Source organism: Macaca mulatta, chromosome 12, assembly GCF_049350105.2.
Source record: "Macaca mulatta isolate MMU2019108-1 chromosome 12, T2T-MMU8v2.0, whole genome shotgun sequence".
Classification (NCBI taxonomy): Eukaryota; Metazoa; Chordata; class Mammalia; order Primates; family Cercopithecidae; genus Macaca; species Macaca mulatta.
In genome coordinates, this window is record NC_133417.1 from 49884931 (window position 1) to 50173288 (window position 288358).

Here is a 288358-nt window from a genome sequence, read left to right on the forward strand (position 1 = left end):
TTTTGACATTCTGTGGGTGGTTTGATAGCTTGCTACTAGCCCAAAAGTTTAACAGCAGAAGCTACTGTCCATTTCATTACATGTACATAGAATTCGCTCTCCCAGTATAAATTTGTTTAAAGTTCATGGAACTTTTTTTTTTTTTTGGTATTTTAATACTTAATTTTTTTTAAAAGACTTCTTTTTTTTTTAAAGAGCAGTTTCAGGTTCAGAGCAATCTCCCCACACATATGCATGGCCTCCTCAGTTGTCAACACCACCCACCAGAGTGGTACATTTGTTCAATTTTATGAATGTCCACTGACACATTATCACCCAAAGTCCATAATTTACATTAGGGTTCATTCTTGGTGTTGCACATTCTATGGTTTTAAACAAATGTATAATGACACGTATCCACCATTATAGTATCACACCCAGTATTTTCACTGCCCTAAAAATCCTCTGTGCTCTGCCTATTCATCTCTTCCTTCTTCCTAAACCCTGGCAACCACTGATCTCTTTATTGTCTCCTCAGCTTTGTCTCTTCTGAGTTTCATATAACTGGAATCATATGGTATGTAGCCTTTTCAGACTGGCTTCCTTCACTTAGTAATATACATCCAAGTTGCCATCATGTCTTTTCCTGGCTTGATAGTTTATTTGTTTTTAGCACTGAATAATATTCCATTGTCTGGATGTACCAGAATTTTTTATCCATTCACCTACTGAAGGAGAACTTGGTTGCCTCCAAGTTTTGGCAATTATGAATAAAGCTGCTATAAACATCTGTGTGTAGCTTTTTGTGTGGACATAAGTTTTCAACTCCTTTGCATAAACACCAGGGAATATGATTGCTGGATTGTATGGCAAAAGTATGTTTAGTTTTGTACAAAATTGCCAAACTCTCTTCCAAAGTGACTAGCATTTTGCATTCCCACCAGCACGAATGCGTATTCCTGTTGTCGCACATCCTCTCAGCATTCGTTGTTGTCAGTGTTCTGAATTATGGACATTATGATAGGTGCATAGTAGTATCTTGCTGTTAATGCTTAATATTGTAAGGCTTACATTCTTCTAGAACATGCACAAAAATGCTATGATTACACCATGAATTATATAATTCAAAGTCTTGAGCAGTTGTGTTGCATGTGTCTTTATCTTCTTTACATATCCTCCTGTATTTTGGAAAATATTCATGTATTACTTTACTTAAATACTCAATTATGTAATCAGCAGTTTATCCACCAAAATATGAATTGTTTCTCTAACTTTGAATTGTTGGAATTGATTTGGAAGTGGGTTTTAAATTATCTTAGAAACTCCAGGGTTTACAATATGTGTTCAAGGATCTGTTACATAAGTCATTAAAGTAACAACTAGGTTAGCATAAGATGTTGTAAAGTGACTCGTGATCATCAGATGTAATTCCTGGATGAACATAAAGGTATCTTTGTTAGTTTTGTAAATAGTTGTTCATCTTCAAAATGTATAGATTACAGAAATGAATATATAGGTATTGTCCAAAAGTGATTCAGCCTAAAATGTGTTACCCTAACAGTGTTCAATGGGCTCTTTCCAAGTCTTTCACCTTTCCCCATAGTTCACAGTTTTAAGGTGATGGTAAATTTTAAACATTTTCCATGCTAAGTCAGTGTTTCCAAATTGTACAAGAATATTTTTCTCTCCTATTCACGCCCTTGCTGTTTCCTTCTTTGGCCCCTAAGTCTTGGTATTTTCCTTTCTTGATATTTTCCTCCCTGATGAGGCTTTGCTGTGCATTGGCCACATCTCAGAAATTGCCAGAGGGTTGTGGGAAACCCAGAGAGACAAGGAGAACAAGATAAGAAATACTTCTGTCATTTTATAACAGGAGAAGAAAGTGGTTAGTCTTGAATCTACAGCAGGACTGAATTCCTTCTAAGCTATTATTTAATGTTCATTATAATCCTTATGTTACTAGCATATAGGTGGGAATGAGACACAGCCTTTCTGGACTTCCATATTCCAACCATTTCGTTACCTACTGACAGACAACTGAAGACTTTTTTTGATAAACCTGTTTTCATTGTATTTTCCTTGGCTTTTCTTTTTTATGAGTGTGTAATTACTCATAAAAATGCAGCCAAGCAACAGGTATTTCAGTCTGTTCAGATAAGGCAGTTGCACAAAGATGTGAACTCAGAGTGAGGGGTGGGGAGGCCTGCATTGCAGGGTGCACTGGGCCATGACAGCAGTTTACATCCTCACATTCATTGTGGAGCCATCACATATATGATGAACTGTGGGCCAGAGCACCTGTCTTCTAGTCGTGGTTCCACCATTACTTAACTGCAGGACTCCACAAGTTTCTAAAACCTCAGCTTCAATTTCTTTATTACTATAAAATGGTTGCACTCCTTGGTTTCTCAAGTCCCTTTCTTCTTTAATAGCTATGATGATACTGAATGCGATATGTCTTCATGGTAGATGCCAATAAAAGGAAAAGTTAAACTGAAATAAGGAGAAGAGGAGGGAAGCAACAATTCTTTTATTGAAAAAACATATCACATATTATGCATAATGATAGAAAGGGGAATAAAGAAAATAATAGGCCAATTACTTTTCGTAGTGAACAAATGTTTGCAGTTTTTAAGTTTATTCCTGAGTAAAATAAAGAAGTAAAATTCCAGGCTTCTTTTATAGGCTTTATGCATGACATGAAACTCTTTAGAAATTTGATAATTTAGTTTACCTTTCTTTGGGGATTTTTTTTTTTTAACATCAATAGTATTATTGATGTTAATCCATTACTGGACATTTTTATTGAAAGGTTTAAAAAGTATATTGAAGTATTATCTGGGGTAGACTTGTTTTTAGGAGAAAACATAAACACAGAGAAACCATAATCCTGGTATAATGTAGGAATCTAATTGAGACTAATGAGGCAACATTAAATTTAATGTATGATGCATTTTATATGTCTCACCATTAGAGCTGCAGCAAGCTGTTCGTCAGAGTCATCTTTGGTGACTATCCGCCTACAGGCATTCCTTAGCACTCTGGGTGTAGCCCTCAGTGCTGGGCTTACAAAGAAGACAACACAAAAGTAACCATGAAAAGTAAGTATAGTTGCAGTCATTTACTGGCGAACTCAGCTGGCCAATAAACCCAAACATGTTTATGCAGCAGAGAAATTTCTTTTAGATTACAAAGCCTACCTGTTGAATTTAGGGACACCAAGGCTGAGAGTCAGTGACCAAAGAAATTAGTCCTGTCAAGAAGAGAAACAGGACAGAACAAGTAGCAGAGAGATGAACAAGAGATGATAGTTTTACTGAATTCCTAAAAAGATTTAGGGCCATTATGGTGAGGAGGAATTAGGGAAGACCTGAAGAAATAAAACTCATGCTGAAATTTGTAGCAGAGTTTAGCTGATGTGTGTATAGGCACAAGAAAAGAGGAACTGGTCACCAGGAATCAGGAATTAAGAAAGTTACACATGACATGATAAACCTCTGCAATGATATCTACCACAACAAATTATAATAGTTAATGTTTATTATGGGTTTTGTGTGTACTAGTCAGTGATTTAGGGACTCAATGCTTACTGTATCACTTAGTGCTTAAAATAACCCCATGAGGTAATTGAGATTATTATCCCCATTTCACATGAAAGAAACTGAAGCATAGAAAAATAAACTAAGCAGTTGCACAGTTAGCCAGTGGTCGAGTAGAATTAGAAAACAGAAAATCTGAATTGCAGCTAGCACCCCTAAGACTAGAGAGATAGGCTTATATTTTCTCAGGAGTTTGAGAAACTCTGAATCCACACGGAGAAATCAGGCCTATACCCTATGCTGCAAAAATGACAACTCCTTTGCTTATTTTAAATTTTAAAATTAATGATGGGTTGATAGGTGCAGCAAACCACCATGGCACACGTTTACCTATATAACAAGCCTGCACGTCCTGCACATGTATCCTGGAACATAAAATAAAAAAAAATAAAAATTTAAATTAAATGTTTATTGTGATTTGGTTCTTTAAATAGAAACCTGAAGTTCTCTGAGCTTGGGTCATGCTGCCCCAAAACTTTTATAAATGGCTTCTAAAATTACAACCTTTCTAGATATGGAATGTTCCTGCTTTAAAGAGTGATGGTTCATCCTTGCTAATTATTTCTGTTTGTTGACATACATGCTTTGGGCGAAGTTTCTGAAAGTTTGAATTCACAGTCTCCTGGATCTTGCTGCTCCCAGGAGACAGTGATTCAGATTTGATGTTAGATGGTTCAGGGAGAGGACAAGCCATCTATGTCCATAGAAGGCCACCATCAAAACTCACTTACTCATTCACGAACTAAATAACTCACTCATGAACTAAATAACTCACTAACTCGAGTTCAGCATTGCAGGAATTATAGGATTGGTACCCAAAGGAGGAAGAGAAAACACTTCTTATTGCTTTCAGTCATTCCTTGTCTACATGCTTTATTTCTCTCTTACCTTAGTCTAGTCACAAAAACTACAACTTTGAATTAGTAAGGAGCAGAGCTGTGAGTTAAACCTATGCAGTGTGGCTTACGGTACCCACATTCTTAACTACTCACTCTAGTGCCTGTGAACCCGAGAGAGTTACTTTCTTTTGGTAAACTTCAAAAAAATTCCATCTCAATTGCTTTGGTAACTATTAAGCTGAAACTTTTCATATGCAAGGCAAGCTGAAAAATGTGGTTAGTTTTAAGGTAAAGGGATCTTCTCAGGACAAAACTACACATTGATGGAGTTCTAGGTCACAGTTTTCAATGACGTGCGTATATACAGATGAGATCCAATGCTTAAGTGGCTGTGAATTATGGATTAGCTCAAGCATGTGCAATTCTATTTAAGAGCTATAACAAAAGATCTTTTCTTTATGACTTACATAGCTGGAGGCATTTGCACACTGTAGTGGGACAATGTGGAATCAGTGGGTCCAAATCAGTTGGTCAATTCACTTTGAGAATGCTAATGCAGAACTAGAAAGATGGACCACTTTGCTTAAAAAACACAATGTCTAAAGCATCTCTTGAAAATTAGGGGTGGGTTACCTGCCTGCCCTTTCAAAGCAGTGCTTAAGTAAGTGGCTGTCCAGTGATTTTACAAAAGTTTCTTAGATGACATCTATCTCTCTCCTTTCTTGGATTGATGATTTCATTAAAAGCCATTCTACTATTGTCATTTTGCTATCTCCACTTTAATATGGTCTGTGGGGTTCATTAGATCCAGCATGTTAATGGCATCAGCTGGGTTTAGGTTTGATTGCAGCTGAACCTCACCCTTGCTAATCACTTAGCTAACATATGCCAATATCATGGTACCTAATGACTCCTTCAGCAGAGACTCCTTTATATTCCCGTATCTGCCCCTCTAAAAGACCAGAGTAACATTGATTATCCGTGTGAACTGCAGGATGGAGAGAGTACCGATAGCTTTCTCTCTCTTGGATAACAACATGTGTACTGGGTTCAGAATCTTTTAGCTTGGTTGGCCTTTTTCAGGGATCCTTTTAAATCTCTTCCTTTTCCTTAATGAGGTTGTCACATGCAGCAAAAATCAGGGGCTTGCAAGTCCAAAAGAGGAGAGACTTTTACATTTTGCTGCTTAATTTGTGAATCCATTTCTAGGCCTTAAAGTGGAATATCTCAGAGTAATCTTCGTTTGCTTTCTCCAATCTCATTGTTCCCTCGGGACACAGAGTGAGTCCAAGAGCCAGTGGGAAAACATTGCAGATCTACTGAGAACAGTACATTGCTCTTTCGAATCGTTGGTATTCTGAGATAATTTTGAGTTTTATATCTTATTTTTGGTTTCCTTTGGTATCTGAGACCTGAATAAAAGGCACTGTTCAATCTCTTTCTTTCTCCCTTTTCCCCAAATGTCATTACAGAGGGAAAGATGAGGGCCTAATATTGAGGGGCTGCTGGCTTGGCGGGTGGTGGGGGAACAGCAGAGTGTGATGGCAGAGAGTAATTCTGCTTCAGGGAGGATACTGCCCAATTTTTTAAACTTAATAGGATTAGTCATGGGAACTATTTTTAGCAGAAGTTCAACTTTATCCATGTATTTTAATGTGGGAAAATTGTGTCCTTTTCCCTCTGCTAATGTTTGATGTATTCCAGCCCTCCTGTGAGCGTGTTTGAGTATCTTAGGGGATCTGGAGTGGAGGAGAACTTCCTCTCGGATTCTCTCTGTTTTCTTTCGTGAAAATGACATTCCAAAGCTGTTTCACTTTCTGACAGGAAATGGAGCCTTGCCAAAAATGATTAAAGTCCAAGAAAGCATAACAGTTCCAAAGCTACAGCAGTTCTTTAGGAGTCCTGAGTTTGACATTGTGTCAAACAAATGTGAAATATTGTTTAATAAATTTGAATAATACAAAGATAGGAAAAAATCATTCTTGGCTTATAGCAGTAGTAGTTTGTATTAAGTATGGAAAAGACTACCTACATCTAATAAGTTGAAATACATATGTAAATACACTTGTGTAAGGTTAACTCAGCTTATGACTTTATTCCGCTGTATACTAGTTATATGTGTGAGAAAAAAGTCTTGTTTGAAATACATGTACGTTTAAAAATATGTGTATTTCTCGAATGTTTAAGGCAAACAACTTCTGGTTATGCGATCTAACCCATTCATAATAGATTACTATTTTTAAATATTTTACAATGAATTCAATAAATTCATCAATAAAGTCACTTAAACCCAAATAGTTTTATTTAAAAGGGCAAAACAATAATTAAAAACTTAGTCAATATCTGAATCATAAGCTTAAAAGGCTTTTTATATAAAAGGATTCTCAATTATTTCACTGACAACCCCAGTTAAGTTGTTTTTATTTTTCTACCAGAGAATTATGCATTTATGTAGATAATTATGCACCCCTCAACAAAATAAAACTGGACAAAAAAAAAATCTCTCTCCTATCAATAAAATATACCACTTCTCTGAAAAAAAATCCTTGCGTGAAAAACTTTTAAAATTTTGTTTTTAAAACACCTTTAAAAATTATTTAAACCAATTTTGTCACTCATTTCTCTCACTTTTTTTGGTCTATATTTGGAATATATGTTTTTAGTACAAGAAGTTCAATCTTTTCTGTATTCACTGACATTTGATGAATACCACAATTCATGACCACTTTTTAGACAAGTTAAATTGATTAGAGAAGTCATTCAATGTCACTGAGTACCATTTGTCACTTCATAAACAGCTACAATCTGCTGCCTACAAATGCAGAGAGACCGCCAAATAAATCACATCAAATGGTGGGAGTAGATACTATCCCTTCATCTGTAATTGGTCCAGCCCTCTCCTGTCACATTTGTTCATTCTTGTGATTCTGGTGTGGATTGACACTGACACAGACCGGGCAGCCACTGTCTCAGACGATAGAGAGTCTGTGCTTCGGTGATGTACATGCTAATAGATACCCATCAGAATATTACAATAACGTCACCCATGTATCAAACGTACAACTTAACCATCTAGATATCTGATGAGATGCCCTTATAGACCTGTTCTAATAGGAGATAAGCTCTGTGGCTTTGAAAAGAAATTGATAGATGCCAAAGGAAACACATGATTAATGGATATACAAGAAAACAAACAAGCGTAGTTTGCATGTCTGTTTCATTGGACATAATTGTCAAGCTCTAAAGTTTAATTTCAGTCACATTTTTATAAAATATGATAAATATATACACCATGGTTTTGCTAATTTCAGAACATCTTTCACTGTAAGAATTATTTTGCTTTCCATATTGAACAAAAATGGCACTGTTACAGTTAACACTTGATATTATATTCCAGATTGAAGCTTTAATGAAAATCTGCTTTCTTAGGGTCAGAACTCTTTCACCCTGCATATTTGTGTTTGTGAATGTGTGTGTGTTTACACAGGCTTCCATATATATTATACCATATGCCACACTAACATTAAAAATTAACATAAATTAATGAAGACAATATACTTCCATAATGTCAAATCTTTAAACACTGTAGACTCCAGGGAAATGGAAATGGACTTCAATTGTTGCTAAAACATCTCTAATATATTGTATTCCACTCCGCAGAGACAATGGCTGTGTCTACATGACAAACTGGAAAATTCAGTATCATATCAGTTCTAGCTTTTTAAATTTATTTTTACTATTTGCCAGAAATTTTGCATATATTATCTCATTCAACTTTCAGAGTAAGCGGGAGAGGTGGGATTTTTTTTTTTTTTTTTTTTTTTTTTTTTTTTTTTTTCAGACGGAGTCTCGCTCTGTCGCCCAGGCTGGAGTGCAGTGGCGCGATCTCCTCTCACTGCAAGCTCCGCCTCCCGGGTTCACGCCATTCTCCTGCCTCAGCCTCCCGAGCAGCTGGGACTACAGGCACCCGCCGCCACGCCCGGCTAATTTTTTTGTATTTTTAGTAGAGATGGTCTCGATCTCCTGACCTCATGATCCGCCCACCTCGACCTCTCAAAAGTGCTGGGATTACAGGCGTGAGCCACCGCCCCCGGCCGAGGTGGGTATTTTTATTCCCATTTCATAGATGAGGAAATGAGGCATCAAGAAGATAAATGATGTGCACGGTATCACCTGGAAAGAAAAAGAACTAAGATCCTGAACTCAGGACTGTCTGGCTCTAAACCCCTTTATGGTATGGTATGTTCCCAGAGCAAGTCTTCCAGAAGTGAACACAAGAATAATGACAACCAAGCCAATAATAGCTCCTCTGAAAATGTTTCCCCTTCTCTAAAATACGGCATTACTGGATCTTGGAAGCAGAGGGATCGGCAGAAGTGCTTGCAATACTTTCAGCCTCATCCAGCATCAGGGACAAAAATCCTTTCTGGAATGAGGTGGGTAGCATGGGACTATTGGAGGGGCACATGAAGATTCCATTCACCACAAGTACACAAGTCAGTCATGCAGATGAAAGGTTCTAATCTTACTACTAAATTAGCCCAAATCTACTGTAATTTTTTGACTTTCGTATTAGTCCATTCTCACGCTACTATAAGGACATACCCAAGACTGAGTAGTTCATAAAGGAAAGAGGTTTAATTGACTCATAGTTCCGTAGGGCTAGGGAGGCCTTAGGAAACTTATAATCATGACAGAAAAGGAAGCAAACACATCCTTCTTCACGTGGTGGCAGCAAGGAGAAGAATGAGTACCCAGTGAAGAGGGACGTCCCTGATAAAACCATCAGATCTCGTGAGAACTAAATCACTATCATGAGAACAGGATGGGGGAAAACGCCCTATGATGCTATTATCTCCACCTGGTCCCTTTCATGACATGTTGGGATTATGGGGACTACAATTCAAGATGAGATTTGGGTGGGGACACAGCCAAACCGTATCATTTTCTATAAAGAAAATAAACCCTTGGAAAAAATGCAGGAATATTTCTTTTACTGATGAATGGAACTTATAAACAACATTTAGAAGAACTTTTCAAAGAGTCTGGTACGCCTTTCTTGGGATCTTATTCCCTAGAAGAAGTCAGATTCAGCTGGGGATCTGGAGATGTACATAGCATTAGAAACAAGTGACTGCAACTTTTTCCGAAAGATTCATAAGTAGTAAATGACATTTTATTTTTTCTGTAGGTTGACTCATTTAAGTGCTACCTGATATGTATTTGTTAACATGGAGTGTGCTTTAAAAACGTGCAGTAAACCTATTGTTCTTTCCTAGTTAAAAGGAAACACACGTGAATTCATTTGAAAATAGGTTTAGGTAAATACATGGCCCAAAGTAATTCTACTTATTTGATCTAAGTTATGAAAAATGGTATGCTTCTATTGATAAACAGCACAGAATTGACCAATATCCAAAGTAGGCAGCTTTCATGGGACTGTGCTCATTGTCAACAAATGTTGAGAAAAGGTCAATGGTTAATTAAATAATCCATCACCTCAAGATAGAGAGTAGTTCTCAACTCTGACAATCAGTGACAAATATTAAAAGGTCAAAAAATGAGTTACAATATATTCTGGTTTGTTATTATGTATTATAAAGATATGGCTCGATGCAAGAAGTACAGGATACCAAAGGTTCACATCATTCTAGAAACAGGGTTCCAATTAAATGCATTTTGGATTATTTACTGATATGAGCAGTGTGAATTCCTCTGGAGCCATAATGGGCTTCTTTTGATTTGCACACTTTTTGAATAATGTGCTTTTGGACAAAGAACATTTTGTCTCCATACTTGAGAAACTACGTGATGAGGGTGGAGAGGGGGTTCAAGGGAGAAGCTTCTTTTTTTGAGAATTGCTTTCCCTGGGGTTTGGTGATTTCAAGTTGCTATTTGCACTGTAAAAGAAGGTCTTTGCAAACGTGGTAGCTTTCAACTGCTGAGTGTACTTTCATCTTATACTGTATAACTCTATCATTCTCAGAGCATAGTAACATCTCCAGTTTCCTTACATTAAGTCCAGAATAAGCCTTCTGTAAATTAAAAGTGCTATGCAAACTTAATATATTGATTTGACCTAATTTCCTTTTCCCAGGATTGGTTTATTCATTATCCTTTCCAGACCTTAGTTTTTGTTTTGTTTTTTATTCAGTGGGAATTATTATTTAATTTGGGCTGCCTTATCTAGCAAAAATTCTTTCTCTATTACCCTCCCTTATTCCTTCTTCCTGCCCCAGAGTGCCGGTGATTCATTCTGAGTTTTTCAGTCTCAAGTGGAAGCATTTTTTTTTCCCTCTGTGCTGTAGGTTGACTAAAAGAAATACCACTCACTTTGGGCTTCCCACTATCCTTTCTCTTTTACCTTTTGGGTCCAAAATATGGAACACAGACAATGAAAAGAGGTGGCCCAGAACAACTGCTTTCCAGGAAGCCATAAATCATGTGTGATTAAAGTAATTGGCAACGATAGAAAGAAAACATGTTCCTGCTCTGGCTCTTTCGTTTGCATATGAGAGGAAGCTGGTCACCAGTTGAGATCACCATAGGTTTATGAGAGATAATGCTTTATTTGAATAGAAAAATGAAGCCTCTTACTTGTCCCTTGAGAATGTGGGGCTCAGCAAGTGATATTATATGGCCACGTCACCCTGCTGAAATGTTCATTTATATGGTTTCTAAACGAGGGGTACTTGGCCAGGGACTTTGACCCATGACTGTGCACACAGCTTTACCCCCTTGCCGTCTGGGTGATTGTGGCTATTTCCAATATGGGCAAGTGTTATATGATTATTTTATCTCTTACTGTAAAGCGTTTTGAGAGCCTTTGTATGAGAGGCAATATAAAAATAAATTGAATTGAACTATGGCTTCACCTCCCCACTTTTTAGTGCAGAAACCTTTAGAGCAAAAAGTGCAGAGCTGTGACAAAGGACAAGATTAAGGCGATGTCAGGAAAATGGTTAGCTCTGGAGAGCCCTGACCCTGCAGGAGGAGTTTGAGACAGAGAAGAGAGAGAGAGAGAGAGAGAGAGAGAGAGAGAGAGAGAGAGAGAGAGATGAGAGGAGAAAGAAGAGAGAGAGAGAGGAGAGAGAGTGTGTGTTTGTGTGTTTGGTTGTCACACTTTGGCTATGTGTTATTTCATGTCTCTACACAATGAGAGAAAATCACATTTGTATTTTTATTAAGTTGGTTATTTTGAATCATAAGAGATCCAGAATCTACTTGAAGCTAATGCATTTCTACTAAGACAAGACTTGTTAATTATACAAATATATCTTTTACATAACATATTACGGTGCATTAAAAGCTGCCTGGTTAGTCTCTGAAGGGCCAAGGTCGGAACCACATCATCTAACTTTCAGAATCCACAACTGTAATAATTTTTCTTTTAAAATAAAATAATCTTGGCTCAGGGTAATAGGTTTTTCCTGCAGAAATATGATTTTGTGTTTTATGACACCGCATCAATACATTATTTTAATAAATGGCTCTTGGTTCACCAGAAGTGCTGTATTTTGACAATATCAGCCAACCTTTTCATTTGTTTAAGCAGGAAAAGTAGGGTGCCAAAATAAAGCTACTCCAGAAGAACATCTCAAGAATGTTTATGAAAACTGTTACAGCTACATTTATTAGAGTTAAAGCATAGTTCTAATTTGTCATGCAGAATTCCAGGGAAGTGAGTAATTTCTGTATTTCTCTAAATGCCAGTGTTTCATATTTTGAGGTAACAATTTTGCTTGTAAATATGAAACTAGCAACATAGACTGCAATGTGACAAAATATATCAGAGATTCGTCATTATCTGGCAATAGTTATTGGATGCGTTTGCTGCCATGCCATGAGGTTTCTCAGAAAAGTAAGTTGGGGAATGGAAAGATTTATCACCCCAAGTTATCTGACAATAGGCGTAATTTTTAAAAATTATTCAAATTATAATATTTCCCAGTGGTTAGGTCTTTGGGGATGGCTTCCCCCACCCACTTCTCACAACCCAGAGCCTTCTCTAGCCTTCCTTGTTCCTGTCTCCATGGAGGCATTCTGAGACTCTGTAGCATTTTCATCCATGGAAGGTCAGGTTGATTTCAAGATTGTAAGCACACTGACTGTTAAATTACTAAAATACAGAGAGCAAATCTCTTCCTGTACCCGGAGTCTTGCTTACAACGTTGCAGAGAGTGCTTTCCTCTGTAGATTTGTTGTTTATTACTCCTTTTTATCTGAAGCTCTCAACAATATTTTTGCATAGTGAGTCAGATTCTCCCAGGTATCCTGGGGATACATGGGAACATTATTATCTCCAGGCAGTAAATGGTCCCTCTGGGGCCTGAAACAGTGAATACCCCTTCAAAGGTGCTTATTATCTTAGGATGGCATGGAGACACTAACAGTCATTCATTTATGTGTCCATTCTGCTTTGTTGAACAATATGCTCTTGTTCAGAGACGGGATGCTCCCCAACCCCAGAAAAAGACAATAGATGTGTGCGTGTGTATACTAGAATATATGGGTATGTGTATACACATACACACACACACACACACACACACACACACACACACACATATTATATATGCATTTCTTTTTCAAATGACTCATTTTATACAGAATGCGGTTTAAACACAGGAGTAGGCAAAGAGCTCAGGAATGAGACAAGGGAGTGGCGTATTTTGCAATTTATTAAGTTATAAGTCCTAACACTGCATTATTTCCTCCCCCAGAATTGTATTTATTTCCTCTGTAGACCATGACTCCATTTCTTTTTTTTTTTTTTTTTTTTTTGAGAAAGAGTTCTTGCTCTGTCTCCCAGGCTGGAGTGCAGTGGTGTGATCTCGGCTCACTGCAACCTCTGCTTCCTGGTTCAAGCGATTCTCCTGCCTCAGCCTCCTGAGTAGCTGGGATTACATGCCATCACACCTGGCTAATTTTTGTATTTTTAGTAGAGACAGGGCTTCACCATGTTCGCCAGGATGGTCTCAAACTCCTGACCTTGTGATCCTCCCTCCTCGGCCTCCCAAAGTGCTGGGATTACAGATGTGAGCCACCACACCCGGCCCATGACTCCATTTCTAAATGCATTGATCCACAGGTAAAGTTATAGTCTGAGGCTTTGCTCTACCACCTTTGCTGTCTTTCCTCCTCCTCTGCACTTACCCAGTGACTTCCTACTACCATGCTCACATCTCCTATGTACCAGGCACATGACCATTTACTTTTGCTCAAGTATGCCAGGTGTTTTCATGCCATTGGGCCTCTGTTCATGCTGATCTCTAGGACTGAAATCACTTTAACCATCTCTGAATATTGAAAACTCACTCATCTTCAAGTCTTTCCCCATTCAAAGCAGCAGAAATGAGCCTCAGGTTTCCATTTGCAAAATGGGAAATATATACTATCCCCTTCCTATGGTGGCTATGACCATAAGATGAAAGCCTGTGTTTGACACTGTTTAGTAAAATACCCTGATGTTATTTTAATAAATCACTGCTTCCCTGAGAACCAGGAGCACTTTGTACTTAAAACACTTATCCTCTGCTTATGCAGACAGATGCAAATATCTTTTTCTATCCCTTGTAGGCCTCAAGGAAACACTAGCATTATTTATCTATAAGTAAATGACACTTTACATATATTTCAGCATATAAACCTGTGGGAACTTAGTAAATATTTGATAAAATGTCTTGTCCCAAATGTTCAATGTCACAACTATCCCAAATGTTCCATTGTATATTCTTGGACAGTTTAAACCAGTACCAACTGAACTTCAAGTTAGTCTAAGTCAGTAAGTTTATTCTTACCACAAAGACTGTTCTTTTGACAGACTCTGGCAAAGAGGCATGGTATATGAAATACACCTGTGCAATTTTTGTTGCTACCTGATTTTCTAACAGCAACACAGCTCAATGATGAACTGATGTATGCCTAGGAATGGAACTTCACTTACAGGCTCTTCTGATGCTGTGGGCTCCACCTTTACTGCTTCATTTGTGGCAATCTTTGTGCTGGTCTGACTATATTTTCAAATAGCAGTGCCATGAGCAAAAGGTTAAAGCTGCATAGCGTGACTGGCCCTTTACTTCAAGTAGCATCCCTGAATGTATCAATTATGACACAGAGGAAGAAGGCAGCAATTAAAACAGGTCACTTTAGTATTGCCACATGGCAGCTGACTGAGCATAACATGATAGGCATACACACACAAGACTTACAGAGGTATGGTGGGCTTCTTTAACAGAATTTCAAGACTGGTTGGGATAACTGTCTTTGCTCGTTAATGGAGCCATCTGACACATTCACAAAGATGAGGCCCAGAGACTCAGGTTTTTCTCCATGTTACTTAAGCATCCTATGTGATATCAACTGACCAGCTAGTGGAACACAAACAAACAAACAAACAAAAAAAAGATTTCTGTCTTTCAAAAATCTGTCTAAAAACACCTCTTGATTTGTTTTTTAAATTTTGCATATTTATGAACACCCTTGTTCTTCCCCCTCAGGGGAGCTGACTTCTTCAAAATTGTATGGAAAACTCAATTTTTGTATTGGCAGCTTCATGTCAAGCCCAAAAAACACATTCCACAAACCATTGAGGGAGGCAGGCAAACCCTCAGGATGCCAATTTTAGATTGAGATCACCTGGCTCTGAAAAAGCCTGCTCTGCAGCTAGTCATTTTAGGTTTAAACTTTGCCAAACTGGTTTCCCAAAATTGCACATACCCATATCTCTCACCTCTGCCAATCAAACCCACAAAGTTACAAAGGGTTTAAAGGAAGGAAAAGACCACTAAATCCTTCCTTAGATCCATGGGGGTCTTTTTTTCTTTTCTTTTCCTTTTCTCCCTTTCTTTTCCTTTCTTTCTTTCAAAACAAAACAAAACAAAACATAGAATTAAAGTTAGATTCCCAGGCCAGGGGTTTTCAAGTTCTCACATGTCTCAATGAAAGTTAGCCTAATTAGTATAAACCAGACTTTTGTATTATAGAAACCCAAGTATAATGAGTTATATTATGATAGATTGCAGTGAGTCGGATACACTCTATTCAATGGTATGTTTAAGAAAAAAATAAACATGCTTCATTTCTTCATTAGAGGATGCTTATTTATAGTGCAATATATATCTACCTCCACTGTAACATTAAAGGTTTGACTGCTTTTTAACTATAAAATTTGATATTGTTGTGGCAGCTGCACTATTCAAATGATAGCTGTAGTACAGCTGTTATCAGTGAGGGAAATTTATAGCTTCCTTACACAGATAAAGATATGTGCATATTTACTTTTAGTTTTACTGCTGGTGTCCTATATTTTAATGACACAAGGTGAGATAAAAGAATATTATAGTAAGTCCTTTAATTCTGCAAATACAAACTCCACACTTCATATGAAAGCCTATTGTAACTTTCTATAAATTCCCAGTCTTTTCCTTCAGTGAAACAACCTATATCCATAAAGATCTTATATTCCGTAAGGTTCCAAAGTTTGTTTTTGGCATTTCTTTTACATTGAAGACTGGATAGAAGAAAAAGGGAAGGAGAAGGAGAGAAAAAAGTGGAGAGAGAAAGAGTAAAATGGGTGAGTAAACTAAAAGCAGTTAAAATAATTTTTAAATGTTGGTACCTAATTCCTCAAGGAAGTTGTTTGATTTGAAACTTCAGATTCAACTTCAAGTCAGTTTGGAAGCATACAGCTTGCTGTTCAATAGACAATAAAGAAAAGGAGTAGAAAGTTGAAAGCATTGTTTTCTCCAACTGACTATGTCTCTTGTTCTGTGTCTTAATATTATCTTGAACCAATAACCTCATGACAGATGGGCAGAATCAAGAGCTCTTGGCAGTTTGGATCAGATCTGATAAGCATTCAGGTCTATTTGGTATTGAAACAGAGCTGGAAATCACATGAAGACAGGCGTTCTCAGAAAAGTCCCATTACTGGGTATTTTCTGAAGGGTTGAAAGTATTGCTAGAAGAGTCTTTGGAGTATTTGGGGTTTCATGATTGATATCAGGCAATACATAGGTGCCCAGTGCACTTTCAAAAGTATTAATCACACTCTTTAAAACAGGAAAGTTTGATCTGTTCCTTTATTATCTCAAAGCCCAGAACTATTGCATATACTCATACCCTCCTCTCAGTTTTTTTGTTCAGAGACTTGCGGATTTAAAATGCATTACTTCTATTTACGTAAGAATAAACCTCAAACTTAGCAAATACAAGTGCCCTATAGTATATAGGGTTTAAGGGAACATATCTACATCTCCCAATTACCAGAGAAGTATTTTACAGCTCTCAAAATTTCATCACATACATATTAGAAAATAAATTGGCAATTCAAAAGTTATTCAGTAAGCAGATCAGGTAATTTTACCTGTACTTATAGAAAACGAAAGGAGAAATCCTCATTATCTGTTCCCTCTATGGCTCAGTAATTGGATGGAAGATTTGTTAGTATTTTAAGCTAATTTAATGTAGTAGGGATTGACTTTTGCACTAGAGTCTTATCTAGTTATTGTTCTTCAGTCTTCAGTCATATGCAAACCACATTTCTACTAAATATGTATCAAACTGCAACTTCTAAAAAGTTCATAGGTGTCTTCTTAATAAAGTCCAAATTGCTGCCTTTCTGAATTAGACAGCAGTTCTGGTATATGAATTATCATTCCTGTAATAATTGCCTGCAACTGAGTAACACATGGAGACCATCTTCAGTAAATATAGAAATATCTGAGTTTGCTAAATAGTCTTTGCATTGTTCCATGATAAAGCTATGCCAGTCAATTAATTCAGCTCTCGGGGATGTGAACACATAGTACAGCAAGTACTGAAACGAGGGAATTTGGATCTGTAACTCAGGACAAATTAGACATTTTTAGGAGTCAAGGAGATATTCAATTGCCATCTTATTTCTCCATGAAATAAATGTCTTGGTTTAAAAATATTTATCAAGAATATGAATAAAACTCCAAGATTAGTATTTTTTACCACCCCAAACCCCACCATCTTGCTCCACCATTCCCCACTTCCCACCAATATGGCCTGGCAACCTTTATCAAAGGGTTTTGGTTTTAATGAATATTTTACCAGAGTCCATTTTAAACATGATGGACATGTGGGTTCTATTTTTAGGTGTTTTCTAAATAAATCTTCAGTGTATATGTGTGCTTATGGTAATTTAATTTTCTTGTTTATGTGAAAAACCCTATAAAAATGCAGAATATCACACATTTCTGTCCCAGATTTTAATATCAAACATTAGAACTGACAGCACTTATAAAAAGTATGAAATTTTCCTTAGAGTAATACAGATGAGAAAACTTCTGGTGAAGAAAAAATTACCACATGATTAAGATCATAATTATATTTAAATTATTTTTGTCAGGTGTTTAACTGTATTTCATCCTAAAATTAGTCCTGTCAGCAGATTAAAAGTAGTGACATCGCTATGCTGTTATAAATCCAACATGAAACATACAATCATGTAGGTTTATTTAGAATTTGAGTTTAATAATTTGAGTGCTAATTTATTGCTTTTATTTTTATTTATTTATTTATATTTTTGAGATGGAGTTTTGCTCTTGTTGCCCAGGCTGGAGTGCAATGGCAGGATCTCGGCTCACTGCAACCTCTACCTCCTGGGTTCAAGCGATTCTCTCGCCTCAGCCTCCCGAGTAGCTGGGTTTGCAGGCATGCTCCATCACGCGCAGCTGATTTTGTATTTTTAATAGAAATGGCATTTCTCCATGCTAGTCAGGGTGGTCTCAAACTCCTCACCTCAGCTGATCTGCCTGCGTTGGCCTCCCAAAGTGCTGGGATTACATGCGTCAGCCACCACGCTTGGACTTGTTTTTATTTTCTAGAAATTCTGCTGCTTAAAGATTCTGCAAGTACTTGATTGATTCATTGATTTCAATGTAATCTATACTGTTTCCACTCACTTGGTTCAATTTTTTTTTTTTTTTTTTTTTTTGAGACGGAGTCTCAATCTGTTGAGTGCGGTGGTGCAATCTCAGCTACTGCATCCTCCACCTCCTGGGTTCTAGCAATTTGCCTGCCTCAGCCTCCTGAGTAGCTGGGATTACAGGTGCCCACCACCATGCCCCGCTATTTTTTGTATTTTTAGTAGAGACAGGGTTTCACCATGATGGCCAGACTGGTCTCAAACACCTGAGCTCAGGCAATTCACCTGCCTCAGCCTCCCAAAGTGCTGGGGTTACAGGCATGAGCCACTATGCCCGGTCAATCATTTTTAATTGGCTCATTTGATCACTGGCTATTTATCAACTAGCAACTTAAGTAGACTAGCAATTATCCAATTTCAATATTTGAAGGAGTTTGTAAATGGTCTCCATATAAAGCAGGCAGGAAAAGTTGAAGGACTGACATTTTTCAAATGCCTTTTCAGTTAGAGTGAGTTGTCTCTTTTCTCACAAAGAATGGCTGCACTATTCTGTGCTTCCAGGTTGTGACTGCATTTGAGGATGAGTCAATGGGGAGTGGTGGTATGAAAAGATCATTGAGAAACCCTGGTTCTCTCCTGGGAATTCGAAAGCATCATAGTATGCAATTCCTACAGCAAGCCTAGAAAATCATAGAATTGGGCATGCTGGGTAACTAAGGATTAGAGAAGCTAGGTAATTGTATGTATTGTTATCTAGCTTATAAGATACATAGTGAAAATTCAGGAGCTACCAGAGATTCATTGAGACTTTAGAGAAATGCTCTCTGGTAGACAGATGCCAGCCACAAATACAAGCGAGCCAAATGTGTAATGTTAAGTTTTCTAGTCACATTCAAAGAGTAAAGGGAATCGGGTGAAATTAATTTCAATACTATATTTTATTGAATATACCCATTTTTAATTTCAAACTTTAAGAATCAAAATTATTACTGAGATAATTATTATTTTTTCATGCTAACTCTTCACAGTTCAGTGTGTGTTTTCACTTATAGCATATCTTTGTTTCTAGCCACTCACATGCCAAGTGCTCAATGTGGCTAGTGGTCATTGTATCAGACAGCATAACATTAGGGTCCTTGAGAGGCCAAAAGTAGCACAGACAGTATTGTTATTGATTGACTAGTGATCATTGTACTAAAAAGCCAAGAATTCCAGGGAAAAATGGACCTATTGGCATAGGCATTCCCTTTGGGCTGTGTAGTGAAGGGCTGGTCTTATTAGGGAAGAAAATAAGTGTTCTAAGGGAACATGCTACTTAGATAAATTGGAGTAAGGTAAGCACAGAAAGGGTATACAAGTTTGCTGGCTGCTGGTGCTTGGGAGACATGGTTTTCCAGCTTCATAATCTTATTAGTGTATTCAACAAACATTGTTAAGTGCTGTTGTATCTGAACTGTAGTATATACTGGAAATAAAAATATAGTGCCTTTCTAGCCCATTGGCCCAAGAGACCTGTCTCCTAGTCCATAATGCACATTCAAATAGAATGACAAGTTCTTATAAAACTGGAGATCAACAACTATTCTATGGGACTGATACACCATACCAACTATACAAGCTAGCTCTATTCCGGAGACACTATATATACATATGTTACATGTATATATCACACACACACACACACACACACACAGACACAGGCACACACAGACACAAACACAACAATCAATCCAGCAAGGAAAAGAAAAACAGTAAAAATGTTGACTAGGACCATTTGACTTCCATGGCTGGGAAGATTTCAGACTCTGAGAAGAGGGACTGACAATAAAGTAAGTGCACACTTGTGGAGGATATAGGCATTTTATGGCTAGTGTAATTCATTAGTAACTCTGCATATAATTTAACCGTAGTGGTTTTTAACTTCTCTTCAAATAATTTCTTTGTTTTTTAAGGCTTTCCTCACCAATAAAATGAAATAAGATGCACCTACCTCCTAGGGTTGCCGTAAAAAATAAATGAATTAAGAGCACACCTCTGGTATCTAACAGCCGGGGTTCAAACCCTGGATCTGCCTCTTATTCTCTATGTTATTTGGGTCAAGTTACTGGGGGTTCAAGCCCTGGATCTGCCTCTTATTCTCTATGTTATTTGGGTCAAGTTACTGGCCCTCTGTGTTCTTGAGTTACATCTACTGTGAAACAAGGATAATGATGCTTCTTACTCACGGGTTTTAGTGAGGATTAAATTAATGGATGTTTTCAGAGGTATTAGAACATTGCCTAGCTCTTGGTTTCAATGGATATTAGTTATTATCATTGAAGTTACCTGGGGCAACTTTTAAATAATACACACCTTAACTCTTATATCTCCTGAATTAGCGTCTCAGGAACCTCTAGTGTTTGTGAAATTCCTCAGTAAATCTGAGGACAGGTGAGTTTGGAAATGACAGTGAGGGATGGGGAAACAGGACTGCTGATGAAGCTGACCATCCTCAAGGCGAGCTGTCAATCATAACAGAAGTGATTCTCATTTGGGCCCCACATTAGTATCACCTGGGAATTTTAAACATCTGGTTGCAGACAGCACCTGGACCAATTAAATCAGAATAGTTGGAGGTGGCTCTCAGGCATCAGTATTTTAAAAACTCTCCACATGGTAGCTGTGTGTAAATAAGGTAGAACACCTCTGATCTGAAGTATGTTTAAATTCTACATCCTAACTTTTTTTTTTTAAGAAAAATGCTTCTAAGTTTTTAGATGATGGCAAATTGACATAAAAATAGCACATTAAGAAGAACATTGTGAAAAGGGTGCTTAACTGACCCCGTGTTATCTTTCCCTGCCCTTTTTTATATGGATGAATAAAGACAGATAGTAGTTAATTGCTCTTCAGCTAGATCAAGGTCAGTCTTTTGTACTGCAGTCTTGGAACTAGGTTAAACAGGAAGGTATTACTTGTATCACTATACTTAACCTTGACTTGGGTCATTTAATGCAGTTTTCTAAACTTGCACATCAGAATCACCTGGAGAGCAATTTAAAACAGATTTCTCAGCTTTGCCTCCGAGGATTTTGATTTGGTGGGTTTAAGATGGGATCCAGAAATCTGAGTCACTTGAAAACTTCTCAGATAATCCTAACGGCGTAATTATAATTTGCTATGTGCATCTAGTCAAGGTACTAATTATGGCAAAACTGATGCTAATGTTAGTAATCAGAAAATATTGACATAATAAAGTAAACACAGTGGTTAATTGTTTCATTTCTGGCATGTAATAAGCTAAATGGACTTGCCCAGTCCATGACTTACATAGAAAATGACTTTATCCTATACCATTTGGTGCTTAGTAACCAATGGCATTAAATATCATGAATGACGTATTAACGACAAAGATAGTCCTTTATTGAACAATTTCTAGGCACCATGATAGAGAATTAACTCCTCCTAACAATCCATTGGGATAAAAAATATTACTTCTGTCTTACAAATTAGGAAACAGAAGCCTCAAGTGGTTAAATAACTTAGTTACATTCACACAGCAGGTAAAAATAATGGGAGCTGAATTAGAAGCCAGGTCTATGCCACTTCAAATCTAAGCTCATACAGTTAGCAACCCTCAAAATTCAGTGAATTCTGCTTTTAGCAGGAATCAGTCACAGACAAAAACACCTTGACCAAATGCAAATGTCTTGATATATGTTTAAGACATGAAACGTCATTTTCCTATTATGTATGAACTCTGAGTGGTAACAAAATAATTAAAACAATTTTTTTCCTAAGTAGTTTGGTTTCAGAAGCTCTTTAGACCGATCCCCATAATTTCATACATTTATAACGAATAGGATCATCACAGGAAACAGAGACAGACCTCTGTGGTGAAGATCTGACTTCTTTAATAAGGTGCTCCAAATGACTATTGTATAAGTCCTTGAGGAATAGTAATTTAAACCCGCAGGCCAGTTGGCATTAATCTTAGAGAACACAGAAGAAAAGTATCTAAAAGACCCTTAGCATGTCTGTAAACTTAAGACAACCTAGACCAACTCTGATGTACCAGTGAAGCTCAAAGGGCAAAATGTTCTCCAAGTGACAGTGAGAAACAATGAGATTGAAAGTTTTGTGATCTGATTTTTTTTTCTTTTTACTTAATGTTTGTTTCTTTAGACATTTTGAGTCTACTTAGGCACAACTTTAGTTTGTGGCCCCGGGATTCACTCTTCCTGTGGTGCGTCAGATCCTCCTTCTTTGTGCCCCAAAGAGAAACTTGTACTTTGGCTGGTTGTGACACTTACTACTTTCTACCATCAGTGTTGGCCTGTAATTTTGCATTTTCTGTCTGGGCCTGGTCATTTTCATCTGTGTCTAGATCAGAAGCTGACATCTGGTTGGTTCTCAGTAAGTGTTTCTTAGAAGAATTAATTGATGGAATTAGTGGAATTAGGAGCTTGGATGTATGAAACTGAGCCATTGTTTTAAAATCTAATTATTTACTCAGCATAAAAGGAGTTATTTGAACCTTGCTTCCAGTCACCTAGTAGCTCATGGAATTACTACAACCTATCATAACGCCTTTCGTCCCCCCACCCCTACCCCCCCCCCGCCCCCTTCAGAGGTGTACTCAAATGCTTTCAGGTGAATGACATCATGGCTAGGCCTGAAAATACTTTCAATTAAAAAAATATATATCTATTACCCTGGCTTTTGATAAGGAGCTAAAAACATACCCAAACAGAATACTGCAGTTGAAGCCACTGTAAACAGTTCAAGTAGGGAAATGCTGGATTTTGCATCAGAGCACAGCATTGCTGTTTCATGGGCTAAAAATTGAAGAGCAATAGTGGCATATGATATATTTAAAAAAATTTTAAATTGTATTTTTTCCAGTAAATGGTGTAAATTAAAGTAAGGTGTCAAATTGACAGTACAATAATGCTGTCTTCACAGTAACACGTTCTGTACCACAATGAAAATCCTATCAGTTTCATAGAAACATTAAAGATGAGATCTGAGGAAAAATAGCTCAAAATGCTATTCTTTGCAATTTAGAATCATCATTACTTGCTAGAATCCACTCCAAACATAACCACAAGAATAACCATAATAAATCATGATAATTTATATCACAGCTTATTTTGGGGAAGTAGAATCAGATACACTTCATCCTGCTCAAACTATAATTATTTTCATTAAACTATAAAATTGCTTACAGCAGATTTACTCTAAACACATAAAATCATATCCTTAACAATGAGCACAACTAGACCACAAGTGTTCAAAATAACTGAAGTCAAGTATAAAATAGCAGTCCTTGATTTATACTTTTTTAAATTATATATCTTTGTAGACACAATCAATGTACTTTTGTGGGTTTATAATATATTCCTTTTTATTTTGTTGAAACATCCGACAGGCTTATTCAGTCTCTATCCTGTTGATTAAAAGGTAGTGTCAAAAGAAACTTATGAAAATGATGTCAGGTGCCTATTAACACAAACTCCCAAGTTGTTGGTGTCTGTCAAGAATACAGATTATTCCACAAATGAGGGCTCTGGGAGAAAAGTTAATGGGTTTTGTGTTTTTTGAAATGGGAGGTGATAAGAAAGGTGGCTGAATAATCATAAAAAATTGAGGATACCTAAACTCTTGATCTGCAATGAGTGGTATATTTCACAATAACTGGGAAAAAGGTAGGATACTGAAAACAGTCCGTTTGAAATTATATACTTTCCAAGATTTTTGCTATTACCAAACAGATGTTAAACAGATATTTCAATGTCTTTATTTTTTTGCTTACTTCTACCCTTGCCTATCCAAAAAATGTTTATCTTTGAATACTTGGTGCCACACTAAGATATCCAAGAATTTCATTTAAGGAATGTAGAACTGGAATCCATGTATTATTTTAACGCTTCACGGGTCTTCACAAAGCTTGTGACTATTGACAACACCAAACATATATCTATTTTCCTAGTCAAATATGGTTTTATTGTCTTAAATGCAGATATGAGATTGTTTACAAATATGACAAATTATTTATTTAAATATTTAGAACATGAAAGAAGATTTTAATCTTGTAATGGTTATAGGTTTTAGTGAGATTCTTACTAATACTTTGATTAGTTACCTGTGTATACATCCTCAAGAAATGTAGAGAACAAACTTTTAAAAAATTTTACTCAGATTTAATTATTTAGTATGGCTATATTATAAAATTCATATTAATGTAGCAAATCTCCACTTATCTCGTTTCTATATAGATACTACCCAAATGCAAATCAGTGTACCATTAGAAAAACCTGTCATGATATAGTCATTAAGGAAATACTAGTCCAGTTTTTTTTTTTTTTTTTTAATTCAGGAAAAGAAGTGTTTCTCATATCCAAACACTGAACAAAAATCTTTTATTTTTTAAATTAATTAATTAATTTATTTATTTATTTTGAGATGGAGTCTCACACTGTCACCCAGGCTGGTATGAAGTGGCATTGGCTCACTTGTCTCAGCTCACTGCAACCTCCACCTCCCAGGTTCAAGCGATTCTCCTGCCTCAGCCTCCTGAGTAGCTGGCATTACAGGTGCATGCCACCACACCCGGATAATTTTTTGTGTTTTTAGTAGAGACAGGGTTTCTCCATATTGGCCAGGCTGGTCTCCAACTCCTGACCTCATGATCCACACGCCTCGGCCTCCCAAAGTGGTGAGATTACAGGCGTGAGCCATTGCGCCTGGACAAAAATCTTAAGTTTACTCTGATTGAATCAACCAAGACACCTGCCCCCAGTAACAGGTCACTGGGATCAGAGAAGTCTGCATCCTTGAATGGCTGAGATGGGTTCCAGTGACATCTGAGCTCAACCTGTGGGAAGCAGGGAGAGTTGTTTCAGTTATACTACTGGGTTCAGACCACTCAGGACCCACTGCTAGAACTGAGGTTTGGTATGCTGGCATCCAAATTGCATAACTGTAAAATTCTGAATTTTAGAAAACAAGACAGTTGTTTGATAATCTTAACACAGAGGCTATAAGCAAAAGCCTTTAATTGTAACAGGAAAGCTAATCTACTCATTTAAAGTGTTCAAAATTACCTGTGGTGTCTTTTTTGACTTGAGAAGAATGTAATGTGTAATGGCAAGAAAGATGGTATTTCTTGGAGAAATGCTTATATCAGTTGGCTATTTTTGCTGAGAATCCTACTCATTGCTTTGTACTTTGATATATGTATTGATTCTCAGTTTAAAAGAGTATCAGGCTTATTAGAATAATTTTAAATCATTCATGTTAAATTGGTTTGTTCCTTGGTCACAATGTTTCCCTTATTTGAAAGCCACGATTTCCAATGCATTCTTTGTAAGGAATGGACACCAAACTCAGAAAAAAAAAATCTCTGTTAGTGTAACTCTAATGGATGCATAACAATTAACAGTAATGTAGCTTAAATATCACAGGACACAGCAATTTTCTTCACTAATGGTGGTGATGAAATCTATGCAAGTTAAGTATGAATAAGAAACAATAGTACATTTGGATACATTTGGTAAATTTTGGGCAGAATTTGATAATATATCTAGCCGTCTTTGACAGATATTGGCTATTTTGACCTTTTAGATTATATTTTACATAATATAATAATTCCAGTTTATTGTATATTATTTAATCTAACTTAATTTGGATTTGTATGACTTTAACGTGATTCGTTGTATATAATTTTTTGTTGGAAGATACGAAAGGTCAGTCTGGATCATGAGTGACTTTCCAATCATATCCATGAAATCAGTATCAGATTATAATGCTTAACATATCTCAGATTAGCAAGATAAGTTGATTTTCAGAAACAACAATTGTGATTTTTGAATATTCTGGTTACAACTCTCACTTGAAAATTTAGAGATTTTTTTAAAAAGGCATTACTACTCCATCCCTGTATGTGAGCTTAATTTGTTGGAGTGTAAAATTCAGAAAAATAACTATTTGAATAAAATTTTGCTTTCTGCCCCTTCCCCCACTTATGTTATTCTCACTCTTAATAGAATAAAGGGAACAGTGCTGCATGGATATGACACAGGTATTAAATTCATCTGAGTCAGATGTTTTCAGGAATTTGGGTAAAATAGAATGTCTCAGTCAAAAATTTTGCCAGAAATGCATTATCATAAGAGTACAATAAATCACCACTATGGATAGCAATAATATTGTAGGCCTTAGGAGTGACTATAGAGTGACTATAGAGACTTATTCAATCAGTAGTATCTTTTTATGTAGTCACCTGGAGATGTACACGAGTAAAACTTTCTGCAAGTGACAGAGTAGAATCCATTTACTCTCATAACCAAAAAGTCCAGAGTACATTTGGCTTCAAGTCTTATTTTGATTCAGGGGTTCAAACCAATTTATAGGACCTACTATCTCTTAATCCCTTAGTTAGCCCTTGCTAGTCTCTGTGTTACGATTTCATGCACAGGTTCCTTTTGAAGCAAGTGGGTGCTTCCAGCCATAATCTCACTACCTCACAATTCCATGTTCTGTGAAAACAGTGTCTGTTGTCTGAAAGTACTTACAAGAGTCCCAAGGCTGATTCATTCCGGTTGGACAAGCTTTAGTCATGTGTCCATCTCTGAACCAGTCACTGTGGCCATCAAATGAGTGCGTGACTCAATTAATGCTTGGCTGCATGCCCATCACATGGTCCTAGCAAAGAGCTTCACTCAGGTCACATCAAGTTCGGTGTCCCTAGGAGAAAACAGAGCATGTTGCTGGAATAAAAAAAAGTAAATGCTTAGGAAGGGAATGTTTGCTATGGGAGTCTATTCAGGCATTATGGGATGTTAAGTCAAGATGTTTTGGGAACTTTTGCCTTGGTATGGAAAGCTTATGACTCACTCCCCACAAAATAGTCTTATTATTTTATATCTCCAGTAAATTTTTTATTGGAAAGGGTTTTACAAAATTTACTTAGCATTCTTATTTAGCCCTGCAATAACTGACTTTTGACTGGTTCCAAAATAGAAATTGTCCTCATAGGAAAAGGATTTGCTCTTGTTGTGAATATTTACAAGAGTGCTCTAGATATGCTCATGTAAATTCCAGAACCTCAGGTCTAAAAATACTCTGGAAAAATATCAGATCATTGGCATAAATGTGTAATATCCCAAGATGACTGATTTGAAAGAGTGTACACTCATTTAGATATATAAATTCTGGTTTATTTGTGCACAAAATATCCCTCCATAGGAAGGTAATTATGATAATAAGCTTTGGAGCTTGACTACCTGGGCTTGAATCTCAGGTAGTCAGTGTTCTATCTTGAAAAAGTTATTTAAGTCTTCTCTGTCTCAGAAACTTTATATGTAAAATGATAATGACAGTTGTAATAGTACCTATTTCATTGGATTGTTTGAGATGCAAGTGTATTAATATATATTTCCTAATAAATGATAGTTTGTATTAATATTATTTTAAAATGCATCTAAAATTACTATTTTGCAAGTGAGGACAGAAGTATACTATAAGTCAGCTTGAGAGAGCTATCAAGCCTATGGTTATTGAAAAGTAGGAAATATGATATGGGTACAGGTAGCATGGAAACAAATGGAGAGCCAGGGAAACTAGGTTTTGACCCTGATTTTTCCCCAAGTAATGATAATTGTGGGCAATTATCTATACATCTGTGGGTCTTTTATAGCAATGAAATTAAATAATTATATAAGTAAACATGAAATCCAGAATAAAAGAGTAATCAGTATTGGTTTGGAGTTAATTAAGCAAGACATCCCAGTAGACATATATTTGCAACATAGTTTTGAAGTATATTGGAGGACAAGATTAGTGGAGATAAAAGAAAATAATAAGAGGCCTTCTTTGGGTGAGGGTAAGTAGAGGACTGCAGCAGTTGATGCATAGAGGTAGAGCTTTTCAAACAATTTGGAAGTACTCTAATTTGCTTTGGTTAGTGTGTAGGAGCATGTGGGTGAAATAATAATAGTTAAATACACAGAGGCAAGAAGCAGTCATTTAATATACAGTATTTAGGGCTAAGCTTAAGTTTTTTAAGCATTAAGAAGTTATCTTAAATTCCTGAGTAGGGAAGCATGTGGTATTTGAGAAAATGACAAACATTTTGAAACAAGGCCTAGTGCAGCAAGTTACACACAGTAGTATTTCAAGAAATGTGTGTTGCTTTGAAATTCACTGACAGCTTAAAAATAGACACTTCTGGTTGGAGCACTAAGCTACATGGTCCTCATGGTGTTCTCTTTATAAAACATTTTATTTTAATCGTACAAATCTGTAAAAGTTGTCCATCTCCCATATTTAAACTGAATCCTAGGAGGCACATGTACTTCTCTGGAAGTGTTATCCATTTATTCTCTTTCAGAAGATGTTGTCTCCTATTGGAGAAGGACCGACTTAGACACAATTTAATTATCAATAGGCCCTAGCATAATAAGATAGCTCAGTAAATATCTAGGGAATTAAGGGGTCCCTTTATTGTACTATGCTCTCATCTATAGGATTCACAAGAGATGAGGTTACTTCTAACTGAACAGAGGTTTTCCCTGGATATTAACAATCGTTTTTTCAGAATCCTTTTTGTTTGTTTTCTTTTAGTCGCTTCTCAAGGAAGAAGGTGTCCATTACTTACTCCAATGCAAACTCCTCTATTCGATTTGTTCCCGTCTATATCAAGTGAGATCTATGAACTTAGAGTCCAACTTCTGCTCTGCCTCTCCACCAGTCTCTTCAAGAAAGATCACCTTCCTTAAAGAAAACCAACATTTGTATCAGACAGTAATTGATATTAAGACATGATGGTAAATCCAGTTAAAACATTAATTTTGTATAAGATGTATAACTGAAAATTCAGGCAAATTACAGCATGTTTTTAAGTAGTTAGTGGAATATAAAAGAGGAAATCTAATTCCTATGAGCAGCATAGGACAGTAAATAGTGGAGAGAAGTTTAAGAAATACAGAAAATACTAACCGTAGTGCACTACTTGGTTCTAGTGTAAAATATGTATATAATCCTATTAGTAAGGAGGGGTAGGTGATGCTATAGTAACAAACACACCCTAAATTTCAGAGGATGGAAAGAATGTTTCTTTCTCACTCACACTGAATATGATTTCCAAAGTTGGTGGAGCCTCAGCTCTGTGTGGTCCTCACTCTGGTGGCCAGGATAAGAAAGAACAGCCATTCTCTGGAACAGTCTTTTTAGGGAGAAAGATGGAGAATGCATTACCTATCTTGCACTGGCTCTTAAAGCTTCCACATGTTACTTCCATTCTCATTTTGTAGTTCAAAGAAATTGACGTGGCCATGTCAATTCCACTGTGGGAGAGAAATGCAACTTTACCTTCTGCCTAGAAAGACACTGCAGGTATTTGGTGAACAACAACAATGTAACACTCTTAAAAAAGCAAAATAAGTTTCAAATTTTTTTTCAATTACTTTTCAACTTTAAGAATTGACTTATAAGGAAAGCATGGAGGACAATTTTGGAATGTAAATGTTAGCATTGCCTAAAATGCTAAATCAAAAAACCTTTGTTTCTATCCCATAGCCTCTTAAATAAGATTCCATTTCCATAGAAACTAGCACCTCCCTGCAGCCTTTTTGTCACTACCCTCCTACACAAATATTATCGCAAAACGGTGCTGAATGGAACTTCTCTCGACGCTTCAGAATTTTGACCGAAGAGTCAAAGCTGAGGGGAATAGGCAACAGGTGGCTCATATTCCATAAAAAGACATGCTCCCCCACCTCATCCAGCTGATGTAAGCAGAAAACTAGAACATATTTGAATGCATTGAATGAGTGAGCTGCAGGCATAGAGGGAGAGTGTTTTGCATTCTTTCCTCCCTCTCCTTTCAAGCCTACCAAGAAGGACTGTAAGAAAATTATTCATATAAATTGGAGTATCTGTTGAAAAGGAAGACTGGCATCTTCCTCTCCTGAGGAAAGCTTACTGAGCCATAGGAGTTCATTAGCCCCATGCTCGTCCTGACAGCAGAGTAGAAGATAGGAAAGCTCTAAGGAGAGTTTCACATATATCTCAAGGAGTTTGTTTGGAGTTATGCAAACATGGGGACTGGTCCCTCTTCTCTCTGAGTGAGAAATAGCTGGAGCATCTGCAACACAGAGCAAGATGACACAGCAGTAGTGGGGCAGCCTACGACATCCACATTTTGTATGACAAAGATGTGTGAGTGTTTCGTGGATCAAATGGAGGCCTTGGAAGCCTCCTGTGTCATGGGAACTGCACCCATAAGAAACCGTTGAGTAGTCAGCCAGGGGTGGGAGATGAGAGAGAGGAGAGGTCAGCCATAGAATGCACCATCCATCTCAGAAAGCCTCCGGGAGATGGGGGCCTCTGAGGAGCCCATAAAAAGTGCAGGATCAGCATTTGGATGACTGCCACACAGACTTTCACCTCACCCCAGCCCCTTTGAGAGCCCAACAATGCTGAGACCCAAGGGAAACCCAGAACAGCAGAAAGAAACGCAGAGAGGGAGTGACAGGGCAAAAGAAAGAAAAAGGAATAAATAAAGCAAAGCATACCTCACTTCTGCATTGCAGGACCCAAGCCACAAGTCAAAGTTCAGATAGAAAAAGAGGAGATACTTTAATTGTGATGTGAAATTAATGTTTTGTTCTAGACTTGATTTTAAACACTGAGGATAAAAAAATCTGTGGAATTTGTCTTCAAAGAATAGGGACAGGAAGAATTGCAGAGTACATTAGATGAGCCAATTAATGCAACAAAATAAAGAATGTTCACGTTGGGACCATTCCGAAATATATTTGTCTATTTCTCATGTCCTTTTCTCTCCTACAATATTTGAAGAGCATGGATCTGGGCAGACAGGCTGAGCAACATGGGACTGACATGAATGGCACTGAGCTGACCATCAGGCAAGGAGCCCAGACTCCAGGTGATCTAATAGAATGTATTCGTGGATGGAACCAAAATTGAAAGCCTCGCAAGCAGTCTAGTGGAAGTGTCAATCCAAAGGGGACAGAGACAGAATCTAACTGGAGGGCACAGGATAAGAAATGAGAACATTGATCTGGCGGAGGTTCAAAGAGAAGACGTGAGATAGGTCATGGAGATATTTCTGGTTATTGGAGCACTGTTTCAGGCACATTTTACACTGAGTTCAACGGGCTTTACTGTTCTGAACTATGTTAGATACCACCTAGAAAACCTTCTTTCTATTTCTGGCATTGAGATTCTACCCATTCTTCTAGGATGCCTATAAAGCCACCATCTTCACAAGATATGCTTACCTGCCTATTCTGTACTATCTAGCTGGAAATCATCTCCCTGCCCCTAGATTCCAATATAATGGTGATATTTTCACTTACATATAATTGTGTCCCTGTGTCTGCCAATACTGGATGTGAAAATCAGGCAAGATATCAGTTATTTATACACAGGACATATTTAGGAAGTATTTGTTAGATAAATATTGCTGTGAAAATAAATTCACAACTTAGAATAAATTTGAGCCTTAATAAGGTTTGGCTGTGTCCCCACTAAAATCTCATCTTGAATTGTAGTTCCCATAATCCCCATGTGTCAAGGGCGGGACCAGGTGGAGATAATTGAATGATTGTGGTGGTTATCTCCATGCTATTCTCATGATAGTGAGTGAGTTCTCAGGGGATCTGATGGATTTATAAAGCACTTTTCCCCTTTTGCTCATTCTTCTCCTTCCTGCCACCACTTGAAAGATTCCTTGCTTCCCCTTCTGGCATGTTTTTAAGTTTCCTGAACCTGCCCCAGCCATGCTGAACTGTGAGTCAATTAAATCTCTTTCCTTTACAAATTACCCAGTCTCAGGTATGTCTTTATTAGCAGCGTGAGAACAGACAAATACAGTAAATTGGTACCGGATAGTGGGGTGCTGCTGTAAAGATACCCTAGAATGTGAAAGCAACTTTGGAACTGGGAAACAGCTAGAGGCTGAAACAGTTTGGAGGGCTCAGAAGAAGATAGGAAAATGTGGGAAAGTTTAAAACTTCCTAGAGACTTGGAGGGCTCAGAGACAGGAAGATGTAAGAAAATTTAGAACTTCCCAAAGACTTATTAAATGGCTTTGACCAAAATGCTAATAGTGATATGGACAAAATGTCCAGGCTGAGGTGGCCTCAGATGGAGATAAGGAACTTGTTGGGAACTGGAATAAAGGTCACTCTTGCTATACAGAGACTGGTGTTATTTTACCCCTGCCCTAGAGATATGTGGAACTTTGTACTTGAGAGAGATGGTTTAGGCTACCTGGTAGAAGAAATTTCTAAGTGGCAAAGCATTCAAGAGGAAGCAGAGCATGAAAGTTTGGAAAACTTTCAGCCTGATCATGTGATAGAAAAGAAATTCCCATTTTCTGGGAGAAATTCAAGCCTGCTGTAGAAATTTGCATAAGTAACAAGGAGCCAAATGTTAATCACCAAGACAATGCAGGGAGTGTCTCCAGGGCATGTCAGAGGCCTTCATGGCAGCCCCTCCCATCACAGGCCTGGAGGCCTAGGAGGGAAAAATGGTTTTCTGAGCTGGGCTGAGGGCACCCCTGCTCTACGTGGCCTTGGGACAAGGTGCCCTGCATCCCAGCTGCTTCAGCTCCAGCTGTGGCTAAAAGGGGCCAATATACAGGTCATGCCATTGCTTCAGAGGGAGCAAGCCCCAAGCCTTGGCAGCTTACACGTGGTACTGGGCCTACAGGGGCAAAGAAGTCAAGAATTGATGTTTGGAAACCTTTGCCTAGATTTTAGAGGATATATGGAAATGCCTGGATGTCCAGACAGAAGTATGCTTTAGGGCAGACCCTACTTGGATAACCTTTGCTAGGGCAGTGCTGAAGGGAAATGTGGGATCAGAGCTCCACACAGAGCTCCCTTGGGACACTGTTTAGTGGAGCTGTGAGAAAACGGCCACTGTCCTCCAGACCCCAGAATGGTAGATCCATTGATAGTTTGCTCCATGCACCTGGAAAAGCCAGACACACTCAATGCCAGCCCACAAAGGCAGGTGGGAGGGGATCTGTACCCTAAAAAGCCACAGCCACAGAGTTGGAGCTGCCTAAGGGTGTGGGTGCCCACCTCTTAGAGCAACATAACCTGGATATGAGACATGGAGTCAAAGAATATTATTTTGCAGCTTTAAGATTACTGCCTTATTGAATTTCTTGCATGGGGCCTGTAGTCTCCCTTTTTGGGCCAATTTCTCCATTTAAAATAGGTGTATTTACCCCATGCCTGTGCTCCCATTGTATCTAGGAAGTAACCAGCTTGCTTTTGATTTTACAGGCTCATAGACTGAAGGGACTTGCCTTGTCATAGATGAGACTTTGAACTTGGACTTTTGGGTTAATGCTGGAATGAATTAAGACTTTGGAGAATGGTTGGAAAGGCATGATTGTGTTTTGAAATGTGAGGACATGTGATTTGGGAGGGGCCGGGGTGGAATGATATGGTTAGCCTTTGTGTCACCACCCAAATCTCAACTTGAATTGTAGTTTCCACAATCCCCATGTGTCATGGGTGAGACCTGGTGGGAGGTAATTGAATCATGTGGGTGGTTACCTCCATGATGTTCTCATGATAGTGAGTGAGTTCTTAGGCAATCCGATGGTTTTGTAAGGGCCTTTTCCCCTTTTTGCTCATACTTCTCCTTCCTGCTGCCATGTGAAGAAAGACGTGTTTGCTTCCCCTTCTGCAATAATTGTAAGTTTTCTGAGGCCTCCCCAGCCATGCCAGACTATGAGTCAATTAAATCTCTTTCCTTTATAAATTACTCAGTCTCAGGTATGTCTTTATTAGCAGCATAAGAATGGACTAATACAAGCTTGATTTTTAAGTTGCAAAGGAAGTTGCAGATGAAGTTAACATCAATAAGTGGTATTTTTAAACAACCACATTTACATATTGATGTGATAAGCAGCATGCCAAATAAAGTAAATACATTGATCTCCACTTTCTGAGAGCAACTCACAACCTTATGATTTTGTGACATCTACAAAAGTCTTGACTAGAAAGACGTGGAATGCTGTGAAGCCAAAAAAATAGTTTACAAGCGGAGCAGAACATTTGATGCTGTCCAGGGGAAGATAAGATGATAGGTAGTAGTAAAATAATTGGTGGGATTATGCATAAGAAATTATCATTATTTTTTCTTTTGGAACTACCATAAAACAGATAGTATTGAACTTGCAGGCAGAAGACATACTAGTCTTTTTCATGTTCTAATCTTGTAAGTGTTGAATTTAGGCAAGTCCTTAACTTCCTTGAGTTTTCTTCTTTTCCTGGAAAATGAAAGTGTTGAACTAGATGAGTGGGCTTCAATTATTTTTAAAATCAGTAAACATTTTTCCCAAATGGTTGTAGAGAATTGAAATGTAAAAAATATTTGGATTCTATATTTTGCAATGGAAATTTTTTTTACCTGCAGAGAGGAAAATATACTTCTCAATGAATTTTCTCAGTTAATTTTTTTTTTTTAAAGAAGAAGATTAAGGCAAGTGTAAGGCCTAAAGTTATAGAACCCAAGGCATGGAAAGGTTCAGGACATAAGTTGGCCCACTCACCATTCTGGATTTGTAAATAACTATACTACTGTATATTCTAGAGTTCATTTTGCCTGCTGAAACTTCCTGAGCATTTTGTAAACTTTTCTTTTCCTTTTAGCTATGTATTTATATAATGCTGAAACCTTAGAGACTTAGTGTTCAAAAATGGAAATATATATGCCTTATGAGTATATATGCATTCTCAGAGATTCATATAAGCTATAAGAACAGCCAACAACTGTGTGTAGATCTACAATATAGAGGAGAAAATGAGCAAATATTATTTAAAGTTAAGACACTGTGGTTGGTCATTAGAGAAACTGAAGTGACCTCCTAGGTTACTCTCAAGGACTTTTATATTGGAAGGTAATAAGATTTTTTACACAGGGTTTTCCATGCTCCAAAATGTTTATTCCACTGTAAAACACCTCATTATTCAAAAGAAAGGGCAAATAATGTGAGAAAAAGTCTGATTTGAAAACATGGGCCCATGCCTCCATTTGCTCAGGTTTTCAGGGAGAAGAATTTTAGAATCTTTAGAGCAGAAAAATGAACATGGACATTAATGCACTTCTCCCAAAGCAGCCATTTGGAAAATCCTAGTTTTGATTGAGTACTACCAAAGACCATGCTTCTTCCTTCACGTTATTTTTGAAACAGGATAGATCCCAGCTTTATGAAACCAAACACAGAAGAATAATACTTGTTCTCAAGCCAATTGGAGGAGGGTGTTCAAGTCATCACAAATATTATCATAAACAGAAAAATAACACTGGCAACATCATTTGATCTTTGTGCCAATGGTGAAATTAATGTCATATGCTCACCCTGATGGATCACTGAAAGTAAGTTTGCACAAAATGTGCCTAAAAGCAATGGTATCTTCTCTTACTTATATTTTCCCTTATGACAAGTTGTACAGTCCTCATAAACATGCCTGCCTCCTTGAGGATTGAGAATAGAAGTTAGGAAGCTAAAAAATTAGTTTCATCTAGAGATATTTTGTTCTTCCTTGAAAAAGAAAGAGAGGAACAAGCATAAACAAAACTTTCCAGAGATATCAATATTTTCAGTAGGCAAAAGCTTCTTTCATTCTCCCTGTATTGGTCTGTTTTCATGCTGCTGATAAAGACATACCTGAGACTGGGCAATTCACAAAAGAAAGAGGTTTAATGGACTTACAGTTCCACATAGCTGAGGAGGCTTCACAATCGTGGTGGAAGGCAAGGAGGAGCAAGTCACATCTTACATGGAGCAGCCGGGAAAGAGAGAGGATGAGTGCCAAGTGAAAGGGGTTTCCCCCTATAAAATCATCAGATCTCCTGAGACTTTATTCACCACTACCTACCACAAGAACATTATCGGAGAAACTGCCCCCATGATTCAATTATCTCTCGTTGGGTCCCCCCAACAACATATGGGCATTATGGGAGTACAATTCAAGATGAGATTTGGGTGGGGACATAGAGTCAAACCATTTGTTTCTGCCCCTGGCCCCTTCCAAATCTCATTTCCTCACATTTCAAAACACAGTCATGCCTTCCCAGCAGTCCCCCAAAGTCTTAACTCATTTTAGCATTAACTCAGAAGTCCACAGTTCAAAGTCTCATATGAGACAAGGCAAGTTCCTTTTGCTTATGAGCCTGTAAAAGCAAAAGCAAGTTACTTCCTAGATATAATGAGGGTATGGGTTTTGGATAAATATAGCCATTCAAAATGGGAGAAATTAGCCAAAACAAAGGGGCTACAGGGTCTCATACAAGTCCAAAATCCAGCAGGGCAGTCAAATCTTAAAGCTCCAAAATGATCTCCTTTGACTCCATGTCTCACATCTGGGACATGCTGATACAAGAGGTAGGTTCCCATGGTCTTGGGCAGCTCTACCTCTGTGGCTTTGCAGGGTACAGCTTCCTCCCAGCTGCTTTCACAGGCTGGCATTGAGTGTCTATAGCTTTTTCAGGCATACAGTGCAAGCAGTTAATGTATCTATCATTCTGGGGTCAGGAAGATGGTGGCCCTCTTCTCACAGCTCCACTAGGCAGTGCCCCAGTAGGGACTCTGTGTGGGGGCTCCAAGCCCACATGCCCACATTACCCTTCTGCACTCCTCTAGCAGAGGTTCTCCATGAGGGCCCCACCCCTGAAGCAAAGATCTGCCTGGGCATCCAGGTGTTTCCATACAACCTCTGAAATCTAGGAGGTTCCCAAACCCCAATTTTTTACTTCTGTGCACTCACAAGCTCAAATCACATGGAAGCTACCAAGGCTTGGGGCTTGTACCCTCTGAAGCCACAGCCTGAGCTCTATGTTGACCCTTTTAGACACAGCTGGAGTGGCCAGGACATGGGACACCAAATCCCTAGGCTGCACACAGCGTGGGGACCCTGGGCCTGGCCCATGAAACCATTTTGTCCTCCTAGGCCTCCGGGCCTGTGATGAGAGGGACTGCCATGAAGACCTCTGACATGCCCTGGAGACATTCTCCCCATTGTCTTGGGGATTAACATTTGGCTCCTTGTTACTTATGCAAATTTCTGCAGCCAGTTGAATTTCTCCTCAGAAAATTGGATTTTCTTTTCTATCACATTTTCAGGCTGCAAATTTTCCAAACTTTTATGCTCTTCTTCTCTTATAAAACTGAATGCCTTTAACAGCACCCAAGTCACCTCTTGAATGCTTTGCTGCTTAGAAATTTCTTCTGCTAGATACCGTAAATCATCTCTCTCAGGTTCAAAGTTCCACAAATATCTAGGGAAGGGGCAAAATGTCACCAGTTTCTTTGCTAAAACATAACAAGAGTCACCTTTGCTCCAGTTCCCAACAAGTTCCTCATCTCCATCTGAGACCGCCTCGACCTGGACCTTATTGTCCATATTGCTGTCAGCATTTTGGACAAAGCCATTCAACAAGTCTCTAGGAAGTTTCAAACTTTCCCGTATTTTCCTGACTTCTTCTGAGCCCTCCAAACTGTTCCAACCCCTGGCTGTTACCCAGTTCCAAAGTTGCTTCCAATTTTTGAGTACCTTTTCAGCAGCGCCCCACTCTACTGGTACCAATTTGCTGTATTAGTCCATTTTCATGCTGCTGATACAGACATACTTGTGACTGGAAAGAAAAATAGGTTTAATGGACTTACAGTTTCACATGGCTGGGGAGGCATCACAATTATGGTGGAAGGCAAGGAGGAGCAAGTCATGTTTTACATGGATGGCAGCAGGCAAAGAGAGAGAATGAGTGCCAAGTGAAAGGGGTGTCCTCTAATAAAACCATCAGATCTCATGAGACTTATTCACTACCATAAGAACAGTATGGGAGAAACTGCTCCCATTATTCAATTATCTCCCACCAGGAACCTCCCACAACACATGGAAATTGTGGGAGTATAATTCAAGATGAGATTTGGGTAGGGACACAGAGCCAAACCATATCACTCCAATCTCATGTGCCTCTCCCAACATCTACATGAACTTATTTCATGTAGATGTTGGGAAAATATATTATGAGATGGATCCTCAGAGGTTGGTCAGATTCAATACTGGCAAATGCTTACCATTCTCAATCTGGGTGACTTTGCATTCATTATTGTCTTAGTGAAACTTCTCTACTTTTGGCTTGTTGGTTTGTTGTTCTTTAATACAGGGTTTAATACCAAATTAACATATATACTTTTCCAGGTTATCCATCTCCCCTTTAACTTGCACTTCCTCAGCTCACCCAAAGACAAATAAAAGAGCTATAGTGTGCTCCCAGGTTGGTTCAGCAAAGGCACACATACAGCTAAGTATGATTTGCACATGTGAGCTTTTGATTTCATGGTTGCTTCCTGGCCAGGTAGAAGCTGAATTTGAGTGAGGAATCATTCATACTTCTATTTAAGAAAGCATGAAAAAAAGGAGGTGCTACAGAATTTTATTGAGGTGTTGAGACTGTCAATGGAAGAATGTATACCTGGGAATTTGTAAGAATCAGTGCTGATCAATCAAAAGGATGGTTTATAGTGATTCATTATTGAGTTGGGTGGAAAGAGTGTTCTTCCGAGAGGCTTTGGTTATTTGTTTATTTGAAAACTAATCAGCCTGAATTTGAAAAATCGAGTGCCACTTTATTTCTAGCTATGGTGAATGTAAACTGATTAATTACATGACTGGACTTGCATTTTACTTGTACTATGCATTAAAATAAGACTTCTCTTTACCTTTTTGAGGCATTTTATTATCTAATCTAAAGTTATAAATTTTTTCATTTAAAAAATTTAATTGGTCACATTATTACAAATGTAGTCTTTAGAAAAAACAACAAATACCACTTTGGCAGTCCATAAGCTAGGACTGATAACCAAAGTTCCTTAATATGGCTCTCCATAAACATTGGCAGAGATTAGGAAGTTGTTGGAGTTGGAGGAATATCACTGGAGGCTTTGGGAGTTTCTTCTGAAGTCATTCTGAATTAGCAGCTAATGGGGAGCTTTCTTTGATAGTGCTATTATAATTAAATGCAGCTGGATGAAAATCAACCACAAAGGGAACTCGTTTGTTTATCATTACTTCTGACTTTGTTAGCAGATGTTTTTGAAGCACCATAGTAGCCAGCTTAATTTGTCTCTGTGTAATGTGAAGCAGGTAAACTTTGATTAATAAACTGACAAGTACCCTTCTTAATTTCTTTTCTAAAGTTTCCTTTGGCGACTCTTATATAGCACATATGTCAAATCCGGAAAGCACACGAATAAACATTCAGTTTCTTTCTATATATGTCAGGCCAGCTGAAATGGAGGTGTCAGTCGGCGGTGAGCTGGCTTGTCAAATGTTCATCTTGAAAGCTGCTGTAGTAGTATCGCATGTAAGTAGGCTAGTGAAAAAGATAAACACATATGGCATATAAGTCCCAGGCTATAGAACAACAGCTCTCTAAGTTGTAATCACTATTGGTTTTCCATAAGGGACTCAATAATTTTCAGTAAATTGGATCCTTTATGAGTTTAAACATTAATTCAGCTATTTAAAAAGGGTAATTTTGACATATCCTTTGCTTATAATAAATGCCTCCTCCACTTCTTAACAGGCAGACTTCCTCACCACCCACTTTGTTCAATACACTCTAACTCCCGCCTGCATCTTCCTTCAGACTGCACTTTCTACCTGAATCCCTTTCCAGTCTTCCACAGTGTACCTCTCCCATCATTTGAAGAACTCTGGAGAATCACCCCCTGCCCCACTCACCAAATCATTCCCACATACCTGAAAGAATGTGTTATTGTTGTTGTTTTAAATGGGCTCAACCAAGTTTAAGTATGCAGCATCCACAATTCACACTGCATCCATCAGTAATACACAAAGTCCTGTGTCCTGTGAGTCTTTGTACCTTCAAAAATGTTGTATTTGCTCAAGATAAAGTTGCTCATGTGTCTCTATGTCCTTTTACTTTTGTGCCCGTGTCTGTTACCAGTTTCACATTGTGATGTCTACATCTGTTTTTAATTGCCATAATGCCTAGCACAGTCCTGAATACTTATTATGCACTTGAAACTCAGATTTTGATTTTTGATGCTGTCACATTGGCTATTCAGTTATTTAGTACTTCTTCAAATTTATTTCTAGACATATGTGTTGGAATGTGTATATTTATGTCTATGTTGATATTCTCACCTGTTTGCTGCACAGAATTTGATTGGGCTCAAGTTGGCAAAAGATATGAAAAAAAAAAAAAAAAAAAAAAAAACTATGGTGAACTCTGAAGGTCTCTGTAGATAAGCCTGGGGAAATGTAATCTTTGGCACCATCCTACTTTCCTTTCTTTAAAGGTCTAATGGACTTTTAAAAATGTTCTTCATGTAAGCAGAGGGAAATAGGTGGAGTGTGAGCTTTGTGTCTTCGTAGATCTGGGTCTGGAAAGCAGTGCTCTTTAGCTTCCACTTTCTCATCTGTAAAATTAGGGACAATACCACCTTTTGAGAATTAGAGAGAACACATCTAAAGATCCTGGTACATTATAGATCCTCCATATGTATTAGCTAATATTATTAGAAATAAGTAATATGCTATTTTAGTAAATGAGAAAAAATGTCAAAAATGGTCACTCTTCTAGGGAACAGTATAAGTGGCCCTCTGTGCTGGTCTTCATGGATGATGTTCACAGTATGTATTAGCACAAATATTTAGGCATTATTACATGCCAAACTAACTTAAAACGTTAAACTATAATGAAAAAGTGATTGAAATTCATTTATGCCTATAGAGTATTTCTTATTATAAAAAGAGGACACCTACCTGTGACCAGTTCACAACTATCAATTGTCATTCGATTAAAAATAATCCATCTCTAGCAGGTCCTCTTCTAATTGGGGAGCTATGCAAAGAAGCTTCATTAAATGCCTAATTTCTGAAAAATATTTTGAAATAATTGTCCATATTAGAAGTGTCAGGATAATTAGTGAAATCACAATGTTACATTGGTATGTAGCTAGGACCAAACGTATGTTGGCACCTTTGTGTCACTTTAGAATATTAGAGAATTTTGCCTGGACTTTTTTAGCCTTTTAAACTTTTTCTCTAATGGGAATGTATCTTTACTTTCCTTCTTTTGGGGTGAAGAGAGCAGGGCGAGAGTCATGGTGTTTTAATAGAACTGCAGATCAGCTAATTTTGAAAAAAAAAAAAATGCTTGTTAAGATGATTGCCCTTGAGGAAAATCCTTTATGTGTGAGTAACTATTCTTATTATTTCATCTACTTTGCTGGAAAATAGAATTACCTGATGTATTATTCTGTTCTCATGCTGTTATGATGAGATACCTGAGACTGGGTAAGTTATAAAGAAAAGACGTTTGATTGACTCACAGTTCCACATGGCTGGGAAGGCCTCAGGAAACTTACAATCATGGTAAAAAGGGAAGCAAACACATCCTTCTTCAGAAAACAGCAGGAGAGGGAAGTGCTGAAAAGGGGAAAAAGCCCCTTATAAAATGATCAGATCTCATGAGAACTCACTGCCTATCATGAGAACAGCAGGATGGGGGTAACCGCCCCCATGATTAATTACCTTCCACTGGGTCCCTCCCTTGACACGTGGGGATTATGGAAACTACGGTTCAAGATGAGATTTGAGTGGGGACACAGCCAAACCATAAAACATGACAATATTTCAAAGGAGGATACCAGCTATGAAGAAGAAGTGTGGCTCACAAAAATGGGTCATCTGCTTTCTAAGAAAGTCTGCATGATGACAGGTCAGAGACAAGCATGGTGGCCAATCTGTGTTACCCTTCTGCATTTTATCTCTTAAGATGACCACATTCATAGACTACATAAAAATAATATATCTAGTATCCACTTTATAGAATGGGGGTAAGGAGTCCACAAGGTATTTTCCTTCACTTGAAAATAGCAGAGATTAAATCACTTGTGTCTTTCATGGACTTCCATTGTGCTAGGGTGTGGGCTTTCTCTGAAATCTAGGGAAATCATGCCACATCTTGAAAACATTTACAAATAGTTTCCCATGTTCATTTGGATAGTGTGGGAGAAAATAAGACTCTATGATGTCAGGTAATTTGTGGGTATGATTGCTTAAATAATGCTATTTGAGCAGTTGAAGATAAAGTAGCGTTATTTAAGCTGGATGACTGTTTTACTGTCACTGGATCACTCCTTGATGAATTGTGAGATTAAGAAAAGATAGTACAGTTTCAGAGACCGTGTCATTTTGGTGGTGTTTGTTGAGTCACTCAGGATAGTGTTACTTGGAATGTGCTTAGGGAGGCTTTGTAAGTAAAAGAAGTGAGATATCTAAAAATGTTGGTATAAGGAGAGCTAAGGCCAGGCATACAGTAGATTTCAAGGATCTTAGGAAAAGTCATATGCCATTTGTAATTAAGAAGAAGGTCTACTAGACACTACTAAAAGTAGATGTCTTATGACCATGATGTTGATTGTAATGTCTAGAATATGGTGGACTAATGGGCACGAATTAAGGAGAATTAGGGCAAGATGAGTAGCAGTGTAGAAGTTGGGGTCTGCATAGGTGATAGGGGTTCTGTAGAAGGTGTTTGTTAAGTTCACGCAAATCTGGCTGCAGGATGCTGTTGGAATATGTACAACCTATTCTTTGTGTTCAAGAGTAAAAAAAAATATGTGTCCAAATGTAAGGAGAACAATACAAAAACATATGTGAGTAGTGCTAGCTGTAATACTTTTGGTGATATGTGTCAGCTTTTACGTTTCCAGAAGCCCTGACCCTGACTTCAGTTCTAGCAGCTTATCTCTTAAGCCATTTCTGGGTCTTTATTCTCTTGCTCTGAGCCTGTAGCACTCCAGGATACTCAGGCTGTGGTGAATCTGGCAGTGACTTTGTTGATACCTGAGAGTCCCACCTCTCTGCTGCTGAGCAATCTGTCAAAGGGCATACCCTCCTAAGAACTGTATCCCTTCTTGCAATTAAAGCGAGAGAGGGAGCTAATTTGAAGGATTGTTTCCCAGACTTTTATCTATTTCTGATTTTTACCCAGCATCTTTTGTGAAAAGTTCTATAGCAAGAGTCTGTAAAAGAAATAGAACAGATGATGGAAACTGATGACTAAAGTCAGCTGTTCCCTAAAAGCAGCAATAATGTCAGAGTGCTAACTGGATAATCTGTTCTGTTTTGGGCTGTCTCTATTTTTCTTCTATCTGAATTGTCACTGGTTGTCTCTTGTTTATACTGCAATGAATGGTTCACAATGTGTGTGTGTGGAGACATGTGAAAAGTAGCTGTATTGTAATATTTATCATTAAAGAGCTGCCTTTGTTTCATCTTACAAGCATCACATTGATGATTTGAATAATAAAGCTGACTGGCTAACCCACCGAAGGTTGCTTCCATAATGGAACAAATTTATGTACCGAGGTTCTCGTTTTCTTTATTAGGTAATTGGACAAAATGCTGAGAAACTGCTACTAATTGAGCACTCATTCCAGCTTTTGTCTATGTTGAGGCTGGGCAGGTTTTCTGATGTTTGAAAAAGAATTAAATAGCCCCCAAACCTTGCAACAGCTTCTCTTATCCTGATATGTTTTCATTAACTTTAACTGAGTCCCAGGGCTTAAATGTGGTTTATCCCAGAATTTTAACACTCACCTTTTATAAGAATCACATATTGGAGGATGTTTTCATTTTAGGAAAAAAGTGTGATCAAAGACAGGTCATGTGTTTCCTGCTTTGAGGCAGCAGGGGCAAATGGGCAAGGTTCAGATCAAATGTTTTTGCTAGCATGACATTCAATAGGTAACAGTTGCCCTGAAGCAGGGCATGAAAGAGTTAGGGGAAAGAATAATAGAAAATGAAAAACCTTTGAAAATCCATATAATATTAGGTATTTTGAGAATCAGAAGTTGAAAAAATTTCATTTATAGGAACGCACAGTAAGGCATAAAATACACTATTCCAGTTGACCCCTTTCTTCCCCCCCCGCCCCGCCCCACTGCTGCTGCCCTGCTTCGGGTCCTAATAGTAGCTGTCTTTTAGGGTCGCTCCCTTAAAGGATTCTGCCTGCACAAACTCTCACACTTCAAGTCCACCTTTCAGAGGACTTTCAGGTCAATTAGTTTGAAGTACATTTCTGTTTCTGTTAGTGTTATGTTAGAAAAATCGACAATTCACCAAATCTAAAATAATAAAGCTCTAACTTGTGAGCATAATGTTGTTGAAATCTGACCTACTTCAAAGACTTGTTTTCTGATATTTGTTATGCATTCATGTTTCCACCAGGCTGGAGTAACTTCTTGCTTTTCTCAAGCAAACCTCTATGTTTCTTTCCTCACCTCTGCATATAGGCTTATTCTTTTCCTGAAACCTGTACCCTCCAACTCTTTGTATTTCTATCAACTGAGATTCTACCTACCCTTCAAGGCAAACTGTGGGGCGTGGCCTCTGAGATGGCCTCAGTGATCTTACCTCTTGGTATTCATACCTTGTGTAATTCCTGCTCTTTGTGGGCTGTACAGAGTGCTCCTTCCTAATATATGCCATACATAGTATGGCCAAAGGGATGGATGTCACTCCTGAGATTAGATGCCATAAAGACTATGACTTAGATCTTGTTCATGCGCACTTTCTTCTTCTTTCTCTCTGAGAGAAGCCAGCTGCCATGTTGGGAGCCATCCTTCAGAAAGGCCTACTTGGCCGGCAACTGAGGGAAGCTTCAAGCCAATGGCCAATGAGAAACTAAGGCCCTCAAACCAACAACTTGAGGATAATTGAATCCTGCCAGCCACCATATGAGGGACTTAGAAGTGGATCCTTCCCTGGTAGCACCTTCAGAAGACACTGCAACGCTGTGGGAAGTCTTAGGCAGAGGCATCCAGCTAAGCTGCACCTGGATATGCATGTGACAGAAGTTGATAATATGACGTATGTTAAAGCCACTAAAATTTTGGAGTTATTTGTTGCATAATAATAGATAACTTATACAGCTTTGGTGTCAGGAGTTGGGTTTGAAACCCCTGAAACTTTCTATATTTTCTACAGTTAGAAGTAGTATCTCTTACATGAGTTGAGAATGCTTATTTGTTCTTATAATGCATTCTGTGTACTACTGTTCTGGCACTTTTCAAATTCTGCATTCTTTTATATCCATTTGTAGACAGCTTTTCTCCCCTATAAAATTACAAAGTTCCCTGAGGTCAGATGCTATACCATATTAGACATTAGACTTTGAACCCTTTCCTTGCCTCCAGGGTAGTTGATGATACAATTTTTTTTTTTTGAGATGGTGCCTCACTCTGTTGCCAGGCTGGAGTGCAGTGGCGCGATCTCGGCTCACTGCAACCTCCACCTCCCTGGTTCAAGCCATTTTCCTCCCTCAACCTCCTGAGGAGCTGGGACTACAGACACGTGCCACCATGCCCAGATAATTTTTGTATTTTTAGTAGAAATGGGGTTTCACCATGTTGGCAAGGATGGTCTCGATCTCTTGACCGTGTGGTCCACTTGCCTCGGCCTCCCAAAGTGCTGGGATTACAGTCATGAGCCACCGCGCCTGTCCTAATGATAGATTTTATGTAGGAAGTGCTCAATATATATTCATTGAATTGAATTCACTAAGTATATTTAATCATACTTCAATAAAACCAAGGTCAGCAAATGAGAACAATTGGCCCATCAAGTCTAAAGATTGTACAGTTCTTCAGTTTTGTCAAGAATTAGTGTGTACAAACTCTGGTGATATTTTCAGGGACATCTTACCAAATATTTCATGACACCTGACATTATTTCTTATTTGGAGAGGAAGTTAATTAAAGGAAAAACATGACTTTGATGATATTCATATTGATTTAAGTAATATTTTCCAAGGTTAAATTTGATTAATCTTGAATTTTGTTATACGGTAGCAACTACTGGTTTCTCGTAATTGTGAGGGTGTCTTAGACTGAAACATGACAGCCACCTGAGTAACTTCCAGAATCCATTTCTCTTTAGGAGTTCTGTGTTCTTTACTAAATGGTCCAGTGTGGACATTGACTGGCTACTCTATATAGTCATTGAGAACTCACAAATTCTTTGGAAATTTGGTACTGCCATACAGTAAAAAGAGACATAGTTTTAGTTTGAAATTAAATTTTGACTGAGCAACTTATTTGCTCTTTGACCTGGGGCAAGTTACTTAATTTCTCTGAGTATTTCATGTATGTTTAATGGAACAATAAACCTCAGATTATGGGTTTTGAGAAATATTTAAAATTATATATATAGTTTACTACAGTGTATGACAATTAGAAATTATTAAGTAAATGGTAGCTGAGTACTAGGTTGTCTAGTTTATCAAATAATTTCCTCCATTTATAATTTATATTCTCATGGAATTCATGGCATCCCTTCTCCTGCCTTTTGGTTAAGCTGACCCATAGACTGAGAAAAATCTCTGTCATCGTATCTATGATTTTACTAACTTAACATTGTTATGAATGCATTTAACCTTTCCTTTTGTTTGGTCATTAATTCAACAACTATTATTGGGTTTCTACAAGAATGAAGGGACCCAGTATTATTTCTCTGAATTCCTGGTGCATTTAATTACTTGAAGAAATCACTCAGTATGTGCCATCTACTAGCCTTTATTCTTAGATATCACTTAAGGCGGAGGAAGATTGGCTATAAGCAGTCACTTTGTAGCTATGTAATCACTTTGTAGCTATAAAATCTTGATTCAGTTTCCTCTTCCTTCCCTTGCTAGCTATTTGAGATTGGGTAAGTTGCTTAATTTGATTAATTATCAGTTTCCTCAACTGTAAAATGGGGAAATAATGGTACTTCATGGGGCTGCTGTGTTGGTTAGATATAATCCTTGTAACACACTGAGCACATTGTCTGGCATAGAGTATTCATCAAAATTTAGCTAGAATACAAGTATCTTATGCATATATCCAGTTTTACCAGTTTCACATATTGAAAATAACATATATAAATATGCACCATAAATTTCAAATCTCTTTACAAGTATGAGTGGTTATTTTTAATAGTATTTAGGGTGGTGACTTTTTCTAATTCACAGGTCTAGGAAAAAAGCTGTGTAATTGATAGGCGATCAATGAAGGTTTGCTGTTGCATATGATAACGTGTTGATAAGACACCAGGCAAACCTCGGTTAGTACTGAACAAGGTAATTTCTTAAGGTATGAGTCAAGCCAATAAAATACTCAATTACTCTCTTGGCCAATGAGCACTAGCCTCCCATAGCATTTGCTTTCCTTTGTTTATTTCTTCATGGCCTCTTATTATGCCACTGACATCCAATTTTGCCACCCAAGATCTTTTGATTTCCAACAAAGAGTTTTATTTGTTTCGAAAGGACAAACGAACACAAGATCCTTTTTATGGTTAAAACATACATCAGACATTAAAGCAGATCAAGAGATCTAGCCTCAGATGGATGGGAGGATCATGGTGTAGGCCTACTCACTTCCCATTAGGGGAACTATAAAGTATGCTAAGACATTGTAAAGATATCATTCCACACACCCTTGTTGCATGTTGATTTTATTTTATTATTTATTTATTTATTTATTTAAGAGATGATGTCTCTCTCTGTTGCCTAGGCTGGAGTGCAGAGGCAAGATCATGGCTCATGGTAGCCTTGTACTCCTGGGCTGAATCTGTCTTCTCCCCTCATCCTCCCTAGTACCGGAGACTACAGGTGTGCACCACCATGCCTGGCCATGTTGATTTTAGATGTGACAGCCGTGGAGATGCACAGTTCCGATCTCTTTCAGGAGAACCTACTTCATGGAGCAGATGTCTAGCAGCCCAGCTGGTTCCTCTGTGAACTTCCAGGCCACACTTCCCCTGACTGCTCCCTGAATGCCTAAGATGGTGAGAAAACTGGTGTCAGCCTGCTTCTGTAAGATTCATGACTCCTCCCTTTAGTCTGACTGAGTATTTCTCAGAACTGTGCCATGGTCTGAAGTCCTTCCTTCCCAAATCTTCTTTTTCTGTAACTTCTTACAGGTATAAACTTGTGATCTGAAAGCTGTTTCTGCCTGCTCCTGTTCCCTTCCCTTTTGCCCATAGAAAAGGTTAAGTCCCCAGATCTCACATGTCAAACCCTGGTTTGGCATCTGCTTCTCAAAAATGTCTGTGCTGACACAGTTGGTATTAGGTTAACATATTGGAAATACAGCTCCATTCAGAAAAGATGCCCAATATGGTGCTATTCTACTCCATGCCCTTACGTCCAGGAATCCGTGCCCTTGTACGGAACAGAATATGCCTGTAGTGTCTTTGGTGGAAGAACCTATACATTTACAGAGGAAGGAAGATGGACTTGTCACATTTCTTAATATAATCATGTACCCTTTTTTATGCTCAATTCAGACTTATAATTTGTATATTTGCATATGCTTATTTAATATTTCTACATGTTTGTATATACTAATTCTCTGATTAACCTGTTATCTCTCTGAAGGTAGTAGCCATCTCCAATTTGTATCAATTTTTGTACTTTAATCTCTCACATTAAATGTCTCCAGCCAGGCGTGGTGGCTTATGTCTGTAATCCCAGCACTTCGGGAGGCCAAGACAGGTGGATCACCTGAAGTCAGGAGTTTGAGACCACTCTGGCCAATATGGTGAAACCCCATCTCTACTAAAAATACAAAAATTAGCTAGGTGCAGTGGTGGGCACCTGTAATTCCAGCTACTAGGGAGGCTGAGGCAGGAGAATCACTTGAACTTGAGAGGCAGAGGTTGCAGTGAGTCAAGATCATGCCACTGCACTCCAGCCCGGGCAACAGAGTGAGACTCCGTCTCAAAATAATGTAAAATAAAATAAATAATAAATGCCTTCAATACATGTCAGGTAATATGTACAAAATTAATAATTCCATAATGGATCCAAGAATGATCTTTGAACACTTAGACATATTTAAATACCAGGTGTGCTACGTCTCAAGTGATACCTTGGCCATGTTACTTTTAACCTTCTTAAGCCTTAATTTTCTCATCTGCAGAATGACTTTTGTGTAGATATAGTGAGAAAGGGTTGTGAATTTAGTGTTTTTATGCATAATTAACCACCTATACATGGTGTCAAGAGTTAATACACATCATAGAAAATCAGTGCTATTTCTGTACATTGCAAGTTCTCCCATAAGTATAGTGAACGATTCAAATTTAGCAAATACAGATTTATTTAAATAACTTTTCAGAATTACAACTTTTAGGAAAATTAAATTAACCCCTGTACTGGACATTGCCCTCTAGGTGCTTAATATATGTTGTTATCCTACTAAAATAATATTAAAATGAATTAGCATGGTCTTGGATGATTTCAAAATACAAACAAGGTATAACAAAGCTGTGTTCTCAGTCGAGTTTCTATAATATCAACATATATCTTTACAAAGTCTTGTTTGTCTTAATAATCTTTATAGGCTTGGGTTAACCTGAGTGAAGAGTTCACAGTGACTTTCCCAAGGTCTGTTCTTGTGACGGTTGCGAATCAGGAGGCAAAGCTTTTCCTTGGCTTACCTATCCCATATCTTATCTTCTCAAGGCTGTGCCTCTCTGCCTTCCAAGGCTACAACTGGCTGATTGGAATATGTTATCCATGCTGATATGTTAAAGGATATGATTGAAGGCAGTTCCCAAGGTCTTTGTTGACTTACAGGGTAACATACAGTTTAACAATGACCTCCAGAAGACGAGGACCTTGCTTTTGTTTTCTAACCAAAATATCCTGGGTAGCGAGAAGTTTCGCTCATGTAAGAGGAAACCCTTGGGAAATGTATTTGGGGTGTGCAACTACTTTTGTTAGCCCTGAATCATAGCAGAGGCAGCTACCTCTACTGGTCACCACAGAGTGAGCCTGTCGTTTCTACCCTGATGATACCAAAGCATTTAATATTGCTAGGAAACATATCCAGACTCCTACAGAAACTGGGGCTTTTGATAACTGGATCAAAAGGTATGTGTGATTTCTGCCAAACATCCAGTCCTCTATTCTGCAATAGTGAAAATATGTTCTTCCTAAGTATCTATAATCTTTTACTTTTTTTGGTATATAAGCCTGAATTATCAAAGAATTAATTAAGATGTCCATGAGTGATAAGCCTAGTAAGGAAGATTCTGATTTAGGGGGTATTAAACCCACCATGTAAACATTTTGACAGCTGAGAAAAACACCAAACCAAGAGAAGATGTTCCGGTATGTTCCCTGCATGGACACAGGATGAACCTTTAAACCACAGCAAACAGAAATGATGACCTTCTCTGTTAACACATAGCTTTTAACCGCAACTACTAACAAAGTTCTTTCTGTTAGCTAACCTAACTACTTTATGGTATAGTTCAAGACCATTTTTCCTGTTTCAATACATTTTTAAGTACTTTTGATTTATAGCAGAAAGCATTTCATGATCTTTTACCAGCTGCTTTTAATTTGCTACTAGAATCTCTCTGCCTTCCGCTGATTGAATTCCACTCTCACAGAGCTGCTTTCCTCTGCCTCACCTCATAACCCTAGATTAACTTGTAGCTTTGCTTTCTAATAAGAAATGTTCATATGCATATGCTTAATAACTCTAACCATTCTGTCCAAACAACCATCAAACATTGATGATATAAACTCCTAGGTATTTTAAAATTCTGTCTGTATTTCTCCATCAGCAAAATCATTGCCCTGGAACATACTTGTGTCACTCTTACCCAGAACAGTAGGATTTTTTTTTTTTTTTAGATTTTGTTTGTCAGTATCTCCATTGATAAACATTTATAAATGAACTGCTGTATTAATTTGCTATTTATTTATTTATTTATTTATTTGAGATGAGGTCTCACTCTGTCACCCAGGCTGGAGTGCAGTGGTGTGATCTCTGCTCACTGCAACCTTTGCTTCCCAAGCTCAAATGATCCTCCCACCTCCAGAGTATCTGGGACCACTGGCGTGCTCCACCACAGTCAGATAATTTTTTTGTATTTTGGTAGAGATGGGGTTTGCCATGTCGCCCAGGGTGGTCTCGAACTCCTGAGCTCAGACGATCCACCTGCCTTGGCCTCGCAAAGTGCTGGGATTACAGGCGTGAGCTGCCGTGCCTGGCCTGCTGTATTAACTGATTATGTGTATTATAAAAGGCATGGCAAAAGTTGAGAGTTTTTGAAAGATGATATTAAACTAACTAGAAAGAGAATTTCAATTCCTTTTCTCTCCAAGTGAATTGCTTCTATTCTCCTTGGGAGAAATATATCCTATGCACCCTCTGAGGCAACAAAATATAATACTATTGCCTCAGATATGGGAATAATATGTTAACTCATTTCCTTTCCTTTTAATTTGTTTCCTTAAATTCATCTGCACTTAGCTGCCAAGGTGATTTATATAAAATGTGTACTTGATTCTGCTACTCCCATGAATGAAATGATGCAAGAGCAGCCCCTCCCAGGATAAAGCTGCAGCCCTCCCATACAAAGCTTTTCACATCCTTTCCTCTAGCTGCCTTTTCTTCTTGATTTCTCTCTATTCTTTGCCTCATACATTCCACTTTTATAACACAAAATAGCTTGTAGTATAGCTGTGGACATCTTGTTTTTGTATCACTTTATGCCTTTGCTCATTCTGTTCCTTTTGCATGGAATAACTCTTGTTCTTCTTGACTTGCTGTGTAGTGACTAATTTTTCAAAAGCCATGCAAAACATCTTCTCTAAAAATCCTTCCCTAAATATGTGTTACATATTTATTACATATTTTACATCATAAGGTCCCTATCCAAATGTGTATTACATATTTTATTTTAAAAATAAACCTCAACAAAAAAAGCATGTAATACATTTCAACTACATTTATAAACATATTATAAAGCATTAAGTAGAACTTATTCATAAAACCATGAGCATTATATACATTCTTACTCTAATATAGCAGATTAGATTGATACAACAAATTATTATTATAAATAACATAAAATATACAAATAAAGAAAATTTAATGACACTATGAATAGTTATGTGATCTTTTAAAAATAATCACTCTTACAGGATAAGATGTGTCGTTCCTTGAGTTGCAAGTGTGTTTTTGTAAAAATTTTTTCAGTGGCTGAAAAAATTTCTTCTGAATCTATACCAGTTGGAAAAATATGGAAGAAGTTGAAACAAACCAAAGCCAATATATTCCTCTGATTATTTCATTTCCAAATAATATCATTTTTTGTTTGATAACTTTAAGAGAACACTATGAACACTTTTTTTTCCTGGAACTTCATCCAATTCTTTCATTGTTGGCTATGTGCATTTTTGTTTCAAAGAAAGCATTTATAGTTCATCTTTATTTTCAGTGTTTTCATCACATATAAACGGAGAATACAATGTAGGGTTTCTTTATCAATGTCTATACTGGCATGCCCAAGTTTCATTTACTAAGAAATTTTTTGTGTTAGAATAAGAATTATTTTGCATTAGCAGCTTTGCTTTGCCAACTCTCATTTTCTGCCTCCTGAGGAGTTTATGAGAGTTTAGAAGAATAGCTTTAAGTAAGAACACTTTTCTATTATTTGTAATTTTAAATTATATGCTGTATATAACCTCTGGGTAGTGATAATATTCATTCAGCAAGTGGTTTCATTACACACTTACAAATTGGCATTGATCTTGATCTCAAGAGGGTTTATTTGTACACGTAACTACTAGATAACTTCATATTTTTGAATGACTTTGAATTACTCTCTAGTATGCTTTCATTTCAACTTGAAGGACTCCCTGTAGTATTTATTGTAGGATTGGTCTAGTGATAATGAACTCTCTCAGCTTTTGTGCATCTGGAAATATATTAATTTCTCCCTCATTTTTGAAAGACAGTTTTGCCAGATACAGAATTCTTGGTTCACATTTCTTTTCCCAACACTTTAAATGTGTCATCTCATTGCCTTCTGGTATGTGAGGTTTCTGCTGAGAAATCTGCTAACAATCTTATTGAGAATCACTTTTATGTGATGAGTTGTTTTCGTCTTGCTGCTTTCAAGGTTCTCTCTTTGTCATTGTCTTTTGAAATAGAATACATTTTTGTGTAGTCTCCTTAAATTATCCTACTTGGAGTTCATTGAAGTTCTTGTATTTGTATATCAATATTTTTCTTCAAATTTGGGAAGTTTTTGTCCTTTATTTCTTTGAACAAACTTTTTTTCCCTTTCTTCTCCTTCTGGAATTCCACAACTTGTATATTGGTTAGCTTGAGGATGTCCCATAAGTCCTTTGTCTCTGTTTACTTTTCTTCATCTTTTTTTTTTTTTCTTTTCACTCTCAGGCTTGATTATCTTAAATGATATGTCTTTGCATGCAGTGATCCTTTCTTCTGCCTATTTGAGTCTGCTGTTGAGCCCCTATCATGAATTTTTGAATTCATTTATTCTATTTTTCAGATCCAGAATTTCTGTTTGGTGTTTTTTAAAAATATATAATATCTGTCTCATTGTTTTTATTCTCATTTTGTTCAAATATCATTTCCCTGATATCCTTTAGTTCTTTTCTGGTGTTTTCCTTTACATGTTTCAACATATTTAAGACATTTTAAAAAGGTTTTTGTCTAGTAAATCTGAAGCCTGTGTTTCTTCAGGGGCAGTTTCTGAAGGTTTAGCTTGATCCTTCAAGTGGACAATATTTACTGTGTCTTTGTATGCCTTGTGATCTTTTGGAGAAATTTGAGCATTTGAAAAACATCCACTTCTCCCAATGTTTGCAGACTGGCTCCATGTTGAAGGAAAGATCTCACTAATAAGCTCAGGCTGAAGACTGAAAATCTTCTTAGGCATTTTCTTGAGTTGCATTTTCTTTGGGCTTGTCTGAGTGCTTTCTTCCCAATTTCCCAGTATACATGGATGCTTTCAAATGTCTTAATTTCACAAGGAGTCTCATCTCTGCTTCTTCTTAGAGCTTTAACTGTTCTATTGTATTCTCTTGTGCTTAAATCTCTTGCACCCAGGCATCTTTGGGTCTGTAGTGCCCTTGTAGTTTTCACAAGTCATGCCCACTACTTTCCACAGTGTTTTCTAGTTTGAGATCTGAGCCACTTTTGTCTATCTGAGCTCTGGGTTGTGTGACACATAGACTAGACCCTCAGGTAGTCCACAGACAGATAAGAAAATAGAAAATTTGACCCACCCTGTTCTCCTTAGTTCATGAAAGGGACCTGGAGACTGACCAGACTCCTGCTTCCCCTAACTGAGTGGGGCCTGGATAACTAAAAATGCATAAAATTTCCCACCATTTCAAATGTGGTTTTGTGTTGGTTGTTCGCTTGATTGTTGTAGATCTTTCATTGATTTTCAGAGCTCCTATAGAGTTATTTCAGTCAGGTTCTAGTTATTTATTTAGTGTTTCCATGGGAGAATGAAGGCCCAGAGCTTCCTAGTCTGCCACTTGCTGATGTTTCTGCTTTCAGAATTAAATAAAATAGCATAATAGAGACTTCCTTGGCATATCACTGGTCTGGTTTTTCTGGCCTCTACTTGTATAGCTGCTTCCTTAATCTTGAATGACTTTCAGACCACTGTATGGCTGACTTCTTTGCTGTGGATTTTGATCCTGACTGAGTGAGGATTCGATAACTTCCTTCCATGCTTGACTCTTCTAAGAGAAAATTTCAGGACAATTAAATCTTGGAACCTCCTCTCCTCTGACCAGAGTCTGTCTTGAGGCATTTTTATCTATCTTCATGCAAAATGGAGAATGATGAACCTGTTCAAGCAGAAATCCACCTGCTTCAGACAATTCTTCCCTCCAGTTTGCCTCTTTTCTTTTGGGGTGGGGGTCAGTGGGAGGAGTTGGGTGGGTGATAAGGTGCGGGGAAGAATTGCAGGAACAGAATAGGAAAAGTGTCCACTTTAGTTGAAAGTTTTAGGGATGGGGAATTGGGAAGAGTAGGGAAAAAAAAAAGGTGAGCAAAGTTATTGATTTGTGTTCAAAGTAATGTTATTTCCCCTATTCCCATCTCATATTAATATATGAAATAATCTGTTCTACCAAAATTACTGGACATTACTATGACATTTCTATGACTAGTACTGAACATAACTATAAATATTAGTATGACTGAACATTTCCAATAGTAGATGGCTAGTATCTAATTTATATTTGTAGTCCAATAATCCAACAGTGTAATCAAGCACGTAACTGGTGCGGAATACGTTTTGTACTGATGCAACAATTACCTAGTCTTAAAAGAATGATTATGAATGTAGATCTTATAAAAACTAGAAAGTTTTTTATTCCCAAATAGTGTCACATGAGATGTCCATAGAAAAAAATGACAACTATTTAAAGTTGAAGCATATAAAAATATTTAATCATACATGTTACTTTTAGCTCTGTGAAGTCTTGAAGGAAGTTATGCAGATAACGAATAAAATTTTTTCCTTGATATACAATTTTCTAATTCTTCTATTTCTCTTTTTCTCAACCAATCAACTGGTTGTATTCATGATGTGTCATTTGCTGAGGGTTTTGCAAGGTGCTATAAGACATATTTTAAGAAGTTATAGTTTCTGGTTTTAGAAGAGCAATACAATACACCTCCCCTCCGCTTTCCACTCTCATTTGGTATTGAGTTCACTTCCTCTGTGCAGGACTTTCTATTTTCTTCAATCTTTTGCCCAATTTTATTTCAGCTCTTTCTGAGTGAGCTATGGAAGGAGATGGAACAATAACGTAATTTACTTTTATTTTGAGAAATAGTGTTGTATATGGGAATACACCTTGGACTTGGCAGCAGATCTGAGTTCTAGGCTTCACTCTTTCACATTTTACTAATGAGCCATTGTTTAAAGAAATTTAACATTTATTTCCTTATCTATAAAATAAGGATCACCATAGTGGCCTTACATAACCAACAGGATTTCCTTGGTGGGGGGTGGGGAGGTCTATATGGGGCATGTGAGAAGCTGCTAGAAAATGCGAACTGTATTAATGTTCTTTCCTTTGACCCTCTCTATTGTAGCACTCTGTTTGTTGGGAGAAATGACACTCCAAGGACTGGAGGGTAGAAATTGGCAGTAACAAATGCTCAAAGAGAGAATGGGCTACCAAACATCTCTGTGTTTTGGAAAGAGGAACACAGGCATGTTTGGGGAGCCTGTGTGTGTGTGTGTGTGTGTGTGTGTGTGTGTGTGAGAGAGAGAGAGAGAGAGAGAGAGAGAGAGAGAGAGAGAGAGAGAGATTCGATCATGTCCTTTCCATGCTCACAATCTCCCAGGGGCTTAACATAAAACACAGCATAACATTTGATGTTCTTCGTATGGCTTTCAAGACCCTTTTCCTTGCTTCAAACTTATTTCCTTTCACACCTTTCTATTCCCACATCTTTGCTTTCTCACAAACACTCGACGCCCATATCCTGCTCAGGAACTATGTATTTCTGTTTCTTTCCCTATAAGATTGTCAATCGTAATAATTGCATGACTCACACATGCTCTTTATCCGGGTTTCTACTAAAGGCCACTTCTCAGAGGTCTTCCTTGATCATCTATTTAAAATAGTATTCTCTGTATCTCTTAGTCCCACAACTCCACTTTACTTTTTTCATCATACTTAATGCTACCTATCTTTGTTTTATATATGCACTTTTAATTATGTGTACCCACCATCCCCCACTAGAATATAAACTCCAGGAAGGCAGGGGCTTTGCCTGTTGTATTTCCAGCTCTCTGTTTAGTGACTAGCACATTATAGATTCTCAATAAATCCTTATCGAAATAATAAATGACTGACTGAATCAATGAATAAACACAAGTATGCATTCCATGAATTCTAAATAAAATTTGTAGCCAAGTCTATATCTGGGAATGTGTTATCTGTTGTAGATTAAACACCTGATCACAGTTAATAGCACTTAGCTTTTCTCACTTTTTATAGTAGCCCACCCTTTTGCTCTTACCTCAAAAGCCTGAATGGATCCTTTTAAGCCATTGCTTTGAAGGCATTTGTATATTTTTCTAAAGACATTTAATGAGTTGGAAATAACCATGCATGAAGCACTCTTAGTGTAACGTTTACAAAGTTAACTTTTGCAATTTAGAATTCTTGTGAGATAACTTGCTGGAGGAAAGTGTATTCATTTCTATTAGATTGTTTCTGTCTCAGATAATTTTGAGGCTACTTTACAAGTAATTTAAAATATGAGGTTGTAGCAAAGTGATGAGACACAGACCCTGGAAGACAAAAATCCAAACTGGGCTCATGTGGAACTCCATGGACAGTTTCGCTGGCAACATCAGCAGGAGGCATTTCGAGGCAGCTCTGGCTAAAAAAAAAGTGGATTGGCTGCTGGCGCAGCTGCTTAGGTTGAGGAAAGCAAAACTAATTATAATTAGTGAGATTTCAAATTTTAATGTCCTAAACACTTATGAGGGTAGCTGCCTTATAAGCAGAGATAAAAAGAAAAATAGAGAAAATCGGAATTATAGAGACCTTAGCACAATTGTGTTAACTCTGACTTTGCTACCACAGCGGTGCTGAGTTTTGTATTACTGCAGTATTTTTTAGCTATAGGATATGGCAAAGTGCTGAGATGCAAGGGTGAGGAACAAAGGAGATAAGTCTGTAATTCTCTAGTAGGTAGAGAATGAGTGTTCATAAAAATGCAGTTAAACAGATGCAACTGTGTTTGTTCTTTAGTTAAAAGTAAAACTATTGCACTGGCATCTGGAGCTTTTATAAATGGTGAAATCACCTTCAAAATTATATTAAAAATAGTGTGCAGAGTAAAAGCAGATGTATCATGCAAATCTATTTCTTTGTAATCTCTTTTACCATCTTCTTATAGTTGAGGAGTACAGTTTACTCCCAGGTTTGACTAGGAAAACATTTTACCCTAATTTTCTTTATTTCCTTATTTTAAAAAGGACAAGAACTTTAAAAGGCCTGATATGCTAGGAAGTTACTTGCTGAGCACTGGTATGACAATGGAGAGCATTGCTGTGAGCCAGTCAGGTGCTGCCTGTGGAGATGTTTTTGTTTGCAGCATTTTCACACATATTTATTCAATAAAGCTTTTGTTTTACTGACATTGGAAAACAGCATACTGCATTATGCTGTGATTTTGAAGTGACAGTGCCAGTGGGACTAGGGTAAAAGATTTGAAGTGAATTGAGGCTGAAAACTAAAGCTTTGTTTTTGTTTAGTTAAGAAGGAAAGTTAAATTTAAGATTTTTTTTTTTCAACTCCTGCTCCCATCACTGGAAAAACAATAATGGCAAAAACAGCAAGAACAATAATAAGAACAACAGCCAGACCAAACCTGTGACATCCTTGCACTATTATTAGTGAGAGAATGTCATTCCAAATATATTTCTATATTTCTGGAGGGAAATACAATTGTTACAAATTCTTCTTATGTCAGGCAATACATATTTAATACTCATTAAATAATACAACTTTAGTTATAACTTGGCCTTCTGAAAAGTTGTCTGTTTCGGATAAAATGATACTGTATTCATCTGTTTTCACACTGTTCTAATGAAATACCTGAGACTGGGTAATTTATAAAGAAAAGAGGTTTAATCGACTCACAGATCTGCATGGCTGAGGAGGTCTCAGGAAACTTACAATCATGGTGGAAAGGGAAGCAGGCATGTCTTACAGGGTGGCAGGTGAGAGAGAGAGCGCGAAGAAGGAAATGTCAAACACAAAACCATCAGATCTTGTGAGAACTCGCTATCATGAGGAGAACAGCATGAGGGCACCCCCGCCTCCAACCATGATCCAATCACCTCCCACTAGGTTCTTCCCTCAGCATGTGGGGATTATGGAGATTACAATTAGAGATGAGATTTGGGTGAGGACACAGAGGTAAACCATATCAGATACATATTAGTGAAAACTGTGTCTGTTATCAGGGTTCCTGAGAAAAATGCAAATCATAATAGGTTCCTTTCTCACAGCTGAATTTGACACTTAAAACTTAGATGTTGGAAGAGTATGATGACAAACCAATTGTAGTGCAAATGTGCTCTAACTCTGCCCCCAGTGTTCTGATTGGCTTTGGTATTCCAGGGAACCTCTTCAGGCATTTAATTTCTTCATCTAATAGAATGATGTCAATTGCAGTATTTCTTGTATGTTCTAACACCTCCATAATCACTTTGTTTGAGATAATATGTAATGAAATTTTGTTTCTCATGTTTTATTTCTGTGCAAATAGACTACAACCCGGAAGTTATTATTCAGTAAATTTGAGTTAAAACGTTACTGACTTTTGTATTCATGGAAGGATGAATGAAAGTGGTTTTAACAATGTTCCCATAGTTCTGTGTTTTTCTGTCATAACACTCATGTTGTCTGCTGATCACTTTATATGCCATTGTCCTTCACTAAATTCTACTGATTACTTCCATTAACAATATGTTAGTTTCTTCAGTCTTTAAAAATAATTGACACACAATAATCATCATCTTCTTTCACTATTTCCTTTCAAATCCAAGAGTAATATTTCATAGTGCTGCTTTACTTACCTTTCATATTTTTCTAAGTATTAATCAATAGTAGATTAAATTGATTGGAAAATCAATCACTATTCATTTTCCAAAAATATTTCTTAATGGCATTTGGCCTTGTCAGTTATACCCTCCAACCTTCTTGAAATTTGTCCTCAGTCATTTCATTCTCAATATTCTTTGTTGGCTCCTCATCTTCCACTAAACATAAGACTTTGGTGTTTTAAGGAGTTGAGGCTTGTCTTACATGCTTTCTCCCAGGCTTCTCATTCATGCAATTGAGTTCCATAACTATCAGATAACATATATGGCCCAAATTATTACCTGTAATCAAATCATTTCTCCTAAGTCATATCTGTCTTCTGGTCAACTCTACTTAGAGCCCACACTGGCACTTCAGTCTTAACATGTTTAAAACAGAACCCATAGTATCTCTTCCCCAACTTTACAAGTTAGATATCTACAAGCTTCTCAAACCTTTGTCTCCATATTACATGCCTAACCAAGTCACTAGCTGCTAATCTATTTCAAACCTTAGAATTTACCCTTTTCCCTCTCTTAACTTATTGATATTGCTTTAGTGTAGACTGATCACTCCTCACTGGAACTATTATATGGGTGTTTAATCAGGTTTCTCTATACAGTTTTTCTCCTTTTATATATTTATCACAATGCAGTGGAAGAAATTATTAAAAACTACAGATCTGATCATGTATTTTCTCTACTTACCTAAAACCTTTCAATGTTTCCTGTTACCTTCCAGATAAGTTAAAAAAAAAAAAAGGTTATGAAATATCTTTTTCTCTCCCTACTTATTTTTCTAAATTTATGTATTGAACTTCCCCACCTGCCCACAGAAGCATCACTACAAGCCTACACAATATTTATAATTCTCTAGTTAGTGGGCATCCTGTTTTAGATCTCTAACCCTACACTGTTTCCTTTACCTTTCGTGTTCTTCATCCATGATCAGCCCAATTAACTCCTATTCATCTTGCAAGCCCCAACTACATGAATCTTTTAATAAGGCTCCCATAAGCACAAATGGTTGTTTTTTCTTTGCATTTCCAGTGCCTGTTCTACCCTACCTTGTTCAGAACTCATTTGTCTTCTGTTTTCAAACATCTTTTATTTCTGTCTGAATCCTGAGTGTCAAATACTGTTCCTGTATTTCTCTCTGTTTCCTGTGTATTTGAATAACAATAGCTATTCAATACATGTTGGGTAATCAGTGTTCCACAGGAGCATTCCAGCAAATAGTTGAGAAGTATGATTATTAATGCAACAGTGTTTGCTGAGGATTTTGTGATCTTACCTTGTGGCCCTTTCTTCCTACAAAAACAATCTGTGAAGAAAATAAAATAGAAATAGAGTGGTATTAAAATCCTGAGGGATGGCTGGGCGCAGTGGCTCACGCCTGTAATCCCAGCACTTTGGGAGGCTGAGGTGGGCAGATCACCAGGTCAGGAGTGTGAGACCAGCCTGACCAACATGGTGAAACCCGTCTCTACTAAAAATACAAAAATTTACCGGGCATAGTGGCGGGCGCCTGTAATCCCAGCTATTCAGGAGGCTGAGGCAGGAGAATCGTTTGAACCCGGGAGGCAGAGGTTGCAAGGAGCCGAGATCACATCACTGCACTCCAGGCTGGGTGACGGAGTGAGACTCCATCTCAAAAACAAAACAAAACAAAACAAAACAAAACAAAACAAAACAAAATCCTGAGGGATAACATGGCTGTTGATGGGAAAAGATCAAGAGGAGGAAGCTGGAGTATTTTGAGTACTTCTAAAGGGGAGATGAAGACCATCTGGAGAGGAGGATGCTGCAGGAATGAGTGCCAGGACAGAGATAAAAGTGAATGGAAAGGAAATGGTGGCTGAACAACATCAAAGAGGCATCCCTACTGCAAAACTGAGCAAATAACTGTGTACTTGCTCTGGCAGAGATACAAGTAGGTGGCATTGAATGATCTATTCTGATGGTTACGACAAGGACTAAACGAAGAGGTCATAATTGGATATAAGACAGCTTCCTTTAGTGTAGCAGGGCTTATGCGCTTAGGAAAAGGTAACACAAAACAACAGGTTATTTTCTGATGTTTCAATTTTTCTTTATGTGGAAACGTACTGAAGTTTGAGTTTCCTAGTTTAAAAAACACTAACAAACTATTAATGTAAAATAGCCCTTCCTGATTAATGTATTTCATTCTTTTTACTTTTTTAGAAAGATCTGTCTAACTAATACAAGGACACCAAGGGCATTATCTAGGTGATATTCCCCCCTTTCTGAAAGCAATCATTTCTGTCTTCTGCCACAGATTTTTCTTAGCAAAGCTCAGGTAGACCTGTGTGTGGACAGGAAATTCATGTGATTAAAACAAGATACTGTATTTGTTTGGCTCAGGGAAAAAAAAACCATACATATGAACATGCTCTTCAACCATTTGTTTATAATTAATTGCTAATGATAGGTTGAAAGCTTTGAGAGCAACAGGAAGTGTAAATAATATAGGAAGAAAAAAAGAGAAAAGAATAGTGTTAATAATAACAGTTGCAGATGGTTAGAGTTTTCCCTGGAAAGTATTGTTTTAAATTTCTGTTAAATCTTGCCAGATTTCAGGAGATTGTTTGATCTTAAGTAGAACATGTTGCCACTATTTCAATGATAGTAAATGCTGCTGAAACATTTGCAAAATAAAGATCAATACGCTGCAAATGTATGAACTTATATGTTTAGGTGATAAATCCCTAAATGCCATAAAAAAGTTACCTTTGTGTTTGTGTGGCTACATTTTCAGAAAATTAAGTTGCATCCTTCAAAGTGTTCATACAATATCCATGGTTTAAATTGTGAATCTTCTTGGATGGAATAAGCTTTAGGAAAAATGATTTTCAAAATGCATGTAGACATGTATATTTTCTCTTACATACCTGCAACTAATTCTTTCCTTTCATTTTTTTAGACAGAGTCAACCTCTGTCACCCAGCCTGAAGTGCAGTGGTGTGATCTCAGCTCACCGCAACCTCCGCTTCCCAGGTTCTTGCCATCCTCCTGCCTCAGCCTCCCGAGTAGCTGGGACTACAGGGGCTCACCGCCACGCCTGGCTAATTTTTTATATTTTTAGTAGAGACGGGGTTTCACCATGTTAGCCAGGATGGTCTCGATCTCCTGACGTTGTGATCTGCCCGCCTCAGCTTCCCAAAGTGCTGGGATTACAGGCGTGAGCTACCATGCCTGGCCTTTTCCCCTTATTCTTTAAACAATAAAAACAAAACCACAAAATGCAAGTCAGTAATTAATATTGGTAGTGATCTAGATAATGAGACTTTATTAGTATAGTTACAAATGAAATATTTGAATATGCTCTGTAGATGCTTAGTTGGTGTATAGCTTGTTGTTTCACATAATTGTGAAATGGTGAAACATTTATCATTGTGTTAAAGTTAGAGCTATTTGGCTATTTAAGAAAATTTAGAAAATAATGAAAGAACTATCTCATTCCAACTTGAGAAGTAGTTACTCAATGAGAATATGATACTGAAACCAATTAAAGTTAATGTATGAGTGGTGAGATAAAAAAAAAAAAAGAAAAGAAAAAGAAAAAACACAAGCTAAACAACAACAAAATATTATTCAATAATGTTTTGGCTACCAATTTAGATTTTTCTATTGATATGAGTAGAGGGTGGGCATTTAAAATCACTTTCACTTTCAGATCAATTCTATTTTGGTTTATTTCCAAACCCAGATAAAAACAATAAGGTTCACCTGTTGGCCAGTGATTTATTAAAGAATCTGAGGATGTATCTAGAACAACTTAGAAGGCTGTTTTAGAGTAAGAGGGAGTTATTCTAAAGAAATTATTTGGAAGTTGTCCCTCTTGAATTTACAGCCACAAATTTATATTCCCTTTGTGATCTAAGTGGAATAGATCCATCTTCTGCTCATATTACTGGTCAATATGCCAGTCAGATCAAATACCACTAATAAGATGCTAAAAAGTGCTTTTGAGGAACATAGGGATTTCTTTAATAAGGCATAAAGTGTTTTTTAATCCATTTCTTCCTTGTTAAAAGCCTATGATTCTCACAGATTGTTCTCTCATGATGTGGTTTTGATCCTTTATGAGAAGGAAAAACACATGGTAGAATTCTGAAATATAAAGTTAAAAATTGAGTCCAGGTAGCCTCCTCAATAGCAGCCCTACTTGAAATCTTGCGTAATAACACGAGCCCTTCTGGAAATACTGTGATGTGCAAAATGGGGAACATTTTTAAGGAAGCCTGTGAAAATATGTGGAAAACTCTTTTCTTTATGAATTAAATTTTCTATACTTGCTTTTGACTTCTAAATAATTAGGTTTCTCATATTCTGAATAAAGTCCACAAACTCCAGAATACCAAACCAATGAGTAATCCTGGGAACTCTATAAAAAAGCAAAGATAATGTTGCCCTGGAGAAGAGATTGCCTTTTTTTTTTTTTTTTTTTTTTTTTTGTTAATTTAATGGGAAACTTCATCGCTTCGGGGCATAAGAGCAAAATGACCAATCTCTGCATGTTTCCAGTTCCCTCATTTATCCCATTATTTGTTTATCAGTCTTTCTTCCCATCTGAGCACAGCAATTAAAATAAATTTAATTCCATTCATAGCTAAATGTAATAGGTACAACAGTGAGAAACATCCTAAGAGCAACAGCAAGGAATAGAGATAGGTACCGGGTGGTGACAAGATCATAGCCATCTGCCCGCTACATGGAAAATGAATTGGAGAAGGGGTGGCGGGGGGCAACTAGAACAGATAATGTACTATCACGTGCCTCTACATGTGGCACAGTGGTGGCTTAGATTAGGGTGGTAGAACTGGTGATAGAATTAAGATTGAAAAATACTTCATGAGTAAAGGTGTAAGGCATTATGTTGGGTTGGATATAGGGCAGGAAGTCATGAGCATTGCTTTACATTCTTCAGTAGATGGGAGATAATATTGGAAGCAGGTCAGGTTGGAATGAAGGAGATATAGGGATAATAACAGTAAGTTGGTTTGGGACATTTGGAGCATACTAAATCTTTTTCTCCTTTCTGTTCCATATTCCATCCACACTATCATGTCCCCATAAAAGGTAAATGAAGAACTACTGAGGGTGTGACACATATCACTTTATTTAATCTCAGACTGGCAGAAATGTTAAAATTATATTTCCTTTGTGTGTCTGTGTGTGTATAACACACAGTTAGACACACCTAGCTGTGTACATTTCCTCATGTGTCTGTATAGCATCATGATGAAAACAAAAGAAAACAAAACTCCGTATTTGTCAACATCCCATCACTCTTATGTTAAGGCATTGAAAAATTTCATCATGGAACTTTTCTCGATTAATATTTATAGAGTTGGCCGGGCGCGGTGGCTCAAGCCTGTAATCCCAGCACTTTGGGAGGCCGAGACGGGCGGATCACGAGGTCAGGAGATCGAGACCATCCTGGCTAACACGGTGAAACCCCGTCTCTACTAAAAAATACAAAAAACTAGCCGGGCGAGGTGGTGGGCGCCTGTAGTCCCAGCTACTCAGGAGGCTGAGGCAGGAGAATGGCGTAAACTCGGAAGGCGGAGCTTGCAGTGAGCTGAGATCCGGCCACTGCACTCCAGCCTGGGCGACAGAGCGAGATTCCTCTCAAAAAAAAAAAAAAAATATATATATATATATATATATATATATATATATTTATAGAGAAATATATATATATATATTTATAGAGTTGCTTTTATGAGTCTCTCAACAAAGTAACTGAAATATTAGTTATATTTACATTAGTTATAAATAAGTGCTTAGATCCAAAATCACACAGAGAAAAGTCTTTGTCTTATTTTGTGTCATAGTCTCCTTCCTTCTTGTCATTAAATAAAAATCTCATTAACTGTCATTTAACTAATGGTTTATATAGGGAGCCTTCTTCTTAGAATTGCCAATAATTGAATAGATCTAGATAGCACTTAAATTGAGTATTTGGGTGGAAGAACTTCCAAAAATGGCTTTTCTAGTCATATTTTTAAGGGTTCCCGTCTCTCTTCCAGAGACTGTTTCTTCTGTGTGAACTGTAAAAGAACCTTTTATGCTTTATCTTCAAGCCCAGCAATGAATGTAAGGATCAGAAAATTTGACAGATATCCCCCTCCACGAATTCTCTTTTAAATGAAAAATAAATTTAAGAGCAATACCAAATGATTTTGACCAAGTTTGGAAAAGAAATGCACTTCTTTAGTTCTGTCTTCGCTGGCAAAATGATTGAAATTTGTGGTAAATGTTTGAATACCATTAAGAAAACCTAATTTGAAGATTCAGGCTCTCATTGTCTACTATATAATGTGCCCGCTCCTTGGCATAGCATTTAAAGTGTTCCATAGCGTACCACCAGGCTACTCTTCTATCTTTATCCTTGTCTATGAGACAAATGAAACTGCTTGTCATTCTCTACTTTTCCTAATTATGTTCTCTAGACCTGAAATCTTTTGCTGTCTTACCAGATCACTTTCTTTCTCACCTTTCATTAAAAACTCTCCTATTCAACACTCTCCAAATTTTGATGACTTTTCTTCCAACGCCTGTCTCAAACGCTATTTCCACCATAATAGTGTTTTGTTATTTTTCTTAAGGCACTTTTCATAATTTGCTTACTTTAACCTTGTAAAACTCCTGCTTATCCTTGTATTTGTCACTCTGCTTATTGTAGTGACTTGCACATGTCATGCAATCAGTAAATATTTGTTGAATTAAGTTGAATCACCCCCGCTGACAACTCCTATTTACGTAAGACATTGGGAAATTATTCAAATCACAGAATCATCTTGTTTGCATCGACAAAGGTAGTGTACCAGGCTCTCCCCATTATATTGCCTCATTAGGCCTCATTCACCAAACATGAGTTGAACACCTACTAATTGCAGCATGCTGTGTTACTCTGTCCTATAAACAGGACCATGTATAATTACATAATCATACATCAGGAAAAATATATAATTATGTGCATCTCACATATTCAAAATAACTTTCCAAAATAAAATAATTAGACTAACTTGTTATCAATTAAGTCTTGTCCAAATAAAGACTGAATATTCAGCTTTGTTCAATCTCTTGTAAATGCTGATAAAGAGAGTCAATCTTTCCACTTTAGAAAAACAATCATCACACATCTAACCCAGGCACTCGTTTGTTCAATAACTTTATCTACCAAAATTCATACATAAAGAAAAATGTGTTTCATCTCAGCACCTTGGTTGGTTTTCAAAGACACTTATTAGGATTTGGTTTCAGAGTCTCTGATTTTAGATAGATCTCTTAGGATTGGTTATAAGAGCTGAAAACTCAGAGGCAGCAAACAATTGTGGAAAATCTGTGAAGTAATGTTGTCCTTGCAACATTTTCCGGCCTACTTTTCAGGACCCATGGGATTCAGATAAGCACTAAGCATGTGTCCAAAAAAACACCACTGAGGTTTTTAAGCCACTGTCCATCCTTGGTATAACTTTTTTCATGAAAAATTAATGTAATAGAATACATTCTTTTTCCATGATTAAAACACTTAAGAGATCAGGGACTACCTGGGTGTGTGTGATCTGACAATTCACTGTTTTAATTTAAAATTTCCAGGCAGTATTACATTCATAAAATGACCGCACTATGATATGTAAGCCAAAAAGCATAAGAAGTGCATTATGGGTAAGGAGTTTATTTTTGTTATTCTTTTGAAATCTTCAGCTGGTATTAAAAACAGATCTTTTGAGCTAGAACAACAGTCGTACAGGTAGACTTCCTACTTTTTGAAAAGATCTGGTCTTTAGCTTATGGGAACCGAGCCGAAGCAGATGTGAAAAGTTCAACTAAAGGAAGAACAGATTAAACGCACTTTTGTGGTTGAAAAACCAAAACAGATGTTATTATTAAACCACAAAAACCTGGGTGCATTTAAGTAACACTAGGTGTCTGAATTTTACATTTGTATTTAAAATAATTAAGACATTTTAAAGCCAGAGAGGCTATTGTGTGCCATGAAACTCTTAATCTTCAAATCAAAAAGTTTGCATATTAAAAAACTCTCAGAAATATTGAGTATGTGCCATTGTGTTTGTCATCTGAAAATGAGAAAGAAAGCATCTGACAATTAAAAACAAAACCTTTTGGTGATGTTTACATTATTTTTTCAAAAGCATTCTGAAACCGTTCACTTATGTACTTTTGTTTTTTACATCTTTAGCTAGCAACCAACCCTGAAATGTCTAGATTACTGTTTATACAATGTAAATCTTAGAGAGATTAAGTCACAGAGTAGCATTAAGATGTTACCAGTATATGAATTCACAGGCCATTGGTCAACTAACTGGAATACTTCCCTACTCATGACAGCCTCTATCATGGGATACAAAGTGATGTAGGAAAGCAAATACAAATCAGAATTGTCCCACAAATTCATGCCTACACTTTGATATTTAATTTTGAGTTTCTGCATAAATTTTGTTCTAACAGGTCCTCTCTCTGCTTCAATCCAAAGAAGTTAAAAGTCCAAGTCAAAAGCTGTTGTCCTGTGAAAAATCCTATACTAGAGAAAAGCCAACAGAGAGAGAGGGGTTGGAAAAAGGAAAGGTAATACTGGTTTGTCTCATAGTTAGATGCCCCCAATCATTAATCAAGATATGTTCTACACACTGGGCCAAAAGGGATGTATTTAGATAAAATGGACATTAAGGATGTAATCTTTTACCTCTATTTGGAAAAATAAATGTTGCAAAATGTGGGATGATTTAGGAGAGAGCTGGGAGGATGCCAGGCTTCTATAGTATGTAGTCTTTGAATGTCGGATGTGGAAGAATTTTTATTAATTTTCCATTCCCATTGGAAGAATTCTCTTTTCCACCCTGGTTCTCAAATTGGAAAAGAAATGAGGGTGACTTATAAATTGTTTTGGATTTTTTTTTTCAAATCACACATGCTTTTTCTCTCTACATGCTCATTTCAAAAGCTCTCTGAGGTGATCCTGCCTCCCACCCTTGGTTCTCTCATTCTGCCACTCCTTCCTTGAGAACCCCAGCTTTTTAACATTCAAGGTAGGACTGACTACTTCTTCAGTTGATCACCCTAAGCTATTAATGATATGGCCAGACTGCTACAACCCCCATAATTTACACAAGACTTTGTATCACCATTTTGGTTACATGTTGAACTCATAATGTTTTAGATAAAATTTTGTTAATTAAAATGTGCTCTCATAATTTCATGTTTCTTTCACATTTTAAAAGTGTGACTACTAGAAAATCTAAAATGACATATTTGGCTTACATTTGTGGCTTGTATTATATTTCTGTTGGACACCTCTGCTGTATCTGGTAAAGAGAAAGATAGTGAGAGAAGTATGTGACTTCTAGGGGAAAATGATATAATGCATCACTTTACTCTGAGCCGTACTCCCCCATTGGTGGCAACAGTTTTTAATATGTATGGAAACCATTTAAAAACAAGTTAGGCAGTTAGCAATTCTTGGAAGAAATAATGAGCAAGATCCCAGAGCAAGCATCTTTCAGTTGGTTGGGCTAATCATGATGGAGAAGAGAGATGGCATTTCAGCAGGGATGCTGTGAGAGGAAACCCCTGCCGTGCACCAGCACTGTGTGTTGGGACTAGTTATCTATGGATGGAGTAAGCCACAGCCCCCAAGGAAGGTGGATTCTAGTTAAGACTTAGACGCGGATAATCCAGTGTATGTAGTTCTTTAGAGAAACTGTAAAAGGGAGAAACAAGAATACAGGGGAGGGGTGAAACTTTCTAACAAGTAGAAATAATTTATTAATGTTTAAATTTCATAAATATCCATTGAACCTCTTTTGAGATCTATTTAAGCCTTTTTTCTAGCAAGTGGGGAGGGAACAAGAGGGAAAATAAAAACCTCTCTCTATATCCGTGATGTTTGCATTTAAAAAAAAACAATAGAAAGATGGTAACAAGCAGACAAATTGTGTCAGGGTTTTTTTTTGTTTTTTTTTTTTTCTTTTTCTTTTTTTTTAAAGAAAATAGAACAAAAAGATAAAGAGTGAGGGTATGTTGATTTGGAAAAGGTGTTTAGGAACCCCTTTTTGAGGCAGTGACCATTAAGCACAGATCTGATGGAAGTGATAGAACAAGTCAAGCAGATAACTATGGAAGATATTCCTCGCAGGAGAGCAACCACTCAAAGCCCCTGAGGCAGGAGATTGCCCTGAGTGTGTCTGAGGAATAACAAGGGACCAGTGATGCTATAGAGCAGTGAGTGACTGAGAGAGTGCCAGGAAGTGAGGCTGCAGAGAGAATTGGGAATCTCTGACTTATCCTTGGAGATATCGGGTCTCCAAGGTAAGTGATAGCCTCTGTAGGGCTTTGAGCATAGTACTGATATTATCTGGCTATGTTTGAAAGGATCCCTCTGACATTTAAGTGAAAACCCAGATTCTAGGGAAGCCAGGGGGAAAAAGGACTGGTGAGGAAGGAAGCTGTTTGAATAGGCTTGGTGAAAGCTGCTCATAGTTTAGAGGGCTAGGAGTGGAGGTGGTTAGAAGTGGCTAAATTTAAAATAAAGGCGGTTCCTGACTTACCACTGTTTGACTTACAATTTACAAACTTTACAATGGTGTAAAAGTGATACACATTCAGTAGAAACAGTAGTTTTGAATTTTGATCTTTTCCCAGGCTAGAGAATGCAGTACTACACTCTCTTGTAAACCCACAGTTCCCAGTAAGCCATGTGATCACCAGGGTAACCAACTGATACTCTATAATGCAGAGATGCTCCTCAACTTACAGTGGGGTTAATCCCAATAAACCCATCCTAAGTTGAAAATATCATAAGTTGAAAATTCTTTTAATAAACCTAACCTACTGAGCATCATAGCTTAGCCTAGCCTACCTTAAATGTGCTCAGAACACTTATATTAGCCTACAGTTGGACAAAACCATCAAGCAACACAGTGCACGCTAGAGTATCTGTTATTTACCCTCGTGGCCATGTGGCTACGAGCTGTGGCCCCCTGTTGCTGCCCAGCATCATGACAGAGTATTGTACTACATTTTGCTAGTCCTGAAAAATATCAAAATTCAAAATTTAAAGTACAGTTTCTATTGAATGCCTATTGCTTTTGTACCATCATAAAATTGAAAAATCATGAGAGAAACCATTATAAGTCATGGACCATCTCTACTGCCAGATGATTTTGCCCAACTATAGGCTAATGTAAGGTTCTGAGCACTTTTAAGGTAGGATAGGCTAAGCTATGATAGTTTAGGTATACTAGGTACATTGTTGACTTACAATATTTTCAACTTAAGATGGACATCAAGACGTAACCCCACTGTAAGTCAGGAAGCATCTGTATTTCATGAATTTGAGCCAAAGGCTTTTCTTAATGGATTGCATTTATAGACGAGGGAATGAAAATAAGAATAACCCCCCAAATTTGGGCCTCTATAGCTGTAAAAATGGAATCACCATTTATGAAGGCAGCGAAATATGTACTAATAATAAACCAAAGACATATATTGTAAATCACAGGGTATTTGCTAAAGGGATAGCTAAAGAATGAATAGCTAACAAGTTAATAAAGGATAATACAGAATGATGAAAAATATTTGATTAATCAAAAAGAAAAAGCAAAAAAAGTGAGAAAAAGTCTAAAACAGGTGGATTAAATATAATAGAAAACAATATGGTACAGATTTAAATCCAAATATATGCAATTCCTTTAAATGGACAAAATACTGCATTTTAAAAATCTAAGCTGACAGAATGACTTCAAAACATAAATTGAGAAGGAAACTGTGGAGTAGGAACAGGTATGGATGAATGAAAATGAGTGTTCAGTTTGGAATATAGTAAGTGGAGAGGATTCCCTGACTGCTGAATATTGAATTCTGGAGTTCAAGAGTGCGGTCAAGGTTAAAATGTCAATTTGAATCCCCAGAATTTCTAAAGAGTTAAGAGTCAACCTCTCAAATTTGTGTTTGTGTTTAGATAAACAGTTACTCTCTCAAATTTGTGTTTAGATAAACAGTGACTAGGTGACAAGTTAAATAACTATTTGGAAGACATGTTTTAAAACATTACTATTACTTGTATTAGCAAACTTGTACAGTTTCTTTCATTTTAAGGTTCTGTAAACGATCAAATAAGTATTTCACTGAGAGAATTCAGACCAGTTGGTGACTCCAGTTGTTGCCAAATTTATAGTCTATCATTATAAGATGAGTCCATGATCCTTCCTGGTGAACTATTTCATTTCTCCACAATAAAAAGTTCTTTATTTTGTTTCATGTAAATCGTATGAAACAACTCTAAAGCCTGCGATCCTTCAGCTCCTTTCAAGGGGCTCCAAATTGCCCTCAGACTCATTCATTTACTTTACTAAATGCCACTGAGACAGTCACTGATAAATTTTATTTTGTTAAGATTTTACTTTTGTTAAAAGTATTTTAAGAGTTTTAAATATATAATATATAAATATATAGTGTGTGTTTGTGTGTGAATAAATAAGGGGATTCAAATTTTTTAATCCCTGCCTTTTGTTTCTCCTTGATCACCATCTTTCTAAATGTATCATTAAAAATAAAACGCGAAAATACTTTCCTACTGTGAAGTTGTTTTTGGTTAGCATATGGATTATTATTATTATTCTAACATAGAATTTTCACCCCTATAGCTCTTGCTTTTTAATTCATATCCAACAGGTAGTCTTTAAAAAAAAATATGTAGGCATTTGCCACTCTGAATGAACTAATATTTCAGACCTAATTCTGCAACTTTTTACTTGGCTCTACTGAATGTCTTCTTCATTTGCAGCCACAATTCTAGATTGTTGAGATGTTTGTATATTGACTCTATATTCTGAAACAATAGCTTTATGTTATGAAAAATAAATATGCTTTCTTCTACATCTCTTAATCCAAGCCATTTACAAAAACTCTGTGCAGAAATAAGAGAACAGAAGCCCACATCATACCATATCAAGTATACTTCTTCTCTAGTACACATTGATCAAATGACTCTAGGTGCATTTCATTAGAGATACATTTATCTTACATGAATCACATCATGTATTCTCTGCAAATAGGAACTAGGAGAATTGAAAGAGGTAGAGAATAGGAGAGGTCACTGTAAATAATAGAGGCTATTCTTCCCTACATTCTGTTCAATTGATGTTTACCTTGTGACTTGGTTCTCATGAAATTACTATTTTTATGTAGTTCTTAGTTTGATCATTTTGTCAAGCTGAGTGTGATTCTAGTTAAAAATTTTTTTGATATGCAATATAGCTCATAAACATGAGCCAAACTACTTCATATAATGCTCAATCAAAGAAAAAAATGATTAGTTTCATAGCTGGAGGACAAACTGCCTGTATTGTTCTTATTAGAACACATTAAAAACAATTTCAAGGGCAAATTTGACTGCACATTACTACTATGCTACAAATAAGATATGAAACCTTTAAGATAATGACTTGTCTTAACTGTCCCATAATTTAACCATCAATGTCTATCTTATCAATAAAGATAGGATGTGTAGTTTCTGATGGGAATCAAGAAACATTATTTTGCTTTTTCTTAATCTCCCAAACTAGAAACATTCCTTTAAAATGAAGTTAGTGAAATGTTACTTGTTATCTGTAGTAATAAATAACCTATCCTTTTCTTTTTCTATGTGATCACAAATTTTATTTTGTAACCCATCTATCTTTTAACATATTCTAGAATTCCCTTAACATTGTGTAGATTTTCCCACATTCAGATATTCTCGCTTGAATTCAGGGGGCAATAATAGATGCTCCTATAGATAGATAAAGTGTAGTTTTAGTTCTCATCCTGCAAAGTGCTTAGCACCAGTCTTTTCAATTTCTGCTCCTGTAGCTTCTCCTCTTCATAAACCAAATTTCATAGTGCCTTCAAGGCCCAGGGAAAGATTCAGCATTTTCGTAACATTTTCTCCGAATAGTAATGCCCTATGGTAAGAATTTCCTCTCACAATGTACTCATCACATGTAAAATAATCATTCACTATTAAAACAAATATCGTCTTATAATTGTTTCTGTATTTATTCAATACATATGCACTGAACATTTACTATAATCCAAGCATGGTAGGTACTGTGATAGAACAGTAGCAGAATAAACTCTCTTACAGTCTAATTATAATGGTAGTACATTTAAAATGTATCCACAATCAAGTAAAGTGTGGTTTATTATAGAGAAGGCCTGGATTCCATGAGAGTATGCATATTGTTTTCTTTGATTCTACATTGGAATCGCCCCAATACCTCTTAAAACACACCAGTGCCTTGGACTAATGTCCATATTCTTATTTACTTGGTGTAGAACAGACCTGAGACATGAGTATGATGAAAGTGCCCTAGGTAATTCTAATGTTCAGCTAGAGTTGAGAGCTACTGGGCCTCACTTCTGCTAAAGCCTGCTGCAGAGCCTTAGTTTACTGGATGCTCACACGTGCCCCTCTGGCCAACCATCAGTACCTGATTGGGTTTATTGGGCTCTTCCACTTTTTAGCAAAAATGGTAATAGTCAATGATTTTTTTTTTTAAGGTGGCTTGCTTTTATTCTCATTTTTTTGGTAGGATCTTTGGTACTACCAGTAAGGAATAAACCTGTGGCTGCTCTGCTTCATAGCTGCCAGGAATAGCAGAGTTTGGAATTCTTTATTTATAAGTCATCTAATAAATTGAAGATCAGGCATCTATAATCTTCATCCTCAGATAATGAATAACATCCATTTTATTTCTTTTACCAGCCCCTTTCAATGTGATATTTTGGCCTTTAAGCTTTGTCTCCAGCTTTTCTCTAATTTTAAACATGATTTTCTGGGTCCAGGCATTTTAATTTTTTTGAGCAAAAAATAAGAAATTCTGTATGTATGATAGATAGAAAAAGATGAATAATCTTGCTAATTAACCAGGTCCATGCTACCAAAGAAAATATTGGAGGCATTTATTCCAAGTCAGGCCAAAAATAATATTGTTTAAGGTACACAAATAATTGAAGAATCAAGTTTTTCCTCCATCTGCCATGTATCTGGGTAATCGCCTTATTTCCCCACCATTTATCACACTTTCCTTTTAATTTTGTTGCATGAACATCATGGCCTTACCTTTTGTAGTATTTTTTTTTTTCTTTAACTACATAGTGATCAAAGGTTTAAAAAAAGGTGACTATAATCAGTATCATTACTTAAAAGATAAAACTATTATAATACAGTAATTCACTAGATAGAGGATAATGCAATTCACAACACCAAAAAGATAACAGGTTTAGCAAAATGGGCATATGTTAGTGATTATGCAATCATCTATTTCCCACAGATTTCTTTTTATAGGAAACTTTGGAAAATCCCAGAAGAACTGACCGAGTCATTTAAACCACAACAGGTTTCTTTCAACATCAAAACCATGGGTATGAGTGGGCGAGGAATTTTTTTTTTTTTTAAGGCAGGGACAGCCTGGTTCTGACCGTGCAAAGCTGTGGCTTTGCCTCCTATGGGCGCCTTGTGAGCAGCAGATCCGACTTCCTCCTCAAACCAAGTTATCCTGAAAACACCCAAGCAGAGGAAGCATTTTTTCACCATGACATGGGAAAGGGCCACAGGGATCCAAATGGAAACGGACATTTCATGTGAGTGACTGTGTCTACCCCACCTTGGCTTCTTGCCTAATGCAACAGGCACTTAGGTGGCTGAAGAGGGAAATTTTTGTTAAAGTGAATCCAGCTCTGAGTTGGACACACAGCCTTTTGACTGGCGGCCGAGTTCCTTGTGCTAGCTGGCAAAATTAGCAAATTTTTCTTTTAGTTGTTGTTACCGGGTTTTTGAAAATGCCTCATTTCCTGGTAGCAGTTTTCTTTCTCTAGGAGATAAAGGGAAAGACCTCTTCTATCTACACCACATTAACACTTCTATCATCTTATAAACTATTTTCTCAACCAGGCATCCCCTGAAGAGTTATTCTGGCTGTCCATGGCCTCTTGACAACTGGCTCATAACCACATGGTCTCAGAAAAGTCCTCCCTTCCTTGAGTGTGTGTGTTGATGGGAGTCTGCCATCATCAGAAGCAATTCATTGTGTGTGTATGACTATGGGGCTGTATGTGTGTGCATGTGTGTGTGTGCATAAGGGGTGTGCAGAGTGCCTAGTTTTAAGCTTTAAAGCATTCTCAAATAATGCAATAGAGAAAACTAGGCATTACAGTGGCACTGCTTCCCCTGTTGCTTCCTAGGGAGCAACATGTAATCTCTTGTGATGGGCCAACTATTATACTGATGTCACACACATCACTGTGTTAATATGAAATAGGCAGTCTTTTACACTAGTGGCGGAATGAATTTACACAATCTTTCTGGATGGCATTGTAGTACCACAAGTCAAGAGCTTTAAAAATGTCATATTAGGACTTGATTTTAAGGTCACATTCATAGGTGTACACTAAGATTTATTAGGTAAGATTTTTGTTGCCAGAGAAAAAGTGAAAATGACTTGAATGCCCAACAGCAGGAGAATGGTTAATCAACTACAGCATGTTCATCTAATTAAAGATTTTGCAGTTGTGTTTTTAAAGAACATCCAATGATATGGGGATAAGGTTTTAACTAATGTGGAGTGAAGGGAAAAAAAAGAATAAGAAACTAACACACTTTTGTGACAACTTCCTTTAAATATATATGTATTCTTCTATAGAGTAAATGACTAACAGCAAATATACTAAAATTGTAGCAATGATTTTCTCTATAGATTGGCGTTCCATGTAGGATGGATGGATGGATGGATAGATAGATGACAGATAGGCTAGATAGATATTTTATAGAGAAAACCTTTTTGTAATGAGGAAAATGCAATTTATTAGACATATAAAAGAAAAATGTTTCCCAATCTATAAATATTTCAAAGTATGAACATATCTAATGTTAAAATATACTTAAGAAAACATTTTTCTTTCATAGGTCTAACCACCACAGAAGAGAAATTGTTTAAACCCCAGTAAGAAATCCTAGACAGGGCAGAGGTTTAGAGACCAAGTAGTCACGCTCACTACTTTCACAGTAAAGAAACAAGAAGCACAGAGAGGTGATATTTCTTCTATTGTGGTTGTAATTACTTTATGATAAAGTCAGAACATGTCCTAGCACAAGCCCATTCCAAGAAACTGAATGCATATACTTCTTTTTTTTTTTTTTTTTTTTTTTTTGAGACGGAGTCTTGCTCTGTAGCCCAGGCTGGAGTGCAGTGGCCAGATCTCAGCTCACTGCAAGCTCCGCCTCCCGGGTTCACGCCATTCTCTGGCCTCAGCCTCCCGAGTAGCTGGGACTACAGGCGCTGCCACCTCGCCCGGCTATTTTTTGTATTTCTTAGTAGAGACGGGGTTTCACCGTGTTAGCCAGGATGGTCTCGATCTCCTGACCTCGTGATCCGCCCATCTCGGCCTCCCAAAGTGCTGGGATTACAGGCTTGAGCCACCGCGCCCGGCCGCATATACTTCTTGATGTTGTTCTTTGTTTACATTAAATCATTGATTTTGATTTGAGTTTGGATAATTTGGTTGGCATATTTACCCACCAAATGCTCAACTGTCTCTCGTATTGTGGGTCATTTAATCTTCTGAATTCAAAAAGATTAACATAACATTGACAGCAGCCTAACACTTTATGCGGACAATGTCTGACCAGCCTTGATATGTAGCAGGAGTTTCTGTGTTTGAAGCTGTAGCTGTTTACGCATTTGAGTTTCAACATGGATGATGTTGAATTACAGACTGCTTAATCAAAAATGCAAGGAAAATGAACCAAAATAAATGATTTTTGATCCAGTAAGACAAGTTCTTTTAGTAAGGTATTTTTTTCCTACACAAAGTACAGAACCTTGTAAGAATTCAATAAATACTTGTTGACTGAATTAATAAATGCATGATGTTTGGAAACACTTCCCTGATGGTATAGAATTATAATAGTTAGAATTGGCTGCAATATTTAAATAATTCTTTAAATTGATGGAATTGAGATGTCCTGAATTATAAGAATAGATTATTTTGGTTTAAACTCTTCTATTTCACAATATGTAGGTCTTATCTTGCAAATATTAACTATGAAAACATCACATACTATTACCTGGTATTACAAACTTCTTACAATGGAAACAGCGAATATTTGCAATTTCTAAGTAGAGAATATTTAAGGTAATGAGTTCTGAATAATATTAACTATATTTAAATGATCCATCTGTTTACTAAAAACTTAAGTCTTTTAGAAAACACTTTATAAATGCAGTTTTAATTCTTTCCCATATTCATAGACCACTGCTTTCTTAAGAAAAGAGATTAAGTGATTCAGGTTTAGAGAAACAAATTGTTATGCTAATCTTCAGGTATTTCTCTTCTTGACACTGCCACTAATGTCTAATCGAAGCAGCACATGCCCTATCGCAGTAGTTTTTCCATTAGTGCTCCACTAACTTATTTGTCAGGGATTTGAAATCTGGTGTAAGAAACATACTAACCTTTAGCATTCATACAAAGCTTTCAGAAGTCCACTGGCTCTTCTAAAACAACTCACAGAATTGGCTTTCTGCAAAGTTAGGTGGTGCCACCATTCAGAAAGACTCCAACTGTAATACAGGAGCGAATGGTGGCATTTATAGACTTGTTTTTAAGGTTCCTAGAAATAAAGAGCCAGGTTTCCCTATGACATGAACTATTGAGAAGCCTGGAGGAGGATGGGTGGATCTGTCCCACAATGGTAAGGTGTTTACTTTGACCTTAATTTTTTTTTTTACAAAATTGTTAAGTATAACTTAAAAGCCAGGTTTCCAGCTTTCTTTGATAGTTGGATATCTGCCAAAACAGGGTTCTCTTCCTCTCTTGGCACTAACCTGCTCGTGCTGGGTAGAGGCTGCCTCTTTAGATGAGGCAGGTGCCATTTAATTTGCCACACTCTGCTTCTGCCCTCGCCCGCTTCATGCATTTATTAATACATTTCCTGCTCTGTTGCTCTGTCGGTATGGACATTATTTTTTAACCTCTGTCAAAGGACGAAAGCATTGTTGGTGCTTCCTTCTGCTCTAGGTGTGTTTCATAACTTGAGTCAACATTTAATTCCATATTGCATTAGAAAGTATACTGAAATTTCAGTAGGTAAATTTCTTTTATATCTTTTTAAGTCTGAATTATTACAAATTTTTGGCATTTATTTTATATATTTTTTCTCCTTTTAAGGAAATTATGAAAGGTTTCCTAACCAGTCTTTCTCACTACTGCAGTCTTTGTTGCTCTCCCTATTTTCTGAACTCTTGTAGCATTTATTCTCTCTATCTAAGAATTTAGCTCTTAAGATTGACTCTATGATGTTGTTCTAAAATTCTAGTGAACGTGTTAAACCTTTTTCTCCATGAAAGGCAGAGATAATGCCTTTTACTTTCCTTCTGTCATAGAGCCTAGCAAAGTTCTGATACACAGCAGATCTGAAGTGTGCTTATTGGTTATGTATTTTCCAGTGTCATACGATTTAATCTAAAACATTAATTTTCTTTAGCACAAAAATCATGTATATGGCAAGTCAAATAATACCAATTTCTTTTTCATGTCTTAAAAAAAGAAATATTTCTAATGAATGCACAACATAAAAATCTAAGTTCTTTCCTTGAATTTCTATTGCCTTATACATGTCTTCTTACCGCTACTGAGGCGGTGTTGTCCTCTTTTAATTTCTCTATTAACTTTAATTAGGCTCATGCATTTGCTGGCCAGGTGGGTTTTCCCAAACACTCACAATTCTGTATTCCAGGCTAGCAATAGACTTACATTAAGCTACAGATTTGAAGCAGAATCTAACGTCATAAGCTGTAGAAAGTTCCAGTGCCACCACAACTCATTTCGTCCACTGAGGTTTTCAGCAGGCAGCACTTTTAATAAGCCAGGCTTGGCATTTTTCAAGGAATACTTTGGGATCCATTTTTGAAAGCAATATTGGTTATGATTCCACAGCTGGAAGATTTCCGAGAAAATAACGTTTGTCCTCTTGAAAGTATGCTTGGTTCATACAGCATAAGGAACACAAACAATTCTGAGCAGCCAGTTCTAAATTTTACCGTAGCATATCCCTCACAGGTAATTTTCCAATGGCATTGTAATGGGAGCATGATAGAGTAGTAGAATTAGTTTCATTTTAATCTTTTATTTTATTTTATTTTGTCTTTTAAGACACATATACTTGCCTGCATCACATATATTTTAGTGCATTAACATAGATTTTGTTTGTAAGTTTCTTATGAAAAATATTTACAAAGAAACAAAACAGATCTGACAATCTTCCTGTGATCCTACAGGGCATTAGATCGTCTCAGGTACTGGCTGCTGGTTTAATAAAAGGATAGGATTTCCATTTACTCCAGGCAGGCTTAATGTATTGTTCTCGGAGTGAGACAGTCAGAATGAGTCAGGAGCCAAAGAATACACTTTATAGACACAAATAATCGTAAATTCAGAATGTCACCTTTAGGCAGAGGCATTTTTATTATTGTTAGTGGAGCTGCTGAGTAGGTTTGATGTTTTATTCTCTTGAGGACTCAATGTTCCCGAGTCCTGGAGCCCTGTCTTTATCAGGCTCGCAAGGAGGGAGCCCAGCCAAACTTGCTTCCTATACTTCTCTATGATTGATAGCAGATGGCATGCTTTAAAATAAACCTATCCATTAGCAGTCCTCAGTGTTTTTACTCAAGGCATTTACAACTGTCTCAAGCAGAAAACACATTCACTCCATGAGCTAGTTTCAGTCCACAACAGCTGTACAGGTGCAAATCTCTCATTAACTCTTAAATAGTAGTGAAATAAACAATGGCTTTTCTCTTACTTTCTTTAAGGGAGTATACTTCAAAGCTGCCGTGGAATTACTCTCCTCCACAATGGAGCTTCAAAGGATGGAGGTTTATTAAAACTGAGCTATATTATGCAATGATATGCTTGTCCCAGGATTGCATAGCTTATGTGTATGTTACAGTTTAAAAGTTTCTTTCTGTGCTCACAGATTTAGTGGTAAATTACCAGTCTCACAGGAGTGTTTCTGAAAAGGCAGAAAAGAAAGGAAAACTCAGCAAGGGTCCCCAGCAGGGCTCAGGTGCCTGGTTTCATGCCTCTGAACTCAACATGTCATGGTGTCATCCTCCTCACCTCGCTCTTCCTGCTCGCAAAGGGAGTATTCGTGCTGAGCTTTTACCAGTATGAGTTAATTGTTTATTTTTAGGCAGCCAGTGGCATTTCCTTGCATATTGGTAATTAGACAAAAGCAAAGTCATTTTCAAAATTAGTTTTTCACTCATACTGAACACAGGTGAGAGGGTTAGCATCAGGACTTTGATTTGCACTCAAGGGGAGGAAAAAAAAGCTTTGACATTTGAAGAGTGTGATTATTCAAACAGAACTTACCTTGTACCAGGTATTGTTCTAGAGGCTTACAAAAGTTAACTTATTTAATCTTATCAACAACTCTTGAAGAAACTAATGATAATCTTAGTTTTACAGGTGAGTAAGCCACTATGTGCTGTTATCTTTGTTATAATAAAAAGTGAGACCCTAATCAGAGTATTTCCTAGAAGGGGGAATTGAGAGCCTGGAATCAGAGGCTTTAGTGCCGGTGTTCACATTCTTGCTTCAGCAGTTACTCTGTGTGACTGTGACATAATAGCATAATGTTGGACTGCCCTCTCTCTCAGGGTCCTCAGTTACTATTTTATAACCTTACTTTGGCCTAAGAATTGGCCCTATCTAATATGGCTGTTGTGATGATTGGATAAATTAGTGTTTGTATAATGCTTAGAACAGTGCCTGGTACTCAGAATGTGCCATGTAAGTTTTAGCTGTTGTGTCATCATCACCATTATTATTCAAGATATTAGATTGACATTAAACACTTGATGTAAATTAGGCTTCTCTGAAATTATCTTCTATGTCTGGGACTGTATGTTTTGAAAAAACTTAATGTCCAAACAAAACAATTCATTTGTTTTTATTTCACACTTTATTAATCAGACACATACATAGTTGCCAATCAGAGGCCCTGATCAGCATGAGGTAATAAGAGTTTTCATAGGAAATTGATAAGATTTTGCCCCAAAGCAAAGTAATTTGACATTCTAGCTTTAGTAGCCTTATTATTGGTGAATGTGCTATTCCCTTAGGCCTTCTGAAATAATGAAACTGGTTAATAGAACCCCTAATTACAGCCTTCCATGGGTCCCCATGGGCCCATGCTGCCATGATAGGTAAACCTGAGCCAAAATATCTCTTCAATGGGCAGCTGGAGAGGCAAAGCCATAAAAGTCATAAAATATATCTCATGACTGCCCTTCCCCATGCTATTTTATAGAAGGTAGTCTGTGTTAAAAACATTTTCAACAAAGACTCACATGATAGAGGCATGCCATTGATTTCCCAATGAATAGTACAGATAGTTCTGGAAAATATGATGGAAGAATCCAAGTGTGCATGAGGTACTTCCATTGTAATGACTGTCAGGGTTCTCATGCGCTTCCTCACCAGAAACCTTTTTGTAGAGACAACTGCTTTCTTATCTTGCAAATAAGTTTCGTAATAAATATATCTGAATAAAAGGCAAAAAAAAAAAAAAAGGGTTAAGTGATAAGGGGAAATAATAGGTAAAGAATAACATCTATTAGGACTGGGATATTTTATATTGGATATCTAGTAAAAGTATTAGTATAAATACTAGATATCCAGTGATTACAATTGCAACAACTACTTGGTTACCTGAAATATTTCATTAGGATTTCTAAAAAGTAATTCTATATTGGGTGTGGTTATAGAAGGTAAATGCTGGGCCAATGGATATTCCATACTTCTTCTTGTAAGCTTCAAGGGAATGTGGTTAGTAATTTGAGATTACTCAAGGGCATTTTGGTGTGCAGTTTTAGGGGAAGTTGGTACATTAATGGTTCCTCTACACTTCATTACTAGTTTTAGTATCACACTGAATGGGATTAAGTCAGTTAGATTTATAAACTTTCTAAACAGAGAGAAAGAAGCCTAAGGAAGGAGGCCTAGGAAAAACAGTATCCTTGCAGAAGTAAATGTCCTACAGAGAGAAATTAAGTTTTAAGAATTTTTTTTTTTCCAGAAAGGTAGAAATTAGAAGCTTGCATCGATTTATGAATATGTTTAAACATTAAGAGGTTTTGGTAGAATGAATTGATTCATTCCATCTAGGACTATATTATTGTTGAAGTGAATTGTATTTTTATTACATTCATTAGTTACATAGTTTCATTTTGTGAAATTTAAAATAATTAGTATTTGGAGAGTAATGGGTGAAAGAAAATGCAGGAAACTGCATATCAAGATACTCACATTCTACAAAAAAAGCAACTTTGCATTTGTCTACTCTTCAACCAAGTCCTCTCTCTCTCTTTATTTCTAACAGCAAGCTCGCTATGTCTCAATTCCTCAACTGTAGACTGAGTAGGATGGACTGAATCAGAAAATCAAATGACTGGCAGGAGGGCTTATACCCATCTCCCTCCCTCCACCCTAGTCACGACAGGCAGCAATCACGGATCACAGACTCTCCCTGCTGAGCCAGTGTGAGGCCTCCGAATTCCCAATGCAGTGACCAAAGCAGCCTTCCTGTGGTCCTCATAACTCAAAGTGAACTTGAAATGAGACATGTTGGCTAGCCCCTAGTCTCTAAAATTCAAATGTTCTAAATAGTCCCCCTTTGAGGAGATAGCTAGGTTTAATTGGGCAGATGTGTTAAATGGAGAAATAGATAAATAGATAATTCATATTCTGGTAAATATGGCATAAATGTTGGTGTCTTTATATTGCCTTTTTATTGTCACTGACTGCAATCCTAGGAGGAATGCTTCCTAGTAGGAAAATTTTGACATTTTCTCACGTATTGATGTATTTACTATTATGTTTTTAGAACTGCTGAACCCATTGTTTTCTTTGTGTTCGTCACTTGGCCTCTGATCTAAAATCACCTTAAAATATTTTCTGCTAGTTTGTACCCAGTCTATGGTTCTTCTAGTTTGATCTAAAAGTTGTGTTTTCAGTGTTCTCTTCAATAGCTATTTATCCCTTGAGCCCCTTTCTAGAACATCACTTGTTGTAGTTTTGTTAAAAACTTGAAATTACACATTTCTAAGTAGTGCATATCTGTCTCTATTCCTTTCTGGGCCCTGTTTCATTGGAAAGTTTTAGAAGTTACAGTTTGTTCCCGACTATGGGCCACAATTGGGTTCCTGTGCATTATTAGTCCTGTGTCAGTGCAGGCAAGAGTTACGCAGAGCTTTCTAATGTGAGCAGCAGCCTTTTTAAAATCATAAAATTCTATTTAGCTTATGAAATGTCACTGATAAATGTGTAACCTATTGAATTATCTAAAATGATAGCAATTTCTTAAGCATATATTGAGTTTAGCACCACTCCTTGCAATCATCTCTTTTAAATAGAGGAGCAGATGGGGAAAATCAACTAATCCTCCTCCTCCTTCTCCTCCTCCTCCTCCTCCTTCTCCTCCTCCTCCTCCTCCTCCTCCTCTTCCTCCTCTCCTTCTCCTTCTCCTTCTCCTTCTTCTCCTCCTCCTTCTCCTTCTCTTTTTCCTCCTCCTCCTCCTTCTTCTTCTTCTTTTCTTCCTTTTTTTTTTTTTTTTTTCCAGACACAGTCCTGTTCTGTCACCCAGGCTGGAGTGCAGTGGCATGATCCTGGCTCATTGCAACCTCTGCCTCCCGGATTCAAGCGATTCTCATGTGTCAGCCTCCCAAGTAGCTGAGATTACAGGTGTGGGCAACTGTGCCCACCCCCCAACTTCTGGTATACCTTTGAATAACACTTTACATTTTGTGGGGTGCTTTTCTGTTCCAGTTACCAGCATTAAGAAAATGTGGTCTTGTGAATATGATTGTGAGTTAGAATTTAGTAGACATATTTTGGCTCTTCCCTGATTCTATCTCTATGACTTAAGTAACAATGACCAGTGGCCACAATCAGGGTTTCAACTCTGTAAAACAGGTGTGATGTTGCTAATTTTGTTTGTGTGTGTGGTAAAAATCAGTATTATCTCAGGCTATTTGCCTTAAGCTTTTTATAAGAAGAAAGCCGTAGTAGCATGCAAGAAGCTACTGGCAATGATCATCTAGGATGTTTGTTTCTCACTCCTATGTTCCCTGACTAACAAAGAAATAATGAAATTGTCCTTGAGCCAGAGGAATGGCTGGATGGTGCCAAGGATTTGGGTTGAATCCCCAGTGATGTTTGACATTTGTGTTAATCAGTTGGGTTTCTTGTCACCTAGAGTAATGTTAAGTTGATCAGTTGGGTTTCTTGTCACCTAGAGTAATGTTAAGTTGGTTTTGTATTGGTCAGCACAATGAAACAAGCAAACATTTTTAAAATGTTGAACATTTAGCAAACTAACAGTTATAGGTCTTTATATCCAAAGGCAACAAAACATTGTTATATGATTAAAAATAAACATAATTTACATTGACAATAAATAAATGTATACTTTAACTCATTGGAAATGTGAGTAAATAGATTAGCAGTAATTAACACATAGTACTTTAAATAATATTTTGATTGTTTTAAAAGCTAATTTTTCTATTGGACATTTACAGTGGGGCAACCAGGGTATTAATGAATCAGGTTCTGGATGGCTATCAATTTTGATAAAAATCAGGTCAAATCAGGTCAAAAGGCTTGCTCATACAATTTCCTCTTGGAGAAATTTCCTTGTGACTATTCCCAAGAAGACTAAAAAGGAAAGAAAAAAAAAAAAACTTCTATAATAAACAAAATAGCAATATAACTTTATACAGAACGTTTATTTTCAAGGGATCCCAGAATGCTTATAAACCGTTATTCAAATCATGTACAGGAACCACTGAAGCACAACCACATTTTGGAGCCAGAAGAGGAGCTGAAATGTCAATTGGAGAGGACATTCCTGCTCTAAAAGGGGTGTGGTCTGCATGACCTAATAGGGCTTTCCTGGCTCTGATTTCTGCACGGATGTGTGGGTAGAATGCCTCTGCTTTGGAGCTGCACAAGGCTAGGCTGTATTTCTGTGGAAGATGAAAAGTGAAGGCGAATATAATAGTGGAAAGAGGAGGCATGGAATAAGGACTGTTGATGTTCCAGTCACCAAATGGCAGTGACTACACCATAGTCAACAGTGGTTTGGGCTCCTTGCCCCTGGGGTAGAACAACTCTGGGCCAGGTGCTATTTGAGCTAAGTTCTCTTATGGAAATTTTTGCAGGAAAAAATGTAATGCCTGTAATAACAGATTAGACTAGTTCACACATAGGACCCTAGAATGTTAGAGAGGATGGAGCTTAGAGATTATTCAGTCAAAAACCTTCATTTTGTCTTTGAGTAAACTAGAACGCTCTGAGGGAAAGTGAGAGCTACGCTAGATCAATATCAGAATCTTCTACAAAAAATTAGTTGGGCATGGTGGCATGCACCTGTAGTCCCAGCTACTTGGAAGGCAGAGGCAGGAGAATCGCTTGAACCCGGGAGGCGGAGGTTGCAGTGAGCCGAGTTCGTGCCACTGCACTCCAGCCTGGGCAACAGAGCGAGACTCCATCTCAAAAAAAAAAAAAAAAAAAAAAGAACTTAGTGAGTCAGTAGTTACATCTCCTGTGCAATTGGAGAATGAATTCTAAAATCTTTCTAAGAGTTCTTTCGGCAATTCTGTTGACTAAGAGATTTATGCCCTCAAAAAGCAACTTGTCTTATTGTTGGAAGTCTCCCCTTAGGAACATTCTTCAAAAATACTTATTCTTTCATTGCTTTAATATACATTTATTGAGTGCCAACTATTTGCCAGGAATTAAGCAAGGTGTTGAAACACAAAGGAGGATAATAATAAAACAATAGCACCTCGCAGTTATTGGAATCACATACACGTCAGTTAGTAGGTGCTTTACATATATTAATTCGTTTACTCCTACAAGTCCATGAAGTGGACACTATTATTTTTCCTGTTACAGTCAAGGAAGACAGCACAAGTAACTTGCCAAAGATAAGTGGCTAATAAGTGGCAGAGCGAGGGTTTAAAGCAGGCATATTGGTGCTGTAGCCCATGCACTTAGCCCCAACATCATGCTGCTCTCTGACTCACCAGCTAACCAAGTAAATAAATGACAGTGATGAGGTAAATAAACAGGATTCTGTAAGAGGCTTAATGAGGAACCCTCATTAAGTCACAGTGCTCAAAAAAGATGCTTTGAAGGAAGGGAAGATTTCCAAGGAACTGGTCATGAGAAGAACCCTTTACAGAGTGAATAACAAGTGGCAAAACTTCCTGAATGAGGGTGGGGAAGAACCTGATGGGTTTTGGAGCTCAAACTTTCTTCCTCTAACGTTCACCAATTTAATCTTTCCCTACATAGAGTACATTGAGTTCCCTTGTTATTTACATTTGTTTTGTGGATAAGTTAGGCTTTTTCTTTTTAAGAGTATTATTTAAACCATTGATCACTAATTTTAAAAGCAAGCCTTTGCCTGTTAATAAAGCCTTTTATAAAGACTATGAGTTTCGTCCTTCATCTCTGCTGCTTTTATTTTCTGGCACCTCAACTGATGCCTTCCTCTTTCAAATAACCATGTTTGCTAAAAATTATCACCACTGATTCTTGGCAAATTAAGGGAGTGAATGAAAATACATTTAGTGTCTACTATGTGTCAAGCATCATGGAGAGCATTCTAATACTTTATCTCATTTAATTCTCACACTTAAGTAAGTTGTATCACTAAATCATTTTACACATGGAGGCCCTGAGGCCCAGGGAGATTAACTTTGCCTGAGGCCATCCAACTGATTAGTAGCTAACCCAAGATTTGAAAAATAGGGGCCGGTGCAGTGGCTCACACCTGTAATCCCGGCACTTTGGGAGGCCAAGGCAGGCGGATCATGAGGTTAAGAGATCGAGACCATTCTGGACAACATGGTGAAACCCCGTATCTACTAAAAATACAAAAATTAGCTGGGAGTGGTGGTGTGTGCCTGTAGTCCGAGCTACTCAAGACGCTAAAGCAGGAGAATTGCTTGAACCCGGGAGGTGGAGGTTGCAGTGAGCCGAGATCGTGCCATTGCACTCCTGCCTGGCTACGGAGTGAGACTCCGTCTTTAAAAAAAAAAAAAAAAAAAAAAAAAAAAAAAAATTGTCTGCTTGATTCCAAAAATTGCTCAATTCTTTTCTATCTATAACTCACCCAAGACTATGTATAATCTTACCTATGGCAGTGGTTTCCTAAGACAGGGCAGGATCTTCAGTGGAGTTGAGGGCCTGAGGAAGAGGCACACTTCTTCCTCAAGGGCAATCCATATGAAAAAATGGAGAGTAGAAGTTTAAAAAGGTACCCCACTTTTCACAATCCCTGTCTCTCTTTTTCCAGTTGCAAATCACTGAATGCAACCGTGTTTCCTTATGATACTCAGTGTTTAAGCATTTATAACAGTAACAGCACAAATTATGTAGCTGCTAATATTTATTGAGGACCTCCTGTGTGTCTGGTGTGTTGGTTTTATTCAGTTATCCCAGAAACTCTGTATCAGATGTTATTATATTCCTTAATTTACCAATAAACAAATTAAAGCACATAGGAGTTGGTTGACTTTTATGGTTCCTGCTTTTTCTCCCTGTATCTATATCTATAGATCTATATCTCTATCTATATATCTATATCGATCTATTTATCTGTCTATCCGTCTCTGATATTAGGATATTTCCTACAATTAATGGCATCTTATAATCTCAGTCATAGCGTAGTTGTCATTGCCTATAGATGCATGCAGTTGGTCGTAGGTGATTGCAATATTTTACTTCAATTTGTGTTATACATGCATTGTTAGAACTATGTATGTTTAGTGTAATTGCCTTTTAAAAGATTTTTCTAATTGTTATCTCAAAATTTTGTTGACTTGTTGTGATCAAAAAACATAAAATCAAAACTTACAGAATACATTTCTAATAATTTGGTTAAAAAAAACAACCTAGAGCCAGTGGCATAGTACTCAAAGAAATGAAACAGCATCAATGTTCTTGTTGGCCCATGGAATGATATTGTGTTAAAGAAATTAAAGTGATAAGCAAGCATCATCTTATCATTTAATTAGCATTGCTTTTATTTCCTTACAAGTACATCAAATAAGCCTCAATGTTAGGATAGATGACATCTTAAATCTGATGAAATATGATGAACAACTTGACCAAATAAATATGGAAGATAACTGGTAATGCCTACAATCACAAGACTTGTGAAGGGTACTCTAGGAGTTTAAACCTTGGTGATTCATGTTTCAGGCTCTTGATTACTGAACTATCCTGCCTTTCAGTAGAGCAGTGAGAACTTTTTTCTATCACACATATCAAGGATGGACCAACTTATTAAAATTATTAAAAATAAAAATATATCCCGCATTACACCTAGACAAATACTATATAACTTAGAATATGGCATAATAAAAATACATATTTTATCAGAGTTGATTATGGTCTCAGAATAAGATAATATACTTCAAATAGTAATATTGATTTGACCTATTGTTAGTCTTCAACAACAGTGGTTAAAGGTGGTTGCCATTTAAAAACAAAACAATATGTCCGTTCAACATGCTAGGTTCCCCTAACATTGTATTTCTTTTCCAAAGGGATGAAACTGGTGGTCCATCAGGTAGACATACCTAGATCTGGCACATAAAAAGTAAGCCAAAATACTCCATTATCTTATAACAAGAACAAAAAATAACAAACAAAGCTACTTAAGGAAGAGATAAAGAGTTTTCTGATGGAGGACTATCCTTGAAATTAAATATTTCCCTATGCAAGTTGACATTTAAGATGTATGACTTAACAGAGATAAGAAGAAATTGTGTGAAACATAACCTTAAATATTTTGGATCACATTTTCGTGAATTATGCAGCATTTGGCACAAGTTTTAGGAAACAGAAACACTCTGGGGTAATGATGAGTATTTGCACACACTTTATGTGAACATGTATGCACACTAACACGGTTATATTTATGGCATAATGCACCAGATATACAGAATATGTCTATATAAAATTGTTTTATATGTAACATTTCCGTCCTGGGACTAAATGTTGACTCTTTAAAATTTGTTTTTATGTATGCTTCCATGCCGAACTTATGGAATATAGTTGTTGTATAGCACAAATGTTCTAACTTTTCATGGGCACTCAAAAATGTCCTTTGAGAAGTCACCCTAGAGCATCCTTAGAAATGGCATGTTGTAGTCTGGACAGAACAAAGCAGCAAAAAGAAATAAGATAAAACTATGTTATCATTGGCTACCCTTTAAACATACAAAAACTCTCAGAAGAGATAATGTACTGTAGGGAAAAGCTCTGTGTGGGCATAGGGTGTGCATGGTGACCTAATGGGCCTTTTCCATCTCTAATTCCTGTGATACTGCAGATCTAAGAGATGGAGCTGGTAATTGCTCACAACATAACAGATATGTAGAGATATATACATATATTTTTTCCTCTTTCCTCCCCCCGCCTTCCCTGGAGTTCAGCTGAGAATCTCTTTAAACAAACAAAAACTGTGAGAAACTAAGAGAAGTCAGAGACTGACCTGCTTTTTAGAAGCAGAATGTGGAAAGTATGAAGATGCTAATTTGACTGCAAAGGCTGGAAAGCAAAGGGGCCTGAGCCGTTTATACTACAGGCAGTAGTTAAAAAGGGGGAAAAAAAAAACCTTGAAAAAATGGGTGTAACCCTGGGCTTTGATACAACTGGCCTTTCGGCCCTCACTTGAGATTTGCACATCCCCAAGGGAAGCTGTGGTTTGGAATAAGATGGTGCATTTAATTTCACTCAGAGAACTTATTGGACTTGGCACCAAAAGAAAGAATTTGAAGTATATTTTTTGTCGTGATTAGTGGCCCCCTCACCACAACATTTGATTATTTTGGAAAGGGAAAAGTTAAATCCTTGTAAAGTTGTGATTTACAATTTGCAAGCATCCAGGTAGGGAGTTTGACTTCTGCCAGCTTGATCATGGGATCCACATTTGATTCTAGCTCATTGATGTGAGAAAACAAAACAGTTCTGTGGGGAGAAATAGAGTTGGAAATATATCCCTTGATTATCCTGGGTGATTTTCTCTCCACACTACATCTTCTCTCATTCACGATGATTTTGGTCTCCTCTGGAACTCATAGCAAGAAACTGGCATGTGGCTGGTTTACTTTTCGTTTCTAATCTGCAGTATCTGGTATTTTTATCATGTGATTCCTTTGCCCTCACAGTTATGTAAATCTTGAGGCAAAGGAGTTAAAAGGAGTTTCTAATTTTATACCTGAAAATAGCTTTCACTGGATGTTTTTTCTCAAGCTTTATAATTAAGATTGGAGATCTCGTGGGTATTTTAATACATACTCAAATATGTCCAAACAGCCAGAGGGGAAGTGAATGACCAACTGGGTAGGCTGATGAATATTTTCCTGGTAGATGCACAACTTTCCCCACAACTGTGATGCTTTATGCTTTGACATTAAGAATGCTGTTTGCAGAAGTAACATTCCTTTGAACACTCAGCTTTCTGAAATGGTGTCCCACCGCAAGGACTGGAGAAGGGTGAGTTTGAGCTCAATGCTGGAGTAACAGCCAGGCAAATTAGGTTCTGTCCTAATGTCTAACATGGAAGTATGGTCAGTCAGGTCTTGAAATAAATCTTAAAGTAGGCTTAAACATAATAAATTCCACCTCTTCTACTACTTTTGAATTTTTTGGGTCTATTTCTAGTTGAATTTGGGCTTGTTGGAAAACTGTCTTGAGTATTTGGGCAGTGAGTTTTCACCACGCTTCCTAAGTGAAAGCAGTTTGCTGAATAATGTCAATATAGCAATGTTAGTGGTATTGCTGGCAGAAGGAAAATGCTTTTTACTCTCATTCTGCACTTGAGGAGGAGATAAAGATAAATTCAGAAGTTTCATTGATACTTCAGAAGTGCTATACTTGTCCTGATTTGAGCATGGTGGTCAGGCATGGATGATTGATAGCAAAGAGCCTAGGTTCTAGTCCCAGCTGGTGGTGAAACCTTGGGCAAATGATTGATCTTCCCTAAGCCTCAGTTTTCTCATCTGTAAGATGGAGTAAATCTTCTGCAAGATGGAGTAAGTACTTCATTTAGTTGTTGAGGGGATGGAAAGAGTTAATGTAAATATATTATTAATGGTTGGCATGTAGTAACAAATTCAATAACTGTTAGCTCTTGTTGCTGTTTGTTATTGACCTCATTAGCAGCATATTTCCTGGTTATCTATGCTGGTAAGTTTAGATTCATTTTCTCTGTGGAGGTGAAATGTGAAATCAGCTTTCTCTTTCCACTCTCACTGATTTAATGACAGTGAATCAATGACAGCTTTCTTATCCGACCCTACCTTTGCAAAACTATTGAAAAACTTGAATTAAAAGCCAATCAATCCCATATTAATGAGGTATCTTTCAATTGATGGAGATAAAAAATCAACTCAATCTCTCTTTTATATTTTCTTATGTTTCCAGGAATTCTGTCCTGTGGACTTTTTTCTTCCCTTGCCACTTCTCCCCTCCTCTTGCTCATTATCCTCTCTCTCTGGGTCACACACACACACACACACACACACACACAAACACACATTTTTAATCTCTCTCCCTCCCTTTTCCAGGACTTACTTTCCTGTATGATGGATTCATTTTAAACAAACTGTCTCCACATGATGGCAAATATGACACTCAGTGTCTGTAATGGATATACATTAACAGGTTACCACTGTGCCCTGTTTTTCTCTACATGTAATCTTCTTTATATGGGAATTTTTTTTTCAGTGAATATCTTTATTACTGTTTTTTCTTTATTTCTTATAAAAAATGGGATACATGTGCAGAATGTGCAGGTTTGTTACATAGGTATACGTGTGCCATGGTGGTTTGCTGCACCTATTGACCCATCCTTTAAGTTCCCTCCCCTCATCCTCTACTCCTCTGGTGTGTGTTGCTCCCCTCCCTGTGTCCATGTGTTCTCAATGTTCAACTCCCACTCATGAGTGAGAACATGCAGTGTTTGGTTTTCTGTTTCTGTTAAATTACTGAGGATGATGACTTCCAGCTTCATTCATGTCCCTGCAAAGGACATGATCTCATTCCTTCTTATGGCTGCATAGTATTCCATGGTATATATGTGCCACATTTTCTTCATTCAATCTATCATTGATGGACATTTGGGTTGGTTTCATGTCTTTGCTATTGTAAATAGTGCTGCAATAAATATACATGTGTATGTGTCTTTATAGTAGAATGATTTATAATCTTTTGGGTATATACCCAGTAATGGGATTGCTGGGTCAAGTAGTATTTCAGGTTCTAGATCCTTGAGGAATCACCATACTGTCTTCCACAATGGTGAACTGATTTACATTTTATATGGGAATAATTTTGTAATGCACTTGCCTAAAATAACGTGACCCTCCTGTCTCCTATAAACATATTTACCCCTTCCAAAGGAGAAATAAAGCTAAATCTTGCCCTTCACTGCAGCTCAGGTGTATCTTCAGGATCTTTGAGGAGTATATATTTGCCTTGAGTTTGATTTTGATGTGGAAATTCCATGGTTCACTAACTGAATGCTTAATGGTATTTTCTAGTGTCCCCTCCATGGATGATAGAGCAGGAAGGAAAGGATAAATTTATTAAAACTACCACTTAGAAAAAGAGAGAAAGGGAAACAACTTACAATGGTCAGGAGTTTTTGGCATATATCATATTCTTTTGGACTGGAGTAGAAGGACTGCTCCCTTCCGGTAGTAGAGAGCTTTCCATGGTCCCCCAATCTGGCTGCCCTAAGATCTGCTATCTGAAAGATATCTCTTGTCCATTGTGTCACAGCCTCATCTGAGAGGGACAAAGGTCCTTGTGCCATGACAAAGTGGCTTTAGCAGCTCATGTCATCCTCATAGGAGCCAGTAACTAGGGGACTGACTCAGGGGTTGGCAATTCCTAGTTCTTTATTTGCCAATTTTGAATTTCCTTGATAAATACCTTTAAAAACCTAAAATTCTGTCTATTTTTTGAACTTTAAGAGCTTCTACATATTATTGATTCTAAGATGCACATTTTGTTTTTTAAAAATTTATTTTTTATTCCAATAGGTTTTTAAGGAGAAGGTGGTGTTTGGTTATATGCATAAGTTCTCTAGTGGTGATTTCTGAGATTTTGGTGCACCCATCCCCCAGGCAGTGTACAGTGTACCCAACGTGTAGTCTTTTATTTCTCACCCACTTCCCACTCTTTGTCCCGAGTTCCCAAAGTCCATCGTATAAGATGTACATTTTCTTTTCACCTTTTAACATTTCTGAACTTGGGAAGTGTGTTACAATCAGCAGTGGCTTAGATAAAAAAAAATAAATAAATAAGTTAGTTCCTAAATCCAGTGAATGCTGGTGTCAAGGGCTAGATTCTAGACCCTGTTCTAGGTGTATCTTCTTTCAGTAAGAGCCTTGGCATTTTACTCACACCTTCCCTACCACCCGTGCTGGCAATGAATGCACTAAAAAAGGCAAAAGCCACTCGTATAAAATTCACTGGTTAGAGTGATTAAGAAGTGGGTGGGGCATGATAGGCAAAGTGAAACACATCAATGTACCCATGAATTACTTTCATAATATTTCACGTTTGACTATTTACTGTTGTAAGTATGTTTGATGTTCATCAATATCATTTACATTAGTATTGACATTATGTAGGATATTTACTACATTCTCTTTCAAAACATCTCTTGATACAGCTCGCAAAAATATAATGAAGCTTGTATTTGATTCACATGGTTATGATGGAACTTGACATTTGAAAAATTTTCACGTGCTAGTAAATTCACCAGTGCGGTCTCTCTTTATTTATAATCTCTACGGAAGTATTGTCATTTCTCTGTTTTTTATTGTGTGTGCATTTGTTTTTATTTTCTTTTAGTTAACATCAGCAGAATCCATGAGTCTTTTGCAGATTGAGTCTATTCTCAGACGACTGTTGGATTTAGTATATCTCCAAAGCGCAGAGTTTAGACTCATTTATGACAAAGACAACATCACATCAGTCTTCTTTTCATCCAGCCCTCTCAGTTCTGTATCTATTTACTGTGCCCACTTCCTTTCCAGTCTGCACTTCAGTAACTCAGTACCTTTCCATTCCTTAAAAGACACCTTTATCAAAACCCTCATCATGAAGTAGGCCTGGCACTCATTACTGTTATTTGGAATGAATTAATGTCAAGTCTAGTTGCGCTTTCATTTTACACTAAGACATTTAGGAAAACTATTTCTCACTGAGCAGGCTGAAGGAGTAGACTTCACCCTTTTCCCCGGAAGTATGTCTAGTGAAAATACTACTCACACCGATTAAAAATAAAGTTGAGCTTGGAAGATGGGTTAGGTAAAGATCTAGATCAGTGCTTATCAAGCTTAATCATAAAATTATCTTGAGCATTTAAAAAATGTAGTTTCCTGGGCCCAGTTCCAGACTCATCGGGTCAACCTCTCAGGAATAAGGTCTTGAGAATGGTATTTTTAATGAGCTCCCCAGGCAGTTCTTGTGACCAGGCAAGTTGTTATAAAATAAGCCAATAACAGGAGAGGATGTAAACATAAGAGAATACAGTGGATGCCACAAGATACGACATGACATGCAAAAGGGTAAAACTTTGATCTGTTTTTCAAGCACGTATATAGTTGGCATAATCACTGAAATTGTATTGCTTCTCTTAGAATTTATCTTTCCTATATCATAAAACTTTAATATATCCAAGAGGTAGAAGGTTGCATGCTGTTGGAAACCAGGGAGAATAAATAAGACTAAATCCCACAAGCTACAAATACAGAGAGTTTCTGGAATCCAGATAGGCTGCTGCATCCAGATACATAAACAATCCATTGACCTTGTTTTTCTCCTGCATAGTAACTTGACTCCAAATTTAGCATTGCTTTGCTTTCTTCGTTTACTTTGGTCTTTCTAATATGAAGTTATTCCACAAGTGTTTTTATTACTTTAGGGAAGGGCACTTTTATAGGTAAAATGATGAATATCATAATCTTTAATAACTTTGTACTATTTAATATTTCTGTAGTTAGGAACTCAATTAAAAGTGTTCCAACATTAATTTTTAAATTAAATTACCACCTACCCAGGTGATATTGAAATAAGTGAAATGTATTTCTTTACATAATTTAGACAGTGCTGAGTTGCAGATATCTTCACAGAGGGATAAAACTAGGATAATCAAAGGTGTTGACAAAAGATATATTCTAAAGTATGATGGTCCCTTTTTAAACAAAACCTTTTTATGGCAAGTATTCATGCCACTTGTAATTCATTCAACACTTCTAATGTAATTATTTAATTTGTTTTTTAAATGTATAGTATGTTAGCTTAGGTACATAAATTTTATATTCCATTCAGTCTATGGTTTATAAATCTGTGGCCAGTTACTAGTGGCATTTCTGTTGGCCTGAAAAGAGAGACCGAACTGCTCACGGTCTGAGATCATCTGTCCTATGGTTTTCCAGATCTCCTCGTGTAAGGATTTGTGAACCCAGCAAAGAGAAAGAGTTAAGCCTATTCTCCTAGTTGGCAGAAACTTTGTAGTTTAAAATTACATACTGACTCTGGTGTAGAGACACAAGAAATTATAGAGCAGACACTGTCCAGGACAACGTATAATTTAAAATGTACTAAGGAATGTATGCCGCATGGCAAAGTAAGTGAAGTGCTTCTTCAAATATAAGTGTTTTGCATAGAAAGGCAGTAATTATCCACTCCTAGGGAAATGTTTGCATTCATTCTAAATCAATATTTACTATTCATTTCTTGTGTTCAACAAAACAGGGATTTAACTTTTTTTTAAAATTTTAATGAAGCACTAAGACTACAATAATTCTACAATGTAATTGTCTTGATATGAAATATTGCTAAATGGTGTTGCTATTTCGAGAAAGAGCAGTGTGAAATGGAAGGGTATCCCTATTTGTGAAATGTTACTTTAGGAACATTCAATTCAAACTCAGCCAAGCAGGGCGACTCACCCATTTTCAAAGATAACTTAAGCTGTCTCCTTGGTAAGGCCCTAAACTAGGTTCATTTAGATGAGTCTTTGCCTTTATATTTGTTTTCTTTTTTCTCCTAACACACTCCTTCTTCGTAATGATTCTGTTTCAATTCAACTGTTCCCTTTTAGGGTGTGTGTGTGTGAGAGAGAAACTCTCCTATAAATTGGAACTTTTTTTTTTTTCCTGCAGAAAGAAAAGATTTCTTGCCCCCTTCCCCTCCAAATTCCCCCTGGCTTTTTAGATCAAAAGGACCTCAAAGAAAATGTTGGAGGAAAATATAAGAAAATAGGGCACATGAACACTGTATTCTGAGACAAGACTGAAGGTCTCCAGCATATTTTTATTTATGGAGCTTATGATCTGATCATTCTATGACTTTTCCTCAGAAAATGACTATAATTTTTTATTATGGAGTCCAAAAAAGAACTGGACAATATAACAATATGTTATATTACAACATGAATAGTCCTTTTCTTGGCCACAGAAACAATAACGGCTTTGCCACTGAGTTTCAGTCAGGACAGAGCCCATCGTGCACGCTATTACGTTACCAAATGCCACATAAATGCTCAAGTTTCTGTGAGCAAATATTTTTGCCTTCTACTTTTATGTGTAATTTTGAACTTATCGTTTTCTGTTCTTTTTCCTTTGCTTTTTCGTTTTCGTTCCTATGTTGGGTAAGGTCAAGGAAACGTCTCTGAAAATCTCACCATTCCCATGAGGTTTTTCAGATTTTTATATTGATCATCTATTTGATATTGCAATTTAATACAAATCATATTTTCAGATTCACAGATTCTATAGTGTCTCAATGTTAAAATGAGATTCAGAGTAGAGAAGGAGCCAAAAGTAAATGATATACCTTTACAATTTTATCACATATTTCCTTTGGCTGCTCTGACTTTCAAATATCGTAGAACAGCAGTGCAGATGGGTCTGTACTAACATTCCCTCTCCTTCCCTTCCTGCCATTCATAATTCATGTGAGCTCTTTGAGTGAATTGTTCTTTGGTGTGCACTCTGGGGACAAATAATATCATTTATGTATTGTGATTGCTACTCTATTTTATCTTCCTTTTTATTGACAAGAAACAAGGGTGTTGCTTGTAGTTATGAAAGTAAATTGGGTGCAGAAATTGTCCTTCTCTTTCTGAGAGAGGCACCTTCTTTCTGCAGGAAGTGCTATTGTAAACTGTACTATTATAAATGGTGTGTTAGTTCTCAAAATATTCCTGTCTCAATGTATGAAGCAACAAAGTGTTCCTTTAGCATTCAGTAGAGAGAGCCAATGGAAAAGCAGGCTGTTAAGGACACGTTCCTAAAGTCTGGAAAATCAATGGGACACTAAAAAGGGAGCTGAAGTGGACCGGAAGGAACCTCTTGAGGGTCATTTAAAGAACCAGAAACTGATTATGAACAGAGCTTTTACCCCAGGAACTGGAGGGGGCCAGCAAACCCATTCTTCTGCACTCCAGTTAAATATCTAATAGTTGAGATGTTTTCTGCACAGCCCCTAAAGGATAATGAGGAAGGCTTTGATAGCCTTAAAGAACGTCACTCTGTGGCCTCTCACAAAAACATGATCTGAGTATAAGTGGCAAATGCATGCAGACCCCAAAATAAAGAGGGGCAATACCAGCTAGGTAAGTTACCTTGTTGATTTCATAGGAGAGGGGTCATAATAGAACTTTGTACCTGAGGAAAAATAAAAGTAAGGAATGTCAGAATGTGAAATCTGAGGTCTCATTTACTTAAGCATAGACCTTCTAGAGACCTTGAAATTTTCTGTAATTTTACCTCTACATGGTGACTATTTCATGTAGGTCAAATTAAGGATGAACCTGCATTCTTTGTTTTGTTATATTGTATTTTCGGGGTGAAGAATTATCCCTTATATTAATTGGGGTTAAAATATTTTTATATTAGTCCTCGCAATCAGTTCTGAGTTAGTCTTCTATAATTCTTATCTTTACCCTCTAGTTCCAGCAAAGATAGACTTTATGAATAATTTTTTTAAAAGAAGATATTTGTGTTGACATATTTATATCGTTTGATAATGAAAAACATAGTTTTGTTAACTGTTCTTTTTATGATGACCTTTGCTACTGTTAGCAAAAGTCTATTCAAAAGAGAAACCTTAACATCCTCTCCCAAGGCACTGAAGACACTTGCACTGACCTTGTTATTCACTCTTTTAGAATGAGACACTTACACTGAATAAGAGAATAGTTGAATACTTCTATTCACAGATATAGTTTGTTACATTGTGAATAGGCTAGTCTACCTAGAATGAAACAATGCTTTCTCCTGGGCTCCAGGCAAGAATTGATCAATCAGTCAATTACTTAACAGACATTGCACACCTTCTTGGCATGGCATCCAAACAACTATTGAGAGTTAGCTGAAGCAAGACAGCTGCAAACAGAATAGATAACAATCCATGCTCCAAGACTCTCCTTATTTAACTCACACTACCAAAATTTACTGCACTATGGTGGTATGTCTGAAAATGTGGCCTTCCATAAGAATCAAATAATTATACTCTTTGAATAGATGATGTGAGAAAGAAAAGGGCTCTGAAAGTGCAAGGAATATCCTCAACTAATCACTGAAAGCCTAGCGCTTACATTTACATGAGTGTACAGACTGTGTATTCTAGCACTGCAATCCTGGAAGACTGACACGCATATGGCAGGGAACGGTGCCAAATCAAACCTGGTCATCACTCACACCTGGATGTGTTTCAGTCCCCAGTGGGGTCCAGTGCAGTATCATTCATGGTTAGGTGCCTCCTCTTATAATTACTTCACTGTCTATGTCAGCACTTCTCAAACTTTTTGCTTTCAGGATCCTGTTACACTAAAAAGTTATTGAGAACATGCAATAATTATATGTAATAGCTATCAATATTACCCTACCAGAAATTAAAACTGACATTTTAAACATTCACTTATTAATATGTTCTCAAAATATCTATTCCATGTTAACGTAAATGTGGTTTTATTTGATTAAAAAATAACCACATTTTTTTCCAAGCCAAAAATATTTAGTGGGAAGAGTAGCACTGTATTTATATAGTACCATTTTATAATGAGATTTTAGTAAATCTCATTGTCTGGGATCTTATGTCTGCTTCTTCATTCAATTTATTGTCATATTGAATAGTATCTTGCCTCTGGAAAAACCTCCTTTGTACACCCATGAGAAAGAGGATGAAAAAAACAAAATCATCTTAATATTACTATGCAAATAAATAGTTTTGATCCTGCAGAATCTCCACAATGCTAATTTTGTAAAACATTGAATCCACATGACTATCTACACTCTCCTGTATGATGGGTTCAGCATAACCTGACACTTAATAGGTACTTTCATGTACACCTGTGTGATTATGGAGAACATTCTCTCACCCTGAATCTCTTCTCAGGACCACTTCTCTTTACCTTCAAATAAGTTTAATGAAGAAAAGGAGAATATAATAAAAATGAAGAAAATAGACCCGTGGGATCCTTATGAGGAACAAAATTATATTCCTGGGACTCTAGATTTCTGTAATCCCTCTGAAGTAGTCAACCTTAGTGGGTTCTAAAATGATTTCAGAAACATATTAGTTTCAAAGAAAATAGGATATTGAAAGTGTGTTGTGTGGCATGGATGGGGCCCAGCTAAACAACACATGTAGATCCTGCTGCTGTTTTATCATCTGATCATTGGTGCAACATAGCACAGCTTATTAACGTAAGTGCCATAGTTTTCAGATAGGTATAATCATCTGCGAATAGTCAAATTAATCTATTCAAAGTATCGTAAGCCTTGAAAAAGCAACAGAAGTATTTTCACGGTTTGAAATCGGGTTTTTGATAATGCGAGTTTAAGATTGACATTTCTCATCTATTTGTTTAGCTAATGCTTGTTGATCACCTACTATGTAGTGTGGAAAAAACATACAAGGAGATATATCCTCTGCCTTCAAATATCTTACAGTCTAGTGAAATCTACCAGTAAAGCACAACAGTTAATGATGCAGAGTAATAAATGTTAGGGAGACCAAGATGACTCAAGAATGCATAAAAGAGGACATGACCCAATCTTGTAGGAAGAGTGAGGCTTCCTAGGAAAAGTAAAGGTATCTTAAGAATGAATGGAATTGGTCTGGTTGGAATTCATATGGAACAGGGAAGATATGCCAAGTAGAAGGCAAGTTGAGAGAGCACGCAATTTGTTTGCTGATGTGAGAGAATTTCTGATGGCTGGAGTGAGGAGTGTGTGGGTCAAAAAGAGAGGGATTAGAAATGTGAACAAAGAGAAGGGAAGTGACTTGAAAAAAGTTTGAACTTATTTTTGAGATGATTATGGAGTCCTCAAAGGGTTTTAATGGAAAGATAATCACAAATAAGCTTGCATTTTATCAAATTCACTTTGGCTTCAATTTAGACATAGAAGCCGTGACTAGTTAACAGACTGTTGTGCTGACCCTAGAGAAAGGGGCTGGAGGCCTACATAGGGAAGCAGTTGAAGTGATCATGGAAAAGTGGAAAAATTCTAGATATATTGAGAAAGGTGAATGAACAGGCTTTAATGATTGCTACAGATGTGAGGACAGGGTGAAGAGCAATATTTAGTGTTTTCAGTAGGTTGCTGACATAGCAATTGAATACTTTCATTGAAATAGGGAGTCCAGTAGGAGGAATATACTGGTGCAGATGTAGGAGACAGGAAATGAATTCAGTACTTTTGAGATATCCAAGTGGATATCTCATGTTGAGTATTGCACGGCATCTGTGGAATCCACTAGAATATGAAATCCATCAGACTGAAGATTCATGACATTATGGAGTTCACTAAATTATGGAATCCACTTGACTAACTTCCATAAAATGGAAAGCCTTATTACTTTGCTTCTTATTCTTATCCCTGTGTGTGTGTGTGTGTGTGTGTGTGTGTGTGTGTGTATCCTACTGTATTACTCCATTCATGCTGCTATAAAGACATACCCAAGACTGGGAAGAAAAAGACATTTAAATGGACTTACAGTTCTGTATGGCTAGAGAGGCCTCAGAATCATGGCGGGAGGCAAAAGGCACTTCTTACATGGCAGCAGCCAGAGAAAATGAGAGAGATGCAAAAGCGGAAACCCCTGATAAAACCATCAGATCTCGTGAGGCTTATTCACTACCATGAGACCAGTATGGGGGAAACTGGCCCTATGATTCAAATTATCTCCCACTGGGTCCCTCCCACAACACATGGGAATTCTGTGTACAATTCAAGATGATATTTCAGTGGGGAGACAGCCAAACCATATCTCCTACTGTATATCAGATGCATAAAGTTCAATAAATATTTATATAATAAATTAAAATTAGCATGAATAAAAAATCTGAAGCTCAGAGGAGAGATTTAGAATGGCTTTATAGATTTGGAAGTCATTAGCATATGGATGAGATTGAGGTCAAGGGAGTAGCTGCAATAAGCACAGGTAGATAATGTAGAGTGAAATGAGAAAGGACATTAAAAAGTGTCTGGAGGAATTGCAACTTATTAGTAGATGAGGAATAGACAGAGGAAACTAAAAAGTAACTTAAGAAACAGAGGAAAATGAACCTATAAACACTACAGAAAAGAAGAGCCAAAAATAAATTATATCAATCAATGTTTTTACAAGCAACAGTGGCTGACTACCTTATACAAATATAACTTTACTGAAGAATATCCGGAGATAACAGACATGATGAGGATATGGAGAACCAGATTTGGAAAATGGGTATGAACAAACCAAGCTCTGGAGAATTGGATAGCATAAAAGACAATAAATGCAATGCAGATAGAATTGGGAGATGGGTTGTCACTGCCAGTAAATGAAAATGGTCTCTAACTATCCCTACATCTGGACTTGATCAAGCTTCAAGCCCTAGGAGAAAGTATCTGATTAACTGAGCCTTGCTTACAGCACTGCACCTTGTTCTAGGGAAAAGAGAAGGTTTTGTCCTTTCAATTTCCATAAATGAGAAGCAACTATCACCCACCAAAACTCTATACCAATGGAGCACTCCCCCAAAGGTAAGTAGAAATGACAGTAGGAGGGGGAGGGTACAGGTTGAGTTGAAGAACAACAACAAAATGACAAAGGTCATTATGAGACAAAATATAGAAAACTATGGCGGTCTGGTAAATACAGATAAATTTGGATAAAAGATAAAAGACTTATTCATTGGCAGTAGCAACAAGAAGGTTATCAGTAACTTAGGTAAGTGCAGTGCGAGTAGAGTGCTGGAAACCGGTAGTGTTAGAAACCAGAAAAGAATAAGCGAGGAGTGAGAGTTGAGTGAGAGAGTAGAAATAAGGTAGACAACTCTTTTAAGAATTTTAGTATGCAATAAAACAAAATTTAATTTGTTTTATGATTTGAAAAATTCAGAATTGTAGGGAAAACAATTCACTCTTAGGTAGGAATTTGCTAATTCTGATGGTCAGGGTAGGAGTTTTAAAGCTTGCAAGACCATCGATGGATACATTTCTGTATCTGGGCATTTGTCTATACACTGGAATCCTTTCCTCTTTTTGTAGGACATCAATAAGTTGCAGAACTCTTTAAGTGCCTTTGCCTTCGCCTCTTAAGGTCTTGGCTAATGATTTACCACCTTAATGCCTTAATATACAGTGCTGTTATGCTTAATATTGATGTCTTCACAGTTAGAACCTACTAGCATTGTCTCCTTAAGAAGGATTAAAGAAGTTCAGAGCTCCAGCTATATAATTTTGTTTCTCATAAGGATCCCACGAACTAGGATTTCAGGCACATTGAGGACAGGAGCTATTCCTCACAGTACTGACCACAGTATTGAGCACAAAATGGTGCCCATGCTCAGGGAATACTGATTGATTAGTTTATTGATTTTTGAGAACATTGACTAAAGTGATATTTACCTACAAATTTTCACAAAAGATAATTTTTGTTTTCTTTTTGGAAGTTTCATTTGACATATTTGTTTCTCCCTTTATCAGTTCCCCTACGCAAAGTTGTTATGAAAAAGCATGAAAAATGTGCATTTTTGCATTTTAAGAAAGAATAAATTTTTAGATTGGCAACATTGAAAACAAACTGAAACCAATGAAAAGTGTATTTTACTGCCTTATATCTAAAAATGGCACTGCCCAATTTAAGCTATTTTTAAAACCTGTATATTCATACAGCTTGCATACCAAAATGAAAATTGGTGAGCTATAAACCCTTGAAAAACAGAGTTTATAATGGAAACAGTAATTGACCCTTAAGTACAACATCAAAAATACAATACTATATAATACAAAGCCCAGGGCTTGGGATCCCATCTCTGCTCTAACCTCAGACTGGCACACTAACCCAACACCACAAAGCCAACTAATAGTTATATTTTGAGATGTTTTCTTCTTACATGGCAGGGAAAATGGATAAGTGATCCATCCAATAGCCACATGCAGCTAAGTTTCACAGAACCAGCACCCTAAATATCTTTAATAAACTCACAACTCTTTTTCAGGGCCAATACCCTGTGAAATAATTGGACTTGCTTAGAAAAACAATTTATTTATTGTTTTTAAATGGAAACTCCTATCCCTGAAGTCGTGCTATGTTGCATCGTGGTCTTTGGGTATGTGACATTATACCACAGGATGCGGTGAGGCTAGAATGACCAGTTGTCAGGAAAGCTCATGGAATCACGGAACACACTCAGAATATTTAGAGTTGTCTTCAACTTTGCTCTAGTTCATAGTTGGTCCAGTTTTCCCATTTTCTAAGCCACAACTACCCATTTTTATCATGAGAAAATGTGATCTAAACTAAAGAGAAAAATGCAAGTATTAAACTTGATTAATGAGATCTGAAGGGTAAATTCAGAGTGCGGGTTTCAATTTCAACTTGGCTCTAGGCAAAGAGGGGTGTGTGCATAAATACAAAGAATCTTAACCCATACTCTTTTGTTGTTGCTGTTATGGTGTGGAGGCGAAGGGGTTAAGGGAGTTTATTGCTAAAGAAGGAAAGTTCAGAGATTCCTTTCATTTTAAAGTTGAAATATGTGAGCATTGCCAGCTTATTTTTTTAAGAACCTTCCAAAGAATTTGTCAGCTGAAAATAGTCAAGATTTTGCCTTCTGAAATGTCATCTATTTACACAAATTGAGCAGGACTATTTGGTGTTTCCTTCTTGGGCATTCTGTTTCTGTTGCCTGAATACCTTATGAACTTGGTCAATGAGCGAAATATTATTGATTTCATTTATCTATATAAAACCTTTTCCTGTATATTCTGTGACCAAGACACTAACTGAGCTTTGGAGTAAGGACCGTGGGAGAGGGTTGGAATTGGGACAGAGAAGGGTATTTTCTTTGTGGGAGTGTTCAGAGGATTTTAGAAGGGATGCTGTCTTTTCTAGGATTTAGCAATTTTGCTAATTGTAATTAAAATGTTGTCCTTGTATGGTGATATGAATAGCTAATATGCATCTTAAAATTTCAGTGCTTAAAAATAAATACAAATCAATTCTGATGTCACAACAGAGCACTTTTATGGCATTTTTCATGTCTTTCTTTAAGTACTAAGATCTGTCTCAGATAACTTCAGGGTATTATGAATTCTGTTATTTACTTAATGTTAGATTTTTTAAAGCCCCCCCGACACACATATTTGAACACAAATATATACCTTCTTCCTTATTTTCTCTCTTATTCCCTCTTTCATTCCTTATAATTCATTCATATACTATATTTGCTTCATCCTAATTTCTACTCTTCGTGCATTCTGTATTTTCTTTCAAGGCTTGTTACAACTACCCATAAATAATTATGTAGTGGGTTAAGATTTTGAAATGTTAGCTGATACATTCCCTTTTATATCCTTGTACCCTTAGTTCTTCCCCTAAAATTCAGGAAAGTAATAACATGGTGAAGTGCTAAGTAAAAATTGGTAAAGTCTTAGCTTTTGAGTTTTGAAAGCCTATTTTTCCAGGGAAGTAGAAATAACTCAGGGCATAGACAAAACATTTGAAAAACTACCCAATAAATTCAGAGCCAAGCTGCCTTATTACCATTAGATAAAACCTTCTCAGCCTGGGGAGGTGTACAGAAAGTTGGAAAATAAACATTGAATATTTCAAATTGGTGGGTCCCTGAGAAAAGAACAAGACCCTGCATCCTTCTCTTTGGTTAGTCCTAGGTGGGTGGGAAGGATGTGTAAGGGGGAGGGAAAGCGGGGCAACAGTTACTCAAAACAGGATATGTCAAAGCACCAAAGGGGCTCACGCAGAGTCAAGGCTTCAGGCAAGGACATCAAGTGTCAAGGTCACAGCCTGAATGGGAACCTCTGAGATGTCTGGTGTCCTGGTCTTCACCCAGTAGTCCACACGGGCTGCTTCTGGATCCTGCCTGCCAACCCAGTTCTCGGGACTGGTGGTTTTCTCTTTTTCTCTTCTTTTCCAGGCCCCCTCTTGCATCTCTGAGCAAAATTCTGCCAGTCTCATGGTCTGCCGGGGTCACAGGAATCTCTGAGAGGCCTTTTGTCATATTTTTGGCTACGCCTAAGCACATGGGCATTATGCTACTGTCATGAGATGCAAACACTCTCTGAGCCAAGTCAGATCCACCAGGCCTGACAGCCTGCAGCCTGCTGCCCCCACCCCCAAGTCTCCATGTGGGAAAGGAGCACCGGTCTCCTCACATTCAGGTTTCTAGCCAATCTAAGATTTCTGTTTTTCCCTTGCCTGAACCTGACTAGGTAGAAAAGGAAGCAGATAGACAGAAATCTTTCTTCAGGACTCACTTACCATGTAACCTATCATCCTCCAGGAAATTGTATCCTTTATCTTGAAATATGATAGCTTGGTTCTAACTCGTTAATTAATACATTTTGTACAACCTAAGGTTTATTTCTTTGCTTCCTTTTGAGGACTAAGCTAAGAATAGACTTGTTTGTTTGAATTTTTTTTTTTTTAATTTAAGTTGTGGCATATTCCTTTCCTGAGGCAAAAGCATGGACGATATTAATTGGCTAAATAAAGAAAGTCCAAGAAAATATATAGAAAATATATGAATTCTCATTTCAAATTATCACCCTACCACAATTATTTGTGCAGTTATTCATTTAATACACATTTCTCCTGCTAAAATATAAGCTCTTTTGAAGGCAGTGTCACTTTTGTGTTTATCACTCTATGCTCAGCAACTTGTACCATTGCCTGAAACATAGTTAGTGCTCAATAAATATTTATTTAATAAATGAATAATAACATATTAAATGCCTAAATCAATTCTTGTTACTACTAGGTGTTACTTCATCCATCCATAATGCAAAATTAGTATTAGGTAAGATACAGTGAGCCTTTTTGTTTTTTAACCATTGTTGATCTGAGTGAGATTTGAATAATCTGTTAAGAGAAAAATCATCATTTAGATTAGTGTAGAATTTCTGGCAAACTGATGAACTCAGAGTAGTTAAAAATTCTTTTTAAGTATAACTCTACAAGGTACACAAGGTTATGATGAAGAACACAAGACTCATGAAAACTTTGTTCTTAGTTCCGAGTATTTGTAATAAAGTAATTTTCTTTTTTAAAAAGGATGCTGTAAGGTTTTTATTTTATTCTTGGCTCAAAGCAAAGATTTCAGGTGAATTCATCTTTGATTCTTTTTTGAGGTGCTCTCTAAAACTCTCTATTTCAATAACAATTACCTGCTAAAAATTCCTGCTCCCTAGGCTGTTGTACCTGAATGTAGTTTTCATTGACCTAAATGGAGAGGAAAAGTGTGTTGCCGAAGGGAGATACTCCAGAGATTCTCTCTTCTGTGGTCATAGAAGTGTGTATGTGTATTTGTGTGCATACGTGCTCAAGAGTCACTAATCTACATGTTTTCACCCATGCAAGAAAAAAGAATTCAATTCTGGGAATTAAAACTTAGACTTAATGTATACCTCCAACTGTATAGGACATACAGATTAACAGAGGGGAATATTCCTATTCTACTCAATGATTCCATAGAGATAGACCTGGAAGTTTCTTAAACATTGGTGCATATGTGTTTGTGTGTGTGTGTGTGTGTGTGTGTGTGCGCGCGCGCTCATGCTAATCTGTGGGCAACGTGCATGATTAGAATGAATCAAAATATTATAGACAGTAGCAAAATGGAGAGGTCCATTTCCAATAGATAATCTATTGATGGATAACTGTTCGCTTTAGTCTGCATCTAACTGATACATTCTTCCCTAGTCATTCAAGCCAACCTTCATTCAATAATGTAAAATGCAACTTTGAAAACACACAATACATATAGAACACACAATAGATAAAACTATAGCTAGTCAACATGTATTAAGTACTTATGAATGCAGCATATTCTCACTTTTCTTTTTGATAGTTCCTTTATTTAGTTAAAAGTTTTTGTTCTAGAGAGAGATTCAGGTGGAATATGGGAAAGTTAGCTAATAAATTTAATTGGTTGAGGAAATCAATCAAGATGATTTGTCATTTCTAAAATAATTAATGTCTTCACCCTAAGTAGATCAACAGAATTACCTTTCTAGATCTTTCTATTGATGTTTATATGTTAAAGATAATTCTGGAGACTTCTTCTTGGTGTTGAGAAAAGTCCATATTGTTTGTTTTAAATTTGTGTTTTTTTTCACATTGATCCCTGAAAAGGGAAAAAGATACTAAATATTCATTCATAATTGGAATTTTTTAAATTGTAGAAGAAATCAGCAGTAGTTTAGTAAAAGAAATAAAAATGGATCTACAAATGCCACTTCAGTCTTGTGCAATAGAGGAAAGTTTGAGTGATAAAGTTTGAGTCTGTTGTGGACTGACATTTCTAAAGCAGTCACCATGAAGCATGACTCAAAAAGCAGATTTTAGCATAGACCACAAAATACATATTTATATTGTAGTTTTTTAAAAAACTATTTCTTATTGTTATGGGAACTTGTCCTGCCTTTGAAATTTTGAAAGAGAAAAGCTAGGAAGAAAGCAATCTTTTTTGAGGCATATATTTTAGGTGTATGCAGATTTTTTTTTTTTTTTTGAAAATAAGGCATGTTCCTTTCCTTCTTATATTTCTTTCTTTCATTTTAATGTCTATAAGAGTCTTATTATTTCAGGAGTACAAGAGCAAATTTTATTTTTTATATTTAATTAAATTTTCTTTTAATTTTTATTTTCGAGACAGAGCCTTGCTCTGTCACTCAGGCTGGAGTGCAGTGGTGTGATCTTGGCTCACTACAACCTCCACCTCCTGGGTTCAAGAGACTCTTCTGCCTCAGCTTCCCGAGTAGCTAGGACTGCAGCTGCGCACCACCACACTGGGGTAAAGTATATATATATGTATGTATATATTTTAGTAGAAACAGGTTTTCACCATGTTGGCTAGGCTGGTCATGAATTCCTGACCTCAAGTCATCTCTCCACCTCGGCCTCCCAAAGTGCTGGGGTTACAGGCATGAGCCACTGTGCCAAGCCCAACGACAACTTTTACCATGACCTGCAAATTGTCACTCTGTGGACGGGCTTTGTGAAAAATTAAGAAGATAGTGAATGAACTGGGCTCCTGGTCTTTCCCTTTTTCAGGACATGGGAAGGACCTTATCTCTGGAGGGGAAACTTGTCCAATGTTGCCATCAAGATCTGATATATCCAATGCTGCTAGTGGATTGAAATTTTGACCAGATTTTTCATTACCTTGTTTTTTTCTTTCTAAAACTTTTCCTTCTTCTTTCCTTTCCTCATCTCTCCCCACCACACTTTCCTCTCTGGTTCTACAGGTCTGCAACAACCAGAACCTTAGTCTTCAATAATTATGGCTCTAGGATTGTTGTGATTATTTTACTTTACATTTAAATAGAATTTAATTAATACCATTGAATATTCTGAGCATGTGGCTACTAATGGGTTTCTTCTTGCCTTCTGGTTTCAGAGAAACAAATACTGAAACCAGAAGTTGTTGGAGAGATTTGATCTTTTGAAAAAGATAAAAAATTTGCTTACTCATATTTATAATTGTGACAAGACCTCTAGGAATCCATGCATTATGTCTTTTATGTGAGAATGTTTGTTTTGACTAGATTATAACCAAACACTGTTAAACAAAGTTGAGTATATTCTTAGCTTTCCTATGCCAGACTAGGTAATGTCTTGTGGCCACTTGAAGGAATTTGGCCTTCACCTGAATGCAGTGGAAGTCACTGACGTTTTACTCAGGAGAAGGGAGAAAAGACACAAGTGGTGAATACAGCTAGAATTTTCACTTTGGAAAGAGCAATCTGGCTATGGTATGGAAAACCACATTGAATGTGAATAGTTACCTTTGATAGGAGGTTGCTGCAGTAGTCCAAGACAGAGAAGATGAGAGCTTGAACTGGGATGTTGGTAGAGGAAAGAAAAGAAACGAACGGTGTCAATAAATGTTTACTTATTATGGAATGGATATGGAGGAGTTTAAGAGAAGGCATGTGCAGAATGCCCCTGGCAACTGACTTGTACGTTAGTGTCCTGAGATGCCCTTCAATGGCGAAAGAGAGGGTTGCTGAGGAAGAAGGCCAGGATAGAAGGAGAACTGTGTGTTTCATTTTGACCTATTGCTTTTGAAATATCCAAGTGAAAGTATCCAGTGTATATCCATAGATATACAACGGTGAAACTTTGTGTATGGTTGGTCATGGGGAATGAATAAGGCTGCCTAAGAAAAAGAGAGAAGGAGAAGAAAAAAGCGACACAACCTGTCCAGGAAAATGCAACGCTGAAATGATGAAGAAGAAACAAATGTTGAAAAACAAAACCAATGGTCAAGGAGGTGGGAGGAAAAGAAGAAAGTATAACAGTATAAAAGTGGAGGAAAGAGATGTTACAAGATGGAGGAAAATGAAAATAAAATGTGTTACAGGCTCTGCTATCCTGAGGCAAAACCGATTTACCTTTTTTGTTTCTTTGAAGGCATTGTTAGAAGGACTTGCATATGCTAAAAAAACAGAAAAACAAAACAAAACAAAAAACTAAAATAAAAAAACTAATGACATTATTCTAATGAGACAGATAAACAGAAATTGGTAGTGGAATCAAATGAGTAAGACTTGTTCAGTGATTATTAGGTAATTGTGTCACAAATTAGCACCATGGATTTTTCCTTCAAAGCACTTAACATCAGTTGTAACTATAAATTTGCCTTCCTTTCTTCTTTCTCTCTTTCTCCCTTCCCCTCCCCATGTTTTCTTTCATGGCAGGAACTTTGTCTGGTTTCTACCACTGTGGCCCCAGCATATAGCATAGTGCCTGCAAAAGTATCTAGATGCCTTTCAATAATTGTGGAGAACCACACAAATGAATCTCAAATATGCAATAAAAAGAGAGAAACTCTGGATTAGGAAAACACACACACACACACACACACACACACACACACACAAACAAAAAAACCCTTAGGTTTTATCCTGCTCCAGATCATTCGGTTTTAAAATATCTAGGGCCTCTCTTTCCTAATACATAAAAGCCTATGTCTTGACCGGAAGTATTCCAAGATAACTTCTGGATCCAAAGTTCCATGAATCTATTTGCCTAACTATGCTAAAATGTTGGGGCAGATCTCTCTGAAAAAAGCTTCTTCTAAAAACATGTTGCCATCCAGATTGGCTTTATGCTGTGCCAGCGATATTTGAAGAAGGCCAACCCCTTAGGGACACTGTGTGAGCTCATCCTCTAGCAGCTCACCTATTGGCCATTGCCCTGCCTTGCAGCCAGGAGCAGGTGAGCCTGACAATGTCCGACATCAGCTGTCTTGTTTCCTTTGCTTTTTGCCCCAGGCTTCTGTGCAGCTGCAGAATAAAAGGCTGGGCATATGCCCCGTTGGAAGTGTCGGGAACCCATGTCTTCAAAGGACCTCTGATGAGTGGGAAGTTGGAACCATGATGAAATACTGCCCTCTAGACTGATCTCAGGAGGACAATTCTGGGGTGAATTCTGTACGGTTTCTCAGAGGGTCTCCAATAGCATGGAGCCCCCATTTCCACAGTCATATTCAGTTCAATAATACTTTTCCTCCTTTCCTGTTTTGCTTTCTCCAGCACCCATCGCTAGTTGCTTCCTGGAGGAATTTCCCTAAATAAAAGTGCCTATCCACAAATCCTTCTCCTGAGGCTGCTTTTTGGGAGAATTCAAATTAAGGAAGATTTCTATTGGATCAATATATGTACATGGAGTTCACTTTACTCTTCATTCCCAGTGAAAATACTTTGGAAATTTTGAGTACAATTGAAATTTTTCTAAGGCAATGTTTTCCTCATTATTTTACATTTCAGTTTCAGAAATGCTTTATCTTTATTCTGTTATAAAACTTTAATTAAGACTTCCAACTCTTAGATACCACCTCAGATATCTTCTAGCTTTTATACCAAATAGATGATAATCTATAAATAATATTTAAATGTACTAGACATTCAGTTATTAAAGGACTATTATGAAGACATAATCCTTTTGCTGGTAAAAGCAAAATTACTTACTGGCTAGTATATGTATTTTCATGTATTTTACCTTGGATTTTATTTGTGTTATTTCAGGTTTGTATGGATTTTAATCCCTATTGCTGGTGCACTTCGCTTGGGCTTGGAAACTTTTTTCCCATTTTCATAGTAATGATCCATAAGTACATTAAAGTGAATAGTATGTACCCAGAGACATTTCTCTTTTTATTGGGAAAAAAAGAAAGTATTTTTCTTGCTGTTCCTGCAACTCATTAATCACAATGCTATATATGCTATTAATTATGCTTAAATGTAGTTTGCTTGTATAATTTGTGAACCTGCAATAATTCAAGGCTTTCAAATTATTTGTCTTCCATGTTGACATTTTGATTACTAAAACATTCCTAAAGCTAGAAGAAGTACTAATAACATAGGATTAAAACTATGAATCACCTTTTGATTAAACACTCAGCAATCTTTGTTGCTAAATCTTCACTCAGAGACTAACTCTAAGTCTCATTTGAACTTATAGATGTTAATTCCATATTGATTACCATAGCCTGGTAGGTGCAATGCATATTCGCTCAGCTCATAGTTTTAACTTAAAGTGGATATTGGTGCTTTGTGATGAGAACAGTGATCTCTAATCATGCAGCTTCAATAAATAAAGCTGAGGGAACAGTGGGCAGCATTGGTGACTGTAGAAAAGGTCATTTGCTGAAAATCTGTTCCAAATGTTGAATGTAACATATCTCTTGAGGTCACATGTTCACTCAACTCCATCTCTATTGAAGTAACCTAGACTTCTGCTTATATAGTCTTGATAGTGGTAATAATATATGTGTAAATATAAAGATGTTTATTTTGTAAAATCACACATCTCATCTAATTTGACTTGAGAAATTATCTTTTGATGTGTTTGGAACAGTTATAGATACTTCCATTTAGGGTCAGATAAATTGTGTTACTGGTGACCAAATTATAGTAACTAACAAATGGGGAATGCAGGAAACTAGGTGCTCTGGTTCCTGACCCAGTGATATTCTAGATTTCCACTGTTCTCTGCTTTATGTTCTTACTACGCATTGTCTCCTCAACTAGTGCCTTCTGTACACAAACTCACCCTCTCTCTCACATTCTTCCCTCCTCCACCTTTTTCAATAAATAGTAAGATATGCACTGGGAACTAGAACAGCTGAATCTTTTGTATTTTTACTCAACCTGAATTTTGGATATAATCTTGCTGTGATAGTTAATTTTATTTGTCAACTTGGTGAGGCTATAGGACCCAGTTATTTAAGCAAACATGGAGTGAGGCGTTGCCAGGTCATGGGTAACATCTATCATCAGTTGACTTTAAGTAAAGGAGACTACCGTCCATAACATGGTTGGGTCTCATCCAATCATCTGAAGGCCCTTAAGAGCAAAAACTGAAGTTTTCCAAAGAAGAAGACATTCTGCCTCAAGATGGTAACAGCAACTTGTGCCTGACTTTCCAGCCTGTCAGCCTGCCCTATGGCTTTCAGACTTGCCGGCCTGCCAGCCTCTACAATCCTGTGAGCCAATTCCTTAAAATAAAGCTCCTGATATAACATAGGGTATATATATCCTATTGGTTCTGTTTCCCTGGAGAACTCTGATGCGCTTGCCTTATGTTTTCTGAGAATGTCAATATGATACAATTTGTACACCACTGACATTATTATGTTCCTTAAAGGATCTCTGTACATCTGCTCTTGCCCCTTTCTACTGTCCTTACTGCTTGCCAAAATTTCAATTTTCAATTGTAGTTTTTCTTCTATAAATTCTGTTCATTTCCTGCATCCTGTCTTAGCAATATTTTCTCTCTTGAAAGTCTTTCCATTTTCTCTATTTTATCTCTAAATTAGTGAACATGATCTTAATGGATAGGACAAAAAAAAAAAAAACTGCCATCAACTGGCTCCCTTCAATCTTCCTATTAATTAAACTAAGTAACAGTTTACTTTATACTCAAAATATCTTACATTAGCCACACACACACACACACACACACACACACACACACACACACACACATAAATGTACATACACACTGAGTTCTAAGGAATATATCATATTTTTTCAATTGTATAGTGCAACCTATTTATAGCTTCACAGCAGAAGGCTGAGGCGCAAGGAATTATCTACCACAAACTCAATCACAAATACTGATGTTCATAATTAGGGTTTGAATAATTTGATACTTATGGCCTTTGCCTGCTAGGAATGAGGTAATGAGGCATTTTTGTTGCCTACTGGAATTCTCCTGGATATTCTGCATGGAACTGAAATTAAACCTGGTCAAAATTAACTCCCAACTTTTTTTCTCAATCTCTTTTTCTCTTTTATTGTATTCCCCATTTGGTTATTGGTAATATCATCCACTATTTTCAGTGACTCTTGATTCTACATTTTTCTTCACTATGTCTCCAGTGGGACCCCAAATGCTGCCAATTCCTTTCCATTGCTAAATGCACCGTGATCTGTTCAGCTTCTATAACTTTTCACACTGATTCATTCATTTAATAAATGTTTATTGAATGTGTAATTTATGTCAGGCATGGTTGTAGGTGTCCACGATACATTAGGGAATAAGGCAAGGAAGTGTACCTTTGTGGAGTTTACATGTCAAAAGGGTAAGACAGACAATTAGCAGTTAATATAATTAATAAATTAATTATGTATGATAGAAGATTTTTTTTCATTAATGAAAACAGAACAGGGCAAACACCCTGTGAACTGGCTGACTCAATATGTATTTAATAAACATTTTAAAAGTGATGGATTGACTGAAAGCATAGTGTGTTAAACTCTAGGTGTCTTGCGTTCAGTGTCTAGAAGAAACGAGTTATACTTAAATAAGGACTTAAGTTCATTTGTTTGCTTTGGGTGGGTGAGAGTTTTGTTTTGGTTTGTTTGTTTTCTCTTTGTTTGTCTTTGGTAGAATAAATGATCAGTCTCAGAAGATGCTGAAAGCGTAAAATGCCAACTGAGTTGTCTATATAAGCACAATATGTTGCTTTAAACGCCCCTCCCTCCCTCTCTCCCTCCCTCCTTCCTTCCTTCTGTCCTTCTATCCTTCCAAATTAGCAAGACTATGTAATTCCTACTGTGATACAGGAACTATGCCTGGCACTGGAGTCCTACAGTGATACAGGAACTATGCCTGGCACTGGAGATACAAGGCTTATGAATAAAGAGCCACTGAACTTTAGACTTTCACAGTCAGGTAGGGAAGCATACATGTTAAGTCAATGGAAGTCATTAGAGCTCAGTGAGTGAGAGTCAGGGCCCTAGAACTATACTCTCAGGCTGAATTCTAAGTTACTCTGTTTCTGTAGGCCTCTTGCTACTTTTCTGCAAAAAAGAAATAATAATAACACCTACATTCAATGGTTGTGTTAGGAATAAATTAGTTACAATTTATCAACTGCATAGAAAATACCTGGCATACAATAATTATTTAATACATTTTTACAATCTTTTTATTATAAATATAATAAAATGAGGAATGTTCAGAGAGAGAAAAACATGCTTGGAGAATATGGAAGTCTATATATGGTTGAACTAAAAGTTAAGGGGTGCTTTTATATTATCTTTAAAGGAAGAAGTGAAATCAGATTTCCAGAGTTGAGATGGAGATCAGGTTATTTATGGACTCAAAGATGCAGTGAGTTTGGGAAGAGCCCTTGGTGATGAATAGAAGCAAGACATGTTGAAGTGCAAGAACTATGTTTAAAATTTTAAGATAAAACATATTAGAGAATAGAGATAAGGTCGAACTACTTGGGAAATATACATGGCAGGAAAACCAACTCTCTGTAAAGCCATAAAAACATAGTTGAGTTTGGGCCAGGTGTGGTGGCTCATGCTTTGGGAAGCTGAGGGAGTGGATCATTTGAGGCCAGGAGTTCAGGATCAGCCTGGCCAACATGGCAAAACCCCATCTCTACTAAAAGTACAAAACATTAGCCAAGCATGGTGGTGCACACCTGTAGTCTCAACTACTCAGGAGGCTGAGGCAGGAGAATTGCTTGAACCTAGGAGGTGGAGGTTGCAGTGAGCCGAGATTGAGCCACTTAACTCTAGTCTAGGTGACAGAGCAAGACTCTGTCCCCCAACCCCCACCCCCCAAAAAAATCGAGTTTTCACTTTAGTGGTTAGGCTAGAACTTTATTATTAGTGGGTTATTTATGGCAAATAGTTATTGTTTGCATCTTAAATTGTAACTGTTAAGTTCAAAGTGCTAGTCATTGTTTGAGACTTGAGAAACTTGAAATTTTGTAATTTAAAAATCACACCATCCTTAGCAGATTTTTATGTTTATTCTATGTCCTATGTTTCCCTAAATATAAAATGAACTTGAGTACTATGAAATCATTTATATTCTCATCATTTTAATCTTATTTCTAGTTAATGTTTTAAACTGCAGAATTTCATATGTTATGATTTTTGCTTGGCAGATTTTTTTTCAGGTTATACCTCAAGATGAGTTCATGAACACTTTTATCTGATGTATACATGTTAACACTAATTTCAATTAGATATTACATTGCTTATCATTGTTAATGTGTAATGGAAAGATAATATTTTTCCTAAAAGTAAAAAGAATAGCAATTTATTTCCTGACATAAAGTAATCTTAATATATACTCATACACAAAGTACATGAAGGTGTGTATTTATCTTCAAGAAAAAAATGACTTAGAAAAAAGAGCAAACTTGCCGGGCACAGTGACTCACGCCTGTAATCCCAGCACTTTGGGAGGCCGAGGCGGGCGGATCATGAGGTCAGGAGATCGAAACTATCTTGGCTAACACAATGAAACCCTATCTCTACTAAATATACAAAAAATTAGCCTGGTGCGGTGGCAGGCACCTGTAGTCCCAGCTACTCGGGAGGCTGAGCCAGGAGAATGGCATGAACCCAGGAGGTGGAGTCTGCAGTGAGCTGAGATTGCGCCACTGCACTCCAGCCTGGGCAACAGAGCGAGACTCTGTCTCAAAAAAAGGAAAAAGGGCAAACTTGCTAGGATTTTAAATCAATATTGCAAGACATCTTTTTTATCTACTGCCTGGAAGAAATAAAAACACATTAAACTTTTTATTAAAAGTAAGTTAGAGTAACTGAGAACATTTTTAATTGCATAATAAAGATTTGTGTCAGACATAAACAATGACTTTCCATGAGCTCTGCTCTGACATTGAACAAATTCAGAATGGCATTCGCTATCCAACAAGGTTTTTCCTTCTGAAAACACAGCCCCCTAAGAATCTCCAAATTACTCCGCCTCCTTGGTTTCTGTATAAAGCACCAGGTAAACTTGAGAAAAAGAAACTGAACGGCCAGGGCTTGGTAAGGAAGCCCGAACAATGAGGATGCTTAAGCAGAATTTTCCGAGAAGCACATAGCTGCCAAACCAGGCCTTCAGAACCTGCTCTTTTTTGGCCAGGATGGAGCAGCAGAGGAAGAGGATGTTCCTAGAGCAAGCAGACCACATCCCCAGGCTCTACCTAGTAGTGTATCAACATTCATTCACTCATTCATTCTACTCATGCAACAAATCTTTGCATGCTAGGCGTTGTTCTGGGTGCTAGAATACAATGGTGTCCCTGCCCTCAGTCTAGCTCAGAAGACAAATAAAAGAGCTAATAAATATGTGATAAGTCAGGTGGCATTGTATCCTGTGGAAAAATCTAAAATAGAGGGAGAAAAGGGAACATTGGGGTGGGTTTAGACTTGCCAGATAAAATACAGAACACCCAGTTAAATTTGAATTCCAAATAAATCCAAGTAACTTTTTAGTGTAAGTATGTCCAAAGCATTATTTGGAGCATTCTTATATAAAAAAAATGGCATATTTGTTGTTCACTGGAAATTCAAATATAACTGGGCACCCTTCCTGCCACTCAGGCCCCTACATCTGTCAATCTTATTTGGGTTAGAAGAGGGAGAAGGATTTTTAACTTTATATTGAGTAGTCAGTGAGGTCTTCTGATGATATGATCAAAGAGCCATGCAAATGTCTGGAGGAAGAATATTCAGTAGAGGGAAAAGCACTCAAGTGAAAAGACCCTGAAGCCTTGCAAGTTACAATTACAATTTGAGTTGTATTCACAGTTGTGTTCCCAAACAAAGCATGCATAACGTCCGATTGTCAAACATCTTGTGTGGAGTTTAGATGTGGCTAGAGAATTGATTATTAGACCCATCAAGTTACCCAGAAATCCCCTTCTGATTCTGCAGAGTGTCTGTTCTTTAGCGAGAGGAACCACTGATGCTTGCAATTCACTTCTGAGTGACTACTCAGAGAAACTACTCAATGGAGTAGTTCTCAATGGAGTCCAGGCAATAGGACTGTGCACACTGTAAAAATACCACCTGTGTTGAGCCTGAAGACCTTTAGTGTCTGGGTTTTATTTTTTTAAAAAGTCTGATGCTGAGTTGCTTATCTGTTTCTTTCCAAATGCCCAGAACCTCACAAGTTAGTCGGCAAAATTGGATGGAAAATTTGGCCAGAATTCTAGAACATCCACTCCTGGTGCTTGCCAAAAATATCAAAAGAGTAGTCTTTCTTGTGGTACTTAGGATCTTTTGACTTCAGGTCCAGTTAAATACCAGGCACTTTCTTTTTCCTTTTTGGGTGGGAGAGTATGAAAGGGTATGAGAAAATGAAATACCTAAGGTAGGGTCTGAGAAGAAAATATATCTCAGCATTTAAAATTTTTCATATTTTTAGATCCTTGATTGAAAGTAATATAAACTAATGAGTCTGAATGTTTTTCTTTTGAAGTAAAAAGAGCTGCATAGAAAAGAAAGTAGTGCCTATCTCTGTGCCAAGACCAAAGAGTAATTTTGTGTCCTGGCCATTCAAGTTGTGGGTTGCTTTTCCACAACTATGCCTCCACTGCTATTACTTAGTCTGCTCAGAGCTCTATGCTGACTGGTGCCCACATAATCTAATAATGAGCCAGATGCTCCTGCCATGTATGTACTCTTAGATGGTGACTTTGGAGGAGATTTAACTATTTCATGATCCTAGGAGGCAATGGCATGGAAAAGACTGGACAGTTACCTAGCATCCTGAAATTAATTCAGCTTGCAAACTACTCTATGTGCAAAAAGGAACTGAGTTAACAATAACAGAAAACCAAGAAAGAGTAGTGGCTTAGAAAGATTTCCTTTTTTTAATGTTTTGGGGTACTGAAAATTATATTAAAATTATCAGGGATTTATTGGAGACCTTTAATTAAATAAAGACAACACAGTTTGTCAGAGATAAGATATCTCCATGTTGTGTGGGGTTATTATGTATTCAGAGTTCAATATCTAGTAGGAAATGTCATTTGGCTAGATGATGGCCCTAGGAACAAGGTTCTGCCTTTTGATTTTGAAGAATCTAAAAGGCATCAAAAATAATACATAACTAGACAATTCCTCTTTAACCAGACATCTGTGGACACCTCAGGAATAATAAGTATTCCAGAAATATAGAGAATGAATTATGCTTAAGAATTTTGCTCCAGATATGTCTTCTTAGGGTATCAATGTTGGTTGAGCTGATTTAACCATCACTCTTTGTGAAATCCAACTCATAATTATAGAAGAGAGAGTAGAAAGCTTCATTGTGAAAGATGGCAGATCCTTAGTTTGACAATTTACTTATTTGCTTATTTAAAATAGCTTTTTATAATTTTAACAAATATATGGAAATATTAGTGAGTATCCTAAAATATATAGAATAAAATAAAAATGTATTCCTATTAAGTATAGGTGACAGCATTACTGATGTTTTTTTCTATATTTTTTAAAAAACTGTACCTATATATTAATTGGCACTTCATTTTCCTATAAAATTGCATAATCCTCTACATATAGTTTTCCTTTCTGCTCTTTTGCACTTAACATTATACTTTGCACGGATTTCATGCTATTAAACATTCTTAAAAACATGTTTTTCAGAGGTTACACATTATTCTGTTATATGATAATCCATAATTTATTGAATCATTTTATATGTTGGGCAGTAGTGATGACTCCAAATTTCTACTATTATAAATGATTATTCAGCAAACAACATTATACATAAAATTTTACATACATTTCTTATAATTTATTTTAGAAGTTTTTTTTTTTTCCGATGTAATTCTCAGATCAAAATATATAGTCAATTTTATGATTTATGCTACGTATTGACAAATTGCTGTCCAGGAACATTTGTTCATTGCAAGATTTTATAGCAAGTATTAGTGTGTGTGCATTTTAAGCCTTTTTTCTAGTCTGTTTTCTTTGCTTTTTTCTTCTTGGGACTTTGATGTTTTATAAGATTTGTATTTGTGTTCCAGTGATTAGCTTTAAAATTATACCTCATTGTAAGACCCTTCGTCCCCTGTTCTTTTAGATGACATAGCATGTACATATTTATTATATGCATTACTATGGATGCTCTGTTGTCCATTGATTCCTAAAAAGCGATCCTAAAACTTAGTGGCATAAAACAACAATATTTTGTTATATCTCACAAAATGTAGGAGTACGAATTCAGGTAGGGCTCAGCTGGGCAATTCTTCTGCTCTACATTTCATTAACTGGTATCACTTGTTGGTATTCAGCTGCTAGCTTGGCTGGTCCGAAGGTTTCAAAATAGTTTAATTTGTATGTTGGTGGCTTGGTGGAGATGGGCCACGAAGTTAAGCTCAGCTGGGACCCTCTTCCTTCCCTTGTGGTCTCAGAGCCTTTCCAGGTGGTATCTTCAGTAGGGTATTCAGCCTTACCATATGGCAGCTCATGGCTCAAATAGGGGTATTACAAGGAGACTGGGTGAGCTCTGAGGGGCTTCTTATGACCTAGCCTCAGCCTCAGAAGTAGTTGAATTTACTTACATTTGATTCAGTAAGGAAGCCACTAGGGTCAGCCTTGACTTAAGTGGAGGGGAATTATACTTGAAAGAGAAGGCTAGAAAATAATTTGTGGCTATCTTTAATCTACACCTTCCATCTTCTGGCCATGAATTGTTTACTTTCTCTAACATATAAAATACTTTCATTTCCTCCCAAGGTCTGCAAAAGTTTCATTCTCTTATGGCATCAGCTGGCAGTCCAGAATTTTGTCAACTAAATGAGGTCCATGTACTCTGTGCACTCTTACTTTTCCCTGCCACAATGTGCAGGGGTGGGATAGAGATAGAGTCATTACAACAAATAATTCAGTTGACTAAGGTTCACAGCAATTTATGAAATCCAGCATGGTTTAGGGGCTTGTTTGGCTCCCTAAAAATGATTCTCCATGAGTCTTGGCTATACCCTCTGGGTTCCTGATTCTTCCGTTTGAGTTATCCTTTCTTTTCCAATAGAAATTACCAATATTTGCCTCTACATATTAATAGCTTTCTCAACCAGCTGTGTATCCATAGAAGTTTTAAGGTTCAAAGCCCTCTTATTTTGTACAATTTCTGTCCATTTTAGTCCAACCCAATGTAATTACAAAGTTTTTTATTTCTTTTCTTTTTTTATTTTATTTTATTTTTTAATGTTTTTGAAACAGGGTCTTGCCATATTGCCCAGACTGGTCTTGAACTTGTGGCCTCAAGCAGTTCTCCCACCTCAGCTTCCTGAGTAGCCAGGATTACAGGCATGAGCCCCTGTTCCTGACTCAGTTTTTGGTTTCTTATTTATCAATTAGTACTATACTTCATTAGAGAAAAGCCATGTCTACAAATCTCTTTGAGATTAACTCTATATCTTAGGCTCCCTATGAGATTGCTGAGTGAAAACACCCTAAAAACTCTTAGAGACTTCACTGTCTGCTGATGAACGTTTTCTTAGTATGAACCCCTCCTGTAGCCCATGCTTCCCTCAACCTCATCCACTCCGTCAGTGCTTTTACATTCATTCCCATGCTCTGTAGCGTCTTCATGGCCACTATCACCAAAGAATACATAGTTCCTATATAGAAGGTGTACAGTTTTTTCTGGCACTCGCTAAGATTTCCTACCACCAATTATACCCCCCAATACGTCACCCCATTTTTCATAGTCTACTGCTGCTTCTGTTGCCTCTTTCCGCAGGGATTTCTGAAAGGCTTTGTTAGCCTCAGCTGCTTTAATCAACACTTAAACACAATTTGAAATTTGTCTTGCAATTTCACTGGAAATGGAGTTCATGAATTTTGCTGTTGCTGTTTTCCTTACTGCTTAGAGTCCAAGAGAGGAGAGAAAAATTAGATCTAACCTGCTACCATCTTACTACTAGAATTAAAATGAAATTATTTTAATATTCTTATGTTTTTTAAAAATGATACCTCTTAGGGGTGTGTGTCAGAATGATAAGGGGTAAAAAAGAACATTTTGAAACAGCCAATTTGATATTACCTTAATTTGTATGAACACAATTTATTGAGGCCACTTGGGTATCACAATTTTTATTAACAAGTAATATGTCAAATGAGACACCCCATCGTTCATTTCAGTAATGAGTTCAGATGGGGGTGAGAGTTAGAGATAAGATGAGAAAGTATATTGCATATATTAATGAGTAAAGTGGAAAGGAGGAAAAGGAGATTGGCTAAGAGGAGGAGAACAATGTCTGACAGCTAGTTTATAAGAAGTGTCCAAATGAACTGAAGTCAAAGCGACTAAATGGAGAAGGCTGTCTGAATGGACTTCTCAATGAATATGACATTAATCTTGGAGGAAAAGTCTGCAGTGCATTTACATTGAAAGAAGCATGCATGTATTATAAAATCCAACATAAAAGTTAAACAAAGTTTTAAGTCAAAATAAAAGATTCTATGTGGAATTCTCTTCAACCTGATCACCTATCTGGCTCTCATTCAATTCTCAGGTTAAATGTCACCTGTTGAGGAAGGACTCTGAATTCCCAACCTGAAGTACCCCGAGTCTCCATCTCATTAGTCCATTTTATTCATAATAGCAACTTTCACTCCGTTTTCAGTTTATTTACTTTTCATTTTTATGATTCTTTGTTCCACTCATCCCAATCAATTATCAGCTCCATTACAATGATACCTTCCAGATCTTTTCAACGCTATGTTCTCTACATCTGGGCCGATCCTGGTGCCTAGTAGGACCACAATAACATTTTGTTTGTGAATAATAGAGATGTCATGGAAATTTCAGCCTGTCAGCAGCGTGCCACAGGGTTTCCACTTGCAGCGATCTAGTCCTTCTTTTCTGCTCTTAGGCACACTTAGATGCAGGTGGGACTTTGTTCCAACAAATTGGTTATTTATAGTATATAAGAAGCTAACGACTGTATAATTTTTCTGTTGCATTGGATCATCTCATCAGCACTCATGAATTTTGAGTTTGTAAGTTATGTATTTTGTTTCCGGTGTGGTCTAGTCATAGAGATAGTTTTATCTCCTACTTTCCAAATGTTGTTTGTTTCTTATAAATGGTTTCACTGGCTGTTTAGTTAGTCAGGGCCTTCCTAACATTATTATGCCATGATGATGATGATGAGAATTCTTCCCTTGTTCCTAAATTTAATGAGACTATCTCTAGTAATTTCAAAATAAGGTGAGGCTGATGAATGATTTAAGAACTCTTTTATATCATGGTTAATGAGTAATGGGATTTCATTTTATCCAGTCAGATGTCTTCATAATAGTGCTGGTATTTGGTGATTTCACAACTATGTAACTGAGATAAATGCATAATTTCCTTATTTTCTTGTTATCCTTATCAAATTTTGATACCACATATTTAATTTTTAAAATTAAAAAACTAGCCAGGCGGGTTGTTGAAGCCTGTAATCCCAGCACTTTGAGGCTAAGTTGGGCAGATGGGTTGAGTCCAGGAGTCTGAGGCCAACCTGGGAAACATGGCGAAACTCCATCTTTACCAAAAACACAAAAATTAGCTGGGCTTGGGGGCACATGCCTGCAGCCCCAGCTACTTGGGAGGCTAAGGTGAGATCATTGATTGAGCTCAGGAAGTTGAGGCTGCAGTGTGCCATGATTGCACCACTGCACTCCAGCCTGGGCAACAAAGAACCACCCAGTCTCAAAGAATAAATAAGTAAAATTTTAATTTAATTTAATTTAAAAACTACTGTTTATTATTTTTAGATCCTAGAATAAGTAATATAAGGCTGGAAATTTTGTTCTTTGAAAACTTAAAAACAAAACTCATTAGTTAAAATACCATTTTGGCTTTAGAGCCATGTTTGGAGATAATTTTTTTGTAACATATCCTATTAATTCAATATTTACTTGTATATATAGATTGCCTAAACTTGGTACAATTGATAAATGTATATTTTATCAAGAAATTGCCCAATTCATCCAACTTAGTAAACTAATTAGAATTAGGCATTTTAATCTTCTGTGACCATCTTTATCAAATGATTTTGTTAAAAATAGTGTAGTTGTTAGGAGCACAGGTTTTGGAGTAAAGGTGAGAGGATTATTCTTTGAAATTCCATCACTGATACATAAGAAGCTTTGCTATAATAGCAAGTGAAACCCCCAACTTCAGTGACCACATTTATAAAAAGAACAGAAATAAACACTTTAGAGTTTTGTTTTAAGGATTAACTGAAGTAATAGGCAAAGGTTAAGTATAGTGTCTCCTACAGAAAAAGTAAACAATACATCACAGGTATTTATCATTATAATTTCAATCATTGTTTCTCTCTGGATTTTATTTGCAGGAAATTCTTCTCTTCTTTTATAATTCTTGAATTTATTTAATATTTCTATTATCTTTTTCTTTTATAATAAATCATTTTCTGCTTTTATCTTCACTATTATCTTTCTTCTATTTCTCTTAAGTGTGTTTTCTTTTTCTAACTTCTTGAGTTGAACTCTTGGTTTATTTTCAATTTTTTTCTTATTTAATTGTAAAAATACTACAAGGCTGTGATTTTGTCTCTTCATACCACCTTGGCTGCATCTCATGAAAGTTAAAATGTAATATACTAATTTTCATTATTTTCTAAATTATCTTTAACTGTTAACTTTTATTTCTTTTTTGGTCTGAACAAAGTTATTTAGAAAAATTATAGCAACTTTTCTAATGGTTAGAGTTTTTGCTTGTTTTGTTTCTTTAGCCTTTTATTATTATTATATTATCTTATGTTAGTCAGACAATGTACCCTACATAATTTCTGCTTTGCGATATACTAAAATATTTTCTGAAACTGTACATGCCTATTTTTTTCTGCATGTTTTATAAATATGGTATATTCTATATTCTTTGTAGAGTTTATAGTGAAAGTATATTTTTTAATTTAAGTTTATTTTTTCTATTTATTTTTATTTTTTTTTCTTGAGACAGGGTCTTCCTCTGCCACCCAGGCTGGAGTGTGCAGCGGCATGACCGTGGCTCACAGCAGCTTCAACCTCTCAGGATTAGGTAATCCTCTTATGTTGGCCTCCCAAGTTGCTGGGACTACAGATGTGCATTACCATGCTCAACTAATTTTTTGCATTTTTTGTAGATACAGGATTTTGCCATGTTGTTTGGCTGCTCTCAAACTCCTGGGTGCAAGCAATCCATTTACCTTGGTCTCCAAAAGTGCTGAGATTACAGGCATGAGCCACTGCACCCAGTTGAAAGTGTATTTGTTAATTTAACTATATTAGTTAATTTTCAAACGGTCTCTATTTTTGTCTTGATCTACTAGAGGCATCAATGACAGAGAACAGTGTTAGTCCTCTATAGAAACTGTTTCTGTACATTTTTAACGTTATGTATTTGATTCCATTTTGTTAGCCTGTAAAGATTTGTGGTGACCTTTTACTTTATTTGAAAGTATACTTTTTCTGTATAAATGGCTTTTTGTAATTAGATTGCTTTCCCTGCAATATGCTTTTGGTTTAAATTAATATTTTCATCTCTACAATTGAACATATGGACAACTTTTTCTGGGTAAAAATAAAAGATATCTGAAGAGACTGGAAAGATCAAAGTCCATCATGATATATTTAGTGCAGGGTAACTGCCCTTGTTCTCTTCTGAAGGGAACATCTTTGCCTAAAGAATTTTCTCCTGACATGCAGGTGATAACATGCAACATTAGCATGACAAGTTGTGAGAAGGAAGGATTTGCTCTTGACTAGTTAAGAAAGAGGCTTAACAATTCACAAATTTCTTATGAGATTAGACTTTAATACCTAATAATCACCTTTGTCAATGAACATATATTTGGCCCTGTGGGAAATAATTGCAATTTATGGAAATGTTTTGAACCCAGGAAAGAAAAATAAAAAAGATTGCTAATCAGAGAATGGTAACATGAAGTCGACTCACTGTGCTGGAGGGAAGAGGGATCTTGACCTGCTCATCCTCTGGTCTTTCTCTCAGACAAGACTTTGTTTGACTTCCTAAAGTCATACTTCATCATCACCATTCAAATTCTTTTTACATAACACTTTAAAAGAGAGATTGCAGTTCATCCCACTAAACTGTGAAGAAAAGATACCTTTTCACAACTATCATTTTTAGATATCTAACTACATTTACGAATCCTTGCTTAATGCTGTTTTGTTTGTTCCTGTCTTCTTTTTCCAGTCACAGATGGTAGAGGACAGGACTCTTTTGAGTTTAGTTTGCTGTGTAGTAGGCTTAGCACAGAAACATGCTGTAAAGTCTATCATGAGGTGTTGCTATCTCCTTTTACAAATATTATCCTTCCATAACTCCTCTCACTTTTTCCCCCAAAATGAGCAGAATAATTGATGGTAGTCCAAGTGTTAGGTAAAAAGGTAATGTATAAAGGACAGAGAAGTGTTCACGTTTCTTTTAAATCTTCAATCTTGGGCCAAAATTACTTAAAAACTGTATTTGACAGGGCCATAATATAAATACAGTTTGAAATATTTTCATAAAATTTGCAATTGCATAGTTAGTTGGGTGAGAAGGAGTAGCATACAGTTAGGTTAGATGTAAGTTGCTGTATCATCTCATCAAAGGAATCTAAGTAGCCTCTTTGTCTCAGTCTATCCATTAATTTTCAAATACATTTCAACCACTTCATAATCTACTGATTACTGAATGAGCTATTATCTATGTAGTCTGATTTTGGTGTGTGGGGGGTGCACTTAAAAGAAAATTGTCTTGAACATGCAGTACCTGGTAGAGGTTTGAATAAAACAATGCCAAAATATACTGGCTCTATCTCAGGACATCCAGGATCCCTGAATAGTCTGTAATTAAGGAGGAGGTGGAGGAGTAGTGCTTGCATTATGTAAAGGAGGGATACATAATTGAATTAAGCAGTGGAGGAAGGGGAAGAAAACAAAGATCAAAGCCAAGTAACATCAGTTCCTGTTCTTGGCAATGACATTTATGATGAAAAAAATTCTTTGTTATTTTGCATATTATACCACTCTTCTTCAAATGGATACACCATTGCAAAATTTGTAATTTACACAAAGTTCCTTTGAGTATTTGAATGTTAAAGGAAAGCTTTACCAGGTTTAGCTTTAGGAGGTCTAGAAATCTCTCCTAATACTTCCTGTGTGGGCCTTTATGTTGGAACATGAGAGCAGCTGACAATGTAAAGAGAAAGAAAACCCTTAAGAGTGAACATAGTTACTGGTGTCCCACACATAAACTGTGCAGTTGGGAGTAGCCTCAGGGGGCCATTTCCAGGGAAAGCCTCACCTGGAGAGGTCAGAACCTCAGAATTTTAAAAGCAAGGGGCATGCTTCATTACAATGTGGTCTGGAGGTGAGCAAACATCCCATCACTCTGTAGAGAGGCTGTTTCAAGGCTCACCCAAGTGCTCAGCATAAATACACGAGCAGGAGGCCCTTTAGAAGGAGTTCAGACAAGTTATATACTACCTGAATGTGAGCCAGGCCAAACTGCTCAGGCCTGAATTAAAAGGAAACAGTTTATAGGCTGTAGGGCCACTTACCAATCCATCTTTTTCACTGGGGAGAAAAAAAAATCCCTTTTGCAGAGGTGATGAAAACCTGTATTAAAAGGTGACACAGAAAAAAAAAAAAAAAAAAGAAAAAAAAAAGAAAGAAAGGGCTAAGCCAATTGGTTGAGTATTTCAAGAAATAAGAAAAAAAGCCAATATGATTTTTAAACTATTTAAGTGGAAAGGGAAAAGAGGGAAGAATAATTATGTTATATTCTATGATTAGTAATTCCAGGCCAAATAATAATGACAGCAAAGAACACTTAGAAAAATTTAAGAATTATGTTATTTTTAAGTAAACATCTGTTTTTATGATAGCTACATATATGAATGTGTTGATGAACCCTCTAAAATGGTGTGAGATCTGAGGTTTGTAAAATTCAAACACAGCCAATTAAGTAGGCCCATAGCTAAAGCCAATGCTCTTGAAAAGTCTAGGAAGGAGAAGTCTAGCCAAAGCACAATTTATGAATTGGTAATTGCCCTGTTCTATTATGGATATTAGTCTGTCAATGACCTTTGACATACTTCAAGCTCCCTTATACACAAAAGCCCATGGGCTCTTGCAGATACATGCACACTTCAATGTAGATCATAAATGTTTATTATCATTGCCCATTATAGATTGAAAATAGAATGCACAGTAATACACATACAGTATCATATTAGTGGTCTTTGAAAAGCACCCATATAGGACATATCTTATTCTTTTGCATTAATATAAAACATATAAGAGGAATTGCTACATGGTTCTGTGACCAGAAGGGATGGAAATGTTTTACCCCCATCCCCCTATAAGATAGGACTTGTTGACTCAATTGCTGGAAGACAGTCTCCATTAGTCAGCTCCTCCAGGGTTTCCAAAGTTTATGTGAGCTGCATGTTCCAAGACATGTTCTTGCCCCACCCCACTCCTTGCCCTGATACAATGATTGATTGAGGTGGATGTAAATATCCCTCATATTCTGCCTAAGGCAGGAGAACTCTGAAGGGCTCTATATGCACCTGAGCTTTTGGCCAAGGTTTTATTAGACCTCCATGGTTGTTCAATTTTTCCCTCTGACCAATTCTACCTCTTATTCTGACATACTTGACTTGCCAAAATCATTCTTAGTACCTTCTTCCAAGAAACCTGGAATATGGTCCTGGAAATAGGACACTTCAGTAAGTGTTTTGTGCATCGACCTTATTTTAGAAGTTGGGCAATCAAATTACAAAAGGAAGACAACCTGCTTAGGTTGAATAGTGAATGACACATTAGATATCAGGGCTATTTTCTAGTCTTTTGATTACCACTCTATTCTTTTGATTATGAGACTTATCAGGGATATTCGATGAGAATACATAACATTGTAAGTTGTATTCTACTACCAAGTGAAAATCTAGGCTAACTAGTAACTATAGTTGCATATTAAAATTATAGATAGGGTAACTAATAAACTAGAACATAGGTGCATATTAAATAACTGAAGTCACCATTGGCTTTACCTTTCTCTACATTTTTAGTAGAATTATGTAGCTAGAAGGGATCTTGGAGAACATGTAATTCAAGTCTTTCAATGGTACACAAGCAGAACTCGAAACTTCATGATCTCAGAGTTAAACATGAAAAGTAAACAAGGTACTTTGAAAAGAAGTAGATAAACCCAAAGACAGTCAATGCATTACCTGGTATTTGGGGGGTAGGTATGGAGTTAAGGACAATACAAGGTATTACCTTCAGGTGGGTTCATCAGTTTTTTAGATAACCATTGAATAATAATACACATTTACTTCCCTTAACATGGAAAAAGGGCAGATGAAACTATATGACTTGTCCTGTTGTTATCTTAGTTTCATGTATTTCAAACCTTTAAATTGAGTCAAATACAATCGTTTATGTCATGGATGTTTATTTAGTATCCAGTATGTGCTAGGAAATGTTCTAGGTGCTGGGGATACAGTGGTAAGTAAACTCCCAAAGTCTCTGACTTCATGGAGCTTATATTCTGATAGAAGATGTATGATAATTAAGTAAGCAGGTAAGTAAATAAATGTAGCTCATATATATTAAACTGTCAAGTATGATTTAACAATAAAAATGAAGTAAGGTAAAAGGATAGTATATTAGTAAAGGTTCTCTAGAGAAGCAGAACCAATAGGAGATGTAAATAGATGGATGGAAGGATGGGTGGATGGACAGATAGATAGATGATAGATAGATAGATAGATGGATGAATGTACAAACACAGATATATAGAAAGACATGTATTATGAATGAAGGATTAGCTCAGAAGCCTATAGAGGCAGAGAAGTCCTATGATCTACTGTCTGCAAGCTGGAGGCCCAGGAAAGCCAGTGGTGCAGTTCCAGTTCAAGCCTAGAGGCCTGAGAACCAAGAGAGCCAAGAGATATAGGTTCCAGTCTAAATTCAAAGGCCTGAAAACTGGGGGCCAATGATGTAAGTTCCAGTTAGGTTCTGAAGGCCCAAGAACCAAGGTTGCTAATATCCAAGTGCAGAAGGAAATGGATGTCTCAGTTTGAGCAAAGAGTACAAATTTGTCTTCTCTCCACTTTTTTGTTCTACTGGGGCCCTCCACAGATTGGATGATGCCCATAACCATTGGTGAGGGCGATCTTCCTTACTCAGTTTACCAAATCAAAGGCCACTCTCTTTAGGAAACACCCTCAAAGACACACCCAGAATTAATGTTTTTTGAGCTTCTTGGCATCCCTTAGATCACTCATGTTGACACATGCAATTTACCATTACAGCCAGGTGTGGTGGCTCACACCTGTAATCCCAGCACTTCGGGAGGCCAAGGCAGGAGGATTGCTGAAACCCAGGAAGTTGAGGCTGCAATGAACCAGGATCATGCCAAGGCATTCCAGCCTGAGTGACAGAGCAAGACTCTGTCTCCACCTCCAAAAAAATACTTAACCATTACAGACATTGACATGGCAGAATATTCTAGGTGGGATTGTAAAAGTTATATTCTAGAAGGTTAAATTTGGGTAGGAAGGTGGTTGAGGAAAGAAAGTGAGCCATGCAAATATCTGGAATACAAGTATTCCAAACAGAGAGTAAAAGCCCAGATATAGGAAGGGCTTTGGGGTATAAAGGAATATGAAGGCAAAGGTTGTTGGAGTGCAGTGAATTAGTTGAAGTATGATAGGAAATTAAGTTAGAGTGGTTGTCAGAGCCTAAATCTCATGAGGACTTAGAAGCCATGATAAGGATTTTGAATTTTATTCTAAGTATAATGGGAAGGCATTGGAAGGTTGAGGGTAGGAACATGATATATCTTTCAGAAAGGTCACAGACAACTGTTTGGAGGCCAAATTATAGAGAGGAAAAATATCACAGAAGCAAGTAGTATGAGGAGTACTGAGAGACCATTGCAGTAGTACAGAAAAATGATGGTACTGGCTTTGCTTATGGTAACAGCCTTGGAAATGATACATTGTTAATTTTAAATATGTTTTGATTAGGAACTGACAGTTTTGCTGTTGATTCAGATTTGGGGTGTGAGAGAAGGAGAGCAGTCAAAGATGACTCTCAGGTTTTTTTTCTGAGCAACTGAGTAGATGCTGGTTCATTTACTTAGATAGCGGTCACTATGGGAAGAAATAAATTGGTGCCACAAGTACGCATTGAACTATTGCCAATGGTTCATCTGTGGCATGATTAGGTTTTCAGATCTCCTCTGACCCAGTTATGGCTCTGCTTTTGGTTCTTAGTGCTCCACCATTTAGTTGGGGTCAAAACAGGTACAAAACAAGAATCTGACATGCTAGAGTGCCAAAAGACAGAGGAAAAAAAAGGAGAACTGGAAAGCATAAGATTGTAGGATAGAGAAGCAATGATTATGGCTTTTTTTTTTTTTTTCTGGAATAGTTGCAACAAAGCATACGAGATGTTCTGCCCTTCTATAAGGAATGTAGAAAATATAATACAAGGTTTCTTTTAAATTCTATAATGTTCTCCATTTTTATTGATATTTTCCTAAAATGAAATAGAAATGAATAATGCAAATAACCTTTCTGATTGCAATTTTCATTTCTATTCCCCAATTTTCATTTCTATTCCCCACAGCTGTATAATATTCATTGGCAAAATAAACAAATATAAGAAAATTTTCTGATTACCCTCTTCGCCTCACAGCATTTCCCTGCTGTCTTTGGTAAAGGACTGCTTTACGGCTTCATGTATGTTTGTGAAAAGGAATGTTGGTTGCAAGTATTTGAAAGATTGTGTGTTTACATTTAAGTTTCCTTCAAAATTTCAATCACACTACTTAAATTAGTTTGTCTTAAAAAATACTCATAAGGTCACAGATATTACCTCAGCTAAGATCCTCTGAGAATTTGAAGCCTCACCGGGACTCAATGCCAAAAGAGTAATATTTGAATAGTTGATATTGACTAATTCTACTACCTACCATACCATCTCTCATGCAACCAGCAACAAATTCCTAAAAAATACATTCTTTGTCAGTTCTGCCAATATGAATATGCATTTGCCTTAGGAAAGTTTTGCCAAAAGCAGGACATGTTGGTGAGAAGCCCTTATCAAAATCATCATCCCATTATTATAAAGATTATCATCATCACATTATCATTGTCATCGTCATTATCTTGGGGTGGGAGGCAAGAAAAGCTTGTGATAAGATGATACATTTCTTAGACACACAGAGTGTTTCTAATCTCTTTTCCACACGTCTCATAGACTCTGTGCCTTGAGATCTTTTAATATGCATGTTCAGAGACTAGTGGTTATAATAAAGCGAAGCTTAATTGATGTGCTGCAGTAATATGTAGCTCCAACTAACTCTTATAAAGTGACAACCCGTCTACAGAGAAAAATTCCAATCCTTAATTATTATTAATATAGCTATCTACGTGATGTAGGTCTGAAGCCATTTCAATGGGCATCACATTTTCAATATAGGTCAATTAATTTCATATTAATTGCTGTTATTATGTTGCCCCAATTGACCTATTTCATATTTGCAAGGCTCCAATGTAGAGGAGAAAAAGACAACAAAGCAAACCTTCCTTTTAAGCTGCTGTAATGTCCCATCTTTCTGGAATAGCATTCAGAGTAAGGATTTTGCATGAAAGGGCTTCAGGAAGTTACAAAACTCCTTTACATGGCCTGTTGGATCTGTGTACAATTTCTAGCATTACCCAGAATAAATACCAGGAGACTGGTGTGGTTTATACAAGAGTTTATAGAGAAAAAAAAATCCACCCACCAGCTCCCATGCTGAGGATTACAACCAGGTCCCTGCTGCCAAGTTCTGTGTTTAGGTAAAGCATGAGAAAATCTGCCATTTTTTTAAAGTCACAAAAGGGTTTGTATAGTATGGAGCGGTAAGAAGCTGACAGCTTTTTATGCATAAAAGGCAGCTGTTCCTTCTCAGGTAATATTATTAATAAACCCTAAGGTAATGTTTGCTCTGAAATATGTCTAATTGAAATAATTTACTCTGACCCTTGGAGGATTATGAAACTGTTTTCATCATGTTCACACACAGCAAAATAATTATGAGATGCCATATGGAAAAGCCATCATGTGGTAGATGTCTTTCTGAATCTATATTTTTGAAATGTTTCCCACAGATAAATCATATAGCTAATTTACAAAGTAGAGGTGAGCAGTCCCTTTTCCATGTGGAGATCTGATGTGAAATGTTTGCAGATCCAGAATATTAACAGGGGCGTTGACATCAGTAATTACTATAGTTATGAGACATTTTTCACAAAGTATTATGAGAGCAATACTTAGTTATACAGGGAGAAAAAAAGTATGAGACTTTTTACATCGTGTATGAAATATGTAGGTACCGACAGTCTCAGAAAACAGTGTGGGCACATTGGTGACTGAGGTGCTTTTTGCCTGTAGCATAAAATCTGTCTGGAAAGTTCCAGCAGTTTCCACTGAGATAGCACATTTGGCAAGATGAGGCTGAGTGTGGTATGTAAGGACTTTCGGGAAAACTTGTCAGCTTTCACAGGGAAAGGTCCAAGTGTTTATGGGAACTATGAAGTGGTGTTGGGTGGCTCTCAAAGGGATCTGTGGGGTCACTGGGGACAGGCATTTGAAAGCTTTTTGATGGAAGCTCTTCTGAACTTATCAAAATGGTTAAAAGTCTGGCTGTGAGTCTCATGAGAGCAGACTTTCTTGTGAAATTTCTGGTATGGTACTTTCCTGCCGGGGTGAGAACATCTTAGGAGGACAGACGTTCTCATCATATTTTAATTCTTGGGATCTGTGTCCCTGCTAAACCCAGGAAATGGAGAATCACAGGAAACAACATTACTTTTCAACCTCTGGGAAGTTAAGATCACATTTCTCTAGAGTTTCAACTGTTTAACTAAATCAACTTGCCTAACTTCCTGACCATCCCCCGTCCCACCACCATAAAAAAGGTGGGGCACAAGAAAAAAAAAAGGGAAAGACAAAAAAGAGGATATTTGAAAAGTATAATTCACTTTTCCATAAGTTCCCACTTTCTACAGACTTCCAGCAAGCAAGAAAATCAACAAGGTAGTAAATTACAGCTTATTAACCCTGTTGTACTTAAAATACCTAGTCTGCTTTTTCTTACCTCTCCCTCAGGGGTATCAGAAGCCTCTTTGACCCTTAGTGTTGTCAGTTATGTGAGGGATCTCCAGCTGTCTATTATTGGATTTCAGAGAACTTGGTCACAGTTGCAGCAAATGAGCACTTTCTTCTTCTAACAGCTCTTTTGAGGCAGACACTGGGATGTGGATCATGAGTCCGGTCAGTCAGTGTCATCTCACAATTAGCTAATAGTTGGCACATGGAAATCCTAGTTCCAATCCCCTTGGGTCCTTGCGGGAGCCTCCCATTTGTTTACAGCCTCATTTTACTTCCATTCTCAGCATTCAATTATCCTTAAACTTTCAAAGAAAAACAAATTTACATAAAAGCTCATGTAAGTGTATATGATCTACAAATATTTACAAGGTTATTTTAGAAATGCATGACAGAATTTTTTTTTTTTTTTCAGTTTTCCAAAGTTGCAGTCTACCTTCCAAAACAGAACATGGGATTTAAAAAAGAAATAGTGAAATGAAAAACTGGAAACCTGACAAAACTATGAAACTGCTGCTATTTTCTAATATATTTCAGGTCAAATCCTTATACTTCCCATTTTTAAACAACTGCCAAACCTTCGTTTTTGTATCTACTAGACATCTGTGCTATTGGTTAGCACTATTTCTAGCTATTGACTGTCCTAAAATAAAGGTAACATATTTTCTGTGATTTATAGTGTATCATTATTATAGTGCAGCCTCTGAATGCATGAACTAGAGATTTATTGCACACTCGTGTCTTTTACCAGACTCATGTAATAGAGGAAAGGTAAAATGTCTTGGCTTGTTGAGGGCTCCCTTCTTCAAGTAGTTGTCTTTTTGGTGTGGGGCATGCAGCTTGATTAAACTACATCAAGAAGGTCATTGACCAAACGTTGTCTTTAATAGTTTCCCATAACATGTATTCCTCACAGGGAGCTTTTCTCAGCTCAGGTTATTTCCATCAGTGTTCTCAAACCAAAAGAATGGTCATTGCAGTAAACCGAGAAATTCCCACATTTCATCCTTTATCTCACACATAAGTGATGACAGCATTTATATTTCTTCTGCGGTCTGGGCCAAGAACAACCAGATTAATGAGGGTATCTCTTTTTCATAAGTGCATTATACTCACTCTTTGACCTTTTAAGCATGGGAAATTTTGGTTTTATAAGACTAATTAAGAAGGAGAGTTTCCCATCCCTATGCCACTCTACTTCTCTTCACATTTTCCCCCCAAATGGCCAGCCATCAATGAGGATGCATTCAGTAAACATACACACAGACATATACACTCTACACACACTTTCACATCAACTAGAATGTTGTGTCTATAGCAAAGGTATAAAGCAAAATTTGCTGTAGAATTGCTTTCTCATGTTATGTCACACTCCACAACACTTTTTGAAAGACACTATCACAAAAAGATAAACTACACAAGTATTCCAAGAAATATATTAGCTAACACTGAATGTATAAAATTTAGGAAAGATAATCTGACGCCCAATTTCCTTTTCAGAAATATATTGGTGATGTTTTCATGTGTTCTTACCCATTATTGATTATTAATATTGTAGTTCCTGATTCCAGATTATATTTTTATATGTGAATGGCTGATAACTATGTGGTAATAGAAACATGAGAATAAGGCTAAATTCACAAAGCCAGAAACAAACTAGTGCTTCTTTCATAGCCTTCATTCAGACACCAAAGTGCTTACAAATTTTTACTTTGGATTCAAGAATCTCATTATGAGGTCAGTATTTTCCTCCTATTTTTATTCCAATGAAATTTAGCCGATACTAAGGCAATGAATTGATCATGTCCTAAAACAGAATGGTGACAGAGGGCAGTTTCTCAAAACATTGCTAAGTGCACTTGGCTATTGAGTAATTAGGCTTCCCGTTGTTTTCAGAGCATCAGAACAAGCAAATGAGAGTTGCCTTAAGGTTTCCCTGTTTAGAACATCACTTATTTTTGCCATTTCAGAATCAGGTAAAATCCTTTCTGGTAAAACTTAAAACAGTCAGCCAAATTCTTTTATTCTATTAGAGTATCATTTAAATAAAAATATCCCTAGAAATTTCATTTTTCCTCATTTTTTTCTCCATTTGACAGGAACAGAAAAAGGAGCTGGTGTCTAACCACTTATAAGTTAATTGCAAATGAAAAAGAGGACTTAGAACTGAGGTATCAAGAAGGAGGCTGGGTCTTTTCCCAAATCTCTAGTTTCTACTAAGCATCTGTCAAATAGGGAAATCCCATTTTGCTATCCTACAGGGATCTCATAATGAGCACATATAAAAATAAATTTTAAAATTCTTATTTCCAAACTGTTTCTTCCTTTATCTGGTGCATTTCAATAAATTATGCCATTATCTATGCAGTTGCTTAAAATAAAAAAAAAAATTACAAGCATTCTCCTTGATTCCTCCTTTTCTTCAACACCTCAATATATATAGCATGTCCTCTACTCTGTTTAAATCTCTTGGTACCTACTACTAACACCCTAGCACCTCAATTTAAATCACCATTATCTTTCACCTAAACTACTGTAATAACTGTGTCAGTCAGAGTCTAATGAGAAAACAGAGTCAATGCTTGGGAGTATGTAAGAAGCCTAAAATGTATGACAAAGGAATTAGAAGAGCTGAAAAGCCAACCAAAGATGGTGTGCCAACTCACGTAAGTGTTGCCATTCCTACACCTGGAGGGCAGAGGGAGAATGTGGTATTACCAGAGCCTAGAAACCAGGGCCAGTCAACTGGAGGTGAAACCAGAGTGAGAGGGGCTATCTAGATCCCTGATTAGAATTAGAACCATGAGAAGATTAGGCCATTACTAGATATCCTACCAGAAGCAGCGGGAGGGTTGGAATGGGGGCTTGATTTATCCCTTCCTTCAGCCTAAACTCATATGTAGGGCTTCCCATTTACCCTACCTAGCTAGAAAGCAGTTGACATAAAACCTTGGACATGTTTGTAAAAGCCAATTTCTGGCAAGCAGAATAAGAGTGAGAAATGAATCTGTGAGCAGTAAGGAAGTAGGAAGTAAGGAAGTAACACAGTCCACCCCTTTTTCTGTGCAGCATGCATTTTTGCTAACCATATATTATTTATTCCCATGAAACAATGACTTCATTCTTCTACCTGATAAAATGCAACCCAAAGCACAAATGAAGATGCTGTCACACCTCTCCACAAAAGGGACACAAAAAATCTCATCTTCACTATTCATTCTCAAAGTTGAAGGTGGTCAAGTGATACAATGTCCTCTTCATTGTATGTTCTAGATGCAGTTTCTCAGAGTGCAGTGATTTGTGAATTAAAATGAAAATCTATGCATCATGAACACTCCCTCATAGATAATATGAATAGAGAAAGAGGAAAGAGCAAAATAGAAATAATTTGTTAATATATACATAATAAAAGCAGGCAGAGCTAGCATCACCCTCATCTCTGTTTCTAATCATGAGTGTGCTGCCTTCCTTCATTCGTTTATGTTCCTCTTGCCCTCAACCAGAACCTCAATTGGTCAAGTTTTTTTCTATCTGGCTGGTGAACCAAGACTTCTTTCCTAAAGGGTTGGAACCCTTAGTGATTTTGGCTTTACTGGATAGTTGCTTTTTGATTTTTACTACTAAGCTTGAAAGTATTAAGAGAAGATGACAGTAAATCCCATCATGTTTCAGCAAAACAATTTTCTGTTGTTAGACAGGATCAATTCCCACAACCCCTTTCTTTGACTGATGGTTCAATGGCAGGAGAAGCCCAAAGTATATCGACCTGGAGGTTTCAATTATATTTCGAAGGAACAATTATTGTGTTATTAATGTAAGTATTTCTTTTTTTGGAACTAAGACCTCTAAATCTGCTGAGTATGAAGTTATAAAGACAGCAAAAATGATACAAATATTGTTATTTTGTGTATTAACAAAAACGGTAATTCATTTTTCCCATTTGTTCCAAATATTTATATTCAGGCTATGAGAGAAGCAGCACCTTATAATGGTTCCTTGTTCAAAGCACCCAATATTCCTAGGATGTGGTCTCCCAGCTGATTTCATAACTGAATTATCAGTAATTAATTTCATTGTTCCATTAGGTAAGTTTTCTTCAGAAAATAGGGTACACTGCAAGACAAGTAAATTTAATAGGTATAAATTCCTTGCTGCACATTTTGCTGTGAAATGAGCTCCAACGTGTCATGGGATTCTATGAAGGTTAACAGTATGTTTCCATAAGTTCATGAGATGATAGTGCTGGCAGAAGCATAGCAAATCCATGTATAGAATAGATGTCCATCTAATGAAGCCAAATTTCTGCCCCTTCCAAAATGGTTCACTGTTGATTACAGAGGACCACTGTAATCAACCTGCCACCCGAAAGCTGCTAATCCCTTTGGTAATGATGATCTGTCAGGTATTAAATATTGGTCACTGAGGTTGTACGTTAGAAACCGTGTTATGGTGATAAAGTGGAGGTGAAGACTGTGCAGTTGAGGCCTTGCATTGCCTCTGTCTGTCATGATGGCATCTTTGTACAGGGGCCCATTGGATAAGCACTGGGGAGGGATGCTGCCTGATAGCCTTTGTATTAATGATTGTGACAATATGATTGATGAGAACTTCCTTAAGAGTGGATGTCTTTCACAGAGCATTTTGCACAGGATACAAACATCTTCATGCTTTGTGCCCAGTTTTGGTACATTCACATGACTTTTTTCCCAGACAGTGCTCACCAATCTTCTCACACTCTTCTTCCATTTCCTGGCCAACTAGCCACCCAACAGTGAATGCCTATAAATCAATCTAAACCTCAGGCCATTTCTCTTCCCAGGCATACTAAATAACAAGACTTCCTGCTCCAAGTTTTGCCCATGAGAGAGGATATCTCTTCATCACTTTTCTTTATGGACATCTTTGGGTGAGGCTGCAGTAGAATAAGCAATCCATGGCTGGCCAGTACCAGCATATGATGTGACACCTTCGTAACCAGGTCAGTTTTTTTTTTCTCAGCCAAAGGGTCATAGGAACTTCCTTGTGGGTCACATGTGTGAATTGAGAGAGGCAGTGATAGTGCCAGGTATTTCACTTGAAAATGAAATCAATTATATTGTACCCTTTCAAAAGGCTGCCTCTCTCTTCTAGTCTCTGGAATTATCTACTTGTCACTCTTCTCAGTCATCACATCTTAGGGGGTGTTAGGAAATCCTCCATTTGGAATATCTTTAGCCCTTCACATGAGTGCTATTTTCAGGGACTGGGAATTGCTTTATTAAGTTTCCTCTTTGAACTCCTCAGTAGGTCTGCATATTTATTTATTTATTTATTTTGGACTGTACAGACTTGTAACTTGTGGAGTCCTAATTTTTGAATCTGGATCTTCACCTTGAAATAGAATTTCTCTGAAGAGTTCTTTTCCATGGGGATAATTGTTACCCACATTGGTCAAAGCACACATAGGCAGCCGTCTGGATGTAGGACCTGGGAAATCCAGTCTCCAGCAGTTTCCCTATTTCTTCCTTAGTTCCACTTCTATCGCAGTAAATTTCCAGTGTCTCTGCTATTGCTCAAAAATTGATCTTGGGGAAGAGAATTTGTATTTGATAATTCCAGAAATCATGAGAATAACTGATGCTGGACATTTTCCAACAGAGGACCTGAAGCTCTTGGCCATTTGCTTTGTGTTTCACGCAGGACTTTACTCTAAGGAGGACCTGTATCTGTTGGGATCCTTAGGGCAAGCCACATAAACAAACTCTGGATACTTGTAGCAGAAAATGAAGTTATTGAAGACTATTGTGGAGTTTACTATGAGCCAGAGAACCAGGCTGGGGGGGCTGTACCACTTAGAATGAGATCCAAAGTCACACCATAGTTCCACCCTTGAGGTCGCCATGTTGCTGCCACCCCTCCTGCCACCCCACCACTGAAGCTTTGGATGCTGGATTCTGGACACAGCTGGGAGAAGTGGTGCTTATTACCATTTTAATGTGTTTTCTTTCAAGACCTTTTCAAAATATGCATACATATTTTTATTTCTATTCAAAATGGAATACATTTTTTAAGGTTAGCAATATATTGTGAACATTTTCTTTCCTCTCAGAAACATTTTTCTATAATATAATTTATGGTGATACATAGTAAACTATCTCATAGACCTACCATAGTTTACCTAACAAATCCAAAATCATTTGTGCCATTTCTGAATTTTTATTATCTTATGTAATGCTTTAATGAACATCCTTGCATTTATATTTTATACAATTTTAGAAGCTGAATTACTGGTTCAAAATACACAGTGATTTTTAATTCTTCTGTTGAATATTGACAGATTGCAATCCTGAGAGTTATCTTGAAGGATAGAGTACGTGCCCAGGGTTCCTTTTTAAGAAATAATTTGTAATGTGAAACAGAATAGGCTAAATATTTTTTATTCTCTTAGTCCTACTCTTGTCATTCTGCAGAGTTTCACTTATTTGGATCGAAATTCTAATTCCAGCCTACCTCTCTTTTTATATAATTGTTATGAGGATTAAATTAGATGCATAAAATTGCTGCTTACTACACATATTGCACAAACTAAAAACTTTTCAAAGGTTAACTGTTTTTCTGGTTTGTTTTTAAGAGACAGGCTCTCGTTCTGTTGCCCAGGCTGGAGTGCAGTGGTGTAATCATGGCTCACTACAGCCTCATCCTGCTGGGCTAAAGTGATCCTCTTGCCTCAACCTCCTGAGTAGCTAGGACTACAGGCACATGCCACCATACCCAGCTATTCTTTTAAAAAAGACGTTTTTGTTGTAGCAGGGTCCCCTATGTTGTCCAGACTGGTCGTAAGCTCCTGGCCTCAAGCAATCCTTCCACTTCTACCTCCCAAAGTGTTGGGATTAGAGGTGTAAGCCACTCCACCTGACCCAAAGGTTAACTATTATTATTGTTATTATTCTGTTTTTTTTCCATTCACTTCCTCATTAATCAACTTTTATTGTTTCAATGTTATTTTATTGTTTTTCAAAGACTCCTTATATTCGCAATATTTACATAAGAAAATTTACCCTTTAAGGACACTGAGGTTCCAAATGAAAATGATATTTTTAAGGCAAAACAATTATAGATATAAAAACAACTTTTTTTCTGTGAATACTAGATTTCATATTATTCTTAATGTCTTTCTAGGAAGTAACCAAGTGATTTCTCATAAACTGGAAAACATTATTTCCACTGATATTCTGAAAAAATATTTAGGATTAAAAAATGTATTTTAAATTCTTCTTGACAGAAATCATTTGTTGCAATTACATTGCCAATTCATATATTACATATATGTCACCTTGACTTATAGTAACCTGAAGGGGAAATTTGTAGGTTTAGCAAATCCCTTTGAGTAACACCCACAGAACTGAAATCTTATTCCATTTCTTGGTGGTCTTCTACCCATCCAGTCCTCCTGAGGACCATAAAAACTATTGGTTCCTCTCCTAAACTGCTGTAAAATATATCCTGTGAGACCCAGGGGAAAGTCTTTCTGAGGCTGAGCATTCCATGGAGACTCAATATTCCAGATTTTGAAATGTAGCTAGAAGTGGAAATGGATTTATTTCTCAAGATCTCTTTGTTCATAATTAAGGATGTAAAAAATAGAGTTCAGAATGTGAGTGAAATGTAATTGAAAAGAAAAGCCTTGATTTTACATATAAAATATCTTTACCAGATGGGTGAGGGAAGGTAACTTAAGACAATACTTAAAATTCAATAATAATGATGAAACTATGAAATACAAAGCTTCTGGCACCCATAAGCTAGTTTCCAGAAAGAAGGTTATCATGTATTGTTAATGTGTTCACACACTTAACAAATATTAATGGGTTCATTACATTTAAGGCATGAGAACTTCCACATCATTCAGTGGTGATATTAATAATAATTCAGTAATCATTAGTGATGTATATGCTGTTAATAACCACAGGGAAAAGTTTATTTTTCTGTTTTCTCTGAGTTCACTTGACTTTCCCTAATTTCTGAAGAATTCATTCTTTTCTTTGTGTGCTAAGAAAGGACGGTGTTAATATTTATGTAATTTTAGTCATCCATTTAAATATAATCTATCTTGTTTTAAAATGCATTTATGGCCAATGTTTCTGTTGGTTGTCAAGAATTCTTTAATAATTTGTGTATTTTTCTAGCAGTATTGTCTTCCATTTATCCCTCCGCTCATTGGGAAAAACTGGTGATTTCTTTCTTTCCCTTCCTCAAAGCCATCAGGGATAGAACACAATCCCTTGTGTGCTCAATAAAATATCCCTGTGGTATTCAAAGTCTTTGATAACATTTAATTTTGGTCTTGGGTCACAGTGACATAGACTTAGTTATCACATTGACACTCACTTAATTAAACCTTTCTGCGTGATTGAAAAACCTGGTTCCAATGTCTTGAGTTCTGAGATCTGTTTCAGCAGAAAAAGCCCTTTTTGTTGTTGTTGTTGTTGTTGTTGTTGTTGTGAATTCAAGGCTTGTGTTCTTTAACTGTATTCTGGAGAGAAGAGAAGACATTCGCAGTTTTTGAGTATCTACCATATGAATTTTTTTTCTGTCAGTAATCCTTACAGTCTCCTTTTGTTTTATTACCTTGTCCATTTTAAGAATGTGTAAAAAGGTGTAATGCTAATTAGTAAAGCTGAGATTCAAATCCAGCTTTGCCTTCATTTATTCAAACAGCAAACATGTATCATATGCCTCATAGTATAAGAAAAATTGTCCTAAGTTATAGAAGTGCTGTAATGGTAGAAGTGATTGCAAAGTTGCTTCATACTCTGCAATACTGTTGCTGAAACTATTTTAGGTATGTCCTTGGTATTTCTCAAAGATTAGAATTCTAATGTAGTAAAATCAAATTTAATTTGCAACTGAATCATACACAAACTAAACAGCAGTAAACAAAAATACACTGATCGTGTCTACACTGCCATGGCCACTAACAGTGACAAGGTCTTCATGTAGTCTAGTTTAGTCTGAGAATCTGCAGCCTGGAATATTTAGCTGGACTCAAAGCAAATACTCAGCTGTATGTTCCAGTATACCCATAGCCAGAGGTAGATTTTCATGAAACTAATCGTATGAAACTTAAACTTAGGATCCTGGGAGAGGCCCTAGTAATAATCTTTATTTTCCTGTTTTTTTCTTTTCTTTATTTGTGAAAGTAAGACAATTTATATTTATTTTGTTCATGGACATATTCCAAATTGTACAAATTTTAGTCTGAACAAATCATTTATCCATGTCTAGTTGTACTAATTTTTAAAATATTGACCTACTTATATAACTGGTTAGTTAGTCCTTAGGCATTATCCCTACACTCTAGCTCCAAGGGCCTCTCCTTAGAAATCATCTGGATATCTTTATGATCCAGCAATGGAAAGGTTATATCAGCACAGCAGGGAGACTGCAAGACCATGCCCCAGGTCCAAGGGTGGCATCTGTTTGGATTGGTTGTTACATGTGCTATATCAGTGGTTAAATATTTTGAATATCACCCCAAGTAAACCTGAAGATCTAATTAAATTTCAAAACTCTCATAGCTATTGAAGGACATTCTTAAAGCAACTCCAACTATTTTGTCAGGATATATTATTCATATGTAGAATAGCTCTATATGTGTGCATGTATACAGCATGATTGTGTGTGTGCACACGCGTGTGTGTGTTTATGAGTAGAAAAGCCATAAAGGAACGTTCAACATTAAACATATAATGCCAAGGGATCTTCTGAGGTATTGATATTGTCTGTTTCTTGATCTGTGTGCTAATTATAGAGGTATGTTAAGTTTGTGAAAATTCAGGAAGCTGTACAATTATGTGCAATTTTGGCATTACATTATCATTAAATACAAAGTTTTAAAAAGTAGAGTAATAGTTTTCCAAAGAGGTTGTATCAATTTATACTCCCACCAGCAATACATTTAACATAGGCCTTTAAAGGAAATTCTAAAAGAAAATACAAACATATCCGTAATTTTACCAATAAAATACATCTCTTTTTAATTTTTATATATCCCTTACAATTTTGGCAATTTTTAAAAATAATCCTTTTTTGAGCTAAGAAGAGAGAATGAAGACTAGTTAGATACAATCGCAGCTCATTGTCATGTGTCTACAAATAATATTTACTAATAGAATACTAGATTAAATTTTCCTGTTTGTTAACCATATCATATCAAAATGGCTGGGTACATTTTTACAAAACTTGGAGTCTACGTTTAAGATGACTTGACCTAAAAGCCTAGTTTACCCAGCATATGAAAAATTCCTCTTGTAAGTCACAGAGTTTTGCAAAGACATATGTAATTATTATCCAGAGCAGCTCATGTAATGCTAACTGGGAGAAAAAAAGACATATAAAAGCAGGTGCTACTGACAGAAAGAACAAGCTGTGTTTTCAGCGCAACCTCCAATTGGAATGACCCAAGGCGGACACTTAGAATGGAAGGCTGCTCCTCACAAAGGCATCGACAATCAGGGCCTCCTTCCTGACTCTTCCCTTGAGTTTCTTCCCACTCCACTGCTGTCCTCCTACCTGTTTTATTTTTTTTTATTTTTTATTTTTTTAGTTTCTTTTTCTGTCTCCTTGTCCTATTTGGAATTCTCCCCTGTGCTGTCCTGAGCTGCTTCTCTTCTTCCTACCTCCTTCTTCTCTAAGCGAACTCTTTCAGTCCTGTTTTTCAAACGCTCTTTTTGGGGGATGACTCCCGAATCACCTTCTCCCAACAAATCTCTCCTGAGCTCCACACCTTCCCAGACCTTCTACCAGCTGCTGATCTGACACCTCCACTTTCACACCTCAGGAGCAGTTGAAACTTAAGATCTATTGATTGCTACTCTTCCTCAATCAAGTCCTGCTTTCTCTTTTATTTTTATGTTTTGGTAAGTGATACCATCATCCACCTAGTTGTTTATTCTATTTATTTATTTATTTATTTAGAGACAGAGTCTCACTCTATTGCCCAGGCTGGAGTGCAGTGGCATGATCTCAGCTCACTGCAACCTCTGCCTCCTGGGTTCAAGCCATTCTCCTGCCTCAGCCTCCTGAGTAGCGGGGACTACAGGTGTGCACCACCAGGTCCGATGTATTTTTAGTAGAGATGAGCTTTTGCCGTGTTGGCCAGGCTGGTCTCGAGCTCCTGACCTCAAGTGATCTGCCCACCTCAGTCTCCCAAAGTGCTGGGATTACAGAAGTGAGCCACTGTGCCCAGCCTACCTAGTTCAAGCCAGAAGCTGCCATATTACTTTTGATTTTTTTTCTGTCTCAAGCTCCATATCAAATCCACCATAAAGTCCTAAACATTTAATTTTGCAAATGTACCTCAGGCTTGGCCACCTCTTTCCATGTCCTCTGTTGTCATCTGCCCTAGTTCATGGTTGTGTCATTTTTGGCCTGGATTAATAAAATATGTTTCTCCCTGGTCTCCCTACTCCTTCATTTGTTCTTTCTAATCCATTATTCACCCTGAAGCTGGAATGGTTCTTTTAAAGGGTAAATCTGATCATGTCACTTCCTGGTTCAAAACCCTGAATGGCCTGCCAGTTCATGCAGCATAGAAGTTCAAAATCCTCATTGGGAACCATAGGGATCTACATGATCAGCCCGCTGCTACACTTTCCAGTGTCTCCTTCCATCTCTCGCATAGTTATTACTCTCCTATCACACTGGTCTTATTTCAGTTCTTCAAACTAGCCTGCACTTTCATCTTCCCAAGATGTTTATATTCCCTCTTCTTTAGATAGTTCTAACTCACTCTTTGGGCCTAAAACGAAGTGTCAGTTTCCCAGAAAACTTTGCCTCACCTCATTCCCTCATCTATGTCAAATCCCCTGACTTACAGTGTCTTGTGCTTTTCCTTCACAACACTCAACACTGGTTGTAGTTATACTCATATTTCTGGGATCATTGTCTTAATGTCCTTTTCTCTTGGGACATTAAGAAAACATTTTGGAAATATACAGGCTACTTGAGGGCAAGGGACAGTGACATTTTTTCAACCTGGCCTGGACTAGATGTTTATGAAAATTTACTGAATAAATGAATGCGTCAGTTAAGTATGTATTGGGTATCTTCTGTTCAGCATAGTAATTGTCTTGAAGGAAGAAAAATACAGATTCACTCAAAATAAGTTGAAACTCCTAAACTACCAGACCTCTAAACAATTAGAGGATAAAGGATGACAGTAGGCAATTAAGTGCTAAAATGTGTGGCACAGAGTGAAACTGCTAGAGGAATACTAGGAAGGAAGAAATCATCTGGGATTCCAACCACTAGGCGAGTCTTCCCTGAATAGGTGGGGCTTCCATGCACATAGAATTTGGTCACTTCAAATAACAAATATAAGTTTTTACTCTCCCATAGCCAAGCCTTAATTATAACAATTATTGATTTTTTTACAGCAGTTCTTTTGTGGTTGTAAAGGGCTTCATAAATATGTTATTATTTAAAATTCCTTTTTCATCTTGACATAGTCATATGTTTCTTTGCTTTTTGTACCGCTGGTTTGAGTGACATCAAGAAATACTGCTTTTGCTCTAGAGAGACTGTCCTAAATTGGAGCCTTCAGAAGGAATGGCGTTCATGGCACCAAAGTGACACCCCCTTCCCACCCCCAGCAGCAGATGAAATATTTCAAAGGGGACATCTGCCACCACCACTGAGATTTTATGGAGTACCCACACATGTAGACTCACTAAAGTGGGCATGACAGCTGAAAAATATTAAAAGTGTGTGTGTTTTTAAAAACAACTTATGGTTAAGAATTAAGAAATGACTTTTAAATAAGAACAGAATTTTTTTTTGCAAGTGTGTACTTTTTTTTCTTTTTTCTTCTTCTTTTTTTTTTTTTTTTTGTTGAAGACCCCACACTTGCAAAATCTTTTAGGTCATGTGTTTGCTTTACGAAACATTTGGCAAATAATAGGTGCCGTGGGAATATATCCACTCCATCTGGAATCAGCAGATCCTCCTGGTTTCGCTGTACCTGAATTACCACCAGTCCCCATGGCTTACAAATGTTTTTGTTTTCTGTCTTTAATAAATTTTGGATGCAATAATTAAATGAAGGAGTCTTTAGTAAAGTCAGTTCTTTCTTAACATTTTGTAAGGCAAATCTCAGGGAAGAAAGCAAATGCATATTTGCCAATTTGATGTTTACAAAAATGAAACCTGCATGGAATGGAATTACTTATTTTCTCAAAAGAGCCTTTCCTTTCATAAAATGAAGCCCAGTGAATACACGTTATTTTGGACCTAGTTCCCCCCACCCCACCATAGTAGAAAACTTTTTAAAGGCATTTAGTTTTATTTAGATAGTCACAAGTTATGGGTCATGTTGTCCTAACTTTTGTGTTCCTTTTAAAAATTGAACAGATATTGAAACTGGAAAAAGGATTTGGTTATGTGATCCATTTACTGTCAGAGCAAGATTGTTTCTTGCTATATATTTTTGGATTTTTAATTTTTGTCATCAACTGAGGATGGTTATATCACTTCACAAAGCTTTCTAGATTTCCACTGCTTTAATTATATTGTTTTGCTTTACCTTGCTTTATTTTATTTTATTTTATTTTAAGGGGGAGGTCATGTAAAAATCAGGCTTATAATCTCACAAATACAGCGTCCCTTGTTTGATATTTGGATCTTTCTTCTTTCATTTTGGCAAGAAATACTGTGGGAATAAGTGTTTCTGCCAAGTATCAGTTATTTAAATATTTCATTACCTCACAAAATAGAAAAGAAGATGGAAAAAAATTGCTTCTTTAAGACAATTGGACAAAGACAAATTCCTGATCTATCTGAAGCCTGAGTTCTTGCCCTTTCTTTAGAACACTAGACTTTTTTAAAAAGTCCCTTTTAAAAGTTTTGCAAGTATTCATACTATTAAATCCAGTTATGACAATTGAAGATAGTTTTCTAAGAAAAAAGTCTTGGTGTCAAAGAAAGAACTTTCTTCCTACGGAAGCAAAAACAAAACAAAATGGAATAGCAACAACCAAGAAAAATATAATAATAAAGTACTAACCTTTATATATTATTATTAGGAGGAAGAAAACAAACCCCCCCCCCGACACACACACAATTTTTCATTGATCTTCAATAGCTCCTCTTTCTTATTACACATATCTTATATGTCTAATTGAAAAGACTCAAAAGACCAATAGTGATAAGAAGAACTGGGAGTGTGTGTGTGTGTGTGTGTGTGTGTGTGTGTGTGTGTGTGTGACAGAGAGAGAGAAAGAGCCAGCAAGAGAGAGAGAAAGCAGACTGCACAAAACCAAAGATCCTATACAGAAATTAATTATTTTTATGTGCTAAAATTTTTTGCTTAATTGCTACAAAATACAACTTTGTATTTGGTGATGAGCTTATAAACCTGAAGATTTTGACTGCTAAACATAGTGAAAATCTAAGTATATCTAAATAGGTCTAGTTTTACTATTAACAGTATATTATCTGATGTATCTGGCAAAAAACATTTTGGCCAGTTGCTGTGGCTTAGGCCAGTAATCCTAGCACTTTGGGAGGCCGAGTCGGGCAGATTGCCTGAGGTCAGGAGTTTGAGACCATCCTGACCAACGTGGTGAACCTCTGTCTATACCAACAATGCAAAAATTAGCTGAGCATGGTGGTGGGCACCTATAATCCCTACTACTCAGGAGGCTGAGGTAGGAGAATTGCTTGAACCCAGGAGACAGAGGTTCAGCAAGCCAAGAACGTGCCACTGCACTCCAACCTGGGCAAGACTCCATATCAAAAAAAAAAAAAAATTCAAATCATTTTTAATAAAATACATTTATAGTTTTGTATTTATTTCATGTACCATTTTACAATTGTGGCATGTATAGCTTTAGCTACAGGCTTGCCAAAACATAACTTAAAAAAAAAGAAAAAGAAAGAATACATTTTGCAAAAGGAATCTTATTAGAATATTGCCTATAATGGTGAGGCATTTAAGATTGCTTCTTTTGGATCGAAATCCAGGGACTAATTACTGATAGTTTCAGAATGTCCTTGCTTTTAATCCATGTCAGCCATCTGACAAATCCTTAACGTGTATGTAAAGGAAGTATATTGTCAATTTCCGGTATATTATTATTTAATTATATTTTAATTTCCTAATGACAGATGGAATCCCTTTATATGCCAGCCTGTTGCTCTCTGCCTGAGCTTAAATTCCTATGTTAAAATAAAATGATTCTTCCATTTCAATCTAGAACAATAGTTTTCTGAGTGAAAGGGATTGAGCCTGAGAAGCTGGAAATATTCAAAACACTTCTGCACAAAATTCTGTATATGCCATTGGATATAATTTGAATATCAGTAACTTACACATCAGAGCTATGTCAAATATAAAGCTCTAATTTTAGGCTGGGAACAGTGGCTCACCCTTGTAATCCCAGCACTTTGGGAGGCCGAGGCAGGCAGATTACCTGAGGTCAGAAGTTCAAGACCAGGCTGGTCAAGATGGTAAAACTCTGTCTCTACTAAAAATAGAAAAATCAGCCGGGCATGGTGGTGGGTGCCTGTGATCCCAGCTACTCGGGAGGCTGAGGCAGAGAATTGCTTGAACCCAGGAGGCAGTGGTTGCAGTGAGTCAAGATCACACCACTGCACTCCAGCCTGTGCGACAGAGCTAGACTCCGTCTCAAAAAAAAAAAAAAAAAAAGTCTAATTTTAGTGGATGGAAAAATCATATTTTAGACATTGTTTTTTAGACATTGTTCTTTAAAAGAAAAACCTTTCAATAGCTTACACTTATACTTTTTATATAACATGTCTCTATTTTTAAAATATAAAACTCTTTTTTCATTGTCTTTGAAAACAAATTAAGGAATAAAGGATTCCTTTCGGCATAAATACACATTATTGGACTTAGGAGAAAAATGTAAGGTTAAGTACAGTACCAAATTTTTAGTTCAATATGTTTTGTTTGTTTGCAACAGGATCTTGCTCTGTTGCTGAGGCTGGAGTACAGTGGTGTGATCACAGCTCACTGCAGCCTCGACCTCCTGGGCTCAAGTGATCCTCCGGCCTTAGCCCAGCAAGTGGCTGAAACAAGAGGTGTGTACCTCCATGACTGGTTAATTTTTGTAGAGACAATTTCATCGTGTTGTCCAGCCTGGTCTTGAACTCCTGGTCTCAAGCAATCTACCCTCCTCGACCTCCTAAAGTACTGGGACTACAAGTGTGAGCCACCACAATAACTTTTCATATCTGAAAAAATTTTGCTTATTAGACCTCCTGTTATGCCTACAACTTTATTCAGTAACAAATGTTTTGCTTTTATTATTATTTTTACTGGACATATAATGATTCTATGTATTTATGGGGTACAGTGTGATATTTCAATACATGTATACAATATGTAAGATCAAATCAGAGTAATTAGCATAGCCATTACCTCAAACATTATTATTTCTTTGTGTTGGGAACACTCAAAACCTACTCTTCTAGGTATTTGAAAATATACAATAAAATGTTGATTATAGTGACCCGATAGTGCCATAAAACATTAGCACTTATTCCTCCTATCCAGCTGGAGTTTCTCATCTGTTAACCAATCTCTGGCTATCCCTCTCTTTCCTCTACATTTGCTTGCCTCTGATAACCACTATTCTACTGTCTACTTCTATGGAATCTATGTTTTTAGCTTCTGCATATGAGTGAGGACATGTGTTGCTTCTAAAGATGAAAAGAATGTGAGTATATTAGAGATTATAGAACAGACTCAACACTTACAATACCTGTGACTTTAGCTGATACTTATAGGATTTTCTTCTCAACAATTATTTATGGGGACAATCCTATGAAACCCAGTTATGGTAAAACTCCAGTTTGTACATTTTCATATACTAAGGATCAGGGGAAACCTTAGGCAAGATTACATTCCACGAATCTTAGATGACACAGAATATTCAGTTATAAAAATTATATACATATAGTATATGTTATGTATATAAGTGCTTCTGACTTTATTCATAAAAACAGGTTTTAATGCAATTTTAGTTATTTGTAAATCTTTAAAAATAGCTTATTCTCTGATATTATGACCCAGAAGATCTTCCATGGAATAAGCAAATTTTGAGACATTCTCCTTCTATAAGTTATGGTTTTAGTAACTGATGAATTATTTCCTTATCTGAGATGTCTTAGTTTAGTCACATACAGACACACACACACACACACACACACACACACACACACACACACATATAAATGCACACAAATAAACTTGGTATCTTTTTAAAAAAATATATGTTGGTTAAGGCATTTAAAATGTGGGATATGGGAAAAGAAGGATATAACATTTTGAGGCATGAAAATTATAAAATTTTGGGACCTCTCCCTCCCCTGAGAAGAAGAATGCAAAATTATAAATATAAAAATAGGTACAGGATCTTGGATGCTGTCTTTGCTAGTGAGGTGCCCAGACACTGAAGCTTCCTTAGCTTCTCAGAAACATTCCAGTATATATGGAAATATAGATTAAGGCCTTTCCGTGAAGCTTCAAATTCTTTTCTCATCTCCTTTTTTCCCTCCTGCACTTTATTTCCAAGGGGAAGAATTAACGTTGATAGTCAAAGACATTTATAATGCTAATGTGTTAATGTGCTAGTCTATCTGTCTCTTACTCCCTCTCTCTCATCATTTCTCACTCACTCTCTTGCTCTCCCTCAAACTCAGTTGTCTTTTTGCAGATTTTTAAAAATCATACCTTCTTTTTCCCACAGTTTTAGGTTAGGATATATCTTGAGAAGACCTGGGGTGGGACAACTATGGTTTTTATTGAATAAGAAACTTTTACTTTCCTCTCTCTCCCTTGAGGTACTTTCTTTGAACTCATTTTTCCTTGCCATTAGGGTTTTTAGATATAGAAGACTAAGACTCAGGTGTAGAGTTTAGGTCAAATGTCTCAAATCCAAAGCCAGGAGTGTGATGAGAATGCAGAAAGTAGACCTGAAGTAAGAGAAAAAATGAGCGACAGAGGCTGGAATGTTTGCCTTGTGGTCAGAGCAGCCATGATTTAGCTCTGCCCAAATGTTCCCAGATAGGCAGATCATTCCAGCGGTGCAAGTCTTCTTTGTTTTCTGTCCCCAGAAAAAGAAGCAGCCAGGCTTTTAAAATAAGAGACCTGCTAATTTTTAATGTTTGCAAGCAATTTAGTATGTTTAACCATACACTGACAGCCAAAACCTATATGAGCCTGTTGCAGTGAATGGTCATCAATTTGTAATCTAAGATCTATAGGCAAAGGAGCAAGTGAGGTTGTCAGTGGATTTGGGCTGCTTAAGTCTGTCTACAGCTTAAGGAAAAGGAATCTCCTGAGCACCGTAGGTGTTCAGGGCTTTTGTCTACTACTTCTGAGGAATGAAGAATATGTATTTGCTTAGCCACATCCACTGCACATATATATCTCCTTGAGAGATCTCAGGTGAAGTGAAGATGGAGATAGAACTGACAGGAAGTGGCTGGTGGTAGGACAATATTCAGGTATTCATTATCTTAGATTTTTAATAAAATACTATTTCAATTCTACCTTATAGGTTATTAACTGTCTGTACTTTCTTTTTAGGAGATTTCTGCAGCTTATCCTTGGGCTTTAATTTATAGAAACTGTTTCTTAACCCTGTAGCTGAGGGATTTTATGGTTTCCAGTACTTCCAGGACTGCCATGCTATTGAGGATTTTCATATTCCCACATTAAATGTAGAGAGGAGCCCGATTATACAGAATGCTTTTCCTGTCATTTGACCTCTTGACATTTCCCGTATGTTCTATAACTGAGCCTGGCAGGGATTTTGTACGTAGTTTAAATCACTTACAAAAAAAGCAGGTCTGGAATCTCATTTCCTTTTTTCTCTAGGGAACATCCATGTTCTAAATTGACATCAACACATGATAGAAATTGGTCACTCCCTGATATAGTCTTTCAGGAATTTTTGCTATTTTAAGGTCTATTATTATTTCCAGCAGTTGCTACTTCATAATTCAGCAAAATACAGTCATCCAGAACTGCCTGACATATCAGTAGTTCTGTTCCTGGCCTTAACTCCCCGGTAGCTAGCCCTGCCACTTAACACAGACATGATAGGGGGCAAGAGCTTATGGGCTTTGAGTCTAAGAAAAAATGTAGTCCAATCTGTTTCCATTCCTCTCTCTTTACTTTTCCTAGGAATCTAGGTTTGTTTGGTAACTCTGAGCAGCCTTGTCTGAATGGAGTCAATCAAGTTTTTAGACTGCTCCCTGCCTCTGCCAGTCTAACTGCATCTGCAACAATTTTTTTGTTGTTGTTCAAAATGAGGGGTGAGAAGAGTGAAGATAGTGAAGAAGAGAACAGACAAAGAAAACATACAGGGTTTGTTGCAAGGTACAAAATAACAAAGAACAGAGAATATAGGCAAGAGAAACATATGAGACTATAAGAAGAAATCTATAGGGAGTTAGAAAAAAAATGTATGCTCAATTACAATATTTGTGTTGTTTCCTAACTTCTAAAGAGCATTAGAGTGTTTTGCAGAATTTCTTCAATTCTACGTAGTGGAATGAGTTTTTTGTTTTTGTTTTTGTTTTTGTTTTGTTTTGTTTTGTTTTGAGATGGAGTGTGGCTCTTGTTGCCCAGACTGGAGTGCAATGGCACCATCTCAGCTCACTGCAACCTCCGTCTCCTGGGTTCAAGCAATTCTCCTGCCTCAGTCTCCTGAGGCTGCCCACCACCACCTTTCTTTAAAAATAATTTAAAATTTTAAATTCTTAAAATTTTTGTATTTTTAGTGGAGACTGAGTTTTGCCATGTTGGCCAGGCTGGTTTTGAACCCCTAATTTCACATGATCTGTCTGCCTCGGCCTCCCAAAGTGCTGGGATTACAGACATGAGCCACTGCGCCCCGCCTGAGTATTTTTTTTTATTACTTATTTATGTTCATTATGCTAGTTCACTATAAGATTTTACATCCACCTGGTTGCTAAATTAATGCTTCATAGGACAAAATACTCACTCACAACCCAATCTTACATTCTTCCTATAAATGCTTTTGTTTTGTTTTTGAGGTTTTTGAATCTCTGAGGTTTCAAAACATGGATAACTAAAGATTCATTAACTTAGGCACTAATGAGTTTCTAAATAAAGGTTTGCATGGATGCAGCCTTATGTACTTAAAAATTTAGCCAACTTCAGAGAATAAATCAACCGAGCATGGCAGGAAAGAGCATGCAAGGACTCTGCAGCTGCAAGGATTTTTTTAAAAAAGTAATTGAAAAGAGGTCATTTTCAACCATAGTTTATAGCGTATCAGTTTGTAGTAGGTGGTGAGGACTGATTCTGAGCTGTTGTTTGCTTAGATGACTAAGTTGTCATTTTTAATTAGCTTTATGCTTTTCTTAAAGGCTAATTGCTTTTTTAAAAAAATCAAGATTGCTTGATTGCTAATGACAAGAGTGCTATGGTTACATATTTTTTACAGAAAATTCTCCAACCTACCAAGTTGTACAGAACTATATGTCTTTTGGGTTTCTTTTACAATAATGTACATGTTTTTAAAACCAGGAAAATACATATTTACTAATAATATTATTAAAATAAAACATCTTGTTTTTGGCAAGAGGATCACTGCTAACATATTTAAGAAAACATAAACAAACATTCATGGTCCTATTTGGAGTTAAAATATACTTTATATCTCCATTTCCTTACAACTAGCATAATTTTCTGGACAAATGCACTGCAACAGCCAAATAAATATGCTGAATATAAAAGTCATTTTACTGATACCACCTGTTGGGAGGTATATGCTATAGGGGATTTTCTTCTCCAGCTCCTATTCTGAATCATACTGTGTCATCCACATTTTCTTATTGCTGTGACTTACTGTGTACAAGGTTTAGGTGAAGGGAGATTTTATTTCTACAGAGCTAATTGGTTCCTCAATTAACAGGTAATGTTGTTTGTTACCTCTTAGGAAGCAGCCAGGTGAGTTAAACATCTCAGATTAATAATGTTAGTCCAAATTTTCATGGACTACTCTCAGGTTGCACATTTTCTGATCACCTGCTACATGGCAGGCACTGTTTATGACACTGAACAAAACAGATGAAAACCCCTGTCCACAGGGAGCTTAGAATCTAGTGGGAGAAAACAGATGATAAATAAAATGAATAGGTAAATAAAGTGGAACATGATAAGGCAATAAGTGTTATGAGGAAAAAATGACATAGGGAAGGGAGAGGTGCCGGAGAGAGTAGGAGAACTGCAATGTCAACAGGGAGGCCAGAGATGGATTCATTTAGAAGCCGATATTTAAACACAGATTGGAAGGAGGTGAGCTCAGGGATATGTGGGAGAACAGTGCAGATAAAGACAGCTGCACATGCAGAAGCCCAGGGGTGGGAGTGGCCTGGTATGTTCATGGAAGAGCAAGGTTGCTGTAGCATGAGAGAGCAACTAGAAAGATACACAGGAGATTAGGTGAAAGTGATAAGGTGGGATGAATCTTACCCAGCCTCAGAGACCCTCAGAAGGATTTTGGGTTTCATGGTGCAGGAGAGGGGAAGGAGAGTGCTGAGTGAGGAAATGCCAGGATCTTATTTAGGATCTAACAAGAGTACTCTACTGAAGAGAGAACAGATGGAGGAGGACAAAGCTATAGGCTGAGGGATCATTTCTGAAGCTAGTGCAATAGTCCAGGCACAGAAAGTGAATTTCATTCTATCTTTAATGTTTCTCCAGTTATCACAGTGGAGAACATTAGTTCATTACCTTCACAGAGAAAATTATGGTTAAGCATTGAGAAGTCACTAGAAGCTCTGAATGTGACTCCATTCTTCACACTTTCTCCGATCATAGAATTGACCACAGGGAAAGCCTTCCATCGAACCTGTGATATTTTGGTAAATATGTAATTATACATGCAGCATCTTCGTATGTTCTTTTCAGCAAACAATTAATATAAACCAGATGTGTGGTGAGTCAGAATCCTCTCTGGAGGTTGTCCTGAGAAAGTAAAGACACATTGATTTAGAGGCCACACCTGCAGTTCTTGCTGCTGTTTGCTGCTTCTGCTGCAGCTTTGACATCAGCTGCTTAAGGAAAGCCTCTGCTTCCAAAATCCTCTCTTCTTGATTAAGTGGAGGAACTCTGGGTCAAGAAGATTCTTTAATCACTTCATTGCAAAGCACAGAGCATCAAGAAATGACATCGTCTTATAGGAGATCACTAAACCACCTCCCCCCCCACCGATATTTAACATGATCTGCTTGCTTTATAGTGAGCTTGAAGCAATCACTTCTAGAATTATCTGTGAAAATGAAGATTCAGTAAATGGAAGAACAGGTACATGTATTTGAAAGGTTTCAAGTAAATATGCAGCCTTGCACTGTTTTCCTAATAAACCAAGAAATACAGATTTTCATTGTAAGCAAGACTGTACACTTAAGATATTTAAAAGAGGGGGGAAAATGGCTTTATTAAGTGGACAAGTAGTCAAGGAAAAGGATGGGAATATTGGGATTTAAATTATTTGTTATAGTAATCCAAAATCATAGCCAAACAAAGCTCTAGACTAGACATGACTCAGATGTAAACATTTCCTTTCTTTTTCTTTTAATTTCTCTTTTTGGTCATTTAAGTGATGAGTAAAACTTTAAGGTTGATGAAAATACAGTGTTATAATAGTTTTCATAAAGAGTAAAAGTCTGATAATTTTTCAGGGTAATGGCAATAACCATCCCACTTTGGGCATTGATTTTTTTTTTCCAGATTTTAGTTACGTTGACCCAAATCATCATATCCAGATTATAATATGTAGTCTCTACTTGTAATAATATTTTACTAATAAAGGTTATTAACCCATCACTAAATTTTTATCATGATTGGATCTTCACCTTTACAAAGAAATCCTGATTTCTTATTAACCATACAATGTTCAAGGTGGAGTAATTTGTGTACCTACTAAGGTAGGCAATTTGGATTGTTTTTCTCTTGGTCCAGATGAACTTATACTTCCTCTTTTAATCAATAGTCCAAGAGTATTTTGTCAATGGAAGTGATAGATCCAAGAAGGAGCTTGGTATTTCAGGCTAGGGGAGCAAACATACTAATATGGGAAAAAGTTATAAATGGGGATTATAAAATAAGCACTCTCCTAGGGCTATCATCTGAATATTGGTATCCACCCCCAAATTCATATGTTGAACTTGTACCTACCAAAGTAATGGTATGAGGAGGTGGGGTGTTTGGGGTATGATTGGATCATGAGTACTGAAACCTCATGATTTGGATTAGTGCTCTTATACAAGAGACCCCAGAGAGCTAATTGGCCCCTTTAACCATGTGAGGACACAGTAAAATGATTTCATCTAGAAGCCAGAGATCAGGCTCTTTCCAGACACTGTATCTGCCAATGCCTTGATATTGGACTTCTCAGCCTCCAGAACTATAATAAATAAATTTCTGTTGTTTATAAACTACCCAATTTATGGCATTTTATAATAGGAGCCCAAACAGACTAAGACTAAGAAAACAAAAACCAAACTGGTATCTAGAAATGGATGTGCTGTGGTAACAAATACATAAATTGTGGAAGCGACCTTGAAACCGGGTAATGGGTAGAGCCTGGGAGAACTTGGAGGAGCACGCCACTACAAACCTTTATTGCTATGAGTGGACTCTTAAGGGTGATTCTAGTGAGTACTCGATCCTAGTGGTTCTAGTGCGGAGCTGTAGGGGAAGCCTTAATCCTCTTAGAGAATACTTAAGTGGTTGTTGTTCAGAATGTTGATGGAAATATGGGAAGTAATTGGCCATTCTGATAAGGTCTCAGATAGAAATGAGGAACATATTTTTGGAAACTGGAGGAAAAGAGATCCTCGTTATAAGAGGCAAAGGGCTTGACTGAATTGTGTTTTTGTCCTAGTATTTTGCAGAAGGTAGAACTTGTGAACAATGTGGCTGTTTAGCTGAAGCTATTTTTAAGCAAAGTGTTGAAGGTGAGGCTTTGCTTCTCTTGACTGCCTATTTGCAAAATGCAAGAGAGAGAAATGACATAAAGACAGACATGTTAATCAAAGAGGAAGCAGAACTTAAACACTTGAAAAAATCTCAGCCTGTCTGCATCGGCAAAATGGAAACAAACAAACAAACAAGAAGAAAAACTCTTCAAGAGAGAAAACGGGTGTGACCAAAGCAGATTAGGATGAATTAGACATCTCAATGGAAGCTAGGACCTATTGTTTTAAAGACTGCAAAGTTGGACATCTCTTCAGTGTTGTCCTCTACTATTTGTGGTATAGCACTAGGGTCTGAGAATACTCAGCATTGCCAAATTTCTCTAGTTCCCTTACAAATTACATGAACTTTTGTTCTTCCATTTTCTCTCCCAATAAAAATTAATAATAGCTTCTTATTCCACAAATATGAAGGGTGATAGAAATGATAATGCTTTCTTTTTTTTAATCTCTGGACAAGATAAATGACTCAAGGGTAAGGAAATGCCTATTTGTTCTTCTTCTTCTTTTATTTTTTTTTAGGAAAGAAGAATAAATTAATTTCATTTGAAGAAACCCAGATGTCCTTAAAATAGGCTGTGACTGCCAAAAGAGTTCTTTAGAAATTCTCTGATGAGTCAAAATTCCAAGGTTCTTTCCCATATTGGCTTGTGTGGTTCCCTAATATTGCTTTGGGTTAGGTCAGACTGATAAGGGATCTCTCACTAAAATGTTCCTACAATCCTCTCAGTTGTCAGCCGGTTTTTTGAATTCAGGATTTCTCCAGAATCTTATCCCATCAGGTCATTTTTCATTTCTCACTGATCCCTGAGCTGAGCCACACGTTAGACAATAAAGAGAACAGTATTTATACAAATGTTGATTGATTCAAATACTAATTGGCAATATATGTGTGCAGTAGTTTCTTTCAATGTATGTTATAATATACATAACTAGTCTCATGTCCAGGATATCAGACATTATGTATTTGGACACTATTTGTTATACTGCATTTAATTATCTTTCATAGATTATCAATAGAGTATTTTTTAAAAAATGAATAAGTGCGTGCAGAGTGCTTCTCCATCACCAAATGGATGTGTAATTTTTTCTTTGGTAAAATTTCCCAGAGACCTTTCTCTGAAGTAGTCATTTAAATGATAGTGATCTTTGGATGATTTTGTTAGGATTAGATAATAAGGGTATGACTCATAAACATGTCATTTCAATCTGGGAACAAGTAACTATAACCCACTCTCTCTAGCCAAAAACCTCTCATTTTCATGGCTTTCCCACCCCCACATAAATGGCATACACCTCCAGTCTTTACACTGGCAGGTTTTCTTAGAAAAATGACCCATTCCATGATGAAGAATACCTAAATCCCACAAGTAAAAGAAGCAGCCTGTTATTACTCTTCCTGTTCAGTACATGAAAAGCAAAGTATGTGAGAACCAGGCACAACCTGTAATTTGGTAGCCAAACAACAGATCTGTGCTGTAACAGGAAAAATAAAAATATAGTTCTAAGTTGGTATTCTTGGATGGCCTGCCCTGGAGGAGTGAAACTGCTTGATTTTCTCACTTTCAGAACAATGTCCTTGTCTGCCACTAGATCCAACTAAAGAAGATCCCGCACATGGGGAGTTCTGCATTTGTTTCCATTCCAAGGACTAAGATTCAGGAATATATGCTTTTTATTTCCTCTGCCACACATAAGGCCTTCTTCTACTGACACACATACTTTTCTCCTAAATGCATTTTAGGGTTGAGCTGTTTTAGGCTGCATTTTCTTCTCTTTAAGCAAGGAACACTGTTGTCTCACTATTGGAGTGATCAGAATTCCTTCTGCCTATGATTGACTGTAACTTGCCCTTGGCAGAATGGTTCTTCCTGCTTCAGTCTATAAGGCAATACAAAAAGATTGATAATGAGCCTTGTTTTATCAATACCAATGACATATGTTGACCTTTTTGACATATGTTGATGAATATATTTAGATCTATAATTTTTAAACACATGCATGTACATACATACCTATACCTATACACACACCACACACACACACAAATATATACTTGTATATATACACACATTAATATGAATATATACATATACTGTGTTAGTCAGGGTTCTCTAGAGAGACAGAACTAATAGGACATACATATATATAAAGGGGAGTTTATTAAGGAGTATCAACTCACATGATCACAAGGTCCCGCAATAGACCAACTGTAAGCTGAGGAGCAATGTCCCAAAGCTGTAGAACTTGGAGTCCAATATTCAAGGGCATGAAGCATCCAGCACAAAAGAAAGATGTAGACTGGGAGGCTAAGCCAGTCTAATCTTTTCACGTTTTTCTGCCAGCTTTATATTCTGGCCATGCTGGCAGCTGATTAGGTGGTGCCCATCCAGATTAAGGGTGGGTCATATGTTGACCTACATATTTAGATCTATAATTTTTAAATACATGCATGTGCATACATACCTATACCTATGCCTCTATTGGGGATGAGGAAGCTATTTCACCTGCAAAAAAAGGTTCATTAGAGTTCACAAACTCAGTGTCCTCAGCTTATCAGGGTCCTCCCACACATCCCCATTCCAAGTTGCAGGGTCCCATTATTTTCCAATCAATGCCCTCACTTTAACAGTGGACACCTGGCAAGGCTGTGCATGCAAGCTTTCATTGGAGGTCAGCTACTGGTATTATAAGAACTCATGTCTGATTTTCTACAATATCAACTCTTTCTCTACAGGTGATAAGACTCTCACTCAGGGCAATCTTAGCAGATTTGAGGCTCAATATCTGCTTCTGAAGCTGGCAGTTAGAATCCCTGAATTCATCATTTTCTTTTGTCACTTTGTCCAGTGATTTTAGGAGCAACCAACCAACTTCATTACGTTCCTTGGTTCTCCACATATAGTCAAAGGTATTATGCCTCTCACAAGCGGTGAATCAGGAGTGTCAAATGGATTTATTGTGCATAACTCTCTAAACAGTTCATGCCAAGGACTATCAGTGTTCTCCATACTATTAGAAGTAGAGTAATTAGCATTTTGGGGTTTAATAATACTAAGCAGCCAAATCCAGAAACCCCAAAACCAATGAAAGAACTCCATCCTTAATATTCTGTTCCTCTAGAACCACTCCTGGTACCAAAATCTGTATTAGTTAGAGTTCTCTAGAAGAACAGAACTAATATAACACATATATGTGTGTGTGTATGTGTGTGTATATATGTGTATGTATATATATGTGTGTGTGTATATATCTATGTATGAGTTTATTAGGGAGTATTAATTCCCATGATCCCAGCCCACTGACTCAAAATGTTAATCTCTTTTGGCAACACCATCACAGACACACCCAGGAGCAATACTTTGCATCCTTCAATCCAATCAAGTTGACACTCAGTATTAAACATCATATGTGTCTATACAGCTTAACTGGGAAAATTCATATTTGCCTTTGTTCTTATAATAATAGCAACAGAAATGATGAAAACATTGTTATTATTGTATAACTCTCACTGAAGGCAACATTTTTAAAAATAGATAATGGGAATTTGACACAGTTGCAAGAGAAATAGCTTCTAATCCAAGGAATCCCCAAAGCACAAATCATTCTATGAAAATGCTTGCACAGAAGAGACTTGCACAGCCTTGCCAATAGTCCACTATCTAGAAAGCAACCTGGATCCTAACCAGGGATTTGACTTTCAGGCCAGTGAGTTTTCTTTGTCCAGGTTGCTTTGTAACCTGAAGTGTTTAGATCACAAGCGTTACTGGTTCTTTACTTCCTTAGCATTCAGTCCCACTGAACTTTTTATTGAGTAGTGTGTATATCATAAAATCTCAGCATTCTAAAAAATTGCAAAATTCTTTCTATTGTTAAACAGAACTGTATCAGCATCATGATACAATTTGATGGGGGAATATGCATTCATAAGACAGTATCACGAGACAGATAATAAAGTATTTTCCTGGTAGATGGAAAATCTAAAGAATCTTTTGGTGGGTTGATATGTCATGGGAAGAAATAAAATGTAACTAATTCCAGCAAACCTTTGTATGAGCACATGTAACAAAAGGAGATAAAAACTAGGTTTGTCCATCCTTTCCCTTGGCTTCATTCTAAATTGGTGCAGTTAACCTCTGTGTTTCTGAAGGACTAAATTGCTGTTACTTCTCCTCTTCCCTCTGGGCCTAGGAAAGGAAGATCGGTGAGGACAAGAAATGCTTTTGTGTTTCATCAACATGAGGGGGATCAATTAAGGTGCCAAAGCTGAGTTAATGCTTTGAGTTGAGAAGAATGTATTATAAGGGCATTTAGAGAAAAGAAGTGTTCTGAAAGTGTTGTAGGTCTTTCTGAGGCTAGAAGGGACCCTCAGTCTCTCCAGTGGGAGATATTCTTGACCCTAAGAGATGCCAATATCACTCATGACGTGGTCTAGGGATTCTAGAGGTGGGGACTTAACATTAATAACTATGGCCGTAAGGGTCACAGTGAACAATATCCATCGCGGCAAAGAAGACTCCTGAGGGCCCCATGTGAGGAAGAGTGACAGCAATGTCCTGTGTGCACTGATGACCAGAGTGCCCTGCTCCAAATGTTCTGTAGTGGCCCAAGAAGAACTCAAGCCTAAACAAAACTTCCTTCCAGAAATACAGCAGGGAACTCTGAGCAGATTCATAATTCAGATACATTTTAAAAGAACTTAAGAACTCAATTTCATTCAACTAACCAAAAGCTTTGCTCACTCAGATCAATTCCATTTTCCTTTTTTTGTCTTTGTGTATATCCTCCATCTAAACTTCGTTTGAGGTGAGAAAGATAGGTTGAGGAAAAAAAAAACAAACCATGAAAGTTATTTCCTGGCATCTCACCCAGGAATGAGTGATGAACAGAGCCTGAAAACAACTTTAAAAGCCATTTTCTTTGCTCATGTGAGGTCATGAGGTTGTTTTTTGCAACTCTCTGGGCACCAGAATGAATGAAAGTGGCACAAAACACACCCAAGGTTTATCATTGATTTAAAGTGATTGATGGCTGGTCTTGTCTGATAGTGCTATATTGTCAAACCATCCATCATCCCAAACAAACTCAGTACTCCATAGTCCAGTATACAGTTACATGTGGCCAAAGGGTTCAGGATTTTTCTCTTTCCTTCTTTCCTTTCCTTCTTTCTTTCCTTCTTTCTTTTCTTTCTTTCTTTCTCTTTCTTTCTTTCTTTCTTTCTTTCTTTCTTTCTTTCTTTCTTTCTTTCTTTCTTTCTTTCTTTCTTTCTTTCTTTCTTTCTTTCTCTCTTTCTCTTTCTCTCTTTCTCTCTTTCTCTCTTTCTTTCTTTCTTTCTTTCTTTTTCCCCCCAGAGAGCAGTTGATGGTGGGGTGGGAGGAGAAAGAGAACAAGTTGCTTCCTTTTTCAAAACTGCAAAATAATTGTCTGTTAAGAAGAAAGTACTTTGATGACACATGCTGAATTCCTGTTAAGTTTATGTAGGAGTTTATTCATTTCATTGAGCAAACCACATTTTTGACATTTCCCACACTTTCCTCAGGCTGGGTCTTCCTCAAGATTTTTTTTTTAATAAGGTCTAATATTTGTCCTACTCAGAGAATCAGTCGTTCCTAATTCCCAGACCAATCGTGGATGGAGACAGGAAGTTCATTTTTATAAGATACCTAGAGATGATTATTGAAGTACTCATTACTCAAAACATAGAAGATAACATATAAGGAAAGAGATGTAACACATAATCCCTTCTTAACTTTAAGATCTCTACATCTTAAAGAGTAACTTCACTGTCTCTTTCCCCTATGTTTCCTAGGAGTTGATATTCATAAGTAGTTAGCTGTAATTACATATTTTACCCATTTAATATAAAAGTAAGATCATGCTGTGTATAAGGTGGGTTGCCCTTTTTTTTCCCCACCTAAGATTATATTTTGAGTGTTTCAACCAGATCATTGCAAAATCCTCAAATACATGATTATTCAGGATAGCCAGGAATGTGTTAGTACCTTCTGACTGTCAGCTGGGTTAAGTGGACTGCTTGGGGTGTGCCACTGCAGCACTAAGGGTGAACCTACCCATTCTGAATCACTAGTGCTGCTTATCTCACCCATGACATGACTTCTCCTGCTCACCTCTGAGCTCCAGGGGTCAACTCAGGATCTAGCTCACTCCTCACACCCTGCAGTGTCTCTAGTCACAGAATCTCAGGTCCAACTTTGCTCTAGGTGCCACAGTTCCTAGAACTTGGCTTTTTCCTCAGTCATCATTCAGGCCCCTGTTTTTAGACAGTCATGAGGAACAGGCTTTGCTCTGTCCATGTGTGGTACCTCTCTACATCTCTTTTCTATACATCTATCCTTTTAGAATGCCAAGAGAGATGCTGTTCTGGCTTGACATATGAGTATCACTTTCTTAGATCTCCCCTTATTCTTCCTCGCCTCTTCCTTGTCAGAATGCTACATTCTGACAATCTCTTAGCAAGTTCCACTGTGTCCTGGACCCTGGTATTATGCCAGTGTCACAATTGTGTGTAGCTGTATTACATGGATACACTCCTTTTTCCTAGCTATTAACCTCAGTCATGCCTTCTACTATCGTCAATTCCTAATTCCTACATGAACAAACTTACTGTGGCTTCAGTAGCTGTAAGTTAGTTGGTTGAAGGAATTGCACCAGGTTCGCTGATGCCCAGATTCTCCCTCTTTGGGTAGTTCTTTCAAAGTGACATATCAGCTGGATGCCTTTTATGACTTCTCGTGTTAACATCTCCCCAGAGGCTTCCTCTTAGCTCACTGACTTAAACTATGGGAATTTTTCCCCAATGGGGACATTTGGCAGTGTCTGGAGACATTTTTGTTTGTCACAACTAGAGTAATGCTACAGGAATCCGGTGAGTAGAGGCCAATGATGCTGCTAAACATCATACAAGGCACAGAACTAGCCCACACAATGAAGAATTAAGTTGTCCAAAATGTTGGTGGATATGATTAGCTAGATTATGTTGAGTTTTTTCATTTATATTTATAAGAGATGTTGTTCTGTATCTTTCTTCACTTGTGATGTCTTTGTCTGGTTTTGGTATCAGGGTAATAATGGCCTCTTAGAATGAGTTGGGAAGTAGTTGGTAAGTGTTCTCTCCTATTTTGATTTGTGGAAGAGTGCGTAAAAGTTGGTACTGATTCTTCTTTATATGTTAGGTAGAATTCATTAACGATGCCATCTGGGGTGGGGATTGTATTTGTGAGAAGTCTTTAAATTCCTAACTCAATCTCTTTCCTTGTTATATGTTGTCCCAAACTGTATTTTTGTAGTTCTAAAAGCGGATACATTTCCCTCTTATTTGGAAAAGTCAAAATTCATTGAAATATTATCTTTGGTATCTTGGTGAGGGAGGGGAAATAGAAGAATTTCTCCAAATGCAGAAATCCTGCCTTAAGCTCTACACACCATAGCCCATGAGCATATGATGCCACACTTACCTCTGGCTCAGGGCACATTGTATCTCCCCTTTCTCTATGATTCTAGGAGGAAACAGTCAACATTCCTCCCTCCACCTGCCTAACTCAATACTAGGGGATAAGATATACTACCACACCTTGAATCCTCTTTATTAAAAATGAATGGCAAGGCCTCACCAAATAATCTTGAACTTTGCATCACTATATAAATGGCACAAAGCAAGGCACTGTGAATAAGATACCAGATTCTTCATGCTCTGGCACTTTTACACTAACATGGAAAATAAAATGTGTTCACATATGATTTCTTAATATTCATATCAGTGCACTCTGACATGAATCTGTCCAAGTAATTAATTTCATGAAATATGGCTACTTCTGGCCTCTTCCCATCCTCCTAAATCCCAGGAATATCTTCAATTCTGGATAGGCACTCTAACAAAAAAATCTGAATAGAACTGAATTAACATTCAAAAATGATGTATAAAATACACCAAGCCAGTAATTTCATAGGGAAGCCAAATTCCTTGTGCTGCCACAATTCTTATCTGGTGATATCCTTCACTTCACCTCGTAATTTGTATGTTCTAATGAATGAGAAAATGAAACAATTTGGTTCCTTTTTAGCGAAATATATTTTTACTCTCCATTACCATGAGCTTCCTCTCTGCTCTTGGTTTTTCCTTTGCTTGTCTACGTAGCTGAAATCAGAAAAGCTTGCCTTCCCAGTTAGTTCCCAGCTTGTCTTTCTAACTATTTTCCCTGATATCCTTTTAATCTCACCTCTCTCTGGTATTTTTTCTATAGTAAGTAGAATGATGGAAGTTGTTAGCTGGTTATATACAAGCTACAATGGGAGTAGGGAGGAGGGGATTGCACGTCCATCTGGGATTTAGCGCACCTACGGAGGAGGTGGCACTGGGCAGAAGGACTCTGTAGTACAAGGGAAAAGCATGGGGAAAGACATCCTTGCAAGGAATTCCACGACATGCTCTCAAACAGAAAGGCATAAGTTTTGTTGGGAATGCAGTGGGTGTGAGAAAGATCAGTGAGTAGAAAGACTAGAAATGTAGATCTGAGACAGATGATTGCAGGCTCTGAATTCTAAGGCTGATAGTTTAGACATTATAAGCAACAAGGACTCACTGAAGAGAGTGTTTTATAATCTAAGCTGCACTACAGCAGGGTTATTTTAGCAGCAGCTTGAAAGATAAGGGGCAGCATGGACTTCAGATTCAGAAGACCAAATCTGCGTGCTAGAACTGCCATGTATTAGCTGAGTGAACCAGGAGAGGTCACCAAAATAGGACTGACAATACATTTCCAGCAGCTCTTTGCCATGGAGTGGAAAGAATCGGTTTCAAAAAGCAGAGCTGAGCCTGGCAGGTATAAACACTCAGTAAGTGTTCACTGGGCAAAGGCAATATTGGAGGCAGAAAGATTTAAGAGTGTTTCTCAATAGTATGAGTAAAAGCTGTGAGGGACTGAGGAAAAAGGAAGGATTGTGAAAGATAATGTAAAGGAAGAATCTCTAGATCTTGACAAAAGTGAAAGGGAAAAAATAGATGATGACTGATGTGTTAATAATTGGTGACAGGAAGATGTGATTATCAGAGATAGAAATAGCAAATAAGGAAAATATTTGCTAATATTAGTAAGAATCATACATGACAGAATTTTATTTCTTGGCTAGTTATTTCTGGAAATAATATCAATTATAATAGTAGTTAAAGAGTAAATAGCACTTAATTCTCATATAAATCTTCATGGTAGGCACTACATTAGGTGTTATATATTGACCCTGCTTTAAAAAATTAAGCAACTGAGGCACAGATAGGCTAAATAAATTGCTCATGCTCAAATAACTATCTGAATCAGGACTTAATCCCAGGCACTCTGATTTCAGAATCAGCAAGCTTAGTCTCTACTCAATCTCTATGTTACACTGAAAAGGATTGAAAGCCTAGAATAAGTTCTAGAATACTCAGCTTTTCTGAAGGAGTGGTCAGGCCTCCCTGGCCTACTATGGAGAGCTATATAAGTTGTACCTTGTTGTTGACTTTTCAACGAAACAGATATAAATTATAATTAACAAATGAAGATTTTAAGAATTACTCTGTCTCTTTATTTTATTGAAATAAATTCAAATCCAACCAAGGCTCCATTCTATTAAGAGGGAAAGAGACTTTCTGATGTTAGTGCTACTCTTGACAGAGCTATGGTAAAATCATTGGTCTTAGAGCAAGACCTAAGACTCTGTTGGGGAACTTCTATGGTAATTAGCCATAAATCCACATTACATACTGCTAAGGCTCCATTTGTATCAGCCTACATAGACATGTTCAGGCCTGGTTTCTCTGCAGTTCCCAGGGTCTCTCCTGGCAGGGAAAAGTTGGAGATCATGGAAATCCAAACATTATGTCCATTGACTTTTTTGCATCACATCCCTTGTATAACATCTTGTCCCTTCCACAGAACTATGCCAGTGACTAATACACCTTGTATCTCTCCAGTGCAGAAAAGTCTCTCCTTCTCCTTTCTTGCTGATGCTTTTGGAGATATTCTCCCTTTTATTCCCCACATCACCAAGACATCAACGATAATATTTCAATGAGTTTTGGCTTTTTCAAATAAGAGGGAAATGCATCCCCTTTTAGAACTACAAAAATAAAGTTTGGGACAACATGTAACAAGTAAAGGGATTGAGTTAGGAATTTAAAGACTTCCCACAAATATAATCCCCACCCCAGATGGCATCTCTGATGAATTCTACCTAACATATAAAAAAGAATCAGAACCAAGTCTTTATGCATTCTTCCAAAAATCAGAATAGGAGAGAACATTTTCCAACTAATTTTAAGAGGCATAGTATTACTCTGATACCAAAACCAGACAAAGACACCACAAGTCAAGAAAGCGAACAATATCTCATAAATACAGACCAAAAAATCCTCAGTATAATACTAGCTAAACATATCCACCAACATATACAAAGGATCATACACCACAACCAAGCTGGATTTATCCCAGGAATACCAGGTTGGTTTAGAATCTGAAAATTAATTAATTGAATATACCTTGTTTATAAAGGGCAAAAACTACATGATCATCTCAATAGATGCAGAAAAAGCATTCGTCACAATCCAACACCCTTTCATAGAAAAAGCACTCAATAAATTGAGGATTGAAGGGAACTTTATCAACCTACTAAAGGTCATCTGCAAAAAACCCACAACTAACTTCATATTTAATGGTGAACGACTGAAAACTTTACCCCCTAGATCAGGAAAAAGACAAGGACATCACTCTTGCCACTTATATTCAACATTTTACTGGTGGTTCTAGCAAGAGTAATTAGACAAGAAAAAATAAATAAAAGATATCCTGATTGGAAAAAAAAATTAAACTGTTTGTATTTGTAGACGTTATGGTTTTGTACACAGAAAATCCTAAAGAATCTACGAAAACCTTAGAGAAAATAAATGAGTTCAGCAAGGGTGCAGGACACAATAACATCATACAAAGGTCAATTATATTTCCATATACTAGCAATGAAGAACCTGAAAACGAAATTTTTTAAAAATGTCATGAAAAAGAACAAAATGCTTAGGAATAAAGTGAGCAAAAGAAGTATAAAATATATACTTTAAAATTACAAAATATTGTTGAAAAAAGCTAAAGACAATTTAAATAATTGGGAAGACATCTGATATTCATGGATCAGAAGATTTGATACTGTTAAGGTGGCAGTGCTCTCCAGAGTATCTACAGAGTCAATACAATCCTTATCAATATCTCACTTGGGTTTTGTGCAGAATTTCACAAGCTGGTCCTAAAATTCATAAGAAAATCCAAGGAACCAAGAGCAGTCATAATAATCTTGAAAAGGAGCAAAGTTGATGGATTCATACTTCTCAATTTAAAAACTTACCACAGAGCTATAGAATCAAGACATTTTGGTACTCACACAAAAACAGATTCATAACGTATTAGTCCATTTGCATTCTTATGAAGAAATATGAAGAAAAGATGTTTAATTGGCTCACAGTTCTGCAGGATGTACAAGCATGGCACTGGTAACTGCTTGGCTTCTGGTGGGGCCTCAGGGAGATTTTAATTATGATGGAAGTTGAAGCAGGAACAGGAGCATCACATGGTGAGAGAAGGAACAAGAGAGAGAGAGAGGGAGGAGATGCCACACTCTTTTAAACAGCCAGCTCTCTTGCATCAATTCAGAATGAGAACTCACTCATTACAAGGAGGATGGTACCAAATCATTGATGAGGGATCCACTCCCATGACCCAAATACCTCTCACCAAGCATCGCTTTCAATACTGAGGATAACATTTCAATATGAGATTTGGAAGGGACAAACATCCAAACTCTATGATCTAGTGATCTAGATAACTGGGGTACAATGGAAATTCTAGAAATAAATATTTATGTTTATAATTAATCGATTTTCAATAAGGATGCCAATACAATTCAGTAAGGAAACATAGTCTTTCAACTGTGACCACTGAAGATCCACATGCAGAAGAAAGAAGTTGCACTCTGCCTCCCATCACATACAAAAATTAACTCAAAAGGAATCAGCGTTGTAAATGTAAGAACTAAAATTATAGAAATGTTTGAAAAAATATAGAAACACATCTTAATTGTCTTGAATTAGGCAAAGGCTTCTGAGAGATGAGACTAACAACACAAGTGACTAAAGAAAAATAGATGGTTTGGGCTGCATCAAAATGGAAAACTTTTGAACTTCAATGGATGCAATCAAGAAAGTGAAAAGCAGCCTAGAATATAGAAGAAAATATTTACAAATCACATATCTGAAAAGGAACTTGTATCTAGACTAGGTAAATATTTCTTACAACTTAATGATATCAATGCAAATATTCAACTGAAATTTGGCAAAGGGTGTGAATAGAAGCTCCTTCAAAGAAGACATGCAAAGGACCAATAAGCTCGTGAAAAGTTGCTCCACATCATTAACCATGAAGGAAGTGATTATCAAAACATGAGATACCACTTCACATCCACAGGACAATGGTAACAAGAAAGATAATAACAAGTGTGGGCCAGAAAGTAGGAAAATTGAAACCCTCCACTACCGGTGGGAATGTAAAATGGTGCAGATACTTTGGAAAACAGGTGGCAATTCCTCAGAGGCTAAACATAGACTTTCCATATGACCAGCAATTCCACTCCTAGGTATATAACCGAGAAAAATGAAAACATCTGTTTTCACATACAAAAAATCCTTGCATGTGATGTTTCTAGCAGCATTAATAATAATAGCTAGAAAGTGTGAAGTCAAATGTACATTAACTAATGAATTGATAAATCAAATGTGGTATAGCAATATAATGGAATATTATTCAACCATAAAAAAGAACTACATATTCGACACATGCTACAACATGTATACAGCTTGAAAACCTTACGCTAAGCAAAAGAAGCTATTCACACAAGGCCACATATCATAGAATACCCGTATGGTTATGTCTATAAAGACAGAAAGTGAATTAATGGTTGCCTAGGGCAGGGGTGTTTGGGGGTGATGACAATATTCTAAAATTGATTATTGGGTTGGAAGCACACTCTGTGATTCTACTAAAAATCATTGAATGGTACACTTAAAATGAGTGAATGATAAATGGTACATGAGTTACAGCTCAACAAAGCTGTTACATAAAATAATACCTGATGCAACAAAAATGCTAGCAGCTTTGGGAAGAAGGATGAGGGAAAGACAGAGTAAAACCCAAATTTATATCTTCAGAGAAATAACTCAATATATTATCTGTCTCTCCTGCCATAATATTTTTTTCATGATCCCTTATGAAATTATTTTGGAATGAATGGTATCAAATGGAATAAATATATTCCATCTGAACTTTGGCAATAGAATGCTTTTGTCACTGAGAGAAAACAATCAGGATTTCTCTTCTCCACTCCACTGGATCATTCCTCATCCAGCTCCCCCACCCCTAGGCCCATGGTCGGCCACCTCATCAGCTCTCTGGAAAGGACAAACATTAGCTGATTTAAATACACATTGAAGTATAAACTAGTCATATTTCAAACTTTGCTGAAGCTCATAGGTCCTTGGAAGTTTAGTGAGCCGGAGTATCCCAAAGGAGTATCTGCAACCTCTGAAGACAGATCCAGCCAACTTACCATGTTACCCAGGATTAGAATTTAGGAATGGGGGGGCAATTTGGTAAGAGAAATTGCCTAAGTTTTAATAATAAGACCATGGCTGGGTCATTAAAGTTACTATAAAGTAGCAACTGTTTTAAATTGTCTTTTGAACTAGAACCAGAGATTACTATTGTGGGAGAGTTGGGAGGAGGATTTAGTTAAGATTTAGGAAGCTGTGTGGAACATTCAGGGCTATCAAACTGGAGAGAATATTAATTTTTAAAAAGTCCTTTAAAGAAATTATCAGTAGGAAAACGAGGTGGATTGCTGCTGTTTTAGAGGGGGCAGGAAGGGGACAAAACAAAACCAATAATTAATCTTGTAATATATGAGACTGAAGGAAATTAAAGTATAATGGATATGAGTGACTTGAGTTTATTTTGGACTAGAGAACCTATTTAATAATCAGGTAACTGCTCAGACTGAAAAGAAATGTTGTTTGGGAAGAGATGAAGACAAGCTTATGAAAACCAAATTTACTGAGCTCTTAAAATATGACCATGTTGGAATGAATTTCAAAAGTTATGATTATTAAAACTACTTACTACTTTTCTTAATTTTTATCTTGCCAAATCCTACCAGTTGAGAGCACACAACTTAAAACTGCTGCAATGAAACTGAGATAATTCGCAAAACTTCATCAAGGTCCCGAATAAACATGCTGAATCTAACAAAAATCAGCTTGTCTTGGCTTTCAAATGTTGCTTTCCTCTCAGAGTGTCCATAAACCATACATAAAGTTGTAATGGAAGAAATGCTGGTAAGATGCAAATGTTCTGGAAATATTGTGGTATTTATCTGCTATCAGGATATGTTTCTCACCGTGTTTCTCTCTTCCCTCAATAATATAGCAAATACAGGTAATATGTGCTATGAGACTAGGAAGTCCCAATAAAACCATGATCTAAATACCTAATCATAACTCTTTTCAAAAGCAAAGTCCAAAACAGATATATTTCCTCTTTAAATAAAAAAAAATGCAAACAGATGAATTTTAGATTCTGGATATAAACATTAATGAGACTATCCACGCTGGGCGGTAAGAGTTGGGGTGAGAGAAAAGGAAAGATAGAAGGAGTAGGCAGTGTCACTGGAAATACATGGATGGATTAACAACGAAAAGCTCAACCAGAAGGAAACTGCCTACACATTTTTACGAAAGAAGGTTAATCTAAAATGACACCAGTCCCGAAAAGGTTAGCTGTCACATTTAACAGCAGGGGCATACAGTGGTCACTGGCTACCTAAGGGAAGAAGTTGGTAAATGACTTTCTCCAGTTCACATACTTTCTGGAGTGAGCAGCTCTGCATTGACTTTGGCTGGCCTGCATTAGGAAGGCTTGCCATTCCGTGCAAGGTTTTGTTAACCTAGCTCAGCAGCAGGTCCTGATTGGTCATGGGAGAATCTGGGCTAAATGGTATACATTTCCGATGATGTAAAAGTAAATTAGAGAACAGGGCAAGTTATTACACCAGAGAATGTGGGGCAATGGGGAATAATAAAAATCAGGCTACTCTAATTTCCTTTGAACAACTAAATATATACAGGTCATTATTTCCTGTAATCCGCAGGCCTCCCAATGCAAGTCCTGGCCTTGTGTTAAAGCCTCTGAGACAAAAACAACAAAATGCAGTGTGGAGAGAAATGAAAAAGGCTGTAATGCTATTTAAAGAATGGATTAAGTACAGTTTACAGATGCTGGATTTCTTCCCATTTTGGAATGTTAAATTAGACAACCAAGGAGGAAAACTCACCTGGTTTGAAAAATTCAGATGTTTTCCGAACAGTAATTTCATTCATGTTCCCTGCAGTGTTTGTTCCGCTACATCGCAGAGGTGGCTGAGCCACAGTTTAACCACATTTTCTTTGCCAAGGCTGGATCATAAAGGGAATCACAGATTCTTCTTGAATGGGGTTTAGGCTGCACTTAACATTATTTCTCTGGAGACTGATCTTAGTCCTTAATTTCAAGTCTATGCCAAACTCAGTCTATTTTTACCACACATACAGCATGCCACTTTTATAAGAATGAGGAAGCCTCTTGTCCAATAGGTACGTAGGTCTGTACACCCCTCTCAACATATGAGGACTTCTAGGCAGTAAGAAAAGGTTGCATATATGCCTATGACATCCTCTGTGTTGGCAAGAGAGTGAGTAAGAATGACTCAGTAAGATGAAGCTTTTACCTGTGTTTTAGGCTGCATAAACCTCTTACATTCAAATGGCCAGATGCCCTAATTAAGCATTCTGATTCTTGAACATCTAATCAAGCTTGCTGAGGGGTGGAACTCAAGGTTCAGTTTAAATAAGAGCCCCAGAGATTCTTACACATACTAAAGTTTGAAAACCATTGCTAGCCATTCTTCACCTTTTCACAAAACTTCTCCAAAGGATTGCTAAGGATCTTCTTTATTATTATTTTGCGTCTGGGAACCTGTAGAATGATTAATAAATTCATCATGGCTGTACCAGGCTTTTGCTCTATACACTGTAATGTTGTGGAGAGTTGGATTTTCTTCCTATTATACTGAATGCTTGCACTACTATGTCAGCTTATGGTAAAGTCATGTTGCATTTTCACATGTTCTTATTGTTTCACCCATGGAACGATGCATAATTGGCAATGCTTTCTTCGCATGGGGAGCCTTGGCTCTCTGGTAGCTAGACCAGGACAGGGAAGCTGAGGAATGGAAGAGAGCCCTCTCTTTTGGAGACTAGACTAGAGACACTAAATTCTTACCTGGTCCCAGCACATCAATCTGGAAAGGCTAGAAAATATCTGGTGGTGGCAAGGGTTAAAATAAGACCCTGGGAATCTGGGAATGTGGACCCAGCAGGTAAGACTGAAGAGATGGGAGCTGTATGAGAAAGATAAAAAGGGTAGTCTGTCTGGAAAAATGACAAGACACTGCCATCTCATGTATGTCTGAACATGAATTTCTTTACTATCAAGCATTATCCCATTTTGTTTGGGATATTTCTGGCTTAGGCTTCTTGTCTCATTGAAATCATTAATTTCTCCTCTTTCTCTCTCAGAGGTATTCCAGTTTAGATTAAAAATGATATGCACATATACAGGCATATCTAGTCCTCTCATATCTTTGCTGATCTTAAAAATGTGCCACATATCCACGTTCTACTATTAAAAGATTTTCAATTCCCCTTAAGCGCCTGTCATTTCTTGGCCTTAGAGTAAGTATTACTAAGGTGATTTGAGATTGTGAAGGCAGTAACATTGAGTGAGATAAATAATACTAATAGTCCCACCAGTACTAGGTGTGGAGTGCAGGAAGGGTGGCATCAAAGAGAATGGGACAGAAAGGGAAGACTGGAAATGAGAAAGGCAAGTCATATCAACTTTACAAGTTTGCTTGAGGCCATCCCTGGTACTACCCCAAATCCTGTTACTTCTAATTGTTATTTTTCTTAAAAAAGAGTTATGTTTGTAATTTAGAGCACCTAAACTAAAATGTTTAGGAATTATCTTTTTATCCAACCATTGGATGTATTTATTTTTCTACCTTTGCTTAATTATTAAGTAATTTGACAAATCTATTTCAAAATTATACTTTTATTCTGATTTAGCAACTATTAACATATCTAGCAACTTTTTTTCAGGTTTTCTCCCTATCATCATCTCTGGTAATAGTCTAAATATTATTAATGATCTTTTAGGGGAAAAAAAAACAATGATTCCAGATGTTGGTGTTCTAGAATCATAGAAAATTGGACATCTCTATTTAAAGACAGAAATGGCCGTAGATTTTATTAGGTTTGAAATGCAAAGAAAAAAGTCAAGCAAAACCGGCGGCTGATATTTAGTATTTAAACATTTTGAAGAAAAAATGTCACTTCATAGAACTAAGTTCCGTCGTCATTGCCAGAGAGTGTCCCTGAGAAAATAAACATATGCACCCCCTCCAAAAAGGAAAAAAAAAAAAAAAGTGAGAACAGGATTTTTTTTTTTTCACTTAATTTGCTGTTTGTTTCTAAAAAAAAATCCACCCCCACATAGGTCACTTGGAATTCATTTTGTCTACATCCTGGATTGCACGTAGGGAGGCAAAAAGAAAAAAAAAAATAAAAAAAGAAAGGGAAAAAATGCCTGGGATCTGAAAAGAGGAATGTGGTAGGGCATGGGAATTGCAATGTCGTGGTCGTCACCAGAGCATATTTTGGCTTGTCTTAAAACAAGCAAGCACCGTTGGACCTCTGGAATATAGCAAATTAGTCCTGCTATCAGGCTACCTATCAGAGGCTGGACGCCTGAGAAAAAGTGTGTGGGTTTGTAGTTGCAGCCCGAGGCGTTGGCAGGCCCTTCTGTCAGCCCCTGCCCGCTTTCTCACTTCCAGTCGTGCTCAGTGACCTCTGCCCCTATCCGGTGTACCGTTACAGTTCATTTCAATAATTAAACAATTCGAAGATGGCAAGACTTTTTGTGTTGTCAAGAGAAAATCAGGGCAGTGGCTTTTTCTTGATACTGAAATCAAGAGTGTTTGGGTTTAATTATATTAGCTAGTGCCTGTTCATTAATTTTCCCAATCATTGGGAGACATGTTTGCTGGAAAGATTGGCAATGGGTTAGAGCGGTTATTAAGGCAGGGCATTTCAAAGGAAAGGTATCCGAACTCTGACAAAATCAGATGTCTGAAATTTCAATCAAGGGCCTTGGGTTTCAGTGGCAGCTTACTCCATGAAATAAGGCAGCTAGCTACTCTCCCATCTGGAGTCCCAAGTTGTTCAGGCAACCTAGCTAAGGCATTGGACGTCAGCTCCAAATATGCTGATTTTCCAATGCCAGAAAAATAAACCACTCCTTCTGAACTCCAAGTAATTGGTTGCTGTGCCACTTTTGAAAAGTCTCTTACATCCTCACTCACTACGGCTCAGTGAAGCCTTACCACCTCCCCACTTCAAGAGAAGAAAAAAAAGGCAATGTAATGTACTTAGTGAAACCAGCAAATTTACCATTTTTGCTATTTTAGCAAAAATGTTAATACTTCAACTTTTTGTTAGGGATGCCTTGGAAATTCTGCTTATTTTTCCCTCTTTGGAGAGTTTAATGTGTACCTTAATGCCCCCTTTCATTATCGGCTTGGCCTTCTTCCTAGCTCTTCCCTGCTGACTCCAGACCTATCCTGGTTATTTTGTGGTTGTGGCTGGCTCTTGGTCATTCAGACATGTTTGTGGCTTATAATGTATCAAATTAGATGCTACAGTCTCCTAGGTCTCCTCCCTATTCCCTGACAAAATTTGTCTTGCTCACAAATCTCCACTGGCCTCCCTGTACTCCTTAATCGACTATCTGCTTTGTGAATCTGAGAAATACCCAGTGCCTGGCTCTACTCACAATGAAAATGGCCAAATCATAATAATTCAAAGGTGTCCTAATAGACTTTTTGAATCGGTAAGGATACAGTTCACCAATGAATGTCCTTAATGTTTAAGCGCTCAACCAGTCATGTTGTTTACAGTGAGGCTCTAGTGAATGAAGCTATCTCTATCATAATCCTATGATACCAATCATAGGTAAATCCTATTTACCAAGTGAAGTAATTGGTGGAATAATAGCAAATTAGTCCTGCTATCAGGTCATCTATCAGAAGCTGGACTCCTGGGGTGAAGAGCTATATTTCTTTCTTGACTAGCCAAAACTTCAAACAGAGATGACTATTAAAATCTGGTGATAGGTTAGCGATGACTCCTGTGGCTTCTTGAGTCAGGAAAATGGGTTTTGGAGCTAGTAAATGAGGCTTACATTCTAATCCTGTTTATTTCTATCTGCAGAATTTTGGGCAAGTTACTTACAGTCTATCACCATTTCCTCGTCTGTAAAATGAACCTGATAACAGTACCTACCTCAGAGCATTGCTGGAAGGATTGCGTAAATAAATGTACCTATGGAACAACGTCTTATCTCAAAATAATAAATGTCAGTTCTTGCTATTATAGCACCACAAGCTGATTTCTATGATAGCATTTAAGACCGTGATTTATAAATTTTATTTGCCTACTTTTGTTTCTTTGTAAGCTCTTTGAGAATAAACACTTGGGCACCCTTCATCTCTGTGTCCTTAGTGTATCACTGCAGTGCTTTGTACGAAACTACTCAATGAACGTTTGTTAAATGAATGGATAAATAGATGATGAATGGATGGGTGGAGGGATAGCTGGATATATGGACGGATATATGCATACATAGCACTGTGGTTGATCATAAGCGGTCATTTTCAGATCATGAAGGTATCCCTAGTGATGTCTCTCTTTTTATCAATTCCTTCAGATTGTGTTGCCTTTCCAAGCTTGTTTTCCTCCTATTTTCTATCAGTCTTTTCCCTCTTTAATCCTTCTAAATGACTGCTTGTCTGATTTGATCTGTAAGTGAAAGGGGCTTTATGTACTACAACTTTTGGATAGCTTGCATATTTTATCAGACTTTTTTCCCCTCACTACTTCATTCCAAGGATGTGACTAATGTGGGAATTTCAGTAAGGCTATTAGGAAAAGTATTTTCTGTAAAAGACTGTGGACTTCCTTTAAATCATACTCCCATGAACATCTGCCTTCTCTACCTGGGGCTAAAGCTGACCCTGAACAGTACTTGTTCCCATACATAAACAGTTAAATAAACTCATTTTGGGTGAAAAGATAGGGAGTAAATATTGCAAGACTAAGATGCCACAGCAAACCCCTTATAGCAGATACTGAGTTACGGTTTAGTGATAGGTTGAACACGTGCAGTTCAGCCTGCCTCCCCCACCCCTGAGGAAGTGAAGCCAGAGTGTCAACATGAAATATTCACATCTCACATTTTCCAGGTGTACACAAGCCAAATCTCGCAATGATGTTGGCGACTTCTCAGAGTTGCAAAATAATGGAGAAATTTTCAAGTGAATGATTCTCTGGCTATCTTAAGAATATCTTTTATTCCTACTTGTTCTTTCAAATTTGATATTTCAACAGTAGTGCAGGGTCAAAGTAGAACTCAGACAAGTGTCATATATCTTGCTGAGGTAACAGGTATATAATGAAGAATTTCTAAAGCTAGAAAATACAATAGATAAAGAAGAATTTAATAAAAACTCTAAAGTTTAATATTTACACTGAAGGGGCATTTATTAATAAAGTTGGGAATATGTTTAAGCAGTTTTCCAAATGCCTGGTTAATAGCTGGTAGTTACTGAAAGTGTATATGGAGCACAGTTGAAAGAGTCCTTAAACCGCCGAGGAAGAAAATGTAGGAGGAACAAGGATGCCATTGGGATCACCTTTCTTTATAAGCAGACCCTATTCATTGTGGGTGCTCTGAAAAAAGCTTGTAAAAGATGGGAAGGAGAAGGAGACCTCAAGGTTACACGTGATGAAAGAGAAAGGACAATAGCGTAAGGGAAAATTAGCATAGGAGAAAAGAAAAGAACAACGACAAGGGAGAGAGAAAACTCCAAGAATTTAATTCTACAGATGCAGGGGACAGAAAGAATGATCAGAAAGAAAGTGGAGAGTATAACTTGCAGAAAGATGGAACAGTGTGAGAAATAAGGAACGGAGGGAGAATGTGTTTGTTATTCACGACTATATATTCTCAGCAGAGCTTGGCCCTGTTTTATCATATCAGGAATCCTTGAGTACAGGTATTTTTGGTCCCCATTTCATAAAAGAAGAATCTGGGGCTCACAGAGCGAAAGCCACATGCCTCAGGTCAGTGTTAAGTAAAAACAGGTCCAGGATTCCAATGCCTTTTTCTGTCCCCATCTACATTTTCCTCTATGCCTTCGGCACTTTTTCTCTGCACCGTCTGTCTCTCAGTATGGGCAATGGATTTGGCTCTATCATGTTCCTTCATTTCCTAGGAAAGAATGGAGACTCCAGAGAGAGTAGTATGGTCTAGTGAAAAGGAAGCTGTCATAAGAGGGGTGGATCCCTTAGTTTCAGCACAAGCTTTGTCACTAACTAGCTATGTGCTTTTTAAATGCTGGTCTAAGTTCCTTTCCTCCTCATCTATGAAATGAGGGGCTAGGGACTCAATGTTGTCTTAAGATAGCTTTTGGCTCCAATATTATATGGTTCAACTGAATTAAATGAATGGGAACATAAGTCGTGGGGGCTGGGTTCTAGAGATGGTATACTCCCAGCAAGTAAGAGTTGTTAAGGTCATTAGGAGAAATGCTTTAAATTTACATTGCATCAAGTCAATGAAAAAAGAAATTACATGGGGATACTGAACAAATGTGAAAATCAGAAGACAGATATTTCAAAACTTTTTGGAGAGCGTCTGAAGGGAATACAGGAGGGAAGTCAGTAGGAGAAAGGTTGAATCAAAGATTTCCCCCCTTTGGGGAAACAGCTGCACAGCTGATGTCCCTTGCCTTGTAACAGAGTTGTGTACTGATTTCAGAATATGGAACCACTTGTAGTACTTTTTCTCTCTACTGATTCCAATGAGTATATTATATTCCTAGATAGGTAGTTTTGTATTCTCTCTTTATTTTATAACTTGCTGCCAATTAGCTCTGGGTGCTAATGTAAACTTCACTATTCATTTAACCTCTTTGAAACTTTTTCTTCATTTGTAAAATGCGATTGGTTACCTGTAACTTGAAAGGTGGTTGTTCAAAAGAAATAAGGTTATCTCTTTGAATATACATTTAAAATTATATAGTATATACATATTATTTATATTATTGTGAATATAGAGCCAAATCTTCAATTATCTATATTTTTGTCATATAGCAATAGCACAAATAATTTATAAAATCTCAAATTTATTCATGATTAATTTTAATTTTAATATATTTTACCTTTAGTAATTACAGATATAACAAGGCCATAATATCATAAGGAAAATACACATTTTAAAATTAATCTAGCCTCTTTGTTTCTAGATCTTGCTTTCATTTGTATGTTTGTGGAACATATATGGCATACTTCCTTGATCTGTGGTTCCTAAAGCATGATTCCCAACAAGCAGCATCAGGTTCACCTGGGAACTTGATAGAAATGTAAGTTCTAGAGTCCCTCCTTAGAGCTATAGATTCAGAAATTCTGAAGTTGAAGTCCAGCAATTGGTTATAATAAGCTCTCTGGGTGATTCTGAGTCACACCAAGGCTGGTGGACCAATGCCTTAGATTAGTAAAAAGCACTATCATAGAGCAAGCACTGACAAATCCACAAATATTCATTGAATGGCTACCAAACATAAGATACTATGTTCGCTGATTAGAAAAGTAAATACATAAAGCAGATCTCATGATGCTTGCTTCTGTTTTTCACTGTGTTTAAAAGAGAAATAGGGAAGGAGAAAGGACTATGTCAAATTGTACAAACATTAACAAACATTAAGTTTAAATCCAGCACATCTGGGTGAGAAATGGCAAATGATTCAATTCGGGATACAAGAATTTCTCTGTTATGTACCATCTGGGACATATCCCATACCCCCACCTGGACATACTAAAAATTGATTTCTCCTAAAGAGAGAAAAGGAGAGGGGAGTGGGGGAGGGAAGGGAGGGAGGGAGGGGAGAGAGAGAGAGAGAGAGAGAGAGAGAGAGAGAATAGTGCCAAGATTTCTCTCTGAAGTGAAAGAGATATGTTCTGCTTAGCACCCTGAACAAAGAGGAGTTTGAAGAGAGATGGTAGAAGAAAGGGAAAGGCTGCAAGAAGGAGATAGAAATATTGGTACCACCTGCAAAGTAGATTTAAAAATCTAATAACAACCCTCAGTCACTGCCCAGGGCAGAGGCATTTCTGTGGGGAACAGGGGTCAATAACGGGAGAGGAGAAAGCTATCACTCTCTTGGGCACATTCCCCAAACGTATGTTATCGGACAACTGTTTAGTTGGAGACTTCCAACTATTTTCAAGCCATAAAATAAGTAGGTCGCACCCTCACAATATCTATTTATTTATGTGTTTTTAATAACTCTCATAAATGTACAATAAGTAAAACCCAGACAATACTATTTAGAGGATAAAAAAAATAAATACCATTTTTATTAGTTCATTTGCACAAATCACTGGTCTGCTTTGCTCACCCACTTTGAAAATCATTAGTTGAGACAAACGTGTAAAGGCATTTGAGTTGCAGTGGGAGAGGAAAGACAGATTTGTGTATTATAACCTCAAGCATCATCGACTCAGATAGACAAGTAAAGATAATGGTTTTTGATGGTGAACGTAGATTTTCATCTGCTGGATCCTCCACCAACTAATAAGCACAAGACCCATTCTTCTCCTCTCCCACAAAGTCATCCTAATGCTTTCTCATCAGGTTCCTTCAGAACCCAGCAAAGCTTCTCTGAGTGGTAGAGTGGTCACCATGGCTTACACGGAGAGGAATATCCAAAGAGTAATTTAAACTTAATTTGGCTGCACACAATCTCCTTTTCCCATGACTCATAAACCCACAGTTCTCTAATTAAACAAAACACAACATTAGCAATGTGTTTGTGGGTGCTTTGGGCAGGTGGAAGGCTGAAGGGAAAAGAGCTCGAAGAGCCCACGGCAGGTTTAAAGATACAGCTTTAAACAGCAATTCAATGAGCACAAATTCAGAGGATGCCAGAAATTGGAGGGAGAAATGACTCATAATCATTTGAAAAGAAATTGGGCTGGCCAGGCTTTTGGATTAAGCTTTGTTTCTGTTAAATGATGTTTTCGTGTGTGTGTGTGTGTGTGTGTGTGTGTGTGTGTGTGTGTGTGTGTTTAGCATAGGTCAGAAACATTGAGGAGGTGGTTTTGTTGGATGGAAAACAATGGGAGAAATGTTAACTTATTTTGATCTAGATAAAAAGAGCCAGGAACCCTAGACTGACCTCTTAGTTTCTTTAGGCTGGGAATCTGACCTGTCAGGGAGAGCGTATAGCTCAACAATATTGTATTTAAAATCACGAAACACAAGTTAGCAAATCAAGAGCCTTTCCTAGGTATTTATTTTCAGACTGAAGCGACCTCTTCAAATAATAAATTGCTTCAATTAACTACCTGTTGTATATCTTTGTTTATGGCCAGGATCAAGACATTAAAATTCTTCAGCCCATGCTCTCCCACACATACCTTGCACAGACTCACCTTAATTTGACAAACATTGTCATATTGATTGTGACTCTGTGGCCAAGATCAGGATCACTAGGTCCTTGAATTTAACTACCTGTCTCCACTGCATGATTTCAAGGAGTATATGTGGAAAAGAGAATACACTAGATAAATATACCCTTATTAGTGATTTCTTAGGGAAACTAATGTGCTATGTAGCCCGTTAAGGGTAAAGAAAACTGGCCCATTTGTGGGCCCCTAGGATTCCTAGTGACTGTGTTAAATTAGAAGGAAGAAGACCTCAAATCCCACCAGGACTATGGGAGGGAAGAGTGAAACAAGGTGTGAGTCAATAGACAAGTCACCCAAAAGAGAACTTTCTAGATAGAAGTAACAGCTTTTAAAAATGTCTTAGCTCTCAGAAAGATGAAACCAAACCCTCCAGTTAACGCTAGTGCAGGCAGTGAGGCTGGAATGAGAGTTTGGAGAAGAAAGGGCAAATGCAATGATTATATTCTGTTGTATAGTTTACAAGTGAATATAGTGCATTTTAAAAATTTGTCTGAAAATGACTTTAAAAAATCAGTGGGAATCCTCAAATACTAAATCTCTGTGTATCTGGTGACTAAAAGCTAAGCCTAATGGAAGATAAAATGTTGCCTTCTACAATTATATGGAAATGGGAATCAGTTTTATCATTACTATTGGACCAAATGTAGATATACATTCTTCCCCAAATTCATGAGAAGTATTTTGGGAGCCCTCCCAATTCCTAAGTTTTCACATTCCTGAGCCAGGATGTGAAAATTCATTTCATCTTACTTTTCAACTCTGCTCTCATGGTGATGAATTCCTGGAACACATATTAAAAATCGTTCATATACCTTAAGATTTCCACGATTAATTTACAATGTCTCACATTGGCATGGGGAAAAGCAGTGGTAGTATGTATTTTTGTGTGTGTGTGTGAGATGGAGTCTGGCTCTTGTAGCCAGGCTGGAGTGCAATGGCGTGATGTCTGCTTACTGCAACCTCTGCCTCCTGGGTTCAAGCAATTCTCCTGCCTCAGCCTCCCAAGTAGATGGGACTACAGGTGCGCACCACCATGCATAGATAATTTTTGTATTTTTAGTAGAGACGGGATTTCACCATATTGGTCAGGATGGTCTCGATCCCTTGACCTCGTGATCCACCTGCCTCAGCCTCCCAAAGTGCTGGGATTACAGGCATGAGCCACCGTGCCCGGCCGGTAGTATGTGTTCTTGTATTTGACATTCAAGAATAATGGGAAAATATATACAGGAAGTGAAAAGGAAAGAGAATATTTGGATATCTGTGGTTTATACAGAAAGTATAATGAGGCAGGAATTGAAGGGGTGGTCTGCCCCTCCACATCTGTGGGCGTTTCTCGTTAGGTGGAACGAGAGACTTGAGAAAAGAAATGAGACACAGAGACAAAGTATAGAGAAAGAAAACGTGGGCCCAGGGGACCAGTGCTCAGCATACAGAGGACCCATACCGACACCACCGGTCTCTGAGTTCCCTCAGTATTTATTGATCATTATCTTTACCATCTTAGAAAAAGGGAAGTGGCAGGATAATAGGATCCTCCTAGGGAGAAGTTCAGCAGTAAGACATATGAATAAAGATCTCTGTGACATGAAAAAGTTTAAGGAAAAGTGCTGTGCCTTGATATGCATATGCAAATATCTCCATAAACTTTTTTAGTGTATAAAGAGCAGCATTGCCACTAGCACGTCCCACCTTCAGCCCTAAGGTTTTCTCCTTTCTCAGTAAACAGAACATACAATCGGGTTTTACACCGAGATGTTCCATTACCCAGGGACGGGCAGGAGATAGATGCTTTTCTCTATCTCAGCTGCCAAGAACCCTTCTTTCCTCTTATACTAGCCCTCCTCAGCACAGACCCTTCACGGGTGTCAGGCTGGGGGACGATTAGGTCTTTCCCTTCCCACGAGGCCATATTTCAGACTATCACATGGGGAGAAACCTTGGACAATACCTAGCTTTCCTAGGCAGAGGTCCCTGCGACCTTTGGCAGTGCATGTGTCCCTGGGTACTTGAGTTTAAGAGAATGGTGATGACTTTTCACAAGCACACTGCCTTCAGGCACTTGTTTAACAAAGCACACCCTGCACAGCCCAAAATCCGTTAAACCTTGAGTCACCACAGCACATGTCTCTTGCAAGGACAAGGTTGGGGGTAGGGTCACAGATTAACAGCATCTCAAATACAGAACAAAATGGAGTCTCTTATGTCTATTTCTTTCTATATAGACACAGGAACAGTCTGATCTCTCTTTCTTTTCCCCGCAAGGAATACCATATGAAGAAATGGAAGATTCTCAAGGAGAGAGCAAGGCTTATATCTCAAGTTAACATGACAAGAACGTATCAGACATTTGATACAAATCAGAATTTGATATGTTCAGAAGTCTGATACATTCTAAAACAATTTTAATATTTTAGTACAACAAAACCCCCTCCAAATCTATACATACTTAGAAGGCACTAAGCACGGGCTCAAACAAGAACAATCTTTTGGTTCTCTGATGTAGGAGCCACTGGAGCCTTATGAGTGCATTTTCCCAAAGGATTATAAAAGGACACAGTGCTGGGGCAGTGCACATTCCTTCTGATGCTCTCCTTTACCTTTTCCCTGCTTCCTTTCTCATTTCTCTTGTTATTCCTAAATGTTTAACATTTAGGAGTTCTTCCTTTTAACAAATTCTTTAGCCTTTGACTTTAGCCTCTGTCGCCACGGAGTTTTATGCTTTTGTTATAAGGCAGTGAGCTTGCTCCACACACAGTCCAAACTGAGCAAAAACCCCTTCAAAAGCCCCCCAAATGATGGCATTGTCTTTTTTAATGTATGCTTAACAAATGAAACAATCTGCTTCATTCCTTATGTTAGAACAGCTGGAATGAAATGAATAGAGGGGGGTGAGCAGTTCTGCAAAATCTTTGATAATACAGAAATACAAGTGTTCCCCATCAGCAGTAGGATGACAATTTCTCTGGTATGAATGATGTAACCAAATGGTTGTATATTGCTGCCCCATTCTTTCTTGTCCCAAGGCACCCTTGGAAATGCAATGCTACATCTCAATGGGATTTTCCAGTACAAAGATTCTTTTCAAATAACATAATTGTGGATACACACCACTCCTACAGTGGTAAGTACACTGAAGATGTGCCAAAACATTAGGGCAAAAATTCAGTTCCCATGGCATACAAGCGGGAATCCAACCATTTGCAGCAATAAATAAATTTTTTGTAGACTACAAGATTATAAAGTATGCATTCTCTATAAGACTCAAATTGCCTGTTTGTTTGTTTTGGAGTAAAACAACCTGATAAATGAAAGAAGAAAGAAAAATATACATGAATGCAGAATTTGCAGAACATTTTTGTTTCATAGCTGAAACTGGTATATTTTATTGCTCTCAAATATGAAGCCAATAGATGATAAGTGATCATATAGAGTGATAACAATTCTTTACTTAATATTGGTTGAACTCTTACTTCCTTGACTTCCTGAGTCTGTGTAAACAAAATGAACAGACCAGCAAATTAAAAACAACCATGAAAAATCTTCCATCTAAGGTTCAACCAAAATAGAGTTCAGGAGTAAAGAATAGCATAACAGAGGGAGGAAAAATGAGCATAAATAAATAATTGGGCATCACATTTCTGGAAGCCATGACATATGCACAGTAGTTGAATAAACTTGCCTTTAAAAATGTGAAGATGTATGTAGAACACATAATAGACATGATTTGGATGACTTTATTGGATGAATTAGAACCAATGGGTAAACTATAGAAGGGTAGATCAGATACCAGCTCAAAATAAGAAAGAAAATCTTAACTATATTTACTGTATTAGACCATTCTCACACTGCTAATAAAAAGATACCCAAGACTGGGTAATTTATAAAGAAAAGAGGTTTAATTGACTCACAGTTCAGCATGGCTGGGGAGGTCTCAGGAAACTTAGAACCATGGTGGAAGGGAAAGCACACACATACTTCTTTACATGGGGGCAGCAAGGAGAAGTGCCAAGCAAAAGGGGCAAATGCCCCTTATAAAACCATCAGATCTCATGAGAACTCACTCATAATCATGAGAACAGCATGAGGGTAACTGCTCCCATGATTAAATTACCTCCCACTCGGTCCCTCCCATGACACATGGGGATTATGGGAACTACAATTCAAGATGAGATTTGCTGGGGGGACACAGTCAAATTATATCATTTACCCAACAGTAATAGCAAACACTATAACCAGAAACTTTTGAGATGAGATTGCAGTGAATAAGACCCAGGGACTCCTTGCCATAATTCCAGAATTTCCCAGGCTATGGTAGTGAAGCAATGACAGGTACAGTGTGTACTTGAGGAAGTTTATTCCCTTAGGAGCACCTTGAAGAACAAAATATAAGATCTTGTGCTTGGGAGTAGGAGGTAAGGAAGGGTCTAGACTGTGAGTCACTGCTCATAACTATAGGCTTCACTAGACACTCATTTCAATCTAGCATTCATCATCTCTCTCTTTTTTTTTGCTGAAGTCACTCTGATTTTCCTAGGAAAACCAATTCTTCTGTACTCATAACTCATTTAGTTGAGGTTCACATCACCCAAATCTTGTGAGTTGCATCTACTAAAAAAAAAAAAAAAAAAAAATACATCCCATGGCCACAGTGATTGGTTGAACAATAAGTGTGTGACCCACAATCAGCCAATTGGAGCCAAAGAAACCCAATGAGAAGGCATCTCCACACTAGTGTTAGTGAGTGGTCTCAATAAAAGCCTAGAGCTTCTGGAGGTCATCTTGTCATCATAAAAGAAGAGCCTATGTGAAAATAAAGTTAACCCAGAATAAAGCACAACTGAGAAATGGGGGCTGAGTAAAAAGGAGTATGCATTTATGTGTGCTTGCAACTAGTCATACGTAAAACTAACCTAAACTTTTCACTCTTTGGGCCTCCCTTGCCTCAATCATTGTTTCCTTATGTCTGCTTGAGTTTATTTTCTGTCACATGCAACCAAAATGTTCTGATTAATATATGGATGTCAAGTGAGAACCATGGTGTGAAGTTCCTGGACAGTCAGCAGTTCCCAAGAGCCAGGAGAAAGGCAATGGAAAACTTGACTGCCCCATGATATTTTTAGAAGCTAGCACTGAGTACTACACACCACTGATCTTAACCACATTCTCTCTTCATATCATTGATTGGATCTCAATTTTTTTTCTCTCAACCTCTGCTAAATAATTTCATTTCCTCATAGCCTTTTCAAACCAATCCCATCTTATTTCAGGCATTCTAGACTTCAGACCACCATAATTTTTACATGCCCAAATACACAGGTATAATTTGGTGCAATGGGAAAAAAATGACAATTAAATTGATTTAAACGCTCAACTGTTATTGTTGTACTGGGTTCTACCCTTCTTCATTCCTTTATTCTTGTATTGTGTTGTATATTGTTATTTATTGAGTTATGTATTGTCTTTGTGTTTCATTTGAATGCTCTAGAGAGGGAATAAATTTATAAATGCTTAGAATGGTGTAGTTTTTATACAATTCTTTTATTTCTATTGTGAAATTGTATTTGTAATTTTAAATGTTTCCTTAAAATACTTTAGTCAGTTTCCTGGCACACATTGTTTTTATTTGCAAAGAAATTTAATACAATTTGATGAGACGCAATGTTTAGTACATAATGAATCCTTAAGCAATTGTTTTTCTATTTTGTTTATAATAGATTATGCCTTGCAATGACAGAAGACAGCATGTTAATAAACTTAGGAGAAGTAAGAAAGTTGAATAGGATGCCAGCATCTTAAGATAGGAATTTTTTTAATCTTTTATTTTAATTGTTGAAAAAATTATATATATATACACACACACACACACACACACACACACAAACATATTATGTATCCTGGAGCTTAAAGAACAAATTTCTGGCAAGGTGAGGTGGCTGGCCCAGGGTCGCAGCTCCTCTAGTCTCATCTGACTACTGTTCGAGCATAAGGCAGCGATGTCCTGAGGTTACCTGTAGCTTAAAACCTTCACCAAAGTTAATTATTCTGAAGCATGGTCACTTCTACAAACAAATTTAACCAGCAAATGGCTCCAAAGGGAAAAGAGCTGTTACTTTTTTTTTTTTTTTCATTTACTCAATTCCATTTAGATGCCTTTGAATAAAGAAGGAGAGAATATCATTTTAGTTATTCTAACCTGCTTTCTGAGATAAGCATAGGTTTGTTCATATGGGATTATCTCATTTACATCTTTTTTTATTCCTTTAAGGACAGCTACACCATATAATTCAATGGTTTAGATTCTTGTTTCCAAAAGCTTTGAACATGAGTCTCTTCTTGCCTTTGGTAATCTTCTGTCAAATGCAAACTCAGCTACCAGGACCTCTAACTTCGTATAAGAATGCACTAAGCCGAGAAGTTAATAGTTGAGGGTTATGACTGCAAGAATATAAAAGTGTTTCTTTTATTTCAGGAATTATACAGATTATGTACATGAAAGCTATAAATAAATAAGCAGAAATCTTTCCCTTGTGGTCTAACCCAGGGTATTTCATCCATTCTCTAACAATGCTTTCTAAAACCAAAGAGCCAAAATGAAAGTCAAATTGTGATTTCAATAGTAGAATTACTTACATTTGTATAGTTGGAAGAACTCTAATTTAGAATTCACAGGCCATGGATTTAGTCCCTGCTCTGGCACTGTACACTATTCTCTGACAATAGGCAGCCTAGACCAAGGATTCTCAGACTTGAGTGAGTGTTGGAATCATGGGTAGAGCTTCTTAAAAACACAGATTCTTAAGTGGACCCTACCAGCAGAGATTCTGATTCTGCAGGTCCAGGGTGAGGCTCATGCATTTGCATTCTAAGTGAGGCTGATGCAATGATGATCTTTGAAAAATCAGTAGTTTAGACTTTAATTATTCTGTTTACAATGTAGCTATCCAATTAGGCCCATCAATGATAAACCTAAAAAGGAAAGCATGACAAAAATTTTTACCACCTAAGGGAAAAGGTATCTATTTAAAAATTCCGCACTTTAAAATATTAATAAAAGAGTAACAGATTCACAAACACATTGTGGAAAATGTAGAATGTATACTGGCACCATAGTCCAGGTGTGGGAATAGAAGCAACAGATATCTGTGAGTCTAAAGTTATTCACCTGGATAACCGGAGTGTTAAGACGAATCTTCTCTCTCAACCTCAGAGTCCGATTTTCTTTTGTTTATCTTTCACAGTTTTTTTAAAAGTGAACAATAACCCCCATGTAGCCTGTAAAGATTCATGGTATTGAGATTCTGTCTTCCCTAGATCACATATGTGTCTTGAATCTGGTTTTGTAGCACAGGCAAGTAATAGTTTAAAAATAAAGAAAAAATTAAAAAATAGTGTTCTTTGGAACAAATCACTTTTCATCTTTGAAGGTATCAAGAGTGCTAACAAGACTTTGGACTTGTAACGTCTGGACTCTTATGCAAGAATCCTCAACCTGTATACACTCTTGCAGTGTAATCTTTTTCCCACTAATTGAGATGAGACGTTAGTTAGGAACAGATTTAGTTAACACTGCAGTTTGTACCTTCTGATTGAACGTAATTACTGTCCCACACCACCAAATGTTTGCTCATACCTCACCTTCAGTATTTTAGCTGCTGAAAAGTAAATCCCCAAACATTCCCTGATTAAGTTCTTGTTTCATGCTTGTAAGCTAATATTGAGATGCTAAGCCAGAAGGTGGAGGCATTGTTAGTGACAACTAAAATTAAAAACAAAGTGATAATTAATTTGTTTCTATAGCTGTCAATGGGGGCTCTGAGGGAATGCCGTTGTGTAACTCCAGTTGCTGTACTATGCTTAGAAGGATTGTATTCAGTCACTCACCTTCAATAAATACCAGACATTTAGCATATAACGGGAGTTCAGGCCATCCAACAGGTAGGGTCTCATGATCACTTTGTTGTATTTTTTGTTTTAAATATATTTTTATACATTTTCACATAGCAATTTTCTTCTCTTAAATGTGAAAACATCTCACAAATGATATTACTTGACTTGTATTTTCTCAGCTATATGGTTTAGTCAATTGTCTTTCATCTTGAATTTGACAAATGAATTTTGAAATATGTCTCTAAACATTATACAAGGCCAAATAAATGGCAATGCATATTTTGCACAGTAGTTCCCCAACTTGTATTTTATGGACCAGCAAAATTACACAGAACAATGGAGACTGACATGGAGTTAACAATTTTCTATTTAATAAAAAGAGCATTGAAAATATAATACCTCTTATTATACTTTTCTCATTTATCAATAGTTTGGGTTTTTGAAAAGTAGAAAAATAGACAAATTATAATGTCAGAAGTTTTTAAAATTGGCTTTATAAAAAATACAATACATTGTCTTGCCTGTTTTTTTTTTTTTTCAAGATGTACCCCTGAAAATGTTGTTGACAGCCTAGAAATACTAAGAACCACTGTGGAAAGAGAGAGAGTTAATTATCTGCTCAATTGAGGAGAGGGGTACATGATGGGCATACTGAAGGAGTGATTTTCTGACTAATCACACAGTCCTTTAGAGAACATGGGAAAAAGTAATACACACAGGGACTAAGGCTACTAGAAATCTCAGTGCTACTCTTGACCCCAGCTAACTAATGTGTGTGGGTTTGGCTAATAGCTCTATCCTTTCCTCATCAATACTTGAAAGGGTTGTAAGTATTTCATTAACATGAGCATTTTGAGAACTTCCTGCCCCTTTTATTATCATAACATCAGTAGGAAACCAAGACTTGTTTTAAGGAAATTTACTTTGCTGCACATGTGTACTAGTGTTCTGTCAGGCAAGATGTATTGGAAGAGAAGATGGCATGTTTCTTATAGTGTATAGATGTTGGCATAAAAAGTTACATAATCTGGTCAAAACCTAAATGGACAGTGCAACATAAATTGTTAGTTAGCCTCAGTCTGGGCAGGGTCAGAGTAGCTGGACTTCCTGGCCAGTTGCCCCCAAGCCAATATCATAGACCTTAAGCTGCTATGTCAAGCTGGGTCTGACAGTGAAGCCTTGCAGATGGCCTGCCGGATGAGTAATGCCTAGTATTTGCTGCTTTACTAATGATGCTCCAGGCTCTGCTATGAAGGGGCTGGACAACTACTTTAGTGGCCAGGGGCAGAGTTGAATTGAGTGGGTTGAGTGGCAACAAGGTGGACACCCTTAGTAGACAGAGCCATGCAGGCGGACTTACATCATTACTTTATGTATACCAAGATCAACTATCTTATGCAGACTGTGATGGTTAATACTGAGTGTCAACGTGATTGGATTAAAGGATGCAAAGTATTGTTCCTGGGTGTGTCTGGGAGGGTGTTGCCAAGGGAGATTAACGTTTGAGTCAGTGGATTGGGAGAGTCAGGCCCACCCTCAATCTGGTTGGGCACCGTTTAATCAGTTACCAACACAGCTTGATAAAGAGCATATACAGGAAGCCTAAAGATAATTTTATACTTGGGGAACAATTGAATGCCTTCCCCCGATATTGAAAACAAGGCAAAGGCTATCTGCTCTCACCACTCTTATTCAACAAGGTGCTAGAATTCCTATCCTGTGTATTAAGAAAAGGGGAAATAAACACCATACAGATTAGAAAGGAAGAAGTAAAAGTGTTTCTATTTGAAGATGACATGACTATCTATATAGAAAATCCTAAGGATTCAACCAAAAACTACTAGAACTAAGTGAGTTTAACAAGCTTTTAGGATACAAAAATGAATGCTCAAAATAAATTTATTTCTACAGGCTAGCAATGAATACATAGTGAGCAAAATTTAAAATCAATGCAGTATCATTTAAAATTTCTCAAAAAAAGGTAAATACTTAAGCACAAACCTAAAACAATGTATACAGGACTTATATGCTGAAAACACGTTGCTGAAAAAAAATCAAAGAAGATCTAAATAAACAGACATACTGTGTTCATATATTGGAAGACTCAACATAGTAAAGATACCTATTTTCACCAGATTCATATACAAGTTTAATGAAATTCCTACTAAAATGCCAACAAAATTCTTTGGTAGATATAGAGAAAATTATTGTAAAATTTATATGGAAGAGCAGAGAAACTAAAATAGCTAGCACAATTTTGAGAAAGAGAAATGGAAGAGTAGAAATAGGTCTATCTAAGTTTAAAAGTTATTATTATAGCTACAGTATTCAAGATTGTGTGACAGTGGTGGTAAGACAGGTACATAGATCAATAGAACACAATGGAGAGTCCATTATTAGATCCACATAAATATACTCAACTGATTTTTGACAAAGGTGCAAAAGTAATTCCATAAAAATAGGCTTTTCCCCCAAAAGATGCTGTAATGATTGGATATCCATAGGCAAAAAAATAAATAAATAAAACTTGACCTAAATCTCACATCTTAAATTTAAAAAAATGCATCATGGACTTATATGCAAAACACAGAATTATGAAACATTTATAAAAAATAATAGTAGAAAATCTTTGAGATCTAAAAGCATAATTCATAGAAGAAAAAATAGATTAATTGGACTTCATCAGAATTAAAAACTTTTGCTTTGTAAAAGATGCTGTTAAGAATATGAAAAGAGGAGCTACAGACTTGGAGAAAATGTTTGCAAAACATGTATCTTCCAAGAGAGTAGTATTTAGAACGTATAAAGAACTCTCAGAATTCAACAATAAATAACAAAGCAATGCAATTATAAAATAGGTAAAAGACACAAACAGACATTTTACTGAAGGGATATATTGGCAACCACCCAACTTCAGTGATATTCAACCTAATTATCCATTAGAAAAACACAAACTAAAATGAGGAAATATCACTACATACCAATTGAAATGGCTAAAATAAAAGAAAAAAAAATAGTGCTAATACCAAATGCTTGCAACAAGTGGTAGAAAGTGGATCCCTCCTACATTGCTGGTGAAAATTTAAAATAGTATAGGCACTTTGGAAAATAGTTTGGCAGTTTCTTAAATAAATTAAACATGCAGACATCATATTACCCAGTAATTGCACTTCTGGGCATTTATATCAGAGAAACAAAAACTTAACACCCACACAAAAACCTGTATGTAAGTGTTTATAGAATTTTTATTCACAATAGCCAGATATTGGGACTAAGCTAGATGTCCTTTGGTGTATGAATGGCTAAAAAATCTGTAGTATGTGGAATACTATTCAGCAATAAAAAGAAATGAACTATCGATAAACAGACCACTGGATGAATTTCCAGGGAATTACACTGAGTGAAAAGAAAAGGCAATCTCCAAAAGTTACACCCTGTATGATTTTATTTATATATCATTTGCAAAATGACAAAGTTGTACAAATGCAGAACAGATTAGTGATTGCCACAGTTGAAGAATGGGTGGGGAGCCTATGAAAGGAAACGTGTGATTCTTACAGTGATGGAAATGTTACCTTGGCTATATCAGTGTCTATATTCTGGTCATGATCATGGTATTGCAATTTTGCAAAATGATATTATAAAGGATAACTGGGCAAAGGGAGCATGGTGTCATTATGTATTTTTCGTGTAATTTCATATTATCTACAATTTTCTTAAAATTAAAAAAAATTATTTTTAAAAGTTATAGAAGCAAACTCAACTTCTTTATAAGTCTTGTATAAGATTTTATTTGAAAGTTTAAAATAACTATTATTTACTAAATGTCCTAATATTTTTGATTTGCTCTTATCACAGGCAAATAACATAAAGAAAAATGATTCAACATTTTCACCAATATAGATTCCCTCCAGATCCATTTCAGTTTATCCCAGTGTATGTTTCAGAGTAACTCACCTAGTCATCATAAGAGGGAAACATTCCATAAGAAAAAAATAGAATATTTAAAGTCACTGTTTTGCAACCTTCAATAAGATAATTACTTCTATAGTATCTATATCAAAATTTACATGAACATATTGATAGGGAATTTTGTAATGGTTGTGTCAGGCTGACAATACCTGGACCCATTGATAATTTCACTAAACATCAATTTCAAAAAGCCAGTTCAAATGGATAATCAGATACTAAGTAGATCCTGATGTAGTACAACAGGGAACAAGTAGCAGCGGCCATGAAGTGTCTTTCCTCCTCAAACACCTCCCAAAGATATTACTCTGAATGAACTCAAAACTCTAACTCTGTCTACTAAGTTACACGAAACCTAGCGGATGGAGACAGGTTAATGACAATATAGTGAAGAGTAAGAGAAATTCAACTTGAAAAAGGACCTAACTTATTCAACAAAAAGCATCAATTGTTAAAGATTAAATGAAATTTAAGAAACACATAAACCAAATCAAAGTGTGGATTTTGTTTGTATTCTGATCTGAGCATACTATCTAAGAAAAAGTTAATGGAAATTTAAGTGTGGGCTGGACAATGATGATATTAAGTATTTGCTTAATGATTTAGATGTTTGATGGCATTGTGGTTATGCTTACAATGACCCTTACTTTTTAGAAATACATATTGAATCACTTATGGGTAAAATGATATGATGTCTGGAATTTGATTTAGAACACTCCAGCTAAATAACATTATTGATGACAAAAGTGGGAGAATAGAGATTTATGGAATAATATTGACTCATATTTGGGAATTGTTAAATTTGGACAATGGCTATATATAAATTAGTATATCACCCTATTTACTTTAGCATTTGTTTGAAAATTTTTCACTAAAATAAGCAATCAATTTTGGCTAAGCAAAAACAAAGATTTCAGAGATGATTGTCAGCTTTTCACACAGTATTTTAAAAGACCTTAAGCAATGTATTCTTGGATCATTATATCATTCAGACTCTGGATCAGATTGTATCAGTTACTGAAATTGAATGCCCCTCTACGTGTTCTAACAGTGTTTTATAATGGCATTACTCATTCAGTGGCCAAGATTTTAACATACCTTTAGTTTTCTCACTGTATCAGCCCTTGAGCGCTCTAATGTATACCTATCCTCTGCAGGATCCTGCCTTAAGTTTATTATTATTATTATTGTTTGGTTTAGGGGTAACACAGTTTAAGGTATTGCTACAAATGTCCTTATGGGCAAAATATGATAATTAAATGCAAGGGAGGAGAAACATTTTTTGCTTTGGCTTTCTCCTTCCTGCTCTCTGCCTCGTTTTTCCTCATTCGTTCATTGTCTTTTCTTTATTTCTGTCTTTATCTTTATTCCTTCCTCTTTTGTTTTTACCTTTTTCTTAGGGATTCCCTTGCTATTAGTTGTATGATATACTTTTGGAAGATAGTGGTTACTTATGATAAATATCTTTTGCACTTGAGAAAAACAAAACAAACTTCTTTTAAGTACAGCACTTATCCCGCTGAGTTGTCATATGAGAACAGAGAAGTATTCTTGTTCAAACTCATAAAGTTGGAAAAAAACATGCAAATTAAGTGTGAAGCATAAATTGTTCTGAAAACAAACAAAAATAACAACATTAAAAAGAACAGAGTCATCAAGGGAAATTCAAATCCAGGACACAGCTGTGCACAACCTTACAAAGTAGAGAGCAGCAAAGCTCACATAAAGAAAGGAAAGATTACATTAAAAGAGAATGCTCAATGAAAGAAGACACGAACTAAGTCTACTTTTATTTAGAAGAGATCATTGTAAGATATTTTAATTACTGTTTAGAAACACCTTTAAGGAACAATTTCCTTCTATATTAATAACAAAATTACTTTTGTTTCAATTTTGTTCAGTTTTCTTCATAGCAATGGGACTTATAAAATGAATAGGTTGTCATCAAATATGGTCAAAGAAGAGATCACACGTTCATTGGTTTACTAATTCAATAATCTTTTGTTGTTCCCCTCCTATGTGACGGGCATTAATGTTTCTCAATCAAGAGGTACGGTCCTCAGGTTTCATGTACTTCGCATCCTGCAGAGGATACTCGATGTCAAATCTAAACACAATGATTACAGTAACATGTGTTGATGGAGGTATATCCAGAGTTCAAAGTGGCACACAAAAAGATCTTTCAGTCATACTAGGGGCATAAAAGTTATGTTGTGTGTGTGTGTGTGTGTGTTGTTGGCTCACTGTAAACTCTGTTCATGGGTTTAAGCGATCCTTTCACCTCAGCCTCCCCAGTAGCCGAGACTACGGGCACATGCCACAACACCCTATTAATTTTTGTATTTTGGGGAAAGATGGAGTTTTGGCATGTTGCCCAGGCTGGCTTGAACTCCTGAGCTCCAGAAATGCCCCACATTGGCCTCCCAAAGTGCTGGGATTACAGGTGTGAGCCATCATGCCTGGCCAAAGATTAAGTTTTGAAGAAATATAAGAGTCATTCTAATGGAAAAAAAATGATGGTGGTGACTCTGATAGGGTGAGCAAGGGGAGGTTTCTGACATTTCAAGCAAAGAGGCCCATATGAGGCACAGTGTACAATAGTTTGCAGCAGTCTAAAGCTACGGGTGGTTAACTGAGGGTGGACCAGAGGGTATATCTTGACACCAGAGGGAGGTGCTAGAGACTACTTCTGTGATGCACTCAAGATTTACAATCCACCCTTGAACAACATGGGCTTGAACTGCCTGGGTCTACTTATATATTTTTTTTCAATAAAAGTTACTCCAAGTGTGCCTGCCTCTCCCACTTCCCCTCCAACCTCCTCCACCTCGGCCACCTCTGAGACAGCAAGACCAACCCTTCCTCTGCCTCCTCCTCCTCAACCTCCTCAACGTAAAAGATGAAGACCTTTATGATCCACTTCCACTTAATGAAGAGTAAAAATATCTTCTTTTCCTTATGATTTTCTTACCAACATTTTCTTTTCTCTAGTTTACATTGTTGTAAGAATATAGTATGTAAAACATATAACCTAAACATATGTGTTATCCGTTTACATTATCAGTAAGGCTTCTGGTCAACAATAGGCTCTCAGTGGCTAAGTTATACATGGATTTTGGGCTGGTTGGTGTCCCTAACCACTGCATTGTTCAAGGTTCAACTGCATAATATAAAGAATGAGATTGAATTGAAAGATGTTACAATGGGAGGGATGGCATGATCTGGTCTGCATTTCAGAATGATATCCCTGGTATCACCCATGGTGAGTGGGCCTTAAAGTGCCAAGCAGGTGGTAAGAAAATCAGTGAGGATGTTATTTCAGTAATATTCTGTTGTATTCAATACCTGTGGCTAACAAAAAGTTAAATTTTAACCAAATTGTGCCAGTCATTCTCATATCCATTTTGTGCCTTTCTCTTGCTCTGCCTTATAGTTGAAGTGGCTAATCTCTGCAAACTACATTTCCCAAGTCCCTGTGTCCACTGGGCTTCCAGCAAGGTTTGACCTATGGAGTTATTGATGGAAGACTGCAGGGCAGGAAGAGGGGAGAAGCTAGGGTATTTCTCCAAATGCCCTAGATTTAATTTTACCATAGTTTAGAAGCCAGCATGCTTCTTTACGTGTTTTTTTTTTAAGGTAGGGTTCCAATAATAGTTAAGTAGTGGGTAAGAAATCTTCAAAAATAGCCATACGAACAGGATAGAATTTGGTAAGTTTTCAAATGAAGTACAAAATGTTCTCAGAGCTCAGGTAGGGAGATAGAGCTACCAGCCAATCAGAAAAAAAAAGAAATAGTTTTTATACACTGCTTGGTTGGAATTCTCTAAAATCATAATCTAGTCTATTTTGAGGGCTACACCAGAAAGCACCTCTGAGTTATGTCTTCATCACATCACTGACTATCTTGAGATTCCTAGTCTCCTGGTATTTCCCTCTCTATGTCTACTATGACACCAATTTTTGTGCTTCTGGTTTGGGCCCTTATCTGGTAGAAAAGGAGCTTATAGTGTGTAGCTGTTTGGACAAAGGCATACAGATATCAGGTGGCAAGAGAGGCAGCCAGGGGACTTGATGTTTATGTGGATTGAGGGCAGCATAATATCTTTGGGATTCGGGGCTACTTATTAATTTCTAGATCTAGAAAACAAAGCACTTAGACAGCATATTGCCAACATATATGAATTAGAAAACCACAGACTTCCCAAATAGATGGGGAAGAGAAGGAGCTTTTAGGAGATGGAAATGAGGAAGGCATGTGCAATAATTCCTTGTCAAATTATAATATTTTTTTAAAATTAGTCTTCTGTTAAGTATCTATGTCATTGTTTTTTGGTCTTTGTTGTTTTGATTTTGGATTATGCTCAATTATGAGTGTCAGAAAAATACTATAGCAATCAGATATAACAGAGGTAAAGGACCTGGACAGAGTGCCCATTTCTGCTACCTGGGCAAAAAGAAAATCAACCATTTGGCTGAAACAATAGCACCAGCAACAATGAAAACAGCACCTGGAACAACACAACCCTCCTTCTTTTTAAAATTAGGAGACTCTTAGTGCCTGGCACGTGCAATGAATATTAGTGGTCAATATATCATAGCTTAATGAATGAATGGTTAGAAAATGACAAGATACTTTTTTTACAGCCTTTGGATGAAAGCATAATTATTAAGACTTACTGCTGGAACAAAATAAAGCATTCTTTTATTTATCGTCAAAATCCAAGTAGTTTCCAACATGTACACCCAAACAAAAATTATGAGTATTTTTTTAATAGATTCTTTTTCTTTCTTGCATTTAAACAATGAGTCAAATTTTATAGCACCCCAAAGCTATCCAAAAAAAATTTGCCCTTGAAATGCTGAACACCTTCAGTGTGAGCTACCAGTCAAATTGCAATCATATTTTGAAATCTTTATTTCCTTCCCAAGATAGACATTAAGCCTTTTTCTATTTTGATGATGAAATATTGGATTTCTAGTATGGAAGGCTAAACTTGAATTTTCTTAATGGTAAAAAAATACAAAGTATCATTGGCAAAACCACTATAACCTCACAAAAAATGAAGCACTATAGATAGAATATTCCAATGGGCAGATGTTAGCTTAAAGTGTGCATTGTTTGGAAAAGGAGTTAATTAACAACTTATTAATTGGATAGAAAATCTGAAACTGTTGTACTTCTAGCAAATACATAATTTTCTTCAAGTATTATTAAAGCGTTTTTGTTGTACCTATTAAAGATTCTTGTCTCTAAGTTAATTTCATTATGCTAATAAGCTATCATCGTTACAGAACCTAAGCTTTGATCCATGTTAATTGTCGTGATCTTCAAAGACAAAGTCACCACTTACTTTAAATGAATTTTACATCTTTTTAAAGAATCACACGGAAATTAGGGGAAGTAATTAATTTTTTATTATGTGTCTCAATATTTTTAAGGGAGGAAGTCAATGGTATTGGCTAGAATTCATTTTAACATTTAACTAGGGAAAACAGCATGAGGCAAAAAAACTGTTCAGATGCAAAAGATTAAAGAAAATTTGAAACTGGGACCTAATTTGTCTTGATAAACTTTGGTGTTTAATATGCTTCTTTTGTTCTCAGTGTGAAACGGCAGGGTTTTGATTTGTAAAAACTTTTTGAAGAATTAATTCTTTCTAATTTTTATTCATTTCTTTGCCTTTCTTTTACAGTAAGACAGACAAGTTGACCTTCAAACCATAACTCTTTTAAATATCTATGAACTTACAAGGTTAAATCTATTAGTGGTTTGATATTAGCTATTGTATGCTAACAGAGTATGTGTCTTCTGAAACAGATAAGACTTATTTGTTCCTATATAACAACTGGTTGTTTGAACCTTAAGAGGTATAAGCAAATAATGTTATTAAACTATTTGCACGTATCATTGTAAAACAGACAAGATTAAGTATAAAAATATTAACTCCATTTTATGAAGTTAATATTTTATGAAAGTTTTTTTTGTATGAAGATAAAATACACTGTAAGGATATACCTGAAGTGGATAATTACCGGTTATATATTTGTTATAACCAGGGTGACATGCAGGTTAAAGACATTCTTTAAAACCCCCATCAAAGTAGATAAAAAATGAGATCATAAATGAGAAAGGCAGGAGCATCATATGGTATATTTTTTCTTAAATATTCAGAGACAGGGGACTAACAGCCAAAATTATAATTTTGTAATTATTTATACTGTATCAAGCTTTCTGACATCCTTTTTGGAATGATATGGCATATGAAAGAGATATTACAGTTAAACATACATTAAAAAACAGAAAATCACTAACTGTGGTAAATAAATGCTTCACAGGAAATGGAGATGTATCAAATAGATTTTTAGAGAGAATCTGGTGGCTGTGATATAATTGTTAGCAAATAAGACATCTTGATACAACAAACAACCTAATGGTGAAATTCCACTTTACCATGAAGAATTTCTAAGACCCACTGGAGAAGTGTTGAACTCATTACAATGATTTCTTTATATGTAAACTGTTAGATCTCAATTCTTTGTCTGTAAGGAAATAACCTGGTGATAATAAAACCGAATTTTAGCATGGTGCCCAAGGGTTTATGTTTTTAACAAATATTGCCAGTTGCTTCTAATGCAGATGGTTAATGGACTACAAGCCTTAAACGTTGATAACATCAGTAACAAACTCAAATTTTGTCTGTCTTTCAACTTCATGCATTTCTCTTATAATTCTTTACCAGCCAAACAAGCTAATAGTGAAATCCACTGATGTATCAAGAAAATAGCCATAGAAATGAATATATTGGATTAATAATTTTAGTATTAGCATTGTTCGTGTTACATTAGAATGACTAAAAGCAATCAAATGAACTAATTTCATTAATTAAGGTATGATGAAACATAATACATTGTCAAATTAATAGTGTTCTTTTCAAAACTGTGAACCTATATACCTTCTATGGTTTAGTTGTCATTTTGGATTGTTTCCTTTGCATGAGATAGGCACTTAACGCATGTTTGTTACACGAAAATGTTACATTTTAATATTTTATATTGTAACTCAGTGTATGGCCCAATTTAAGGTTATTTGTTTTGTTCACCAGGTGTGGTTATTTTTTTTAAATCATAACTATAGACACAAGGCAAGCATTTTCCACCATTGAGATTATTTGAAAAGCTATACTGGGTTTCTGAAGATATTTACGTGAGTTTTTTTCTTTTAAAACTTTAAGTTCTGTAATAGCATATGAACATTTATTGTATGTACCATCTTACAAATGTTTATAGACAAAACCACACATTTTCATGCATATGAATGTATAATTTCTCCCAGAACTGCCTGGTGGCAGGGGAGGCTGGAGGCTGTCTACATTATATTTTGAGATTGAATATAATTCAATTATATTCACCTAAATTATATTTCCCATTATATTTTGAGATTGTTTCCATTGTATTTTGTATTGTATTTTGAGATTGTTTCAATATTGTTTTAATCTCAAAATACAATGGAAACAACCTCAAAATATAATGGGAAATATAATTTTGGGTGAAAAGACTCATAAAAGAAAATTATTTATATTAAAAAATATATGACTCCTAAATCCCCACTAAGAAACTTTTATTGATAACACCTCCCTCAAATGTATTAAATCATACTTCAAAAGCATCATAGAGATAATAGTAATGGATTTATGAAATTATTCTCTTATTGAAAATGTTGACTTTGGGCTACAAGGAAAAACCTGAGGACATGATAAAAGTGACAAAGAACTCAAAGTTTACCCTTGAGAGAATTAGGCTGGACTTGGGTTAAGGAGGGAAGAAGAGTACCATTCACGTCCAGCTCTACCAGTTTCTTCCCCGGCTGTCAGATGGCCCTGCTGTAGGTAGGAGGGAGAAGAAAAACATGAAGAAAGTGGACGAACAATAGCCTTTTGTTTTTCCACTTTTGTGATTGTAAGGAAAGAATGAGGTGCGGACTGCTTTCCTTGACAGATCTTAACACAGAAATTCATAGATTCACATACCTTCTTTTGTCCCAAGCAAAGCCATCTGGTCACTAATCTAAGAGGTCACTGCTAGATATGACTGTTTAGAGCAACATGTGCCTTGTACAAGTGGCAAATCCTATGGAGGTTCAAGCCCTCTGTGTATAGTTTTAATCAATTTAAAGTTTTAGACCAGCTCACACATGATGACAATTATGAATAAACAGCTTTAAGGTTAGAAGATAAGAGGTTTACGAAGCTAAAATTGTTAGATAGTTTAATCAAACATGGAATTTATTGCATATAAAACTTTGTTTTAAAACTTTTTATTAAACTATTAGAACAATACTGCAATGGCTTCAAGTAAGTTTACAACCAAAGGTGTAGCAAATCCTATGTTTAGGAACCATAGCCCAGACTTTGTCAAATGCTATAAGCATTGAAGAGCAATAATTTTGAATAACATTTGATTTATATTAAAATAAGCATGACTTTCCATTCAAAGAAATATAATATTTATTCAAGGAATAGTTATTTTTCCAAGATTTTACTTGAATTAGGCAATTATTAATATTTGTTATTTATTGTACTTTATACACAGGCTGCATACTGGCACCCTAGCCATAATTTGTGGCCTGCACAATATTTTACACATTTCAAAGTTAGTTTTTAACACCTAAAATACAGGTATCTGGATTTCTAGCTTTAATTTTAAAACATTCACTCTCTGAAAATATTGGGCATTTTGATCTACATACCAAAGATGAGATCCAGACAGGTAGAAATTTCCTTTTTTACAGATGAGCACTGTGTTCACCTCGGCACTCGTCTAGCTGCCTTCGCTCATGTAAATAACTTGTCCAAACCCGAAAGACACTTGGGTTTGCCCCAATTGATGAAAACATCATGGTCTACTAGAAATGAATGTCAACCCTATATCCATGATTACGGAGCCATCTATGTGAAAATCACTGGGATACATTGAGATTCAGAATGATAATACTAAGAAAACATTGTAAGGAATGAAAAGCGAAAACACTAGGGCAAGATGAACTGTTGTATTAAGAGACACAAGACAGATGGGTTCATACTCCAAACTACCATTCTCAACACTTTAGGGAGACTTAGGTGAATCATTGAGTATTTGGCCAGTCTCAGATTGAGAAGCAAAATATTAGAATTTGGTGGAAATAGCCTTAGTTTCTGTGTACAGTAAGTAATATTCTTACTTAAAAATGCTAAAATACCTCTGACTGAAGATGGTTGTAAGATGCTCAGGGTTAACTGTGTTAGATGCTTTTCTCTTCTAAAGACCTTTGCTTTTAACTAAATGCTTGCTTATCTTTCTAATTTAACATAGTCCCACATTCTTCTTTGTAGTAATTTTGGGCTATCAGATAACATATAATGGAAAACATGTTTATGTCTTCCACCAGTTCTTGTTGCATATTTCAAATGCTTAGAACAACAATTTTCAGAAGCTTTCATTAAAGTTAATTTAAAAACTACATTAAATACAAACAGATTTTCTCACAAACAAAATGCAATGTGTACTTAACAGACTTCTGTATGTTATATTTGATAAACTACCTCATATAAATGCAAATTTTGACTTTCTGCCAGAACCAGGTGGTATGGAAAATATTTCTATTAAACAAATAATGCTGGAAGAGCAAACTTCAAGCACTGGTATGTTACATAAGGGAAGAGGATGTTTCATTCAGGTTTGATGTATATTTCAGGTTGACCTTTATGCATACAAAATAAAAGAAACATACTGAAGAATAATGTGTGGTGAGCGGTTGTCTTTGGTGTGCAAGAGGATTCAGGAAAATATACCTGGGGAGGGATTTTTACATATTCAGAAAAATAGGCTAAAAACATTGTCTTCTTTTTTGCATGGTTATTTCCTTGCATTATCTTACCCTCTGTGGTAGTTATCTGGATAGCTTTCATCTTAATCACTAAGTAAAATTGAACAAGGAGAGCTAAATAAATCAGGATGATCCCATATATTGCCTCACACAGAAAGGCTTCTTTGAACTCTCAGCTAGACAAAATACAATCAGAACATTCATGTAAACAGGAGACCTCCTCAAAAATAATAACCTTAATGTAACTATGAAAAAAAATTAGACAAGCCTAAATTAAAGGATATCCTACAAAATACATGATCAGTACACCTCAAAATTGTCAAGGTCATCAAAAGCAAAGAATGTCTTGAACACTCACACATCAGGAGATTCTAAGAAGATGTGATAACTAGATGTAATGTAGTATTCTGGGTGAGATTTTGAAACAGGAAAATGACCTGAAAAAAACTGGTGACATTCAAATAAAACATGTAGTTTAGTTAATAGTAATATATCAGTGTTGACTCAATTCTGACAAATACAGCACAGTAATGTAAGTTGTTAAAAATAGGGCAAACTGATACAATGTACATTGAAACTCTCTAAAAATCTTTGTAACTTTTCTGTAAATCTAAAACCATTCTCCCAAAAGTTTATTTAAATTAAGAGAATAAACAGAAGATAAATTGAGAAAATATTATTTGGCCCGAAGGTATATGTTCATGCTTATGAGGATACTTCTATTCATTCCTAATAGGGTAACTCCTTGGAATTGCTATGTTGGAGATGGTGATGATTATATTCAAATTCTATCTGCTTTCTTGCTTAGTCACTGTGATGAATCGTGCACGGTATCCACCTGATGACTAGGCGTCCATTCCAAAGACAGTTGTTGCCTACATGAATTGCAATGGGAAAACCTGTGACCTTGAACTCATTGGTATGGGGTCCTAAAAATTAGGCCCAACAAACTTGATCCTCACTGTAGACATTGACTATATTTTTGAGGTGTTTTTATGAGGTGGATCTGAAGACTCCATAGAAATGTGTGATTTAGGACATGGTAGTTATATTTAAGAATGTTGCAAATCGTTAAAAAATACTATAATTATAATTTGCAATATGGGAATAATGCCTAATATAAAAATATATAAAATTGGGAATAACTATTAGGTTTGAGGTGATAGGTTAATTATCTAAAAGTAAAACCCCAACTTGAAAGAAAAAATATTTTATACATACACACACACACAAACACACACACACACACACAACATGTAGATGCTGATGATAATGACAGCTTCTTTGTGGGGACTTCTGTTCTAACCACTGCACTTAGAGCTTTATATACTCTCTGCAAGTTTGCTAGCACCGCTTCTATTTTATAGATAAGTCAATAAGACTCAGAAAGAATAAGTAACTTGCCCAAGTACTCACATCTTGTAAGTAATACGGTAACTTTCCTCTCATCAATTTCTCACGACGACACGTATTACCATCCTTGCCAAACATTCTCTCCTATCAAGTCTCTCAGGTCTTTATCTGCTTGGCATTATTTCTCGACTGTCTTTTTAGATTGATGACTCATGTTCATGTCTCAGAGAGCATAAATGATACGGCTGGCATTCTAACCCAAGTCCATCAAACCCCAAAGTCTATGTACTTAAACAGTGAATTAACGTGCCTGCAATACAACACTGTCTACATAATGCTCTTGATCTCAAATAATTCTAGAATGGCTAGTAGGCTCAATTATTCAACTGTTTGAACTATTATACTTACCATTGGGGTGTGAATAAATTAACACATTTTATATACATTTGAAAATGTTAAAAAAGCTCTCTGATCAAAATATTCACTACCAAAAATGTAGTTTTAAAAAGAATATGGAATTGTATTTTTCTCTTTGACAAAATGTCTGTTAACTTCAACATGTAAATGTTATGTATGTTAAAGTAACAATGTAAAACTGTATAGGAATTATAAAAGAGAATTGAGAACAAAGGAGAAAGCATGGGGTTGGAACACTGAGAAACTTTGTAGGGTCTTAATGAAAAGTTGTAGAGAGAGAACAGTAGACTTTATTGATGTTGTTGTTGCTTAATATAAGACCTTAGGTTTCCATCCCTTTAAAAATAGTTAGCATTTTGGTGAGAAATGTAGGGTATTCCTCCTGCTAGAGAAGATAGAGTGGGCTAGCTGAGATTTCTGGAGATCTCTTTAGACTTCTGATCTAATGTGTTATTTCTGCTAATCTGAGACTAACATTACTGACTCATAGGAAACAATTTAATTGTCTCTAATGATAATATCTGACTGAGCCTGAAACTCTTAAGAGCCAACTAGTTTTAATAAAATAATTTTCATTTATTTCATAACATACTTAAATTTCTTTCGTTTTAGGATCAAAATGGAGCCAAGGCTTTAAGTTCATGAACTTTCAAAAAGAGATATTTCCTTTCCCATTGAAATGGGAATAGCAGTCATTGTATGCTTCCTAAGAAATCCTTGTCTTTACAGAGCTGATAAGTTATAGTATACATATATTCAGCACAACCAGTATTCTATTCCAAGGGGAAGTTAAATTGGAAAATTATAGTTGTTTTTATTAATTCTATATAATAAAGATTTTCCTGAATCCTTGAGAGAATTCAAAAGTCAGAAAAATTGATTATATAAAGTATGATTTTAGTAGTGGGTTAATAAAATCATGTGTACTTTTAACATATTTAATGTGAGGAAGCCTGACAAATGGCATTGACTTTATGACAAAATCAATATTTGTTTTGCTATGTTGGGTAAATTTATTTCTCTTAGTATCAAAAGAACAAAATTCAAAGAATATGCAAAACCAGAGACTTCCAAAATTGAATATGAAGTGAAATATTATCAAAAACTATAGTAAGCTGCTCTAGATGAGTTATTATTTAAAGCAGATAGTCAAAAATATTCAACTTTTCAAGTGAAACTCTCATATATTTAAATATGAGTGACTTCAAATTTAATACTATTATTATTTCTTTATTTTTTTTTAGGGAAAATTTCAGATTTTGAGCCAAGTGTAGAATTATATGGTTGGAGGTTACATAATGCAGACCTACAGTGTTTTATATTATGACTAGGAGACAGAGCATTAGATTTCACAGAAAAAGTCATAGAGATGTCACATTGTTGAAATTTCTAATCTAGTTGCGATGCTTAGGTTTGAATGACAAACCCAAGGGCCAAATTCACAAAATAATTACATTTGCTTTTTGCACCCTTGATGCCCAAAATAGTGGGATTTGCACTTTTAAACAGACAAAATAAATTCTCTCTTTCCTTCTTATAAAACTTTAAATTTACAAATGTTTCTTACCTAACTTTAAGAACTCTCCTTATGGGCTTTGCAGAGCTGAAGAAAAACACACAAAAAAGGTGTTCCCAGCTCAGCCATCCTGTTTATCTATCTGCTTAGCTTTAGTTCATTGCAAACCACAGGCACATAAATATTTCCACCCAGAGCATCTCTAAAATACGTAGCATCACTTTAAAAAGTAGTTTATGTCATTACTTTTTAACATATTTATTTATTTTCAAAAGAAAAGACTAAATAATGTCATCAATCAGCCCCTGTTTCTCTTTACTGTTGAATACCAGATTCTATCCCTTTAAAGCTCACTTCTTGCCATCATTGTCAGAAAGATAAATGCACAAATTATATATAATTTATACACATTAAATGTATACCAAAATTTCTAGGTATTTAAAATTTTTTGATATTATAACTTTTTAAATGTTGGAAATCTATTTATTATCCAAATAAAAGTTATTAATTAGCAATATGAAAAAAGAAATGTTTTCATTTTAATCAAATATAAACAAAAATACCCTTAGAATTGTGATATCTGTCTTTGCAGATGGATACCCTTAAAGACTCTCTTTTTTGTTGGCCCACAGTCACTTATTTTAAGTACTACAATAACCTTCCTTTCATTGATTGCTCCTGACAACACCTAGTACCATGTCAAACTTTGCCTCTTGTGTAGTTTTCCAAGGCTTCATCCTCTTTGTATTGTTTCCTGACTCCTTCTTTATGGTGAGGACTCAAGTTCATAGTCTCACAGACATTTACTTGTCCATGTCCTAAGAAAGTTCTTCAGATTGAATCTGATGCTGCAAAACACTTCTGCCTTGATGAAATTATCTTCCATGATTGGAATAACTTTGTATTAGTTATAGCCTTTAAGTATTCCAGTGCTGAAATTACCAATATGTAGGGCAACTCCACATCCTGGTTTGCCCAGACAGTTCTGTTTTCTGCCTGTTATCATCAGTTAATTATTAGCAGCACTCACTCATACTCTTAAAATTGTTCCTATTTGATCACCATTTCAGTAGTCAATTTTTAAAAGACAAGTTGAATGAGAATAAACTCATGAGACACGAGTGACAGAATTGCTCCTTTAGGAGGGAATACTATTTCAATTATGTATAATGAATATTACTGTACTTCTGATGATAAATGCATAAAAATCAAGCTGTAGTGCAAAGGGTCTTTTATTAAAACTCTAGAACAAGGCCTCAGAGAAGGTAAATAATGGAGAGTTTTCTACCCAAAGGCTTAGTGACCATGTGCTAGAAATTATCGTTTGTAAGTTTATACACACTTACCAAGTTGGTCTTAGTAATAAGATTTGATTAACAGTGAATTAGAAAATACCTATGTATTTTAAAACAATGTAATATAATATAATATAATTTTATTATTCATAGTATTGTTGTGAGTTACCTCAAATAGCAGCCTGAATTGAAAAAGGAAAATAGCACCTACTGAGGGGACTACAATGTGTCAGGCATTGAGATGGGCATTATAATTAGGCAATGGGATGGTAAATACAGATATGTTAACACAAATGGTCAGAGGGCCTCCTGGCAGATCATGGTAATGAAAGATGAGTTAGTCTCTTGGGATAAATGAAAAGCTAGGGGAGAGGAAGATAAATGAGACAGATACTAATAGGATACAATAGCTTGCCCTTCTACATGGACAAGGGAGAGGTTCAACTATGTTGTTGTCTCAGGTGATGGCTATTGTGGAAAGCTCATATTGTCTTTGAAGGTGGGAAGGGAAATGTCTGCAAGCAAGGATCGGGGTAAGCACTGGGAGAGCAGAGAGACAACGATTTCTGGAAGACTTGAGAAGGAATTTCTGGCCATTCCTAAGAAGTAATACATGCTGGAGAACTGAGGACTGAACCCAGCCATAAGGTGACTCTCATCTCAGCACATACACAGTTGAAAGCAGAAAGAAAGAGTGTGGATTTGAAAAAAGGTTTTGCAGATTGAGGATCTCCTCAAATTCTCAGGGTAAAAAGTGTATTGATTTAATACTAATGTGAATTTTCTCTTATTTTTTGGACTGTATAACTTTGTGGCAAGAGTTAATATGTGAACAGCAGTGTACTCTGAACTTATTACTTGAGGTAGTCCATGAACAATTGCATGAATGGAGGGGTGAATGTACCGCACACATGCTATTACATGTTATTCTCACCACAACTTTGGGAAGTAGATATTATCATCCCCACATGACAGATGGGGACACAGCATACACAGATTGAATAACATCCGAGATTATACCATTAGCTGCAGAACAGCTCTAACTCCAAAGTCCATTTATTTTCCAGCATATTATTAAGATTGTAAAGCACTGCGTTTCAAAGTTAAATGTTTGCAGTGATCATCTGGTTTTTGTTTTTATTTTTTAATGCACACTCTGAATCAGGTGGGCTAGGATGGGTCTGAGATATCACATTTCTAACAAATTCCTAGGGAGGTGATGAGAATGCTGTGGGTCCACAGACCACACTTTGAGTAACATGAGTATATTGCCTTTATTCTTGAGTTTTCAGGATTATAGATGCACCATTTGTTAAAAGTTATTTACATACTTATTTGCAGCAATTTCTTTTGTGTTTACTTATTGTTTGAAAAATGCAAAATTATGATGTATGACATTGATCACCATTTGTAATTTTAATCAAGTGAAATATTCTGTGGGATAGATAATTGCAGATGCACTTTTTGTGAGTTGATGCTATATTCTCATAATGAAACAGGATCATGAGGCTAGGTTGGTGTGATGTACTATTTCTCCGTAGTCTACAGTGTACTTCCACGGTTACTATCATATCTCCTATTAGCAATATTTTGTTACTCTACAGGTAATATACGAAAATATCTCCTACCTATGAAAATTTAAATTTTAGCTCAACTGTTTCATATTTATTATAAAGGAAAATAAAAAATAAGTAAATACATATGAAGCAGTAAAACAAAAACAAATACCCCCAAATTAAAGAAGTTCAGCCTACTATCACCAATATAGTTTCAGGAGACTGTTTTCATGATATGGAGACTGAGTTGAAAGGATTTCCTCCTCTATCTTCATCATAGCTTTTAATTTAATTTTACTCACCTTACTTTGGCTCGAGACCCTCAATCACCTCTGTTCAGGAGGCAGGGCAGTTCTTTACCATCAATTGTGATAGACACAGGGAACTAGACTGAGAGAATGAAGTGCCTCCTGCAGCTACTTTGAAAAATAAGTATCTTAGAACTTGATTATTTAAAATAATAGTAATTTTAAATACATTGATGTTTGTTTTAATATCCGTTTCTTACAATATAATATGTTCCAATATTTTATTCTCTAAATACCCACATTATATAAATTATAATTACTGTATAAATAGTTAATATTCATTAACAGCAAACTTTTTATTATGGCAAAATCTAATAATGAGTCTTGCCAATACATTAAGTTGTAGTCACTCTATTTTTAAGTAGCTATTAACTTCTTTAAAAAAGAATTTCTAAAAAAGGAGAGCTCTAAAGGTTTATATTAACTTAACCAATACAAAAGATAACTGAGTACAAAAAAAAAAAAAAAAAAAAGTCTTCTAAAAAGGAAACAATCTGACAAAGTGATTCTAAAGTTCATGTGAAGAGGAAAAAGACCCAGAATATCCAACATAATATTGAAGGAGAAGGATTACATGAATTTGAAAAATTCACACTGACATCAATACTTACTATAAAACTAACAATCAAGAGAGTGTGGCACTGGCAAAATGATAAACAAATAGATAAATGGAACAGGATAGAGATCCCCAAAATAGACCCACACAAATGTAGTCAACTGATATTTAACAAAGTAGCAAAGGCATTTCAGTGAAGAACAGATAGCCTTTGCAACAAATGGTGCAGGAATTACTGGACATCCACATGCAAAAAAAAATAATAATCATAATCATAATAATAATCAATATATTAATCTTATACCCTTCCCCAAAATTAACTCAAATAGTTTGCAGACATAAAATGCAAAGCTATAAACCTCCTAGAAGATAGCACAGCAGAAAATATAGATGAAATCTTGGGTTTGGTGCTGACATTTTAAATTAAAAGGGACAATTCATGAAAAAAAGGGATTGATACGTTGGACTTCATTAAAATTAAAAACTGCTCCTTTGTTAAAAAGACTATCAAAATTTCAGCACTTTGGGAAGCTGAGGCAAGAGGATTGCTACTAGCCTGGGCAAGGTAGTGAGACGCTATTTACAAAAAAATGTTAAAACTGGACATAGTGGCACATGCCTGTAATCCCAGCTACTTAGGAGACTGAGGCAAGAGCTGAACTCAGGCGATTGACACTGCAGTAAGCTATGACTGCGTCACTGCACTCAGGCCTGGTGACAGAGTGAGACCCTGTCTCTCAAAGAAAAAAAAATAAAACTGTCGAGAGAATGAGAATACAAGTAACAGTCTGGTAGAAAATATTTGTAGAAATATATCTAATAAAGAACTCTTATTCAAAACACACAAGAACTCTTAAACTCGACAATTAGGAATGAGTAACTCAATTAAAAAAATGAGCAAGAGAGCTGAAAAGACACCTCACCAAAGATGATATACAGATGGCAAATAAACATATGAAAAGAAGCGTGACATCATAGTCATTAGGGAATTGCAAATTAAAATAACAATGAGATATCACTACACAGCATTTTAAATGGGTAAAATCCAAAACGTTGACAACATCAAATGCTGATGAGGAGGCAGAGCAATAGGAACTCTCATTCACTGGTGGTGGGAAGGCAAAATGGTAAAGTAACTTTGAAAGACAGTTTTGGAAATTTCTTACAAAACTAAACATACTTTTACCATCTGATCCATCAATTCTGCTCTTTGGTGTTTACTCAAAAGACTTAAAAACATGTCCACACAAAAATTTGCACACAGATGTTTATACCAGACTTATAATTGCCAAAACGTGGAAGCATAGTACGATGTCCTTCAGTAGGTGAATAGATAGTTACATCTAGACAATGGAATATTATTCAATGTTAAAAAGAAATGAGCTATCAAACCATGCAAAGATATGAAAACATTTTGAATGAGTATTATGTGTAAGGAACCAATATGAAACATCTCCACACTGTAAGATTTCAACTATATAACATTGTAGAAGATGCAAAACTCTGGAGACTGTAAAAAAAATCAGTGGCTGTCAGAGATTTGCGGACAGAAAGGGGTGAATAGGTGAAACAGGTAATTTTTAGGGCAGAATAACTGTTCTGTATGATACTACAATGGAGTCTACATGTCTGTATATGTTTGTCAATATCCATAGAATGTACCACACCAAGAGTTAATACTGATGTAAACTAAGGGCTTTAGTTGATAACATCAATGTTGGTTCTTCTGTTATAACAAACATACTACACTGATTAGATAGGTTTATGGTCGGGGTGTCAACGTATGTGAGAGCAGGGAGGGAGCAAATGGGAATTCCCTGTACTTTGTGTTCAATTGTGTTGTGAAACTGAATCTTGAATCTGCTCTTAAAAAAAAAAAAAAAAAAAAGAAAAGAAACAAACCAAAAAAACAACCCTATTAATTAAAACAAAGAAAGTTATCAATTTAATGTTACATTATGCAGTCACTCAAGGAATGTGTAATATAAATGCTTCATTTTTGTTTTTATTGTCCTTCTACAAGAGAGTTGTTCTAATCTCCATCCCAATACATACACACACACACACATACACACACACATTTCCTGTGCATGTTTAAAGCTTATCTCACAAAAGATTATTTTTCTTTACTTGGTAGATGACATTATGGAATGATGTCTTATGTCAAATTGTTATAAATTTCAAGTCTAAGGCGTTGACTTTTTATGGCCTGAGGCAGGCCAATGGATGTGATGACATAGAGTAGAATTGGCCTATCTTAATGACTGAATCAATTAGGGAATCAAACATATTTTAAACCTTATTATGGATCCATAATCTAGAAGGGATTTCATAGTAAAATTTCTTAAGTAGTAAAAACTAAACTGATGTGACAGTTACTTAAGACCAAATAATAAGCCTTTTCATTCACAATATTTGTCAAATAATGTTTTAAATAAAATAGGAAGGTGATGAAAATAAGAAGGCTATGGTAAAGAGAGTACCTTGAGCTATTAAATTCACCTAGAGGACACTTGTGAGGACGTGGATGGATTCATGGGCACCGAAGCTTCAGATTTATTTTCAAAGCTCATTAATAAATCAAAGTTTTGTCATTTTAATATAAAGAAATAGAAGTCTGCAGCAATGTGTATACATTAACCTTTTACAAAAAAGTAATGGGAATGTTTTTATTTCTTACATTATTTTCTGCAAATTTTAAAATTTAACATTTGTGGTAGTTATATATGTAAGATTATAAGCATGTATTTCAGGCATATTTTTAAAAACACAGGATACATGCAATATGTACGAAGTCATCTCTGGTGCTTTGCACTTTAACCAATTCATTCACCATTTAAAAACAATTAAAAAATTAATTAAGCTGGATTCTGCCCTTGGATACACACAACAAAACCCCCATTGAAGTCAATGGAAATTGTGCATGCATATCCAGGGGCAGAATTTGGCCCGCTGTGTTTAATTCACTCTGATCATTCCTATTAATTCAATATTAATATTTCCGTTCATTTATTCAATTAGTTCTGTGGTATTCAAAATTCGTTGTATGTAATACATTGCGATCAGTCAATCATTACGTTTCCAGTCCACTTTCTAACAATCAATATTTGAAGTTAGTCAAGGCAAAATGCACTTAAAAACCAAACAGAAAAAGAATTAGTCCCTCTGCAGAGATATCTCCTACTTTGTTGCCTGGTTTCTTAGGCCCAACCTCTCCCTGTGGATTTAGTCAGTGTGAGAGATGTTAATAAATGTGGGGCAGAGTTGGCCCTTAGATTAAATGCTACTTTGTAGGGTAGCCAAGTAGGGCTATCTAATAACAGCCAGATGTGAAAGAAAGACTAAGCTCATGAAATACCCACCACTTAATTAGGTCACACAATACCATTTGGATTCTAACCAAATTTGGGTTATCTCTTTTCTGAGTGGAGGGATCTCTTCTGTCTTCCAAAAACAGATCAAAACCAACACAGCATATTAATATTGCAGTATAAATATTGTATGCATGAATAAGTAGGGCTAAATTCAAGAAGTGCAATGATCCTTATGCTCCAAATTCATTAAAATATGACTTCTGTAAGCAGGAAAATGTAACCGTCTTATTTAATTTTTACATCTGTTACAGGTATCCACAGTATGCAAGATTATCTGCAAATTTATAGAGGGAAAGTCTATGGAAATTGACAGTTCATATTTAAGTATTCATTGAACATTCTAAAAATAATTATATTTTGTTTCTTAATAGCTTTATTGAGTTCTAATTGTAATATAAAAAACCACGTTTAAAATCTACAATTTGATAAATTTTGATGTACATATACACCTGTGATATTGACATTACACTCAAGATATTGAACCTATTTATCACTCCAGAAAATTTCCTCATGTCTCCTTTGTAATCCCTTCCTTTGATTCCCTACCATGTGAAATATTGGAATATTTCACAATTTTAAATAATAAAAATATGATTTTGTGTCTGGCTTTTTCACTCAGCAAAAATAATCTGAGATTAAATCATGTAGCATGTATCAATAGGTCATTCCTCTCTATTGCTGAGTAGTATTCCATTGTATAGATATATAGTAATTGGTTTATGCATTCCCCTGAGGGTGAACATTTGGGTTGTTTCTGGTTTAAGGTTACTAAAAGTAAAGCTGCTGTGAACATTGTTGTACCAATCTTTGTATACACATACCTTTTCTTTTCCCTTAAGTAACTAAGTAGAAGTGGAATGGCTGGGTAATATGATATGTGTATATTTAACTTTTCAAGAAACTGCCACATTGTTTCCAAAGTGGTGTGCCCTTTTATATTTACATCAGTATTATCGCATGAGAGTTCTAGTTCCTCCAAATCCTTATCAACATTTGGTATGGTCAGTCTTTTTAATTTTAGCCATTCTCATAAGTGTGTAGTAATATCTATCATTGATTTATTTTTCATTTCTCTAATAATTATGTTTAATATCTTTTTATGTGCTTATATATCATCTGCTTATCTCCTTTGGTGAAGTGTCTATTCAAATCTTTTGTCCATTTTTAATTGGGTCATTCGTTTTCTTTTCCTTTTTTTTTTTTTTTTTTTTTTTTGAGACAAGGTCTCACTCTGTCACCCAGACTGGAGTGCAGTGGCGTGATCTCAGCTCACTGCAACCTCCACCTCCCAGGCTCAAGTGATTCTCCTGCCTCAGCCTCCTGAGTAGCCAGGATTACAGGTGTGCGCCACCATGCCCGGCTAATTTTTGTATTTTTAGTAGAGACGGAGTTTCACCATATTAGCCAGGCTGTTCAGAAACTCCTGACTTCGAATGATCCACCCACCTTGGCCTCCCCAAGTGCTGACATTACAGGCATGAGCCACCGCACCTGGCCTGTTTGTTTTCTTATTGTGGAGCTTTAAGATATATTTATTTTTTTCTGAATAAAAGTCCTTTCTCAGATATATGTTTGATATATGTTTTCCCTCAGTCTACACATTGCTTTCAATTATCTTAACACTGTTTATTTAAAGAACTGATTTTTTATGATAGTCAATTCATTTTTTAAATTTTATTTTTAGAAAAATGCTATTAGTGTTATATTTTAAAAGTATTTATGCCTAGTCAAAATGTCACAGAGATTTTCTTTTAGAAGTTTTATGGTATTGTATTTTGCATTTAAGTCTGTATAATCCAGTTGAATTAATTGTCAAATATGGTTCAAGGTAAGGATTGAAGTTTGTTTTTCTTTGAATATTAATATTCAATTATTTCAGAACCATTTGTTAAATAGCATACGTTTTCTCCACTGAATGTTCTTCACACTTGTCAAAAATAAGTTATCCATATCTATTTGTCTATCTTTATGCCAATACCATTCTTTCTTGATTGTTGTCACATTATACTAATCTTGAAATCAAGTAGTTTCAGCCCTCAAATATGTCCTTCTTTCATATTGGAATCAACTTGTCAATTTCTCCAGACACCCTGCTGGGATTTTGTTTGAGACTGTATTAAATCTGTAGAAAAATTTGGAGAAAATTAATAAATTAACTCTATTGACTTTTCCCAACCAATGGGCATGGTAAATGTTAGATTTATTTAATTTTCCTTTAATGTATTTCAGCAATATTTTATAGTTCCCAGTGTGCAAATATTGAGGATTTTTTCATCATACATATTTTGAAGAATTTTATTTTTTATACTATTGTTGATAGTATTTTTAAAATATCAATTGCAGATCGTTTGTTGGTAGCAGATGATAATTTTATATCAGAATTATATTCTGCAGTCTTACTTAAAGAACTTATTAGGGTTAGGAGGTTTTTCTGTAGGTTCTATGGGATTTTCTGCATAGAAAATCATGTTGTCTGAGATTAGGACAGTTTTAGTTCCTTGCTTCTAATTCGAATTTTTTTCCTATTGGTTTATTGAAATGTCTAAAATCTCTAGTACATTGTAGAATAAAAGTGGTGAGGGGAAAAATTTTTGTCTTTTTCTTGATCAAAGAGAGAAAAACTTCAGTCTTTCATCACCAAAAGTATGGTATCAGCTGTATGTTTTCCCTTGATGCACATTTTCAGGCTTTGGAAATTGCCATCTATTTCTGGTTTACTAAGATTTCTATCAGTAATGAATATTGAATTTTGCCAGATACTTGCGTGTGTGTGTGTTTATATTAACATGATCATATGGATCTCCTTTAATAGTTTATTAATGTGGTGAATTACATGATTTGATTTTTGACAACTGAATCAGCCATGCATCACTCAGATAAACCCTGGTTGGTCATGATGAAGTATTACCCTGTTGGTATATTGTTGCATTTGACTTCCTTGTATTTCACTGAGAATTTCTGTATGCATGGCATGAAGGAGACAGATCTGTAGTTTACTTGCAATGATGTAGTTTGGTGTTCATATCAGGCTAATGTTATCCTCATAGTATGAGTAGGGACATTTTTCCTCTTCCTGAATTTCTGAATGAATTTGCATAAAATTGGTACAAGTTTTTTTCTTAAATGTATGGTAGAATTCACTACTGAAACCATCTGGGATGAAAGAATTTTTTGGAATGTTTTTAAATTAAAAACTCCACTTATTTAAAATAGATACGGCTATTCATATGATCTCTTAAGTGATCATTCAATTGTTTCTCTGCTATTTCAATAATTTCTGCTCTTTTATTATTTTCTTTTCTTATTACTTTAGATTTATTTTGTGCTCCTATTACTAGTATTTTATAGAAGACCCTAAAGTCATTGATTTAAGGCTTAATGCATTTATTTAACTAGTCATTTGGTGGTATCACTTTTCCTGCTTATCATGGTCTGTACTGTGTTGGCAGCATCCCACACATTTTGATATGCTGTGTTTTTATTTGCATTTCTAATGACTTTCTAATTAATCTTTTGATTTATTTTTCTGACCAATGGATTACTTAGAAATGTGTTCTATAATTTCTAAATATTTGTAGATTTTCCAGAGATTTTTCTGTTATTTGTTTCTAATTTAATTTCATTGTAGTCAGAGACCATTTCTATTTTGCCTTGTGAATATATTGGGACTTGTTTTATTGACAAAAAATAGAATATATTAATACATGTTTCCTGTGCACTTAAAAGAATGTATATTCTATTGTTGAGTGGCATGTTCAATGCATCAAATTTGTTGACAGTGTTTTTTTTTAAGTTCTTCTATATCCTTATTTTCTATTTCTTCTATCAATTACTGAAATGGGGTACTGAAACCTCCGACTATAATAATGCATTTTTTTTTCTTGTGGTTATGTCAATTCTTACTTCATGTCTTTTGAAACTTTCTTATTAAAAACATCAAAGTTTAGGATTGCTATATCCTTTTACCAAATTTATGCAATTATTACTATGAAATGACAAGCTTATCCTTGGTTATGTTCTTTACTATGAAATCGACTTACTGTGAAATTTATATAGTAACTTTATTTTTCCTTTGATAGTTAGTATGGTAAATCTTTCATTCTTTTAATGTTAAACAATTTTTCTGTATTTAACATGCACTTCTTGTAGACACTTTATAGTAAGATCTTGCTTTTTAATCTAATCTGATAATCTCTGCTTTTTAATTGGAATTTTTAGCTTATTTCTGTTTAATATGATTATTGATATTATTAGATTCAATCCTATCATCTACTATTTATTTTATATTTGATCTTTGTTCCCATTCTGCTGTATTTTTCTGCCTTTTTTGAGTTAGTATTAGGTTAGTGCAAAGCTTTTGCATTGTTAGAATTTGCTGTTTGACATTGGAATACATTCTTAAATAAATGTGGTTAGGGTATACATTATTTTAATGGGCATTTCTTGCTTTATGTTTTTTTCTTACCAATGAATTATTATTTGCTTTTTATTTTAGACTATGTAAATGATGTTAGATACAAAGCAAATTTGAGCTATTTTCTTATTCGAGTTCAAAATGGGCCGTAAAGCAGTGGAGACAACTTGCAACATCAACAATGCATTTGGCCCAGAAACTGCTAATGAATGTACAGTGGAGTGGTGGTTCGAGAAGTCTGGCAAAGGAGATGAGAGCCTTGAAGATGAGGAGTGTAGTGGCTGACCATTGGAAATTGACAACAACCAATTAAGATCATCGAAGCTGATCCTCTTACAATGACACAAGAAGTTGCCGAAGAACTCGATGTTGACCGTTCTTTGGTCATTCAGCACTTGAAGCAAATTGGGAGGGTGGAAAAGCTTGATAAGTGGGTGCCTCATGAGCTGAGTGAAAATTTTTAAAAATCATTGTATTGAAGTGTTGTCTTTTCTTATTCTACACAACAATGAACCATTTCTCTATCTCATTGTGATGTGCAAGGGAAAGTGGATTTGATATGACAACTGGTGATGACCAGCTCAGTGGCTGGACAGAGAAGAAACTCCAAAGCACTTTCCAAAACCAAACTTGCACCAAAAAAGGGTCATGGTCACCATTTGGTGGTCTGCTGCCGGTGTGATCCACTACAGCCTTCTGAACCCCAGCAAAATCATCACATCTGAGAAGTATACTCAGCAAATTGATGAGATGTACTGAAAACTGCAAAGCCTCCAGCCAGCATTGATCAGCAGAAAGGGCCCAACTCTTCACAGCAACTCTCGACCACATTTCGCACAACCAACACTTCAAAAGTTGAATGAATTGGGCTATGAAGTTTTGACTCATCTGTCATTCATCTGACCTCTTGCCAACTGACTACCACATCTTCAATCATCTCAACAGCTTTTGCAGGGAAAAAGCTTCTACAATCAGCAGGATGCAGGAAATGCTTTCCAAGAGTTCATCAAATCCCAAAGCATGGATATTTATGTTACAGTAATAAACAAACTTATTTCTCATTGGCAAAAATGTATTGATTCTAATGGTTTCTATTTTGATTAATAAAGATGTGTTTGAGCCTAATAATGATTTAAAATTCATAGTCCAAAATCTCAGTTACTTTCCCGCCAACCTAATATATTGTATTCTTCCATTTTATGTTTTGTTGGTGTATTAACTATTAGTCTTTGATTTGTTACTTTAATGATTATCATAGCATATATCTTTAACTTCTCACAGTCCTGTATTAGAACTTTACCATAGTATTCTTCTATCACTATTCTAGAAATGAACTGCTGCTGTTTTAAATTCTACTTACACGTATGTTACAAACCCCACAACATATTTTTATTATTTTTGTTTAAACAGTCCATTATATTTTAAAGAGATTTGATACTAATAAGACAACTTGTTTACTCATGTAATTACCTTTTCTGATGTTGTTTATTTGTGTAGATGCATATTTTCATTCATTATTACTCAGCCTGAAGGAATTCCTTTAACATTTCTTATATTACCTACCTGTTAGTAACAAATTCTGTCAGCTTTTGTATACATGCAAAAGTTTTAGTTTACTTTTGTTGTTGAAAGATGTCTTTGCTGGGTATAGAATTCCAATTCAACAGATTTATTCATTCAATGCTTTAGAAATGATTGTCTTCCTGTTTTTATTGGTTTAACAAGAAATCCGTTATATCTTTTTCTTTGCTTCTTTATCCTTATCTTTGCTTCTTTTTTTTTTTTCCTGGACATTTTAAAGAGTTTCTCTTTATCCCTGGTTTTGAGCAATGTGCTTATAATGTAATCTGGTGAGGTTTTTTTTATATTTCTTGTGCTTAAGTTTGTTTGGATTTCCTGGATCTATAGGTTTACAGTTTTCATCAAATTAAGAAAGTTGTCAGTCATAATTTCTCCAAATTATTTTTCTGTCCATCCTCTTTCAACTCTTTCAAGGACACCAATGACACAAATATTATGCCATTTAAAGTGGTTCCACAACTCCCTAATTCTCTGTTTACTTTTTTTAAATAAACATTTTTAAAAATATTTTCTCTGTTCATTTTTTAAAGTTAAATATTTTATTTTTGTTTTTCTATTGCTGTGTCTTCAAATTTATTAATTTTTTTTCTGCAGCATCTTACCTGCGACTTTTCTCATCCAGTGTATTTCATCTCAGACATTGTAGATTTCATCTGCACAAGTTTGATTTTGGTATTAAAAACATTTTTATCTCTTTCTTTACCTCTTACAATGCAATTATAAATTCTATCTTAACGTCCTTATCTGTTAATTCTAACGTCTGTGGAAGTTCTATGTGGATTTGCTTGATTTTTCTTCTTATGATGGGTTGTATTTTCCTACTTCTTGTCATGTCTGGTAATATTTGATTAGATGACAGTATCATACATTTTATTTTATTGAGTGTATAAATAGTCTAGAGTTATTTTCTGGCATATAGTTAAATCATATGAACATAGTTTGATTCTTTTGGATCTTCCTTTTAAGATTTTGTAAGTTGGGTCTGGAGCAAAGCTTAGTCTAGGACTAACTATTCCCTACCACCTAGGCAAGTTTCTGTTGAGTACTTTACCCAATGCTCCATTAATCATGAGGTTTTCCAATCTGGCTGGTAAGGATAGACACTACTCCCAGTTCTGGGTGATCACTGGAAATTGTAACTTTTAACATTTTTGGATCCTTCTTTCCCTGGTTTTGGGTAGTTTCTTAATGATCTTCAATGTTACTTCTCAGTTGAAAGTGGAAATCTTAAGTTCACCACGTAATCATTATTTTTGTGCCATGGTCTCATCATTTCATCTCAAACAGGGCATAGAAAAGGGCAGGTTATGGTCCTCTTCCACAATAAGCCATCTAAATTTTCACAACATGAAGAACTTGGTGAACTGGCAATTATCTGGTTAACTGACTAACTGTAGATCATAAGCATCATTTGTTGTAAACATTATTTAGGGTTCAGAATAATTCAGTTTGACGAAATAAAATCTAGTTTGAATTCAATGACAGATTTTCCTGTGACTCTGCTCTTTGTGTCACTGGGTAAATGCATGCGATTCCAATCATCACATAGTAGATTAGCAGAATGGAGCCTAGTAATTAGCTCATTCAATTTAGCCTTCTCTTTTGTGGTATTATAGCATACTGAGTACAGAGTGAATGAATGATTCTGGTGATTATAAAGGCCATTAAAGATCTCTACTAGTCACTTTTTCATTTGCCTTTTTTTTTTTTTTTAAATGTAGTTTTAGCTTTACTTTTTATAGCTCCAGGAACATCCAGTTACACTTTTCTTTATTCTTTTTTCTTTAAAGATGATAAGATCATCAATAAGACGATTGTCTTGCTCATTTAAAAATATCCTTTTTCTCTTCCCACATCCCAAAAATTGCATAAACTTTTCCATTCTTAATCCAATGACTTAAACAACTGTTGTGATTTCATAAATGGAAGCATTTGACTACAGGTGGGGATTAATCTGCAAGGGCAGGAAAACTGTTGAAAACAAAGAGCTAGTGTCCAAGTAAATATCTCTTGAGAAATTAGGAAGTACAAGCTACATTGCATGAGAAGAATTGTTACTGAGTGTAATGGTTTAAAGAATTCCAGGTGGTCTGTGTGGGTCATAATGCTAGCATTTCATCTTGGAATAACCTTTATTCGTTTCTTTCCTTTCCTTTTTTTTTTTTTTTTTTTTTTTTTTTTTTTAGAACTAGTGCTGCAACTGCAAAGTGCCAGAAAGTTTGTTCATATAGGCTCTTTAAGTCTGTAGCTACATTAATCCAAAATAAAATGTGAAGGAATAATCTGTTAGGAAAGTGTTTCTTTAGTACTAACTATAGAGATTAAAAAAAAAAAGGCAAGATAATATTTGAAGTGATGATGGGTGAAGGAGGTATGCGTAATCTGGATCAATGCCTAATTCGCCACTTCACTTTCCTCATGGGAGTGTAGCTCTAGTGTCCACGGGTTGAAACATCAAGGATTTTTAATTTTTTTGTTGTTTTTGGAGGAGAGATGTTAATTGAGATTAAAGTCTTTTCTCTTTGGTAGATAAGGAAATCTATGCTGGTAAATCATGAACAGAAGAGAAGGTGGGGGTAGATGGCATGGAATGATGAAGCAGAAACAATTGGCTTGGGTCTCATAAGCTGCCATCTTTTCCTCACTGCCAAGATAGCCCTTATAATTCACTCTACAATGGGATGTAGCAACTCCCACTGAAAATAGCCTGTTTCTCTCTTCAAGGCAAATGAGCAAGTTTTACTTATCTTTTTATAGCCGATTATTTCACACTCTATATTAATCCTCCATTCTTCCCCTTGCCTTAAGAGTAAACTCCTGGGCATGGCTTCTTCTACAATCTAGTCCCAACTTATCACTGCATTTGTATCTCGTGTCACATACCTCCAGTCACACCATACAGTGACATTTCCCCCAAGCATCATGCAGTTTTATGCCTCTTCATTTTTATGATCTTTTCTCTACCTGGAATGCTTTATTTCCTTCTTCCTCACCAAGTGCATCCTGTTCCTTTGTCAAGACCCACCTCAAATGCCTTATCCTCTTTGAAGCCATTTTCAACTTCCTTAGAGTCATGGCTTCCCTTATTCGTATAACGCTTATCATTATCACCCCCAGAAGCAATACACTGTATCTCCATCCTAATAATTAACTCATCACTGCCACAAAGGAGGCCTTAAGTAAATTAGTATATGAAAAAATTAATTTAATGAATGAGCAAATTGATAATTTTTTTCACATATAAAGATGTCATTCAGAGCTCACAGCGTTCAGTTTTCTCTTCTCTTTTCACGTGCATAGTGATGCACTGACCTCATCAGTGGGAATTGTTCTATTTTATTTTTAAAAGGATTTTGCTGCATCAGGCAGTCAGTGCCATCAAAGAAGCCATGATATGCTTGTGCCTTTTTGGGTTGGATAGGGAAAGTGAAACAAAAGATCAACTACAGAGGCAGAGGCCACTGATGGCTGGATAATGAATGGCCACTGACTTGATACAAACAGAAGAAAAAAGTGGCAAAGCAATGGAACTGTCAGGAACAAGGTAGTCATGAGCCTGTTTATTGACTTGATCCTTTGTCAAAAACTTTGTAAAATTGTTTTAGCAGTAATTTCCAGTTATTAGTACCAGGACTACAGCTAAAACAATTTCACTTAATAGCAGTTAGATATTATAACTACAACCACCTGAAACTGTAATTCTCTCACTACCTTCCTTCAATATTTCCACTGTCACAGCTCCTCAATGAAAATAAATCTCTTTTTATAGTGGAATTACTGAAATTGATCTATCAGTTTATATCCATTAATCAGCAACAAATACATTTTTAAGAAATAATTTCTGTTGTCAATAATTTGCTTAAATAACTGACTTCTACTTTTGTTGTTATGAGTATTAGTACATCAAAATCATGCTTGTTTAGCCTAGTAAGTAAATTATACAATCATGGTTCATATTTGTTTGTTTCCAAGGATAAAAGAAACAATTACAGTAAGTTTGGAACATACTAGGCCCACAGTTGATGGAGTGGCCAAATGAATAAAGGTCTGCTTCCTTCTTTTACTTATCTCTGCACTCTAGCAGAAACAAAGGATGAATTTAAGGTAAATCACATGACTTAGTAAAGTCCCTTAGCCCTTTAAAGGCACCTTACAGATCCATGATCTAACTTCTGGCTTGGCCCTTTTAGACTATCGCCACCTCTCACATGCCCCCTTTAAGTAGAAAAAAGAATAAAAAATGCCTGAGACAACTGTGAAATATTTTGCAAGATTTTAATATTATTAAAGCAAACGTTCATTCCCTTTGTTTAGCAGCCAGCTGTAGCTGACACAAATGCATGTTGCTAGCTGTGAGCCTGTCCTGAGCATGAGATTTTATAGAAGGGTTTATTTATGGCTAATTTCTTTATCTTTATATTGAATACAATACTTGCTAGTATCTTTCAGCTTGTAATTATTTTGCTTCACATCAAAGAACAAATTAGAAATTAAAGTCCATTCACTGTCATGTATGATTCATGGCCTATGTTATAGATCTTATAAAAGAGGCTCATTTTTCTTTCTTTCCCAGACCTCCTTCCCTCTTCCTTCTGTTCCCTGCAGCCTAATACCCCCACTTCACATTGTTCAGTTCTTTGGGTATTAATAAGATATACTAATATTTATCAGCAATATATAAATGTCAAGGAAAGAAACGTTTTCTTGCCCACTAGCCTGATCCATAATCCAAGGGAACCTTAGTGTCTTTGGCCTCAGCATAATCTTTTACTATGAGATTGTTTATGTTGACTTCCTGAAGCCCTTGCTGAATAAGAACAACATGCTTGGTACCAAGATGTTTCACTTTCTTCTCCTTAGAGTGGAATCCTATAGCACTGTGGAACTTATAAATAATTGAGTTATTTTTAAACCACTGGATGTTTTCCAGTCACTCTACTTCACACTGGATTAATTATGTAAGAAAACCGAATTGTTCCTCACCAGTGTTACAACTTTTAAAAACAACATGCTGTTTAAATTCGGGTTTGGCAACTCTGGCCTGAGCCCCCTCAAATTTATGGCACCACACCCATAGCATAATAAAACCTTTAGTGGTCCTTTGTCTTTTAGCTTTCCTTCTATTTTTTTCTCAAGGGTGTTTTATGCTGGAAGATGCAAACAAAAGTTGTCCAGATGTTATTTGTATCAGAGCAGGATTTCAGTCCAGCTATCTGTGGTTGCAAATGTTTATTTTAATAGGTTATTGTGCAATCCTTGCTGTGTAGACCTTCATGGCCTTATATGCATGTTCTCAGCGATGCCAGGACATTGTTTTTTTAAAATATATCATTTTAGTCCAATTGAATGATTAGTAGTCACTAGGGGAGCAAAAAATATAACACCTGTAGAAACACAGAGAATATTTTTGTCAATGCCCCTATGTTGACACTGTGCAAAACTGCCTGATTATGAAATCATGACCAATGGGCTTTAGGTAAGCAGGAGGAAGGTGTGGTCCAAGCCCTAGCAACAGTCCCAGCCCTCTGAGACTAAGTTACACGGCTGCAGTAAACATGCCAAGGGTGTCGGAAAAAAGCCCAGCTGCTGCCCCATGCAGTTTGATGGACTGAAGGAAGAGCTTAGCTAAGTCACCGTGGTGTGAGCAGCAAGTTTATTTTAGCTATTACAACAAGCACAGGGCTGGGCTTATTATTCATTTTTAGAATTCTAATAAAATCTTAACTATGTTTCCTTGATACTAAAGTAAATTGTTTACTCTGTATCTAAAAACAAATATTATACCCAATGTACCAATTAGTGGTGAGAAATTTCTAGTCCTTAAAATTAATTTTGAAAAGAAATTACATCATGTAGAAATGGATTGGATTTTTAAGAAAGTGCTAAATTTTAGAGCTATTAGTTTTCTCTGAGAACTTATTTAAAATCAAAGGATGCTTAGAGTAATCGTGTAGTGGACTCATTTATCACTATAAAAAAACAAACAAAACAACAAAAAGGCAATTTTAAAAGCCCTTAAAATTTAAACTTGCAGTTAGAAAGGATCCCTAAGAGAAAGATTATTCTAGACATTTAACATCAAGGACTAATAAAGCCTCACGCTAAATATTTTATTAAACATTTTTGATAGACATTGTAAGCAGATGCTAAAATATTTGGTTAAAAATACATATTGGAGACAGTCTTTTATGAATCAGTTTTGAAAACAATTAAATATTGGTATAGGTTTCATTGGTATAACCAGCCCTGATAAGATTTGGTGATTCAGAAATTAGAGTTTATTATGAGGAAATTTTTTTTCTTATTTTAGAAACAGATTTTAGGTTATTTCATATGATATCATGTGTATATCATTCATCATTATAATAATAGCACTGCCCTATATTTGTCTAATAGTTTATAGTGTAGAAAGTATTTTAAAATTAACTCATGTCTTTATAGCATTGCATATCTCATAGTGTCACACTTTTATCACTCCCCAGAGTTAGAAATATCCTCAAACCATACTTGTTCTTAACAGGTGTGGATATAATGCTATTTCTGTGAGATTTTCCCCCATGCACTCAAATTGTTTATTGCTCCTGCAGATCAAGGGCTAGAACAGAGCCAACACATAAGCTAGTCATATGTTGCATTCATATTCCCAATTACAGGACTTGTGTAAACTATTCAATAATCTCTTTAATTTCTCTACTAAGATTACATGAAAAAACAGTTAAATATGGCAAATTTGGCTAAAAAGAACACCAGAAGAGAAGAAATGCATTCTGTTGCTTTCTTCTTTTCGCCTAGGAAGATCTAACTATCACGGTAGTTGAAACCCTGCGAATGCAAATGCTTGGTGTCTTAGTTTGGGTTTCCCCAGAAGCTGAACTAGACAAAAGGACACGAGGGCAGGCAGTTTATTTGGGAGGTGCAGGAAACACTAGTTGAGGGTGGTAGGGGAGAGGCTCAGGGAAGTGAAGTCATCCATTAAAGAGTGCTTTATTAAGCTAGCTATCACTGTGTGTGGCTGGAGCTTAATCCTGCAGGGGACCTCTGGAATATAGTAGAAAACACACACCTCAGAACGACCCTATCTGAGAGGTGAGAAAGTTGAGATATTTACATACCACCTCCTGAGACTCACTGCAGGAAGAGTTATTGGATAGGGGTGGGGGAAGAGAGTGGCAGTGGTGATGGTGTGTTCATGTTTGGTATTTCTGAGCTGACACGTGTGCACAAAGTAGCTTTCCTTGGTCCAGAAATGAAACCCCAGGCACATAAATGCAAAAAATGGCAGGTGGACACCAGTCAGATCACAGAACCAACTCTGCAGAATAAGGGTAGGGCACTGAATGGCATTTGCTGTATTTGAGAAATAAGATATTCTAGGATTTAGAGTTTCCAAAGATTCAACAAAAATGTGTGCTTTGATTCATGTTGCTAAAATTATTCAAAACATTATTTTTTAAAATGTTCTCAAGTGAGTTATCTGGGGAATATAAAATATATCCTTATCTGCAAGTTCAAGGTCAAATGATCCTTTGGTCCTCCTTGTGAGCATAATTTCTCAAGGAAGAATATCACCCATATAGATGGCCAAAGGTGATGCACTAACCTCAGAGAAATATTTTAGCAGCTTGTTCAATTTAGGCAGAAAATGTAAAGTCAAATTTGTTTATTGGGATTTGTTACATTCCATTACAAGTAAATTATACCAAAAAATGAAAAGAAATGTAACCAATTGAAGGTTGTGTGATATTAATCTTTGTTAGTCAAGGTTTTATTGTGTCTGCCTAAAAGAAAGCAGAGCCATTATTCAAGCAATAATTTATTTAACCAACAAGTTTTATATACTATTTACCTTTTATTAGATGACTATAAAATAAATAACATGAAGGTGACCCAGGCCAATGGTGAAGGTCTTTGGAGAAGTGGAGAGCTGATTCTCAAAATCAGCTCTGCCACTTTCTAGCTAGGAGGCCTCAAGCAGGTTACCTGAGTTCCACAAGCCTCAATTTCCTCATCTAGAAAATACGAGTAGGGGAATTAAGGGATTTAATGAGATTATACATGAAAAGCGCTTAAGAGCCTGGCATGTATTAAGCACTAATTACATGTCATTTGTATAACGGTGGTGATAGGAATTCTAACATGGCTACCATCAAAGTCTTTGCAATCTGCTAAAGGGGGCAGATAGAAACACATACATAATGCAGAGCAAATCATGCCTTGCTCTCTGTGATCAGAGGATGAGCATGATTAAAGAAGTATTCTTTGAGGAGGTGGAATGGATAGGTGATCTTGGAAGAGAGAAAGGTTTCCGATAGGCAGTGATAGTGTTCAGTATGGGAAGGGTGGATAAATCAAGGCATAAAGTTCTAAATACACCCGATGGACTTGGAACAGTTGACTACCAAGTGCCTGAGACAGAGCACATGTAGCTGATCTCTTAGTATTGAATGTTCCCATGACTCTGCCCTTGGACTCTTCCCTTCTTATCTACCCTTACACCGTTAGGTAAACTTATCTACGTTCCATGGCTTTAAAACTAGCAGTTCACCATTGTACCCAAAATTTAGTTTGAAGAACCCAAATTGAGGTTTCCAGGTAAGCTCTTGTCCAAGGACTTCAGTCTGCATTTATATGTATCTACTTGGATATCTAATGAGTATCTCTTGCAGTTGACATGTACATAAATCAATTATTTATATTTGCTTCTAAAAGTTATCTATTTCCCCATAGTCTTTCCCAGCTCAGTTACTGGCAACTCCATCTTTCCAATTGCTCAGGCCCTTGACTGTGTGTTCTCCTTCATTACTCTCTATCTCTCAAACCTCACATCCATTTCCTCATCAGATCTGCTATTTTAGATTTCAAAATATGTCCACTTTCTCTACTGTTACTATACTGGTGTACTTCCTGGATTACTGCAATAACCTCCAAATGTGTCTCATGGCTTCCTCTTGAGAACATGAAAAATCTCTTTCTGTATTAGTTCATTCTCATGCTGCTAATGCAGACATACCCGAGACTGGACAATTTATAAAATAAAGAGGCTTAATTGACTCACAGTTCAGCATGGCTGGGGAGGCCTCAGGAAACTTACAATCATGATGGAAGGGGAAGCAAACAAGTCCTTCTTCACATGGTGGCAGGAAGGAGAAGAACGAGCCAAAGAGGGAAAAAACCCCTATAAAACCATCATATCTCGTGAGAGCTTACTATCATGAGAACAGAATAATGGTAACTGCCCCCATGATTAAATTACTTCCCACCAGGTCCCTCCCATGACACATGGGGATTATGGGGACTACAATTCAAAATGAGATTTGGGTGGGGACACAGCCAAACCACATCACTTCATAAGCAGCAGCCTACTTAGTTTTATTTGAGTAAGTTGTAGCATACTACTCTTCAAAACACTGCAGGCCCCACCCTGCGCTGCTGTTTCATCCAGAGTAAAAGCCAAGTTCTCATAATGTCTAGAAAGCCACCCACAATCTCACCTATTGCCTAGGACCTCACTTCTTTACTTATTTCCTTCTTGATTATGTCATTTTAGTCATACCGAGTCCTTTGTCATTCAACAGATGTGGCTTCACACCCCCAACCTAATGCCTTTCTTCTGCCTATTTCCTCTCCCAGGAAAATTACACCTCCACACATTTTACTTACCTTCTTAAGTCCTTGCTTAAAATTCATCTTTGTTTGTCACATCCTGGTCAGAAGGACTCTACTATTTCTTCTTCCATATCTTTTACTTCCCAATAGTACAATATACTATTTAGTAATTTTATTTAATGCTTATCTCTTCTCAAACCCACTAGGGTATAGCTCCTTGAGGGCTGGTGTCATTGTACGTTCTGCTCAGAGGTTTACTGAAGGAATGATCAGCACATGTAGATTCTTGATACATAAAGAACAAGATAATTAATGTTCTTTCCCCTTTCTCTTGAAATTTGCTCTTACTCTATTGGCAGAAGTAGCCCTCTGAATACACAGTGCCCAGCATTCCTTATTATTTGAAGGGTTTTGTATACAATTTCCATATTCATTGAAGGTTCTCTCCATTGAGAAATGGAGTATGGTATGAAATAAAGAATTGCTTTTTAGTCTATACTTTGAAAGACAACCTTTATTTCTGGAAAATTATTAAAGTTAGATCCATATACAAAAAAATAACCTAATAACATACTGAGTAACTTGGGCAAGCATTCTATGTATTATTTCATTCAAATTCACAGTAATACTGAGTGAGCATCATATCTACTTTAATGATTTGAAAATTAGAGACCAGAGAAGTTTAGTAATTTGCTAAAATTCACACAGAAAATGAACTGTTCTGGAGTTAGAGCCTAGGTTTTTTCTGACTCCATATCACCTATTGATCAGCCACCTTGATATGATAAATTATTAATAGTATCTATTATGTGGATATGCATTATGTGGATGTGAGAAAAAATGAAACTGCACAGTCTCTGAATCTAAAGAGTGAAGAATAAATACTACTTAAAGAAAATATACCTTTATCTAAGATACTTTATCATATTCTTAACTTACCTTGTTTTTAGGCTACCCCAACACAGAACATGTTCTTAGCTGTAGAGAAGCCTTTGTTAAAGATAAATGAGATCATGAGAATTGAACATTCATATACAAAAAACCAATTGGTGAATTATACTTACTAATTTATTCCAAAGATGTATGAACTATAGCCACTTTGGAGTGCAATGCACCAACATTTTCAAGGTGCTATTCAAAGTAGCATCTCATGATGTTTGCTGACTGAAAGTAATCTTTGGAATATTTTATTGCTGGTTTAGATGCTTATTTAAAATTCATTCAAAACTTTGATTAGAACTTCCCAAGAACATTTTAGTACTGTGCTCCTTTGTAAGCCAAATATTGGCTTTTTTGTGTGATGCCTTTCCCATTCTCTTGTAGCTAACAATGATGTTCTTAAAAGTTTCTTTCACTCCTTTCTTCATGCATGTCAGCTGGATTAGGAGGAAGAAGCATCTGCTTACACCTCTATTAAGTAGTTTTATATTATATACTTCAAGTCCAGATTACCAACTTGTGTCATTTCCTTTCTTCCTTCCCAGAGAAATCTTATTTTCCTTTTTCGATGCAATTAAGTAATTATTCAGGAGGAGGAATTTCAAGTTCACTTAAGAAAAATACATTTTGTATTTCTTCACTTCCTTTTTCCCTAGTCTTCTGTCAGCCTAACAAGCATAGCAAGAAGATATAGCCCCACAACCACTTTATGCACAAAGTTAGGAGCATAAAATCTCATGGAAAGAGACAGATTATCCACAGAAGACGTTGTCTTGCCACTTCTCTCATGTTAGCGGTGAGAAAGTGAGATCCAGAGTTTAAAGGGCTTTCCTAAAGGCATGCCACTAGAAAGTGACTGAGCCAGGATGAGCAACTCTCTCTTATGAGTTAGGTTATTTTGTTTTTAGAAATTAGGGAACTGATGCTACTTGACTTCTTACTACCACTATGCCCACAGAAGTGTAGGGGTATCAATTATTATTAAGGGCTTATTGACGTTTTCCCACATGGGCATGTTAGCACATTACAGTTTGGAGAAGCAAAAATATTTGCCTCTGAAACTCCAGATTTATTTGAGAAAGCTAGCATCTGAAAAGAGAAATCCATGTCTCAATTTCCAAGCATCAATGTAACACTCTCTGTGGATTTTCTTATTCTCTTTAAAAAATCTGTGTATGTAGTAAACAAAACCCAGAGTGAGCTTCATATGCTTTCCTTTATAAACCATACTGTAGAAAATAGGTTAGAAAAATCAAATTAGATAACAAGATTTCCAGTGAGATACCTTTGCTCATCTTTAGTTTATCTTCTGCAACTGAGCGTGCATGAAACAGTTCACCCACTATTCTAGCTGCCATGGTTTAGGGCAGTTCCACAGAATGATCCTGTTAACCCAACCTTCAATTTGCTGGGGTTCGAACTCTGAATAACAGCTTGTGAACATAGTTTAACAGCTGGTACAAGGGCTTCCTTTGACTTTTTAATCATATGAATTAAAGTATTTTTAGAGATGCTTTTTAAGATATTCTCCTAAAAATGATCTAATGTATAGAAAGTCAAGTATGGATAAGCCCAAGGAAACTGAAACACAAAGGTAACAGGACTGGGGACACCCATAGACCACACACTTTGCTCACCAAATTGAGATAGTAACTGCAAAGCGTTCATTAAAAATTACATCTTAAGCAATCATCACCTTATGTAATATTACACTGTTCAAATGTATAACATATATTGTGTAGTTGTCTTCAGATTGGCATTATTCAAATACAGTTAAATGTAGCTTCAAAAGATCCATTATATCAAAACCTTAAATTGGCACAGAAACAAATCAGATGGCAGTTAACACACTAAAGGACTATTTGATTGTGACTATAGAATTTCTTAAAAACTGCAAGTCCCTTAATGCAGTGTTTTTCAAATGATAACATTTTTGTGAAATTTAGTGAATGCTGAAATTAATTTAATAGAGTCCAGCCAACACTTTTTATGGAACAAAACAGAATAGAACAGAAAATGTCAGACTGTATCTGATATCACATAGTTAAATTATTGTGTGGAATTTTGTTTTAGCTGTATATGTGTGTGTTTTTGTCCTGGGTAATGCTGCATTTTATTTTCAAATTCTGTTTAGAAATGGCTTGAAAAATATTGGCTCAAAATATATGAATTATGTTTCTGTTACCAAAATTCTTACTATTCCAGTTTATCTTCTTAGGGATATATCTAGCACATATAATCTGGCATGTAGAGAATAATAATATTGACACGTAGCAAAGTTCAGTTTTTAACAACTTCCAGAAAAATTCCCAGACTAGGTAAAGTGCTTTGTGGTGAGAAAATATATTTTACTTTAGCATTGCTTGGTTTTTAAACTATAAACATGTGTGAGTATGAGCATTTTACTAAAACTTTTTCTTTATTATTTATTCTAGCATGAGTTTTCTTACATACTAAAATGTACAGGGAATAAATTCGTTACACCTGGATATATTCTTGCTTTACCATGTGAGCAGACTGCTGCTTTGGGGTGTAGGACAATGCTTTTTTTTTTAACTTATATCTGGCTTAACACACTTCATAAAATACAAAAACAACTATTAACCAATTGGAATCATTTGACCAAAAAACAGAGGAAAGAGAAGTTAAACAAGAAACAAACACACAAAATCAGGGCATTTGATGCAATGAGTCATGAGCCTTTCTAATTTATAATTCTGTGATTTCTCTAATGGGTTAATTCCCTAGTATACACGATGCAGTGTACTGCTGGTTGTCTGGATTTGCACAGTCAAGCTTTCTTCTCATAAACAGAAAGATGCATGTGTTCCTTTTGCACCCCCATCCAACTCTTCTTTCTAAGGATGAATATCTATGAGTAGTGTGGGTCATGTACCAATGATTTTGAAGGTTGAAGAAAAAAATAGTGATATATTTAATTCTTAAGAAATAGTACACCTCTTTGTTCTGTAAATACATGACTTACTTATTCCCCTTTCTGACATTGGATCTTAACAAGACTATTGAGAACAAAATTTTACCTTTGTTTGTGACTCAGTATAGGCTGTATTTGTTTTAATTTTTAAAACAATTTGATTAACTGCATAAAACCAGATAAGTACAGAGAAATAAATGAAGACAGTTCCATTCATTGAAAGGGCTCCGGACTGGTCATAGAACAAGAAAATGCACTGAGACAATGGATTCAATAACTGATATGGCTCATTGTGGTGAGGCAATAAGGCAAGAAGTAACAGAGGAGAACAGATTTTGGATAGCTTTTGAATACTTTTCTTGCCATGTGATGAAATGGTTGCTTAAAGCAGCTGGCTGCATTTAATTATTTTTATTTCAATTTTATTTTTTTTAAAATGTGGTTACTTCATAGACACATTTATTTTCCAACATCAGCTCCTTAGTAGTATAATATAGAATGCCTCATTAGCAATGGAAAATGGGCTTAAGTTTGTAGCAGGAATGTTCTGAATAATGTTTTTAGATGTGGAAGAAGTTAGCAAGGGAGATTATAGAACTTCTCACTTCCCCCTGGAGATCTTTAAAACAAGTAAAAATTTTTTATTTAATCCACAAATTTTACATCAGATCTATCCTCATTTACTGGTGCTGCCTTCGCTTTACTAAGTTCTCTTCCTTTGTTCTTCCTCATGCTGCCTTTGCTTGAAGAAGTCTCATGAGAGAACAGAAATAAGCCTTGGAAGGAGGCTATGGGTACTGCTCTGGCAAATAGAATGCCTACATTGCACCCCATTTCTCTCTAGTTTCCAATCTAGCTTTCTCATTTATCATTTAAGGGAGTTGGATTAGTGCATCAGTTTTCAAAATGTAGTATCTGGACCGGCAGTATTAGAAGCATCTGAGAGCTTGTTAAAAATACAAACGTTCAGGTCCCATACCAAATTAAATGAATGAGAAACCATGGGAGTTCAAGGAAATGTTGCACTGCTGTACACTCAGATATGGCATGTTCTGTCACAATTGAAAGACCTGAGCCATTCAATCAAATACATGAAAATCACAGTGAAAACGACAACAGAACACTACATGAGCAGACAAAATCCCTTACCTGTCAGTGCCCACTGCCCAGTAAGACCCAAATATTCGCATATTGAGTGTTTGCTCACACTTATTTAAACCAAAAGTATTATTTGTCCTAGATGGCTCAGACACAGTTCATCTACAGTCAACAAATTCAGTCAAAAATATTCATTGAGTACCTTGTACGTGCTGTGCACTGTGCTAGGCACAGAGGATACACTGTGAAGATGGCAGGCACCAGACAACTGCACCCTGTCCTCTGCAGAGATGAAAAAAAAAAAAAAGCATTTCAAGAACCAAAACAGGCACTTTGGCTGCTGATGCCACCAAAAAAAAAAACACAAAAACAAAAACAAAAAACAAAAAAAACTTTTTATTTTTCCAATAGTTTCTACTCTGCAGGTGGAAAAGCCTTTCCTACCAGAGAGGATGTTTATATCCCCCCGATGAAATTTCCTCAGCCTAACAGTATGTTTACTAAGAATGCTATCTTTAGGGCATTCTAAAGAAAGGCAAACTGCAGTACCAGAAAGTGCCGCAGCTGAGATGTTTGCAAGTGCCTCTAACTCAAGTCTGAAGGGTGAAGCTGAAGCATCGGCCACAGCTGGAAGAATGGGGAGCAGAGCACTGGCAGTGGGCAAAATGGTTATTCATTTCCTCTCTTGTGATCTTTCATCTTTCATTTTTGTGAATCTCAATGCATAGTTGAGACTTTTCCCAGATTCACAATCAACTCTGATTATCTGCCTCCTCTCTCCACTTTTCCCTTTTTAGTTTCTTGGATGCTGTTAGAGGAAAAAGATAAAAACTATCTGGCATGGAACATTCTTGCCTTTCTTCCTTTTTTTTTTTTTTTTTTTTTTTTAGGTCACTTAGTATTTGTCTAAGATTTGAGAAAAACAAGACAGTGAGACCAAAGGATAAAGAGAGGCAGAAAGTGTTGTTTCTCTTCAAATATGTTTTTCATCTCTGACCTCATAGAAGAACTTTGCAGTGCTTCCAGACATAATATTTACATAATTTTAAGCAGGTAGTGATTCTTTTGGTGACAAAATTATTATACAGTGTATATGCCTGCTTATGCTCTCATAGTTTCATAGCTTTTTATTTTCCTTGAGATTTAATATATGTGGACAATTTGGTTTGAGTGAATAGCCTAGCAACAGTTTGATTGCTTTAAGCTACTCATAAATTTTTGCTTACCTGAGCATCAACTCTTAAAGTCCCTATAATTATTCTAATCCTCTGTACGAATCAACAAGATCCACATAGTTGTTGAGGATTTCCTAAGTGCAGTAGACTGAGAGGCACAGCTTGGGCTGCAGCCTCAGAGCTCCATAATCCTTGAGGCTAGTTTCTTCTTCATCCTGCACAGAGGTTTCCGGTGGTCTGCTTCAAGTCTTACTCAGCGATGAGATTCATCAATAAATGAAATATACATGGAAAGTTATGTGGCTAGATTTTGAAAAATAAAAAATAAAAAATAAAGCTTCAAATTTGAGGGAGAGTGGATATATCAAATGATAGAATCACAAGCCCTGCTGCCTTCAGCCCCCAACTACAGATGCTAAAAGGTACTGAGAAATGATAAACCACTAGGATGACTAGACTAACTCTAATATAAATACATGTGATGGGAATAATGTAAGGTCCTACACCTGAATTCAAAACCAAAATACACAAAGAACTGGGGGGGATATGACTTAGCAACAGCATGTGTGAAAGTGTCTTAGGCATTTAGTTGACAATCAACTCAGTGGGAGTTAACAGTAATGTGGCTGCCAAAAAAGACTGATGGGCCCTGAGGCTGCATTAATAGAAGTGTTGTGCAAGAGTAAGGGAGATAATGGTGCCACTCTGCCTGATGCTTCACACACAACACTTGAAGGGTGCAGTCAGCCCTGTGGGCTCCACATGGACCCATTTGCAAGGAATAGTGACAGTTAAAAGACAGTATGCACTATAGCACAGCACGTAAGGAACAGTTGTGGGAATTGAGAAGGCTTACCTTTAGAAAAGTCTTGAGAAGGACATGGTGTCTTAAATAACAGACTTGGCAAAAAAAAAAAAAAAAAAGAGTTAGAGTTACTCTGAATGATCAAGAAGAAATGGAACCACATTGTAGAATCCTTGGAGGGATAAACTAGAAAAATAATATAGGCATGGATGTCAGACAGATCTAACATGGAACTCTGGCTTATAAAGCTACTCTATGAGTTTGAACAAGTTTATTTTCCTCTTCTTCACCTCTATTTTCATATTAATAATATGAGGAAGATCTCTATTTTATAGATTTGATATCAGGATTAGAAAAATGCACTAAAAGTACAGAGCATGGTGCTTGTTGGAGTACGTACTCAGAATCTACAACAGCTGTGATAAGAATCAGAGGTATCTAGCGCATAATGGGCAATACTGGGAAGAAATGAATGAAATTATCCTCATTAGAAATGTTCGTAATACTAATGGACCAAAGGACATATACAGTGTTGGAAGTGGATAGGTAATTAAATAGCTGACGTATAGGGTTTTTTGTTGATCTTTGTTTCTGTATCCTGAGAACTGTGATGAACATTTATTATGTAGCTGGATACACAGAAAAAAAACCACATTAAAACTAAAAAGAAAACAAAAAGCTATCAATCTATGAAGGAAATTATGCATTTTTTCCTCTTATATGTTTTGTAAATATTTAGAAAGATAATGATATTTTCTTTTAAAAATAGAAACCTTCTCTGGGCGTGGTGGCTCATGCCTGTAATCCCAGCACTTTGGGAGGTCGAGGCAGGTGGCTCACAAGATCAGGAGATTGAAACCATCCTGGCTAACACAGTGAAACCCCATCTCTACTAAAAATACAAAAGTTAGCCAGGTGTGGTGGCGGGCTTCTGTAGTCCCAGCTACTTGGGAGGCTGAGGCAGGAGAATGGCTTGAACCTGGGAGGCAGATGTTGTAGTGAGCTGAGATCGTGCCACTGCACTCCCGCCTGGTCTACAGAGTGAGACTTCATCTCAAATAAATAAATAAATAAATAAATGTAAATAAATAAATAAAAATAAAAACAGAAATTTCTTGAAAGGACTGCATTAGAAGGTATTAAAAGCATCATTGAGTAGGTATTAAAAACATCATTGAACGATGTGGAGAGATGGGTTAAAATTATCCTGAATATTATAAAATAGTTTTTTCTAAATTATCTGAATAGGCAATTTATTTCATAGTTCAAAAATCAGCTGATCATCCAGTTGGAATCCTAATTATTTAATACTTAGAATAGAATTCTTTGAGCTGTGCTGAGAAGATTGTATACATGGTTTTCTTTCATATAGCCTTGAGTCAGGTGACTTGTAATAGGGCTTACACCATCAGTATCTATTTCCTCTCTTTATACTTAAGGACCTGAGCATGTATCTGGAGTAAAGTATGTTTCAAATACAGTCTCTTAAATTATGATTAAACACTACTTGTGGTATTAAAATTTTCTCAGTTGATTTGTTGCAATTCTGATGTTACATCAAAATAAACTGTCCCACCAAACCCACTGCTGTTCAGGAACACAATCCAGAGTCTGCAAATGACCTTCCTCAATGTTGAAGGCTAGTCATTATGTAGAAACTGAAAAACTGAACCTAAGCCCTAACCACGGGCTCTCCTTTTTTTTTTTTTTTTTTTTTTTTGAGACAGTGTCTTGCTCTCTTGCCCAGGCTGGAGTGCAGTGGCACAACCTCATCTCACTGCAGCCTCCCCCTCCTGGGCTCAAGCAATCCTCCCATCTCAGCCTCCTGAGTAGCTGGGACTACAGGCATGTGCCACCATGCCTGGCTAATTTTTTCTTCTACTTCTTTTTAATTGTTGTAAAGATGGGATTTTGTCATGTTGCCCAGGCTGGTCTGAAACCCTTGGGCTCAAGCAATTCTCCTGCCGAAGTACTGTGATTACAGGTGTGAGCCATCGCACCAAGCCTGGGCTTTCTATTTTTTACGGTTTCTTTTAAGTATTAAAGAAGTGTGCATTCATAAGGACATACTTTTTTATCTCTTTTGGTCATAGGTATATCCTAATAAATATTCATAGTAGGGCACATTAAATCTTCATTTCATGTACCTAACCTTCCTGCCCCGAAACAACTGTTTTGAAGTTAGACTAAAGTGGCATAAGAACTGGTGTCGGGGAACACTCAGTCTAGATGACCTCACCTTTGGGTAGCTGAATACTCAGCCTTTGTGCTATGTCAGTGGAGGAACCAGTGAAGATGAGGGGTCATACCAGAGCAATGAGTGCTGTAATGTGTCCATCATTGTGAGTATTGATTACCATTTCCTTTTCTTGATTTCAGGTAAACCTCAGGTTCTCCTTCTGCATTTTGCTGAATATATGTCTTGATGACAAGCCTTCTGCTGATGAGCTGTGTTTCTGAACCAATCATGGTAGAAGTCAATTAAAGTGTCTCTCACTTGTGGTTTCTCAAAGATACGTTATCACAAAGACTCTCGTACTCCCTTTTCTCTGATCTCCATTTCCTATTCTACATTTGTGTGCTGAATCTGTTTAGCTTTATAGTTAGTACAGTTACATGTCCACTGAAAAGTGGGAATTAATTTAATTACCAGTGAAGTAACAAAAACTTAGTTTGGCAATGGATTTCTTCTATAATCCAAAGCCAAGTTACCTTTCCACTCATGGCTCTAAAGATTACTCAACTGTGTAAATCATCTGTGCCACATGGAATAACTCAAAGTAAGTTCTTTCACCTCCTACTCATTCTCTGTATGCCAAATAAAACCCCACCTCTTTTGGAGAGTCCATACACTGTGCAGAGAAGGCTGTGAGGTATTTATGATATTTAATCCAGGAGGAACTTAAGTGATGTGTGTATTAGAAATAGAAAGCAAAGAATGGCTATGCTGCAAATATTATCATGAAGACATTTATAAATGTATTACAAATGCATGTTTCCCCCTAAATAATTGACAAAAAAATATTACTTGCCTTAAAAACAATGCACAATTAATGAATGCAAGAAATTAAACCTCCACACCATACTTTTTATATTCAAATAATTTGCTTTTACCTGAAAATGAACATATTTGATGAATTACTATAGAGGTGATAGAATCACTGTATAAACTCACTGCAAAAAGAAGATAATTCTCTCCTTCCATCTTTCACCTCTTAAAAAAATTCCTCTGGTGCAATGATTATAACATAAAATGAAACATTAATGAAAGCAAAAGAGCAGAAACCTAAACCAAGCAAGTTAATTCAAATATTTGCTTCACTTCAGTAACATAACATATCATTTATAAGGTCATGGTTTTACTTATGTAAAACGATGGACATAGTGAAGATATATATATATATATATATAATATGCACACAATTATTTAATATATGTATATATGTACTTATTTAATAAATGAGATAAAAGTTAAACATGTTAGAATAAAATAATATATAATGTATTTTAATGATATCTTTTTGGTTTTTAAATAAAACTGTGGATCTTTAAATATAATTTTTTAATGTTAAATGTGAATAGAAATGTTCAAAAGATTATATCTGTATCTCCAGGGTGGGCAAGTTTCACTACGGGAAATGAGATTGTTGACTGAGAGAAAAAGAATGTTATTTCCCTTTCTGTATACATATGTTGCTGATATTTGATCATTACATGTTATTATTTTATAATAAAATAAAAATGTTGAGTGATAGTGATTTTTGTTATATTTTAAACTGATATATCCTGGCTTCATTCAAAGTAATGCACAAACATATTGCCACTATTTTTATGTAAACCCAATCTTTGAGCAGAATATATAGATTATTCTTCAAAGACATTTGTTAATAGATAGAGGGTAGAAAGACGATGCTATATATTTCCAAAAGTTTTTCCTAAGCTTGATTTTTAGACAGGAGGAAGAAGAGAGGAGAAAAAAGAAGGAAGACAAACAGAAGAAGAAAATGAAGGCCATATTTCTGCATGCTTGTACTACCCATACATATGTGAATTTTTTGTTTCTGTTTCATGTGCTTTCCTCTTTGCTAATGGTCACATGCATTCATTGAACCCTTCAAAATTGCCACAAATATGATCTCAAGTTAAAGGAAATGTAAATGCTGATTGGCTAATGAATAAGGTTGAATTTTGTATGATGTCGCCATGTGTCTGGCATTTTGATGTGCCATAGTGAAATCTGATCCAGGTTGTTGCCTTTTAAATCAACATATTGGACAATGACTGTTATATCCTCAAGGAACAGGAGTGTTAATGACTAACTACCAGTGTAATTGCAGCACATATGGATAGAAGTTAGGCCTGGTGGAATTTAGGACTCATGGAATAGTGCTTTTAATAGGACTTAAAGTACAACTTGGAATATGGGAATAACTTGTTCTATATTCTACACTGCAAATAATTAGGGATAAAGAGTATCATAATGCCAAGCCCCTTTTATCTTTTAAAATTTTTTTATTTTTTTACAAAATATTAGCCGGGCATGGTGGTGGGCACCTGTAGTCCCAGCTACTCGGGAGGCTGAGGCAGGAGAATCGCTTGTACCTGGGAGGCAGAGCTTGCAGTGAGCTGAGATTGCACCACTGCACTACAGCCTGGGTGGCAGAGCGAGACTCCGTCGCCAAAAAAAAGAAAATATATATATATATATATATATTACAAATAAATAAATAAATATATATATATTTGTAATTTGTATGAGTATATGGTAGATGTATATATTTGTGGGGTACATGAGATATTTTCATACAGGCATGCAATGCATAACAATTACATCAGGATAAATGGTGTATTTATCATCTCAAGCATTTATCATTTTCTGTGTTACAAATATTCCAGTTTTACTCTTTTAGTTATTTTTATATACACAATTATTACTGTTGATTGTAGTCTCCCTGTTTTGCTATCAAATATTAGATCTTATTTATTCTCTTTTTTTTTGTACCCATTGACTGTACCCATTCTCCTTCTCACCCCCCATCCCCCACTATCTTTCCCAGCCTCTGGCAACCATAATTCTACTCTCTATATCCGTGAGTTCAATTGTTTTAATTTCTAGCTCCTACAAGTATGTAAGAACATGCAAAGTTTGTCTTTCATGCCTGGCTTGTTTCACTTATTAGACGTCTTCTACTTTTATCCATGTTATTACAAATAACAGAATCTCTTTTTTTTTTTTTTTCTTTTTTGGCTGAATAGTACTCTATTGTGTATATGTACTGTACTTTTTGTTTTTTTGTTTTTTTTGTTTTTTGTTTGTTTGTTTGTTTTTGAGACGGAGTCTTGCTCTGTCACCCGGGCTGGAGTGCAGTGGCCAGATCTCAGCTCACTGCAAGCTTCGCCTCCCGGGTTTTCGCCATTCTCCTGCCTCAGCCTCCCGAGTAGGTGGGACTATGGGACTACAGGCGCCCACCACCACGCCCGGCTAATTTTTTTTTTTTTCTGTATTTTTAGTAGAGTCGTGGTTTCATAGTATTACCCAGGATGGTCTCGATCTCCTGACCTTGTGATCCACCTGCCTTGGCCTCCCAAAGTGCTGGGATTACAGGCGTGAGCCACCGCGCCCGGCCTGTATTTTATTTATGTATTTGCCTGTTGATGAACAGAGGTTATTTCTAAATCTCGGCTATTGTGAATAGTGCTGCAATAAACATGGGAGTGCAGATGCACTAATTTTCTTTCTTTTAGGTATATATCTAGCAGTGGGATTGCTGGATCATGTGGTAGTTTTATTTTTAGTTTTTTGAGAACCTTCTGTACTGTTCTCTATGGTGGCTGTTGTAATTTGGATTCCCACCAACAGTGTATGAGAGTTCCATTTCTCCACATCCTTGCCAGTTTCATTATTGTCTGTCTTTTGGATAAAAGCCATTTTACCTTGAGTGAGATGATATCTTCTTCTTTTGATTTGCATCTCTCTGATGATCAATGAGGTTGAGCATCTTTTCGTATATCTTTTTGCCATCTGTATGTCTTCTTCTGAAAAATCTCTATTCAGATCTTTTGCACATATTTAAATAGGATTATTGTAATTTTTTTCCTATTGAGTTGTTTGAGCTCCTTATACATTCTGATTATTAATCTCTGGTCAGATGGATGGTTTGCAAATATTTTCTCCCATTCCATGGATTGTCTCTCTTTGTTGATTGTATCCATTGCTGTGCATAAGATTTTTAACTTGATGTGATCCCATTTGTCCATTTTTGCTGTGGTTGCTTGTGCTTGTGAAGTATTAAGAAATTTTTTCCTAATCCAATGTCCTAGAGAGTTTCTCCAACACTTTCTTTTCATAATTTCCTAGTTTATGGTTTCAGATTAAGTCTTTTAATCCATTTTGATTTGATTTATATAGATGGGAAAGATAGGGGTCTTAGCTTCATTATTCTGCATATGGATATCCAGTTTTCCCAGTATCATTTATTGAAGAGACTGTCCTTTCCCAATGTATGTCTTGGCACATTTGTCGAAAATGAGTTTGCTGTAGTTGTATGGATTTATTTTGGGTTTCTCTATTCTGTTCCATTGGTGCTGAGCCCCTTTTCTTATAAATAAATACCTTAAAACCCATCAAACGAAAAGGAAACCCTTTAAGTGTATACGACTATCTATCAACCGTATAAGGAGAGTAGCTGGAGAGGAAGACAAATCATGATACAATCCCTCTTCATAAAAGGTTCACAGTTTACTAGGGAAAAAGAAGAAAAACATGAAACTATATATATATATATTATTTTTTATTTTTATATATATAAAATATATATACATTTATATATATATAAAATAAAAGAAGAAAAACATGAACCTATATATGAAATATATATGTGTGTGTTTATATATGTATGTACATACATGTGTGTATACATACATATATGTATATACATATATGTACATCTATATATGCAAAATATACACATGTAAAATCAGTTTATGTGATATGATATAGGCAATAAGTTTTATTAGAACTTAACATTGAATCATGTGCGTTGAAATACAGATGATCCCTAACATTAAATCATGGGCATTGAAATACAGATGATCCCTAACCTATGATGGTTTGATATACCATTTTTCAACTTTATGATGGTGCAAAAGCCATATACATCAGTAGAAATCATAATTCAGTACAGTATTCAATATAGTTCATAAGATATTCAATACTTTATTATAAAATAGACTTTGTGTTATATTATTTTGACCAACTGTAGGCTAATGCCCATGTTCTGAGCACATGTAAAATAGCGCAGGCTATGATGTTCGGTAGACTAGCTATTTTCAATTTATTATGGGTTTATTGGGACATAGCCCTATTGTAAGTCAAGGAGCAACTGTAGTTCTGTTGAGGAGGTAGGTCTGCAACTAGATCTTTGGAGAGGAGTAGAATTTGAATAGGAGAAAGAAGAAGAGAAGGAAAGTAATAAACATTACTATCAGAACACCACCAATACAGTATGAAATAGAGCCATAGGCCTTTTTGGAAAAGGATGAAGCATAGACCTGACGATGATTACCTATGGAACTATGCTTGACAGGAGGGTAATAGGGAGGATTTTTGCTGGTGGAATTAAGAGGGATAAAGATGGAATGCTGAAAACAACATCCCTGAATACACTGTAGCCCTTGATCAGAAATAATAGGTATAGATCCTACTCTTTTTTCCCATCTTTTTAGTAGAGGAGGGCAAAGTAATATTTTCCTAACCAAGAAGAACTGCATTCACATTTAAAAGTGCTTCTTGTTTAGGTATCATCTTACCGTTATGAGATTCCACGTCGTTATGATAGATTTTGGATACTGAAGTTAGGAAAAGAGTTGTCATTTTAAAGTAGAAGTGTTTATGTAAGTTGGCACTGCAGGTACTGTATTATTACATGTGTATAACACAGTTCTCAGTAGCAACTGTAACAGTTCAGGTTGCTATTCATAGATACATTTACTTTATTTCACCAGCTTTTAGCTGTCTCCAAATGTTTACATGAAGGTGGGGTAGGAGACAGGAGAATAATGTGGCTGTGATTAGGAGGCTTTCTGCAACATAATAAACCAAAACAGTAATGCAGAAATGATTTGAAAATAAATCCCAGGTTTACACCTACCCACCAGCAGAAAGAAGAGGGTCTGGTGATCTGAACACAAAAATACCTAACATAGAAATATAGACCACAGACATATCCCCTAAAGCAAAGAACTCAAGAGGACATTTGCTTGGTGGTTACTGACACAGCTTTGGAGCCAAACTGCCTGGATGTAGATCCTGGGGTCATCATTTGCTATCTGTGCAACTTGGGAAAATTGCTTCACTTCTGCAGGCCCCAATTTTCCCATCATAACCTGCCTCATAAAGTTGAAATGAGGGATGAAAGAATTACCATTTGTTAAAATCTGAGAACAGTGCTCTGCAGGTGTCACTCAAATAATGTGAGCATGTACTATGCTCCTTGACTTACGATGGGGTTATGCACCAATAGATCCATCGTGAGTTGAAAATATGGTAAGTCAAAATGCACTTAATAACACCTAATGTACCACCTAATGTATCACAGCTTAACCTGGTCTACCTTAAACGTGCTCAGAACACTTACATTAGCTTGCATTTAAACAAAATTATCTAACACAAAGCCTGTTTTATAATAAAGTCTTGAATAACTCATATAATTTTAAAAATACTGAGCTGAAGGTGAAAAATTGAATGATTATATGGTACTTAAAGTATGTGTATAACAAAAGTGATGCATGTTCAGTAGAAATGAATGTGTAAAGTCAGAAATTATAAAGTCAAAAAATTATGCATCAAACCATCATACATCTGGGACTGTCTGTAATGTATCATCCAAAACAGAACACTTTTAATAGAAAAGGGGGTGCTAAAAGCATTGAAGTTTACATATTTCAAAACGTTTATGTATTGATCACAAAAGGTCTATGTATAAACTAATATTAGCTTATTCAAAAAATATTTTCAAAAGGAAAACTTTAAAAATATATATTCATAACCATTAAAACAAAATATTTTATTATTGAATATTATGAAGAAATAAAAGAAGAACAATTATTTCTGGTATATTTTCATGAACCTTAGTCCATTTTCTTTTTTGAACTTTTATTTTAGTCTCTCTCTGTCATTCAGGCTGGAGTGCAGTTGCACAATCATGACTCATTGCAGCCTCAAACTCTTGGGCTCAAGCAATCCTTGCTCTTCAGCCTCTAAGCAGCTGGGACTATAAGTGTGCACCACCATGCCTGGCTAAGTTGTTTATTTTATTTTTGTAGAGACAAGGTTTCACTATGTTGCCCAGACTAGTCTCCAACTCCTGGCCTCAAGTAATCTCCCTGTCTCAGCCTCCCAAAGTGCTGGGATTAAAGATGTGAGTCACTGTGCCTGGCTAATTATTTTTTTGCTTGTTTGTTTGTGTCTGTGTCTAATATTGTGTTACTGGTTTTGGTCCCTAAAACAAAAAACACTTTCTCAGTGTTTTTATTTTTAATTTTTTTGAAACAACTTTATTAGGGTATAATTTATGTGCCCTAAAATTTACCCATTTTAGTATACAAATTAATGTTTTTAAATAGATTTACAAAGTTGTGCTAACATCATCACAAAGGCTTTCTTTTGTTTTAGTTTTTCGTAAAATTACCTGCAAAGTTCTTCCAAGTTTCTTTTCATGGTTAGTTAACTTGAACATATTGATGCCTTTAATTGACTCTTCTTTATGGACCATAATATTTTAAATGAGGAAATTATCTGTTAACAGGTACTGAAGTACTTGGTAAGTAGAATTTAGTAGCAAATTCTACTAAAGAGTGGATATTCTGACTTCTAATTTTCTTGAGTATAAAAATATGCACATAAAAGCAGGACAAAGAGTGAGTAGCGAATTGCAGGGCTGGCAGGCAGGATGCAGTATTAAAGTAGTATCAATTTTAAAAATCAAGTATCACACAACCACCAAACTGGTTCTATGCCAGCATCAGTTTATAACACTGTAATGCCACATATCTAATTTTAATTTTTTTAGTAGCCATATTAAAAATATAAAATTAAGCAAGCAAAAAATAGTAAAAATATGAATGATTCCACCTAAATATTTTCACAGGTACTGACTCTTTTCTTCATTTGCATTCACTTTTGCCAATACAAAACTATTTTCATAAGATGCCACTTTTCAGGAAAATAAAGTTGTCATGATTAAATTGTCAGGATATTTTGCAGGACAATTTCAGAATTTGAAAGGTAAATATGGAACAGTATTTGAACATTCATTGCTTAAATTTCTCAGTTGTCCCTTTGTCGTTACAAGTATGAATTTTAATTCTTTTTTGTTTGCAAGCCTTGTTTTTCATTATCCTGTATTACAAAACTGATAATTCAAAATGATAATTTCTGGGGCCTCATTTAAAAACACACTTTAGGGAGGCCTTCCAAATGATTTCTAAGAGTAATATAAAATTATAAAAGTTTCAATACTTTTAGAATATTTTAGAGTATTTAGGCTTACTTGTAAAACAGCTTTTCAAAGGCTCAAACATTTCTAAAATTGATTTGTTGATGGACAATGAAAAATATGTATTGCTATTTTTATATAAAATTATCATTAATCATCTGCTTCATCCGAAAAATTCTGCATTTTAGTTAGTCCTAAAGTGTAGAAATTTTTAAAAATTATGAATTCTGACTACAGATACTTCTATTTCAATTGGAGATTTTCAGAGTTTGGAAACAAAATTATAAATTATGTATGCACCATAGCCAATTCAAGTGTATTTCATTCCAAATGTTTCTTAATTTAGTAAGAGTGTTTTTTAAATGATAATTTCCTTTACCAATATTTATATTTATGTTATAATTACAAAGCAATTTTATTTTTAATTTTAACTTTTAATTTTAATTTTTAATTTTGATTCATTTTAGCAAAGTGAACTACTCTAAACTTTACTTTGATTTTATAAATTGTATGAAAATACTGATTTGGGGAATTGTCCATTTGAAGGATCTTTCTTCATATATATATATATACACATACACACACACACACACACACACACATACACAAATAATATTTTCCTACTGTAGTGCTTGAATTTATTTCCCATGAACTATATTTAAGGCATTCTAAAAATGATTGTCCCAAAGACAGTCAAAGATGGCTTTCTAGAGGAAGCAATGCCTAAACTAAGTCTTTTGTTTTGTTTTGTGTTTTGTTTCTCTGAAGGATCTAATCAAAAGAATATAAAACTACCATAATTTCACCATTTACAAAGTTCTGTTAATACAGCCAATACATCAGCAGATATCATTTCCACTTTTGTATGTACATAAGAAAATTTGGTCTGAAACCTGAGAAAAATTAATGAAAAATATTAATTTGAACTAAATGGAAATCATTGCTATTATAGTGATATGTAAACCTATCTTCTTTAGTTATATTTGTTAAATTTTTTTCTTTGGCACAGTCATCTATGAACTGACTCTGTCTCAAAAAAAAAAAAAAAAAAGAAAGAATGAAAAAAAAAAATCCTAGGACATGGCTAACAGGAATGGGGACAAAGAGTGTGAGTTTGGCATCCCCAAGCAAATCTGATAATATAATCTCCCCTACATAAAAGTCACTATTTTTTCTTACTATCCGTGCATAGATTAACTGAAACACGCATGGGTCAATCTAAGGAAAGAATGAGCCCAGTCTGGGTCCGGTAGCTCATGCCTGTAATCCCAGCACTTTGGGAGGCTGAGGTGAGCCAAGAGGATTGCTTGATCCCAGGAGTTTGAGACCAGCCTGGGCAACATAGGATGACCCCATCTCTTAAAAAAAAAAAAAAAAAAAAAAAAAAAAACAAGAAAAGAAAAAGAAAAAGGAAATTATCCAGGCATGTTGGTGTGGCCCTGTGGTTCTATCTACTCGATGGGGTGAGGTGGGAGAATCGCTTTAGCCTGGAGGCTGAGGCTGCAGTGAGATACGATCACACCACTGTACTCCAGCCTGGGTGACAGAGCAAGACCACCTAGAAAAAAGAAAAAAAGAATGATCACAAATTACATTAGTTATGCATGAATTTTCATGTAACATATTTTAATATTGGTTTGCCTGTGTATGGGCAAATACCAAATTTGGGGCTGGCATGACTCTCTCCACATAGTCTAACCTGTCTCCTTCCCTAGCCACTTACTATTCTTCATTCCATTAGTTGAGAATGCAATTAAGCATCAAGTCTGAATATTTTGTGGTTTTTAAGCATTTCTATTTAGAGGAGACCGAAAAGCTCTACCTTTTTGCTATCCGATGCTACATATAGGAGAAAACAAGCAGATTTTGCTGACAGTGTCAATTAAGGAGTTAAATAAGCAAGGAAAGTCCGTCTGTGGCTAATCTGGGTTGAACGCCACAGGATCACATTAATATTTGTTGAGCACTGCTATAAATGAGGCATTATCCGGTTGTTCTGATACTCACAGTGACCCTGGGTCAGTCCTGTGATCTCTTCAACTGAATTTTCTCTTCTCTTAGGTAGACATGCAAGGTCCTCATGATTGTCTCAAAACTATATAGAATTGAGAAGGTGAGCAGACATGAGTACATTTAGAGAAAAACATGGCTTGGTCCTAATAAATGTTTAGTGAGCTTAACCATTAATATCTTTAACATTTTTTTCTTTCTTTTTATTCCCAGCTGCACTGATGAGGAAACTGAAACAGAAAATCCAGAGTAAATTCCACCAGGCCACACAGTGAGGTATGGTAGAGCAGGAGAGACTATGAAATCCAGACTCTCACACTAATGCTCTATCAGCTAGACCTCCATGTGAGTCTCCCCAATGTAGGTAGGAAGAGCTTTCCCTAAAATGCTCATAAAGCAAATCAGAGCAATGCTTCATTCCATGTGACTTCTAATTTGAAATGCAAACAATTGCCAATTTGTTTGACTGGTATTTATAATTATTTCCTTGTGAATTACTCATCACTAAATGCTTTATAAATATTTTCTCTTTTTTTCTCAATGTCTATGGAATGATCACAGCATAGAAAATGTTGGCTTTCAAGGATTTATTAATATCTCCTTTTGAAATAACATGTATTTGTAAGACAGAATAAAATCACTTTAAAGAAACAAATCTTGAATTTGATTTCCCGTTCAGACAATGACTTATTTGATGTGCTTAATAAGATGAACTACATAGTGACTTTTATTTAAAGGATCCATTATATAAGAAGTAGAAAAGTAAATATGCACACTTAGATGAGCACGGCCTTGCCAACAGCTCCTTCTGATAGATTTTTAGACTTTACTAAGTTTGTGTAAGCCGAAGGCATCACACTGTATGCATTACTGAATCTAATTTCACTTTTGCCAATAATCAAAAAAACAAGCTAGTGGCATAATATGGCAGTATGCATCATATGCTTACCATAATCTCAAAATTTAACTCTTTGTGAAGAACTGAGCCAATTATTTCTTTTTTCAGCATGAAACCTAATTTAAAGCATTTTTCTAGATGATAAAATAAATACTCCTTTACTCAGAAACTTAACAAATCCAGAATAGAATACAGAACTCAGTAACTAGATTCAGAATATTGTTCATACTCTTTGCTTGCAATCACTTCAATATAAAATGATTTTCAAGGAAGAAAAATAAACAGTAGTTCCCCCCTTTTTTGGTCCTGGTTTCTCCCAACTGGCAATAGCGTATGTGTGTTTTAGTCTGTGCTTTGCAAAACTTGATGTGAATTCAAACCAGCACAAATATTAAAAAATGCAATTTCCACTTTTGAAAGCAAAATTTAGAAGTTGTTAAATATTAGCAATTTGTTTAAGCAAGGGAGGAAAAGGAACCATAAGAAGAAATTCAGAGAAGAGCATTAAAAGGGTCACAAGGATTGACTTATGACATCAAAGGAAAAAAAAACAAAAAACACAATGCTAGATCTGTTGCTGGACAAAATCATGGTAAGCCAAAGCTCTGATAGTGATACATACAGTCTGGGGAAAGCAACTTCACATTTTGGTGTAATTGAGGGAGGAAAATGACCCAGTTCTATTTGCTAATAATAAGTATCATTAGGTAAAGATATAGTAATCGAAAGGCAACTCCTCAGATTTAAGTACTATTTAAAGTATCTTTAAGCAAGTGGGTAAGTATGGCAACAACCAAAAATGCTTATTCAACTCAATTCCTACTTTCCCTTCCCAAATCTTAAAATTGGTAAAAAGCAAACAAACAAACAAACAAACAAACAAACAAAACAAAAACAAAAACCAGAGAAAGAGAGAGCTAGTTGGATACCGGTGTCTGAACTCCATACCCCAAGAGGGACCTCGTTTTGTATGACTGCCACAGAAACGAGCACAGAGAGGGGCAAGATAATATAAGGAACAAGGTAGGGGAGAAAAAGATGGTCGTTTTAAAAGGAACGACAAGTTTGGGTGAAACATAAGTCACTCCACAGCCAAGAGAGATTAAAAAGAGCTCAAGAGGGTCATGTTGCTTCCCATTTCCCCTTACCTGATTCTTGCTGCCACTCCATTGGTTAAGTTTTACAGGTTGCAGTAACTGGCAAGGAAGAGGTGTGCCTCTTAGCTGTTCACAATGCAGAATCTTGAAAAGGTTAACATAGTAGCAGTATGACAGGCCATGTAAGTCATTACGTGCCTTATAACTCATTTGTAAGTAGAATGAGAACTGGAGCAAATTAAATGTAAACTCTGCCACAGGACCTCTAAAAACATGTTAGTCATATGGAAAGCAAGGTTTTGTTTTCCATCTAGAAAGGCAAACAAATATTTCCTCACAAATGTGTTACTTTCCTGAGGAGAGCAGAAATGTGAGATAAGTCCATTTGCTGCAAAGTGGTTTAAAGAAAATATATTGGCAGCAGAAGGGAGGTGGTTTAGAGAGAAGATACGTAATAGAATACATATACAAGTACTATGAGCATTGAGATTCAGGTCGGTGCTAATTAGACATTTCCTGATCAGTGAAAATCATAAGACTTTCAAAGTCATGTATTTTAAGAAATAGTAAAATTTATCGGGTAAGATAATATATTTATGACTTACCACAGTATTTTTGTGATGGTTCTGTTCTTCGTGAAGCCTTATTTTGCACTGAAATTGGCACAATTTTACACAATTAACCAAATTTTCTTTTAATAGAAACTCACACACACATAGCACATTCTTTAGTACTAAGATGCTAAAGTTGCTGAACATGCTACAGGTGATTATGGGGCAGTAGTGAAAGAGTTAACTATCCACCATTCCTCCTCCCTACCCTAGACATCCCACTGCGCCTCTGTTATAGACTTAGGCACAGTTCCTAATGGCAAAATCTATTAGGATGCACAATATTCTCCCAAGGGAGCTGGTGGAAGTCCTGTCACTTGAGACATTTAAAACTGCACTGGATAAAGCACTAGAGAGCTGTGAGTGCATGTGTTCCAACCCTCAGGACAGAAATCATGACCTAATGGGTGATTTCTATCCCTTAATGTCTCTGATTCGCTGGGTGTTTTAATAGCTCCCTCATATTTAAGTAGATGAGCAACGGTCTATTTTTTTTTAATGGAACTTGAGTTTGGTCTGTAAAGTGTCAAGACAGAGGTGACAAAACAAACCACAGGGGAGTGGAGGAAGCCTCGTGGAAATTTAGTTGGTTTGAAGGAGGGTTGAGCAAACACAACAGTGTATTAGGGTTTAGCAAATGCCTTGACTTTTTTTTTTTTTTTCAAATGTTTTCAGTTCAAGGAAACCCAAAACACATTTGGCTAAACACTTTTTCCTTAATTTTCAAACCCATGTGTATTTCAAGGGAAATTTAATCCATGTGTTTCTGATTCATTTACACTTAGCTCATCAAAATGTGGTTTCATAAGACCCATTTGATGTCTAAGAAGCCTTGTGAGCTTTTTTTTACAAGCTTTTTTTCTTTGAACCAGGAAGTTACATTTTGCCAAGAGTCAATGGAACTTCAACCAGAAAAGAATCAGTTTTGTTTGGGATCTTGGAATCCTCAAAGTTGGTGGGAGCTAATGAGCCAGGAGGGGAGGAAAGGGGAAGCTGATTCGGAGAGCAGGAACCTTCCCACTTCTAATATGTTATCTGTTCAGATAACTTGAAAATCTAGTTTTCTCTCAGTTTATAGTACAAAATTCATCTTCAATTTTTGAAAATATTGTAGAAAACATGAGGATGAATTTTATTACAGGGTCCAGTGCTGTCATATGATCTGGTAATCGTCCACTAGTGAGTCTGTGGGTGATGAGTATCAGGGCAGTAATGACATATTTATCTTAGAGGCAGTTATTAAGAAGTAACTCACAAAAGTGTTTAGATTGGCCATTTTTTAATATTTAAAAAAGCTTCCTCTGGCTGGTTATTGTCGCTCTGTGCACAACACTACTGGTTCTTTAAGAAATAAGACAAATAAGACTCAGTGCATGTGCTGATTCAGGTGCACACAATCCCCTATCTCATTGCTGGTGTTGCTAAAGAGCATCTGGGGTAAGGAAACATGCATCCGGTCCATCCGTCAAGAGTCCATGAGAAAGCCAACAATGTTTGCACCTGCAGGATGAATTACATCTTTGGTGAGTGTGGGAAGCTACATAATGAGACAGCTGAGTGGCTGACACATTTCTTTTTTTCTTGCTCCTTCTGCACCTTCTTTTTGTACTACCTTCATTTTTCCCACTTCCTCTCCCTTTTCCCCACCTTTATACAATCACCACTAGATAATGGAGCAAATGTGGCACATCCATCCAAAGATGGGTTGACATGGTTTACACATTGCTTTCATTTGGTTGTTCTTTGGATGAATTCTTCCTTGAGAACAAGATAATGAAAACCATACGGTCATTGAGCACACAATCTGCCGTCACTTTGGCTGTTCCCTCACAGCCCATTTCATTTTATAAAGCCTGGTCCCTGAGTTTACGCCAGTAGAAGATCCCAAGCAGGTGGAATTCTGCCCCCTATGGGCTTGCAGAATTCAGCAAACACGGTCAATTTAGTCTTTGCCTGTCTCCCATACATCAGAGAACTTATTTGAAGGGAACATCTCTTGCTAGTCTGATATAGGTTTAGAAACTTGGCCTTCTAAGTATTCATCTAAGTTCTGTTCTGGGACCTTCACTGTAGGAACTGAAGACAAAAGAACCAAAATAGATATCAACAGAAAATTAAAAGAACATTTGAAAGTTTTTTACCTCATGCAAACCTCAAACTCTGAACCACTGCCTAAAGGAAATAAATACTGTGTTATGGTGAGTGAAGGTAAATGTGTACTTCATTTCTGAGATGAGTTTTGACAGCCTAAAACAAAATGATAAATTTTTAACTATGGCAGCAAGTTCAGACAACAGGTGTGAGGGAAAAGAATTATTCATTGATGTAAATTCCCATAACAGTGAGTGAAATGGCTAAAAGCAATAAAATTACAGATGAGGTCTTTGGAAATTAAACAAAAGAAGTTTATTTTCACTTTCTAATTTGTCACCTGCTTTTATTAGACACCAAAGAAACATTACAGAAATATTAAATTATTCTCTGAAAATACAAAGGTAAAAACTACTGCAGTTTAAGATACAAGATATTTTCTCTTAAAATTGGCTATGATACTTCTACACTCATAGAACTTATGAAAATAGCCAATCTATTATGGCTAATTTAATTTTCTTTCCCAAAGATACATAATTCAGAATAAAAACTGTAATCAATGCCCAAAACACAAATCTCATACATCTCGCTAATGCTGAGAAATAGTGTCAAGTTCTTTTTCAGTACAAATATATGCAATACTTTTAATATATTTTGTTTTTAATTCTCAGAAATCCTTATTATTAATCCAGCAGAACAACCTTTTTATAATATAGAATTATCCTTCCTAAGAGTAGAAGCAAAGTGATTAAAAACAAAATATGGAAAATGCTATAATTAAGAGATAGAAAGAAATTTAGAATAATTTTGTTCAAATTCATAATTTTAGGATTGAAAAAACAAAAATCCAGAGTGTTTAGGGGTTTGTTCAAAGTTCGAAACCTGGATTCTATAAGGTTGGATATCAGAATTCAGCTCTAAATATAAGTTCAGTGCTATTTTAACAATCAATAAAATTTATAAGAGCAATATATTCCTGAGATAGAACACATCAGAAAAGACTATAGAGATTCTTTTGAATTTGGAAAGTCCTCACTAGGTAGAAATTCCAAAAAATAGAACAGATAAAAATGGAACTCAGTCATTGAGGTGGAGTTGGAAACCCTAGGGTCTCATTTATTAGCTCCTCTCACCCACTCCTTCTGAGGGCCCTCTGAATACCTTGTAAAAACTCCAAGAGTTTCTTAGGACACTGTCTTAAAACCACCAATAACATTCTCAGTTGTGGTGAGTAGACTCAAAAGTGACCCCAATGACCCTAGAAAATGCCACAGACTGGGTGGCTGAAATAACAGACATTTATTTTCTCGTAATTCTGGAGGTTAGAAGTTTGAGATCAAGGTGTCAGCAGGGTTGGCTTCTGAGGCCTCTCTCCTTGGCTTGTTGATGGCCATCTTCTCTCTGTGTCTTCACATGGTCTTCCTTCTGCACTTGTCTGTCTCTTAATTTCTTCTTATAAGAGCACCCATCGTTGTATTAGGGCCTGCCCTAATGACCCCATTTTAACTTAATTATCTGTTTAAAGACTTTATGTCTGAGTTTGATTAAGTTAATATAACAAAATACCTTAGACTGGGTAATTTATAAACATCAGAAACTTATTGCTCATAATTCTAGAAACTGGGAAGTTCAAAATGAAGGCACCAGCAGAGTCAGTGTCTGCTGAGGGCTCACTCTGCTTCAAAGTTGATGCCTTCTCATGTGTCCTTACAAGGTGAAAGGATGAGGCATCTCTCTGGGGTCTCTTTTATCAGGACAGCAGTCTCATTCACAAGAGCAGAGCCCTCGTGACCTAATCATCTCCCAAAGGTCCCACCCCCTAATATCATCACCTTGGTGAGTAGGTTTCAATATACGAATGTTGTGGGTATACAACCATCAGACCAAAGTACCTTATCTCCAAATACAGTCACATTCTGAGGTACAGTGGGTTAGGGCTTTGACATATAAATTTGTGGGTTGTGGGGAAGAGGGCATTAATCAGCTCCTAACACTCACCTTTCTATATTATCCCTTTGTATCATACCCTCCCCTTGGGTGGGAAATTTGACTTGATTCTAATCTATAAAATATAGCAAAGGTGATAGGAGTCACTTCATCACTTCATGATTATGTCCATGATAAAATAACCTGTCTTGTTCTAGAGATTTTCTGTCTCTCTTATTGACTGAAAAAGTGAAGCGGCCATGCTAGGAGGCCCAGATGGTAAGGAGCTGAGGGAGGCCTCCAGGAAATGACCAGCAAGAAGCCAGCTCCCTCAGCCTTGTAGGTACGAGAAAATGAATTCTGCCAGCAATCTGAGTGAACTCGGAAGCTGATTCTTCTTCCGTCAAGCCTCCAGATGAGAATCCCAGTTACAGCCAACACCTTGATTGTAGTCCTTAGCAGAGGACTCTACCACGCTGTGCCCGGACTCCTGACCTGCAGAAATAGTGAAGTAATACATATGTATTGTTTTAGGACACTAGGGTTGTGATAATTTGTTACATAGTATGGAAAACTAATACTTAAACTCTGATAGTGGCTTCGGAACCAGGCTGTGGGTGCAGGCAGGGGAAATTTTGGGAAACACAATAGAAAATGCCTCGATAGGGCTGGGCGCGGTGGCTCACGCCTGTAATCCCAGCAATTTAGGGGGCGGAGGTGGGCGGATTTCCTGAGCTCAGGAATTCGAGACCAGCCTGACCAATACGGTGAAACCCCCTCTCTACTAAAATACAAAAAATTAGCTGGGCATGGTTGTGTGCACCTGTAATCCCAGCTACTCGGGAGGCTGTGGCAGGAGAATTGCTTGAACCCTGGAGGCGGAGGTTGCAGTGAGCCGAGATTGCACCACTGCACTCCAGCCTGGGAGAAAGAGCAAGACTCTGTCTCAAAAAAATTAAAAAAAAAAAATAATAAATAAAAATAAAAGTCCTAGTCCTGAACAGATTATTAACAGAAACCTGGATATTAAGGACACTGTCAATGAGAGCTGAAAAATAAAGTGATGAGCATTTTATTGACAATTGAAGGAAGAAGGATCTTTGTCATAGAGTGGCAGAAAAATTAGCAAAATTGTCTCCTACGGTTACACGGAAAGCAGAACTTTTTAGTGATGCATGTGGTCATATAGCTGATTTCCAAGCTAAGTGTTGAAGGTGCTGCCTTGTTTATTCTTGCTGATTATAGTAAAATGTGAGAGAAGAGAGATAAATTGAGGACAGAACTACTAAAAAAAGGAACCAGGACTTGATGATTTTGAAAATTCTCAGTCTCTCCAGATGGCAAAAAAAAAAAAAAAAAAAAATTAAAATTAAGGGATTCGCTGTCAAGAAAGCTTGCTCTGGAGAGAAAGCAGAGGATGTGACTCTACAGTCTTTTACTAAAGCCTCAGAAAGATTAAAAGGTTAGGGTATTCAATAACGCAAAGGCCTCTTTCAAGAGATTAAGGCTGTGCCTCACAGATTCTCCCAGTCAAACCGTAAAGGTTCCACTGAGTAAATGCTGGTGTGCTTTAGTGATTTTAGCAGGATGCCAAGGAAGAGAAGGGATTTACTCAAAAAGATCTGTGGGCCTGGCTTTTGTCTAATGGAGTGAACCCCTTTAAAATCCACAGGAGACCCACAAAGTACTTGAGATAATTGTTTCAATGAAGGTGCTACCAGCTTGGACTAAAAAGGACAGAGTACATGTGAAAGGAGGCTGTCAAACTCCCAAAATTCTACTGGCAGGAAATACTGATAAAACTACTCAGCTGCTACCTTTTATGAAAAAAGAAGGGTGACTCAGAAAGCAGAACCAAGAACCAAGAAGGAGGAGCCTAGAGCCGCACAGAATTGTCCTTAGGTCTCGAAACCTCTTCCAGAAATCGAACCTTTGCCTGGCTGGATATCACAGCTGCCATGCAGCAGTGACTTCCTTTTATCTTTCATTTCCCCCCTTTTTGAACTGGACTGTCTATAGATGTTATTTTTGGTCTGTCCCACGAATTTATATTGAGTTTGTTGAAGGCAGATAACTTGTGTCTTTAGTTTCACAAGATCACAGATGGAGAGGAATCGTGCCTCAGGAGCTAGCTATACTTAACAGATTATCGCCAGAAACCTCATTTTTACCTAGACCTGATTTAAATGATGAGATTTTGAATGTTGAGCTGGTTCTATAATGGGATGAGACTCAGGAAATTTGGGAGGGGGTGAATTTAGTTTGCATGTGGGAGAGACATTAATCGTTGGTGGCTAGAGGGTAGACTGCAGTAGACGGAAGCCAAAATGGCCCTGAAGGTCTTCACTTCCATGCCTCTGTATAATCCCTTCCCTTAGAGTGTGGGTAGGGCTGGTAATTTGCTTCTAATTAATAGAATATATACAAGGTGATAGAACATCACTCCCAAGATAATGTTACATTATATAAAAACTGTCCTGCTGGAAATCTCTCTATGATGCTGATTTTGCATAAGCACCCTGCCATGAGTCTCAGAGTCACATGAAAATGAATTCTTTCAATATCTTCAATCAAGTTCTAAGTGGGCCTGTCCTCAGGCAAGCCTCTAGATTACAAATACGTGTTTGTTTGTTAATCTGTTTTTGTGTCCTCTCACCTGTACATGGACATGTTGTTTTCAAGGTCAGGAGTTTGTAAGCTTCTGAAATTAGAGATTATGGCAGTCATCTCTACTGTCTCCTGACACGTCATGGGGTAGGACTGCTACTCAGATGTATGAGTAAATGAAAGTCATGGTTAACTTGTTCAATAACCCAAATCTTTCTTCTCTACTAAAGCAAGTTAGTTTATTCTTTACACTGGCTCTTTTCATGCTTATAAGATGGGTGCCCTAGATCCAGGTATAAAATAAAGATAAAATGATGTAGAGCAGAAAATGAGAAGCTATTTCTTCTTACTGTTTCTTTTTATCAGTAAGGAAACATTTCCTAGAGTCCCCTAAGATAATCCTTTCCTATATCTCATTGGCCAGTCCTGGGTCACATGCCCACCATAAAATTATTCCCCGGCAAGCAGACTGATAAAACAGTCACAAGCTGCTAAGACCAACTATGATTCTCCAGAGTTGCTGGGGAAGAAGTGAACACACGTTAATAAAATTTAGATCCAACAACATGAGAAAAAGGAGAATTTGCTGTTGCTTGGACAAACAATAATATCCTCTTCAAGAACATAGCACAATTTTACAAATAATTGTATTATAAAATCACTGAAAAATCCATAAATATTTATTGAGCACCTCCTGTGGGCAGTATTCTGGGAGCTAGGGGTACAATAGTGAAAAATAGAGTTTCTTTTTCCTACTTCAAATAGTAATGTCACATGCTGATAGTATAAAAGATAAAATTTATAATGGTAAAGAGTGACTTGGTGAGGGTGTGGCAGGGCTGTTTTATGTACCCTGGCCACGTGTACATCCATGGAAGAATTGTAGGTGACACAACTGACCTGAATTCACACTTAACTTAAAAAAATAAAAATAAAAAAAAAAGGGGGGGGGATACCTCATCGTGCCCCTGTGGCCAATCCCTTGTTACACTAGTTCTGAATCTCTCTTTCTTTCCCCATATCTCTAGTCTTTGTTTTTCACTATTCGCCACTTTGCATAAGCACTTAAACATAACAAAGTTCTCTCTCAAAGTTTCATTATTTTGAAAATGAATAAATAACAGTGCCACCTTATAAAGCTCCATTGTCTGTGCACTGCACAACTCCAGAGACAGCCAGACACAAACTATGTTGTAAGTAGTTATAGCGTGGTGTCCCTGAACACTTGCCTCCATCAACCTCAGATCCCTGTTCTAGCTACAGCCTTATCTCTCTGTTCTCCCCGTCACTGCAAAAACTCTTTAAAATATATTTTTTTTTTTGCCCTGGTTGCCTTTTCATTTTCTTCTATTTACTTCTAAAGTCACTGCAATTGGACTCCCACTCTACCAGGCCTGCAACGTCAACAATGACATCTTTTTACTAAACCAAAGCCTCTTTTTAGTTGACATTTGTTTGACATTTGGACAGCCTTGCATTCTCTTTCCTGAAATATTCTCTTTCCTTTTCACATTCTCCTAAGTTCATCAACCTCTCTGACTCTTCCTTCTCCGTCTTTATGGGGATTCTTACAATTCTGTGCCGCTCTATATTCTGCGTTAGGCTACCTTCTCTTCTCACTCATAAGATGCAGAGAGATCAATAGAGACTTGGACAACCAAACTCCTGTTGGCCATTTTCTGTTGAAATAAAGTTATGGGCACCTTTTGGATATTTTGATGCATCTAAACCATGTATAGTTATAATCTAATTTTAGACTTTGATGTTATATTTTTGAAATGAGATAGATATAGCTCTATGTACCAATTAAGGAATATGTCACCTAAAATACTCTGATATGGTATCTACTTGATACATATTAAATGTTCAATAAGTAATTGTTGAATAGATTAATGAGTATAAATTTTAAAGGAAGAGTAAATATAATATTATGGTAAGAAATTCTAAAAGATAGGTATATAAAATAAAGTATCTATGAATTGTGACTGAATGATTTATATTCCACTCAGAAATATGTATTTAAGTTTGGAAGACTAAAACTTTTTATCCAATATGATACAGATTATTTATCTGTTCAGACTTGAGGTCAAAGGCCAAATGCTTTTTGCATTTTGTGGCATGTCCATAGTCACAGTCATAAGAAGGAAAATGTAAAAGCAAATAAAGTAGGGGGATTTGATTATCTGGGCATATGAATATAACATTCTAAGTCGATATAAGACACAAATTACTTAAGGATAAATGTAGATTATTTAGTTTATGATTTTTGAGTGAGAATAACTCAAATTTACCAAAATATCAAAAAAATATGAAACTGAAGAAATTACATTCTTATATTGTTTTAGTATAAAGAAGAAGAAAAATGATTCAGACTTCTAAACTTCCAGCCCAGCTTCCCAAGGGTCAGTTAGACATTTTTATTAAAAGGAAAAAAACATACAATATAATAAATCCATTATTCTTTCATTTTGCAAAATGTCAAACTCCATGTGATCCTTTTCATTTCTCTGGGTGTTCTAAAAAGATCGTATTTAGAGATGGAGCTAATACACAGCATGGCAAGTATAGATCAGAATATGCATAAAAGGCATCACAACTTGCACACTCACACCACACACACACTCACACTCACACAGAGGATCAAAAACCCTTTAATCTGACAGATATAATAAAGCAAAAGTTCTCTGTTGAATTTCCCCTAACATCTATTTATGACCCACTTTTGTCTCATGAAAATGATTTTTGTGTCTAAAGAATAGGGACATCATGATGCATCTATGCTACTCTTTCACCTCCTGGAGCTGAGTAAAGGTCATGAACAATGCACTACTTATTTCCTGAGTAGCCAAATTGGTATTGCTTTCTCAAGTTGTTTATGGGAATAAGACAACATGATGGCAAGATTGGATAATTTCATATGAAACATGTAGTTTCCTTTCTCTCCCTCTCTGTCTGCCCAGTTCTGAAAGTCACTTATTTATGTTCACCCTAACATTTAAGAATTTGAACAATTATTAGATGCAGGAAGTAGACTGATCAAATATATGTGTTTAAAAGCAAATAAACTTTATTCCACCTCTGTAGAAGATAGAACTAATGACTTAAATGTGCAAAAGCCGTTTTTTCTTCTTTGCTTATCAGAAACCAGATGGACTTCCTGTTCCATCATTCTTTAAGTCTACCTAGAGTGGTCTTAAGGTGAAATGCCTACATGTTAAACCATAATCAATCATTGTATACACACAAATTACTTTCTGTCCTCCCCCTTCCTTGTCATCATGGTCCAAAGCAGGTTTTTGAGACGGAGTACATTCATCTGAGCTGTTAGCTGCTTCGCGCCACTGCATCCTTGTGTATGATCTGCCTGGTCCCAGACCCCTGGAGAAAATTTGTGCGTGCATACTGTATGTGAACTTTAGATAAATAAATAAACACGCGAAACAGCTTCCAGATAATTGAAAGCGAATGAAGGAGGGAGCAAAAAGAAAACAATTTCTCTGGGGATAAGCAGCTAAGGTGGCAGGTATGATTAAAATCCATATGATTTATGGGTAGGTGGATTACTAACATGACAACCCTGTTAGTGTTTGTTTGTTTGGGAGCATTTGACAATAAAGTTTTCTTGTTGTTGTTGTGCTTGCTGTGGGTTTTGCTCCGGACTTAGCCACTCAGGAATTCCTAGTGCCTGACTGAGCAGTAATTTAGCAAGCTCTCTTGTGCTCTTTTCCTGTCAGCATTAACATGTCAATTCATTTTAATAGTCTGGGCATGCTCAGTGGGCATGCATTTTCTCAGTAGGTATCCCATGAGCCCACCCCGTGGTGCAGAAATGTGTTATATCTTGTTTCAGACCTCGGAGACTTCAGCAGGTTTATTTTCATTATGGCCAAGTGTATTTGTTCAAACAAAGCCAAAATAATATATAAAATCAAGACCCTAACAAATGAAATAGGTTATGTACATTTGATTGGTAATTTAAACTCTTTCAAAGATTAGTTTGTACAATATTTCGTTACACAAAATTATTACCATAGCGGAGCTTAAAAAACTGTGTGCTGTTACTGCCTCTAGTTTTTGGAAGTTAAATGATATTCTGTCACAATGGGAGTTTTCTGTAATCATGATTAATACTTGAAGTGGCTTTTATATTAAAGGAGAATTTGCTCACCATCTTTCTCATTAAAGTATTTTCAAATGGATTTTTATCTAATGTTCTATCCATAAGTAAATGAACAAATAAGTAAATAAGTGCATAAAGAAATAAACACTCAAATCAAACTACCAATTAGGAGTGTTGGTGGTTCATAAACCTGTCTCTCAATTGTCACACTAGGTCTCAATTTACATCTAAAATTTAGATGTGTTAGCTAATACCTTGTCAGACAGAAAGGAAGTAAAAGAAGAAAAGAAAGAAGGAACCTAAATTTCACAACCAAAACAAAATTTGGCTTAAGATTGCAGAAGGGTTGACAATTTATACTACGTATACAAATTACTGCTTTAGAAAAGTAAGTTTTTGAGGGTGTACTTTGAAGCAGCTTATAAAGTATGTTATATTGTTGACACATTTTGGATCTCAGAATTTCTAAAATGGCTGAGTAGTTCTGTAACATCACAAGTAAAGGTAAAAGTTTAGAGAAAGGTATCAGAGTTGTGAATTACATCAGCTTTTCCTTTGACTGCTTCATTTTCTTTTTTCCTTTTAATCTATTTTTTTTAAAAAAACCTTGAGTGACAAGCTTTGTCTATTTGACTATGTTGACTGTGTATAGGCTCATAAAATTTTTCTGCAGTACACAGTTGGCGGAAATGATCAGACATTTATGATTCATTATATGATAGACCACAATTCCGGTTAAAATTTAGCATTTGATGGAATGATATCTTGTACCTCAGGTATACCCCTGCATCCCACTAAACATTCTATAGAATAATTTTAAAAGGATTTTTTTCTAAATTATTTCATACATAGAACATTTTATAAATTCTTGGCACAAACTGTTAGAATACGCTACAGTGTCATAGTTTTTGTTTTACCTCCTTTTAGCTTTAACCATGGATATTTATTAGTTATCTATTGGTAAGAGTCCTCTCTTAATGCTTTAAATCATCAATGATTGGAAATATATACCTGAGATATGTAAGCAGTAGGAACTTAATCCTAAATAATTGTGATAATATTTTAACTAATATCACTCATAGTCAGAAAGTTACAATAACAGTGCTCTTTAAGGTCTAAAAATATTCACTGACCTCAGGAAGTAGCTTCTGGTGAGTGCTTATTCAGGTCAGGGAAAATGTTTTCCATACTCTGTATCTAAAGGGTAAAGTGGAAAGATAGAGGATAATAGGAAGGGATATAGAAGAGATTAGATGGGTGTGAAGGCAGAGGTCAGAAAAGATGGAGTGGCTCCCCTTCCTAAAAAGATATCCTGGGGGTTTTCTCTCACTTTGCCCAGTTCAACAACCTCTAGAGCTTTCCAGCCTCTCCTCATCTGACTCTGCACAGGAGCATATCTCCAGGCGTGCACCTCTCTGTATGCCTGCACATTCACCTTAACGGGAGTAGAGAACAGAGAAATGAAGGGGAAAAGTCTTGTCTTTTGAATCTCAAATGACACTACCCTTGAGATTCTTCTGCAGTTTGCACACTGGGAAAAATTGAGTAGCCTTTATTATTTTTGCCAAAATGAAAAATAATACTTTTGTCCTAAAATAGTGAATATGTCTTAATTCATGAAAACTTTGCTCATGTAAAATACAGCAGAAAAAAGCCCTTCATCTATAAAGTGCTTTCAGATCTTCAGTGAGAAGTACTCTATTTTTATGATCTAGTCTCCTTACACATTTGTTAATATTATTATGGGAAAAATAATTATCATTTTCATAAAACAAATTATAGAATATATTTTGTCATCTTCCCTTTGTGTTCAATATACGATAAATTACCTGCCAGCAATATTTTTTTCTGGCTTGAGTTTCTACTCAGATATAGCACTTTCAATGTTTTCTTAAATGATATTTTTGCATAGTAAGATTTACATAATCTGTGGTTAATAATGTTTATTACTAGAACGCCAAATCTCTCTCTCGTCTCTCTGACATACACATAGACTCACACACACAATATACTCACAAACACACACACATGGACACATACACACTCTTTCCCTTCAGGGCTCATTCCTGTCTAATAAGGATTATTTTTAGGGCATTCCAATGTAATGTTTCAAATTTTTATTCTAGATTCCTTGTTCTTCTCTTGCAGGTAAGGCAGAGTTCCAAGAATCATTATGGAAGTCTTTTTTACTTAAATATTAAAACAATAGAAAAAGAATTCGATGTGAAATATTCAGTACAATTTCATGGAGTTCTGAATGAATCCTTCTAACATTCACACTGTTTACGTGAGTTGTGTGTGACTAGAATAATGGAAGCTATAGAGAATATCATATTTTAATCAATTTTTGGAATTATTTTGAATAGCATTTTAACTTTAGAACTAATAAAAATTCAGTCCATAAATGTTCAATAGCCAAAATATACTACCTAATCATTTGCTTTTTATGGAGGTAGGGATGGGAATGGTAAAATTATTATTTCCTTTAAATATCTTTGTCAATTTCTTTTAATCTTTGGATTTATGGCTAGCTTTTTACAGTGAATCTACTTTTCAAAGAATTACTTATTCCTGAAAAACTTTATAAAGGCATCCAACATGATTCATTTTCATAGTATTTATACCAAACGTGTAAATCAAGTACTAATGATAGTAGCATCTTGGTAGTTCTTTTTAAATATGGATGAAAGATGAGTTTTCTTTCAAGGTACAAAACGTCATTATGGGCTCAGGTGGTTAAAATCAACATGAAAAATACATGCTGCATTTTCTTCCCTTAAATGCGATAATGTAATCAGATTTCAAGTCATCCTACCTACCTCACTTACAGCTTTATGGAGATTAATTAGTTTTTAGATCCCCGTCACATGATCTTTTCTGACTGTCATTTAGTTGGCTGACTAGACCTGTAAGCTGTCTCCTGCCCCAAAGGAGAGATTAAATTTTAGTATTGTTTGTCTTCATTCTTTGATTTAAAGGTGGATTTTTAAAGTTGTAGTTTAATTGTATTTTGTTTTAATCAGAAATATATTGTAAACTTATGTGTTAGGAAGGTAAATATTTAAATAAATAGGTAAAATCAGGTGTTTCACCTAGTTTGCTATAAAGACTGTTACTATACTGACACCTACAAGCTAATTTTTAAAATTATTTATGGTATAGATGCTACATGCATTAAAATGAGTTTCCTACAATAAAGCTTTATTGCAGTGGAGTTTACACAGGTGCCCCAAGTTAAGATCACTGGTAATTGTTGGTTCTAGGACAAGTTTTTAAGATCAAAATGAATGTGGAATTTAAAAAAATCTGGAAATTTACTAACAAATAAAAAAGGGTATAATTTGTTTCAGTGGCATGATTTCTGTTAAAAAAACATAAAAACACAGAAACAAAAGACAATAAAAAACAATTATGAAATTGCTGATTCTTAATAGCATATTTTCTATAGTAACTGTTACCATTTATTTCTCTGACTGAGAGTTGCTGACTGAGCTAAGGATTAAAACTGAAAAACCACAGCGTTAGTGTTTATGTTAATCTATTTGGCTATAGATTCTCAATCGGGAGAAAAACAAAAGAAGAAAACATTGATAAACTACTTCAATCTGCTTTACAATATGTGATTAAAGAAAGAAAAGAAACCTTGTCTGCTACAGTTGTTCAAACATTGATATTTCTAGCTGGGGTCCTAATTAAGGTGTAATGAGAGATTTGAAGTACACTAAATTCCCTTCATTCACGTCACTAAACCAGTGAACCTCAACTACATGTAGAATTTCAGGGAGACATAGCACCCGGTGAATTAGTTATCATATAACTCCTGAGCAGTTGGTTCAGAGCTGGAGCCACTGGGGCGTAGATCCATGGTGAACGTGCGACTGCCTGGCTGCTATTTGACTGCAGATTTCCGTTCATGGATACTTAACAATAAACAGTCACTCCACTTAGGAGAGAACTTGATTCCACAAACACGTGGAATTTCCTGGCTCTTGAATGAAGACACCACAGGATTTTCACTGCTCAGGTGTTACTGGATGCAGTGCTGATTCAGGAAGCGAAATAGATTATCTGTTTTCCTTGCCTGTGTAGTTGGATCACTGCCCTTGGCAGTAACCCCAGACTCCTGCAAATGATGAAGACATCCCTCTATGCCTATGTAGAAAATAGGGCCAACATAGATGCCATTAGAGAGATTCAACTGAGCTTATGCTGGGAAAATTGTGGCATCCATACCTTGCATAAGGAGGGAGTGTTGAGAACACCAGAATAGGTTGCAGCCCATTCCCTTGAATGGGAATCACTGGGTTGTTCGAAATCTCACTGATACAGTATTCTCTGGCTCTTTTTCCTTCCAACACACTGTTCATCGACTGGTGCTTCCTGGCTGACTTTGGCAATGAGAAAGTAATCACTTGACTCTCTGCCTACCTTCAAAGGTTCTTTAATAATTAGTACAGAGATAAATTATATGAAAGAATTCAATACTCATCCTTGAGCATTTGTATAAATCATAGATTTGGTAAGCTTTATATTCATTTTCTTTATAATGACCTTTGGAGAATAAACTCCATTTCAAATTCTCAATTTGTAACGAACAAAATCCCAAGGCATGAGATGAGTTACAGGATAACCAAAATCTTCTGTAGGGATCCCATGAGTCTCTCGGTTGCTCTTAGGAAATGCGTCACTTATGTTTGGGGTTCATTGCCAGAAAGCAGCAGTTCCATACCCCATGGCATTCTTTTAGTCTTGTGCAGAGATTTTGTGCATACCATTATGCTATGTTTCGTTAAGAATAATGGAAAAAATTTTCTCCCATTCCAAGGTAAATAATACACTTCTCATTGGTTTTACAACTTTAGAGTTATAACTGCATAATTAGGTTCTTTATTGGCACTTGGGAGTTGCCCCTCTTTACGTCCACAAAACAAGCCAATTCCAGGGCTGGGTGGGGGTAGACAGTAAGCACCCTCCCCTCATACACAGAAATTATCATAAATAAACAAATGCCTGAATATATCCATTTCTCTCACCAGTAGGCAGCATTCCAAGCCAGGCATGTTGATCCTGGGTTTCTGTTCCATTGATAAAAGGGAATATGCCATTTTTGTTCCAGCCCAGAGCTGTCCAATGTGCCCTTGTAAGGCAGGTTTCCATGTTGAGTGAATAAGGATCATTGTTTCCTTTATAATGAGCCTCCCCCTCCTTTGGCTCTCAGTGAAAGGCTGCCACCACACTGGCTAAGAAATAGTTCTGTTTAACCGCCAAGTGTCTGCTGAACACAGTGTGGTAATGGGAATGATTTTCTTATCCATCATTACATGACTGGCACGTGAATAATTTTGCCCACCAGGTCATCATGTCACATCAGCCATGGCAACTTGGCTCAATCAAATGTAAAAACTATATTACTCCCACAAAATGATCATTTTCATAAGGAAAGTGAAGAACATTCTTTATTTCTACTCCTCTCCCTTTCTATATTTTGAAGATACTCATTTCAAAGATACCCTGGTTAAGAAAAGGCAACAAAGTACAGTGACTAAATTCATATTATAATTTGGAATACATATGTTTTCAAGTGGTACATCTGTTTTGTACCTGTTTCTGGCTAGCATAGCCAAACTAAGGATTCAGACATTAATAATAGATCCAGTTCACAATATTTATTGCTGCAAATCCAATCTATATTAGCATGTCAGCCCTGTATCAAAGCAGAAGACAGCAGTATTTATGATTATTAGTACAATATTGAATCATCCTGAACCAATTACTGATCCAATTACTGTGTCATTATTATCTTCTGAATAGGGCTTGATTTGTCTGTGATAAATATGATGCAATTAAACCACCTTTTTACATAATAAAACACTGCAGGTGTTTATTCTTAAGAGTTCACAGATACTAACAACCAATAGATTTAATTAAAAAAATCCTTGATAGAGTGTGAATTTCATTAAATTCTTCTAACTTTAATATATATTTAAAGTGTATCTTATTGAGTGATACAATTATATAATCTCTTGTCCAGCTATTGTTTAGAAACTATACTAACTGTCAGACCAAACAAAAATTAACAGGGTTGTTTAATATTCTGATTTAAAATGCCATTTGTTCAAAGCATACAAACATTAACTGAATTACAAAAAAATAAGTTTCTGAAAGTAGATACATTACAAAAAGACTGATAATTACAGAAATTATATGTATACAATTTTAAAATGTTTTTGTCACTACATATTTTAAGAACCCATATTATTTGAATAATCCATGCTTCAAACAATCTGAGCCTTAATAACTCTAAAAATTATCATAAAAACAAAAATAATGGAGAGCAATGTTTCGTTAGTATTGTTTTTAACTTTAAAGATAACCCAAGAAATTGCTTTAGTTCTTGATATATGTCTTCTCTTTACCTCCTCCACCCCCAAATTTAAAATCAACATTATAATTAAAGGACTGGAAATGAATGATAAATATCAGTATTATACTTTTTTATTTTACAAAAAATGTCTTGAATATTGTAATAATCAATCTGTTTGATTATTATATTTTAAAGCACCAAAATTCAAGTTAAATTGGAGATTTTTTAAAGAGATAAACAACATTGACTAGTCAACTTTCTGAGACATTAACATAAATACAAAGAAATTTCATGATTTTATAAAAATGTTTTATTACAATAGTAGATTCCTAAACAAACTGACCTTGAAAGTTTCAATTTACTCTCACATGGGACTATTATAAAATTTCTATTCTGAAATTTTATTGACATCTTTTAGGGAAAATAAATTTGATATAAATCTTAATCTACCACTCAGGCTAGTATTTGTTTAACTAATTGCACTCAGCATTGAAACAGTGGTTGGACACCAACACCTTTCATAATGCTTTTTGTAGGTGTGGTTATATGACACCTATCAGCATTCACTGACAATTATTGCAGTCGGCCAAGGATTTCAAAGTGATTGATAACACATAGCATTTATTACACACCCTGCTGTTGGCCTGTCCAGGTAATTAAGGAAAGTTTGTTTTGCTTTAAGGGTGTAACTGTAAATACAAATTACAGTTTTTATCTGTTTTCATTCTGTCTCTCTCTTATTTTTCTTTCTTTCCCTCTCTTCTCTCTCTTTCTTCCTCCTTTCTCTCTCTCTCCCTTTTCAATGAGTTCTGAATAGGAAGGACTTTTTTTTTGAAACAGAGTTTCACTCTTGTGGCTCAGACTGGAGTACAATGGCATGATCTCAGCTTACCACAACCTCTGCCTCCCGGGTTCAAGCGATTCTCCTGCCTCAGCCTCTCCAGTAGTTGGGATTACAGGCATGCACCACCACGCCTGGCTAATTTTTTATATTTTTAGTAGAGACAGGGTTTCTCCATTTTGGTCAGGCTGGTCTCGAACTCCCAACCTCAGGTGATCCGCCTGCCTTGGCCTCTCAAAATGCTGAGATACAGGCGTGAGCCACCGTGCCTTGCCTGGCTTTCCATTTTTATTGCCAGAATTGCAATAATTATAGATATGTTCTTGTAGAAATCAATTGATAATTCTGAACACCTACCAATGTGCAATTTTATTCATATTTTTAAAGGCAAGAATAAACTCAAATCCATTCCAAGTAGATTAACGAAAATGTACTCTGTTTTTTCATCCATGTTGTATACAGCAGGGTTGAGCGTAAGAGGCTGTTGTGCTTCACATAAAGGAGTAGTAAAGATGAAAATGAACATTTTCATTGGTGCAGACTAAAATTTACTCTCTTAACCACAGAAATTCAATATAAATTCAGAGTTTGTAAAAAATTGAAAATGGGTACTAGATTCCAGACAATACTTAATTTAAACTAAGTGTTAAAATAAAAGCAATAACACTGAGAATAAATTAATAAACTGCAATTAATTATATTTACAATAAGTGGTTTGGGTTTGAAACACCTACTCTCTACACCGATAAAATAAAACCTGCATCCTGCAGCAGCTAAAGTAAGTTAAATGAAGATGCTTTTAACAAGGTTATTACTTAAGCAATGACAGGTTTACAGATTTTAGCACCACTGCGTTTTCACAGGAGCTACAGCAAGTGCTAAAATAACACACACCTTCAGGTTCATTAAATTCACCAGTGTGATGGAATAACTGATATTTTGCTATATTACTCTAGTCCTTCAAAGAACCATCTATAAATAAGATACACTAATAACAACTGTTTGTGCTGGTAAAACAATGAAATAATTCTTCTGAACTTTATCTGCAAGGGAAAAATTGTGTTTAAGCACAACCACTCACATAGTTAGATCTTGTAATTTGGATTTCTTTGGAGTCACATATTTATTTATTTACTTAAAATAGGTGCGTTCTATAAAGGGTTTTGCCATGAGGCTGCACTCAGAAGGAAACTTGTAAAAAGGTGGTGTATATTAAAAGGAAATACACTGAATCTCACCCCCAAATATTTACTTTATTGTCTGATGTTTACTAGGATATTTATGGAGGCTGTTTTATTTAAAGAACATATAAAATTCTAATAACTGACAGAAACAGCAGCATCTCTGATAAATCCTTTACTGTAGTCTGCTGTGAGATGAGCCAAAAGCATAAATAGTGGGTTTCTAATAAATCAATGGAGTCTGGCCTTTGGAGACCTGGAAGACATATGGACAGTAATAGAGTATCTCAGGTTGTCTCATGAGTGATTCCATCTGGATGAAGTCTTGGTGTTATTCACAGCCTACTTCTCCCCTAAAACACCTTCAATCTTATCCACAGCCTCCATCTCAAATGTCAGACCACCTGGGATATGCAGCTGTCAGGCTGAAAGGGGAGCTGCCTGGGACTGGCCCCAGCCTGCTCATCAAGGAGACGCTGTCACTAGCCAGCAGGCAATGCTAGGTGCACAGGGGTGACAGCACTACCAAAAGCCAGGATATGCGCCAGGCTCTGGATCTGAGATTTTAAGGAAAATACGAAGAATTTAGCTGGAACTATGAATATCTCCACAATAGACCTGCCTCTGATGTGATATTCTCCTTCAAGATATTCACATTTTTCTTCTCGATATTCATGCACACATCTACATATTTTGATTATTAATAAGTAAAATATGTACAACATTCCTTACACAAGAATATTTCTATATACTTCATAGCATTCTCATGTTTTTTGATATACGTTCTCTTACATTGGTGTTTCTATTTTCTATTATTAAACAAATTTAGCTTGATCAGTACAAGCCCTCTGAGAGAAACATTTCTTTGTTATAACTGAGCTTGTTGGTTTCTTTTCTCTTCTCCTCTGCCTCCTGACCTCCTTCCAAGGGTGCTGATGTTTGGGGCACACACTGAAGATAGCACCCTCTTATAAATAGATAGTAGCACTCTATTATAGATAGTCATTTAAGTCTGAGAGATGAATAATAAGAATCAAATACTTTTCATATTTACTGTTCTCGTCTTTTCTTTATTTTTAAAAATTATTATTATTATTATTATTATTTACAGAGTCTCACTCTGTCACCCAGGCTGGAATGCAGTGGTGTCATCTTGGCTCACTGCAGTCTCCGCCTCCCGGGTTCCAGTGATTCTCCTGCCTCAGCCTCCTGGGTAGCTTAGATTATAGATGCCCACCACCATGCCTGGCTAATTTTTGTATTTTTAGTAGAGACAGGGTTTCACCATGTTGGCCAGGCTGCTCTACAACTCCTGACCTCAGGTCATCTGCCTGCCTTGGCCCCCCAAAGTGCCAGAATTACAGGCATGAGCCACTGCACCTGATCTCTCTTCTTCCTTTTTATAAACCCCCATTAAAAATTAACAGACCCCAAATTTGGGATTGAATTATATTTCTGTAATTTGAATTATTTTCTAGAAATACAGAGGGTCTTGACTGGCGTGGTGGCTCATGCCTGTAATCCCAGCACTTTGGGAGGCCAAGGTAGGCTGATCACGAGGTCAGGAGATCGAGACCATCCTGGCTAACATGGTGAAACCCCGTCTCTACTAAAAATACAAAAAAATTAGCTGGGCATGGTGGCGGGTGCCTGTAGTCCTGGCTACTTGGGCAAGACTCTGTCTCAAAAAAGAAAAAGAAAAAATAAATACAGAGGGTCTCTTAACCCCACTGAAAATAGTCCAGGTTAATCAGAATTTGATTGTAATTGCTAATCACAATCACAAAGGATGGGTTCTCCAAGAGGGCAGACGCCATATCTACCTTAGTCTCATATATTTATAGTTTTAGCAGTGGTTGTTGGCACTCCAAAATATTTGTCAAATGAATGAGTGAATTCGTATTTCTCCATCTTCCTATGCAGCAGAAGTTGTTTTCAAGGTTAATCAAAATTCAATGTGATATTTTTTCTTAAAATTTTTTCCCTGAATTTCTTGCCCATGTACACTTGTTACCATGTTCATATTCCACATTTAGTTTCTTGTCCATTATAATGCTGTGTGCTTAGTTCATGCTTTTTGCTTCTCTTTTCTAAGATTTAAATTCCTAGGCCTGAAATCCACTATATCTGACTTTAAGATAGTGTCTAATAGGTAAATAAGTCATTTGTTGGTTCGTTGTCTATTTTTATGATAAATGAAGTATAATTTTTTTCAGGGAGGCAACATGGCATAGTGGTTAAAAGCATGGAGTCGGATGGAAGGAGTATCAGAAGCAGTTCTGCAAGGTACGGCCAGCGTGGTACTGGGCAGCACTGCAGGGTATACTCAGGTTCTTCCCCACAAGGCCATGATAGGACCTGGGTTAGGGGGCAGAATTCATGGGGATAAGTGTATGAGCACGTAGAGCCTGTCACGTCAGGCAGTGCTACCATTGAATACTTGTTCTTTGCTCAACAACTTGTTCTGCAAATTATAATCCCCACTTGACTCTGAGAAAACTAAGTCATGGAAGAGTTAAGTATTTTGCTTGATATCACATCAAGACGGGGTTAGAGTCTTCCAGTGCCTTTATTTATTCTTGCTAGTCACTCAGGAGCCAACCTTGAGGCCTCTTTTTTGTTTCATACCCCTTATACAATTGGTCAGGAACGATTACTGGCTGCCTTTTCAAAACAGGTCCAGAATCTGACATCTTCATTCCACCTCCACTGCTACCATCCCAGTCTCAGTCTCTTATCATCTCTTGCCTGGAATTTTCTATCGGCCTCTTATCAGGTCTTTCTATTTTGGTCCTTACTCCATACACTCTCTTCTTAACATAGCAGCCTGTATTAGTCTGTTCACACGCTGCTAATAAAGACATATCCGAGACTGATTAATTTATAAAGGAAAGAAATTTAATTGACTCATAGTTCAGCATGGCTGGGGAGGCCTCTGGAAACTTACAATCATGGTGGAAAGGGAAGCAAACATGTCCTTTTTCACAGAGCAGCAGGAGAGAGAATGAGCGTCCAGCAAAGAGAGAAGCCCCTTATAAAACCATCAGATCTCGGCCCAACGCGGTGGCTCACGCCTGTAATCCCAGCACTTTGGGAGGCCGAGGCGGGTGGATCACGAGGTCAGGAGATCAAGGCCATGGTGAAATCCCCTCTCTACTAGAAAAAATATTTAAAAATTAGCCAGGCGTGGTGGCGTGCGCCAGTAGTCCCAGCTACTCGGGAGACTGAGGCAGGAGAGCGGCGTGAACCTGGGAGGTGGAGCTTGCAGTGAGCCGAGATCGCACCACTGCACTCCAGCCTGGGCCACAGAGCCAGACTCCATCTCAGAAAAAAAAAAAAAAAAAAATCAGATTTCATGAGAACTAACTCACTATCATGAGAACAAGAAGTGGGAAACTTTCTCATGATTCAATTACCTCCACCTGGTCCCTCCCAGGACATGTGGGGATTATGGAAACTACAATTCAAAATGAGATTTAGGTGGGATACAGCCAAACCATAGCACAGCCCAAGCAATCTTTTGAAAGTATATTACTTACCATACTTTATTCTGCTGAAAATCCCAGACTGAAACTTCATTTCACTGAAACTAAGAACCAAAGTTCTTGCAATGCGCAACCATTTCTTACAGCAAGTGTCAGTAAATTGGCTCCCGATCATGATTTAATAGCCCATGAGCTAAGGATGACATTGTGTTTTTAAATGGTTGAAAAATAATTTTGCAAATGTATGATATGTGAAAATTATATGAAATGTAACTTTCAGTTTCCATAAAGTTAAGTGGAACATAGCCACTCACATTAATTTGTGTATTATTACCTATGGCTACTTTCACACTATGTAGGCAATTGAACAGTTACGACAAACATCTTGTGTGTTGCAAAGCCTAAAACAGTTACTATTGGACTCTTCTTAGAAAAGTGTATTGAACTTTGACCTAAAATACCTGGTTCCTGCGATGTCTGTGACCTCATCTATTGCTCCCTTCCTCTCACTCTGCTGCAGCTGCATTGGTTTCTTGCCCCTGTTTTGGGCCCTTTGCACTAATTCTTCTCCCCAGATTGCCCTTTTCCTAGATCTCCTCGTTGCTAATTCTCTTTATTTCTTTCAGATGTCACCTGCTGAATGGGGTGACCTACACTGAGTACTTAATACTGTAATACACACCCTACACTTCATAGTCTCGTTCCCTCTTAACTTGCTCTTCTTTTTCTCCTTTATTCGTAGCACAACCTTCTAACAGATTATACAATTTGCTGACTTTTAACTTTAAATACAGTTTTCTTTTTTTGCTGTAAAGCAAGTTCCCTGTGTTCTGGCTACCACTTCAGCCCATGTTTCTTGGGCTGCGATTTATGCTACTTGCATGAGTCTGGTGAGACAGAACAATCACATAACAAGTTAAGCAAAGCAACTTTATCACTCATCAATAGGCAGCAAGGGACTGTGGAAGCCTAGGATCCATGGCAGGCTGGTTTCCCAGGGCTCAGGAAAGCTGCCCCATTTAATTGAATCTCATCTGTACATGCCCCACATCATACCACAGCTAAGGTACCCCAAAAGCAGTTCACCCTGGGCTTTCAACCTAGGGAGTCAAATGACATGTGGGCTAAAGCATGGAAGGATATCCTGTTCTAGGAAGGACAGGAATAGAGCCCCAGATGTTCTGGTCAATTTTGCCTTATCTCAGGATGCAGCATTCTCAGCACATTCTATAGTTTTCCTTGAGAAAGACAAGTGAGAAATGGGGGAGAACTGGTTTGGTCTAAGGCCACTAAGATGACTGTCCTGAAATTTCTAGAATATAAATCCCGTGAGGTCAGAGATTTTTGTGTTTTGTGCCTCAAAAGCAATTGCATGCAATACATATTACTTCACTGTTGAATGTGATACAGGTTGGACATCCCAAATCTGAAAATCTGAAACTTTTTGAATGCTAACAATGGAAAAGCTCAGTGGAGGGTTTTGGATTTGGGATTTTCAGATTTGGGACAGTCAACTGGTAACTATAATGTAAATATTCCAGAATTTGAAAAAAAAATGATATATGAAATCCTAAATACTTTCATCTCAAGTATTTTGGATAAGGGATACTAAACCTGTATTATATTGTCTCTAACAAAATGAAGTATTTTAATATTTGACCTTCGGCACCTCACTAGAGCTCCTATGTTGATTTATTATTTTTCCTCAAGTTCATTACACATGAAGAAAAATGTACTTAGTTATGTAGTTACTGAGTAATTTAGTTATGGTATTATTAAACACCATTCTCACTGTCCAAAGAATAAACCCATCCACCCATTGCCTTACTTCAGAAAAGCAATTAAACAACATTGAATTATTAAAAATACAAATGTGCCTGATAATAAATGCCTATTATAATTTTGAGTTGTAGACTGGGTATGGTGACTCATGCCTTTAATACCAGCACTTTGAGAGGCCAAGGCAGGCAGATCACCTGAGGGCAAGAGTTCGAGACCAGCCTGGCCAACATAGTGAAACTCTATCTCTACTAAAAATACAAAAATTAGCTGGGTGTGGTGGCATGCGCCTATAGCCCCAATTACTTGGGAGGCTGAGGCAGGAGAATCGATTGAACCTGGGAGGTAGAGGATGCAGTGAGCCGAGATTGCACCACTGCACTAGCCTGGGCGACAGAGTAAGACTTTGTCTCGAAAAAAAAAATTTAATTAATTAATTAAATAAATAAAATAAAAAATAATTTTGCATTGTGTATATATATAGTTACTTAACTGTTTTTATGTGGGAAATAAGTGTGTCTGAAATGTTTAATAAAAGTATTTCTTTATAGGAATATTATTTAAAAATATGTATATATATATTTGAGTAGTATTGTAGATACCCATATTCAAACCTGTTTTGAAAACCTCTGATGAATAATGGCAAAACAATGTATGATTAATTTTTTTATTATACTTTAAGTTGTGGGATACAGGTACAGAATGTGCAGGTTTGTTACATAGGTATACACGTGCCATGGTGATTTGCTGCACCCATCAAACCATCATCTACATTAGGTATTTCTCCTCATGCTATCCCTCCCCTAGCCCTCCATCCACTGACAGGCCTTGGTGTGTGATATTCCCCTCCTTTTGTCAATGTGTTCCCATTGTTCAGCTCCCACTTATGAATGAGAACACGTGGTGTTTGGTTTTCTGTTCCTGTTTTAGTTTGCTGAGAATGATGGTTTCCAGCTTCATTCATGTCCCTGCAAAGGACATGAACTCATCTATTTTTATGGCTGCATAGTGTATATGTGCCACATCATCTTTATCCAGTCTGTCATAGATAGGTATGTGGCTTGGTGCCAAGTCTTTACTATTGTGAATAGTGCTGCAATAAACATACATGAGCACGTGTCTTTATAGTAGAGTGATTTATAATCCTTTGAGTATATACCTAGTAATGCAATAGATGGATCAAATGGTATTTCTGGTTCTAGATCTTTGAGGAATTGCCACACTGTCTTCCACAATGGTTGAACTAATTTACACTCCCACCAACAGTGTAAAATCATTCCTATTTGTCCACATCCTCTCCAGGATCTGTTGTTTCCTGAGTTTTTAATGATTTCCATTCTAACTGGCATGAGACGGTATCTCATTGTGGTTTTGATTAGCATTTCTCTAATGACCAGTGATGATGGGCTTTTTTTTCATGTGTTTCTTGGCAGCATAAATGTCTTGTTTTGAGAAGTGTCTGTTCATCTTCTTCGCCCACTTTTTGATGGTTTTTTTTTCCTTGTAAATTTGTTTAAGTTCCTTGTAGATTCTCAATATTAGCCCTTTATCAGATGGATAGATGGCAAAAAATTTCTCCCATTCTATAGGTTGCCTGTTCACTCTGATGTTAGTTTACTTTTCTGTGAAGAGGCTTTTTAGTTTAGTTAGATCCTATTTGTCAATTTTGGGTTTTGTTGCCATTGCTTTTTCTGTTATAGTCATGAAGTATTTGCCCATGCCTATGTCTTGAATGGTATTGCCTAGGCTTTCTTCTAGGGTTTTTAATGGTTTTAGGACTTACGTGTAAGTCTTTAATCCATCTTGAGTTAATTTTTGTATTAAGATGTAAGGAAGGGGTCCAGTTTCAGTTTTCTACATATGGCTACCCAGTTTTCCCAACAGCATTTGTTAAATAGGGAATCCTTTCCCCATTGCTTGTTTTTGTCAGGTTTGTCAAAGATCAGATGGTTGTAGATGTGTGGCATTACTTCTGAGGCCTCCGTTCTGTTCCAGAGGTCTATGTATCTGTTTTGGTACCAGTACTATTCTGTTTTGGTTACTGTAGTCTTGTGATATAGTTTGAAGTCAGGTAGCGTGATGCCTCCAGCTTTGTTCTTTTTCCTTAGGATTGTCTTGGCTATATGGGCTCTTTTGTTTAAAGCAGTAGTTTAATTCTGTGAAGAAAGTCACTGGTAGCTTGATGTGGATAGCATTGAATCTATACATTACTTTGAGCAACATGGCCATTTTCATGATATTGATTCTTTCTATCCATGAGCATAGAATGTTTTTGCATTTGTTTGTGTCCTCTCTTATTTCCTTGAGCAGTGGTTTGTAGTTCTCCTTGAAGAAGTCCTTCAAATCCCTTGTGAGTTGTATTCCTATATATTTTATTCTCTTTGTAGCAATTGTGAATGGAAGTTCACTCATGATTTGGCTCTCTGCTATTATTGGTGTGTAGTAATGCTTGTGATTTTTGCACATTGATTTTGTATCCTGAGACTTTTCTGAAGTTGCTTATCAGCTTAAGGAGTTTTGGGGCTGCGATGATGGGGTTTTCTAAATATACAATCATGTCATCTGCAAACAGGGACAATTTGACTTCCTCTCTTACTGTTTGAATACCATTTATTTCTTTCTCTTGCCTGATTGCCCTGGCCAGAACTTCCAATACCATGTTGAATACGAGTGGTGACAGAGGGCATCCTTTTCTTGTGCCAGTTTTCAAAGGGAATGCTTCCAGCTTTTGCCCATTCAGTGTGATATTGGATGTGGGTTTGTCATAAATAGCTCTTATTATTTTGAGCTCATCAATATCTAGTTTATTGAGAGTTTTTATCATGAAGGAATGTTGAATTTTACTGAAGGCCCTTTCTGCATTTGTTGAGATAATCATATGGTTTTTGTCATTGGTTCTGTTTATGTGATGGATTACATTTATTGATTTGTGTATGTTGAACCAGCCTTGCATCCCAGGGATGAAGATGACTTGATCGTGGTGGATAAGCTTTTTGATGTGCTGCTGGATTCAGTTTGCCAGTATTTCATTGAGGATTTTCACATCAATATTCATCAGGGATATAGGCCTGAAATTTTCTTTTTTGTTGTTGTTGTGTCTCTGCCAGGTTTTGGTATCAGGATGATGCTGGCCTCATAAAATGAGTTATGTGTGAATTTGATCCTGTCATCATGATGCTAGCTGGCTATTTTGCCTGATAGTTGATGCAGTTTCTTCCTAATGTCGATGGTCTTTACAATTTGGTATATTTTTGCAGTGGCTGGAATCAGTTTTTCCTTTCCATGTTTAGTGCTTCCTTCAGGAGCTCTTGTAAGGCAGGCCTGGTGGTGACAAAATATCTCAGCATTTGCTTGTCTGTAAAGCTTTTTATTTCTCCTTCACTTATGAAGCTTAGTTTGGCTGGATATGAAATTCCAGGTTGAAAGTTCTTTTCTTTAAGAATGTTGAATATTGGCCTCCACTTTCTTCCGGTTTGTAGGGTTTCTGCAGAGAGATCCACTGTGAGTCTGATGGGCTTCCCTTTGTGGGTAACCTGACCTTTCTCTCTGGCTGCCCTTAACATTTTTTCCTTCATTTCAGCCTTTGTGAATCTGGTGATTGTATATCTTGGGGTTGCTCTTCTCAAGGAGTATCTTTGTGGTGTTCTCTGTATTTCCTGAATTTGAATGTTGGCCTGTCTTACTAGGTTGGGGAAGTTCTCCTGGATAATATCCTGAAGAGTGTTTTCCAACTTGGTTCCATTCTCTTGTTCACTTTCAGGTACAACAATCAAAGGTAGGTTTGGTGTTTTCACATAGTCCCATATTTCTTGGAGGCTTTGTTCATTCCTTTTAATTCTTTCTTCTCTAATCTTGCTTCACACTGTATTTCATTAAGTAGATCTTCAATCTCTGATATCCTTTCTCCTGCTTGATCAATTCAGCTATTGATACTTGTGTATGCTTCACGAAGTTCTTGTGCTCTGTTTTTTCAGCTCCATCGGGTCATTTATGCTCTTCTCTAAACTAACTATTCAAGTTAGCAATTCCTCTCACCTTTTTTCAAGGTTCTTAGCTTCCTTGCATTGTGTTAGAACATGCTCCTTTAGCTCAGAGGAGTTTGTTATTACCCACCTCCTGAAGCTTACTTCTGTCAATTCATCAAACTCATCCTCCATCCAGTTTTGTTCCCTTGCGGGCTAGGAGTTGTGGTCCTTTGGAGGAGAAGAGGCATTTTGGTTTTTGGAATTTTCAGCCTTTTTGTGCTGGTTTGTCCTCATCTTCGTGGATTTATCTACCTTTGGTCTTTGATGTTGGTGACCTTCAGACGGGGTTTTTGTGTGGAGGTGCTTTTGGTTGATGTTGATGCTATTCTTTTCTGTTTGTTAGTTTTCCTTCAAACAGTCAGGCCCCTCTGCTGCAGATCTGTTGGAGTTTGCTGCAGGTCCACTCCAGACCCCGTTTGCCTGAGTATCACCAGTCGAGGCTGCAGAACATCAAAGATTGCTGCCTGTTCCTTCCTCTGGAATGTCCGTCCCAGAGGGGTACCCACCAGATGCCAGCTGGAGTTCTCTTTATGAGGTGTCTGTCGACCCCTGCTGGGATGTGTCTCCCAGTCAGGAGGCACAGGGGCCAGGGACCACTTGAGGAGGCAGTCTGTCCCTTAGCAGAACTCAAGCACTGTGCTGGGAGTTCTGCTGCTCTCTTCAGAGCTGGCTGGCAGGAATGTTTAAATCTGTCAAAGTTTCACCACAACTGCCCCTTCCCCCAGGTGCTCTGTACCAGGGAGATGGGAGTTTCATCTATAAACCCCTGACTGGGGCTGCTGCCTTTCTTTCAGAGATGCCCTGCCCAGAGAGGAGGGATCTAGAGAGGCAGTCTGGCTCCAGTGGCTTTGTGGATTTGTGGTGGGCTCCGCCCAGTTTGAACTCTGCCCAGCAGCTTTGTTTCCACTCTGACAGGAAAACGCCCTACTCAAGTACCCATAATGGCGGCCCCCCTTCCCCCGACCAAGCTCAAGCATCCCATGTTGACTTCAGACTGCTGTGCTGGCAGCAAGAATTTGAAGGCAGTGGATCTTACTTTGCTGGACTGCATGGGATGGTATCTGCTGAGCTAGACTACTTTGGCTCCCTGACTTTAGGCCCCTTTCCAGGGGAGTGTCTCGCTGGTGTTCCAGGTGTCACTGGGGTATGAAAAATAACACTCCTGCAGCTAGTTCGGTGTCTGCCCAAAGGCTGCCCAGTTTTGGGTTTGAAACCCAGGGCCCTGGTGTTGTAGGCACCCACGGGAATCTCCTGGTCTGTGGGTTGTGAAGACCTTGGGAAAGGCATAGTATCTGGACCAGAGTTCACCTTTCCTTCAGGCACAGTCCCTCATGGCTTCCCTTGGTTAGAGGAGGGAGTTCCCTGATCCCTTGCACTTCCCGGGTGAGGCGACACCCCACCCTGCTTCTGCTCGCCCTCCGTGGGCTGCACCCACTGTCTAACCAGTCCCAGTGAGATGAGCCAGGTATCTCAGTTGGAAATGCAGAAATCACCTGCCTTCTGTGCTGATCTCACTGGGTACTGCAGACTAGAGTTATTCCTATTCGACCATCTTGCCAGTCATCCCACAATAAGAGGACTTATGATTAATATTAAATGAAATTTTAAAAAGCCTTTTGGTAAAAGAAAGATTTCCCAAAATAACATTGTCTTTATTGCCTCTACAAATAAATATTTTAAGTTTAATTTTGGCCTGATTGATTTTTAAAACGATGCAATAAAAAATGAAGTGAATTTAAGTAAAAATCTTAGCTTATTTCTATAAATTTAATTCATTTGACTAATTTTTATTGGATGCTGCCACATGTAATCCAACATGAGCAGAGAAGTTTCATGTACCTATAGCAAAAATGAATAATTGCTAATGAAAACATGTTTTATTTAATAACTTGAACAACATTTTGAGCAAGGAATCTTAGGACAGAATACACAAATTACACTCCTGTCATTATTTTCTAAAATGTTAAAAGCAGAAAAATATAGCTATGGCATTCTACCAAGTGAAAAATTTCTTTAACCTCATGTCTGCCCATATGTAATACAATGAGACTTGATAATCAAAATGATAATTCTGAGGAACTTCAAAACCCTAAAAGACCGTATGAATCAACTTGTTAAACTTCATTTTCATCATGTTGGTAAATTTCATTTTATTCTCTTCAGTTGAAAATTAGCCATCTACTTTCAAACAAATATAAATGCTTTAGGAAAAATCTCTATTAATATGAGTGTATTAGTCCATTCTCGTATGGCTATAAATAAATACCTTAGACTAGGTAATTTATAAAAAAAAAAAGAGAGAGAGAGAGAGAGAGATTTAACTGGCTTATGGTTCTGCAGGCTGTACAGGAAACATGGCTGGGGAGGCCTCAGGAAAATTACAATACTGACAGAAGATGAATGGGAGGCAGGCGTGTCTTACTTACATGCCCAGAGCAGGAGGAAAAAGGAAAAGGGGGAGGTTCTACAATTTTTTTTTTTTTTTTTTTTTTTTTTTGAGATGGAGTCTCGCTCTGTCACCCAGGCTGGAGTGCAGTGGCATGATCTCGGCTCACTGCAACTTCTGCCTCCCAGGTTCAAGTGATTATTCTGCCTCAACCTCCCAGGTAGCTTGGATTACAGGTGCTCACCACCACACCCAGCTAATTTTTGTATTTTTAGTAGAGATGGGGTTTTACCATGTTGGCCAGGCTGGTCTTGTACTCCTGACCTCAAGTGATCTGTCTGCCTTGGCCTCCCAAAGTGCTGGGATTACAGGTGTGAGCCACCGCACCCAGCCATGCTACACACTTTTAAACAGCCAGATCTCACAATAATTCACTCACTCACTATCACGAGAACAGCACCAAAGTGATGGTGATAACCCATTCATGAGAACTCCGCCCCCATGATCCAATCACCTCCCATCAGGCTCCACCTTCCAACATTGGGGATTACATATCAACCTGACATTTGGGTGGGGACACTGGTCCAAACCATATTAATGAGTAAAATAAAGAATTTGTTCATATTACACTGATTCTATCTAACTCTTACCACTTGCTTGTGGGTTGATAATAATCTATTCTTGCTTCCACTCAAATGGTCCATCATAAGTGATCAAATTACCTGTAAACAGTAAACTGGTACCTTACATCCAGGTATTATGTAAATGACGGCTAGGGGAAGGAGAGTGAGACATTCAATAAATTGGACAGAAATTGGAACTTTGAAGAAATGGACCAGATAACTAAATACTGTAGTTTGCATGCATTTAACTGCAAACATTAGTTATAATTTGAGTTCATATGTTGTCCTAGGTCATTGCATTTCTGGTTAATGCTGAAAATCTGTGGTCTGGGGTTTATTTTGGTTTACAGATAGGTTTTTCCCAGTCCCTTAACTCTGAAGAAAGTAAACTTCTCCAAAAAGTTGAAAAATTGATTTACTCAGAACTTAAAGGTGCTAAAAATAGGTTTTAAGGGAATACTAATTCTAATGAAAATAAATAAAAGAAAATGGCAGACAAATGTTGATTTTATTTAGCAGCCCAAGATATTTTTGTATGGCTAATGTAGAAAAGACCATGACCCTATACCTGTAAGACAAAATAAAAAACTGTAGCACATATAAATTAAAGAAATAACTCAGTTTCAGCAGTACAACTTAATGGATACCTGTTCTATACAATTCTAAAGCTCCTAAGTTTGGGGAAACTGAGTCATGGGGGAGGTAATAGGAAATGCCATATGTGGAAATGACAGAATTAATGAAACAAGAACTCGGTGAAAGCTTAGCCTCACAGCCTGGTAGCAGAGGGGAGGCAGTCTCAACTTCGGAAGCTCGGGGAATCTATATTGGTTTACAAGGGGAAGAAATCAGAAGCGAACCCAATGTTACAACTGCCATGAGTTAAAGGACATTTCATGTCTGGAGGAAAGGTGACCATGTAAGTAATAAGAAGGACATCAACAGCTCATCTCTGCATCAATCCAGGCACTATCACCAACTTCTATTTCCCTAAAATATGTTTAATTATAAAATACTGCCTTTTATACTTCATAACTTTGTTTCCAAATAATGTACGCACTTTCTAGTGGGTTTGTAAGAAAATGGTGGCAGAGTTCTATTAAAATCAAGATAGTTCTTGCTGTTAACAAAGGTCTCCTTTGGGAATGGACCTCTTGGTAAATGGTGATATGGGTTGGTGATATGTCCCCACCCAAATCTCATCTGGAATTGTAATTCCCATATGTTGAGGGAGAGGCCCAGTGGAGGTGATTGGATCATGGGGGTGGCTTTCCCTGTGCTGTTCTCATGATAGTGAATGAGTTCTAACGAGATTTAATGGTTGTATAAGGATCTCTTCCCACTTCACGCTCTTTCTTTCCTGCCACCTTGTGAAGAAGTTTCTTGCTTCCCTTTGCCTTCTGTCATGATTGTAAATTTCCTGAGACCTCCTCTGACATGTAGTACTGTGAGTAAATTTGTTCATAAATTACCAATCTCAGGTATCTATGTAGTGTGAAAGTGGACTAATACAGATGGATCTTGGGAAAAGTTGTTTTTATGTAATTTGCTGACATATTTTGACTGTAGAGTGTGTGATTGAGTTGAGATTAAAATTGTATTCTTTCCCTATGTCTATGCCTATTTATTTTATGTCCCACAATACTCTGTCTATAGTATTTTCTAGAAAAAGAAAGTCATACAATTTTCTAAGCTGAGACTTAAACATTTGAACACCAGTTTTCTTCTAATGTAACTGAAATTGATATCTATTACATCGATATTCACTTCTCAAGACCATTTGGCTCTTTCTTCCTCCTGTCACTTTTTACTTCCATGGAGGCAGGTGTCCTTGAGACTCCTTAAGGTAGGCTAGCAGGAGAAGAAATGTAGCAAACAGGGGATTATTTTGCAAGTTTTTTTTTTAATCTCTGATAAAAAGGGTGATCAGTGGAGGATGGAAATTACCTTCCAATCTTTGAAGACTAGGTATTTTGTGGGAGCTGCTAACCACAGTCCTTCCTGTCTCCAAATAGATCCTGAGTCATTAATTTTTTGAAAATGAAACAGACCATTAGTGTTTCATTATAATGTTTCACTTATTTATCTGTTTCCAGCTAATACCATGCAATGTCTAATATAAAACATTTCTTCCCTGAGCTTCTATTCTTTTGTTTTGCTCTCAGTGTAGTTTCTTTTCTGTATATTTGGCAGAATTCAATAAGAACTCAGGCAACTGCCCTGGAGAGGACTCAGTCTTGATATGTCTGCACAGATCCATTCCCAACATATATATGTGTGTATATATATGAATGTAGATGATAGAATGATGAAATTATTATGGAGTAGAAAAATTCAGAACAAATTCAGGGAACAGAGAAATGAAGTTATCCTGCAAAAGTTGCAAAAAATACCAGTAATGAGCTATTGTTAAGATCATAGAGTAGCTATTTGTTGGTGGTGACATTTTTATCTTCTGTTGTATTGAATTTCCATTTTACTGAAGTTCCATTTTCTCATAATCTTCTTTGACTTATTTTATCTATTCTACTTTGCTTCTGAGTAAATTTTGTGATTTTACAAGTTAAAAATATCCTTGCATTTTACATTATTATTGTAGATTTTAAAAAATTATATAATAATGAATGCTGCATTTAGTTCTTTTCCATTTGTATTGCTACCAAGTATAAGTGATATGGAATATTATTTATATTTATACTAAAATATATGTTACTCCAGAGAGAGCATACTCTTGTATTCTTGCATTGAGATAGCAAAACACTAAATATATATTTTCATGTTAAAGAACAAAAATAGATTTTTGATAAGGATGTAGTATAGAGAGATAAACTCAAATATATATACATAAATACACATATATTTAAGGATAGAGTGGTTCTGTGTCTAGGGTAATATTTGCTTTGATAATTTTATTGGAAATGCTTTTTTAAATGTCTGGTTTAGAACCAGCTTGTATTTCTTCTACCAGTGACCACATAGGGATATTATAGAGTGTTATATCAAATTTATATTCCACTCCTCAGCTCCTGAAAGAGTTAAAAACTCTGACAAGCTAAAGTGGGCTGACCTGGGAAGGAAGTTGAAACCAGGTAAACTTAGATTTATTTATTAGCAATAGATTTTATATTCTCAGCCTTTGGTAGGTCTACATTTTGTAGCATACTCAAATAATAAAAATGGTAAAGGTAAGCAGAGTGCATGTAATATTTGTGTAGGTGTATGGTAAAATATTTTAAAAATGTGTAAAGCATTTAATACCATTTTTGGCCCATGATAGGCACTTGAGAAATGGTGGTAATAGTGATTTATTACGATTATTATTCATAGATGGTGATAGATCTTAATTAATATGCAATTAATAGTTAAAATAATTTCTAACAAG

At 36.5% G+C, this 288358-nt stretch overlaps 1 long non-coding RNA gene across 1 annotated transcript; it reads left to right on the plus strand.

Annotated features, from left to right (window-relative positions):
* Nucleotides 1–91397: 91397 nt before the first annotated feature.
* On the plus strand, nt 91398–222383 carry LOC144333307 (uncharacterized). Its single transcript, XR_013401863.1, has 2 exons — nt 91398–91507; nt 220379–222383. It is a non-coding gene; the product is annotated as an uncharacterized LOC144333307 (long non-coding RNA).
* The last annotated feature ends 65975 nt before the right edge of the window (nt 222384–288358 follow it).